This window comes from Salvelinus namaycush, chromosome 12 (genome assembly GCF_016432855.1).
Source record: "Salvelinus namaycush isolate Seneca chromosome 12, SaNama_1.0, whole genome shotgun sequence".
NCBI lineage: Eukaryota > Metazoa > Chordata > Actinopteri > Salmoniformes > Salmonidae > Salvelinus > Salvelinus namaycush.
Window position 1 is genome coordinate 33,512,394 of NC_052318.1, and position 288,358 is coordinate 33,800,751.

The window sequence follows — 288,358 nt, forward strand, 5'->3', positions numbered from 1 at the left end:
AGCCTTTTTAAGAATCCTTCCCAAGTATCTCAGTCTCAGTCTGTCAAGACCTGGAGTGGAATACATGATACTGAACATTAGTGTATCAGCCTGAGGCCTCCACTCCTGAAATCCGGGGCACTGCCAGCGATGAGATAAATGGTAAAAAGGAACACATTTTGTCCAAGTTATTAAACTGTCAAGAACAACCTGGTGGTCAGCTCTTTCATCTTATCTGCAGAAACAATGAAATACTTTTTCATGGAAAGTGAACATTTGATTTTTTTTTGTCCAGAGCACTTTGGTGAAGGAACATACAGGGCCTTCTGAAAGTATTCACATCCCTTGACTTATTCCACATGTTGTTGTGTTACAGCCTGTATTCAAAATGGAGTAAATATATTTTACAATACCCCATAATGACAAAGTTAAAACATGTTTTTAGAAATGTTAGCAAATTTATTGAAAATGAAATACAGAAATATAACATTTAAATAAGTATTCACACCCCTTTTTTATGACACTCAAAATGTAGTTCAGATACATCCAATTTCATTTGGTCATCCTTGAAATGTCACTACAACTTGATTGGAGTCCACCTGTGGCCAATTCGATTGTTTGGACATGATTTAGAAGGAAACACACCTGTCTAAGGTCCCACAGTTGACAGTGCATGTCAGAGCAAAAACTATACCATGAAGTCCAAGGGACTATCCGTATATCTCCGAGATATATCTGGGGAAGGGTAAAAAACAATTTATAGAGTGTTTAAAATGTCCAAGAGCACAGTGGTCTTCACTGAAAAAATATAGAACTACCCAGACTCTGTCCAGAGTTGGCCATCTGACCAAAATGAGCAACTGGCAAGAAGGACCTTGGTCAGGGAGGTGACAAAGAACCCAATGACCACTCTGACAGAACTACAGAGTTCCTTGGCTGAGATGTGAGAACAGAAGGACAACAGTCTCTACAGCACTTCATAAATCTGGGCTTTATGGGAGAGTGGACTGACGGAAACCACTCCTGAGAAAAAGGCACATGACAGCACACCTAGAGTTTGCAAAAAGGCAAGTGAATGACTCTGTGGTCTGATGACACAACATTTTAACTATTTGGCCTGAATGTAAAGCGCTATGTCTGGAGAAAACCAGGCACAGCTCATCACCCATCTAACACCATCCCTACCGTGAAGCATGGTGGTGGCACCATTATGCTACGTGGATACTTTTCAGCTGCATGGACTGGGAGACTGGTAAGGATTGAGGGAACAATGAATGAGCCAAATACAGGCACATCCTTGATGAGAACCTGCTTCAGATTGCAAATGACCTTAGACTGGGGTGAAGATTTACGTTCCAACAGAACAATGACCTTAAGCATACAGCCAAAGAAATGCTGGAATGACTTCTGAACAAGAATGTGAAAGTCCTTGAGTGGCCCAGCCAAAGCCCAGACTTGAATCCAATTGAAAATCTGTGGAAAGACTTGAAGATTGCTGTTCACAGCCACTCCCCATCTGACTTAACAGAGCTTGAGAAAATGTACAAGGAAGAATGGGAGAAAATTCCCAAATCCATATGTACAAAGCTGATACAGACATACCCAAGACACCTCAAAGCTGTAATCGCTGCCAAAGATGCTTCTACAAAGTACTCACTCAGGGGTGTGAATACTTATGTAAATTAGATATTTCTGTATTTTATTTTCAATACATTTGCTAAAATGTCATTATGGGGTATTGTGTGTAGATAGGTGAGAAGAAAATATATGTAATCCATTTTGAATTCAGGCTGTAACACAACAAATGTGGAATAATTCAAGGGGTATGAATCATTTCTGAAGGCACTGTATTAAGTCCAGCTAATTTACCAGAGCAGTTTATAGGAAGTTCAGAGACCGAGAGGAATCCCAACCATAGCCTTTCATCTGATTCAATATGTTATTTTATCCTCTGACCTTTCAGTACAGTACCCTAAACAGAGGACATGTCTCCTCTTGTTGTTGTTCTGATGTCAAATACTGTAAAAGAGAAAAGACACCATAATGTTAATGTTAAACACAGGTATCAGGTGAACACAAAAATAAATGTATTCCTCTCATGGGTACATGCAACAAACTGGAAAATGGACTACTAGACACATGAACCCCACATTAGGACGTCTATGACAATGTACAGTATTTGTTGGAAAACTATGGAAAACATCGGATGTAAACCTATCCTTGTACAGTCTATGGATTTAAGGCGTTTTTGAGATGCATCAGTAGACTACTAATATGACTTTCCTTTCCAATATTAGCAACCAACCAAACACAAGTGGCATATCAAAAATCAAATAAGTGGGTCATATTCTGCTCTGCTGGACAGCCCCCCCATCAGACGACACCACTGGTTATGTCACGTTCTCTTCACTTTGATTTTCTACCCCATCTCTTGATCTCTAATACCGAAGTTAAACTGTATGACAGGAGATCCACTGTGCTCTGTTTACATAGAGAGACATTGTTTACCTGTGGATTTTTCATCTTTAATTAGCCAATGCCAACCGTAATTTGCTTTATCTGACCGAGGAAAATTAGGCTGCTCATGCATCAGAGCACTTTTGCCGTGCACTTGCCAGTTTCTCTGGCAGGCTTTGGCCCTAATGTGAACTTGAATGTGAAAGACAGAGCCGCTGCAAACAGTCACATGCCTGGCACGGCCCACATCCAATTTCACAGGCTCTAGCTCTGAGTAATGAAGGCAAAACAGGAGATGTGATGTAAATAAACAAGCCTTCATCCTGACACAGGCAGCACCTCCAAGCTGAGGATTCAGACAGAAATATTTGCATGTCTTCTATATGTCAACTGCTTTTCTGGGAGAGTAATCAAACAGTTATTTCAAAAACAGTTAAACAAGTTGACAAAAATAGCAAACCATATTATTGTCCGCCCCTAGACTGCAGTCTCATTCCATTACAATGCATGTTCCATTAAATTAAAGGGCAAATTATTTAGAATAAACCGGCTGGAGAAACAAGTGGGAAGTAAAATTACTTTTTACTGATTTAATTACTGTAGATTGCAGATGGGTCTGAGTCTGACTGTAGCGGTTTGCACTCTGCTCATTGTACAAATGTGGAACACTGCATTTGCCTGGCTGGCTGTATATAGGCCAGTCCACTCCCTCAGGCTTACAACTTGTGTGTAATTCTGTGTGTTCTAAGAATCCATTACCAAAGGAAAAAAACATCTCACTTCATCTACAGTATATTGACAGCTTTAGTCAATATGAATTAGTCAATATGAATTAGATGTAATATCCTGGAACAGGGATTTGGCTATGTGAGTTAGAAATCAGAAGCTCTCACTGATGAAAGGTGGCCACTACTTTTAAGAATCGTATCCCTAGAGACATTACTACCTTGCACACAAAGTCTTACTATGGAAACAGCTTGTGATCAACTTCTGATGATTACGTCTCCACCAGCCAGTCAGGCCTCCAGCCTGCAGAAATACACTCTAAAGTTTGCAGTCAGACATGGTAGATATCTGTCACATAGTGGTGATGTTCTTTCTACTTCTCTATGGATGACGAAATTAATGTGTGTCTCTTCTGCTGGTAAATTTGGATTGCATAAAACATATTGACATTTAAAGAAAATATAAATATTTCCCTGGGGGATATGGTTTGTTTGTGTGATGTCATCACAGAGCTAAATACAGCTAGCATTGAGAGTATGCCAAAATTAGAATGTGCCATGAATTGTACCATATGGTCAACAGTGTCTAAATGGCATGTTCACTTAAAGTCCTTAGGAGGTGCTGGAATGGCCCACTGGCATTTCCACTCAGTGGGGTCTTGTTGAATTCACACACATTGTGTGTGCGTGTCTCATTATAATATGATGAAAAGATAGCTGCGCCAGATATTTGCAACACCTTTGCATGCTTAGGATAATTCAAAGAAAATGTCTCAAGCAAGCCATTGTCTGCACCAAACCTATTTGTAATGAATACAAACAGCACATAATAAGAGTAATAACAGCATATAATGAATCAACACCAACAGTACATACATTCAGATCTTGAATTCACTTTAGCGTGGAAAGAATGCACAGCTGGCTGCTCATTGTTTAAAAGCCTAAAGCACATTTCCATGTCTTCAGAGAGCGTGTGAGTAAAGACAGGCCTTAGCGTCATGCTGCATCTCTCCCTGACTGCCTGTCTCACCTCTTGCTCATCTCCCTTCCGTTCTCTTCCCAACCTATTTAGCTTGACCCTGGAGTCCTTGTTTCCCTTTTCCCTGCTGAGATGTTTTAGACCTAGTAACATCATCACCACACCCTTCTCTTTTCAAAGGGAGATGCTGTAGAAAAACGGTTCATTTCAGGGTGTTCCTGTATATTACCTCTGGATGAGTTGGCTCTCATCATGATGACAGACACACCTCAGTGACTGTAAAGCGCCAGATTTGCCACAAGCTCTATCAAATTAAGTCTGTTTGTTTTCGAGTGCACAGGAACAAATTGAATAATTTTCCACAGCCGAGCCGAAAGGGACATGCCATTTAAATGGAAAATTCATCAAATTCATGCAGTTCATCAAATCTGTGATGTCTTACAGAGGAAATATACTGTAGATGTTCTAAAGCTAAAACAATTTGCTCCTGGAATGGAATCACCCAACAGTTGTGCAGCACAGCACCACTGTTCTGGCCCTAGATCAGTGAGTGAACTGTAAATTAACATCGGAGTTGTATTGCCAAGCATTTAAATCCCTCTGATTGATCTGGATCAATACAGTCTGACCTATTCTGCATCGGCCTCGTCCTGACAGGAAGCCGTAATGATTGGCTGACTTGCCTTTGGCTCTCCACTGTACACACTGACTCTCTGAACAAAGAGCTTCTCTAATGTAATCTATATCATCTTATTCATAGTGGTTTGATAGAGATGTGCTGGTGTGTGAATTCTCATTGTTTCGAAGGATCACATCCCGACAGTATAGTGAGAGGCTGTATGCTACCGTGTGTATAGTGGTTAGAGAAGATGGTTTAATACCTTTATAACTGCACTAAGTCGGTTGGTTGGGGTGGATGGGTAGGCATATAACGCAAACGTTATTTGAATCTCATCATGGACAACTTTAGCATATTAGCAACTTTGCAAAGACTTACTACTTTTTAGCTACTTTGCAACTACTTAGCATGTTAGCTAACTCTTCCCCTAAACCTAAATCTTTAACCTAACTCATAACCTTAACCTCAACCCTAACCTTAACCGCTAACCCTAACCCCTAGCCTAGCTAATGTTAGCCACCTAGCTAACATTAGCCACAGCAATTGCATTCGTAACGTATCATACAAATTGTAATTCCTTACATATCATAGGAAATGAACGATGGACATCCACAAATGAATACATAACATATGAAATGTAACATACCGTTTCATACTAATTGGAGTGTCCCGGATTTACGTTTACAATGTTACGTTTACACCTGAGGTCGACAAGCAACAGTGTGCAACTCCTCTGCAATACTAATGAGCATTTCCAACCTAGTGGAGGCGAGAGCACTCTAGCGCTGGGAGCGATTTCATTCCCCAGGATGGAACATCATATCCCTTTTCTCTGGGTGCCTTCCTGTGACTAGAGGCACAGTAGGACTTGATGAAGAGGGGTCTGATAAGTCCTGGGCTTTGATGGGGCACTGCAGCAGCACCTGTTTCACATTATCCCGTAACCCCAGAATTAATTAGATAGACTCAATCACATTCGCTCTAAACATACCCCACAGGCAGGCAGTGCAGATGACTCTGCAATCATGGGAGGAATTATGAAAACTTCAAGTGGCACTCAACTAATTTGGGGCATATTTGACTGACTCATAGGACTTGAAGTATACCTGGCCTGGGTTACAGGTTTAGTTCTGGGAATTTTAACAGGATCCGCCCCTTTTTTTCAATTTTCACCTGAAATTACATACCCAAATCCAACTGCCTGTAGCTCAGGCATTGCAGCAAGGATATGCATACTCTTGATAGCATTTGAAAGGAAACACTTTGACGTTTGTGGAAATGTGAAATGAATGTAAGATAATATAACACATCAGATCTGGTAAAAGAAAATACAAAGAAAAAAACAAAAAAAAAATGTATTTTTTTTTGTACCATCATCTTTGAAATGCAAGAGAAAGGCCATAATGTATTATTCCAACCCAGGCGCAATTTAGATTTTGGCCACTAGATGGAAGCAGTGTATGTGCAATTTTTTTGACTGATCCAATGAACCATTGCATTTCTGTTCAAAATGTTGTATCAAGACTGCCCATATGTGCCTAATTGGTTTATTAATAACTTTTCAAGTTCATAACTGTGCACTCTCCTCAAACAATAGCACGGTAGTCTTTCACTGTAATAGCTACTGTAAATTGGACAGTGCAGTTAGATTAACAAGAATTTAAGCTTCATTTATTCCCTCAACTAGCCCACTTGAGTAGAGTAGATCAGATGTTAGATGATACCATGGTATCTTGACTCTCTTTACACCATGTGGACAAACACTACACTGCGCCCGCGCGGTTTCTTCCCAGCCAACAAGGTCTGCAGTGGCGGGATGGGGAGGATGATGTTATAATTCAACGTTAGATCAAGTTTGATCAACGTCCCCCTGCTGGCCCAATTGGATGATCCTTATTCACAATAAGATCCGCTTCTCGCTCCACCACCATCTTTGAGATAAGTCTTTGCCTTTTCCCCTCTCCACGGCATAAGATTCGCTCTGCTGCAGTTCCGCTCGCACCTCAACGTACCTGTAGTATATCACTGGTAGTACACAGTGAGAGCTGCTTACACATCTGGCGGATTTTCTGTACGCATAGGCTTGTGTACATGGTTTTCCTATATCAGATTCGTTTGAGGAGTTAAATTCAGAGGCCGGAGAAAATGAGGCAACGCGTAATAGCCATTGTCCTTTTTTTGTTGTGGCTTTTTGGGAAATCGCATGGAGCGTTTCCAAACCAGATAAATATTGGTAAGTTATATTTGAAATAGCATAACTAACATGTTTTTTCTTTAGCATGAAAATGAAACGAGATCAATGTACATTAAGACAGTGTTGTGTGGTGTTGACTTAATTTTATATTTGCATAATTCATTGTCAAATTGATCAGTAATAGCCTACACTAACGACAGGTAGGGTAATAGCCACCTAAGAGAAACACCGCTTTAGAGTGGTGGAGTGTGAAAATGGCACAAAGTTCCTCATAGCCTATTTAAGTACTGTATCTTCCTACATAACTTTCCACGACTGCAATGGGCAGTGTAGATAATACATTAACAAGTTAATCTCTGTATAATTAAATGCGTGGTGTTTATTCTAGATAAAGTAAGGGTCATCCAGTTAGTTATGTGATGCGTAAAATTGGACTGATGATTTATAAGGACTGATATTGACGTCATACTGTATTTTCATGAAACATTATAAGAGCAACTAGGCAATGAAAAGTCACATTCTTCGTAATCTCCTCCTCTCTTTCTTCTATAGGTGGTCTCTTTATGCGCTCTACAGTGCAGGAGCACAGCGCTTTCAGATTCGCTGTCCAGCTGTATAATACCAATCAAAATGTGACGGAAAAACCTTTCCATCTCAATTACAATGTAGACAATCTCGAATCCTCGAACAGCTTCTCCGTCACACATGCGTGTGAGTACCACGATACTCAATTATGGCAATGTATTTCTTTCAACAACTACCAAAACTGCTTCACCCTCCCTCCCCGCTCAAAATTCATGAGAAAATATTCTAGCCCAACAGTACACCCACTCACATAGAAACATTATAAAGCTGTTGTGTCAATGCAGCTTCTTTTAAGCTGGGGTGATTAAATATTGAGAATAAAACAAATATATAGTTTAACTGTTAATTCTTTTTTTTCTGGATATAATATCTTCCTTTGTATACAAAACACTTTTTCACACCACTATGATTGTGAATAGAGCTTGAGTTGTTTAGGAGGATACCATAGAATAGATGATTCTATAGAAATACTGTTGTGTGTAGGTGTGGAGTAAGTTTGTCTATACAAGCCCCAGTTTATTTTTAGATGAAGCCATTGATATTTCAAATAGGTGTGTTTTGCATTAATTTCTATATAGCCTAATAATCCAAATGACAGATTCAGGTCTCTGTTATATCACTGCTTTTTGTAAATCTGTATCAGACAGATGTACACTATTGTATACAATAATAGCATTTTACATTTTTTTCCAGGGTTGAGGAGGTTAGGGTCAGCCTGGTTTATGAAACACAGTGGTGCATAGGTACAGTACAAATGTGTAATGTATACGATGAAGCACAGTAAACTTGTCATGTCTGTCTATAGCTGAGATAAAGGCTTTAAACAATAGCATGACATTGTCACGGTCATCATATGTAGGAAATGCTACTCCTTCCTTGGATACAATTCAACAGAGGTGGCTGTTGTTCTGTTGAAAAGCTGTATGTTAATATTTATCTGGTATGACAATTCCACATTCCTCTGGCAGAGAAGCATCTCTCTGCCCTGGGTGTAAAACATTGTTAATTTATGGCACTTGACAGTGTTATGTCTTCTCTCTTAGTTGCTGTTCACTTGAGGCACTATTGTAAGATCCCAGCGATAGGTCTGTAATGAGGGTGCACATGGATAAGCCTGCAGTGTATCCCAGTGTTGGGCTTTATTTAACCCCCCTATATCTGGTTGCATCATTTTGCTATAGCCTGTGCTGCAAGTTGTTGGATTTACGATGTATCAAAATCCATTTGCTGTGACAGTGATAATTTTGTTAAAATAATTTTCCTCTCTTAGATTCGTAGAATGAATTCTCATGAATTACTGGAACAGACTATTTAATTTGATTGCCATGGGAGATATAGACCTTTAATTGGAGCGGATGGGTTTTAGTTATTTCAGGAAATGCCTCCAGATGCTCTATTATATTGATCAAACTGACAGAATATGGGTCTGTCACATGACTGACATGCAGGTATGAGCACATTTCAGTAGCATATTCCATTGTGATTAGATACAGTATTGCCGTTTCTAGTGTGAGTATTTTTCTCTTCAGTTCATAGAGGAGCCAATGCCAACATCAGTTTGGTGCTACATAGCTACCCCAGGATACAATGTTTTTGCTTTGGCATGGAACCTTCTTAGATGTAATTTACCATATCTGCACCCTGCAGTTCAGTTCAGTATTGCATTGTTTATGGAAGACAGTTAGCTATGGATAGCTTTTCTTTTTACCTGAAAATAAATATATTTATCTGTTTGCTTATTTAATATTCAACATGTTGGAGCTGAGAGTGTATTCTAATGTCAGGTCTTGGCATTTGTTTTTGTTGAATGGCATGCAATGGGACCCTCTGGTTCATTCAAGATGAGAATGGTTGTAGACAGTGAGCAGGCTTCCAAAGTCTTGCTGACTACCTCTCGCAGCACTGGATGCATCTTAGTGTCAGAAGCACTCGTTTGGCAGGCTAACTTCTCTCTAACTGTACTTCTCTAAGGATCAGTCAGACTATTCAAATCTGTGTCAGCAAACAGAATTAGCTGCTCAGATGGTTGTGTAACTCAATAAAGAGAAAAAAAGACTAGGAAATCTGGAGCTTGCTTGATGCCTTTGGGGGGGCTTGTCTATAAAAATACAAAACCACCTCTCTCATTGTAATGGTTTTGTAGTTACAATTTGTCCTTCTGTGTGATTTTTGTGTTTTATTTTTCCCAATAATATTGCAGTATTTCCATGCTGAATCATAGTGATCTTAGTTTTTGGAAACCATGTCTGTTATAAGCATGACACAAAATAAAACCAGAAATGAATATCAGTCAGACTTCCACGAAGCCTTCATAAAGCATTCATAACACCCAGTGCCAAGATATAATGGGATTCTGTTTGTCACTTCCTCTTTGAAGTTGACATCAGAAGAAGAAGGGGGAGAGTAGCCAACATGGATTACCTTTGACTTAGACCAGAGAGGCTACAAAGCCTGACATTTCAATGCGCAGCACTTCTATAATATTCATTTTCACATTTATTAAATCAGATCATTCATTGCATCTATTTAGCATCAGTGGGCAAATTTTGTCCATTAACATTATTGGACAATAACACAATAATTAATTACTCACCCTTTTTACTGTCAGATGAAATGACCAAATGGATGATATGTATGTACAGTGAACAAAAATATAAATGCAATGTGTAACATTTTGGTTCCATGTTTCATTAGCTGAAAAAAATATCCCAGAAATGTTCCATACGCACAAAAAGCTTTTTTCTCTCAAATTTTGTGGAAAAATTTGTTTACATCCCTGCTAGTGAGCATTTCTCCTTTGCCAAGATAATCCATCCACCTGACAGGTGTGGCATATCAAGGAGCTGATTAAACAGCATGACCATTACACAAGTGCACCTTGTGCTGGGGACAGTAAAAGGCCAAATCAAATTTTATTGGTCACATACACATGGTTATCAGATGTTATTGCGAGTGTAGCGAAATGCTTATGCTTCTAGATCCGACAGCGCAGCAGTATCTAACAGGTCATATCTAACAATTCCACAACAAAACCTAATACAATATATTAAAGGAATGGGATGAGAATATATAAGTATAAAATATATGGATGAGCAGTGACAGAGAGGCTGAGATGCATTAGATAGTAAAGAATAGATAGTGAAGGATACAGTATACATCATATACATATGAGATGAGTAATGCGAGATATGTAAACATTCTTAAAGTGGCATTAATAAAGTGACTAGTGTTCCATTTATTAAAGTGGCCAATGATATCAAGTCTGTAGGTAGGCAGCCGCCTCTCTGTGCTAGTGGTGGCTGTTTAACAATCTGATCGCCTTGAGATAGAAGCTGTTTTTCAATCTCTCTGTCCCAGATTTGATGCACCTGTACTGACCTCGCCTTCTGGATGGAAGTGGGGTGAACAGGCAGTGGCTCGGGTGGTTATTGTCCTTGATGATCTTATTTGCCTTCCTGTGACATCGGGTGTTGTAGGTGTCCTGGAGGGCAGGTAGTTTGCCCCCAGTGATGCGTTGTGCAGACCGCACCACCCTCTGGAGCGCCTTGCGGTTGTGGGCGGTGCAGTTGCCGTACCAGGCGGTGATACAGCGCGACAGAATGCTCTCAATTGTGCCCCTGTAAAAGTTAGTGAGGGTTTTCGGTGACAAGCCACATTTTTTCAGCCTCCTGAGATTGAGGAGGCACTGTTGCGCCTTATTCATCACACTGTCTGTGAGCATGGACCATTTCAGTTTGTCGGTGATATGCACCTTCTCCACTGCTGTCCCGTCGATCTGGATATGTGGGTGCTCCCTTTGCTGTTTCCTCACATTGAGTGAGAGGTTGTTTTCCTGACACCACACTCTGAGTGCCCTCACCTCCTCCCTGTAGGCTGTCTCGTCGTTGTTGGTAATCAAGCCTACCACTGTTGTGTTGTCTGCAAACTTGATGATTGAGTTGGAGGTGTGCATGGCCACGCAGTCGTGGGTGAACACAGAGTACAGGAGGGTACTGAGAACCCACCCTTGTGGGGCCCCAGTGTTGAGGATCAGCGGAGGGGAGATGTTTTTTCCTACCTTCACCACCTGGGGGCGGCTCGTCAGGAAGTCCAGGACCCAGTTGCACAGGGCGGGGTTGAGACCCAGGGTCTCAAGCTTAATGATGGGTTTGGAGGGTACTATGGTGTTGAATGCTGAGCTATAGTCAATGAACATAATTCTTACATAGGTATTCTTCTTGTCCAGATGGGATAGAGCAGTGTGCAGTGTGATGGCGATTGCGTCATCTGTGGACCTATTGGTGCGGCAAGCAAATTGAAGTGGGTCTAGGGTGACAGGTAGGGTGGAGGTGATATGGTCTTTGTGTCACGTCCTGACCATAGTTCTTATGTGTTTTGCTTGTTTAGTGTTGGTCAGGACGTGAGCTGGGTGGGAATTCTATGTTGTGTGTCTAGTTTGTCTGTTTCTGTGTCCAGCCTAATATGGTTCTCAATCAGAGACAGCTGTCAATCGTTGTCCCTGATTGAGAATCATATATAGGTGGCTTGTTTTGTGTTGGGGATTGTGGGTGGTTGTTTCCTGTCTCTGTGTTTGTATTCTGCACCAGATAGGTCTGTATCGGTTTGCCACTTTTGTTATTTTGTATTTGTTTAGTGTTCACTGTAGTTTTTTGTTAATTAAACATGTTGAGCACTGGCTACGCTGCGTGTTGGTCCGATCCCTGTTTCACCCCCTCTTCTAGTGAAGAGAGGGAAGGCCGCCGTTACACTTTGACTAGTCTCTCAAAGCACATCATGATGACAGAGGTGAGTGCTACGGGGCGATAGTCATTTAGTTCAGTTACCTTAGCTTTCTTGGGAACAGGAACAATGGTGGTCCTCTTGAAGCATGTGGGGACAGAAAACTGGGATAGGGATTGATTGAATATGTCCGTAAACACACTAGCCAGCTGGTCTGCGCATGCTCTGAGGACGTGGCTAGTGATGCTGTCTGGGCCGGCAGCCTTGCGAGGGTTAACACGTTAAAATGTTTTACTCACGTCGGCCACGGAGAAGGAGAGCCCACAGTCTTTGGTAGCGGGCCGCGTCGGTGGCACTGAATTGTCCTCAAAGCACGCAAAGAAGTTGTTTAATTTGTCTGGATGCAAGACGTCGATGTCCGCGAAGGGGCTGGTTTTCTTTTTGTAATCCGTGATTGTCTGTAGACCCTGCCACATATGTCTCGTGTTTGAGCTGTTGAATTGCGACCACTTTGTCTCTATACTGACACTCTGCTTGTTTGATTGCCTTACGGTGGGAATAACTTGACTGTTTGTATTTGGCCATATTTCCAGTCGCCTTGCCATGATTAAATCTGGTGGTACATGCTTTCGGTTTTGCGCGAATGCTGCCATCAATCCACAGTTTCTGGTTAGGGAAGCTTTTAAGTGGGTACAACATCTCCTACACACTTCCTTATAAACTCGCTCACTGTGTCAGCGTATACATCAATGTTATTATCTGAGGCTACCCGGAACATATCCCAGTCCACGTGATTGAAGCAATCTTGAAGCGTGGAAACCGATTGGTCAGACCAGCGTTGGATGCACGGGCGCTTCCTGTTTTAGTTTCTGCCTATAGGAGGGGAGCAACAAGATGGAGTCATGGTCAGATTTGCCAAAAGGAGGGCGGGGGAGGCCCTTGTATGCATCACGGAAGTTAGAGTGGCAGTGGTTGAGTGTGTTACTCGCTCGTGTACTGCAATCGATATGCTGATAGAATTTAGGTAGCCTTGTTCTCAGATTAGCTTTGTTAAAATCCCCAGCTACAATAAATGCAGCCTCATGATATATGGTTTCCAGTTTGCATAAAGTCCAGTGAAGTTCCTTGATGGCCGTCTTGGTATCCGCTTGCGGGGGGATATACATGGCTGTGACGATAACCGAGGAGAGTTCTCTTGGGAGATAATACGGTCGGCATTTGATTGTGAGGAATTCTAGGTCAGGTGAACAAAAGGTCTTGAGTTCCTGTATGATGTTACAATTACACCATGAGTCGTTAGTCATGAAACATACACCCCCGCCCTTCTTCTTACCAGAGAAATGTTTATTCCTGTCGGTGCAATGGACTGAAAATCCTGTTGGCTGTGCTCACTCCGACAGCATGTCCCCAGCTAGCCATGTTTCCGTGAAACTGAGTATGTTACAATCCCGGATATCTCTTTGGAAAGCAACTCTTGCCCTGATTTCGGCGACTTTGTTAACTAGGGACCAGACATTAGCGAGTAATATACTTGGAAGGGGTTGGGTGGTGCGCGCGCGCATCCGAAGCCTCACTAGAAGAATGCTCCGGCACCCTCTCCTCCGGTGGCGTTGTTTTGGGTCGGCCTCTGGAATAAGTTAAAATGCCCTGGGAGTGCTGGTAGTGCTGGCTGTGCTGGTAAGTTGATGTCTCTCTGATATCCAATAGTTCTTCCTGGTTGTATGTAATAACACTTAAGGTTTTCTGGGCTAACAATGTAAGAAATAATACAAAAAAAACTAAATACTGCACAGTTTCCTAAGGACTAGAAAAGAAGCTGCCATCTCTATCGGCGCCATCTTGCTCAGTAAAAATGTGCCGTTTTGTCACACAATACAATGCCCCAGATGTCTCAAGTTTTGAGGAAACGTGCAATTGGCATGCTGACTGCAGGAATGTCCACCAGAGCTGTTGATCTCTACCGTAAGCCGCCTCCAACGTAATTTTAGAGAATTTGGCAGTAGGTCCAACCAGCCTCACAACCACAGACCATGTTTATGGCGTCATGTGGGTGAGCGGTTTGATGATGTCAATGCTGTGAACAGAGTGTCCCATGGTGGTGGTGGGGTTATAGTATGAGCTACAGACAACGGACACAATTGCATGTTATCGATGCCAATTCGAATGCACAAAAATACAGTGACGAGATCCTTAGGCCCATTGTGATGCCCATTTTTTGTTAAGGTATCTGTGACCAACAGAGGCATATCTGTATACTCAGTCATATGAAATCCATAGATTAGGGCCTAATGAATTTATTTCAATTGACTGATTTCTTCATATAAACTGTAACTCAGTAAAATCTTTGAAATTGTTGCGTTAATATTTTTGTTCAGTAACATGTACAGTACCAGTCAAAAGTTTGAACACACGTACTCATTCGAGGGTTTTCTTTATTTTTTCTATTTTCTATATTGTAGAATAATAGAGAAGACATCAAAACAATGAAATGACACATATGGAATCATGTAGTAACCAAAAAAGTGTTTTAAAAAATCTAAATATATTTTATATTTGAGATTTTTCAAAGTAGCCACCCTTTGCCTCTTGGCATTCTCTCAACCAGCTTCATGAGGTATTCACCTGGAATGAATTTCAATTAACAAGTGTGCCTTGTTAAAAGTTAATTTGTGGAATTGTTTTCCTTCTTAATGCATTTGAGCCAGTCATTTGTGTTGTGACAAGGTAGGGGAGGTATACAGAAGATAGCCCTAAATGGTAAAAGACCAAGTCCATATTATGGCAAGAACAGGTCAAATAAGCAAAGAGAAACGACAGTCCATCATTACTTTAAGAGATTAAGGTCAGTCAATATAGAACATTTCAAGAACATTGAAAGTTTATTCAAGTGCAGACGCAAACACCATCAAGCTCTATGAGGAGCCACAGGAAAGGAAGACCCAGAGTTAACACTGCTGCAGAGGATAAGTTCATTAGAGTTACCAGCCTCAGAAATTGCAGCCAAATAAATGCTTCACAGAGTTCAAGTAACAGACACATCTCAACATCAACTGTTCAGAGGAGACTGCGTGAATCAGGCCTTCATGGTCGAATTGCTGCAAAGAAACCATTACTAAAGGGCACTAATAATAAGAAGAGACTTGCTTGGGGCAAGAAACATGAGCAATGGACATTAGACTGGTGGAAATCGGTCCTTTAGTTTGATGAGTCCAAATGTGAGATTTTTGGTTCCAACCGCCGTGTCTTTGTGAGACGCGGAGTAGGTGAACGGATGATCTTTGCATGTGTGGTGCCCACCGTGAAGCAAAGAGGAGGAGGTGTGATGGTGTGGGGGTGCTTTTCTGGTGACACTGTCAGTGATTTATTTAGAATTCCAGGCACACTTAACCAGCATGGCTACCACAGCATTCTGCAGTGATACGCCATCCCATCCTGTTTGCTCTTAGTGGGACTATCATTTGTTTTTCAACAGGACAATGACCCAAAACACACCCCCAGGCTGTGTAAGGGCTATTTAACCAAGAAGGAGAGTGATGGAGTGCTTCATCAGATGACCTGGCCTCCACAATCACCTGACCTCAAACCAATTGAGATGGTTTGGGATGAGTTGGACCGCAGAGTGAAGGAAAAGCAGCCAACAAGTGCTCAGCATATGTTGGAACTTCTTCTCTCAACCAGCTTCACCTGGCTTCACCAGCTTCACTCACAATGTGAGTGTGCAAAGCTGTCATCAAGGCAAAGGGTGGCTACTTTGAAGAATCTAAAATCAAAAATATATTTTGATTTGTTTAACACTTTTTTGGTTACTACATAATTCCATGTTTTATTTTATAGTTTTGATGTCTTCACTATTATTCTACAATGTAGAAAAGTAAAGAAAAACCCTTGAATGAGTAGGTGTGTCAGAATTTTTGACTGGTTCTGTATGTGTGTATGTTCTTTCATCTCAGAAGATACTCTTTATTCTCTCAGCCTCACTCCATAACCCTTTAATGTGGGATTTTACATGGGTCTGCTGCTACTCATTCTTTAATGCATTCTCATGCTTCCTCAAAACACCTGCATAACAGATGGATATTCCGTTTGAAGATGGAACATAGCAGATGTCTCCCACTTAACGAAAAATCTGTTTTATTTTTCTTCTATTTATGAGACAGGATCGTCTGTAACATAAGGATGCGTCATGTTAACGGTGGGACAATGCTAACAATACAATCAACTGAGCTGGTAGAAAATGAGTTGCATTATTTAAATGCTTTTCAAGGGGTTTTTCTCTAGTGAGAGAAGTCATATGGTGTCTCACTATAGAGAGTGCTATAATAGCTTGTTTTTAGATGTTATTCTTTTGTAAATGGCACGTTTTGGGATTTTTTGTTGTCTGTGGAGACTTTGTATCTTAAAAAAATGCCCATTCATCTACAAAGGGTTAAACCAATGTCTTTGAATCACATGATCGAGTCAGGCGATCAATTACATATATGGTAGGGAGTCATAACATGTGTAAATGATTTATCGATTAGGAGCCACTTGTTACAATTGCCAGTCAGATTAGAATAACGTCCGTCGCTCTATAGCTCTCCCCTGGTTGGGTCAGGATGTAATGATAGTCACACATCCCCATCGGCCATGACTGTGTTATTGACTGAGAAGATCAATAGGCTGAAGGCCAGTGCTTCACTGTGGTGAAGACTATGGAGAGATCAGCTCTCACGGCCCATATCTTTCTCTCAATATTTCCTGATATGTGACAGAACAGAATTCATTTCACCAGAGCTTTCTATTACTTCAAAGAGTGTAGACTTCTAGGAAAAATATAAGCCCCCGAGAGCTTGACACATATGGCTGTACGGTACACAACCAACACACAGACACATTTACAAATATACACACGCTTAAAGAACTGACTATCACTGTGCGATATGAAATAAATATATTGTTTTGGTATTTTTCATAGGAATATTGTCTGTGCAGTGAAAAGTAGGGAGACAGAAGTAGGGAGGTGGAGGGAGACAGACGTATGCCAAAACATTGGCCTTGGGGTCCGCTGACTATATCATGCTAGTCAATGTGGAGGTGAACTGAGTTACAATGGGATGGAAGTTTAGATGTGCTGTGGTGGGGAGGGTGGACAGGACAGTGGACATAAATCAACACCGAGCTCCTCCATCTCACCATGTATTAAACCCATCATCATGCTGCAATAGTGGAAGTCTAGGCTAGCACTAGTGGAACTGGGTTAATAGCCACCATGCATTTACTTATGCATGTTTTATTATAATAGCACCACTCTGTCAGTTATGTTGAAATAAGTAAAGACAAACTAAAGCTGATATCTTCAGATAATGTACAAACACTTTGCATGGCTGTCTGTGCATCTGACCCTAAAAGGAGGAATAGTCCCAAGCTGCTCTGTGAACATACAGTATAACCACAGTAAAAAGCCCCACCATGCATCTTTTAGAACTTACTCCATGCCCCATATCTGAAGTAAAAGCAGCAGGGTCTTCATGCACCACAATTTCTTCAGAGATATACTTCTATTTTATCAGATGTTATTATATCAGTATATTATTTATATAGCGTTGAAAAGCAGCTCCTAATCTCTCCCTGCCCTTCATATGACTCAACCAGCACAGTGCTATTGAAGCACCGTAAAGCTCTATCACAGTACATATGGCACTGAGCAGTCCCGCTGATGCACCACTACCAGCAGCACCATCTGATTGTCATCTGATCTGGGTCATAATGAATAACATTACATCAGACTTATGATTATTGGCTGAAACAACATCAGGGATTTGATTAGAAGTGTTGGACGGAGCGCCGAGAGAGATCTGCTCACAATTCCTCTGGAATTAGACTGCCCCTGCTAAACCACCTTTGGGTCAGACTGTGGACAATTCCAAAATAGGCCATTCCAAGAGAGTAACTATGTTACTCATCCACTCAGAAGTAATGTTCACTGTTAGTTACATGCGCTGAGCAATCTTTCAGCCAAAATCAAAGGTATGCAATTAATTTACCTTTGAGAACTTCATAGAGAATTCCTCTCATGATGACCATGTTTGAAGCGAACCTTTCCTGATCAGTGGCCATATGGTTTGTCGCTAGCTGAGCTTCAATAGTACGTCTATGGGCATAGCTCCAGGACAATAACTTAGCTCTAGGGTCATGTTTGAACGCCACCTGGCTTCAGCTTTGTAGAGACAGCAAAGCAGGTCAGCAGCACAGAGACAGCACAGGGCCAGTACCACACCACCTCCTCCTATTTAACTGCCCTGGGTACCTGGGAGAGGGAGCTGGTGCCATTAGATAAAACACAACAAAATACTAGCTACATGTGGAGTTATGTGGAGGTTTACTAGGAAGGAGACACCAGGGATGAGAGAGAGACTAGTGGAGATGTAAACTGATGTACTGATAAAACACCTTTGGTGCTGTTAACACTACACCCCATTGTGAAGAAGAAGGAATGTTCTGTACTTTTTGTTCATTCAGGGGAATGTTTCTTAGTGTTTTGTTAATCCTTAACTGTGTGTGTGATATTTATTTGTTCATAGAGGATGGAGGGCCAATTTGCAGTCTTCATCTACACTCTTAGAGAAAAAAGTTATATCTAGAACCTAAAATGTTTTTTCAGCTGTCCCATTAGGAGAACCCTTTGAAGAACCCTTTTTGTTCCAGGGAGAACCCTTTTTGGTTCCACGTAGGACCCTTTCCATTCTACGTAGAACCAAAAAGGATTCTCCCTCGTACCAAAAGGGTTCTCCTACGGGGACTGCCGAAAACCCTTTTGGAGACCTTTTTTCTAAGAGCGTAGTGGAGAATAGATGGTAATGAGATACAGCTCAATCCATTCTGTTCACTGGAGGGCAAATTCAACAAACTGCATATTTAATACCAATATCAAAAGACACACTTAGAGTGAACTTGAACATGGAGGCTGCTGTCAAAGATATATTTGTCTTTTGAAATATATCATGTTTTATGCTAAACAGCAGTGTGGTGGTCTTGTTATTCCATTTAAAACATCTGACCTCCAGCCTAGGTGTGCTCTTGACCAGAGATGATCCCATATCTCCACTCAGAGTTATTCTAGCTTGCCTATTTATCTACCGTTGGGATCTTTCATTGCAGCAATTGCTGTTTGTCCCAGAAAAAGCAGGAACCCATGGAAACACTTATTCCCTGCAGCAGCATGCCCTATATAAGATATAGATCAGACATACCAGGGGTAATGATGGGACAACTGCATTCAAATTCATTTTACAATATGGCAGAGAGAGCACAGCATCCGCAGTGCCTATTTTACCAATAGAATGGTTTGGAGGAAAATTGTATGTCTTCAATCTAATGTCAATTATTCTCCCAGCTCCGTGAGAGCACAGGTGGAACAGATAGTCCCATTGCTACTCTGAGTGCTGCTCATTTATAAAGACAACCTCATGAATGATGGCCCAGTGTTGACAAATATGTTGACCCCAGAGAAGAGCAGCCTCCATAGAATGTCTGTCTGTCTCACCTAGAACCGGACTAACTTAGGTTATGATCTGGTGGCAGAGTAGGAAGTGTATTTACAGAGAGCAGATAATAATGTTTGGATATATTATTCATTTGATTTAATCCGAGCCGGGTCAGAGTGCTGGAACCTACTGTAAAACGTAATTATCTCTATAGCTAGAAACTTCCACCCACAACAGTATCATATCATGATCATTGACTCTCAATCTGGTGGGTGATCAACACTGTAATAATATTAGTATTATTACATGCTTGTATTGGTAATGGTCAAGAATTTGTCCTTGTGGAATGATTGAGTTCTGAGATTTTTGACAATTGACCCAGTGGATAAAGATGGATAAAATTAAATTCCCTTGAAGGCACGGGCGTATGTAGTGGAGAGTAATGTGACAGTCTGCCTCTGTTCTTTTGTTTCATTTGAAAGTTGAAAGTGTACCCTCTGGATTTGTGGAGCACTTGGACAGACTGCGAAAATTTCCCAAAGCGTGTCATTTTTGTTATAATGTACTGACAAAAAAACACAGTCTATCAGTTTGGATGTCTTGCCCCAGGTTGACAAGCAGTCATCCTCAGTTTTGTCGTGGGGTTATCATTTGGTAGCATGACATAAATACAAGAGCTTAAAAAATTCAGAAGAATCTGTTCTGACTGAAAATAATTTTGTGGAACACAGGATGTCTCTTTATAATCATTGTGTCTGAACAAACATCAGTCTTCAGCAGTGGACAGACACTATGTTTACCCTCTTGTGTTTATTTTCCAAGCAGTGAGCATATTCAAATGATTTTGAGTCCTTCCAGGAATGCCTTGCAAGACAATCCAAATTGGTTTCTACAGTTTGTTCAAACTTCACTATGGACACATGCTGTGCTTTTGTGACCTTCGCTATGAGTTTCACTATTCTGGTTAGAACCAGTTTGCGCTGTTCTGTGAAGGGAGTAGTACACAGCGTTGTACGAGATCTTCAGTTTCTTGGCAATTTCTCGCATGGAATAGCTTTCATTTCTCAGAAAAAGAATAGACTGACGAGTTTCAGATGAAAGTGCTTTGTTTCTGCCCATTTTGAGCCTGTAATTGAACCCACAAATGCTGATGCTCCAGATACTCAACCATTCTAGAAGGCCAATTTTATTGCTTTTTTAATCAGAACAACAGTTTTCAGCTGTGCTAACATATTTGCAAAATGGTTTTCTAATGATCAATTAGCCTTTTAAAATGATCAACTTGGATTAGCTAACACAACGTGCCATTGGAACACAGGAGTGATGATTGCTGATAATGGGCCTCTGTATGTCTATGTAGATATTCCATAAAAAATCAGCTGTTTCCAGCTACAATAGTCATTTACAACATTAACAATGTCTACACTGTATTTCTGATCAATTTGATGTTATTTTAATGGACAAAAAAATATGATTTTCTTTCAAAAACAAGGACATTTCTAAGTGACCCCAAACTTTTGAACGGTAGTGTATATATGAATCAACATTTCTCAATTTCCTTTGTCAGTGTTTAAAATAGATGAAAGTAGCATAGGACGTCTGTATCAGGAGATTATTGTTCTAGACAGTGCATTAGGAGCACTACAGAGATAGTGGCTGATATCCTGACACATTTAAACATCCCCAGCTTGAACTACATTGGAGGAGGTCACTTCTCACACCTGACTAGACTAACAGGTTCTCCTCAGCATGTGGTAAATTAAGTTGTATAGAAAATTAACAAAGTGGCAGATGGATTTTGGCATCCGTGCATTGAATCACGGTAATTGATAAACAAAGATAATAACATACACTCTGAATAGAATGTCACCTTGCCAGTCTCAAATTAATATCTAAATGAAAGACTTAACCCCATGGAGATACAAAACACAGTAGTGTTCTATTTCATTTTGTGCTTAACCCAATCCCCAGTACTGAACACCCAGTTCCAACACATGCAGCAGGCAGTATGTTCTGCCCACAGTGCACTTGGTGGTAATGGTGAGGTTGTAAAATGGCATCAGTGTTGGATGATCCTGAGGGCTAGTCATTGGGATGTGCAGTGCCCCTTTTCAACCTGTGCGTCAGAATGTGCATGCATGTCTAGTGTGGCAACCAAGCGACAGTGATCTCTACTGACAGGTCACAATGGCCCCCTCCGCCGCTGAAAGATTTTGCACTCTTACACAACAGCTAGCTAAAACAGCGCACAATGAGGCTGTGCTGTGCTGTGCTGTGCTGTGCTGTGCTGTGCTGTGCTGTGCTGTGCTGTGCTGTGCTGTGATTCACTATTACCTGAGATTATTCAAGGACAACAAGCTATGTGCTTCACATTTAGAAGCCTAATGAAAAACGAACCAACCACACCATTGAGCCGGTGAATAATTTAAAGGTGCTGTATTTATAGCTTTCAAGGACTTGCTTGTACCTCGTTCTTAATTCCACTCTGCATTTGTACAGATGTAAAATCTTAATTTGAGCCAGTTTGCTACAGCAGGGAAATAATCCTGCAGCAACAGGAAGTGTGAATTAATATGTGGATTATAATTCATGGACATTTTTGTAGGGGTTGATACAAATGTTTATAAGGGAGAATCAAGTCTGACATTTCAAAGTGGAAAGGAATAACTTTAGAAGCCTTTTTAAACCTCAAATACACTACAAGTTTTACATTTCCTGCATTGCAGGAAAGTTCTCCTGCAACCGGGTGATCAAATTAAGATCCTACATCTCTACTGAATTGGCAAAAGCAGTTAATTGAGCATCACACTACTGCCTCAAAGACAAATTAAATGATGATGAATTGTGAAACCACAAAGAGGATGAACATTTTATCATGTGCTTGATGAAAGGTAATCGTACAAGAATCACTTCATGTTCATTTATAATCCCCCATGGCAGTTTGTCAGTTTATTAAATCTTTCAGTACATTTTCAGAACAAGCATCTGCTTGAAATGAGTTGTCTAAGCTGACACTTGTGTCATATCATCTTTTATATACAGTAGAACTATGGGTTTCACTCTTATACTGTCTGTCTATAGAGGAGTGTGTTGGTGGATTTTAAAGAGATTAGGGAAGGTACTTGATCCTGTGAGGTTAGCAGGCAATATTCCAAGGAGACTTTTCATACTGGGTTTCATGGTGATGATGCACAGCCCTCTGGTGTCACGATGGAATTCCTCCCATTACAATCGTCTGAACGTCAGTGGTGGGGCTGCTACAGTGCTGCTTCGCATGCGTAATTATTGAATCCCCTAACCCTTTCCTCACAAAAAGCATACAACACACTGAAAATCATCAGAGTGCAACATTTCTCTTGTGAGGCTCTCTTGTGATTTCTTTCAACTCTCCAATCAAGGGCTTTGATGCAAAGCTAGCAGCATTTAAAAAAGCAATGACTTTAAAGAACATGACATCTGTATCCAGCATGTTCTCCTCTCCTTCCCCTGCTCTTCATAAACAGTCTGGGGCTGTTGTTCCTGCAATATGCAAATGTATGTGTGGGTGGAGGGTTAGCTGTGTTGCTGTTCCATCATGTTGGAATATTAAAGCATAATTCTCTCATACAGGACCATAATAGTCAGTGGGCCTGACCGTTGCTCACTCAGGCTGATTTCCACCTAATTATTTTGTTTTACTTGTGGGCTGCATACATACACCAGTAGGCCTGAGATTAGGCATACCGGTAATCCACCTCAGATGTGTTCTGAGGACAGAACTGAAAACACAGGAAGACCATTGGTGCAACTTCATGTTATTTACTTACCTGTTGGAAGATGTATCCCAACCAACATCTTACATTGGATGTTACATTGGAAACTCACTGAATTTCTGTTTTCAATATTATAAACAGAGGACCAGTTTTGCTAACGTACAGTTTCCCTAGTACTAGTACACAGCTCTAACATCATGGGTATAATAGAAGCAGAAGCACCCTCTTTGTATTTGTATAGTATGTCACGTTTTGTTTGCATTCAGGGACTTTTTTCAGCCTGATAATAACTTTGGTCATTTGTGACTATGATAAGATTGGACTAGCGATGACAACTAGCCTCTGGGTGGAATGAGCACAAGGCACAGAAAATGAGTCATACAATGTCTCTGTGCTTGTCGGCTGTATCTGATGAATAACCATATCAGCCGATAGACCTGGGGAATTAGACGGAAGGCTGTTCCTTTTACATTTTTTATCACATTTTCAACCTCTCCCTGACCCAGTCTGTAATACCTACATGTTTCAAGCAGACCACCATATCAAATCAAATCAAAATTGTATTTGTCACATGCGCCAGACCTTACAGTGAAATGATTACTTACAAGCCCTTAACCAACAATGCAGTTTTAAGAAAAATAAGTGTTAAGTAAAAAATAAAAAATCGAAGTAACAAATAATTAAAGAACAGCAGTAAAATAACAATAGCGAGGCTACATACTGTACAGGGGGTACCGGTACAGAGTCAATGTGCGGGGGCACCGGTTAGTCGAGGTAATTGAGGTAATGTACATGTAGGTAATATGTACATGTATAGTCCCTGTGCCCAAGAACGCCAAGGTAATCTGTCTAAATGCCCTGCCCGTAGCACTCACATCTGTAGCCATGAAGTGCTTTGAAAGGCTGGTCATGGCTCACATCAACACCATCATCTCAGAAACACTGTACCCACTCCAATTTGCATACCGCCCTAACAGATCCACAGATGACGCAATCTCTATTGCACTCCACACTGCCCTCTCCCACCTGGACAAGAGGAATACCTATGTGAGAATGATGTTCATTGACTACAGCTCAGCATTCAACACCATAGTGCCTTCCAAGTTCATCACTAAGCTAAAGACCCTGGAACTGAACACCTCCCTCTGCACCTGGATCCTGGACTTCCTGATGGACCGCCTGGTGAGGGTAGGCAACAACACATCCGCCCCACTGACCCTCAACACGGGGGCCCCTCAGGAGTGCGTGCTTAGTCCCCTCCTGTACTCCCTGTTCGCACCCTGGCCGCGCACTGCAACACCATCATTAAGTTTGCTGACGAAACGACGGTGATAGGCCTGATCACCGACGACGATGAGACAACTTATAGGATGGTCAGAGACATAACAATGTGGTGCCAGGACAACAACCTTTCCCTCAATGTCACCAAGACAAAGTAGGTGATAGTAGAATAGAGGAAGTGGGGGGCCGAGCACTGTTTCACTGTTAGTCCACACCTGTTGTTTACGAAGCATGTGACGAATAAAATGAGGTTTTGATTTGATTCATGTATTCATTTTTTTTTAAACTAGATTAGATATCAGGTCCATATGAAGTTACTGCCGGTTACAACCACAAAAACACTCACATTCCCTCATTATATGTTATCTCGCTGCTCATTATGGCATTACAGATTGATCTGATTAGGCACAATTTAATTTGGTTTAATGCATGCAATCTATAAAATACAAGTCAATTATATAAAGACAGTCGATCTGGAATCAATCTCATGGAATAGATTTCTTTTCATGGGACAACCAGGAAAAATAAAGGTTGAACAGAAAAAAAAAGTTTTCTAAAAACACAATAATTATTCAAAAAATGTCCTCTTCTGGGATAAGAGAAGGAAGTATGTATTTATTTTGAAACACAGGGGTGCTGTGGCCACAGGCATGCTTTAGGTATGCTTGAACAGTCTTGAGAGCAGTGAAATCCATTTGAAGCATAACAGCAGCATATTGTACCATTGGTTATGTTGTCTGCCTAACAGTGCTTCCCACATTAAAGTAGGATAAATACAGTATTTTCCACCGCCAAAACAATTTCACATCCAGTAGTTAGTAAGGCTGTGGCTTTGAACATGTGCCGGTTGTTTCTCTTTCTCAATAAGTATACCATAAGAGTATTATGATGTCTTTCATCTACAGTATTTGTATTTTGGAGCTGTTTGGAGCTTTTTTGTTGTTATTTCATATAATTTCAAATATTGTGTGTGTGTGTGTGTGTGTGTGTGTGTGTGTGTGTGTGTGTGTGTGTGTGTGTGTGTGTGTGTGTGTGTGTGTGTGTGTGTGTGTGTGTGTCAGCAGCTGTTGTGGGCTCTGCTCTATTTTGTCCCTGAACATGTGGCCCTTGTACAGGTATTCCCATGGTGCTTAGAGCCTCTCCCTGGGCCCCTGGCCTGCCTCTCACCCAGGATGCCTCTCTGAAGAAGGGGGAAGTTGCCCTGGACAGCAGTCAACACTCTCCCCCCTGCTGGCTCCCAGCACCACAGTAGAGTACAGCCAGCCCAGTACCATCAGAGGTTACTTGTCTTAGGCATTACCTCATAACCTAATAATCTAATAACCTCACCCTCAGGCAACAGCATTTCTAGTCATCCAGTGCCCCAGAGGGTGATGCAGTTGTCCATAGTAGGCCCACATCCACTGTCAGTCTGCCGTCAGACCCCAGGACCCTTAAAGTCTCTACGCTCATCCTTACTCCATCAGAGGTATAATAACCTGTGTAGGAGGTTGGCCTCAGCAATGTCAAGGAGCTTTGGTTTGCCTTAGTTAGCCCGTAACGCCCTCTTACCACTCTACTCAGTCACATGGATGGGGGATTGATTTTCTGACTGCCTTACTGATGCTTCTTTTGTTACCTTGTCTGAGCAAGGAAAGCAGCAGCAACCTGGAGAGAAAGCCTGTTGCTTCTGTTCTGTTAGCCTCTCCTCACCCAGTCTTCAGCGATAGCAGCTAGCTAGCGCTTTAAGAATTCACTTTGCAGGCAAGCAGGCTGTCTGGGCTGTGCGGTGCGGTGTGGTGGAGTGCACAGCGTTCATACAGCTTAATACTCACCTCACTGAGTGGTGTGTAAGACTCACAATAGATCCAACAGCTGCCTATAGGGGAGACCTTCTGATGTGCAAATCCCCAGGTTTCTGGGAAACATGATATAACGCTGGGGCCACTGGGACCACAGCAACCACCCATTACGTTTAATGAGTTGTCAAGAGAGGGGGACCAACAGAGAGAGAAGGGGGAGGCAGTGCTAGCTACGTCAGCAGTAATGAATGACAGACCACCACGTCAGAAGGTGAGGGGCCTAATTAGAAGAGAGGAGAGAGGAGGAAGACAGAATGTCAGAGAATACTTAGAGAAAGTGAAGAGAAAGGATGCTTCATTTTTAACTGTGAGTTAATCATGCGATTAACACCTCTGTGGTATTATTCTGAGCAGAGGTGCACAGAGCTAGGAGCGACTGTAGAATAGAGCTGTGGGTTTATAGAACCAGGGTTGGGTAGTTTACTTTCTAAATGTAATCTGTTATAGTTACAGGTTACCTGTCCAAAATTGTAATCAGTAACAACTTTTCGATTACTTTCAGTTACTTTTAGATTACTTTTCCTTAAGAAGAATTTGAAGAAGACAAAAATGAGTATTACCAATTGAATGACATATTGCAGGATAAATCAATGTTAGTTTACATAGCTGGCCATGAATATATGTTGCATTTTACTTTACGGTTTGGTTATATAGGCTTCTTTTAACCTATTTCTTTCTACTACAGATAATAATACAATTAGGCTATGTCTTTACATTAAAAACCAAAGTCAGACACATTTCCAGTCATTCCAATAAATGTAATATCCATTGATCTTCAAGAATAGGACTTGGAAATATGGAATTATAGATTAGCCAAATTGTTTTCCCTTTTCATAACCCCAAAACTAAGGAATAATTAGCCTACTCTGTTGTTTCTGATTTTGTTGCCATAGAGGACTGATTGGACTCATTGCTTTGAGTTAAAAATAAAATGCTGCTCTCATGAAATGGCATGTTTTTAGCACTATACCGAAAAATGCTATTTGCATGTTAAAAATGTATGTCGTATGCTGCGTTTGATACAGGCCTAAAGATATCTCGATAATTTGCAGCTGTTTATGATTTCAAAATGTCCTCATTAAAATGACCAAAACATCAGCCAGGAAGCATAGGAACTGAGAAGTGGTCTGTGGTCACCACCTGCAGAACCACTCCTTTATTGGGGGTGTCTTGCTAATTGCCTATAATTTCCACCTGTTGTCTATTCCATTTGCACAACAGCATGTGAAATTTATTGTCAATCAGTGTTGCTTCCTAAGTGGACAGTTTGATTTCACAGAAGTGCGATTGACTTGGAGTTACATTGTGTTGTTTAAGTGTTCCCTTTATTTTTTTGAGCAGTGTATATTTGTCATATCCCTATAGCCCGTAGGCTACACCACTGCTGTCGTCCTTACCTCCAAGCGTTAATTCAAATGGGATAATCTTTGTATACGGATAGTAGTTGAGCCATTGGAAGAGATAGATTGGACTGTAGCATACAAAAGCCTATTTCTGCTCTTTTCCCGCGATCCAAATGCATTTGTATCATAGTGGTCTCTGACTTTTGGTCAGACTCGCTCAGGCGGAACAAACTTACATTAGTGACTTTTTTTCAATGATAATTTGAATGTCATTGAGTAAAAACAGAAAGTCAGTGTCAATGCAAGAGCATATTGTTCAAAGTGGCTAGAATGATACGGAAAATATTAGTTTACAAGATTCAATCTAGCTACGTGTAATGAATACTCGGGGAGAAAAAGGTGTAGATTCACGCGCAGAGCGCGGCAGGTGTTTATTTCGCCTTCGCAGAAGGCAGGAATTGTGTTCACGGGCAGGCAATGGTCATACACCGGTAGGCAAACAGGCAGGTGAATCAAAACTAGGACTGAAGGCTATAACTGGTTCTCACAAATGAGCTAGGAAAAGGCTTAGTAAACTCATCAAAAAAAGAAACGTGCAAACTTAACATGTGTAAATATTTGTATGAACATAAGATTTAACAACTGAGACAAACTGAACAAGTTCCACAGACATGTGACTAACAGAAATGGAATTATGTGTTCCTGAACAAAGGGGGGTCAAAATCAAAAGTAAGTCAGTATCTGGTGTGGCCACCAGCTGCATTAAGTACTGCAGTGCATCTCCTCCTCATAGAATGCACCATATTTGCCAGTTCTTGCTGTGAGATGTTAACCCACTCTTCCACCAAGGCACCTGCAAGTTCCCGGACATTTCTGGGGGGGAATGGCCCTAGCCCTCACCTTCCGATCCAACAGGCCATGGCAGAACACTGACATTCCTGTCTTGCAGGAAATCACGCACAGAACGAGCAGTATGGCTGGTGGCATTGTCATGCTGGAGGGTCATGTCAGGATGAGCCTGCAGGAAGGGTACCACATGAGGGAGGAGGATGTCTTCCATGTAACGCACAGCGTTGAGAATGCCTGCAATGACAACAAGCTCAGTCCGATGATGCTGTGACACACCGCCCCAGACCATGACGGACCCTCCACCTCCAAATCGATCTCGCTCCAGAGTACAGGCCTCGGTGTAACACTCATTCCTTCGACGATAAACGCAAATCCGACCATCACCCCTGGTGAGACAAAACCGTGACTCGTCAGTGATTATTTTCGCGATCCACGGTAGACTTTCCTCCTAATGAAAAGGCCCCCCATCCTGCTGGTGTGAGCTTCTGGACAGTTTACTTGCACTTGATATGCGTTTATGGATGAAAAAGTGAACTTGTCATTAATTCAGTGGGGAATCGGGGATTGCCTGCCTTGCGATCTGTTGCCTACAGCCAGGGTATCATTAAATATGCCTAGGCACTATACCTTTTTATTGCGCATTTAATTAAACTGACACATTTGGCTGTGTTGAACTTCAATTCATTAGCACAAAACATGCGTCTGAAAAAAATATTGTTTTTGTCATTCCGTAGCACAGGTGGTGGTCGCCTGAATTCACTGTAGTAGGCTAGGACTAATATATAGGCTAGCATACGAATGGAAGATTAATATCCTAGCCTATGAATTCACTTTTAATTTACACATCTCTGTCTTCACTGTTCCCTTCTTGCGTAATTCATGGCATCTCCACTGGCTTCTCTCTCTCTTCCGTCCTCTCTCTATTCCTCTTAAGGATGGATATACATTTACATTTACAATCGTTGTAAATGTGATATTTCAGTTTTTTACTTTTAATACATTTGCACAAATGTATAGAATACTATTTTTGCTTTGTCATTATGGGGTATTGTGTGTAGATTGATGAGGAAAACCCCCAAAATGTAATCGATTTTAGAATAAGGCTGTATCGTAACAAAATGTGGGAAAAGTCAAGGGGTCTGAATACTTTCCGAATGCACTGTATTTATCAGAGTTATTGACCTCACAATAAGCCAGATTCTAGTAACTTACATTGTGGTACTGAAATTTGAAGCAGCAATCGCGGCACAATCAAACGGAAATGGACAGCTCATGGTGCTGAAAGTAGGCAAATTCGAGTAGGCATAATTCATTTAAACCGTTTTAATTTTATTTAGACTTTGCTAACAACAAGAGGGGTTTGTGTTGGAACCTATTTCTTCCTATCTAAGAAATACAAGGTAGGCCTACCTTTGACAGACGAAAATAGGCTTTAGGCTGCTATGTACAGTGCCTTCAAAAAGTATTCACACCCCTTGACTTTTTCCACATAAAGCCTAAATTAACTTTTTTTTGTCACTGGCCTACACATAATACCCCATTAATGTCAAAGTGTTACTATGTCCCCCCCCCCCCCCCCCCCCAAAAAAAAAATAAAACAAATAAATATGAAATGCTGAAATGTCTTGAGTCAATAAGTATTCAAACCCTTTGTTATGGCAAGCCAAGTTCTGGAATAAAAATGTGCTTAACAAGTCACATAATAAGTTGCATGGACTCTGTGTGCAATAATAGTGTTTAAACATGAGTTTGGAATGACTACATCATCTCTGTACCCCACACAAACAATTATCTATGAGGTGAATTTCAAAACACAGATATAACCACAAAGACAAGGGAGGTTTTCCAATGGTTCGCAAAGAAGGGCACTATTGGTAGATGGGTGTAAAAAAAAAGCAGACATTGAATATCCCTTTGAGCATAGTGAAGTTATTAATTACACATTGGATTGTGTATCAATACACCCAGTCACTACAAATATACAGGCGTCCTTCCTAACACAGTTGCCGGAGAGGAAGGAAATTTCACCATGAGGTCAACTGGGGATGGATCAACAAAATTGTAGTTACTCCACAATACTAGCCTAATTGACAGAGTGAAAAGAAGGAAGCCTGTACAGAATAAAAATATTCCGAAACATGCATCCTGTTTTCAAAAAGACAGTAATAAGGCAAAAAAAACATGTTATGCCATTAACTTTTTGTCCTGAATACAAAGAGTTATGTTTGGGGTAAATCCAATACAACGCATTACTGAGTACCAGTTTGCATATTTTCAAGCATAATGGTGGCTGCATCATGTGTTCCTGTGTATCTCAGTTGGTAGAGCATGGTGTTTACAACGCCAGAATTGTGGGTTTGATTCCTATGGGGACCAGTATGAAAAAAAGAAAAGTATGGATAAGAGTGTCTGCTAAATTACTAAAATGTTATGGGTATGCTTGTAATCGTTTAGGACTGGGGAGATTTTCAGAATAAGAACGAAATGGAGCTATAAGCACTGGCAAAATATTACCCAGAAAGACTCAAAGCTGTAATCGCTGCCAAAGGTGATTTCACTCAGGGGTGTGAATACTTATGTAAATTAGATATGTATTCATTTAATTTTCAATACATTTACAAACATTTATCTAAACATGTTTTCTCTTTGTCATTATGAGGTATTGTGTGTAGATAGGAAAACATCTACTTAATCTATTTTGAATTCAGGCCGTAACACAACACAATGTGGAATAAGTCAAAGGGTATGAATACCTTCTGAAGGCACTTATACATAGATTAGTTGGCCAATTCCTCCACCCACCATGCACTCTTTAAATAGCCTACCTCCATGTCAGTGAAGGGCTGTTAAGTTAAAACCAGAACTCGAATTGAGGGGGTATGAGAGGGAATGCCATAGTCCTACCTTTTACTTAAGAAAATGGCAAAAAGCACAGGCCTACCCATTGTTAGCTCAAGATTTTGAAGAAAATAAAAAATATCCGATTATATAAAGTGATCTATAACAGTGCTTTTCGATGGGTAACGACGCTTCGTGGGTGTCAGTTGTTGATGTGTGCAGAGGGTCCCTGGTTCGCGCCCGTGTCGGGGCGAGGGGACGGTTTTAAGTTATACTGTTACACTTTGGTCCGCGATGCTTTATGCTAGAAACAAGCTGTAAAATACCCAGAAAAGACGTGACTCTGATGCATATGGGGATATCATTGTTTTGTTTCTTTGACATTGAGGCTGAGCTACGACTTTCTATAGCCAGGAGACAAAATAAATACTTTGCTTGGGGAGTAATCAAATTCTGTCACTATCAATTGATTAAGCTTTTCTGTACAATAGAATATGTTTAAACCCAGACAGCTTTTAGGGAAACACTTCTGTGTGACCTTCTCTTGTTGGGTGAAGCCACGGAAGAAGAGTAGCCAGCAGTTAAAGCTTTCATTTCTCTGCATTGGTAGGCCTACTGTCTGGGATGGAAGGTAGGCCTACTGTCTGGGATGGAAGGTAGGCCTACTGTCTGGGATGGAAGGTAGGCCTACTGTCTGGGATGGAAGGTAGACCTACTGTCTGGGATGGAAGGTAGGCCTACTGTCCGGGATGAAAGGTAGACCTACTGTCCGGGATGGAAAGTAGGCCTACTGTCTGGGATGGAAGGTAGGCCTACTGTCTGGGATGGAAGGTAGGCCTACTGTCTGGGATGGAAGGTAGGCCTACTGTCTGGGATGGAAGGTAGGCCTACTGTCTGGGATGGAAGGTAGGCCTACTGTCCGGGATGGAAGGTAGGCCTACTGTCCGGGATGGAAGGTAGGCCTACTGTCCGGGATGGAAGGTAGGCCTACTGTCCGGGATGGAAAGTAGGCCTACTGTCTGGGATGGAAGGTAGGCCTACTGTCTGGGATGGAAGGTAGGCCTACTGTCTGGGATGGAAGGTAGGCCTAACTTTTAAAAATACCATGCTCAGATTCCTAATGACGTCTCAAATTTAATTATTTCAAAACAGGGGCAGTTTCATTGCAAACAAGATACACTTATTTGTCATTGGACAAATATGGTACTATGAACACAGGCCTATCTCTCTTTCCATTCTTAGCCTGTAATTCCGGTAATTTGTGTGGTATTAAAAAAGATTCTGCTAGTATGTAAAAATAAGTAGAATTGCCTTCAATATTTCTAAAAGGCATTTTTTTTGTCGGACCTGTAAATACGATGATAGATTCATGCAATGCTTTTACTGTAAAGGAGATCTTTCCACCCCTACTCTTGTCTGTGGTGGTCTGTGAACCTGCACAACCTTCTGGCCCACAGCCCTGTGCGCTATCGAAATTCCTACATTTCCATGTAATGATGACAGGACGAAGAAGAGTTTCTAAAACTGCATAAATAAGGCTCTGGTCTGTCCAAGAAATGAGGGTAAACGGTGTTCTGTGTTATCCACTTTGTTTTAATTATTATTTGGGGTGTAGGGGAGGGTCACTTGTTTTCTTTCAAGCGTTCAGGGAGGGTTTAATCATTTTCATTTCAGAGAGGTCCTATTTTCTCCATGTAACCCTTATTACAAATTACGTTCAATCCTTTATAGCTCTTGAACCAATATCCTAGCCCAATGCGTGTCCCAGAAGTAGCAATATAGATAGGTCACTTGATCAATAAAAAAATTGATATATTCGAGGAAAGAGGCACCTTGCCTTGCTCTTGCTTGATGGATATAACATAGGCTACAGCGTTCACAATGTTGTGCTCACATTGGCTGGTGGTAAAAATGCAATAAAGGGGAATTTTCTGTACTCCCCACGTTTTTACAATGAAATGTATTACGTCAAAGAATGCCCAATGTTAGAATGTTTCCAATCAAATGTATGAATTAAGTTAGAACGTTTTCCTATCAGTCTAATTTGTATGAAATTGTGATTGAATCAACGTGGAATAGACGTTGAATTGAGGGTTATCGAATCAGGATCAAATCCTCTCATCTCCTTGAGCTCATTAATGATAGAATAGTCATATTTGCATACTGCCGAAAGGCCAGTGTCTTTGTCTAATGACAGGAGTGGCAAAGAGTGGAATGTAATAGCTGAACAGAGATGGCAACCAGGCTAGTGAGCATATAGAACAGAGCTGTGAATTACCCTAGAACAGTAGAACAGGGCCTGTCACCCGGGGCTTTGATTCACTCCTGTAATAAAGAAAATGTTGTGCGTCCCCATTGCCAGACCAGGCCATGATCACAGGGATGATGTTATACCAGCAGTTAGTCCACTCCCGGAGCCCAGATCATGCTGTTATACCAGCAGCTAATCCACTCCCGGAGCCCAGATGATGCTGTTATACCAGCAGTTAGTCCACTCCCGGAGCCCAGATGATGCTGTTATACCAGCAGTTAGTCCACTCCCGGAGCCCAGATGATGCTGTTATACCAGCAGCTAATCCACTCCCAGAGCCAGATGTATGATCTCATTAGTGCAGAAGGAGAATTGGGGCTATATTTAACCTTGACGAAACAGGAGCTATTACCATTTTGTGCAGCAAACATGCTAGCACTGCATTATTATGATGTGGCTGTTCCATGCTACAGTATGTATTGATAGCATGAGTTAAAGCCTTCCCTTTGTCGTGGAAAATTACAAATCCAATATTTTCCGTGCATTGAAAGCCAAGGCTTGGAAGGGATTCTATTTTTTATCACCAGAGCCTGGCTCCCTTGGTATGTAGTGGAGAAAACAGCCTTTGTCTTGAGTTAAAATCCATAGACTTGGAATTGGTTGTCTTTAAAAATAAATGTGTCTCAGTTGCATGTGTGTATTAGTCGATATATCAGGTCTGTGGTATGTCAGGTTTGTAAGCTAAGGAGTGTGTGGTTGTTATTGTTTAGGCCATGGGCTGGCTTTGAGAGAGGCTGTGGTACTGTATATGAGGACTAGCAGTGCATGGGAATCTACTCTGGCATTTTCTCATATGCCTATTTCTTAAGCCTCTTCAAAGGGAGAGGGAGGAGAACACATTCAATTAAAAAAGTTACTTCAAGTCTGCAGGAAAAAATTATATGATTAGACTATGAAACAATGCCACAACAGCCTCATGTCGATTCCTGCCACGTGCAGTGGTTTCAGCCTCATGTCGATTCCTGCCACGTGCAGTGGTTTCAGCCTCATGTCGATTCCTGCCACGTGCAGTGGTTTCAGCCTCATGTCGATTCCTGCCACGTGCAGTGGTTTCAGCCTCATCTGTCGCTAGTTATTCCAAGCAGATGGAATGCTTTACCTTCACACAGACAGACACCTGCTGTAGTAGTCATTATGCTGGTGTTGCCCCTGGCCCCAGAACAAACACACATTCATCTGATGTGTGCCCAGACCAAAGGAGAAGGCCATGAACGGATGGATGGAGGGAGGGATGATTCATTGATGGATGGATAAGTGGTTGAATTGAAGCATGATAGATGGGTAGAGAAATGTGTAGTGAATGGTTGGCTTGATGGAAGAATGATGCTGAGATGCCTTTAAACCAGTGTTGTGTAACATGCAGCATTGAACTTGAAAATAATACTGGAAGATCACAGAAGCGCGAAATGAGTCAGGTGTGTCTCCGGACTGTTCTCTTTTTACCAATCCACTCCAAAGGTCAGTCTTTCTAGTTTTATGCAGCAACAATGCTGTGGTGTTTCAAGGTTTCCAAGAGATTTATTTGAGGGTTAGGCCCCTATTTATTCTATAAGCTCTAGTACCGCATTCCTTTTCAATGGTTATTTCTTTCATTTTCTAATTTTGCATGCTGAAAACAAGAGCAGACCACCCTGTGAAAAAAAACGAACATTTTCAGCAACATTTTCGTTTTCTAATAAAGAAGTCAGTCAGGTGAAGAGAGGAGAGGAGGAGCACAGTGGACGGAGGGCAAAGGGCTTGAGGAATCAGCCAGATGCTGTGGGACAGTGGAGTTATCAGTAGAGTTGTTATTCAGGGTTCACAAACGTCCATTCCACTTAAAACAAACATTTATAGGAGACAGAGATAAGGAGGGACATAGGAGCTTGTTTAAAAACGTTTGTACATTCACAAGAGAGGTTTGTTCACCTTTTTGTTGTGTAAAAATCTAATATTTACACCTTGTTAGACCAAGTACCCGGTGCATTGTACATAGTGTTTATAGCCGGAGCTAATTTTCATCAGCCCCACAGATGGCCCAATATAGCAGCTTCTTATAAATCAATTTATACTGCAGCGACCAGCGAGCACTGCCCATGCTGCAACAACGCCTGCCTGCATCCTGCATGGTGGTAGGAGGTATTTGTCCATTAAGAGCAGTGGCCAGTGCACTGATTTCCCCCATTAGTTCTAGTTGATTAACCAAGCAGATACATTGAGTCCAAGGAGAAGTGAAGGGCACAGAGGCAGAGAGCACTGCCATGGGAACGCACATCCCACACGCCTGTCATTTATTCAAATAGTCACCATTTATTTCCCTATTTATATAGATTAATGCCTGTTTAAATTCCCTTCACAACCTTACAAGTAATAGTTCATTTTCTACACATGAACTCCCTTGAATTCTCTATTACTCCACCATCACATCTACATCCTACAATATTCTGATTAATCCATTCTCTCTCTCTCTGCTTGGTAGCTATTATTTTGAGATCTGATCATGTTGGAGGAGGCACTCTTTCCTCTGGTCCCAAAAAATATATCCCCATGCCTCAGGGCAGTGATTGGGGACAATACCCTGTGTAGAGTGCCTTCTTTCGGATGGGACGTTAAACAGGTGTCCTGACTCTGGTCACTAAAAATCCCAAATTTCCAACCCACATAGCATCATGGCCACCTAATCATCCCCAGCTTCTAATTGGCTCATTCATCCCCACTCCTCTCCCCTGTAACTATTCCCCAGGTCATTGCTGTAAATGAGAATGTGTTCTCAGTCAATAAATTAATAAATAAATAAATGTCAGGCTATGTGTTATGTTCTATGACTGCAGGGAGAGATATGGCCTTATTGGACTGTGTGTGTAGTTGACTGTGTTCTGGCCCTCACCTGGATGTCTGAATGTGGGAAGAGATGACCTTATTTGACTGCTTGTGGTCTGCCTGGAGGCTTGATTGACTGTGTCCTAATCCTAACCAACCTGTTATGGTTGACTGTGTTCTGAGTTCTGGACCTCACCTGAACTTACTCAAACAGACTGTTTGTATTTCTAGACTGACTATGTTCCGACCCAGAACTGACTGTTCTGTCTGTTTGTCTGTCTGTTTGTCCAGTCTGCTCCCAGTTCTCCAGAGGAGTGTACGCCATCTTCGGCTTCTACGACCAGAAGTCCATGAACACGCTAACCTCGTTCTGTGGGGCTCTGCACACCTCCTTCATCACACCCAGCTTCCCCGCCGATGCCGACGTGCAGTTTGTCATCCAGATGAGGCCTCCTCTACGGGGAGCTGTCCTCAGCCTGCTGGCCCACTACAAGTGGGAGAAGTTTGTCTACCTCTACGACACTGAGAGGGGTAAGAAACAGCCTGGCTAACAGTCTGACAAACTTCATTGCATTGGCAACACACATGAGATACTGTACTATACTGTACATAGAGGCTCTCTGGTAAAGCCATAGCCTGGCTTGTAAAGCTATAGCTCCTTTCTCCTCCACCCATGTCACCTCACATTAAGCCATGAAGTATATAATTATTTACCCTCAGTGTGGAAATCCTCTGATCCCCAGTCCTCATTTTAAGAGTGATCTAAAAGCTTTAAATCTGGGCCTGTAATGATGCCTAAAGTGCTTTAGTGTCTGGAGGCTTTTCCTTGGCTTCCACATTAAACAGGCCGCTGGCTGCTTCAGTAAATGAGTCCAAGGCAGGTGATGTTTCTGTCTGTGTGACTGTTGCTGTGCTGTAGTGTAATCCTCTGAATATAATTTAGACTGTAATTGGATTATATAAAGGAGCCACAACACAATGTGACTTTTACACGTCCTTCATGCCCCCCCCCCCTTTCCCTCTCCACTGTACCCCAGCAGCAGCCACGGGCTGATGGAGGGAGCTAGCAGAGGTCTCCATCCTGCTCTGTGAAGGTCAACATCTGGAGAGTTCAGCCTTAAGACAGAACACTAATGACACTCCAATCTGTCAGAGTGGGATATTCCTGGTCCTGGACCAGGCTACTGTACTGTAAAGCTGGCTATAGAGAGAGACATACTGTACTGTAAAGCTGGCTGTAGAGAGAGACATACTGTACTGTAAAGCTGGCTGTAGAGAGAGACATACTGTACTGTAAAGCTGGCTGTAGAGAGAGACATACTGTACTGTAAAGCTGGCTGTAGAGAGAGATATACTGTACTGTAGAGCTGGCTGTAGAGAGAGACATACTGTACTGTAAAGCTGGCTGTAGAGAGAGACATACTGTACTGTAAAGCTGGCTGTAGAGAGAGATATACTGTACTGTAGAGCTGGCTGTAGAGAGAGACATACTGTACTGTAAAGCTGGCTATAGAGAGAGACATACTGTACTGTAAAGCTGGCTGTAGAGAGAGACATACTGTACTGTAAAGCTGGCTGTAGAGAGAGACATACTGTACTGTAAAGCTGGCTGTAGAGAGAGACATACTGTACAGGAACAGGTATTCTGTTTACAGTACCATGTTGTTGCTGTAATTAGATACTGGTGGTAGGAAAAAAGGCTGAGGCTAACAATTACACAGCATTTGTCTCCTGTGTATCATTTAGGGTAGGGGAAAGGGGGATATCTAGTCAGTTGTACAACTGAATGCCTTCAACTGAAATGTGTCTTCCGCATTTAACCCAACCCCTCTGAATCAGAGAGGTGTGGGGAGCTGTCTTAATCGACATCCACGTCTTTAGCGCCCAGGGAACAGTGGGTTAACTGCCTTGTTCAGGGACAGAACAACAGATTTTTATCTTGTCAGCTCGGGGATTCAATCCAGCAACCTTTCGGTTACTAGTCCAATGCTCTAACCACTATTTACCATTCACTATAGTGTAAAACTAAAGTGTAAACCATTTCCCACTTCTTCATCTGGCTATAGGAGATCTTAGTTGTAGTCTTTATCCTCTGTGGCTCATGGGAGATTCCTAACACCAATACCATTGAGCTTTATCAAAACATAAGGTATTTTCTCAAAGAATAGACCATATTCTGTACCACTTTAGATTTATAGCGATGGGGAGGGCTATTCATTGTATTGGGATCGTTTACTGGTTTATATAGAGTGCATTCAAAGTGCTTTTAAGCCTACATTGAGCCAGCTTTTACAGTGCGCTCAAGAGGTTTCGTTGCTGGCTTGCATTAACTCCAGTATGGTGGGTGCTTTATCCATCACCCACGTTGACACGATTGTCAATGGTTCTCATCAAAACATTTTGTTCAACTTTCAACTAGAAAAAAAGATTGCTCACTTCTAACATATTTTCTCAAATAATTGAATAGGTTTATTTTAAAACGGTATTTAAAAAAAAAAATCTCCCCTCTTCACCACCACAGCACACAATCATAACTGAGATGGTAGTAGCTAACATCCTTTCTTTATGGTCTATCCCTTCCTAAACCATATTAATAAACTGCCAATTGCTTTGAAATTGGGGTCCGCCTGTCAGAAACATAAACATGGATAGTGTTGCTTAGTGTCTGTGTATCTGCGGCAGGCCGTACCAGCTGATAATTGGTTGGCTGCTATGCTGGAGGAAAGGTGATTACGGGGTTTATTGTCTCTCTCGGGCACAATCAACCTTCCTCCATGTGCCTCCTGATTCTCCCCTTACAGCTTTACTTGACTTATGGAGGCCCTTCCCCCTGCTGTGTCTGGGCTAGATCGCTACCATCTGTAACACACTCCCCATTTCCACAGCATGACAAGAAAGCAGTAAAGAAAAAAGCATAACTCCAACCCGCCCAACGGATGACAGGAGTGGAGAGCCCCATCAACTCGCTGCAGTGTTTGTGTCATAGGAAATGGATTTTCGGTCCAATGGGCCTTTGGCTGACAGCAACATTGGCACTTGAGCCACTGTCGTTTGGATTCTTACCCCACATGCTGTGCTGTGTATGCCTTACACACAGCTTGTGTTTGCTCTGAGGCAAGAAAGGCTAGAGAGCCCTCCTGCTCCTCCTGTTCTTACCAACCCTTCGCTGTTCTGTTCCCCACATGGATGTTTAGGCTCGACAGTGATCACTACTCATCTAAATTCCACCTTTTAAAAATGACATTTTAAATGGCACTTTACTATTGGGTAACATTGATATGGACTTCCTGTTACAAAAACAAGAGGAAGCTTTTGGAAGTTGGGGAGGCTCTCAAATTTCAGTGGGATGATTTCTCCATCACTGATGACAAAGCCATCAAACACACCTGAACAGAGACACTCAAACAAAAGGAACCAGGAAATCAAAGGAAGAAAAATATACATAACTCTAGTGAGTCTAGTCCCTTCCTCTCGCAAGCTTGAAATAACAACTAAAGGCATGAAAATGGAAATAGTAAAGGATGCAAATCCACTCTCCTGGATCCCAGTGAGGTTAACCCCATCATGGCTGTAAGCTCTGCTTAGGCTCCGAGACACTGGGTTGTAATAGGGAGATTTGTTACTATGGCAAGGTACAATAAAATAGCAATCTCCCGCCTACATTTTCACTGGGATTGTGAGACTGAGTGTGGAGGAAAATAAACACCCAGAGGTTCCGACCCTGCCTTCCATGTCCATGGAGCATTCCATTTCAAATGTGATTTGGCCTCTTAGTGAGTGTCTCTCACACCGGCAGTCATATTCTCCTCTTTTAACCTCTGTATCACATTGATTCCACCTCACCATCATGCTGGAAATGCCTAGAAAATTCCATATTAAATTGTTGTGTTGAATCTAAATCCCATTGATTTTGCTATTGAGACCTTGAAGAGTGTTTTGAGTCCTTCACCACTAGTTCTTGTTTACAGAAATGGGGTTTAGTTTTTATACCCTGCACCTCAAGTCCTTAAGAAAAATTATCAATTAAGTAGTGTGTTTGAATGGAATTGATTTGTGCCTTTGACTCAGAGCTAGAACCTGTTAGTGTTTGTGTTTTGAATAATATATTGTTGAATATGCCCTAAAGCGGATACATTTTTTATATGAGAAATCAAAAACCCTTTTCATATAATATCCACAAACAGACACACACTGCTGTGAGAGGGTCTACTTTTTATTAGTAATTTTATGTGACTAACATACTTTGTAAATACTGTAATATTTACTGACTGACCTATTTCTTGTAGGATATAGGTCTTTGTAGTAAACTTTTTGTTGCCTTGCTTTGGAATAATCTTATGAAATCATCTTAAACAAAGACTACAATAGTACAGGCAAAATTACAGCTTTTCTCTGGTCCCCATGTTAACCCTGACAGTAGGGGAAGGTAGGGTTTGAGGTGGAAATTGCATGTATGTAGTAAAATCACAGTGCTCCCCTGCTGGAAGTCTCACTGGCTTCCTCTCTGCAGGAAAAAGTCTGATTAATTGCACAGTGCTAAATGGCTGCGTTCAGCAGTCAGGCACAGGCTCATTAACACAGTGTGGGTGAGTGAGAGAGACAGAGAGAAACAGACAGAGAGAAACAGAAAGAGAAAGAGAGAGCGGCACAAACCAGCCACTCCTGTCCTCTCCATCTCATTGATCTCTCTACTCCATCTTCACTTCCAGCCCGGGCCGGGCCCCGCTGTACAAATCAATGAGCACAGGCAGCCTGCTGTGGCTAAACGCTGTTTATCTCTTCTTCCCCATCACTGGCTCTGCCTGCCGTCTGTCTGTGTGGTCCCTCTCTCCCGCTCTTGTTAGCTCTTCCTTGAAACTTCAAGACTTCAATTGGCTCTCAACTTCTCCAAGTCAAGTCCTTATTCTCTATAGGACCTGTGTGTCTCTCTCAGGGGGGCCCAACCTGACACGAAACATGGAGAACATTGGGTCGGTCCAATTTGGAGCTCTGTGTCCTTGGACGATTCTGTGACGGCAAACAAATCCTTTTTGAGTGCCCAACTATATTTACTCTAGAGATAGATGATACAGGTCTAGCTTTAGATCAACTGAAGCTTTAGAGGTACTGGAGGTACTGTACAGTGTGTTTTAAAAATGGCACGCTCAGTCAGAGTTCTCAGTCAGAGTATGAGATGAAGGTTAAAACGAGGTGGTGAATTGTACTGTATGGGTGGGTGGGCTTTTCATTTGTAAAAGGTGAGCCTGGTCTTGTTGTTTGTGTTTTTGTAAGGCTCTCTCTGTGTGCATGGACTGTGGGATGACCTCATTGGTGAAAAGCGCTGACTCATAGAGCATTGTGCATTCACAGCAGATGGTGACTCTACAGCTGGGGCATCTGTTCTCCCTGAGTGCCCCTGCTCTCCCCCTGAACAAAACCAAGCCTGCCCACTCCGCCAGAGGCCCCAAATGGTCACCATGTGTCCAGGCACATTCAAGCATGTAGTGGAATGGGAGGAAAATATTGTGATTGTGCTGTGCTGCTGACCACATGGAATAGTATGATAGTAGGCTACGATATTGTGCCACAACAACATACATGTTTCATGAGCTGAAGTAAAAGATCCCAGAAATGTTCCATACACACAAAAAGCTTATTTCTCTCAAATGTTATGCACAAATTTGTTTACATCCGTTAGTGAGCATTTCTCCTTTGCCAAGATAATCCATCCACCTGACAGGTGTGTCATATCAAGAAGCTGATCAAACAGCATGATCATTACCCGGGTGCACCTTGTGCTGGGGACAATAAAAGGCCACTCTTATAAGGGCACAGAACGAGACCAGATGCAGACACGGGAGGCAAATGGTTCGAGTCTCTGATATTTATTAGTATCCAAGGGTCAGGCAAGAGAATGGTCGTGGACAGGCAAAAGATCATAACAAGGTCAGAGTCCAGGAGGTACAGAGTGGCAGGCAGGCTTGAGGTCAGGGCAGGCAGGTTCAGAGTCAAGGGAGGCAAGGGTCAAAAACCAGGAGGACTAGCAAAACACAGAGAAGAGGAAAAAGCAGGAGCACAGAGTAACACACTGGTTGACTTGACAAAACAAGATGAACTGGCACAGACAGACAAAACACAGGTATAAATACCCAGGGGATAATGGGGAAGATGGTTGACACCTGGAGTGGGTGGAGACAAGCACAAGGACAGGTGAAACAGATCAGTATGTGACAACTCTAAAATGTGCAGATGTCTCGTGTTTTGAGGGAGCGTGCAATTGGCATGCTGACTGCAGGAATGTCCATCAGAGCTGTTGCTAGAGAATTAAATGTTATTTTCTCTACCATAAGAGAATTTGGCAGTACGTCCAACCGGCCGCACAACCGCATACTATGTATGTAATACTAATCCACGCCAGCCCAGGACCTCCACATCCGGCCGATGACACTGTGGGTTTGCACAACCGAAGAATTTCTGCACAAACTGTCAGAAACCGTCTCAGGGAAGCATATCTGCGTGCTCGTTTTCCTCACCAGGGTCTTGACCTGACTGCAGTTTGGCGTCGTAATCGATAGTTGGAAAATGCTCACCTTTGATGGCCACAGGCACGCTGGAGAAGTGTGCTCTTCACGAGTGGTGCAGCAATCTAAGGCACTGCATCTCAGTGTTAGAGGTGTCACTACAGACCCTGGTTCGATTCCAGGCTGTATCACAACCGGCCGTGATTGGAAGTCCCATAGGGAGGCTCACAATTGGCCCAGCACCGTCCGAGTTAGGGTTTGGCCGGGATAGGCTGTCATTATAAATAAGAATTTGTTCTTAACTGACTTGCCTAGTTAAATAAAGGTTAAATAAAATAAATAAAACATTCACGGATGAATCTCGGTTTCAACTGTACCCCGGGCAGATATTGATGTCAACATTGTGAACAGAGTGCCCCATGGTGACAGTGGGGTTATGGTATAGGCAGGAATAAGCTATGGATGGCAATTTGAATGTGCAGAGATACTGTGACAAGATCCTGAGGCCCATTTTCGTGCCATTCATCCGCAGCCATCACCTCATGTTTCAGCATGATAATGCATGTCCCCATGATATGTAGTGTTGTAATAATGTTATGTGATGTACTGTTTTATTTTATGTGTAATGTACTGTAAGTGCCTTAATGTGGAAGAGTAGTAGCTGCTGCCTTGGCAGGAACTAATGGGGATCCATAATAAATACGAAGACAAATACAAACATGGGTGGGCAGAGAGCAAGAGAGGGTGAAGGTAGGCGGCTTGGCATGATGTGCTGGACATCATGTTATGACATGCATTATTTGAATTAGGCCCACATAATTATACCTGCAGAGGAGCAGCTTCTATACAGGATCTTTGAATGTCTTTGAACTTGCCACAGTTGGCTTTACGCTGGACCAGAGCTAGCCAACAAGCTTGTGTGTGCAGAGGAACAACAGACTTAAAAACACTTATCTTTTTGTAGTTAATAAATCTATTATTCTCTAATTAACAAAAATCTCTCTCCCTATCTTCTGAATCATGCTAGTAAAGGCCTGATGTAATGTCAGTACAGTAGGCTATGTTTCGGAGGGCAGGTAGCCTAAACACCTACAAACACGGGCAAAGATTTTCAGCTGGCAGACAGACATTGGAGGGCTTTCCATAGGTGCTTTGTTGCCATTTTTCTGTAGGACTGGAAAAATGTCAGAAAGGTAAAAAATAATGTATTAACTGGTTCCCATGCTTTTAAAATAACAATTATGTTCCAGAACAGTAGAGATCACTACTTGGTTCTGTTGCTGTTCCTCAAAAATTCCCTTATTTTCCAGTTATGGTTTTGGACCTCGTTTCCCAATTGCGATGTACAGTCCCGAAGCCACTCCTGCATTGTCTTGGCTGTGTGCTTAGGATCGTTGTCCTGTTGGATGGTGAACCTTCGCCCCAGTCTGAGGTCCTGAGCTCTCTGGAGCAAGTTTTCATCAAGGATCTCTCTCTACTTTCCCTCAGTCTTGACTAGTCTCCCAGTCCCTGCTTCTGAAAAACATCCCCACAGCATGATGCTGCCACCACCATGCTTCACCGTAGGGATAGTGTCAGTTTTCCTCCAGACACGACTCTTGGCATTCAGGCCAAATAGTTCAATCTGGGTTTCATCAGACCAGAGAATCTTGTTTCTCATGGTCTGAGAGTCCTTTAGGTGCCTTTTGGCAAACTCCAAGCAGGCTGTCATGTGCCTTTTACTGACTAGTGGCTTCCATCTGGCCACTCTACCATAACGGCCAGATTGGTGGAGTACTGCAGAGATGGTTGTACTTTTGGAAGGTTTCCCATCTCCACAGAGGGACTCTGAAGCTCTGTCAGAGTGACCATTGTGTTCTTGGTCACCTCCCTGACCAAGGCTCTTCTCCCCCGATTGCTCAGTTTGGCCAGGCGGCCAGCTCTAGGAAGAGTCTTGGTGGTTCCAAACTTCTTCCATTTAAAAATGATGGAGGCCACTCTGTTCTTGGTGACCTTCAATGCTGGTTTTTGCTCTGACATGCACTGTCAACTGTGCGACCTTATATAAACAGGTGTGTGCCTTTCCAAATAATGTCCAATCAATTGAATTGACGACAGGTGGACAGCCAATCAAAGGATGATCGATGGAAACAGGATGCACCTGAGCTCAATATAGAGTCTCATAGGAAAGGATCTGATGTAAATAAGGTATTTCTGTTTTTGCTTTGTCATTATGGGGTATTGTGTGTTGATTGATGAGGAAAGAAATGTATTGTATACATTTTAGAATAAGGATTTAACGTAACAAAATGTGAAAAAAGTCAAGGCGTCTCAATACTTTCCGAATGCGCTCTATTATGATGATTCTTACCAGATGCATCGTTATATACAAGGCAAATTTTTAAGAGTGTTTTCCAAACAAGCACGTATAGAGAGACCGTGTCATTAGACCATGTGTTGATACTAATGGGGTCTAAAGAAAAGCAGTGCTGCTCTCAGATCAGCTTTCCCCATCCAAATCTTACCTTATAATATTATTATTCAGCAATACTGACAATGGATCAGCTCCTAGAGAGATATTACCACCTATGGCTGTATATAGGCTATTGAGGCGGCATTTTATGTTTACTCAATAATAATGCACTGAATCACAGATTGGGCACATCGTTGCGCACATGTTGTCACACATCATGAAACACATTGAGCCAGAAATTACACATAGCGGCCTGATTTCAATATGATTAATGATATACAGTTGAAGTCGGAAGTTTACATACACCTTAGCCAAATACATTTAAACTCAGTTTTTCAGAATTCCTGACATTTAATCCTAGTAAAAATTCTGTTTTATGTCAGTTAGGATCACCACTTTATTTTAAGGATGTGAAATGTCAGAATAATAGTAGAGAGAATGATTTATTTCAGCTTTTATTTATTTCATCACATTCCCAGTGGGTCAGAAGTTTACATACACTCAATTAGTATTTGGTAGCATTGCCTTTAAATTGTTTAACTTGGGTCAAACGTTTCGGGTAGCCTTCCACAGGCTTCCCACAATAAGTTGGGTGAATTTTGGCCCATTCCTCCTGACAGAGCTGGTGTAACTGAGTCAGGTTTGTAGGCTTTTTCAGTTCTGCCCACACATTTTCTATAGGATTGAGGTCAGGGCTTGTGATGGCCACTCCAATACCTTGACTTTGTTGACCTTAAGCCATTTCATTGACAATTTGGAAGACCCATTTGCCACCAAGCTTTAACTTCCTGACTGATGTCTTGAGATGTTGCTTCAATATATCCACATAATTTTCCTCCCTCATGAGGCCATCTATTTTGTGAAGTGCACCAGTCCCTCCTGCAGCAAAGCACCCCCACAACATGATGCTGCCACCCCCGTGCTTCATGGTTGGGATGGTGTTCTTCAGCTTGCAAGCCTCCCCATTTTTTTCCTCCAAACATAACAATGGTCATGATGTCCAAACAGTTCTATTTTTGTTTCATCAGACAAGAGGACATTTCTCCAAAAAGTACGATCTTTGTCCCCATGTGCAGTTGCAAACCTAGGTCTGGCTTTTTTATGGCGGTTTTGGAGCAGTGGCTTCTTCCTTGCTGAGTGGCCTTTCAGGTTATGTCGACATAGGACTCGTTTTACTGTGGATATAGATAATTTTGTGCCTGTTTCCTCCAGCATCTTCACAAGGTCCTTTGCTGTTCTGGGATTGACTTGCACTTTTCGCACCAAAGTACGTTAATCTCTAGGAGACAGAACGCGTCTCCTTTTTGAACGGTATGACGGCTGTGTGGTCCCATGGTGTTTATACTTGCGTACTATTGTTTGTACAGATGAACGTGGTACCCTCAGGCATTTGGAAATTGCTCCCAAGAATGAACCAGACTTGTGGAGGTCTACAATTTTTTTCTGAGGTCTTGGCTGATTTCTTTAGATTTTCCCATGATGTCAAGCAAAGAGGCACTGAGTTTGAAGGTAGGCCTTGAAATACATCCACAGGTACACCTCCAATTGACTCAAATTATGTCAATTAGCCTATCAGAAGCTTCTAAAGCCATGACATCATTTTCTGTAATTTTCCAAGCTGTTTAAAGGCACAGTCAACTTAGTGTATGTAAACTTCTGACCCACTGGAATTGTGATACAGTGAATTATAAGTGAAATAATCTGTCTGTAAACAATTGTTGGAAAAATTACTTGTGTCATGCACAAAGTAGATGTCCTAACTGACTTGCCAAAACTATAGTTTGTTTACAAGAAATTTGTGGAGTGGTTGAAAAACTAGTTTTAATGACTCCAACCTAAGTGTATGTAAACTTCTGACTTCAACTTTAAGCCAATGTAGCCTATGTATCTTCTAATGCAGTCATCTCAGTTTTCATTTGAAGCATCATTTTATCCTTCAACTTGTTTGTAACAATTGCAAATACATTGGCAATTTTGTATTTGTAGTCAACTTGTTTATGAAGTTATCAGCAGACACAGTCAGACAGATAGCCTAAATATTTAGCAGAGATCTTCTGTGAAAAAGGGCAACAAAGTATCTAACGTTGCACTTTGGCTGCTGTACGAGTGGTCTGGATCACTCAGAGGTTCAAAGGTTTTAAGAGCTACCTTACTAACGAAGTCTTTGGGAAACACCTCGGCTACTAAAGATGCATGGTAAGAAGGTTCTAATGATGATCTTAACACTACGAGGGCTCTGGGAAACGCGGCCCTGTCCACTGAACCGCTTCCCTCAACCAGTTCCAACCCCTGCGGTAACATTTTCAGAATTGAAATGCCTTAATTATGAATATAGAATGTGTTATGGCTTTATGTTTAATCTTGCTATTGACATTTCCTCAAAGGAAATACAGTATCAGGAGCATGCAGGTTAGAGGAGGGAGAAGGGGAGCTTTTTTAACTAAGGAATGAGTTGTTCTGGTATTGATAAGAATGACACATTGATTTCTGTACTTTTAGGCTGAGTAATTTGCACTCTTGATGCATTTTGGAGTTACTCACTAACTGTAAGTCGCTCTGGATAAGAGCGTCTGCTAAATGACTAAAATGTCAAATGTGCCTCCCGAGTGGTGCAGCGGTCTAAGGCACTGCATCGCAGTTTTGCAGCATCACTGCAACCTGGGGTTTGATCCCAGGCTGTGTTACAACCGGCCGTGGCCGGGAGTCCCATAGGGCGGCCCATAATTCGCCCAGCGTCGTCCGGGTTAGGGGTGGGTTGGGCTGGGGGGGGCTTTACTTGGCTCATCGCTCTCTAGCGACTCCTTGTGGCGGGCCGGGCACCTGCAGGCTGATTTCGGTCGTCAGTTGAACGGTGTTTCCTCCGAAACATTGGTGCAGCTGTCTTCTGGGTTAAGCGAGCGGGTGTTAAGAAGCGAGGTTTGGCTGGTCATGTTTTGGAGGATGCATGACTCGACCTTCGCCTCTCCCGAGCCAGTTGGAGAGTCGCAGACATGAGACAAGATCATAATCATTACAATTGTAAACATTTTTTTTGAATGTTCTCAATCATAAAGCACAAAGACAAATGAGGAACAGTTATTATGCGGTTTTCAGAGTGACAAACAAAGGACATTGAGTTAGAGAACCAACAGTAAAAATGTATATTTGAATATAATTCAGTGTCAAATATGAAATCACAAGAGTCCATAGTGTTGCTATAACAACAGCTTGTTTTCCGCCTGATATATTAGAGTCCTCCATAATGTGCACACCTAGTCTACATTCCCATTATTATCCAGGGAGCACATTAGAGTATGTTACTCAGCACATCAGTCTGGTTTGGTCTGCGATCTGCGTTGGATACTACATCCCACCATCACAAACCTCAGGATTTCAGACTGGTGTGTACTCATCTTTCTTTGAGCAGCTAGTATTTCAGCACTGGGCTGAAACAGCTCCTAACACTTCTCCCAATGCAGCAGCCTTGAGTGCTTCAGTTCCATTTTCAGATCTTTCTCCTGCTTTCCACTGCTCTCTGTTCTAAGCTGATAATATTTCAGAACCTTGGACAGTTCTACTCTACAGTACTGGCTCTGACTGCAGAAATCAGTCTTTCAGCATTGGACATTTCTCCTTTCTCTGCTGCCTGCCTGGTTGATGTAGCGACCGCCCCTACTGCTGCTATAAAGGATGGCCACATCAGCCAACACTCTCTCTCTTCCTCTTCCCTGACTATAGTTTTTTGTCTGTTTCACCATACAACACCCTCTCCACTCATCCACACACTGCATACGCTACTGGTCCTACAGACATTGACAGCTTATGTTACATTTGAGTATTTACTATTATTTAGTATAATAAATGTATTCGTTTTTAGATTTAAGTCATGCGTGGTCTCCCTTTGTTGTTAGGAACTATGAGCCAGGTCGGAACAATGTGCATACCTCTAACATCGACATGTAATGTGACTTATTTCAGTATTATCCTAGGTATGTAAATATTTACAAGGTGTTAGCATTTAAACCCTATTGTTATACAGCTTTTGTATCCCAAACAGAATAATACCCTTGCATTTGTATCCTCCAGTGCCCTCTCTGCTATAATACCGTAGTATGTGAAAACCTGACATTAGGGGAGAAATGTACACAAATCCATTGTAAACAATAGTAAGAGAGGAGCCCAGGAGCCTTATAATGGCCAGGATCTGTTTTTTCTCTCTCACTCTCCCAATCTTTCACTCTCTCTCTCTCTCACATTCTTTCACTATCTCGCTACCCCAATCTTTAACTATCTCTCACTCAATCTTTCACTATCTATCTCTCTGCCAATCTTTCACTATCTCTCTCTTATAATCTTTCACTATCTCTCTCTTATAATCTTTCGCTATCTCTCTCTCTCCCAATCTTTCACTATCTCTCTCACGTTCTTTCACTATCACTCTCTCTCTCTCTCTCTCTCTCTCTCTCTCTCTCTCTCTCTCTCTCTCTCTCTCTCTCTCTCTCTCTCTCTCTCTCTCTGTCTCTAGCTGACTGCACTAGTCTCAGCTGTTTGCAGGAGAAATAGCAGCAACTTTAATAGAATACAAAACAGTAGGGAGGCGTAGCCTGGGGAAAATAATGTAGGAGTCAGCAAAGCCTTTGTGCCTCTGCCTCAACAGAAAAACAGCAACATGGCACATGGGGTCAAGCTCTGTCAGACGCCCGGTAGCAGCTCAACCAAATATTATTTACTTTATGAATTCTAAACATCTCCGAAGGAGACTCACAGTCTGTCACATCTAATTTGACCCTGACCCTATGACTTAAAATGGCACAGTCCTCTGCTCACTTGTCTCTGACCGCCTTTCTCCAATGCCTTTCATCTATTTTTGGGAACTAGCTTTCAGGATAATGCCAGGCCCATTTGAACAGTGGTCTTTCTGCATTATGAAAAAGATTAATGTGCTGTGTTCAGTTCATGGTTTGCCCAAGATGAAAGGCCATTTTTGTTTGTTTAAGAGATGGGTGTTCTCTAGGCATCTGGGCAGAAACAGGGAAGGCATTGAAGTATTGTAAGTGAAGCTTTAAACTCAAGAAGAAAGCCAGCCAACAAACTCAATTTTGTTGAAATCTGGTTCAGGGAATTGGAATGTCTCTCTCTGGAGTAGTTCTTGTTGTTTTTTCTCTCTGACTTAAGCTTTGAGATATTGTGACCTTTCTCTAAAAGTGGGTTCAGAAGCTTTGTGTGACTTCAACATGGTGGTGCACTGCTCAGCTTTGGGCAAGTCCTCACAGCAAATACTGTAACTCAGATTCCTGGCCTGAGAGAGAGTTTAAAAGAGGTCACCATCTCCTGTGAGGCAGCAGGGACGACTGAGTCAGAGTTAAGACCACACAGCATCCATGATGCTGCAGAGGCCATGATGCTATCCACCACCTGCGACAACATAATGTCCATTCTACCTCACATAACACTCACATGAGACAACATACTGCATACTATCCACACTAACCTCACATACCCTCATAACCTCTAAATGACATAGCATACTATCCACACTAATCTCATATACCCTCATACCCTCTAAATGGCACAGTATACTATCTACACGAACCTCATATACCCTCATACCCTCTAAATGACACAGTATACTATCTACACAAACCTCATATACCCTCATACCCTCCAAACAGGGCTCTACATTAACTATTTCCATTGGTAGCACTAGTGCATAAACATTTTCCATTTGCTGGCATAAGTTCTGGATGTGGTGGTTCCACATCCAGAACTTATGCCAGCAAATGGAAAATGTTTATGCAATGGTGCGTGGAAGAGAATGTTGACCCAGCATGCTGCCAGGTGGAAACGATTCTCAAACAGGAACTCGTTCTCACAATCAAGGTGTACGCCTCAGCGATTTCAGCTTGTCATGAGGGTTTTGGTAGAGTGTCTTCGTTCAGCCATCCTCCCCTCAAACGTTTCCTTTTGGGAACACTGCGACTGAGACCAGCAACCCAAACTATAGTTCCACAGTGGGATTTGACATTGGTGCTCGATGCGCTCTGTGAGCTGCCATTCGAGCACTTGGATCAGATTCCTCTTAAAATGTTGTCTATTAAAATTGTATTGTTACTTGCCCTGACCTCCGCTAAGCAGATCAGTGATTTGGGGCTCTGTCAACGCGACCCAACTGTCTCGCCGTGACTTGAGCTCGTCCTAATCCGTCTTTTTTGCCTAAGATTGTCAAGAGCTCCTACAGATCAGACTCTCTGTTCCTCACAGGGAACAGAGAAAGGAATGGCTGTATTGCCTGTGCCCAGTGGGCCCAATTTTACATATAGCTAAGGATTATTGTGCTTCATTGAGCAGTATTTGAGTGTTTGACTTGAAGTTTGACAATGGGCACAACAGCTAGCATAAATGTGTCCTACATTAATGTTAGCTTGCTAACGTTAGCTGAGCCAGTCACTGAAATCATCTTTGGCTGAAGGTGCGTGCATAATACATTTTCTCATGCGATGCTGTCTTGGTAGCAGGGTAAACCAATGGGATGCCCCCCTATGAGGCTCCGCTCTACTCATATAACTGGAGTTACAATTCCCATTAACCTTCGTTATGATTTTTAATCAGTGTATCAGCCTGTCTTGTTTGAGCAGTGAAGAGAAGAGTGTTGCGACTAAATATTGTTACGCCTTGACTTTTTTTATTGGATAATTATTTTTCCTCATGGTGCTCCTAAAATAAAAGTATTGGTTGCACACCAAAATGTTTAGCCGCATGGTCACACTTTAGAGCTCTCCAACTGAGACAAAACACTGTCATAACCTCACTACACACTAGCCTGTATGATGGTGCCGATGGAGATGGTAGCATCGTGACTAGCTCTTAGGAAACTATGCAGTATTTTGTTTTTTTATGTACTATTTTTTTCATTATTAGCTCAGGAAATGTTTTGAGTCATTACATATAGCCGGGAAGAACTATTGGAAATTAGAGCGGCGGTAACTCACCAGAACTACCAGCATTACGACCAGGAATACGACTTCCCTGGAGCAGATCCTTTGTTCACTCTCCCCAGCGGAGGAAAGGCACTCGAGGCAGCCTGCTGGTTCAACTTAGGAGGCGCGCACACCACCCACCGCTTCCGAGTATATTACTCGCTAATGTTCAGTCTTTGGATACCAAAGTTGATGAGCTTAGAGCAAGGATTTCTTTCCAGAGAGACATCGGGGCCTGTAACATACTTTGTTTCACGGAAACATGGTCGATAAAGCCAGCAGGATTCTCAGTACATCGTGCAGACAGGAATAAATATCTCTCCGGGAAGCAGAAGGGCGAAGGGGTGTGTTTCATGAATAACGACTCATGGTGTAATTCTAGGAACATACAGGAGCTCAAGTCCCCCACCCTCCTTTCGGCAAATCTGACCACGACTCCATCTTGCTCCTCCCTTCCTATTGGCAGAAACTTAAACAGGAGGTACCCGCGCTAAGAACTATTCAACGCTGGTCTGACCAATCAGAATCCACACTTCAGGATTGTTTTGATCACGTGGACTGGTATATGTTCCGGGTAGCACAGATACACAGATACGGTGACTGAGTTTATAAGGAAGTGTATAGGAGATGTAGTACCCACTGTGACTATTAAAACCTACCCTAACCAGAAACCGTGGATAGATGGTAGCATTCTCGCGAAACTGAAAGCGCGAACTATCACATTTAACCATGGCAAGGTGACTGGGAATATGGCAGAATATAAACAGTGTAGTTATTCACTCCACAAGGCAATCAAACAAGCTAAACGTCAGTATAGAGACAAAGTGGAGTCACAATTCAATGGCTCAGACACGAGACGTATGTGGCAGGGACGTATGTCGTATGTGGCAGACTACAAAAGGAAAACCAGCCACGTTGCCGAGACCGACGTCTTGCTTCCGGACAGGCTAAACATATTCTTTGCACGCTTTGAGGATAACACATTTCCACCGGCTCTCCTTCTTCGTGGCTGACGTGAGTAAAACATTTAAATGTGTTAACCCTTGCAAGGCTGCCGGACCAGACGGCATCCCTAGCTGCGTCCTCAGAGCATGCGCAGACCAGCTGGCTGGTGTGTTTACGGGCATATTCAACCTCTCCCTATCCCAGTCTGCTGTCCCCACATGTTTCAAGATGGCCACAATTTTTCCTGTACCCAAGAAGGCAAAGGTAACTGAACTTAATGACTATTGCCCCGTAGCACTCACCTCTGTCATCATGAAGTGCTTTGAGAGACTAGTCAAGGATCATATCATCTCTACCTTAGCTGCCACCCTAGACCCACTTCAGTTTGCTTACCGCCTCAATAGATCCACAGACAATGGCCATCACTCTGCACACTGCCCTATCCCATCTGGACAAGAGGAATACCTATGTAAGAATGCTGTTTATTGAATATAGCTCAGCATTCAACACCATAGTACCCTCCAAGCTCATCATTAAGCTCTAGTCTGGTCTGAACCCCGCCCTGTGCAACTGGGTCCTGGACTTCCTGACGGGCCGCCCCCAGGTGGTGAAGGTAGGAAACATCACCTCCACTCCGCTGATCCTTAACACTAGAGCCCCACAAGGGTGCATGCTTAGCCCCCTCCTGTACTCCCTGTTCACCCATGACTGCGTGGCCAAGCACGCCTCCAACTCAATCATCAAGTTTGCAGATGACACTACAGTGGTGGGCTCGATTACCAGCAATGACGAGACAGCCTACAGGGAGGAGGGGAGGGCACTGGGAGTGTGGTGCCTGGAAAACAACCTCTCAATCAACGTCAACAAAACAAAGGAGATGATCGTGGACTTCAGGAAACAGCCCCCTTATTTACATTGACGGGACCGCAGTAGAGAAGGTGGAAAGCTTCTAGTTCCTTGGCGTACACGTCACTGACAAACTGATACCTACCACCCACACAGACAGTGTAGGGAAGAAGGCGAAACAGAGCCTCTTCAACCTCAGGAGGCTGAAGAAATTTGGCTTGTCACCGAAAACCCTCACAAACTTTTACAGATGCACAGTTGGTGCGGTCTGCCCAAAGCATTACCGGGGGCAAACTACCCGCACTCCAGGACACCTACAGCACCCGAAGTCACAGGAAGGTCAAAAAGATCATCAAGAACATCAACCACCTGTGCCGCTGCCTGTTCACCCCGCTATCATCCAGAAGGCGAGGTCAGTACAGATGCATCAAAGCGGGGACCGAGAGACTGAAAAACAGCTTCTATCTCAAGGCCATCAGTCTGTTAAACAGCCATCACTAGCACATTTGAGGCTGCTGCCTATAGGCATAGACTAGGAATCACTGGCCACTTTAAGGAATGGAACACTGGTCACTTTAATAATGTTTACATATCTGGCATTACTCATCTCATATGTATTTACTGTATTCTATACGATTCTACGATATCTTAGTCACTTAATAATGTTTACATATCTGGCATTACTCATCTCATATGTATATACTGTATTCTATACTATTCTACTGTATCTTAGTCTGTTCCGCTCTGACATCGCTCATCCTTATATGTATATAGTCTTAATTCATTCCTACTTAGATTTGTGTGTATTGGGTATATGTTGTGTAATTTGTTAGATATTACTGCACTGTCAGAGCTAGAAACACAAGCATTTCGCTACACCCGCAATAACATCTGCTAATCACGTGTATGTGACCAATAAAATTTGATTTGATACTGCTCACCACCTACAGTAAGACTGCTCTCTATCCATCTTTCCCACATACAAGGACGGCATTCAAATCATGCGCGCCCCAAAAGCATGCTCGAGCGGCAGAGTCGATGTCCGCGCTTATAAACCCAGGGTCGTTACACTACTCCCTCCTTTCAAAGAGCGTGTCCTCGCGCTAGCTTGCGACTCTACGCCTTATAGGAACGCGCTGACTGGCCAAGCACTGTTGTGGATGCAAGGTCCGATCCAACTTCTGACACCAACGTAATGAAACAGGGAGCAGGCCTCGAACCCTCGACCTTCTAGTCCGGAGTCCAGCACGCTATCGACTGTGCCCCAAAAGCATGCTCGAGCGGCAGAGTTGATATCCCCGCTTATAAACCCAGGGTCGTTACACTATATAGGAAAGTCATTAAGAGCAAATTGTATTTTGCGGTAACAGCATGGTTTAATCACAATGAAAGACAAACACACTGTGCTGCCAGTCATCTTGCATTATCTGAATTGGGCCCACAGAATTATACCTACGGAGGAGCAGCTTCTAACTTGGAAAGTCTCTGAACTTCCGAGTTGTGTAGTATTCTTAACTAGCTTTGAAAAAGTTTATCCATTCTTCTGTAATTAAACATCTCTCCCTAATATCTGAATTACGCGTTTAACGTCCTCAGGCGGCTACAGTAACATATGGTTCAGAGGGGAGGGGCATGTAGCCTACACACACGCACACCCACTGGTAAAGATTTCCAGCTGGCAGGCAGACGCTTGAATCCGTTTCTGAGTGACAGAGTGAGGGCTTTGCATATGTGCTTTGTTGCGATTTTAGTGGGACTGAAAAAAAATGCCCAGAACGTAAAATAACGTTATTAACCGGTTCTCGTGCTTTTAAAATAACAGTTCTGTTCCGGATTTTATTCCTCTAATAATTTAGTTATTTTCCGGTTTTTGCTTCTGTTCCCATAACCGGTTTCAACCCTTGAGTGTCTGTCAAGATGGATCATCTTTGCTCTTTTATTATGGCCTGGAAGTGTATAATTGACCGTTTTAAAAAATGTCCTTGATGGTTGCCTTGTCCTCTGACTTCTGTGATATGTGTCATCTGTTTAGAATGTCGACTAAAAAGCTTGAACCAACATTTACTCACTTTGTTGTTTGCCCCACAGAGTGACACTATCTTCATTTTACACACAGCAGACAGGCTATGCCAATGTCCAAAATTGTTCTTCTTTTCACATTGAAATGAAAGTCAAAGTGTATTGAATTACAGTTCATCCCCTGTTTATATTTTCTGTCAGAATTTTTGCTAATTTCTTTTTGTCTCTTCAGTATTTTAACTTGTCAACGTTCACAACACGTTTAACATTGAGATGTACACAATAACATCTGAATCCCAAAACTTCCAAATCAGCTTATAGCAGGAAATGGATACACAATAAAACTCATGAGGGAATCATTTCTAAATCCTCCCAAATCCTTTTTCTTCATAAGCACCTGGTAACATGCTTAAAATATCAGGCATTACCCAGCTTACTCTATTCAATATCAAGTCTCAGGCAAGCTGCAGAAAAAACACCTCATATTTCAGCATTTGCTTTTTAATTTCCTCTGTGCTGCTATCAGACATAGACTGGAGTGTTTTTTCTCTCTTAACATGCTATGGGGATGGATGATAAAAGTGTTGTGTTATTCAGTGTGCCCTGATGGTGCTTTTACAATGTCCTTTCATCCAGGGGTCAGCTCCTTGGTTTTATCTTACATCTGACTGTCATTCACACTGTGCTGCGATACGCCAGACGCATGAAACCCCTTGATGAGTCTCCCAGCCTTTGGAAATATCAGACGTGCATAAACAGCTCTTCCTGCTCCTCACTGCTCCTCCAGTCGCCACCTGAGTGGGCGATGATGATGTGGCCATGCTCAGTTCTTCACAGCCGCCTGTCTTATAAAAGGCCAAGCCTGGTTGGACAGCCTTCTGCAGTGTTCTGCTGTGTGAAGGTCACTTAGGTAGAGGAGAGGAGCTAGAGGAGAGGAGAGTGGATGGCTGAGTCTGTGGCTGTGCTCGGAATTCTTATGTGCTCTAGCTAGCTAGTCTATGGTAGCACTTCAGTTTACAGCGCTATATATCTATGCATATAGTAGACCCGCCTACGGCCAGCATTCTATCCTGTTTAAAGTATTCATGAACACTCATAACATGTTTTCTCCATTTGACATGAATCAAAATGTCCCATTCACATGGAAAGTAATATGCTGAGGTTGTGATGGCTGGCTGTTAGTGGAGGTACTGTGAGGTGTGTTGGTCTACAGGTGTCTTTAGACTGGGCCGTCAAAGTGAGACAGGGTGTTTTCTTCCCCTGCTCTGTAGTGCACTGCACAGACCGAATCTACATTAGCATAATATACACGGATTGCTTCAGCATCAGTAATAATATTCATCATTTTATTGAATCAGCGATTTTATCCCCAGCTCTAAGAGGAAAGGATAGCCGAACACGTGCTGCTGCCTCTGCCCATTTAGCCAAGCCGACTAGCATGCTGGCTCTCGTACTGGGATGAAGGAGAAGAAAAAAAGCTTTTCCCAACCGCACCATTTTCTCTGTCTATTACTTACAGCCTACCACATAATGAGCTACTGCCACCACACATTTCCACCATTGCTGAAATTAATACACGTTTTCCTGCCAGATAATGGAACTATGCAAATGTCTGATTGATTTTGTCCATCCATGCTTTCTTTCATTACCCTATTCTAGGGTTGTATATTGCTATGAATAAATAATCCAGTGGTAGCACATCATTATTCATTGTGGTTATTAAATAACATTCATATTTCGATAAGGCTATTACCTGTAAAGGGGTGCTACTCTTGTCTCGCAGCATAACCCCCATTTCACACCCGCATTTCTACCTCGTCTATATTTATAGCTTTTGACCTTGAGTTGGCATAATAGACGATGCATTTATCTCCTGAAAAGGAAACATGTCCTGGTTATCACTGTGTCACTGGCCAGGCCCCATTTAGAGTGTTTAAATGAGGTTTGCTCATCAGCCCTAGAGGACTGTGAGATCCATTTTGACCTATAAGTTGGAGGGGCAATATCATTGACATGATGTACTTCACAATTTGAATTTTAAATCATATTAATTCAGTCATTACACAATGTGTCAGCGGCGACATTGGGAGTTGAAATGAAATCCTATTCAATTAAAATGTCCCTCCAAAGCTTCTTGGCACATTGCAAGTAGTATTTCTGCTAAACTCTGTCACTCCCATCAAAAAAATTCCAGACTAGAATTACTAATGATACGTAATGATACCATTCAAGTGGACAGAAATCATTCACATAAAATGTTCATGCCCTCCACTGGTTGGTTAAGAAAAAGTAACGAACAGAACCAGCAGAAAATTACCTCAATAAGTTTTGTTTTTAAATGGGCTATGACACAACGTGATATACTGTGCCAAAAAGTGATTTTCAAAGAGCTTTCTATTTTGACTTTACAGTAACTGAAATTATTTGATTAAGTTCACTGTTCTCTGCAAACCACAATGCCACCTTTCACCATTCTACAGTATGTGACTGATCCCCTCTCTCTCCACTCCAGGTTTCTCTATCCTCCAGGCCATCATGGAGTCAGCGGTGGCCAATAACTGGCAGGTTACGGCCCGGTCGGTGGGCAGCATAGTAGACCCTACAGAGTACAAACGCATCATAGAGGAGATGGACCGTAGGCAGGAGAAACGCTTCCTCATCGACTGTGAAGTGGGAAGAATCAATGCCATCCTGGATCAGGTACAGTACAGTGGGGTTTAACACTAATACACTGCTGCTGTAGCTGAGGGGGTTCGTTGAACTCCACTTGGATGATGAGTTACCTTACCTGAAACCTGAAGACTGATGTAAGAGCTAATTGCGTTGCAACCCGAGTTTGGTTGTATTGGGTGCTTGTGGATCAACTGAATGAATAGACAACCAAGGTTTGCTATCATATTTATACTCTTATACCTATGGGAAGAATTATCACACACACACACACAGTTTATGAGCTTTGGATCTTAGGTGGCGACACCACTTATTTAGTTTGTGTGCATGAATTTAATCTTGATAATCTTGATTCTACAAAAGATTATTAAAAGTTTGGTTGTGCACTTCTTGTTTGTTTTCAAATACAAAGAGGACTTTATTCAAGAGAGTCTGATTCACCCACGTAGCTCTCTGGCTGTGTTCCATCCTTTCAAAGAAGCCTTTTAGGAGCCTCAATCTGCCATTCAGTCTGCCTCCATTCCTTCAATACCTCTGAAAGTCCCATCTCCATTTGTGGGCCATCTCCATTTGGCCTCTTCAGCTTTGTACTTCTTATTCCTTTTCCATTATTAGCCTCTAAGACTTTTACCAGGGCTTTTCCATTACCCTCAGACACGTTTAACAGGGCAGTAAGGCTAAACCCCTTACTTAGAGCCTTGTAATAACCTCACACACCACAAACAGAGGGAACATTCTCTCTTTAAAGGGGTTATTGTGCAACATAACAAAAACACAGGGAAAACTCAATTAAAGCTTGTTGGTTCTTGTTTGAGGTCGACTCTTGGGCTACATTTTCACTTAGGAATAACAGCTACTATTAACAATGGTTCCCCGTTTCCTAGGTGATCAGCCACTGAGTTGGCCATTAGTGTTGATTTTTATGTATTTGTTTATGTCTGCTGTGCACAAGCTTGGAATGGGTTCACTAATGCTATTGTCAAGAATTTAATTTCATCCCAGTTGTTTTATTTTTTGCTTGTTACACTCAGGATGACATTTAATGCTGATATACAGAGTTTGATTAACTAGTGATGTAATTCCCAACTGTAACTAAATGCTTTAGGTTTTTTCATAAAACATGTATCCCACTAGTTTTTTTCTAACATAGTTGATATGTTGGAAATATCCCCTTATCAGTGACATTGGTCAAAGGCCTTTTTTCTAATATTCAATCTGTCAATTGAAATTGAAGTAATTCCACAATTTGTCATCTTTAGTCAGCGGTGTTGCAGAGTTTTCTCTGAAAATGTAACAGAGCTCTAATGAGATGGAGGGCCAGGGGCAGACGGTTCAAAGGAATGAGATTGACTGACTGGCTCCCAGGACCTTCAACCCACACAGGACTTCCGCTCTTCATAATGACACTGTTTGTTTCACCCATGCTAGGTTTCCTTAATATTTTACACAAACATACAAGGTTCATATGATGGTGTGTGTGTGTGTGTTAAGGCCTCATATTCATCATTAATCATGGCTGAACGCTGACCTTCTTGTCCTCTGCTGAGGTGTGTGTATGTGCATACAGGCCTCTGGCTCTCATATAATGATCCTTCATTATGATGCGCTAAAGAGTGTTACTGTGACCTTTCAGACAGATTTGTGTTCATTGCCACTTGACCTTGAAGGATGTATCTAAAAGTGACAGGATATCACTTTCTCATTCAGGTCAGGATAAATGTATACCTGTCCTGACTAATGTGAGAGGTTGAGTTCTGGACATGTATTAGAAGAATTCAGCTTATTTTATTCTGAGCTGTCCTATAAATACCAATATGGTCATTCTGTTTAACGTCACGCAATTATAAGTATGATATCTCTGCTTTCTGAGTCCTGACAGTCACAGTCCCAGTGTGAATGTTGAAGCCAGCGGTGGCTCTGGTGTTTGAGACTGGCAGGGCACTGGGTCTGCATCTCTCAAGGACGGTTATTATGTGGGTCATCACATCAACACTTTGCTTTAATATCAGCAGCTCCCAGTGTAAGTAGGACACATGCCGTCCAATAACGGCATACAATCAGCCTGCTAAAAATAGCCCTAGCCTCCTAGCCTGAGGGAAGATCTCACACAAAGGCAGGCATGAGCCTCAACACAACCATAATCACTCAACGATGCACTGGGCTGGATGGGATAAGGAGAAGCCAACAGAATCCAGCAGCCATTTTGTATTGTATTCCTCGAGTTGTGTGCAGTACTGAAGGCACAGTATCTGAGAGATGCACAGAGAGGAAGGCTCCCTATCTCTCAATATGAACCCGATGCCTTGTAATTCAAAAAGCATGCCTAGCACAGTGGCTCCTCCTATTCAATCATATAGTCGTTGCTCATTATAGTTTCTCTCAGTGTGGTAGTTTGGTGCTAGACAGACCAGAGGGTGTGCTGGGCTGAGGTTCTGTATGTGTTGATTTGTGGGGTCTGGGAGCTTGCCCTGCCCTGCAGGCTCTCTCACCATATTCAAGGTATCAACCTGCTCATCCTCTCACTAAAGAATGGGCCCAGGCATGAATGGATGGGTCTTGGGAGAGACCTCACTCCCACAAGCTGCTCATAAATTATAAAGCGACACGTGTGTAATCCTGGCCACAGGACCAGTTTACCACAGGAGAAAAAAAGAGAGAGAGGGAGAGTGGGTAGACTAGAGACTAAAGTGGATAGAGAGAGAGAGAGAGAGAGAGAGAGAGAGAGAGAGAGAGAGAGAGAGAGAGAGAGAGAGAGAGAGAGAGAGAGAGAGAGAGAGAGAGAGAGAGAGAGAGAGAGAGAGAGAGAGAGAGAGAGAGAGAGAGAGAGAGAGAGAGAGAGAGAGAGAGAGAGATAGAATGCTGGTGGGAATGGAGCCATGCTTGCAGCCTCCCTCTTCTGTGCTGAGTTCTGCTGTGTGATGGAGTAGGAGAAATGGCATAATGCCCACTGGTGGACTAGAATTCCACACCCACAGAGGAGAGGAGGAGAAGAGGGAGAGGAGGGAGGATGAGCTGGATTCTGCTGGTGGGGGAAATGGGAGCTTGTAGAGGGAACCTGACTGTGTGTGAATTACCGTATTGCTAAATGGTTTGTTTTACATAGATATCAGTGTCAACGGTATGACGTGATACACTGTCTTTGTAGTGGTACTGTAGTTGTAGTATTATTAATACACATTTGTATTACCCTTTCCTACTGAATTGTTTTACCCGTTAATTAAGCAAAGAAAGAGGTTTAAGTAGAAGGGGAAAGGGGAGGATTTGAATCCTAGAGATGCCAGTTCCCATTCTGAAGGAGTTGGATGACAAATGACTCTAATACAGCTACAACAAAGAAAAGGCTCCATCAGTGGGAATGCTTTTAAGGTAGCCAAATCCTTTGGAAGACACCGGGGTATAGATGAAGCCCTGCACAGAGCCGCGGCTCCAGTCTGCTTAATTAGAACAGATTCCCCTAGGAATACTTAGGCTAATGGTCCAGCAGCAGCACAACCCAGTACAGAACAGCACAATCAGGAGGAGGGAAGAGATGAAGATAACTTACACGATGGCCAGGAAAGACAGAAAGCCCTCTCTCTCTCAGACAGACGGATGGGCTGGTTTATAACTTCTACTGCAGAGGAATACAGCACCACATTTCAGCTAGAACTTCATCTGAATGTTAATAGTTAGTGTGTCTAATCTCATCACCCAGAATCAAATCTTCCTTGCCTGCTGGCCATCGTGCCAACTACTCGATTTTAATGTTAAGGATGTCATGAAGAACTAGTGTGTTTCAGTCTGGAATCTTAGGTTAATCTTCATAGATTTGTTGTTTTTCTTAGTAATGAGGTATTATGCCTTTTGAAGTGTCACGTTCGTCATAAGGAGTAGACCAAGATGCAGCGTGGTATGTTTCCATCCTTTATTTCGAAATAGAAAACTTCAAAGAACAAAAACAACAAAACTAACAAACAAAACATGAAGCTAGAATAATGCTCACAGGCAACTATACATAGACAAGATCCCACAAAGCACAATGGGAAAATGGCTACCTAAATATGATCCTCAATCAGAGACAACGATAAACAGCTGCCTCTGATTGGGAACCATATTAGGCCAACATTGACATATAATTCACCTAGATAACACACCCTTAAATCACACCGGGTGGGCATCTACCGTCGGGGGCGGCTACGGTGGGGGGCGAAGTACCCACTCCGCTCGTGGACACGTCATCGGAGGAACCGGACCATGGCTCGTTGCCGGAAGAACCGGAACGTGGGTTGTCGCCAGAGGAACCAGACTGTGAATTGTCGCAGGATGCTCCGGACCGTGGATCGTCGCCTGAGGAACCGGACCGTAGATCGTCGCCGGGGACTCCGGACTGGGAACCCTCGCAGGAGGCTCCGTACTGGGAACCCCCGCTGGAGGCTCTGGACCGCAGACCGTCGCTGGAGGCTCCGGACCGCAGACCGTCGCTGGAGGTTCCGGACCGCCGATCGTTGCTGGAGGTTCCGGACCGCGGACCGTCTCAGGAGGTTCCGGACCGTGAACCGTCGTAGGAGGTTCCGGACCGTGGACCGTCGTTGGAGGTTCCGGACTGGGAACTGTCTCTAGACTGGGAACTGTCGCCGGAAGCTCTGGACTGGGAACTGTCGCCGGAAGCTCTGGACTGGGAACTGTCGCTGGAAGCTCTGAACTGGGAACTGTCGCCGGAAGCTCTGGACTGTGGAGGCGCACTGGAGGCCTGAGGCGTGGGACCGGTACAGGTGGCACCGGGCTGATGACACGCACCTCAGGGCGAGTGCGGGGAGGAGGCATAGGACGCACTGGACTGTGGAGGCGCACTGGAGGCCTGAGGCGTGGGACCAGTACAAGTGGTACCGGGCTGATGACACGCACCTCAGGGCGAGTGCGGGGAGGAGGCACAGGACGTACTGGACTGTGGAGGCGCACTGGAGGCCTGATGCGTGGGACCGGTACAGGTGGCACCGGGCTGATGACACGCACCTCAGGGCGATTACGGGGAGGAGGCACAGAACGTTCTGGACTGTGGAGGCGCACTGGAGGCCTGATGCGTAGGACCGGTACAGGTGGCACCGGGCTGATGACACGCACCTCAGGGCGAGTGCGGGGAGGAGGCACAGGACGTACTGGACTGTGGAGGCGCACTGGAGACCTGTTGCGTGGGACCGGTACAGGTGGCACCGGGCTGATGACACGCACCTCAGGGCGAGTGCGGGGAGGAGGCATAGGACGCACTGGACTGTGGAGGCGCACTGGAGGCCTGATGCGTGGGACCGGTACAGGTGGCACCGGGCAGATGACACGCACCTCAGGGCGAGTGCGGGGAGGAGGCACAGGACGTACTGGACTGTGGAGGCGCACTGGAGGCATGATGCGTGGGACCGGTACAAGTGGCACCGGGCTGATGACACGCACCTCAGGGCGAGTGTGGGGAGGAGGCACAGGACGTACTGGACTGTGGAGGCACACTGGAGGCCTGATGCGTGGGACCGGTACAGGTGGCACCGGGCTGATGACACGCACCTCAGGGCGAGTGTGGGGAGGAGGCACAGGACGTACTGGACTGTGGAGGCACACTGGAGGCCTGATGCGTGGGACCGGTACAGGTGGCACCGGGCTGATGACACACACCTCAGGGCGAGTGCGTGGAGGAGGCACAGGACATACCTGACTGGGGACATGCACTTCAGGGAGAGTGCGAGGAGCAGGCACAGGACATACCTGACTGGGAAGGCGCACTTGAGGGAGAGTGCGAGGAGCAGACACAGGACGTACTGGGCTGTGGAGGCGCACTGGAGACCTGGTGCGTAGAGCTGGCACAGAGGTGCCGGACAAATGACACGCTCCTCAGGACGAGTATAGGAAGCAGGCACAGGTGACATCGGACGGCTAACATGCGCCTCAGAACAAATGCCGTCCATACTATGCCAAACCAATAGCTCTCTCGCTTCACTTTCCTCCAATTTGTCCAACAACTCCTCGAAGGTCTCTAACTCTCCCCTCCGTTCACTCTCCTCCAATTTGTCCAATAACTCCTCGGTCTCTGACTGACACCTCAACTTCGCCGACCACTCCGTGTGCCCCCCCCCAATTGTTTTTTGAGGCTACCTCTCGGGCTTCCGTTGTGGCCGCGAACCCCGGTGTCGTCGTTGTCCTTCCTTCACCGCTTGCGTCTGCTTCCATGGAAGGCTTTCGTCTCCTACCATTATCTCCTCCCAATTCCAGGATGTCTTTACCTCCTGGATATCCTCCCAGGCCCAGGATACCTGCTCCTCCTGGCCACGCTGCTTGGTCCGTTTGTGGTGGGATCTTCTGTCACGTTCGTCATAAGGAGTAGACCAAGATGCAGCGTGGTATGTTTCCATCCTTTATTTCAGAATAGAAAACTTCAAAGAAATAAAACAACAAAACGAACAAACGAAATGTGAAGCTAGAATAATGCTCACAGGCAACTATACATAGACAAGATCCCACAAAGCACAATGGGAAAATGGCTACCTAAATATGATCCCCAATCAGAGACAACGATAAACAGCTGCCTCTGATTGGGAACCATACTGGGCCAACATTGACATATAATTCACCTAGATAACCCACCCTTAAATCACACCCCGACCTAACCAACATAGAGAATAAAAGCTCTCTATGGTCAGGGCGTGACATGAAGGGTAAGAATGATTTATTATCAATCGTCCTGTTTTTTAATCACAAAGGGAATTGACTAAATGTCTACAGATGTAGGACCATAATTTGAGCCAATTTGCTACAGCAGGAAAAAAATCCTGCAGCAACAGGAAATATGAATTGTTATGTGGATTTTAATTCATGGAATTTTTGTAAGGGTTGATACATTTTTACATGGAAATTACAAACTTCAGAAGTCTTTTTAAATCTCTAATACACTACACGTTTTACATTTCCTTCGTTGCTGGAATGTTTAACTGCATTGCTTGAATGTTTTCCTGCAACAGGGTGATCAAATTAAGAACGTACATCTGTAGCTGTTTTCTCCTGTCCATGATATGAATGTTCCACCCTCTGGCTCCGGCTGCAGACACAGCTAACAGCTGACATATGGTCCCACTGTGATGGATTGACTTTCAGAGAGGGTGTGGCTCCCTCCTGTTAGCCTGTTCCTCCACAAACCATAAGATTCATCCTCAATGAATGTAATGCATCACACATTGACCACACATTGACCACACATCACTGGCTAATATTTGAGGCTGATTTGTTAATAAGAGGACAATAACTATGAGCATTCCTTTATGGCACCCAGGCTATCTATTGCATTTATTGTTCATACAAAATGGAGGAACCAATCAATGCAGTCGATACTGGAGCTCCTCTCTCACTCTCCAATTGTGCAGTTGGATAGTGTCTAGACTGTTTGACAGTTCTTCTTTTTCACTAGGCCTTTGAAGAGTATTTCCATCCCCAAAGGGAATAATGGTGAGCTGTCCGCCCTGACTAGGGAGGTGGAACCATAGAAATAGAATAGAGTGACATTCTATTTGTCTAGAACACACTGGCCTGGCCCACCTAGCCCCTAACCAACCAACCAGGCCAATAACAACAGAGACTGGTTCAGATCAGGAAGTGAACTGATGTGACTGAGAAATGAGGATGACCCCACAAACGTTCCCAACTGTCTGTTTTAGGTGCAAACTATACATATTATCATCCCAGGGGAAGCAGGAAACTGGAGCTCCAGGATCCTATAAATATTTGTTATGCACACATCACATGCTTTATTTTTATTTGATATTTTCTGGCCTAGAGAACAAGACGTATAAGACAGCACATTATGCATCCACAAGCTATTATGCATACTGTCTTCATATACAGCAATTATGTCTCCTAGACTGGAACTGGCCTCCTTTGAATGGTAATCCGTATGAGTCACTGAAATACCTCAACTCGCCCTACTTGCGTGTGTGCTTGCGCGTAGGCGCACACACACACACACACACACACACACACACACACACACACACACACACACACACACACACACACACACACACACACACACACACACACACACACACACACACACACACACACACACACTGAAGAGTGACTTTTCATTAGCAAGAACTGAAATTGGATTTGCATAGTCATACATCTCTTCAACAGAGAACCAGCACAGAGAACCACAGAGGTATTCCAGCTTTCTGTATTTCAGATCACAGCGCAATATTAAGTTACTCATGAATTACTACGAATGAAACAGACTTCAATATTTGAGCCAAAAATAACTTTTCAAGTGGCACATTTTTAGAGGCCTGCATATAAGCGAATGGCCTGCGTTTTACTGTGTGATGCAGTTGGCCCGATCCTTTCTTTCTGTGACTCTTCAGAGGAGAATATTAGCTGCTGGCTCCAGGCGCTGCAGCTTCATTATGTGCTTGCTGTGTTGTCACACTTGGACCACCGTGGCTCCTTCCCTCTCACATGGGGCTTTTTGTTCCCTGTTCTTTATTAATTGATATTTTTGATTATGCATACTTTCTCACGCATGGTGCCTTGCCTGGCTGCCTGCCTGCTGCAGGGAAAGATGATGAGAGGCTGAGCGGCAGGTTGGTTTTGCATGTGAGATCAGATCCTCCACTGCAGACAGAGTCCCACTGTCAAGGAGCCTGTCGGTATCTCTGTGTCTTCCTACATGGCAGTCAAATGGCTATGAAAGCCATTACAGGTGTTATTACCCTATCCCGCACATTGGGAACCTGGCTCCGTTAAAACGATAAGTCGGAAGACCTTCCAGCTCCGCAAATATCCTCCCTCTGAGAGAGGAGAAGTTTGGGGGAGCAGGCAGAACCTGAGGGAGGGATTCCTGGTGGAGGCTGAAAATGTCAAACACAATGAAATCACTGAGCACCGCCTCCCATGGTAATGGGATTTAGTGTGGAAAGTGGATGGGGAGGATAGGGAGAGGGACTGAGCTGCAACCTTGGAGGATGGAGGATGTCCTCTCTCCAAAGACAGTGTTGCTGCTCAGCTATATTATTTTCCCAGGTCTCTCCAGTGATGTTCGCTTGGGTTCAAGTCCGGCCACACAAGGACATTCAGAGACTTGTCCCGAAGCCAGTCTTGCGTTGTCTTGACTGTGTGCTTAGGGTCGTTGTCCTGTTGGAAGGTGAACCTTCGCCCCAGTCTGAGGTCCTGAGCACTCTGGAGCAGGTTTTCATCAAGGATCTCTCTCTACTTTCCTTTGTTCATCTTTCCCTCGATCTTGACTAGTCTCCCAGTCCCTGCTGCTGAAAAACATCCCAACATCATGATGATGCTGCCACCACCATGCTTCACCATAAGGATGATGCCAGGTTTCCTCCAGATGTGATGCTTGGCATTCAGGCCAAAGAGTTCAGTCTTGGTTTCATCAGACCAGAGAATCTTGTTTCTCATGGTTTGAGAGTCTTTAAGTGCCTTTTGGCAAACTTCAAGTGGGCTGTTATGTGCCTTTTACTGAGGAGTGGCTTCCGTCTGGCCACTCTACCATAAAGGCCTGATTGGTGGGGTGCTGCAGAGATGGTTGTCCTTCTGAAAGGTTCTCCCATCTCCACAGAGGAACTCTAGAGCGCTGTCAGAGTGACCATCGGGTTCGTTGTCACCTCCCTGACCAAGGCTCTTCTCTCCCAATTGCTCAGTATGGCTGGGCGGCCAGCTCTAGGAAGAGTCTTGGTGGTTCCAAACTTCTTCCATTTAAGAATGATGGAGGCCACTGTGTTCTTGAGGACCTTCAATGCTGCAGGAATGTTTTGGTACCCTTCCCCATTTCTGTGCTTCGATACAATCTTGTCTCGGAGCTCTATGGACAATTCCTTCGACCTCATGGCTTGGTTTTTGCTCTGACATGCACTGTCAACTGTGGGACCTTATATAGACAGGTGTGTGCCTTTCCAAATCATGTCCAATCAATTGAATTTACCACAGGTGGACTCCAATCAAGTTGTAGAAACATCTCAAGGATGATCAATGGAAACAGGATGCACCTGAGCTCAATTTCGAGCCTCATAGCAAAGGGTCTGAATACTTATGTACAAAAGGCATTCTGTTTTGTATGTTTAATACATTTGCAAAAATGTCTAAAAACCTGTTTTCACTTTGTCATTATGGGGTATTGTGTGTAGTTTGAGGCTGTAACGTAACAAAATGTGGAAAAAGTCAAGGGGTTTGAATATTTTACTAAGGCACTGTGTCTGGGAGTAACTTTGGTGCGGTAACTAAGCCTGAACTAGTCATTAGAGTAAACACAACAGCTAGCGTTGGTTGTTCATGCCCGCCTGCCTGCTATCACTGGGAGAGAACAGTTTTGGTCCTAATTAAATCTATAATACAGCCCTGTGGCATATACAGCTACAGCAGAAAATGGCAGAGAGCACTTTTCGTTTGAGAAGGCAGTTGTGTTATGAAAGGGGAATTTTTCTGCGCGCCTTAAATCCTGACCTTATTTTACACACTGATGGTAATGCAAAGGAACAAGCATTGTCATCGCAGCACAAGTCGCACACACGCACGCACACACGCACGCACGCACGCACGCACGCACGCACGCAACGCACGCACGCAACGCACGCAACGCACGCACACACACACACACACACACACACACACACACACACACACACACACACACACACACACACACACACACACACACACACACACACACACACACACACACACACACACACACACACACACACACACACACCGGAACACCCAAGCACTCCGACACACACACATGCAAACACATACCCGGACCCTGTTAGAGAAACACACTCATATACATTACCCAAGGAACATTATTTAGGAAAGCCAATTATTCTGGTTTGTTTGTTTGTTTTTCAACTGAAAGATGACAGTTGAGTCTGTGCGGTTTCTGCTGCTCAACAAATGCCACTGATGGGGATGGTGAAGGTGCTCTATATTTTCTCATTTGTGCAAATAGATGGAGACCCACAACTTTGACCAAGTGGATCTACGCTCTACTACTGAGAACTAATAGATGCTTTCAGGTTCCATTGTGTCTTCTTGAAACAGTAGATGAATAGAGTATGTGATGTGATGTCATTTGATGCCTCTTCTAACTGTGGTGTTGTTTCCCTCTCCTGCAGGTAGTGACCCTGGGGAAGAACAGCAGAGGCTACCACTACATCCTGGCTAACCTGGTGAGTAGAGTAGCACAACACAACAGCCCTCCTCTCACTCTCAAACATTTAGGAGAAAATGGGATTTGGAACTTGAACAAACTGTACTTTTACGAACAAATTGGAACACACATTATCTGCACCAACAAGAAAGTTTGAACTTTTTATGCTTAGCTTTCACCGTTATCCAGAAAACAATATCTAACACATTCCTTTTTTAACTGTAAAGGTGAAGCTCTCAGTACAGATGAACCCAGTTGTTGGGGACAGATTGTCTGATGCCTGCATGTTGTTGGGGACAGATTGTTTGATGCCTGCATGTTGTTGGGGACAGATTGTTTGATGCCTGCATGTTGTTGGGGACAGATTGTTTGATGCCTCCATGTTGTTGTGGACAGATTGTTTGATGCCTGCATGTTGTTGGGGACAGATTGTTTGATGCCTCCATTTTGTTGGGGACAGATTGTTTGATGCCTGCATGTTGTTGGGGACAGATTGTTTGATGCCTGCATGTTGTTGGGGACAGATTGTTTGATGCCTGCATGTTGTTGGGGACAGATTGTTTGATGCCTGCATGTTGTTGGGGACCTCTGGTTTCACTGCAGGGCTTCGCTAACATGACCCTGGACAAGGTGTTTGCTGGAGGAGCCAATATAACAGGCTTCCAGATCATCAACCCAGAGAACCCAATAGTCATACAATTCCTCCAGCGCTGGGAACGCCTAGACGAGAGGGAGTTTCCTGAGGCTAAGGGCACTCCACTGAAGGTACAGTACCACACAGCTGTCAATGTTGTGTGTAAGTTATATTTACAGCATGACACATCCTTCTCTCTGCCCATATCTACTTCTGTCCCTTTCTCTCTACCTAGCTGTTCATATATCTGTGTTTTTAGCAGTATCAAAGACATAACATTTTCACTCACTTGTCAAAAAGAAGGCTGTACTATTCTACTTAAAAGCTTTTGTCAAATTTAACCAGATAAACTGTCAGTGAGGCAATAGTAAAATCAAAGAGAAAAAATAGGTTTTCTGTTTGAAAGTACAACAGTATGAACTAGCTTTGGCATATCAGGCAGCAACAGACTGCCAATCGCCAATTACTGCTGAATGAAACAAACCTTGAGGCAGAGTAGCAGTGGGCTGTTCAGCTACTGCTGTACCTACTTCATCATTGATAGACTCATTTTTACCATTTATTCCCTTTTAACATAGTGCTTTATTTGTAAGTGGGCTCATTACACAAACCAGCAAGTAGCCTTTGGACTGCTCTTATAATGTCATGATCGGCTGTGGTGGTTGTGTTTCAGTACACGTCAGCGCTGACCCATGACGCCGTGTTGGTACTGGCAGAGGCCTTCCGGTACCTGCGGAGGCAGAGGGTGGACGTGTCCCGGAGGGGGAGCGCTGGGGACTGCCTGGCCAACCCAGCCGTACCTTGGAGCCAAGGCATTGACATAGAGAGAGCACTCAAAATGGTAGGAGGGATCTTCACAGATACCCAGGTGTACCCCTGTTACCATGTCTTTAAAATATAGTAGGATATTTTGACTATATCTTGACTATCTTTACTTATTTAGTTGAATTCTTCTAGCAAACCTTCACAAAGTGGTTGTTGTGTGGAGGTTATTGAGGTTCCTTGTGTCATGGTGTGCGTGGCAGGTCCAGGTACAAGGTATGACAGGGAATATCCAGTTTGACTCGTTTGGTCGGAGAGCCAACTACAGCGTCGATGTGTATGAGATGAAAGTAGGGGGGCCCAAGAAGGTAAGTAGAAAACAGCACAGTGGCTCAACATGCGGATTACAATGAATAATAAAATGTTCTCCAATACCCATACTTGCTTTCTAAATAGTAGGAATTTGGGGTAGGTGTTGGGGTAAGTTTTAAAGTATGTGAATATTGAGTGTGCTTTAAATGCCAGGATGTCACACTCATTTCGGCTTTTCGTCTAGTAGAATTTGCTGCACACTTAAGGAAGAGAAGAGTTGTTGTTTTTTACCCACGTGTGTTTAACAACAGCTGATAATCAGATATGGTGATGTGCTGTACCAAAATGAATGAATGGTGGGAATGAACACAACTGCACATTAGATGATGCATTCTCAGTATGGATAAACCTAGAATGTTGATATTTGTTGTTTCAATTTTACTAAACAGTATGTTCTGAATAGTATGTAATAGGATTAGTACACAGTATGCAGTTTTAGTAATACCAGTACCCTTTCTTTCTTTCTTTATAACTGAGAGTACACGTTAAGCTAGCTCAGTTATATGGACTGAAAATATGAATATTCAAGTAATTACACATTCAATATTTAAGTAGTTAAACATTAGCATGACTCCATAACATAAGTGTGCATGTAACCGGATTCCCTCCATGTAGATAGGGTTCTTCACACAGCTCTGAACAGGGACCAGGGCAGAGCTGACTGTTTTACTGGATTACCTAACAGCTTTCACCTGTACTGGATCCTACACTATTGATTTAGCTCCAGACACTGGGGGCTGACCTCGCCCTGCATGCTCCCTTTATGCTCCATCATACCTGGGGCAGAGGGGGCCAGAGAGGGGATACGCCAAGGCTGTCAGGAGTAGTGATATTATATTAGCCACTACCCCCCACACATACTGGCCTACAATTCTGACGCTGTCGCCATGGTAGCTCTTTGGCTCTGAACTCTGACGGGGTGTCCACAAAATCTGGCACTAAAAGCAGGTGCCCCCACACTGTCCACATAGCTCAGCTCATCTGGCCCACTGCAACACACCCTGTGAGGCAATCTGCAGTGAAAGATGAGTGAGCACTGTGGAATAGAACAGTAGGAGAGGAACAGAACAGAGAAAAGAACAGAATACAACAGAACGGAAAAGAAACAAAGTAAAAAGAACAGGAGAACAGATAGCTGGAAGAAATGGAATAGACATTTTGTAAATCTCAGCAGTTATTGAATAGATTCACAGATGTCAGATGTACATTTTTAGTAGCAGCTCTACTTACGCTTAATGTTTAGACATGAGCAGAAGCCCTCACTTTGTAAATTGCAACTGAAATGACTTACGGCTGAATAAGACACATTTATTCCATATTTTGTTCCGTTACTAATATTGCCAAGCAGCGTGCGACGAGCATCCCACTGGGCACAGACGTCAGTTCAACGTTAAGTTGTCAACTAATGTGAATTCAACGTGAAATCAACAAAACATTTCACCATCTCATTGGATTTAGGTTTAAAGTTAGGTGAAAAATGACGCCCTGACGTTGATAACTTTTTGTCAATCCAATGAGTTTTCCACATTGATTCAACTTCATCACATACATTTTTTGGGATTGAAATGCCATGGAAACAACATTGATTCAAGCAGTTTTGCCCAGTGGGATTTGATGGGTACTAATGTATGGTTGTGTAATGGACCAGTGCCGTTGCAGCTGCAGTAAAGGTGCTGAGAGGGAGATTAGCTGAGAGTTGAATGCTCTTTTCCCCCACTGGATCTGTAGCAGAGGTTAGAGCTTCATCTCCAAGCACAGCACCAGCACAGGGCTTTTTATCTCACACATCATCAGATACCCCCGCCAGGCCAAGACTCTCATCAGACATGCTCACCTTGCTCACCTGCCAACTGCTTTACTTACAAATGTCTTTTAAATGGCTGTTTCTTGTAATAACTATGATGTTTCTGTCACTTTCAGACCGGGTACTGGAATGAATACGAAAAATATGTATTTATTGTGGATGCGCAGGTCACCAACGAGTCCTCTTCTGTGGAAAACCGAACGATTGTGGTCACTACTATTATGGTACACTTTCCAAGCAGATTTTAAATGTTCCACCTCTAAAAAATTCTGCCACTCAAGGTCAAGGTGTCCATTGTTACATTCTGTCCTGGGAGGGTAGAACTATTTTCTTTTGAGTTGCTTTCCATCCACTCACTACATGTTGAAACAGTCGATTCACAAAGAGTGTTTCAACTGTATCCGTGTGGGTGATAAAGCATTTTGATTTTCCATATTACGGTGGCCTGTTGTAGCAGTGACATCACAATAACGGCTTTGGTAATGAAACTAGTGAGAGCCTATATACTTCATCTAATACACATTCAGTGCATACGTACGTAAGTAAAAACCTGTTTCTTACTCATTAAGTAAATGGTCAATGATGACGGGGATAGATACAACAAAACTACCTGTAATGATAAATTGTTTCTCTCTGGAGATGCAAAATAACTGCCATTTGAGGAGGACATAAAAAGCTTTGGTTTGTTTATCCCCCTGTTAAAATCTATTTTGGATCAACCATTACGAGTTCTGTACTGAAGTATAACTTCTGTGGCTTCCTCCAAAATCCAGAGATATTAGGGGTCAAAGGTCAGGGATAGTTAGAGATATTATAGATAAGGTATTTTTTGTTCAACCAGAGAGATTAATAAAACTAATGATGGATGTATATACGGTTAGTAAGAAGACATTGGTCCTTTTTAAATGTAAAATAAGGTAAGCCTTATCTTACATTTAAAACGATGGCCTTCTTTCTGACTCTGCCTATTATGTCCTCATCTTAGGCAAATTCAGAATACGAAAGTCAGGCACTATCATCTAGATGTAAGCATGTCATGATCATACTCATAATTAGTAAGGTTACTTCTGATAGACACAGGGAAATGGTAGGACCATTGTAATGTTTTGAGAGCAATATCGTTACACCACTCATATAGTGATCATGCGTTAGTCTGTTGATATTGTAAATTGACAGTGGTCATCTCATTTTGCATCAGAATTAGCTGTATTTGACTTTTGGAAGCCCAGTCCTAATAACACAGAGATTTTTAAAGAAACCTTCAGCACAGAAAGAAAGAAATTGACCATTGTTTTACCCACTGGCGTCCCTTACGTTCCCGGCACATTTGATTTTGGAGCCAAGCCTAAAAGAAAACCAACCACACTTCAGTGTTTGACGAGCCAAGCACGTGTTTTAACTCCTCCCAGTGTATTCTGTATGGAAAATAAGCTCAGGAGTTGGTTTGATTAGTTGGAGGATGCAGCCTACCAGCACATTCATCGATGACATGTGGTTGATGATGTTGCAATAAGAACTACCAGTACTTTAATCCCTCGCCAATCATTGCCATTTACTTGATGAACTGGAAAGTCTCCCAATCCCCGTTCAACCTGCCCCTGTCCTAGTAAGCCGATGCAAAGCGTATGCACCCTCCACCCGGCCCCTACCTCCTTAGAGTATAGCTGGGTTTAGCATGAGCAATCCTGCTGAGAGAACCAGCCCCACTCCTTCCCCCTTAAAGCCTGTCAGTCACAAGCCTTACTGTCCCCACTGGCCCTGCCGGGCCCCGCCTCTATCTGGCTGCATTTGGCTGTGGATCGAGTCAACACCCCAACATGCAGTGTGACCATCTCCATATGGCGCTTCTTGTCCATGCTGTTCTGTTTGTATTTCATGTCTGTGTGCGCTGTGTCTGTCTATGTCTATGTCTGTGTGTGTGTGTGTGTGTGTGTGTGTGTGTGTGTGTGTGTGTGTGTGTGTGTGTGTGTGTGTGTGTGTGTGTGTGTGTGTGTGTGTGTGTGTGTGTGTGTGTGTGTGTGTGTGTGTGTGTGTCATCCATGCATGTATGCATGTAGGTTAAAGAGGACTGGCCTCTGTGAATGGAATGTGTGCATGCTATAAACTCAACATTATGTTTAATTAACAGGAGTCTCCTTATGTGATGTACAAGCGAAACTACTTGTCGCTGGAGGGGAATGACAGATATGAAGGCTACTGTGTCGATTTAGCTGCTGAAATTGCAAAACATGTGGGGATAAGATACAAACTGTCAGTAGTTGCGGACGGGAAGTATGGTGCAAGGGATCCAGAGACCAAGACGTGGAACGGGATGGTGGGTGAACTGGTATATGGGGTAAGTGACAGTCTCGACGTACTGAAGCACTGTCACCAACACAGGGACGGGGGCTTGGCCAGCTCTGGCTTGAGGTATGTGGGCCAGATCTGGTTTACACACCTAAACCAGATCTTCTGCATGCTAAGGACAGACCTTGCCCAGCAGGGTGAATGTGGCCCACATTTATTCAAAAGTGGCCCAGCAACTACGGGTACTTGTTAGGGTCACATATCACAAGCCAGAGCTGGCTCATAAGCAAAGTGTGCCTGCCCTCGCCCTGGTCGCATCTCCCACATTCGGACCAGATCTGGCCCATTACTGTTACGGTGGCAGCACTGATCCATATGTGCCACCCAGCAACCAGATCTGGCCCGCAATCCTCTACTGACTGGGTGTGTGATTTTCTCCATATGTATCTCCATAAATCAGATCTTAATTGAAAGATTGATTACTGTATGTTATGAACCACTCACTACATGTAAGTATGAGCCCATTTTCTTCTTTCATAAAACCCCAACTGGTTAATGTTTCATTAAGGGACAGATGCCATTTAGGAACAGATTACATTAAGGGACAGATGACATTAAGGGACAGATGTCATTAAGGGACAGATAACATTAAGGGACAGATAACATTAAGGGACAGATGACATTAAGAGACAGATGACATGATGGACAGATGGCATTAAGGGACAGATGACATTAAGGGACAGATGGAATTAAGGGACCGATGACATGAAGGGACAGATGACATGAAGGACAGATGACATGAAGGACAGATGACATTAAGGGACAGATGACATTAAGGGACAGATGGAAATTAAGGAAAGATGACATTAAGGGACAGATGACATTAAGGGATAGATGGAATTAAGGACAGATGACATTAAGGGACCGATGACATGAAGGAACATATGACATGAATGGACATATGACATGAAAGGACAGATGACATTAAGGGACAGATGCCATGAAGGACAGATTACTTTAAGGGACAGATGACATTAAGGACAGATGACATTAAGGACAGATGACATTAAGGCACCGATGACATGAAGGGACAGATGACATGAAGGGACAGATGACATGAAGGGACAGATGACATGAAGGGACAGATGACATGAAGGGACAGATGCCATTAAGGGACAGATGACATTAAGGGACAGATGCCATTAAGGGACAGATGACAGCCAGACTGTGAAGTGAAAATTAAAAACATCTGCTTGTCAGTTTTAAGGCATCTTCATTTAGCATGAAAAAGCATTTTCCTGTCATAATGAACATTTACCAACCATTCTGCCAAATGACAGCCCTGCCTCTTCAGAGAGCGAGATGATCCCCTGTTATAATTGACAGGCTTTGTACAAGCCCTGAGACACCTCTCTGCATCAACAATACATCCTCTAGACCATTAATTATCCCTGAGACACCTCTCTGCATCAACAATACATCATCTAGACCATTAATTATCCCTGAGACACCTCTCTGCATCAACAATACATCATCTAGACCATTAATTATCCCTGAGACACCTCTCTGCATCAACAATACATCATCTAGACCATTAATTAGCCCCGAGACACCTCTCTGCATCAACAATACATCATCTAGACCATTAATTATCCCTGAGACACCTCTCTGCATCAACAATACATCATCTAGACCATTAATTAGCCCCGAGACACCTCTCTGCATCAACAATACATCATCTAGACCATTAATTAGCCCCGAGACACCTCTCTGCATCAACAATACATCCTCTAGACCATTAATTATCCCTGAGACACCACTCTGCATCAACAATACATCATCTAGACCATTAATTATCCCTGAGACACCTCTCTGCATCAACAATACATCATCTAGACCATTAATTATCCCTGAGACACCTCTCTGCATCAACAATACATCATCTAGACCATTAATTAGCCCTGAGACACCTCTCTGCATCAACAATACATCATCTAGACCATTAATTAGCCCCGAGACACCTCTCTGCATCAACAATACATCATCTAGACCATTAATTAGCCCTGAGACACCTCTCTGCATCAACAATACATCATCTAGACCATTAATTAGCCCTGAGACACCTCTCTGCATCAACAATACATCATCTAGACCATTAATTAGCCCCGAGACACCTCTCTGCATCAACAATACATCATCTAGACCATTAATTAGCCCTGAGACACCTCTCTGCATCAACAATACATCATCTAGACCATTAATTAGCCCTGAGACACCTCTCTGCATCAACAATACATCATCTAGACCATTATCCCTGAGACACCTCTCTGCATCAACAATACATCATCTAGACCATTAATTATCCCTGAGACACCTCTCTGCATCAACAATACATCCTCTAGACAATTAATTAGCCCTGAGACACCTCTCTGCATCAACAATACATCCTCTAGACCATTAATTAGCCCCGAGACACCTCTCTGCATCAACAATACATCCTCTAGACCATTAATTAGCCCTGAGACACCTCTCTGCATCATCAATACATCCTCCAGACCAATAATTACCCCTGAGACACCTCTCTGCATCAACAATACATCCTCCAGACCATTAATTATCCCTGAGACACCTCTCTGCATCAACAATACATCATCTAGACCATTAATTATCCCTGAGACACCTCTCTGCATCAACAATACATCCTCTAGACCATTAATTAGCCCCGAGACACCTCTCTGCATCAACAATACATCATCTAGACCATGAATTATCCCTGAGACACCTCTCTGCATCAACAATACATCATCTAGACCATTAATTATCCCTGAGACACCTCTCTGCATCAACAATACATCCTCTAGACCATTAATTAGCCCCGAGACACCTCTCTGCATCAACAATACATCATCTAGACCATTAATTATCCCTGAGACACCTCTCTGCATCAACAATACATCCTCTAGACCATTAATTAGCCCCGAGACACCTCTCTGCATCAACAATACATCATCTAGACCATGAATTATCCCTGAGACACCTCTCTGCATCAACAATACATCCTCTAGACCATTAATTAGCCCCGAGACACCTCTCTGCATCAACAATACATCATCTAGACCATTAATTAGCCCTGAGACACCTCTCTGCATCAACAATACATCCTCTAGACCATTAATTAGCCCTGAGACACCTCTCTGCATCAACAATACATCCTCTAGACAATTAATTAGCCCTGAGACACCTCTCTGCATCAACAATACATCATCTAGACCATTAATTAGCCCTGAGACACCTCTCTGCATCAACAATACATCATCTAGACCATTAATTATCCCTGAGACACCTCTCTGCATCAACAATACATCATCTAGACCATTAATTATCCCTGAGACACCTCTCTGCATCAACAATACATCATCTAGACCATTAATTAGCCCCGAGACACCTCTCTGCATCAACAATACATCATCTAGACCATTAATTAGCCCTGAGACACCTCTCTGCATCAACAATACATCCTCTAGACCATTAATTAGCCCTGAGACACCTCTCTGCATCATCAATACATCCTCCAGACCAATAATTACCCCTGAGACACCTCTCTGCATCAACAATACATTCTCCAGACCATTAATTAGCCCTGAGACACGTCTCTGCATCAACAATACATCATCTAGACCATTAATTAGCCCCGAGACAGCTCTCTGCATCAACAATACATCCTCCAGACCAATAATTACCCCTGACACACCTCTCTGCATCAACAATACATTCTCCAGACCATTAATTAGCCCCGAGACACCTCTCTGCATCAACAATAAAGCCTCCAGACCATTAATTAGTCATTCACATGCAAATAAGCCAGTGATATACAGTGGGGCAAAAAAGTATTTAGTCAGCCACCAATTGTGCAAGTTCTCCCACTTAAAAAGATGAGAGAGGCCTGTAATTTTCATCATAGGTACACTTCAACTATGACAGACAAAATGAGAAAATAAAATCCAGAAAATCACATAGTAGTATTTTTAATGAATTTATTTGCAAATTATGGTGGAAAATAAGTATTTGGTCAATAACAAAAGTTTATCTCAATACTTTGTTATATACCCTTTGTTGGCAATGACAGAGGTCAAACGTTTTCTGTAAGTCTTCACAAGGTTTTCACACACTGTTGCTGGTATTTTGGCCCATTCCTCCATGCAGATCTCCTCTAGAGCAGTGATGTTTTGGGGCTGTTGCTGGGCAACACGGACTTTCAACTCCCTCCAAAGATTTTCTATGGGGTTGAGATCTGGAGACTGGCTAGGCCACTCCAGGACCTTGAAATGCTTCTTACGAAGCCACTCCTTCGTTGCCCGGGCGGTGTGTTTGGGATCATTGTCATGCTGAAAGACCCAGCCACGTTTCATCTTCAATGCCCTTGCTGATGGAAGGAGGTTTTCACTCAAAATCTCACGATACATGGCCCCATTCATTCTTTCCTTTACACGGATCAGTCGTCCTGGTCCCTTTGCAGAAAAACAGCCCCAAAGCATGATGTTTCCACCCCCATGCTTCACAGTAGGTATGGTGTTCTTTGGATGCAACTCAGCATTCTTTGTCCTCCAAACACAACGAGTTGAGTTTTTACCAAAAAGTTATATTTTGGTTTCATCTGACCATATGACATTCTCCCAATCTTCTTCTGGATCATCCAAATGCTCTCTAGCAAACTTCAGACGGGCCTGGACATGTACTGGCTTAAGCAGGGGGACACGTCTGGCACTGCAGGATTTGAGTCCCTGGCGGCGTAGTGTGTTACTGATGGTAGGCTTTGTTACTTTGGTCCCAGCTCTCTGCAGGTCATTCACTAGGTCCCCCCGTGTGGTTCTGGGATTTTTGCTCACCGTTCTTGTGATCATTTTGACCCCACGGGGTGAGATCTTGCGTGGAGCCCCAGATCGAGGGAGATTATCAGTGGTCTTGTATGTCTTCCATTTCCTAATAATTGCTCCCACAGTTGATTTCTTCAAACCAAGCAGCTTACCTATTGCAGATTCAGTCTTCCCAGCCTGGTGCAGGTCTACAATTTTGTTTCTGGTGTCCTTTGACAGCTCTTTGGTCTTGGCCATAGTGGAGTTTGGAGTGTGACTGTTTGATGTTGTGGACAGGTGTCTTTTATACTGATAACAAGTTCAAACAGGTGCCATTAATACAGGTAACGAGTGGAGGACAGAGGAGCCTCTTAAAGAAGAAGTTACAGGTCTGTGAGAGCCAGAAATCTTGCTTGTTTGTAGGTGACCAAATACTTATTTTCCACCATAATTTGCAAATAAATTCATTAAAAATCCTACAATGTGATTTTCTGGATTTTTTTTTCTCATTTTGTCTGTCATAGTTGAAGTGTACCTATGATGAAAATTACAGGCCTCTCTCATCTTTTTAAGTGGGAGAACTTGCACAATTGGTGGCTGACTAAATACTTTTTTGCCCCACTGTATTGAGACAAGGAGTGGCTGGGAGCTGTGTTTTTCACAGGGATTCTGCCTAACCCTCAATAAGATAATCCCAGCCCTTGTATGGCATTTATATATTTATAAGACAAGGCCGGTCCGGCTGTGACTCTGGGAACTGAGACGCTATCACTGGGAACATTTATTACCTAGCTGAGATATTCACTAATAAGGATAGGAGGCTTTGAAGACAATCTGATAAAGGAGTTGATTTTTCCAGGCTGATTGAAATATCATGGGCTGTTTGCATAAGCTCTTCAATCTCCTGTTTCCATACCTTCTACTTCGTTGATGGATCTGACTGAGTAATGGGCTCTTTTGGATTAAGGCAGAGACATTAGCCAATACTAACATTAACTGAGATTGGCCCATTTTAAACTGGCGGGTCTCACTTTCTTCTTAAACATATCTGATATTGCATGCATTCTAATCCACCATTTCATTTTACCATTCATCTCTACTCATTGGTTTCATCAATACATTATAAATACGTTATAGCCATAATGATATATTTTTTTAAATACCTGATGACTAGATTTTGATCAAGGAATTATTATTGGCATTCTATTTAAAAAATGTCAAAGTCAGGCTTTGATAACACAGGCAGTTTGATGTGATGTGCCTGTGTTCTGTTTTGAACCACTAACTCCTCCTCCTCCTGTTCCCATGTTTCCAGAGAGCCGATATAGCAGTGGCTCCTCTAACTATAACATTGGTACGAGAGGAGGTGATAGACTTCTCTAAGCCTTTTATGAGCCTGGGGATCTCCATTATGATAAAGAAGCCTCAAAAGTCAAAGCCGGGCGTGTTCTCCTTCCTGGACCCGCTTGCCTATGAGATCTGGATGTGTATAGTGTTTGCCTATATCGGCGTGAGCGTGGTGCTCTTCCTGGTCAGCCGCTTCAGCCCCTATGAGTGGCATCTGGACGAAAACGACGAGGCCAAAGACCCCCAGAGCCCTCCAGACCCACCAAACGACTTTGGGATTTTTAATAGCCTGTGGTTCTCCCTGGGCGCCTTCATGCAGCAAGGATGCGATATCTCGCCAAGGTTGGTTAATGTACTCCATGTTCCGTCACCTCAAACTCAGCCATCCTATCATCTACATACTGTACCATCCCTCTGCATTTTATGGTCATAATCACTACAACTCCCATAATGCCATGGTGCATATATGTTATTTTTGGGTTTGGTCTTGGCTTTTTTGCGCTCCAGCCCACCCCATCCACCTACACGCGATCTCTCCCTCATACTCTTTAAACACACCACCACCATTCTTCACTTGTTCTCTCCAGGCTGCATGCTAGCAGTGATGCATCGCATCCATAAAATAACTTATATCCACCATACCGGGGACTGTAAAATGCACAGGGTCATTACATCCGAGAGTAGTTTCCCCTATTCCCCATGACTCTTGGAGGGCTATCGTGTTTTTGCTGCATGTCCCATTTTACGGTCATCAGCCTGGTGCATATAATGTATTTAAAGTGGAAGACATTTTGATGCATTTGCACTCTGATGAAGCACCTTAACAGAATTCGATTCTGCCCCACCTCATGACTCATTTCATGATTTTTTATATAGACAAAAAGTCACGTCCTCTCCCCCCTCTTTTCATTCAATCAGTCCATCTATTCACTCATCATCACTGTTGTGGTGTGTCCCTTGTTCCTTCTCGGGGGACTGTCATTGTTCAAGCTGTCCCTCTTCATCTTGTCTGGGATGTCAGGCCATTCTAGTCCATCTGAATGAAGATCAGTGAGAGAGTGTTCCAGGCCATGTTGATCAGAGCTGAGCATCAGTCTCACCTGAATAGTGATGGCTACAGTGCTATAGGGTGGGTAACAGTCCTCTGACTACAGTGCTATAGGGTGGGTAACAGTCCTCTGACTACAGTGCTATAGGGTGGGTAACAGTCCTCTGACTACAGTGCTATAGGGTGGGTAACTGTCCTCTGACTACAGTGCTATAGGGTGGGTAACAGTCCTCTGACTACAGTGCTATAGGGTGGGTAACAGTCCTCTGACTACAGTGCTATAGGGTGGGTAACAGTCCTCTGACTACAGTGCTATAGGGTGGGTAACAGTCCTCTGACTACAGTGCTATAGGGTGGGTAACAGTCCTCTGACTACAGTGCTATAGGGTGGGTAAAAGTCCTCTGACTACAGTGCTATAGGGTGGGTAACAGTCCTCTGACTACAGTGCTATAGGGTGGGTAACAGTCCTCTGACTACAGTGCTATAGGGTGGGTAACAGTCCTCTGACTACAGTGCTATAGGGTGGGTAACAGTCCTCTGACTACAGTGCTATAGGGTGGGTAACAGTCCTCTGACTACAGTGCTATAGGGTGGGTAACAGTCCTCTGACTACAGTGCTATAGGGTGGGTAACAGTCCTCTGACTACAGTGCTATAGGGTGGGTAACAGTCCTCTGACTACAGTGCTATAGGGTGGGTAACAGTCCTCTGACTACAGTGCTATAGGGTGGGTAACAGTCCTCTGACATCAACACTTAAGCATGGATTGTTCGGATTCCTTCCTGTTATTTTTACCTTGCTGTGTCTCCATGATAAAATGATTTTTGTTTTGAAGCATTACTCAAGAATTAAAGTGTGTTGTGTACTGAAAGCTGAGTGGTGGCCTCCAATGTGAGTAGGAGAAAGTCCCCTCTAAATAAAATGCAAGCAATTTAATCCTTGTAACTTAATACCAGAAAAAAACACAAAACATTCTATGGCGAGTTCATTTCTGTCTGGTACTATTTGAAGAGCCCATAAAATGCCAAAGAGTCAATGACACGGATTTAATGAAGACGATTTAGTAAATGTCACTCTCCCGCTTGGAGTATCAGTTTACGTGATAGACTACAGTAAGCTTAAGGTTAGTAGTTACCTTGCCAATGGGGATCGTCAGCCTCATTGAAGCAGATGCACAATAACCTCTGCTTGCTGTGTTCGTGTGTGGTGTCATTCAGCCACAACACAGCCCTCCAAGGCAAGCATCATAGAGCAACCAGGCGGGTACAGCATCTCTTACAGCAACACCATGTTTTTCTCTGTGTGAAGAGCATTATCGTTGAGGTATGTGGGTGAGATTTGACATAAATCCAAGATCATTCCGTGGCAATGCTCTGAGGCGGTGCATTTATGTCAATACGTGGTGTGTGATACCCAGACTGCAGATACACAGACTCTAAACAGGATTCAGTGGACTCCAAAGGCATGGCAGCCTCCATCCCTTTGTCAGTGTGTAGGATTGAGCACCCTGCTCTCACGTCCTTCTGTCCTCCTTCCCTCTCTCTCAGGTCTCTGTCGGGCAGAATCGTGGGGGGTGTGTGGTGGTTCTTTACCCTCATTATCATCTCCTCCTACACGGCCAACCTGGCTGCCTTCCTCACAGTGGAGAGGATGGTGTCTCCCATAGAGAGTGCTGAGGACCTGGCCAAGCAGACAGAGATTGCCTACGGGACCCTAGACTCAGGCTCCACTAAGGAGTTCTTTAGGGTGAGTGACAACTTAAGTCTCTTTAGGGTTAGAAAAAAACATAGTTAAAAAAAAAAGACAAGACATCAAAGGAAGGAGCACAGGGAATGGTATAGATATTTAATTCTGTTTGATACCTGGCAGAAGAGCAAATCAAATCAAATCAAATGTATTTGTCACATACACATGGTTAGCAGATGTTAATGCGAGTGTAGTGAAATGCTTGTGCTTCTAGTTCCGACCATGCAGTAATATCTAACAAGTAATATAACCTAACAATTTCACAACAACTACCTTATACACACAAGTGTAAAGGAATGAATACGAATATCTACATAAAAATATATGAATGAGTGATGCCCGAACGGCATAGGCAAGATGCAGTAGATGGTATAGATTACAGTATATACATATGAGATGAGTAATGTAGGGTATGAAAACACTATATAAAGTGGCATAGGAATAGGCATAGGCATAGGCATAGGCATAGGAAGTAGCTATGATAATAAGTATTTAAGAAAGTCATGCTACAATAAGCAAAACAGGTGGCTATCAGAGTCTATACTACTGTATGTGAATGATTCTCCAGAGAAAGAAGGAACAAAGCATTAAAAATATAACCACTTTTGCCAGCCACAGGATGTGAATGCAGATGTGATTAGTTTGGCAGGCTGGTTGACTGCCTAGTGATTTGTCCCAGGTCTTTCTGGGAAGATAATTGACAGGTGTTTAGGGACTTCATAAACTGCAAATGTCACGACTGAGCAGACATTCCAGGGGACTTTTAATTAAAACTAGGAGATAGAAGTGGAGAGAGAGAGAGAGAGAGAGAGAGATGGAGAGAGAGAGAGAGAGAGAGATGGAGAGAGAGAGAGAGAGAGAGAGAGAGAGAGAGAGAGAGAGAGAGAGAGAGAGAGAGAGAGAGAGAGAGAGAGAGAGAGAGAGAGAGAGATGGAGAGAGAGAGAGATGGAGAGAGAGAGAGAGAGAGAGAGAGAGAGAGAGAGAGAGACTGTCTGATTAATAGAGGCTCCAGATACATTTTAAATATGTTCTTCAGGAAAGATGTGCTGCTTAATTAGAGTCATATAGCCACTAGGCAAACGGAAATCTGCTCTGATGACACACTGGCAGGTCATCCCTCAAACGGCTCAGCTTCACTTTCCCTCCTCTCCCTTACTCCTCTCATGGTTACCGTAGTACATCACATGCTCTCCCAACTGCTCCCTCACCTTTGTTGTCAAAGTGTCGGAAGAATAATATTCAGACATCAAATAGATTTTTAGTGCTTGCATTTTTATCTCCATTTATTCATATAGGGCAGCAGCTAGACTAGCGTTTAGGAGCGTTGGGCCAGAACCGCTGGTTCGGATATCCAAGCCAACTGGGTTAAAAAAATCTATGTTAAAAAAGATGTAAAATATAATCTTAGGTACGGCAGCCTGTATGTGATACATGGAGAGAAATGAACTGAGCCCATTTCCAAAGCAGGCATGTGCATGTTATAGATCCTGATGTAAGCTGGGAAATTAATTATGAATCCAATGAAATTCCAGGTTTTTGTTTGAGTTACAGATGTTGTTTCCAGAGAGTAAATCTGAATACTTTTGGCAGTCTTATGCCTGTCCAGAAGAGCATCCAAGAATTGCATGTGGACAGGCACTCTGCATACAGACAGAATGCAAATGATTTATTTGCCAACTCATCCCTACTTTGGATTGCCAGTGGGGTGGACCTGAGCAAACAGCCGTGAAGCCTTCAGAGCACATACATGGAGAGTTGATAGATGGACTGACAGCTGGAGCTGTTTGTGTTGCACTGTGGGAGCCAGCTCATCTGCTCATTAATATTTATTTATTTTGCAAATGGATTCTGAGGCCGAAAAATGACTCACAATGTGCTTTTTTTATGTTGTAGTATAGATTAATATAGATTTGCGTTTGAACAAAAGAGAACTTTAGCCCACGTATGATTGCTGACACCAAATAACACAAGCAGAGGAGCTGCATACATCTTTACCCAGACATTACCCTCTGTTTACACAGCATGGCTAAGCCTGTCATGAACTATCACTCATTTACCATTATTTACATGAACGGTCCCTCCCACTGACATTGTGCAGATGTCAAGCATGATTCAATCACGGCCCCGAATTCATTACATATCCAGCTACTGCTGAAATGTTCATGATACAATGCAGGGAGAGAGACAGCTTTATTTTATTCAGAAATGCATTGATATTGTCACGGCCGTCGAATGAAGAGGACCAAAGCGCAGCGTGGTGAGCGTACATATTCCTTTTTATTAGGATGACGCCGACAAAACAATAAACAATACAAAAATGACCGTGAAGCTTAAGGCTATAGTGCCACAAACAAAGACAACTTCCCACACAGAAAGGAGGGAAAAGGGCTACCTAAGTATGGTTCCCAATCAGAGACAACGATAGACAGCTGTCCCTGATTGAGAACCATACCCGGCCAAAACAAAGAAATACACAAACATAGAAAATAGAACATAGAAGGCCCACCCAAATCACACCCTGACTAAACCCAAAATAGAGTCATAAAAAGCTCTCTAAGGTCAGGGCGTGACAGATATTGATGTTCTGTTAGATACATCCATCTTTCAGAATGGATTGAGCAGATATTATAATAACGGATATGCTATAATATATAACATCCATAATATCAGTCTGATCAGGTCAGGTGTCTTATAATTGGCTCTTGTAGTCCATCTGATATAATATAACAAATAATTTGTCTTGATATGTTTTAAGTGATAACAAAAGTGCTCTCACAAGGGTTTCAGTATTGACATTTAAAGCACCTTCTATGACATTTTACTGGATTCTCTGGCCACATTCATTCATGTCACCTGTATTGTGTTAATGCCCTCTCCCCTCTGACCTTCAGTGGAGACAGCTCAGGTCCCCTCCCCTCTAGTCTATTATGGCTTCTCTCTCTGAGACCTGGGCTAAGGGCCCAGCTGCACAAAAAGTCCCTTTTTCAAAAATATTTTGATCTTCCTTTGGCCAGGAAATCATGGAGGTGTAAGTAGCAGCAATAGGAGCTGAATGTACTGCAGATTTCCACTGATTTTGTCAGAGTGGAAAATATCTGCCCTTCATCTAGACACCCATAAGGGTTCAACATCTGTTGGTGAATAAAACCGCTGGGCAACCCCACCCCCGCTATCACCTCCCATATGGTCTCTCCCTGTACTCTTTAAATGAGTGTGTGATGCAGGGGCTAAAATCCAGCTCTCTGGGGTTGTGATATTGGGAATAAGTTGTAATGGAAGCTGACTCGCCATTGTTCGAGATTACAAGTCAGCGCATGTCAGCTCAATTTCAGTCAATTCATTGGTGTGCTGTGAGTGTAAAAGAAACTGTCACTGATGAGAATGATATGGCAGTCTTGACATTTGTGAATATTAGGTGAAATATGTGAGCAGAGTGATGCCGATGCCAACATAGCAGCAGATGGTGTATATGCATATCAGAGACTCATGTTTTGACTGCAGCATTGGTTGTTTTTCTCTTGTGTAATAATGAACATGTTGACTCATATTTGGCTCATTAATTGAATACCCCTGATCTGATCCTACCTACCCCCTTACATATCAGTTGTTCTGAGAACACCAGCCATCTCTACAGGATACAGTGCCACCAAGGTGTTCATTGTGTTCAACAGCCCTATTTATAATTTACATTACAGTCCAATGATGGAATCATCAGGTTTATCAGGAGTCAAGCTCATCCCTGCAATGTAAAGAGCAGAGGAGCAGTGAAGAGGGGCTGAGGCCGTTAGGGGTTCTGTAGACTATCAGCATCCCAAATCCCCTCCCCAGAACCACAGCACTCCATCTGCACTTGTGTCACAATTATAGTATATTCATATTCAGTTAACTCAGCATGAAATGAAGTGACATTGGGGTTTCTGTATACAGCCACCTCTGTTAAACAGGTTGACACGTTCTATGAGGATTTACCGGATTCAGAGCAATATGAGAAAGTGTTCATTATGTTTGCGCCGGTGTGCCGCCACCTGATAGAAGAAACAGCTGAACGTCCAGCTAATTATATCCCCAAAGCTTAATTAGTGAGTCAATAGCCAGCAGGAACTTAGGAAACTTCTTCCCCCTCAGAGCTCCTGCTGGGTCTGTCGAGTGATTTTGGAGAGCACATCAGAACTGGTGCTTAATGAACAATCAATATGAATAAGAGAGGAATTAGAGATGCTAATGTGTGTGTGTGTGCGTGCATGCGTGCGTGTGTATGGTTGGGCGTGCGTGTGCAGCTGTATGTGATCAATCGTTTTTTCTGGTTAGTACAGTCATACATTTCACACTACAATTCACAATGGTCCACTGTATCCAATACATACTGTCATTTGATATGGAATGTGAGATTTAGCTTTTCAGCTAATAATGGTGGGCTTATTGCCCATGATCCATTAAAAAGTAAAAAAGATATGACCAAGCAAAGACTTGCCAGAAATGGACCCTCAGATTAAATCGTATTATCTATTTATCAATATTATATGATGTTATTTGGAGCCCTGGGCAATAATTGCCAAGTTGACTCTGTTTTGTCAGATCCATGTATACATCCATGTATAGGCTATTTATACACATCATTATAATTTGTAATTTTTTTTGTACTTTTTACCCCAATTGGTAGTCACAGTCTTGTCCCATCACTGCAACTCCCGTACGGACTCAGGAGCGGCGAAGGTCGAGAGTCACGTGTCCTCCGAAACACGACCCTGTCAAGCCTCACTGCTCGCTTAACCCGGAAGCCAGCCGCACCAATGTGTCAGAGGAAACGCCGTACAACTGGTGACCAAGTTGTCACCAGTTGTATGCAGTGTATGCGCCCGGCCCGCCTCAAGGAGTCACTAGAGCGCGATGGGACAAGGACATCCCAGCCCTCCCCTAACTCAGACGACGCTGGGCCAATTGTGTGCCTCATGGGTCTCCCGGTCGCGGCTGGCTGTGACTCAGCCTGGGATCGAACCTGGTAACGCCTCTAGCGCTGCAATGCCGTGCCTTAGACCTCTGCGCCACTCGGGAGGCCCGGACACATTCTTTTTTGACCGTGAAAACTTCCATCGCAAAGTTTCCTCCCAGGCAGTCAGTGTTTTCCCCACTCAGTCGGTCACTCGGCGGAAGGTCACATTAACCTAGTTTAGCCAGCCACTCAGAGGCCATTTTTAGCAGCAGCTCCCTGGGTGTGAGTCAGTCAGGGCAGGGCAGGAGGCAGACCAGGGCATGGCAGGGCTCTGTTCTCCTCTCAGCATGTCATCCTGCTGCTCCAGGTGCCTGCAGCCCCACTGATCCATCCAGGTGACACCTCCAAAACCCCAAAGTCAAACGGCACACTGACTCACTTCCTGTCTTGTGACCTCATGTGGAGAAGGGGGGATGTTGAAAGGGAGCAGGTGGTCAGTCAAGTGGTCATCCTGTCGATGAATGCTGAGGAGAAACATGGACCTGCAGTTTTGTTTGTAGTGTGTTGCCAGCTTGTCAGACCTCAGATCTGCTGTTGGCAACACGCCCACTACAACCGGTTCTTTACTCAGCTCTGTGGGAGCACAGCACTCTAATGACTCATGGCAAAGATGTACACTGTATATGGAGGTGTATGTGTGTGTTTAAAGTGTGTTATTTAGGCGCTGAACGCTATGGTTTACATTTTTTAAATACACCACTAACCTGTTTTTGTCTTCTCTCTCCTTCTCTCCCCAAATGCAGCGCTCCAAAATAGCAGTTTATGAAAAAATGTGGTCTTACATGAAATCAGCTGAACCGTCAGTGTTCGCCAAGACCACACCAGAAGGGGTTGCCCGAGTGCGAAAGTCGAAAGGCAAATTCGCCTTTCTTCTTGAATCCACAATGAACGAGTACATTGAGCAGCGGAAACCTTGTGACACCATGAAAGTTGGCGGCAACCTCGACTCTAAGGGATACGGTGTGGCCACACCTAAAGGCTCAGCATTAAGGTGGGTGGGATAATATAACAATATTGTCCATGTTGTTATAGTATTCCACCTACCCTGATGTCTCGTGTCCCATTTCTCTTCTTCCTCATTCTTCACTTTATTTTTTGAGGTTCATCAGGAAGGTAAAGGTATTTAATACAGATGTCGGATCTTAACTTGATCACTCTTTTGTCGCATAGATTCTTCCTGCGGCATCAGGAAATTCAAATGAGCCTTGTGAATCCCGGAAAATAATCAGTTCTCTTTCTCTCCATGCAGGGGCAGTCAAGTCATTGGGATCAGGGCTTGCTATCAAAATAATATTATCGCTCAGCGCTAGGCCCTATTCCTATTACTGCTACATTCAAATGTACAAAAATGTATCTGAAATGCAGCCATTCACATCAACAACCGTCGTTTTATATAGCTTAATAACACAAGATAGATATTGATCTCCAATAGGCTACGACATACAAGTGTCAAGTGTATTCTAAGGTTACGAATGAACTGTCAAAATTGAGTTGAATCGCTGCCTGGGGTGGTCTAGTGGTTAGGGCCGCTGACTGGGGTGGTCTAGTGGTTAGGGCCGCTGACTGGGGTGGTCTAGTGGTTAGGGCCGCTGACTGGGGTGGTCTAGTGGTTAGGGCCGCTGCCTGGGGTGGTCTAGTGGTTAGGGCCGCTGACTGGGGTGGTCTAGTGGTAAGGGCCGCTGCCTGGGGTGGTCTACTGGTTAGGGCCGCTGCCTGGGGTGGTCTAGTGGTTAGGGCCGCTGACTGGGGTGGTCTAGTGGTTAGGGACGCTGACTGGGGTGGTCTAGTGGTTAGGGCCGCTGACTGGGGTGGTCTAGTGGTTAGGGCCGCTGACTGGGGTGGTCTGGTGGTTAGGGACGCTGACTGGGGTGGTCTAGTGGTTAGGGACGTTGACTGGGGTGGTCTAGTGGTTAGGGCCGCTGACTGGGGTGGTCTAGTGGTTAGGGACGTTGACTGGGGTGGTCTAGTGGTTAGGGCCGCTGCCTGGGGTGGTCTAGTGGTTAGGGACGTTGACTGGGGTGGTCTAGTGGTTAGGGACGTTGACTGGGGTGGTCTAGTGGTTAGGGACGTTGACTGGGGTGGTCTAGTGGTTCGGGCCGCTGCCTGGGGTGGTCTAGTGGTTCGGGCCGCTGCCTGGGGTGGTCTAGTGGTTCGGGCCGCTGCCTGGGATGGTCTAGTGGTTCGGGCCGCTGCCTTCAGCGCGCACATAATAGGCGTACCGTGTTGGACCAACGCCATTCTGGCACAAATAACTCACTCCCCCCGATTGACTTGATGAAATTACACATTTCAACTATGGACAGTCCAGGGATATTCTACCTCTGATCTTGATAAGAAATGACCATACCACTTTTGGATAACATAATAAAATAAAAGCACTAGGATACACCTACATTAGTTTCCATTCATACAAAGTATCTTGGCAGACTTTGGTTGCAAGTGTAACACGAGGGATATGAACCAAGGTCTCCCACAGGAGCAACCAACATCTTAGACAGTTTTAGACTCTTGGGCCGAGGACTGACACTGGTTTAAACGCTCACAGGCGGGCCTACCTCATCACGTGACCATGACCGACTCATGTCCGCTGCACAAGCAGGACTAGGTAACACCGACATCATCTTTTAGGGAGCAATAATGAGGTGACCAATAATGGTTGCAATTGAGATCAGTTGTGTGGGTGAAATAGAGTATTGATGGATTAACAAGACTTCAGCTAAAGATAATCTAAATAAAATAAAATCCAATTTTATTTATCACATACACATGGTTAGCAGATGTTAATCCAAGTGTAGCGAAATGCTTGTGCTTCTATTTCCGACAGTGCAGTAATATCTAACAAGTAATCTAACAATTCCCCAACAACTACCTAATACACACAAATCTAAAGGGGTGAATGAAAATATGTACATATAAATATATGGATGAGCGATGGCCGAGCAGCATAGGCAAGGTGCAATAGATGGTATAAAATACAGTATATACATGTGGTATGAGTAATGTAAGATATGTAAACAATATTATAGTGGCATTATTTAGAGTGGCATTGTATAAAGTGACTAGTGATCCATTTATTAAAGTGGCCAGTGATTGTGTCTCAAAGTAGGTAGCAGCCTCTCTGAGTTAGTGATGGCTGTTTAGCAGTCTGATGGCCTTGAGATAGAGGCTGTTTTCAGTCTCGGTCCCAGCTTTGATGCACCTGTACTGACCTCGCCTTCTGGATGGTAGCAGTGTGAAAAGGCAGTGGCTCAGGTGGTTGATGTCCTTGAGGATCTTTATGGCCTTCCTGTGACATCGGGTGCTGTAGGTGTCATGGAGGACAGGTAGTTTGCCCCGGTGATGCGTTGTGCAGACCTCACTACCCTCTGGAGAGCCTTGCAGTTGAGGGCGGTGCAGTTGCCGTACCAGGCTGTGATACAGCCCGACATGATGCTCTCGATTGTGCATCTGTAAAAGTTTGTCAAGGTTTTGGGTGACAAGCGAAGTTTCTTCAGCCTCCTGAGGTTGAAGAGGCGCTGTTGAGCCTTCTTCACCACACTGTCTGTGTGGGTGGACCATTTCAGTTTGTCTGTGATGTGTATGCCCAGGAACTTTAAACGTTCCACCTTCTCTACTGCTGTCCCTTCGATGTGGTTAGGGGGGGGTGCTCCCTCTGCTGTTTTCCTGTAGTCCACGATCATCTCCTTTGTTTTGTTGACGTTGAGTGAGAGGTTGTTTTCCTGACACCACACTCTGAGTGCCCTCACCTCCTCCCTGTAGACTGTCTCGTCGTTGTTGGTAATCAAGCCCACTACTGTTGTGTCGTCTGCAAACTTAATGATTGAGTTGGAGGCGTGCTTGGCCACGCAGTTGTGGGTGAACAGGGAGTACAGGAGGGGGCTGAGCACGCACCCTTGTGGGGCCCCAGTGTTGAGGGCCAGCGAAGTGGATATGTTGTTTCCTACCTTCACCACCTGGGGGCAGCCCGTCAGAAAGTCCAGGACCCAATTGCACAGGGCAGGGTTGAGACCCAGGGCTTCCAGCTTGATGATGAGCTTGAAGGGTACTATGGTGTTGAATGCTGAGCTGTAGTCAATGAACTTACATAGGTATTCCTTTTGTCCAGATGGGATAGGGCAGTGTACAGTTTGATGGCGATTGCGTCGTCTGTGGACCTGTTGGGGCGGTATGCAAACTGAAGTGGGTCTAGGGTGGCAGATAAGGTAGAGGTGATATGATCCTTGTCTAGTCTCTCAAAGCTCTTCATGATGACAGAAGTGAGTGCTACGGGGCGATAGTCATTTAGTTCAGTTATCTTTGCCTTGTTTGGTACAGGAACAATGGTAGCCATCTTGAAGCATGTGGAGACAACAGACTGGGATAGGGAGCGATTTAATATGTCCGTAAACACACCAGCCAGCTGGTCTGCCCATGCTCTGAGGACGGGCTAGGGATGCCGTCTGGGCCAGCAGCCTTGCGAGGGTTAACACGTTTAAATGTTTTACTCACGTCGGCCACTGAGAAAGAGAGGGGGGGGCGCAGTCCTTGTTAGCGGGCCGCGATGGTGGCACTGTATTATCCTCAAAGCGGGCAAAGAAGCTGTTTAGTTTGTCTGGAAGCGTGACGTGGCTGGTTTTCTTTTTGTAGTCCGTGATTGCCTGTAGACCCTGCCACATACATCTCATGTCTGAGCCATTGAATTGCGACTCCACTTTGTCCCTGTACTGGCATTTCGCTTGTTTGATTGCCTTGCAATAACTACACTGTTTATATTCAGTCATATTCCCAGAGTGGATCGTGCTTTCAGTTTTGCCCGAATGCCGCCATTCATCCACGGTTTCTGGTTAGGGTAGGTTTTAATAGTCACAGTGGGTACAACATCTCCAATGCACTTCTTTATAAACGCACTCACTGAGTCAGCGTAAAGGTTGATGGTGTTCTCTAAGGCTGACCGGAACATATTCCAGTCCGCGTGATCAAAACAATTTTGAAGCGTGGTTTCCGATTGGTCGGACCAGCGTTGAATGGTCCTCGTCACTGGTACATCCTAGTCTAGTGCCATCGATGGTTGCAATAGCCCCCTTGTTATTTGATTATATTCCAATAGGCTACATTCTATAGGCTACCCGTTAGCCTATCCATTGTCACATAATTGAAGATATGAAAACCGATAATAGGCTACCCTACTGTTTGTGTTTCCCTGGCTGAGTTGATGAGCTGATTTGAGCTGATCAGTTGATTGACAGATGATTGACTGTAGAATGATAAACTTTCCTCCAGTGTGGATGCTCATCCATGTTTTATAGTAGAACTATGTATAATTAGTCAATTTAGTTATGGTCTTTGGTGTGGATTAAAATACGGTATTGTGTAATATTGTTTAATATTTCATTTTATAAAGCTGTCAAGATGTTTACGTATTTGAGCCTATCCAGAGACGATTTTGGTGAGCTGAGACACTTTTCTCTGATGTTATCAAACTATTAATTTTACTTCTTGAAAATGTTTAAATAAATGCAGTTAACTTGTGGCCTACTGTAGGCTCAGGCTGGTCACTAGATCACCCAGCATTGGGTGAGAACTCACAAAGCTTGCAGGTGGAGCGAGTTACTTAGACCACTGAACTATGGCAGGTCACAATGCTGTAACAAGCACAAAAAAATGATTTTCCCTAGCGAAAAATACATCTACCCCCTACAAATATGTAAATGTATTATAATCCACGTAAGATGTAGCCTGTACGTAACCTACATAAGGTACCACGTACGTGTGGTACTGCGTTGTATACAAACACCTCTTCCAGCTGCACCCGATTCTAAATATTTCTTCAGATATTCAAATCCTCCTGCTGCAGGATTATTTTTCTCCTGCGACGAAACTGGTCAAATTAAGATCGGACATCAGTATGTGTTTCTTTAACTCTCGTCTAGACGTAAAGCCGTTTCGATCATGTTCTCTCTATCTGTATGGTTTGTTTCTCTCTGTGTTGCTCTTTTTCTTTCTCTTTAAAGGGAAAATACTCTTGGTATATTAGACATATTTACTAAATTAATTTGTATGTTGATGTGCCCCCCACCCACCTCTGTTGTTTGTTTTTCTCTTCCCCTCAATCTTTCCTCCCTCTGTTCTCCTTGGTGTCCCTCTCTGGCAGTTCTGTATTGCTTCTAATTTAACAGTTCAATGTGTTTCTTTCAATTAACTTGCTAAAAGCTGCATTGTCACTTGTGATGAATGTTAACGTGCATGCTGTATGTTGTCATTATTCTTCTATTCTCAATGACAAAGTGTCCCCATCCCGCACACTTCAGTTCTGAGCAATGTAATCCTCCATACCACCTCTCTAATATTTAACACTTTCTTTGCTGTAAAACGCTTCTTACCTCTCCACACCGGTGCAATTCTTTACCGATTTGTCCTTTTCGTGCTCCCCCTTATGAATAATTTGATATTATTACTATTATTACAATTTACTAATATTATAGTATTAGATTTCTCACGGACCTGTTCATTTTCTTACAAGTTATGTTTTATCGTTTCAAGAAATGCTGTTAACCTGGCAGTGTTAAAACTGAATGAGCAAGGCCTCTTGGACAAATTGAAAAACAAATGGTGGTACGACAAGGGAGAGTGCGGCAGCGGGGGAGGTGACTCCAAGGTCAGCCTCAATGTCACCAAAATCGGGTATCATAGAATAGAGTAATCGGCAAGGCTGTTATATCACTACTGTAACCTATAGGCCCAAACCACAGCCCACTATGGCCCTGTAACAGAAAACTGTGTGTCTTTTTCTATTTTATTGTGCAACTGAGATCAAACTGGGAACTCTTTACTTGGCTAATGGAGGAAAAAGAACAGTAACAATGAAGATATTTCTGAGAAAAAGACGAGGTATTTGTTTACTGTACGTACAGAAGAAGAGAGGAGGAGTTGAAGCTGATTATTATTCCTGATGGTAGTTAAGTACATCCACTGTGGTAAGATAGCATGTGAGACCTCTTTTGGGAAGTTAGTGTTCTGTTCTACAGCAGGGCTGTTTAGTGAGATATTTCTTGAATTTCTCCAGAGGCTTTTTAGTTTAGGTCTTTGCCCTGTGGTTGTGAAAGGCAGAATGTACAGAAGGGGTGATTGTACATTTCCTCTGCTTTTTATGTCCACGGGGCAAACATGGTGGAATTATAATGCTCTCTTTCACTTAGACGTACTTTCACTTTTCACTGAAAGTGGATGAATAATTTGTCATTTATGTTGAGTTAAGTATTGATTAAGAGAATAACATGGCGGTGTCCATGAACCCTAGCACCGAGGTGTACGGTAGCACTCTCCAAACTGCCTCAACCTTGGGTGCTAGGACAGGCGAGGCGAACAGCGTAGTCTTGAGGGGACTAAGCATTGCAGGCAAACGTGAGAATTCTAATGACAAAGTGACACCAAATGTTCCAAACTTTTGTCTGATACCAATAACATCACTGTAAACCAGTGTTAGCTTGTCACCCTGACAGATTCCTTTGGTTGGTCTTAGTCTCCAAGACCAGTCAAAGTCTACCTACCCATGGCTGGCCCTGCCCCGACCAATGAAACGCTGCAAGAGGGTGGAAAATATGACCTTATCTTGGGGTTCAGAACACGAGGGCACAGCGACAACCCGACTGTGGATCCGTCTCTGTCTCTACTCTTCTGCTTGCATCTTGACCACAGTACACTTGACACATTGTAGAAGACCAGGCAGACTGACTTTGATGTTGTTGACTCTAGTTATTCATTCCTGAGCGTAAGCAGGACATGAATACTATCAGCAGAGCCACACAAAGCAGCTGCCTCGTCCTGCAAGCAATCTGCCTTGAATCCTTGGTAGAGAGAGGGTAGACTCAGCCATGTTATATCGCACCTGCTACATTTCTGGTTTATTCTTTTATTCCTAAAAATGCATGTGTTGGTACTTTAACAATGTGCTTCAAATATATTGTATGTAATAACCACTGAGAGAGGAAAACCCAATATATTCTAGACACACAGCTTCTAAAAACACTATAAATATAACTCAATCTGACATTGGCAAATGAATCTCTAATTATACTACAAATACCAAAGGGAATTAGCTCACAAATGAAAGTAGGCTACGTTTTCCTCATATTTAGCACATACAGTTGAAGTCGGAAGTTTACATACACTTAGGTTGGAGTCATTAAAACTCGTTTTTCAACCCCTCCACAAATTTCTTGTTAACAAACTCTAGTTTTGGCAAGTCGGTTAGGACATCTACTTTGTGCATGACACAAATAATGATTCCAACAATTGTTAACAGACATATTATTTCACTTATAATTCACTGTATCAAAATTCCAGTGGGTCAGAAGTTTACATACACTAAGTGGACTGTGCCTTTAAACAGCTTGGATAATTACAGAAAATGATGTCATGGCTTTAGAAGCTTCTGATAGGGTAAGTGACATAATTTGAGTCAATTGGAGGTGTACCTGTGGATGTATTTCAAGGCCTACCTTCAAACTCAGTGCCTCTTTGCTTGACATCATGGGAAAATCAAAATAAATCAGCCAAAACCTCAGAAAAAAATTGTAGACCTCCACAAGTCTGGTTCATTATTGGGAGCAATTTCCAAACGCCTGAAGGTACCACGTTCATCTGTACAAACAATAGTATGCAAGTATAAACACCATGGGACCACGCAGCCGTCATACCGCTCAGGAAGGAGACGCGTTCTGTCTCCTAGAGATGAACATACTTTGGTGAGAAAAGTGGAAATCAATGATGCTGGAGGAAAAAGGTACAAAGGTATCTATATCCACAGTAAAACGAGTCCTATATCTACATAACCTGAAAAGCCGCTCAGCAAGGAAGAAGCCACTGCTCCAAAACCGCCATAAAAAAGCCAGATCATACTTTTTGGAGAAATGTCCTCTGGTCTGATGAAACAAAAATAGAACTGTTTGGCCAAAATGACCATCGTTATGTTTGGAGGAAAAAGGGGAGGCTTGCAAGCCGAAGAACACCATCCCAACCGTGAAGCACGGGGGTGGCAGCATCATGTTGTGGGGGTGCTTTGCTGCAGGAGGGACTGGTCCACTTCACAAAATAGATGGCATCATGAGGGAGGATAATATTGTGGATATATTGAAGCAACATCTCAAGACATCAGTCAGGAAGTTAAAGCTTGGTCGCAAATGGGTCTTCCAAATGGACAATGACCCCAAGCATACTTCCAAAGTTGTGGCAAAATGGCTTAAGAACAACAAAGTCAAGGTATTGGAGTGGCCTTCACAAAGCCCTGACCTCAATCCCATAGAAAATTTGTGGGCAGAACTGAAAAAGCGTGTGAGAGCAAGGAAGCCTACAAACCTGACTCGGTTACACCAGCTCTGTCAGGAGGAATGGGCCAAAATTCACCCAACTTATTGTGGGAAGCCTGTGGAAGGCTACCCGAAACGTTTGACCCAAGTTAAACAATTTAAAGGCATTGCTACCAAATACTAATTGATTGTATGTAAACTTCTGACCCACTGGGAATGTGATGAAAGAAATAAAAGGTGAAATAAATAATTCTCTCTACTATTATTCTGACATTTCACATTCTTAAAATAAAGTGGTGATCCTAACTGGCCTAAAACAGGGAATTTTTACGAGGATTAAATGTCAGGAATTGTGATAAACTGGGTTTAAATGTATTTGGCTAAGGTGTATGTAACTTTCCAACTTCAACTGTATACTCAAGGAAATTTCATACAGCAGGTTAAGAACTGGAACTAGTAACTATTTGTGATAAATATATTTGGATGTATGAGAATCAGGCGGTGTAAAGACATAATTTACTCCTCCATGGGTAAATCATGTTTCTTCTGTGTATCATATTTTCTCAGTTGTGCATCTTTTGTCCTCATCTTTTGTTTTGATGTTATTTTATATTTTGCATGAACTGTTCATACTGTGTATTTTGATTTGATAGTTTTGTCTTTGTGTATGTTTTGGGAGTGTTCTGTTTGCATTGTTTTCCAGTTCTTGTTTTGTCACATCAACATATCATAAACCACACATATGATAAGCACTCCTGAATCATACTTGGTGGTAACAGTGACATAGTCCATAGACCTCCCCCACCACAGACATTGAAATTATACTCTCAAAAAAGAACTGAACATTGCTTTTTTTACTTTGCTCCTCCTTGTTGTTGGACTGGATCAAGACTGGATGGGTCCCAGCATGTCTACCTAGCAGCCAGCAGAAATCACAGGCACAAGGTGATAGCCATCTGAGAGGCATGCTCAGTACAGCACGCACATCAGCATGTGTCAGTATTGTGTCAGCCACTATTGGACAGACAGACCCTCTGTGACACGTTAGCTAGGATAGTACAGTCCTCTAGCTCGCTGTTAGCCAGTCAGCTCTCTCAGTCAGTTGACCTCTCAGTTGCTGTCATTCCTGTTGTGGGTCACTTCCTGTGCCTGCATGCCCTCATAGGACGCCCCCCGCCAGCCCTGGATACGTGTAATGCAAGAGGGAACTAAATCATCGCCTGTTTTCATCTTTAGCTCCATGACTACATCATACATTAATAACAATTTTATGTTATGGCACTGTTATAACACTGTTATTCCCTGTTTCTGTCGTTGCTATACTCTACAAAGTGAGTTCCAGACCAAATAGCCATGCCATTGCCAGGGAGTCTTCCTGCTTGGGGACTTGGTAGGGAAACAGAAATCAGCACACCCAGTTTGTCCTGATGTTACGCCCATAGTGTAGCTGCTATTCTCCATACTGATGCCAATACTGGAACCTTGACAGATGTGACTTGCATGTCCATAGCAACAGCTCAGTACGAGCAGGAGACAGTACTTATTGTCCAAAGCTGCTGTAACTAACCTCATCCTTATTAACATAGTTATTTTCTGAGACTAGTTGCAAACCATAAATGTTGTCAAAGTATTTTTTGTCTGAATTGCTGTGAAAATAAGCCATATAGCCAGATAAGATCAAATAACCTCACATTCTCTACACTCCTCTTTTATGTAAATATTCGATATTATGCATTAAGCAGACAACAGTGGTGAATACAATATATTTAATGAATTTAAATTACAAACCCAGATAATATTTCTGAAAGAAAATAAACACAGAAATCTAGCAGTCATGTAGAATGCATAATGTCTTACAAACATAACGCCCTACTTGAGGACTAATTAGAAACGGTTTGGCTTTTTTATTTCTCAGTCAAATCTACCTGTAGATCTCATTGATCTCATTGCAGGTAGAAGTTGAAAAACTAGCTATATAACACTAACCATGCAGCCACAGAGCTACATAGAATCAATATATTGGCACCTATATTGGCATCTACCGCTCTCTTGTAGCTCTCAACGTTACGTGTGATTGATTTTATTTGCACAGTATAGGCCTACGTAAGCCTATTCTGAGCACGATGCATATGCAGTGGGGGGCTGTATTTTGTGAGGCATTGGCTGCCCTCAGTTAGAATAAAATCAGACGGCTGGTTTTTGTTTGCCTGTTAGTCAAGAAAGGGTTCCTGTTAGATCCACCTTGCTAAAAAAGCTACATGTGCCCATAACAATTGCACCTCTTCTTTTATGAATGTATAGAGCTATATTACAGCAGCTACTCATTCTGCTCGATCCAATCTTTTCTACTTTTTTAAACAGTGTGTGCCGATTACTCAAAGCGATACAGGTAGGGTCCGGCACGGTAGGGGTTAGTCCTGGTGTATGAAAGGTAACAGTTAGTTTTGCCTGCTCTCTGTGTTGTCTTGGCCAGGACCCTGCTCTATCGCTTTGTAAAGTATGAAGTAGTTTAAAGCTTGAATAACATAAAATAACATAATATAATGTTATTTATGTTATTTCCCACGTGAAGAACTCCTGTAAACCTTGCCGTATTGAAACTCAGTGAACAAGGCATCTTAGACAAGCTGAAAAACAAATGGTGGTACGATAAGGGTGAATGTGGAACCAAGGACTCTGGAAGTAAGGTCAGTCGCTGCAGGTCTTTTTATACTGATTGCAAATTGCATTTTGACCTAACTGTTCATATGCAAATACGTAAATACCATACATTTTCAAAAACATATATTTTTTCTTCAATTTTTTTATTTTTGTTTTCCTTTTCATAGAATGCAAGTGAAAACAGTCTAAACAATATCCATCCCATAGTTTGCCTTACACATACTTCATTATCCACAATACTGTCGACATTATTAGTGTTTACATTACTATTATAATAATGATAATGATTATTCCTAAGATCTCATCACATAGTTTAGACATACAGTATGTATTGATAGTTGAAAAGGTGTAGCATGCCTTGGAAAAATGTAAGATTACATATGTATTCATACTTACCATAGACAAATGACAACCATTGAATTGTAACCATTATGCTGCAGTTTTGTTAACCAAACTTTTATTGAAATATTGTTTATTAGTGTCCTTGCTTATTTGCGTGCTAATTGAGTATATTGAATCTATTAACATTATGCAGTTTGACTTCAAGCTTCCTTACTCTGATACACTACAAACTAACTTTCAAACTCCAGATGGTCATACAGTGATCAGATGGAATCTGAAGGTTATGTTTGAACTGTGGAATGTCACAATAAGGAGATTTTGTTTGCACACTTCATGAAGTTAAAGGATCTAATATAAACCAGTTATTTAACCCTCTGAGATAGTCATAGGACAGGACACACATGCCCTGTAGCCAACATCAGGGCTCCCCTATGATAGTCTACAAAACACACTTTAAAGGACACACTCATAGGGTTAAAATGCAAATGGTAAAACTCTTATAAATGAATTTCAATATCTAAGTTTGGATGTTAGTAGCAGAAAAATGGTTCAATTCACAATTCCTATAGCTTGCCACTTTGATTGAAATTGTGAGATACAGTCAGATAATGGTACGTTTGAAAAACTACAGTATCATAGTGAAGTCAGGGCCTATCAACAGTTTTTCGACCTGTACGACATTGACCACCTTCCTTTAGGGTGGCCTCGTAAATGAGCTACAGAGTAGGGTATAAGAAACCTTTTTCTCGACATTCACCAATCCAGCTATGTTATAAACTACCTGCAGAGTTGAACCACCTCTCCTGCTATTGTTGAGGGTTGACTGACCTACCAGACAGTCCCAAGTTGCTCCCAGCTTTCCACTGTTGTAGGGAAGTCATTCAGCAGGTCAGCCTCTGCCGTTTACCTCAGTACTACCCCACAGTAGGCATGTCTCCATGGGATTCACTGCCTACACAGTTGATAGAACCATGCAGAGTTGTTAGGGTAATCCATTAGATCACTAGGCTGTGTTTACACAGGCAGCCCCATTATATTTTTTTGACCAATCACATCAGAGATTTTCACGTCAGCTTTTTTTCAGCGCTGATCTGATTGTTCGGAAGGCCAATTAGTGAAAGGATCAGAATTGGGCTACCTGTGTAAACACAGACTAATAGTGGGGGTGTCGTTTACATTAGAGCTGGATTTGAGTCAGAAGCCTCTTTGGGAGATTTTGCCTGTCTTGTTAGATCAGGTCACAACCAAAATGTCTGTAAAAAATTCTTAACATTGTTCTTTACCTTCCCCAGGACAAGACAAGTGCTCTAAGCCTGAGCAATGTGGCGGGAGTCTTCTATATTCTGGTTGGAGGGCTAGGGCTGGCTATGACCGTGGCTTTGATAGAGTTCTGTTATAAGTCACGGGCAGAAACCAAAAGACTGAAACTGGCTAAGAATGCCCAAAATTTTAAACCAGCTCCTCCGGCAAACACCCAGAATTTTGCCACGTACCGAGAAGGCTATAATGTGTATGGAACAGAGAGTGTTAAAATCTAGGGGGTATGTGTCTCCAACATTTTGTCCCAGTTGGGCAGTGTCTCTGAATGTGTCACCCTGTAACTGTATGCCATTTCAATACAATGTTATAAGCTGATAATGTTTTCAACATGGGTAATGCATGTATTGTATAGTAGTTCTATAATATTTTTATGTCGAGTATAGGCTACAAATACAAATTTTGAATGCTGTTGAATTCTAGCCTTCAAGGGCCCCAAATACCCAAATGTTTATGTAGGTTCCCCTATTACTGAAAAATATAACCTTTTATAGTGTCACAAAAAACATTTTGAAATCCCATTCCAGTTTTACAGATCTGAAGTCTGTCCCTTCCGCTGGTGTCTCTGCAGGAAGGTACAGTCACTCTGGAGGAATACAACCCGCAATGGCTGGCACCCTGGAGGCGACAGACATGGTCATCAGCTTGGACCCAAACCCAGTCAACAAATGCCCATCTTGGGATGCCAAACCTGGCACGATAATCAACGACAGTGACACAATAGGACTTGTTTATTGAAATATGGGACCTGCCTCTCTTAGTGCCTTACGGAGCATTCAGCGTCACAGCAATGCAACTCCATTTTGGTTCACTTGAAAATACAGAATCAAACAATAATATAGGGGAGGAAAGAAAGAAAACATTGATACTGTTGTAATCTATATACGTGGGAAAGTTTTTGTTTAATTATGTTGACGAAAAAAATGCCATTACTTGCCATTAAGAAACTTATCCCAGAGAACATTTTAAGTCATTTCAATCCTTTACAGGCATATTTTAGTGGTAAAACATTTACAATTTTTTTCCCGTTTTATTTAACGTACTAGTCATCTGCCTATTTTACTATACAATTATGTTCAATGTCATATAATAATCTAAGATAAACTTCAATCAATAGGATAGGATCAATAGAAAATGACAATATTGTACCCTCATTCTGTATTTAAAGTTTTTGGCATAATTTGAAACCATTGGTTATTCAAAAGGTCTTAGGTGCTGTCAATTTTCTCAGAGCCTGATGGACAAACTGACATTTTATCATGGCAGCAGCATAACATGACTGGTGAAAACAAATGCAATATTTAACTTGGGTCACACTTGTCACTACTGCCAAAAATGTTAAATTGAAAACAGATTTTATGAAGATGTGATCAGTTTTAAAACACATATGGTGTCTTATTGTTATTGTTTTTTTTGATTGAACAGAGTACAAACAGTTGTAGAGAACACTTGGATATTTACAGTATAGGAGTACCAAGCATAATACGTGTTTGGTTATAAACAGTACACCCCTTTTAACAATATATAAAAGGTTTAAGTACTCCTAACCAAAATCTGCTACATTTCTTACACATTAAAATGGAAAAAGGTTTATAAATGTAAGTCTTATTGCAATGCAATCCAATGATATCTTTAAAGAGGGAGCTCTATATTATATTAACATGTTGGGTAAATAATAGCACACTGTATCTGGTTGTAATTTACATAACTTTTTTTGTACCCGTTTGTTTTCTGTTGAGATTGGGTTATGTAGTGAATGATGAGCAATGAGAGTGGAGAGAGAGAGAGATCAGAAGAATACAACGAGTATTTATGTTTTAATGTTTCTGCAAAAACTGTGATCCACTACACTTTGAAGACATACCAAGACAAAACTGATGATGAATATGAGAATTCTTTATGAACCACGGAGGACCATAAATGTTAAGAAACGTATATTTGTTTAGTTGATTTTATTAAATGAAGGCTTCTCATAATTTTTACCCAAGTAAAATGCATGTGGAATTGGTGATCGCTTTACCAAACTGCAACCTAAAGCAGACCCTAGGAAGTTAACAATCTCAACTTTAGAACTCATTTGATCCTTTTGGTTCTTTTATTTGTAACTGCACCGCAGCAATGAGAAAACTGCCAAGCTGCATAGTGATAACAAGAACTGCATGTGTGGACATACTGAACCTTGTTAGTGAGGTCCTGTACAAAGAATTTTATTACATTTTGTAAATAAAAACGGATTTAAAATGGGTTATTTTGGAATATTCTTAAGATAATGAATGGTATTCTTTGTCATACAGGAACAATATATTTCATCATCCTCATATCTCCAGCAATCATACTGCACCACATATCACACAGGAAGAAACCAGGAAATATGTTCATTTACCCAGCCAACTTGCCAGCCTCCAAGCATTATCTTGAAACGGGCAGAGAATAACGCAATATGGACAATCAATATGGATTGCCCTGACGTACAGTCAAATGGTATATGTGAGCAATTATTTCATGACAATGCACTATATTGCAAAGAATATTTCCAGTGAGAAAGGGGTATTTCCAGTATAGAGGAATAGCAGAGTGCCTTGCCAGCCAGGTATAAAATAGCAGGATTGCCAGACTGGACAGAAGTTGGTCTGGGGCTTTTGTGTGATAAATAATGTAAAGCCAAATAACTCATGTATGATTTACAACCAAGCTAAAACACTGAGGGAAAGAGGAACAAGAGAATGCTTTCCACTGTAAAGTATCAACAAGACTGGAAGCCTTGTCTGAACACTAGACTAATACATTTGTAATGTATTTAAGAGCTTTCTGTACATATCAGAAAATAAACTGTAGCAGCATTCCCTATAAGGCTGTATAGCCCTGCTGAACACTGGAGATTTCTCTTTGTGCAAAGTTTAGAGCTTTCTCTGTGGACAATTTCAGTGTGGGAACTTGACACTCTCTAACTTAGAGGAAGTCTAGAGTTGTGTCAATGTAGAAGGCAATACTTTTGAGTAAATACTTGATTTTAGAACTGTAGTATATCAGCAGCTGACCTACTGAACAGTCTGTTACGTCAGCTTAACTGTAAGAAGTGATGTGGAATGGCACATAACCCTAGTAAAAAAAAAAGAAAGAACACCAGACACGAATGGCTCACTAGGAAAACTATCATTTATTAGTTAAAAAAAAGCATACACTTGTCAAGTACAGCAGATAAAAACTCCAAAAAGTTGTTTCTGAAACATTTGTATTTGGAGTACAAAGCTTTGACATTTTTACAATTATATTTGCTTCAAGGAGTAACTGTCATTTTACAAATGATTTAAAAACCTGATAACACACAATCACATAATGGACATAGCAAGGGGACATCAAAAAATAAACATAACAGATATGACATGACTTACATGTTACCTTCTTTATTATTGTACACATAATATACAAACTGGTCATTTGTATCATTTCACTCAATCTTTGCCTAAAGACTTGCTTGGATAAAAAGGAGAAATAAATAGACATGTAACCCTAAATGAGGCAAAAGCAAATATGGAGAGTGTCTATTAATGCCAATAAAACAAGCCGTAGGGGAGGAACCTGACAACACAAAACAGGTGCATTTTTTCATCAAGCGTTTATGATTATCGAATGTATGACCTGATGATTTCAAGAGAGCGTTTAATACAGTTACCAGTTTTCTTTCTGAGTAGAATATCATTTTGTGATTTGAATAGCACATTGTGCCAATATTCAAAAGTAAAAAAAATGATAATAATACCTGGTTACTGAAACGAAAAAAAGAAGAATAGATCTGTAAGTTCCAAACACTACAACTAACATGACTTGCGGGCAGTTACAACAGAAACAACACAGGCAGAAATGAGAGTAACATTTGAGATGCGGCCTCCTCTCAGAATGAACAAGGCAGAGAAAATAGAGCACTAGTTAACAACGTGGTACAGGATGAGGGAGGGTGACTGTCTGGGTTAAAAGCACGGCTTCTCCAGGTCTGCTGCAGCCCACAGATGGGAAGGGGAGGGAAAGGAAGGAGAGGAAGAAATAAGATACGTTTTAGACACTGACCAAATCACACAAACATTTGAAAGTCAAAGGTAATAATGTTAAATTGGGATGATGTAAATTAATTTCTCAATTATACTGAACAAAATTATAAACGCATCATGTAAAGTGTTGGTCCCATTTTTCATGAGCTGAAATAAAATATCCCAGAAATGTTCAAAAAGCATTTTTGGGCACAAATTAGTTTACATCCCTGTTAATGAGTATTTTCCTTTGCCAAGATAATCCACCGAACTGATAGGTGTGGCATATCAAGAAGCTGATTGAACAGCATGATCATTACACAAGTGCACCTTGTGCTGGGGACAATAAAAGGCCACACTAAAATGTACAGTTGTGTCACACAACACAATGCCAGAGATAACTCAAGTTTGAGGGAGTGTGCAATTGGCATGCTGGCTGCAGGAATGTCCACTAGAGCTGTTGCCAGAGAATTTTATGTTCATTTCCCTACCATAACGTTGTTTTAGAGAATTTGGCAGTACGCCCAGCTGGCGTCACAGCCGCAGACCACATGTAACCACGCCAGCCAAGGACCTCCACATCAGGCTTCTTCATCTGCGGGATCGTCTGAGACCAGCCACCCAGACAGCTGATGAAATTGTGGGTTTGCACAACCAAAGAATTTCTGCACAAACTGTCAGAAACCATCTCAGCGTGCTCGTCGTCCTCACCAGGGTCTTGACCTGACTGCAGTTTGGTGTCGTAACCCACTTCAGTGGACAAATGCTCAACTTCAACGGCCACTGGCACGCTGGAGAAGTGAGCTCTTCACAGATGAATCCCGGTTTCAACTATACCTGGAAGACGGCGTCGTGTGGGCGAGCGGATTGAATGCAGAGATACCGTGACGAGCTCCTGAGGCCCATTGTTGTGCCATTCATCCGCTGCCATCACCTCTTATTTCAGCATGATAATGCATGGCTCCATGTCGCAAGGATCTGTACACAATTCCTGGAAGCTGAGAATGTCCCAGTTCTTCCATGACCTGCATACTCAACAGACATGTCACCCATTGAGCAAGTTTGGGATGCTCTGGATCGACGAGTATGACAGCGTGTTCCAGTTCCTGACAATATCCAGCAATTTCGCACAACCATTGAAGAGTGGGAAAACATTCCACAGGCCACAATCAACAGCCTGATCAACTCTATGCAAAGGAGATGTCCCACTGCATGAGGCAAATGGTAGTCACACCAGATACTGACTGGTTTTCTGATCCACACCCCTACTTATTTTTTTTAGGGTATCTGTGACCAACAGATACATATGTGAAATCCATAGATTAGGGGCTAATGAATTTATTTCAATTGACTGATTTCCTTATATGAACTGTAACTCAGTAAAATCTTTATATTGTTGCACGTTGCGTTTATATTTTTGTTCAGTGTAATATTCCATTACTACTTACCTTCGCTGACTGACCTAGAACACATTATCTGTGCTTGTCGGAGGACTTATGAGTACCACCATTAAGGAAAACCTTTTCCTTAATTTCACTTGTTGGATACCTACTACAAAGATCAACAGAAAATCTAGCACAAGGTAGTTGGGTAATAAACATGCCCCTGTGAGATAATAGCCGTTTCTTTAAAGACACAATATTTTGTGCTGGTCGTTGCCTTGAATAAATTAAATTAAAATATATACAGTACTCATTACACCAAATACTAGGGCTCCAGAAGTTAATTCCATAATTTCAGTTTTAAAGCGTTACTCAAAACATTTAAGGATATTGTTTTTTCTCTTCCTTTCCGCCGCTGCTGTCCCTCTTCTCCTTCTTGTCAGGTTTGTCTTTGTCATGCCTAGACTCCTTTAACAGCAGACAGGAAACACACATGTCAATCAAAACATCATTACTGCCACCAGTGGCACAGAGTACACCGGGGCACCAATGTGTTGGCTACAAACTATGTATGTACAGCACATTTGGCCAATAGTTCCTATATGCACATATGTGATGTTGGTGCTGGTTCAATTATTAATCTGCAGCAGCAGCCCAGTTTCTTTACTTATTTAAAAGGGCCAGAGAAGCTGTACAAAAACAGCTTAACCGCTTTGACTGAGCAGCAACAAAAACAAAAAAACTATGAGAGACTACGGCCCCTCCCCGGGAACACTGTGTTGTGTTCTGCTAGGGTCCAGGACAAGGGCAGTACTACGTACCTTCTTGCCCCCGGAAGAGTTTCTCTCAGGTTTAGCAGACTCTCCCTTTTCCTTGCTGGAGGACTTGGACCTCTTGGTCTTCTCTTTGTCAGCCGAGACCGGGGAGTCTGAGGAGGGACTGGCGCTCTTGCTGTGTTTGTTGGAGGAATCTGGGCGAGAAGAGGAAGAACCCAGCATGAATATTGATCGTATCCATATTTAAGTTTTAATCTATGGTTGTTATGTACAGGGAGATAACTTACTGGTTCCATTTTCATCTTTTCTGCGTTTGGATTCTAGGCTCATCTCACGGTCAGTGGTCACATGGTCCTAAAAAAAGATGTAAAATAATTAAAATGCCCACACCAGCAGGGATGTGGCGGTCAAGCAAATAACTGTCGGTAATTGACCGTTAATTAACAAACACATTTAGCGTCTCCACATTTAGCGTCTCTAACCCTAACCCTACAAGCCACTGATGCAGACCTTTGGAACATCTACATTATGAAACGTCTAATAAATTCATGTAATATAGCCTACACCTTCACAATAAATCCATTATTTATTTTAGACAGGTCTAAAGAAGCATGACATGAAGAAAATGTAGTCTATTTTAGAAGAACAGAATAGCATACTCTGAGTTGTCCTTATGTTAGGTCTTGATCTGGCTATGCCATATGGCTGTGGGCTACACTAGCTCATTTAGCAGACAAGATTTGCTTAGAATTCCGTGACATTATTTTATAGTATGAAGAATAGAAATGAACAAAACTGAATAAAATAGAAAGCATATTTTCTCTAAAAGATTTGAGGGAGTGCGCACATGCGACTATTCTGTGTTGAAAGGTTAACAAAGAAATAGGTATTCCCACATGCTTAATTTAGTTATTAATATAACTGTAATTGTTCTACAAAAGTTGGGCTATATGTTTTGATTTTTAATACATTGTAAGGCTGCATGATGCGACTGATGTTTTTTGAGAAGCACTTGATAATGCCTCAAATTTCCCGGCGGCATCCCCTGTGTGGCCATAATGCACCCCCCAAAAAAATCCATGCCTTTTCGAGCCCTTCTCCCTGAGTGCTGCCTGCTCCGAAGCACCTCTCATCTCACTCACACGGCTCTCCATCAGGTGATCGGGTCTCTCTCACAGGCTACAAGTGAATACGGACACATTGGGGACGCAACTGCGCGCTTCCATATCCAATTCCGAGGTGCATATTGAAGATATTAGAAGAACTGTCAACATTTTCATCAGCCAACAAGGTGAGTCGGCCTAACGAACAGCAAAAGCACTAACCTATGTCATTCTACGATCCTCTAAAGTTCACAAGGTTTTTTTCTTGACCATTTTTTTCTCTCCCTTTCGTGGTATCCAAATTGGTAGTTAGTCTTGTCCCATCGCTGCAACTCCCCTACAACTCCCCTGCAACTCCCCTACAGAGGCGAACGTCGAGAGCCGAAACACAACCCTGCCAAGCCGCAATGCTTCTTGACACACTGCTCGCTTAACCCAGCAGCCAGCCGCACCAATGTGTCAGAGTAAACACCTTCAGCTGGCGACTAAAGTCAGCTCGCAGGCACCCGGCCCGCCACAAGGAGTCACTAGGTCGCGATTGGACAAGGAAATCCCGGCCGGCCAAAACCTCCCCTTACTCCGACGACGCTGGGCCAATTGTGCGCTGGCTCATGGGTCGACCGGTCACAGCCGGGATCGAACCTGGGCCTATAGTGACGCCTCAAGCGCTGTGATGCAGTGCCTTAAACTGCTGCGCCACTCAGGAGGCCAACCTATTATATTCTGTGCGAGAAATAAATATTCCAAACATAGTCTGGGACAGTTGTGGGATGCGATAGATCCCAAATGAATACAACCACTAGCATCAATGAGGCTGTGAGGCTGACGCAACAGATCAGAACATTTAGCTTAAAATGTTGATAAGCTATTAAGCTATTTCTTCACATGATAAATGCAGCAATGCGCACATGGCAGTAGGCTATAAGCGCGAAAGTAACAATTAGCGTAAAACACCATTATCTAAAGTGACCGCAAATGCAATTATGCATGTAATGCTTTTATTATAAAGGTGCATTTTTTTATGGTGAAAATTATCTTCCACAACCTTGAAACTCACACGCTGCAGTTAGGCTCTACAACCCATTTAAAGCGGATTAATGTGCTTAATATTAAGAAGTTATTTGGCATCTTTAGTTGTGATACAAACCTTATCAAAACAGGCTACATGAAGCGTGCGACTATGATTCGAAAAAGTCGCAAAAAAATACATTGCTTCTTGCCTTAAACTGGGCATCATTCACAAGTGATAATATATAACTCACAAGTGATAGGCTAATACTGTCACCTATCACACTATTCTTGATTTAATCTTGTCTTTACATTTACTAAATAATATGTGTGAAATTTGTTTTGATTTAGAATGGACCATTATCATGCACCTGTCTCGAAACAGGGGCAGGACGCTTTTTTCATGGTTAATTTTCATACCAGCCAGGTAGGCTATACTCCTGTTGTAAAGATAAGCAATGCGCTTAATATTAGGAAAGTTGAGAAATAAATATAGTACCATAAGTGTCTATCCAGATAATGAACAGGCAGATAATGAAAAGCCACCAAGAAGAAAATTCAAGGAACATATAGTTACAGTGCCTTCTGAAAGTATTCACACCCCATTACTTTTCCCACATTTTGTTGTCTTACAATGTGGGAGAAAAATAAATGTTTTTTTAAATAAAAGGAAAATAGAAAACACTAATATATCTTGATTAGATAACTATTCAACCCCGTGAGTCAATACAAGTTAGAATCACCTTTGGCAGCGATTACAGCTGGGAGTCTGTTCTGGCTAAGTCTCTAAGAGCTTTGTACGCCTGGATTGTACAATATTTCCCTATTATTCTTTTTTTCAAAATGTTTATTTTTATTTTTTATGAGTCAAGCTCCATTTACCATTTTTGGACAGCCATAGTCAAGTCTTGCCATAGATTTTCAAGCTAATTTAAGTCAAAGCTGTAACTAGGCCACAGGAACATTCAAAGTCATCTTGGTAAGCAATTCCAGTGTATATTTGGCCTTGTGTTTTAGGTTATTGGCCTGCTGAAAGGTGAATTTGTCTCCCAATGTCTGTTGGAAAGCAGACTGAACTAGGTTTTCCTCTGTGCTTAGCTCTATTCCGTTTCTTTCAAGCCTAAAAAACTCCTTAGTCCTTGCCGATAACATGCATACCCATAACATGATGCAGCCACCACCATTCTTGAAAATATGAAGAGTGGTAACTCAGTGATGTGTTGTTGGATTTGCCCCAAACATAACGCTTTGTATTCAGGACAAAAAGTTAATTTCTTTGCAGTATTACTTTGTGCCTTATTGCAAACGGGATGCATGTTTTGGAATATTTTTTATTCTGTACAGGTTTCCTTCTTTTCACTTTGTAATTTATGTTAGTATTGTGGAGTAACTACAATGTTCTATCTCCTATCACAGCCATTAAACCAAAATGTTGGCCTCATGGTGAAATCCCTGAGCGGTTTCCTTCCTCTCCGGAAACTGAGTTAGGAAGGGTGTCTATCTTTGTAGTGACTGGCTGTATTGATACACCATCCAAAATGTAATGTTTATAACTACACCATACTGAAAGGGATATTCAATGTCTGCTTTAAAAAAAATCCATCTACCAATATGTGCCCTTCTTTGCAAACCATAGGAAAACCTCCCTGGTCTTTTGTGGTTGAATCTGTGTTTGAAATTTACTGCTCGGTAGAAAATTATGTGTGTGGGATGGAGATAAGGTAGTCATTTAAATAATGTTAAACACTACTATTGCACACAACTTGAGTCCATGCAACTTATTATGGAACTTGTTAAGCAAATGTTTACTCCTGAACTTATTTAGGCTTGCCATAACAAATGGGTTGAAAACTTACTGACTGAAGACATTTCAACTTTTCATTTTTTATTAATTCGTAAACCTGTCTAAAAACATAACTCCACGTTGACATGGGGTATTGTGTAGACCAGTGACACAATCTCCATTTAATCCATTTTAAATTCAGGCTTTCAAGGGGTCTGAATACTTTCTGAAGTCATGTCATTTGAGGTGCGAATGATCATGAGCCAAGTCATTATAGCCCATCATTTCACTTCCCCTGTGAGAACCATGAGCATGGACTGACTTCTTCTGAGGTGGAACCTAAACTCTCTAGGACAGGAAATTAAGTCAAAATCGCAGCAACAACTTCCTCTGGGGGGGTACTTTAAGGACGGTCAACCATAAGAATCTCACCAGTCTTGACAATCTATGCAAAACTATAACATATAAGTTAGAAGTAGTTGGCTTTTAAGTTCTATATCAAATCAAGATGAGAGCAAGCACCATATCAGATAAGAACACAACATTGAAGTCCACCTTTAAATCTCTCCCTTGCTCTCTCAAATACTCACTCTCTTCCTGTCCTTTCGGTCTTTGTCTTCGGTCTTCTTCTCTTTGGAACGGCCCCGGGTATTCTCTGACTCTTTCTTGTCCGTCTCCCTCTCTCTGCTCTTGGACCGCGCGACCGAATTGTAGGTGATGTGGTGCTGTAAGGAATGAGCATACAAATCAAACACAGACTAAAATATATATATATATTTTTTTATATACATTGTATGGCATTGTGCATTTACTGGAGGATACCTTGAAATGTGTGTGCTGAAATCTGCCTGTTCTCCTCAGTGTGTGTGTGCCTATTACCAAGCCAATAACTTTAAAATATAAGTCCATATGCCGAGGCAGACCCTGTACATACTATGTGTTGCTGATCATATAAATGAACCGCTAGGTGGCTGACCGTTCCTGGAGGAAAATCACTAGGAAACGCATAGAAAAAGTTATAGTTAATATAAGGAAATCAGTCATTTTAAATAAATTGATAAGATATCTTTAAAAAAGGTAGGGGCGTAGATCAGAAAACTAGTCAGTATCTGGTGTGACCACCATTTGCCTCATGCAGTGCGACACATCTCCTTTGCATAGAGTTGATCAGGCTGTTGACTGTGGCCTGTGGAATGTTGTCCCACTCTTCTTCAATGGCTGTACAAAGTTGCTGGATATTGCCGGGAACTGGAACACGCTGTCGTACAGCGTCGCTCCAGAGCATCCCAAACATGCTCAATGGGTGACATGTCTGTTGAGTATGGAGGCCACGGAAGAACTGGGACATTTTCAGCATCCAGGAATTGAGTACAGATCTTTGCGACATGGGGCCTTGCATCAAGCTGAAATATGAGGTGATGGCAGCAGATGAATGGCACGACAATGGGCCTCAGAATCTCGTCATGGTATCTCTGTGCATTCAAATCGCCATCGAAAAAATGCTAATTGTGTTCGTTGTCCGTAGCTTATGCCTGCCCATACCATAACCCCACTGCCACCATGGGGCACTCTGATCACAACGTTGACATCAACAAACCGCTCACCCACACGTCTGCCATCTGCCCGGTACAGTTGAAACCGGGATTCATCCGTGAAGAGCACACTTCTCCAGTGTGCCAGTGACCATCAAAGGTGAGTATTTGCCCACTGAAGTCGGTTATGAAGCCGAACTGTAGTCAGTTCAAGACCCTGGTGAGGACGACGAGCACTCAGATGAGCTTCCCTGAGATGGTTTCTGACAGTTTGTGCAGAAATTCTTCAGTATTGCAAGCCCAGTTTCATCAGCTGTCTGAGTGGCTGGTCTCAGATGATCCCGCAGGTGAAGAAGCCGGATGTGGAAGTCCTGGGCTGGCGTGGTTACACGTGGTCTGTGGTGGTGAGGCTGGTTGGATGTACTGCCAAATTCTGTAAAACGATGTTGGAGGCGGCTTATGGTTGAGAAATTAACCTTTAATTTGCTGGCAAAAGTTCTGGTGGACATTCCTGTAGTCAGCATGCCAAATGCACACTCCCTCAAATCTTCAGATATCTGTGGAATTGTGTTGTTGACAAAACTGCACCTTTTACAGTGGCATTTGATTGTCCCCAGCAAAGGGGAAAGGTGGATACCTAGTCAGTTGTACAACAATGCCTTCAACTGAAATGTGTCTTTCGCATTTAACCCAACCCCTCTGAATCAGAGGTGCGGGGGGGGTACCTTAATCAACATCCACGTCTTCGGCGGCCGGGGAACAGTGGGTTAACGGCCTTGCTCAGGAGCAGAACGACAGATTTTTACCTTGTCAGCTCGGAGATGCGATCCAGCAACCTTTCGGTTACACAAGGTGCATCTGTGTAATAATCATGCTGTTTAATCAGCTTCTTGATATACCACACCTCTCAGGTGAGAAATTGAGAAAACATTTTGTTCGTATGTAATATTTCTGGTGCCTTTTATTTCAGCTCATTAAACATGAGACCAACACTTTACATGTTGCGTTTATGTTTTTGTTCAGTGTAGTACAATGGAACATCAGGAACATTTTAACAAGATTGTAGTGTCAAAGTTAAACTCTCTCTCTAACTCGGTGGTCAGAGGAGAAGTAAGGTCTATCATCATCAGTATTCAGACCCCAAACAAACACCAAACATCTCCCTCCTCAATAACCAGGTCAGCAGTGACTGCAGCTCTATCAAGAGAGCATTAACATCATCCCAATAACTTCACAGTGAACCATGTAGAACGGGGATGTGAGTCTGGACCGTGGGCGGTAGATCAAAATAGCAGACTAGCACTGTCCGCTGACAGCAGAGCACTGCTATCTGTGCTGCTGTCTAACTCGATACAAATTTAACAAGCCAACCGTGTACCTGCTGTATGAATGATTCATCTGACCATCTCTAGCTCTGTCTGCAGGGGGAGAGAGGGAGAATCTAGACAGAGGAACAACTGAGCTATGGCTACTGATGTGAGAAGAACCCAACACATATGGACTAAGGCTTATAGGGGTTTAGGTGCTGAAAAGGAATGGCAGGCTTTGGTCTTAAAACAAGCTCAAAAAACCTAGAGTTTAATAAAGACAATTAATGTTTTGCTTTAAACGTCTATCAGAAATCAATATGGAACAGAGGCGGGTGGATGAAGGCGTGTGAGAGAGAGAACTAGAGAGACAGGTCCGTAATGTGGGCTCAATAGAGGATTACTCTCTTTTTCTCAGTGTTTTCACAGCACATCACACGCATAGCTAATGAGCCTCCGCCTGGGCAGGCATCAGAGACGGCCTTAGAAGGTGATCACAGGCAGAGGAAGAAACGCCGCCTGCTTAAAACTCTGCCCTTTCCCTGTCTCTTCTCCCCGGTGGCACAATCAGGACCTTTTCATACAACAGTCTGCCGTCCTGGACAGTCTCTCTAATCTTTCCCATGACTACACTGAACACATCAACATTTAGTGTGGAGGTCTGGCTGCCTGGTACAGAGTGGACTTAAACAGGCAAGCCTGATCTAAGGTGATATCTCAGGTTTCACTATTCAGCAATGACTTCTTATGCAAGTCAGATTTATTTGGACACTGTCTGCAAAATGGTACATTTTCACATTCAATAAGTGTAATCATCAAAGTCCTTCTAACTGACCCCCTCCTCATGGCACTTGGAGAAAGAGAATGAAGATAACAGTCAAGGTGAATAGTGATAGAGTAATGTTTAGGAGGAGTCCAAACCTTGGATGCAGAGTCCTTGGGTTCGTTGCTATTGTCCTGTAGGAATGAATGGAGATGACAGATGAGCTGGGGGGGTTGTCAGACAGCAGGTCAGGTGAGTCAGGAGGACGGGGGTTTCAGGGGCTGGACGGACCGACGTCACACTTCCTTCCCCCTTGACCTTCAAGGACTAAGGCTTTCACAAGGTTATTAACAGAGAGGAGAGTTCATTTATCTTTAACAGGGGTCATCTCATCAGCTTTATATTAGAAAAACCCTGAGAAGTGAGATGAAAGTGTGTGTGATTTTATTTCTACAAAAAATTGTCTGGAATTAAATGCAGCATCTCAAAGAGGCCTACAGAACACTGTTTATAGTGCATGTGGTGTAAAACTACAAAACAACTGAACTGAGTGTGTGTATCTGACAAATGAATTAAATTTCATGTGTGCTCTGCTCTCCTAGGTTTTAGCACTCTGTTGTTGTCACTTACAGTTGAGAATGGATAAGACACAGGGAGCCTATCTCTCTGGTTGGTAGTAAACATTAAGACCTATCACAAGCTTCAAGCGGTTTAGGCAACGCTCCAGCAGATCCAGAAGGCTTCGCCCACACTTTCTCTCTCCCTCTCGTACTTTCTGTGACGGTATGCAGGCTTTATTTTCCTCCTGTACTTTTGGCTGGTGCAAAACTGAGGCTCTGGCTCTTCTCTCTTGCTCTCTGTGGGCCTGGGTGCTGGTGGTGCCTGGGGTTCCCACTGCGCGTGCAACAAGGTGCTGAGGGGTGTTGAGGTGGGGGGTTGGTGGTTGTAGGGGGGGCCACAGGAGCGACTGACTGCATACACATCTTGAGTGGAAGCGTAGGTACAGACTGAGGCTGCATGCGGGCTGTTTTAACAGATCAGAGCTAACAGCAGATACTGAGACTTCTTCTGAAGACACTGTGCGACTCCGGACTCAGCCCCCCCCGCTGGATTCCCGCAGATTCAAAGGAAAAGAAAAACATGTCACGCCATTTCAACCAAGAAATCTTCTCAGCTTGCAGAAAATGGGGGGAAAAACTCTTAATCTTGGGTGCCATTTTGAACGGGAAAAATACCAGGGGATCTTACACGGGGAAAAATCTAAATAAATCTTCTCAGCTTTGCCAGCAAAAAAACGAAAAATCTCATGACTTTGGAAGCAATTTTACTTGACGAAAAATATTGCTCTCAAAAAGAGAAAAAGGGTGGGGAATATAGAAACACAAAAATTCCTCTCTTCTCCAAGGCACTTTTACTGCTTTCCTTCACATTAAAATAAATTTATATTTCAAATAATCGATATATACATTATTCTCTTGGCTAAGTCCTTGATGATTATCCCCAATCAGGAAATATATTAAGGAAAAGTCCAAATGGAATTCTTTCCAAACTCCCATGGTTTACGAAGGGGATGCCAGACGGGGCTTTCCTGTGTGTATGAGAACTCTCCTCGGTGATCTTGAGGGCCGATGGAACACGCAACAGTTGGGAACGCTCCGGCGGAAAGGGAAGAAACACGGGCTCAGCTTTCCTCAGGCCATACTAACCTTAACAGAGGAAGAGTGGGATGGTGAAGAGTGGGTATCGACTTTTCGCCTTTTGTGATCTGAAAAAAAAACAAGAGGATTAAATTGAGTTCTCATTTCAACATTCAAACTAGTAGCTGTGATTACCCACTGCCAATCAGCAGAAACAGTATAAGTGCAGAGCCAGTGTTGGCGGTCAGGCTGCTTACCCCTCTCAGATTCAGCAGATTCAGATCGGGGAACTGGAGACTTGAGGGACCCGGACACAGCACTCCTGTCTCCTGCCTTCTCCTTACTCTGGTCTCCTCCCTTCTCCTTAGTCTTGGACTCCTTGGCTCCAGTGTCGCGCTCCCTGGACAGCTCCTTTGGCTCTCCGTTGCCGGCCTTGGCTTTGTTGTCCTCTTTGCTGCTCTTCTCCTCCGCCTTCTGCTTGTCCCGGTCTGCCTTGGGCGTCTTCTCCTTACCCTCGCGTGGCGCCCGCTCCTCCTTGCCGGCTGCTCCCCTCTCGTCCCTCTGCTTCTCCCGCCGGCTCTCCCCCTTCGTCTCTGGAGTGCTGCCTGGAGTCTTCTCCTTCTTCTCTTTTTTCTCCTTCCCACTCTTTTCTTTGTCATCCCTCTCTTTGATGGCTTTGGTGCTGCGAGGGAAACAGAATGGACATTGTTCAGAGTTCAACATTGACAACATGCAATGATGTACAGATAAGCAAAAGCTGAGACTGATTCAACTGCCTCTTCCCCTACACTTAGAGGGAAAAAAATCATAGAGTCCTTCTTTAATACCTGGATAGAATCATACAGAGTCCTTCTTTAATACCTGGATAGAATCATACAGAGTCCTTCTTTCTTTAATACCTATTGATGGGTTCTGGGTTCTGACTCCTAAACTTTAAATATTGTTAATTATCAGGTATCTATCCTATTGAAATATTGAGTGCCATAGTCTGGTTTCTACACCAGAAGTTAATATCTGTAGGAAGAATGTATATGGTGGAGGCAATTAAGCTGGAATGTACTGAGTAAAGGAAAGGCAATCACATGTTGGCAGGCACTGATGGAGAGATGTGGTTTAGTGAGGAATGGGGGGCCGAGGTCAGGTCACATTAAGGGAGAAGGAACAGTTTATTTCCTGCATCACTTAACTTCCTGCCTAGTAATAAATATGTAATGTTTAGAGAGAAGGGGGAGACTCCACTCAAATTGGGACATATACAGTGGGGCAAAAAAGTATTTAGTCAGCCACCAATTGTGCAAGTTCTCCCACTTAAAAATATGAGAGAGGCCTGTCATTTTCATCATAGGTACACTTCAACTATGACAGACAAAATGAGAGAAAAAAAAATCCAGAAAATCACATTGTAGGATTTTTAATGAATTTATTTGCAAATTATGGTGGAAAATAAGTATTTGGTCAATAACAAAAGTTTCTCAATACTTTGTTATATACCCTTTGTTGGCAATGACAGAGGTCAAACGTTTTCTGTAAGTCTTCACAAGGTTTTCACACACTGTTGCTGGTATTTTGGCCCATTCCTCCATGCAGATCTCCTCTAGAGCAGTGATGTTTTGGGGCTGTTGCTGGGCAACACGGACTTTCAACTCCCTCCAAAGATTTTCTATGGGGTTGAGATCTGGAGACTGGCTAGGCCACTCCAGGACCTTGAAATGCTTCTTACGAAGCCACTCCTTCGTTGCCCGGGCGGTGTGTTTGGGATCATTGTCATGCTGAAAGACCCAGCCACGTTTCATCTTCAATGCCCTTGCTGATGGAAGGAGGTTTTCACTCAAAATCTCACGATACATGGCCCCATTCATTCTTTCCTTTACACGGATCAGTCATCCTGGTCTCTTTGCAGAAAAACAGCCCCAAAGCATGATGTTTCCACCCCCATGCTTCACAGTAGGTATGGTGTTCTTTGGATGCAACTCAGCATTCTTTGTCCTCCAAACACGACGAGTTGAGTTTTTACCAAAAAGTTCTATTTTGGTTTCATCTGACCATATGACATTCTCCCAATCTTCTTCTGGATCATCCAAATGCTCTCTAGCAAACTTCAGACGGGCCTGGACATGTACTGGCTTAAGCAGGGGGACGTGTCTGGCACTGCAGGATTTGAGTCCCTGGCGCCGTAGTGTGTTACTGATGGTAGGCTTTGTTACTTTGGTCCCAGCTCTCTTGCAGGTCATTCACTAGGTCCCCCCGTGTGGTTCTGGGATTTTTGCTCACCGTTCTTGTGATCATTTTGACCCCACGGGGTGAGATCTTGCGTGGAGCCCCAGATCGAGGGAGATTATCAGTGGTCTTGTATGTCTTCCATTTCCTAATAATTGCTCCCACAGTTGATTTCTTCAAACCAAGCAGCTTACCTATTGCAGATTCAGTCTTCCCAGCCTGGTGCAGGTCTACAATTTTGTTTCTGGTGTCCTTTGAAAGCTCTTTGGTCTTGGCCATAATGGAGTTTGGAGTGTGACTGAGGTTGTGGACAGGTGTCTTTTATACTGATAACAAGTTCAAACAGGTGCCATTAATACAGGTAACGAGTGGAGGACAGAGGAGCCTCTTAAAGAAGAAGTTACAGGTCTGTGAGAGCCAGAAATCTTGCTTGTTTGTAGGTGACCAAATACTTATTTTCCACCATAATTTGCAAATAAATTCATAAAAAATCCTACAATGTGATTTTCTGGATTTTTTTCTTCTCATTTTGTCTGTCATAGTTGAAGTGTACCTATGATGAGAATTACAGGCCTCTCTCATCTTTTTAAGTGGGAGAACTTGCACAATTGGTGGCTGACTAAATACTTTTTTGCCCCACTGTATATACTACCACCGGTGGAAATATGTCTTTGACTGTGTAGCTGAATGACCCAATGGGTGAATATATACTTGGTTTGAGCTTCACCAACTGTCTGTGAAATTTTACAAGATTCATTTAGAACCTAACAATATCCACCAGTTAAAAGTGCTGTTAGATTCCAGTCTGGGGATTCACTGACTGATTAATATTCAAACAATTGATTATCTTATTCAGCTTTCTTTTTTTCTCTCCTTTTTTTAACTTATTAATGAGCAATAGTGTAATAGTTGAGAACAAGTAAATAAATATAGTTGTTTCCTAGCGCTGTTCGCTTCTGTTGGCTAGCCTCCATGCTTACCTGTTAGGAACACCATTCCCATTGCTGGTGGTCACTTTGGCCGCTGTGCTGTTGGCTTTGCTCACCGGCTTCGCCGCCCCCTGAGATTTATCCTTGGATCGGTCTACCAAAACACAAAGCAGCAACAGCATGAACACAATGGCCCTTTCAATAAAACAAAAGTCCCCATGCCAATTCAAACTATAACACCTGTCGGGGGGGGGGGGGGGGGGGGGGGGGGGGGGTTCTAATATTTCCCCTTCAGCTTATCTTGTGACAGAAGGGCAGACCCACTCACCAGCGTCCTCGCAGGCTCCCTCCTCCGTCTTGCTGGCGTTGGTGGCAGGCTTGGCTGTGGTGCCAGGGCCGTTCAGCTGGCTGGCAGTGGTGGCACTACGCACCGGCTGCTCCTTGTGGTGGAACTCATTCTCAGGGACCATGTGCACCTTCCTGCCTTTCAACTGGCCAGAATAGCTGTAAGATGCATGGAGAGTTTACACAAGGTACAGGCAGGGCAATCACACAGCATCACACCCCATACACATGCCAAACTAAAACTCCCATAGACACAGCACAGAAACACAACACTCCCACCTAAGCAATTAATAAGATAATATCTTTCCACTTTCTCTCTCTCACACACACACACACACACACCAGGGTTTCCGTTAGCCGGTAATGGCCAGCTTTTATCTAATACAACATTTGAAAACACAATAAATAAAATTGGTGCTAGCCAATTGTCCGAAAATAAATAAATAAATCCCATTACAAAAGAAAGCTTTTTAGCCTATTAATTGATGGAAATACATTTGACTGGTCATGATTATCGGTCTATAGGTTCATTTGCATAATTTAGTGGAATGAAATTGGCGCGTGTGTACAGTATATTCATTATGTATCTTATCACATGTGTACAACATACAGATAGAGGCTTTGAGTGGAAGTTCTGTCAGACAGCGGAAGAGCTGCTGCTACAGCATCTTGTGCTGCTTTCAAGACAACTGGGAACTCTGGAAAAATACAAGGTCAAATCATGACGGCAGCAACCTTCAGGTCGGAAAGTCGGAGCTCAAGAAAGAGGCCCGAGTTGAACGACCGTTCAAAAGATTTTATTTTCCCAGTTGTCTTGAACACACTGAAAGTCAGAAGTCCGAGTTCAATTTTTTTTTAACGCAACATCAAACTGCAAAGGCAGGCAGGCTTCATCAGCGCATCACACACAAATTTGCAATGAGCTGGAGGTAGTACGCATTTTGAAAACATACTTAATTGTTTGAAACCTGAACGTTTTGATATGAGCCATGTCTTACCTCGCTTCAAAGTAGGCTATTAGATCTCCTCTCTTTCTAAATTTCAAACAGATATTTTCATCTCTGTCATATGAAACCACTCACATGTCCAGTGCCCTTTTGACAACAGTGTTTTCCCGCTAATTGCAGTATAGAACAAACATTTGTGCGTAGCCTACTGCCTTGTGAGCATGGCTGCGCTTATAATGTGAAGAAATAATAGTTTTTTCATATTTTAAGCTAAACGTTCTGATCTGTTGCATCAGACTCATTGCTTTTTAACTTATTTTTATGTAGCCTAGGGCCTACTGGTTGTATGAATCTGGGATCTATCGTCCCACAACTGTTACAGAGATTGTTTGAAACTTGCAATTTCTTTCTCGACAAGCTGACCAACAGAATAGGCAGCCTAAACTTTTCTATGATAATAGATTGATATAGGCTAATGATTTTGCTGTTTGTTACCGGTACTCATCTTATTGGCTGATGAAAAGTAAATGTGGACAGTTATTCTAACATGTTCAAAGTACACATCAGAATTCATTAAGAAGGACAGCACATCGTTGCATCCTCGACTTGCATGTTCTGTTAATATGAATTACCATATTCTAAAGGTGATTTCTGTCATTCTGAGCACTGTAGGTGGAAACCCTAATCAGGTTACGCACCCAATGCAAATTAAAATGTTGCCGTCAAATGGCCGGTGCCACATTTTCCAAACACACACACACAAATATACATGGGACCCGTGTGTGTCTCTAAGTGAGGATTTGACAGGTACATCCCATAAAGCTTTGTAGAGGATTGTTTTATCTGTCTCCAGTGCTTTACAGCAGCATCACGTGACTAATTGAGTCCCATTAAGCCTCATCCTCTACTACTGACCTCAAGACGAAGTACCTAGATCAAATATCTGATCTCAAAACTCTGTTTAGATAATCCACAACAAGTACTTCCCATTGTAAATAACATCTGGATAAAAGTGCAACTAAACCTTCCCTAACAATAATTCATCCAATACCACGTCATCTATATCCCTGTAGTTAAAAGTACACACCTCTATTTAACACCACCCTTTGTGGGTACTAGCTACACAACAAACTGACAAACCTAACAGCAAAACGCTTGCCATTTGCACCCCACAATAAACTAAAACCCCACAATGCTAGTGAACTGTCTGACTGTGCTGCACTGGAAACAACATGGCTGGTGGACTCTGTGTTACCCCATAGCCAACGCATAGAGGTCTGGCCTCTTCTCCTTCTCCTCCAGACAGATCTTGTGGACGCGGCACTCCAGCGCCTGGCCCAGGTTCAGCACTTTGGGGTAACAAGGCAGGATCTTGGTCAGCACGATGAGGATGTTCCGGATGTGGGTGTACTCCCCCGTCTCCAAGCAGTGGACTGATGCCTGGAGGACACAGAGGGAGCGAGGGGTATATTGTTACTGCTGCATCCACATATTCCACTGACCTCTGATTATACTGTACATACAGAGGAGACAGGAGTCTTCATGTTTCAGGAGCTTCTCACTCAGAGCGGGTACAATTTCCTCCTAGCATCGTTTGTTACGTTTATTTTTCAATTAAAGTATTACATTCTGAACAATGGTAGTAAATTAATTAGCAACAGTCATCAAAATTGTTAAAAGGTTTAAAAAACAATTATAATAAATGCAACAGTTGGACAATGGATGATGAGACTGCAAACTTTTAGACTGTTTAAAATCCATCAGATATTGACAAAATTATAGCACATAAGACATTGTACTGACACGGACAAATAATGATTGGAGTTTGGTGGGAATTCATGGTATTCTATTTATTGTCAAATTTCACCTTAGTTTTCTTAGAATGCACTCATATATACATTTTTTAATAGTGTCAGGATTAAAAATATATATTTTGTGTTAAAATAAAGACAATTATATGTGCCTCTAAATACACCGGGTGTATTTACATATATGAAACATTAACATAAAGGGGTGGAATAGGGAGCAACGACCAACAAACGTGCTCCATCTAGGCCTACCTGCACTCACCTGCGGCGTCTAGACTGACTCATTAATGACTGTTATTACAGTAATTACTGGGATGTGGTAGTCAAGAAATTGTCATACGATAATTGTCATGCAAATTGTTACCAGTCTCACGGTAATTTACCGTTAATTAACAAACATGTTTGGCCCACCTTTAAAAATAAATAGGCATTTATTTTTTAACCTTTATTTAACTAGGCAAGTCAGTTAAGAACAAATTCTTATTTACAATGACGGCCTAGGAACAGTGGGTTAACTGCCTTGTTCATGGTCAGAACGACAGATTTTTACCTTGTCAGCTCGGGGATTCGATCTTGCAACCTTTCAGTTAATGGTCCAACGCTCCAACCACTAGGCTACCTGCCCAGTCCAACGCTCAAAGCACTAGGCTACCTGCCTAGTCCAATGCTCAAACCACTAGGCTACCTGCCCAGTCCAACGCTCAAAGCACTAGGCTACCTGCCTAGTCCAACGCTCAAACCACTAGGCTACCTGCCTAGTCCAACGCTCAAACCACTAGGCTACCTGCCTAGTCCAACGCTCAAACCACTAGGCTACCTGCCTAGTCCAACGCTCAAACCACTAGGCTACCTGCCTAGTCCAACGCTCTAACCACTAGGCTACCTGCCTAGTCCAACGCTCTAACCACTAGGCTACCTGCCTAGTCCAACGCTCTAACCACTAGGCTACCTGCCTAGTCCAACGCTCAAACCACTAGGCTACCTGCCTAGTCCAACGCTCAAACCACTAGGCTACCTGCCTAGTCCAACGCTCCAACCACTAGGCTACCCGCCTTGTCCAACGCTCAAACCACTAGGCTACCTGCCTAGTCCAACGCTCAAACCACTAGGCTACCCGCCTAGTCCAACGCTCCAACCACTAGGCTACCCGCCTAGTCCAACGCTCAAACCACTAGGCTACCTGCCTAGTCCAACGCTCAAACCACTAGGCTACCTGCCTAGTCCAACGCTCAAACCACTCGGCTACCTGCCTAGTCCAACGCTCCAACCACTAGGCTACCCGCCTAGTCCAACGCTCCAACCACTAGGCTACCCGCCTAGTCCAACGCTCAAACCACTAGGCTACTTGCCTAGTCCAACGCTCCAAGCACTAGGCTACCTGCCTAGTCCAACGCTCCAAGCACTAGGCTACCTGCCTAGTCCAACGCTCCAAGCACTAGGCTACCTGCCAAGTCCAACGCTTCAACCACTAGGCTACCTGTCGGCCCCATGGAGCATCTACATTTTAAAAAGTGGAATAAATCCATTTAATATAGCCATCACAATAAAACATATTATTTATTTAGTTGTGATAGGCCTATAAACCTGGGAATGTCTTAGAAATTAAAACATAAGGGCTGCATGATGCAACTTTATAACAATGATTTGGAAAAAGTTGCAAAAAAAGGGATGCACTCTGATCCTTCCAGTGGAGAGAGAGAGACAACTGCATTGTTGCTTGTATAGCAAGAAAGTTACGGGGTATCGAATCAATGGAAGACAGAATTAAAAAGTGAAATGAGAAAGAAAAGCTACAACAACCAAAAGCCAACAGGTAGGCTGCTATTTACACTACAATCTGTGTGGAGACTCACTGTACGACGGTGAGAAGCACAGTAACGGGATGGCTAGCCTCAATTAGCTAGCTTCTCTCGGGTTTGATACAGTCAAGACGATATCATAACCGCCATCGATAAGAGACATTACTGTGCAGCCGTATTCATCGACCTGGCCAAGGCTTTCGACTCTGTCAATCCCCACATTCTTATCAGCAGACTCAACAGCCTTAGTTTCTCAAATGATTGCCTCGCCTGGTTCACCAACTACTTCTCTGAAAGAGTTCAGTGTGTCAAATCGGAGGGCCAGTTGTCCGGACCTCTGGTCTCTATGGGGGTGTCACAGGGTTCAATTCTCGGGCCGACTCTTTTCTCTGTATACATCAATGATGACGTTCTTGCTGCTGGTGATTCTCTGATTTACCTCTACGCAGATGACACCATTCGGTATACCTCTGGCCCTTGTTTGGACACTGTGTTACCTCACCTCCAGACGAGCTTCAACGCCATACAACTCTCCTTCCGTGGCCTCCAACTGCTCTTAAATGCAAGTAAAACTAAATGCATGCTCTTCAACTGATCGCTGCCCGCACCTGCCTGCCCATCCAGCATCACTACTCTGGACGGTTCTGACTTAGAATATGTGGACAACTACAAATACCTAGGTGTCTGGTTAGACTGTAAACTCTCCTTCCAGACTCACATTAAGCATCTCCAATCCAAAATTAAATCTAGAATCGGCTTCCTATTTCGCAACAAAGCATCCTTCACTTACCCTCGTAAAACTGACCATCCTACCGATCCTCGACTTTGGCGATGTCATTTATAAAACAGCCTCCAACACTCTACTCAACAAATTGGATGCAGTCTATCACAGTGCCATCCGTTTTGTCACCAAAGCCCCATATACTACCCGCCACTGCGACCTGTACACTCTCGTTGGCTGGCCCTCGCTTCATACTCGTCGCCAAACCCACCGGCTCCAGGTCATCTACAAGTCTACGCTAGGTAAAGCCCCGCCTTATCTCAGCTCACTGGTCACCATAGCAGCATCCACCCGTAGCACACGCTCCAGCAGGTATATCTCACTGGTCACCCCCAAAGCCAAATCTTCCTTTGGACGCCTTTCCTTCCAGTTCTCTGCTGCCAATGACTGGAACGAATTGCAAAAATCACTGAAGCTGGAGACTCACTAGCTTTAAGCACCAGATGTCAGAGCAGCTCACAGATCACTGCACCTGTACATAGCCCATCTGTAAATCGCCCATCCAACTACCTCATCCCCATACAGTATTTATTTATTTATCTTGCTCCTTTGCACCCCAGTATCTCTACTTGCACATTCATGTTCTGCACATCTACCATTCCAGTGTTTAATTGCTATATTGTAATTACTTCGCCACCATGGCCTATTTATTGCCTTACCTCCCTTATCCTACCTCATTTGCTCACATTGTATATAGACTTTTTCCTACTTTATTATTGACTGTATGTTTGTTTATTCCATGTGTAACTCTGTGTGGTTGTATGTTGTATGTGTCGAACTGCTTTGCTTTATCTTGGCCAGGTCGCAGTTGTAAATGAGAACTTGTTCTCAACTAGCCTACCTGGTTAAATAAAGGTGAAAAAAAAGTAAAAATAAAAGACAGGTACTATGTAATCGGATGGGATGATAAATAACTAGCAAGAAGTTAGTTTAGTGCGAGATAAGTGGTTACGGTCTCTCCCTCCGAGCCTGCTCAAGCCTCCCGTGTCTAAAAGCCAATTTATGCTTGCTCCGGGAATGCAAACCGGAGGCTCCGTACGGAGGGTTTGATGCAATTGTGGAGCCTCCGGAGGCTTGCAGAGGACAAATCGAGCTCCGTACAGGATAGCCTTATGCCTCCCATATTCAATCATGAAGTGTTTAGAGAGTGATTAAAGGGACAATAGAATGCTGAGTACCAGGCCATTAGAGGGCCATTAGCAAGTTTGTTAGGCTACTCATCAGGGCCATTAGCAAGTTTGTTAGGCTACTCATCAGGGCCATTCATTTGCACAGTTTTGGATTGGGTTTACCTTGACCAATGGTCACAGGGAATTTGACTGCAGTCATGACTCGTGACTGCCAGTGTTGCAGTAATACAGTCACCGCATCAGCACTACTGTTGTTGTCACCTTCTGTTGCATAACACAAGTGTTTCAATAGCAGGGTACCCTCAGATTAAAAATCAACAGGCTTGGCTCTAGATTACACCCATCTATGCATACTTTACATTGTGAGATCAGACATAAGGTAGCCTAGGGTGGTAGGTAGCCTAGCGGTTAAGAGCATTGGGCCAGTAACTGAAAGGTCCCCCTTGCCGGCAAGGTAGAAAAATCTGGCTTTCTGCCCTTGAGCAAGGCAGTTAACCTCCAACAACAACTGCTCCCCGGGTGCCGAGGATGTGGACGTCGATTGAGGCAGCCCCCTGCACTGCTCTGATTCAGAGGGGTTGGGTTAAATGCGTGAGACACATTTCGGTTAAATGCATTCCGTTGTACAACTGACTAGGTATCCCCCTTTCCCTTGATAATATCCCTATAATCCAAGTGTTCATATTCAAAGTTGCTTTCATTTCTGCGCATCTAACTTGTAAACATGTCAACTGTATTAAATTAGTACTTTTTTCAATTCCACAATAAATAAACAGCCATCAAAATAAAGTGATCTTTCTTGTGATGCAATTGTCGACACGATGCGTTAAATCCCAGACAAAGCTTCAGCATTCTTATAGATGTTACAGAAAGACAACGCATTCCGTTGAGCCCATTTCAGCCATTACCGGCATGTGTTTGACAGGTCATTACAAACATTTTGGCAGTCGTAACATTAACGGGAAAAAACGACAGGCACAAACAAGAGTATGAAAGAGTAGTAGGAGTAAAATGAAAGCAATCAATCCGGCAAGATTTAGGTGACAAGTGGATTTTGCATCCATCACACACAGTAAATAGATGGCTGAAAGACAGCTCCTCAGGTTGGAGGGGCATGCGTGTTGCTAAATGAATAGCAGTTAATAAGACAAATAGACCAGATTGACTTCTTCAGAAGGCTTTGAAACAAAAGGAGGAACTCACTTTAGTCAGCTTGTAGTGCCATTTGTGCACCACGTGTCTGAAGTTCTCATAGTCCAGCTGGTCGGCTTTGTTCCCTCCGTCGAAGCCTGTGGCTCTGAAGATGGTCAGGAAGCCTGGGTAGTTACCACACTCCTTGAAGAGGGGACAACACACAGACAAGATGAAGAGGGGACAACACACAGACAAGATGAAGAGGGGACAACACACAGACAAGATGAAGAGGGGACAACACACAGACAAGATGAAGAGGGGACAACACACAGACAAGATGAAGAGGGGACAACACACAGACAAGATGAAGTGTTAACAATGATTACATTTGCATTGCACAGTTTCCACACTTGTGTGAATGTTAGTAATATCAGTAGATAATGTTGCCCAGCCTCAAATCAACTCCTATCCCCTAGGAGGCCGATACCCTATGCACTTGAGATCTGAGAAGATGTAGTGTGTGAGAGAGAGAGTGTGTGAGAGAGAGAGTGTGTGAGAGAGAGAGGTGAGTAGTGGGTACCTTCTCGTAGACAGCACGGTCGCTGTGCCAGCGGGTCACAGTCTCCAGCATGCAGCACAGGAAACGTCCATAGCGCCGTGACTCGTTCTCTGTGCAGCTGGCCACCGTGTAGATGATGTCAGAGAACACCTGCAGAGAAGACCACGCAACACAGTTAGGAGGTCAGAACAGGGTAATGAAGTGCTGAAAATCCCATGGTATAATAACATGTGACAACCAGAGACAGTAGAGGGCAAAGAGGCAGAAAGGGGACAGAGATGTCTCACCCGGTCATAGCAGAGCAGGGTGCAGAAGTTGGGAGCCTTCTGCTGGTGCACCAGCTCCACAAAGCGGGCGCAGTACACAGCGTCGATGGCAGAGAAGATACAGCGAGGGAACAGACACAGCTGTAGGAACTTAGTGATGGTCTCATTCTTGGTGGATTCTGAACGAGGGAGAAAAGAAAGTAGGGAGAGAGGCAAATTATTTATAAAAAGGAGGATGGGAGAAGAACAGTGAATTAGAATTGCAGTCAACTAACTCCCATGACTCATCTTTTGAGTCACTAATTCTTCAAACAAGATTTGAGAAGGCTCAAACACAAACTCCTTTAAAATGTCATTAGCTTGGGTTAGCTGTACAAATATATCGTTAAATATGACAGACGTGTTTGTTAATGAAATGGGAGAGTTGACAGCTGCCAATAACCCACATCCACCAAAACGGACTATGACACCATTACATCAAACTCCTCCATATTAATGTAATTACTTCGGTCATGGTCATGCTTGTTAACTGGGCTAAAACAAACAAGATGAGGCTGGTTTTGAGGCGCCTCCTGGGAGCTGAGGGGGCTTAGCAGTTCTGTGGTGTTACTGTCCCAACAACAGAGCCTGCTCTAAATGGGAAGAGGAGGCTGGGTGAGGGAGGGTCTTCTGGGATGAGTGCTGTGAGGGGCAGTAAGCAGTGTGCACTTGTGTGAGAGAGAGAGAATCTTACTGGCGAGGAGCCAGTTGTCCTTCTCCAGTTTGAGGCGGTGCAGGACCCTCTGGACATGCTCCAGCTGTTTCTTCTCCTCCTCCTGCAGCTTCTCCTGTAGGGCCGTGCAGCGCTCCTTCTCCTTCTTCTTCTTGTTCATGGGCTGCAGACACACAGCAGACACCAGACAGACAGGCTGGTTAGTGTGTGTTCATGGGCTGCAGACACCAGACAGACAGGCTGGTTAGTGTGTGTTCATGGGCTGCAGACACACAGCAGACACCAGACAGACAGGCTGGTTAGTGTGTGTTCATGGGCTGCAGACACCAGACAGACAGGCTGGTTAGTGTGTGTTCATGGGCTGCAGACACCAGACAGACAGGCTGGTTAGTGTGTGTTCATGGGCTGCAGACACACAGCAGACACCAGACAGACAGGCTGGTTAGTGTGTGTTCATGGGCTGCAGACACACAGCAGACACCAGACAGACAGGCTGGTTAGTGTGTGTTCATGGGCTGCAGACACCAGACAGACAGGCTGGTTAGTGTGTGTTCATGGGCTGCAGACACACAGCAGACACCAGACAGACAGGCTGGTTAGTGTGTGTTCATGGGCTGCAGACACCAGACAGACAGGCTGGTTAGTGTGTGTTCATGGGCTGCAGACACCAGACAGACAGGCTGGTTAGTGTGTGTTCATGGGCTGCAGACACACAGCAGACACCAGACAGACGGGCTGGTTAGTGTGTGTTCATGGGCTGCAGACACCAGACAGACAGGCTGGTTAGTGTGTGTTCATGGGCTGCAGACACACAGCAGACACCAGACAGACAGGCTGGTTAGTGTGTGTTCATGGGCTGCAGACACACAGCAGACACCAGACAGACAGGCTGGTTAGTGTGTGTTCATGGGCTGCAGACACCAGACAGACAGGCTGGTTAGTGTGTGTTCATGGGCTGCAGACACACAGCAGACACCAGACAGACAGACTGGTTAGTGTGTGTTCATGGGCTGCAGACAGACAGCAGACACCAGACAGACGGACTGGTTAGTGTGTGTTCATGGGCTGCAGACACACAGCAGACACCAGACAGACAGCCTGGTTAGTGTGTGTTCATGGGCTGCAGACACACAGCAGACACCACAGACAGACAGACTGGTTAGTGTGTGTTCATGGGCTGCAGACACACAGCAGACACCAGACTGGTTAGTGTGTGTTCATGGGCTGCAGACAGACAGCAGACAGACAGACTGGTTAGTGTGTGTTCATGGGCTGCAGACAGACAGCAGACAGACAGACTGGTTAGTGTGTGTTCATGGGCTGCAGACACACAGCAGACACCAGACAGACGGACTGGTTAGTGTGTGTTCATGGGCTGCAGACAGACAGCAGACACAAGACAGACAGGCTGCTGCTTGGATGGGGTGAACACATACACAGAGAGAACACTAATAACAACTTGGAGCTGAAGCACAATACAATTACAGTGCAATTACCATAACTCTCCAAGTCAAGTGATAATTGGAGACCATTGCAATTCCACCACAATGAACTGTGTGACTGTGTTTGGAGGGCATTTAATGAGGGAGAGATTAACTGGAAGATGAGAAAATTCTCTGTGTGCTGCAGTATTGTCACCAAGGGGTCTGATAGATGCCTGGGGTCCTGTTCATTAGGCACCAAACAGAAGAAAACGGACTGAAACAGGGAGGGACTACTTGGACTTGTCCACTACATGGTTAAATAAGAAATGCTCATTTACATTTTCCGTAGCAAAACCTTTTTGAACTGTTGTCCATTGTGTGCTCTAAATGAACACACCCCTGATGATGTGACTCACCACATCAGGGTTCTCCTCGATGGCCTTGACCTGGACCTGGAGCTTCTTCACCTCGCGGTCGTAGGCGTTGTGTGGCACGGCCAGGTCGTACATGGTCAGCGACCAGAAGGTGGCGTAGAACTGGGGTCGAAGGTCGTCCCAGACGCGGGGCGGGTGCAGGGACACCACAGCCTCATGCACCGGCGACATCACCAGCTCGCACGCAGCCACGTACTTATGGACCTTCTGCTGCTGCCGGTTGCCCTTCTCAGCTTTCTTCAGCTCATCATACTTAGACTGGGGAGAGAGGAGGGGACACTCAGTTACGGTCTCCTTTACATGGTAAGATTCACAAACGGATTGATATACAGTATGTTTCAGTATAGGAGATTACACAGTCGGATTCTCCTTGGCTGTGAGAGCAGCAGCCTGGATCAGCCTGATCTGTGGTTCTGTATTATACATGACTCCCAGCAGGACAGTGGGTCTGATCTGTTCCCAGACACAAAACCTGACTGAGTCGGTCTCCTCATGAGGAATGTGTGTCAGATGTGATTGTTCAGATGGCGTGACCATGTCGTGTGACGACAGCAGAGGGGGAACTCAGCATGTTTCACGCCCGGCCAGGGGGACAGTAAATCAGGTTACACAGCACATGAGAGGAGGGTGGCTGTCGCTCTCTGGAACTAAACCCTTCTTCTTCCAGGACACTACGTGGCCAGTGTTGTGCACATCAATTCAAGGTTGCAGTCGTATGAGTTTGTATTGAATTTATTTGTAGTGTCCTGGATACATATACTCACTGTGGATGTATCCATTGGTCATACTGTACAAGCTAAAGGTGAACTACCAGAGGGAAGGAGACTACTCACCAGGATCTGATGTCCATACATGGGGCGTGAGAGGAAGAAGGCAGCGTCGTGGGGGGTGTGGAACTGGTTACACAGGATGTCAATGGAGGGAACACGCTTGATGTAGTCCTCAGTACTCAGGTTGGAGGCCAGGAAGCCACCAAACTGGACCAGGGTGTCGTGACACTGTAGCCAGGGGACATGGCGGGGAGTCAGAGTGTGTCCAGAATGGCACCCTAATCCTTCTTTAGTGCACTACTTTTGACAAGGGCCTGCATGGCCTCTGGTTGAAAGTAGTGCTCTATATAGGAAATAAGGTTCTATTTTTGACACATCCCAGAAAGTTCATTCTCCCTTATTACACAGCCATGTACGTGTGTTATTAATCCCACAGTTCCTTATTTGTTTAAGGACACAACCTGGGTCATTAAAACCATCCATCAATGTGGCCCAATACGGCACACAGAGGCAATTTTGTGAGATTATCGACGAGGAAAGCTCACAGCTTCCAGGCAACTTGGGGGAATTAAACTAAACATAAATTGTCAGCTGTGTAATGTTTAAGAAATGTAGTAATGAGGAAAAAGGAGAACTCCATTCCCCTGATGTAGCTTATGGACAAGACTTGAAGATACCCTCTGCGGGTTATGAGTTCATACCTGGTCGTAGAGCTTTCCCACCAGTTTGAGGTGTTTCTCGCCCCCCTCTAGAAAGACCACCCCATTGCGTTGCTGGGCCATGAGGAGACAGAGGGGCAGAGCCAGCTCATGGTCCAACAGGGCATCCTTTAGACGCTGGGACGACTTCTTAGTGTTACGGATCTGACCAAAGTAACCACCCTGGGGACATAAAAAAGTTCAATTCTATTTTCTTTAAGTCATGCTTAGCAATAGCCAACTAATATAATGTGCCTCAGCTTTGAGCTGGTCATGGTGTATAGTTTCAACGTTTAAGTCAGACTAAAGATGGCCCAGTACCTCAGCTTTGAGCTGCTCCCCTCCAGTCATAGCCTCCATCTGCTCTGATGTCATCTCATCCGTGATCTCGATGCCAGCCATCTTCTGCACCACCTCTTTTAGAATCAGCAGGTCAAAACTGCAGTGGGGGAAAACACAACAGAAGTATATTTGTGAATGCGTACAAACAAATAATATGTGCACATACACAAAAATAAACACGTGTCAACAACCATGGTTGGGCGAAAATAATCGTAGGAGTAGCTAAGGACAGCACACTAATAATAGTAGATTCCAGCAAATCTACATAATTCATTCTGTTCCATGCTGTTTCATGGGCACTATGGCAGAGTGCCACCTCTATTTACTTCCCCTGCATTCCTGGCCCTGGAGAAGGACTGATCTGAACTGATGGGAGAGGGAGGGAGGAAACAAGAGAAAGTTGCCATGGAGCCCAGTGTGATTCACTACCTGCTGACTCCAGCCATTACAGGGAGACCAGGGCTGTGATAATTACCCTCCCCTCCTCCTTCCTCTATGGGTGCCCAAACACCCACACAGTCAGCAGCCTCCTCATCAACACCACATTACTCAGCAGCTCTGCCCAGGCCAGGGCCCTGCAGGGAGGCACAACAATGGCCAAGGCCCCTCTCTCTCAGCCCAGAGTCTAGCCAAACAGAGACGGAGGGGAACCAGTTGACTGACTACGAACAACAAACTCCATCACTATGAATCACATCAGAGCCAGCAAGCCAATGAGGTGGCTGTCTGCCTGATGAGGAGTTATTCTTACCTCTTCCCTGCTTTCAGCGTATTGGTCACATACTGGAGGAGGCCGGCCAACTCGATTGGGTATTTCCTGAAAACCGCTCCACACAGACTAGCCAGGCCTGGATAGGAGACAGGAGAAAGGTCAGCAGTCCATTAGTTAGCAAGCAGACATATGTTGCATAAACACAGTCAACTAGAGTTGTACTGGGATGGACCTACATGGAACAAAAGCACACCCTAATGCCCCTTTGACAATAAAGCTGATTTGTGACATCAGGGTCATATTCGGTAGGGCACACTGTAGTAAAACATTTTGTACCGTAAAACGAAAATCTGTGTTCTTATTGGACAAGTTCAGGTGGTACCTCCCTTTTTCACACCATTTCTAAATATTTTGTCCTGAACACAACCCAAGTCAAATAACCCCCCACATTGCTGTAGTAGCGAACTCACTCTGAAGCCAGGAGGATATCGTAGTGTCGTCATGTTTCATCTTCTCTTTCTCTGGATTGGCCAGCGCTTCTATAATGCAATCTATTGTCAATGAGTTAAGGGGCACAACACGGCAAGTCTTAATAGATTCTGACTGCTATGGCTGGACTAAAGCATTCCAAATACATAGTTAAACAAAGTACTGAATGTGTATAAATACATGAGTCACAAAATGGCAGAGTAAGGATACAGGCCATGACATCATAGTTGAGTGAGGTGAGGTATTTGAGGGAGTCTACCACTGGACCGATGAGGTTGTCATACCACTGGATCTGAGATAGGATCTGAGAGAGGAACAATAATACCTGGTTAATACAACACAGACCAGAGTGAGGCTCTCTCCACTAGCCTACCTATTGTTCCTGCAGTAAGGAGGATTCACCATCTTCATCAAATGTTTTCATCATTTATCTGCGGAGAATCGCCAAAAAGCCTACCTGTATGCAAATTAGGGAGACAAATGACCAATTCAATAGGCTACTGACGAGTCACTCACTTTAACGTCACTGTCTGGCAAATCCTGATGGGACTTCAAATCAAAAAATATAATACAAACAAGATCTTTAGTTTACTTGTCCAGATGCGATAGCATGGACTTAACTAGGTTGTATGATTTATGAATGGCAAGGATATAAGGGATCGACTTTATTCAGTCGGTTCAACACCTTTTAGAAACTAGTCAAGCTTGATGTTTGTCAATCAAAGCACAGTAAATTGCCTATGCGTCACCACTCTGTAGCGGCATGTGAAACACGCCAGGGTCCAATGTTAAATTTCTTCCTCGCTGGCCCGAACAGAATTTCTACTGGTCCAGACATGGTGTAGTTCTTAAATGCATTGCAGTTATGCAGGGCTAATAGATTGGCATGCGTTCTCCCTATATTCAGCTATTAATAGACTTCTTTTGGTTATTATGATATGTATTTATGTATGTATTAAAAAGCTGTGTAATATAATTTAGCAATGCAAGTCATTACTCTATTCTTTAGAAACAAATGCAATTCTAAAGTATGTTGTTTTGAGATTTTAAAATAGGACACTGCCCATTTAAGACAAACATTTAGCGAGTAGATTGCTATTGCTAATAACTCATCAGCAACTGCACGACTATATATAAAACAGTTAAAATCTGAGGCCCCCACCAGACCCTAACCCGCTAATATAGAAAATGTGCTGTAGGCTACAGTCAGAGGGCGGAACGAGTTTGACAGGGGGTGCATGTTTTTTTGGGCCTGATTTTGATATGTTTCTGCTTATAATTTCTGATATTTTGGTAAGCTATGTGTTAGTCAACTTGTCTATAATTAGATACATGCAGCTTCTCTTCTGTCATTATATGTTGCTCTAGATCAGCTATGCCCAAACTGGGGTACGCACAACGCCGTCGGGGGTACACCAAATAAAAATGTGATCCAAATGTGATTTTCTCTTCACATTTTCAAACAGTACATTTACATTTTCCAACGGGGCTATACATTTGGGTGAGGTTTTTCTCTCGCCGGAGTAGCCTCGTTTCACCGCCAAAAATAAAATTAAACCATCTAGTGTTCAGCGAAATAACAACACAATGTCAAATACAGGTAGCCTAGTCAAATAGTTAACATCCAATCACATTAACCGTTACTCTCTCGTGGGAAACCTTCACTCTCGCGCAGACATTTTAGAAACATGACACTTTGAAAAATAAGCCACATGAGTTTTTGAGAGAGAATAAAGACAACTTTTGAGTAGTAAGACATGAATAAAAGCAACAGATACCATTAATAAGAAGGGGCTAGAAGAGTCTTATATGGTAAGCTACCGAGTGGCTAGGACAGACAAGCCCCATACTATTGTGGGGGACTTAATTCTTCCTGCTGCTGCGGATATGGCTGGGACATTGCTGGGAGAAAAGGCCACAAAACAACTATACAGACAATACCTTCATCAAACAACACTGTTTCACGACGCATCAGTGACATGGCAGGAGATGTTTTGAAACAATTACTGCTTAGCATACAAGCCAGGGAATTATTGGCATTACAGCTGGATGAGTCAACAGACGTGGTGGGCCTGGCACAGCTCCTGGTATATGTCTGTTACATTAATGGGGGGTCAATTAAGGAAGACATTCTCTTCTGCAAATAATTCAACCCGCACGCCCTTCAGGACAACATGAGAGGATATTTTTTAAGTACTGGACAGCTTTGTGACATCAAATGGACTTTGGTGATTAAGATGTGTTAGTATCTGTACTGATGGTGCAAAAGCCATGACAGCGGGACATAGTGGAGTGGTAACGCGCGTGCAAGTAGATGCTCCCGACGCCACTTGGGTACACTGCAGTATCCACGAGAGGCTCTTGCTGCCAAGGGAATGCCTGACAGCTTGAAAAACGTTTTGGAAACTACAGTGAAAATGGTTAACTTTGTTAAAGCAAGGCCCCTGAACTCCCATGTATTTTCTGCATTATGCAATGATATGGGCAGCGACCATGTAACGCGAATAATGCAGTACACTGGTTATCAAGAGAAAAGGTATTGACACGAGCTTAAAGTTTTCTTTACTGAGCATAATTTTCACTCTTGCATGATGATGAGTTTCTCACACGACTGGCCTATCTGGGTGCTGTTTTTTCTCGCCTGAATGATCTGAATCTAGGATTACAGGGACTCTCTGCAACTATATTCAATGTGCGGGACAAAATTGAGGCTATGATTAAGAAGTTGGAGCTCTTTTCAGTCTGCATTAACAAGGACAACACACCGGTCTTTCCATCATTGTATGATTTCTTTTGTGCGCAAATGAACTCAAGCTTACGGACAATGTCAAATGTGATATAGCGAAGCACCCGAGTGAGCAATTACACAGGTACTTTCCTGAAACGTACGACACAAACAACTGGATTCATTATCCCTATCATGCCCTGCCTCCAGTCCACTTACCGATATCTGAACAAGAGATCCTCATCGAAATTGCAACAAGCGTTTCTGTGAAAATGTAATTTAATCAGAAGCCACTGCCAGATTTCTGGATTGGTCTGCGCTCAGAGTTTCTTGCCTCGGCAAGTCGTGCTGTTAAGACACTGATGCCCTTTGCAAACATGTACCTATGTGAGAGTGCATTCTCGGCCCTCACTAGCATGAAAACTAAATATAGGTACAGACTGTGTGGAAAATGATTTAAGACTGAGACTCACCAAACATTGTGCATCCCATCCTTTAAAGCACACCCTTCTCATTAACCTGTGGTGAGTTATTCACCATTTTTGATGAACAAATACGTTTTTATATGTAAGATGGCTTAAAGCAAAATAATTGATTATTATAATATTATTATTTGTGCCCTGGTCCTATAAGAGCTCTTTGTCACTTCCCACGAGCCGTGTTGTGACAAAAACTCACACTCATTCTTATGTTTAACACGGTCCCGTGTGGCTCAGTTGGTAGAGCATGGCGCTTGCAACGCCAGGGTTGTGGGTTCGATTCCCACGGGGGGCCAGTACAAAAAAGTATGAATGTATGTACTTGTAAGTCGCTCTGGATAAGAGCGTCTGCTAAATGACTTAAATGTAAATGTAAATGTTAATAAATGTATCATATGTTTGTGTGGCAGGCTTACAATGATGGCAAAAAACAACATTTGAGAGTGTGCTGATCCTGGTGCTAGAGGGGGTACGCAGCTGGAGGTTGAATGTTTGAAGGGGTACGGGACTATTAAAAGTTTGGGAACCACTGCCCTAGGAGTAGAGGTCGACTGATTAATCGGAATGGCCGATTAATTAGGGCCGCTTTCAAGTTCTCATAACAATCGGAAATCTGTATTTTTGGACACCGATTTGGCCCCATTTTTTTTTTACACCTTTATTTAACTAGGCAAGTCAGTTAAGAACACATTCTTATTTTCAATGACGGCCTAGGAACGGTGGGTTAACTGCCTTGTTCAGGGGCAGAACGACAGATTTTTACCTTGTCAACTCGGGGATTCAATCTTGCAACCTTACGGTTAACTAGTCCAACGCTCTAACCACCTGATTACATTGCACTCCACGAGGAGCCTGCCTGTTACGCGAATGCAGTAAGAAGCCAAGGTAAGTTGCTAGCTAGCATTAAACTTATCTTGTAAAAAACAATCAATCAATCATAATCACTAGTTAACTACACATGGTTGATGATATTACTAGTTTATCTAGAGTGTCCTGCGTTGCATATAAGCGATGCGGTGCTCATTCGCGAAAAAGGACTGTCGTTGAGCCAAGGTGTACCTAACCATAAATATCAATGCCTTTCTTAAAATCAATACACAAGTATATATTTTTAAACCTGCATATTTAGTTAATATTGCCTGCTAACATGAATTTCTTTTAACTAGGGAAAATGTGTCACTTCTCTTGCAACAGAGTCAGGGTATATGCAGCAGTTTGGGCCGCCTGGCTCGTTGAGAACTGTGTGAAGAATATTTATTCTAACAAAGACAGCCAACTTTGCCAAACGGGGGATGATTTAACAAAAGCGCATTTGCAAAAAAAGCACAATTGTTGCACGACTGTACCTAACCATAAACATCAATGCCTTTCTTAAAATCAATACACAGAAGTATATATTTTTAAACCTGCATATTTAGCTAAAAGAAAACCAGGTTAGCAGGCGATATTAACCAGGTGAAATTGTGTCACTTCTCTTGCGTTCATTGCACGCAGAGTCAGGGTATATGCAACAGTTTGGGCCACCTGGCTCGTTGCGAACTAATTTGCCAGAATTTTACGTAATTATGACATAACATTGAAGGTTGTGCAATGTAACAGGAATATTTAGACTTATGGATGCCACCCGTTAGATAAAATACGGAACGGTTACGTATTTCACTGAAAGAATAAACGTTTTGTTTTCGAGATCATAGTTTCCAGATTCGACCATATTAATGACCTAAGGCTCGTATTTCTGTGTATTATGTTATAATTAAGTCTATGATTTGATAGAGCAGTCTGACTGAGCGATGGTAGGTACCAGCAGGCTCGTAAGCATTCATTCAAACAGCACTTTTGTGCGTTTTGCCAGCAGCTCTTCGCAATGCTTCAAGCATTGCGCTGTTTATGACTTCCGTGACTTCGCTGTTTATGATTTTTCAACGCTGATACCGATTATTGGAGGACCAAAAAAAGCCGATACCGATTAAATCGGCCGATTTGTAAAATGTATTTGTAATAATGACAATTACAACAATACTGAATGAACACTTATTTTAACTTAATATAATACATCAATAAAATCAATTTAGCCACAAATAAATAATGAAACATGTTCAATTTGGTTTAAATAATGCAAAAACAAAGTGTTGGAGAAGAAAGTAAAAGTGCAATATGTGCCATGTAAGAAAGCTAACGTTTAAGTTCCTTGCTCAGAACATGAGAACATATGAAAGTTGGTGGTTCCTTTTAACATGAGTCTTCAATATTCCCAGGTAAGAAGTTTTAGGTTGTAGTTATTATAGGAATTAACGGCCAAATCGGTGTCCAAAAATACAGATTTCCGATTGTTATGAAAACTTGAAATCGGCCCTAATTAAATCGGCCATTCCGATTAAATCGGTCGACCTCTAGTGAAAACGACCCAACATGTTTTGGTGAAGATCTCAGTTCAGCTTGACTGCATATTTTATGTGGTTGAAATACTATCAGCTTTTATGATGCTGATAAACTTAGCACCTCTACAGACGGTATCTAACGGCGCATTCTCTCAAGATGCTGAAAGAAAAAGATATACCTTCTCCACCCTTGACCCGAGACAAAATGTTACCTACATTTGGTGTATCATTTTACTGCAAGAAATGTGTAATTCTGTAGGAGTTAATAATAAGGCTGTGGCAAGTTTCAGACATTCCGTCACGGTCCAGATTTTAGTATCCATTTAAACCATCTGAATAGTAGGCTACATTTCCCTTGACATGCCATAGGCCTATTTGAAGTCCCGTCTTGTGACGGTCATATTTGTATAGTGCCTTATAATCATCACACATAACGCAGCCAGCACTGCTATCATCCTCTTTGACCACTTACCAAATCTTTCACAAACATTACTTATCTGGCCCTCCCTTTTTTTTTTTACTCCGACATTGTCCTTTTTGCCTCCATGAATTGACTTTATCGGCCGGTTCCCAAATGCATTTGGCGATTGGCATGTATGCTATTTTGCGCTTACAGTTAGGCCCTAAAGCTTAGGCTTATGCACCAATGCCAGATAAGTAATGAAAGTAAAATCTTAGGCTAAAAGTAGCCTTTTGATATATACAGTCGTTGCCAAAAGTTTTGAAAATGACAAATATACATTTTCACAAAGTCTGCTGCCTCAGTTTGTATGATGGTAATTTGCATATACTCCAGAATGTTATGAAGAGTGATCAGATGAATTGCAATTAATTGCAAAGTCCCTCTTTGCCATGCAAATTAACTGAATCCCAAAAAAACATTTCCAATGCATTTCAGCCCTGCCACAAAAGGACCAGCTGACATGTCAGTGATTCTCTCGTTAACACAGGTGTGAGTGTTGACGAGGACAAGGCTGGAGATCACTCTGTCATGCTGATTGAGTTCGAATAACAGACTGGAAGCTTCAAAAGGAGGGTGGTGCTTGGAATCCTTGTTCTTCCTCTGTCAATCATGGTTACCTGCAAGGAAACACGTGCCGTCATCATTGCTTTGCACAAAAAGGGCATCACAGGCAAGGATATGGCTGCCAGTAAGATTGCACCTAAATCAACCATTTATCGGCTCATCAAGAACTTCAAGGAGAGCGGTTCAATTGTTGTGAAGAAGCCTTCAGGGCACCCAAGAAAGTCCCGCAAACGCCAGGACCGTCTCCTTAAGTTGATTCAGCTGCGGGATCGGGGCACCACCAGTACAGAGCTTGCTCAGGAATGGCAGCAGGCAGGTGTGAGTGCATCTGCACGCACAGTGAGGCGAAGACGTTTGGAGGGTGGCCTGGTGTCAAGAAGGGCAGCAAAGAAGCCACTTCTCTCCAGGAAAAACATCAGGGACAGACTGATATTCTGCAAAAGGTACAGGGATTGGACTGCTGAGGACGGGGGTAAAGTCATTTTCTCTGATGAATCCCCTTTCCGATTGATTGGGGCATCCGGAAAAAAGCTTGTCTGGAGAAGACAAGGTCAGTGCTACCATCAGTCCTGTGTCATGTGAGTGGGCTCACTCACAATTTGGCCTAAGAACACAGCCATGAATAAAGAATGGTACCTACACATCCTCCGAGAGCAACTTCTCCCAACCATCCAGGAACAGTTTGGTGACGAACAATGCCTTTTCCAGCATGATGGAGCACCTTGCCATAAGGCAAAAGTGATAACTAAGTGGCTCGGGGAACAAAACATCGATATTTGGGGTCCATGGCCAGGAAACTCCCCAGACCTTAATCCCATTGAGAACTTGTGGTCAATCCTCAAGAGGCGGGTGGACAAACAAAAACCCACAAACTCCAAGCATTGATTATGCAAGAATGGGCTGCCATCAGTCAGGATGTGGCACAGAAGTTAATTGACAGCATGCCATGGCAGATTGCAGAGGTCTTGAAAAAGAAGGGTTAACACTGCAAATATTGACTCTTTGCATCAACTTCATGTCATTGTCAATAAAAGCCTTTGACACTTATGAAATGCTTGTAATTATACTTCAATATTCCATTGTAACATCTGACAAAAATATCTAAAGACACTGAAGCAGCAAATTTTGCGTCATTCTCAAAACTTTTGGCCACGACTGTACATTGAACAAGAATGATACATTTATGGATTTAAAAAAAAGGTATTGTTTTCTCTTTATTCAACTCACACGCCATTCATCCACACAATATTTAATGAGAGTAAACCCACACGCCCTTCATCCACACAATATTTAATGAGAGTAAACCCACACACGCCCTTCATCCACACAATATATTTTTAAAAATAAATGTTACCCCCTTTTCTCCCCAATTTTCGTGGTATCCAATCGCTAGTAATTACTATCTTGTCTCATCGCTACAACTCCCGTACGGGCTCGGGAGAGACGAAGGTCGAAAGCCATGCGTCCTCCGAAGCACAACCCAACCAAGCCGCACTGCTTCTTAACACAGCGCGCCTCCAACCCGGAAGCCAGCCGCACCAATGTGTCGGAGGAAACACCGTGCACCCGGCCCCCTTGGTTAGCGCGCACTGCGCCCGGCCCGCCACAGGAGTCGCTGGAGCGAGATGAGACAAGGAAATCCCTACCGGCCAAACCCTCCCTAACCCGGACGACGCTAGGCCAATTGTGCGTCGCCCCACGGACCTCCCGGTCACGGCCGGCTGCGACAGAGCCTGGGCGCGAACCCAGAGACTCTGGTGGCACAGCTAGCGCTGCGCATCCACACAATATTTAATGAGAGTAAACCCACGCGCCCTTCATCCACACAATATTTAATGAGAGTAAACCCACACGCCCTTCATCCACACAATATTTAATGAGAGTAAACCCACACGCCCTTCATCCACACAATATTTAATGAGAGTAAACCCACACACGCCCTTCATCCACACAATATTTAATGAGAGTAAACCCTCACGCCCCCGATATAACCACAAGGACTGAAGGTTATGAGTCAAACCGTGCATCGATAATGGGCTCTTCTTTTTGCTCTGGACAGCTCGCATGGTAAGGCACCTAATGTAGGCTACTGCTCAAGAAGTTGTGATACGCGGGAGCGGGGTGGTGCTTGAAGGAACCTCAAATCATATTGCTAAAATACAAATAGCATGACATTTATGGCAGGTAGTCTTCAAAATGTAGAGTAGGTAAATGTTGAACTGGAATGCAAAAACACGCGAAAAAGTTACTGGCCGGACAGGGCCATTCACTGACGAGATCCACTGGCCCACCACGTGTTTACTGCCCCCGGGGCATCATTAATGTTGGACCCTGCACACGAAAGAAAATAAATTAATGTGTCAGAAAACCATAGGCTAAGTGGATTTCGATTAATCTTTACCAAATTATATGGTAATTTGCATGTCCCTCACATCATATGGGCCATGCAAATTCATGCGCTCTCTCGCTGTGTAGTTCGACGCGACCACAGCGCACTACTAAATGGGTCGTTCACGAATTAACTGCTTAATTTTTTTGTATGGATCTTTTTGGTGAATGTCGGGAACCGAATCGCATTGGTGAAAGAGCTGCATCGGTGAAAGAGACGTACATTTGGCTTCCTGATTTGCATACTGCTACTGTTAACTCGAAATGACACAACAACAAGGTTCCAGTTTAAAGTTTACTATACTATATGAACACACTACAAAGTAGCCATTCCACTCCAGGCTAGGTCCATCAACAACAAGACAACAAGACTCCCTGCGCACCCTAAAGAGGGTGAATCCTCACTGTAGAAACAATAAATAGTGGGGAGAGCGTGTCAATCTGATGCTGATTTGAGCGTGTCAATGCCCATGCTGATTTGCAGGCCATCTAATAATAGGCCAAGTAAACATTTATTTGAACGTGCATTTCATGACATAATGGGAGCCTACCCTTTGGGCTTTACATTGGAGTTTGCAATTTCTTCATGGTTCTAGGACGATTTTTAAGCATTTAGAACTTTGGGAACCAAATGAGCCTGCTCTTTTACGTGAACGGAGGAGCCAAACGAGCAGTCTCTTTCAGGTGAACGGAGGAGCCAAACGAGCAGTCTCTTTCAGGTGAACGGAGGAGCCAAATGAGCCGGCTCACTGAGAAGACTGGGAATGCCCGAGCACACAGACACACCAACGTACCGAGAGACGGGACCGACAGACTGTCAAACCAGCAGTGTTTCCCTGTCGTTGCTCACTTTGTGACTGACAGGCGCCTGTCCTATCAATAGATGCTAGAAGATGCATATCGTTCATTCTAGCAGGAGCGGGCTCGGCTAATTATTTTCTGACTAGCGAATTGAAAATTAGCCTAGCTAATTTAAGTGGAAAAAGTACCCGGGTGAAAATGACGAATCGGCTGTATAGCCGACAGCCGGCGCAAGTGGAAAACTGTTATATAACTGTTACTGTTATAAAGCCAAGTGTTAGAATATATAAATGGGAGAGACGGGGATGAGGCCGAATAGGAAGGAGGTAGGAGAGGAAGAGGGAGACCGGGGGTAGGGTGGAGGTGGGGGAAAGAAAGGTCCCTTTCAGACAGTGCGGTTAGCTTAATTTTTTGTGCAGTGTGAATGCTCCAAAGGGAACTCAGGCCCCTCAAAAGAGCCCCTGAAGCAAACCGAACTGAGACCATGTCGAGAGGTGGTCTGAGTTCGGTTTGCTTGAATTGCGCGGTCCGGTCCCCTTCTTTAGGGAACACAAAGCTCTCAGGTTGTCTTATCATTATTCCGGCACCATACATTAGGCTATTGCAATACTGTTTCCCTTGGCATAACCCCTCACATTGGTGCCACAAAAGAGCGAAGATGATGATGTGCCGGTACGAGGAAAAAGCGTGTGATGTTTTGGATATTGATTAGCGATTGTCAAAGATGCATAGAAATTCTCCAAAATATGTAGAGTTTTGTATCGACACGATGTTCAGATTATTTGTTTGCAATATGTGGTCTATAGGCTAAGATAGCTTCATAAGCTGTTTATTCAATTGTGGGCTTTGAATAGTGTGAGAAGTCAACATTTGGTAAGAATCACAACATCCAAAATCAATGCTAGCTCTTCAAGGAGCAGTAGCCTACATTGGGTGTACAATTTTCAATGACATTATTAAATCTGCAGTTATTCTTCTGCTATTTATTCACATGTTAATATTATGTTTGGATTCTAATTATTATGTCTCATATTTTAACTAAATGCAATCTATTAGCTTCCAAAATGTAAGTAGGTACATCTAGCTGTCCAATAACACGGAATGGATTATCCTGCACTTTGTAAAAACTCAGAGTGCATTGAGTGAATGTTGGAAAAAGATTTTGGTTCCTTTCAAAACATAGCAATGTGAAAGCTAAGAGGACTCAGACTGCAAAATAGGTGAAGTGAACTGGCAAAAGAGTTGGGTCCTCATTCAAAGGAAAAGGCAGCGTGAATACAAAGAGAACTGAGTTTTTGATCTATTTTTTACCTCCGAGTTCACTTTAAAGAAGACTATATGTGAAAACACCCTCAGAGGCCATTCAGCCAGACTTCAGGCAGAGAGACGAAGAGATGGAGAGTGGAGGCTTTAAGAGGAACAGTACAGCTCATTCTTGACTGTCAGTTCCTGTCCTCCTCTCTCTCCTCCTTCCACTGTCAGCCAGAGCCAGGCCCTCTCTCATTCTATCAATGTCCTGCTGCTGAGGCAACACAAAAACAGCCCCCTCCACTTCTCTCCATTTTCTGTTTGACCAACAATTTTTCTAAAGTAATTTTTTGAGACGTGAGAGATTTAGGTGAGGGTTAGGGAGTAGTGCTTATGCCGTAGAGAGGGAGAGGAAGTGGATAGGGGTGTTCTAGCAAGATAAGACAGGCCCTGATGGAGAGTAAGCAGTCGCAGTGTATCAAATTTACAATGGCAGATTAGTATCTATACAGCCGCCTTCAAAGAAGGTATCTCTGCCCCATGGAGATAGTAGAGAACACAGAGCCCCTTTAAAGTAGGAGTAGGGCATTAACTATTTAACACAAATCTGAAGATATCATTCAAAATAAGGCTATATTAGTGTCCGTATTATAACACTGCTTTCAACTGTAAAGTAGGTGAATAGAAGATCAGAACATTTTTGAGAATACATACATAGTCAAAGAGGATGGTGGGGTTGCTATGGCTCAGCTTCCCTATCTGCCGCCCAGATGGTTTCACATTCTCTTTGGTCAATCGCCTGGAAAGAAAGAAAGAAAGAAAGAAAGAAAGAAAGAAAGAAAGAAAGAAAGAAAGAAAGAAAGAAAGAAAGAAAGAAAGGAAAGAAAAGAAAGAAAAGAAAAGAAAGAAAAGAAAGAAAAGAAAGGAGGAAAGAAAAGCAGCAAGAAAAGAAGGAAAGAAAAGAAGCAAAGAAAGAAGCAATGAAAGGCAGCAAGAAAAGAAGGAAAGAAAAGAAGCAAAGAAAGAAGCAATGAAAGAAGGAAAGAAAAGAAGCAAGGAAAGAAGCAAGGAAAGAAGCAAGGAAAAGAAGGAAGGAAAGAAAAGAAAGGAAGGAAAGGAGCAATTTAACACATTTATTGAAGTATCTTGCAAATATACATTAACCCTGTAAATTATGTGGCACCACTGGTTTGATGGTTAGGCTAGATGGAAAAATATTATTTAGTAGAAGAATTTACAACTAATGAACTTGCACTCAATGGTTGCGTGCTTCATGCTGATATACATTTATCAAAATTATATTTTTTCCCACTCTCACAGCATTATTGACAAAATTATACTTCACGTCAACAAAACTAAGGAAAGGTAAATTTTGTGCAGGAATCCATACTTTTAAAGTCATGTACACTGTGTGCCCTATATGTAATTGGTGATTCAGAGTTTATTCCATGTGTAACTCTGTTGTTTTTGTCGCACTGCTTTGCTCTATCTTGGCCAGGTCGCAGTTGTAAATGAGAACGCAGTTGTAAATGAGAAAACATTTTAAACTAAAAAAAGTAGGTAGCAAAAGCACCACCACCAGGGACTCCTTTTCTACTGTGGTGCTGCACAGTGCACTGCACACACATACTGTATACATGATGCAGGCCAGGGACAGGCACGACACATTCATTAACTTCCTTGTTCTCGTCTTCGTTAGCCACCTTGTATTGACACAGAGCAGTGGTGACATGTCACTCAGCAGAGCTGTATCCATATCAAAAGGTATGGTTAATGACATCCAGGCAATGTTCCATTTTCAAGATTAATAAGCACTGGACTAAAAGCACTGACATCCTTCAGTTAATTACACAAGACTAAGACGCAAATGTATTCAGTAGCAGCAACTTATGTAACAATGGTTTGTACAACATGGGGCTAGGTGAGAGGGTCAAGGACCTATGAGAGCAGGGCAGGGCAGCAGGCCAGAGGAGCAGGGTTGGAGTGCTGCTACGCTAGCCTCATAAATCTGACATAGATGGGAGTAGTCCGCTTGAGTGCATCTGCAGAGCAATCTTCTCTAATCCCCCTTGCCTTCCAGAGCTGCAGGATGTCAGCCCTCCATCACCACTTTATCCATTAGTCTCCCCTCTTACAGAATAAACTGTTCCTTCCCCCATCAGACAGAGTGATGCACGCTGGTGGTTATATTCCCTATCACCAACACCACCACAACACAGCCTCAGGGTAATTCCTCTTGTCAAGGTGCTCACACAGACACAAGCAATCAGTGGAAACAGCTTCACAGGAGCCAGAGCGTTTACAAAACGCGTGTGTGTAGGGGGAGCACAACCTGGCTGGCCGAGCACTGTTCCTGCCGGGTGGGATCCAGCAGAATATTGATGACTCGGGGGAAAGGACGCTTGCTCCATACCCAGCTGCCAGCTTCCATTAAAATTAATGGAGGGATGACCTTTTATTTTCTTCTGTTAGGGGGGGGGGGGGGTAGGCTTAGGGTAGGAAACAAACCATGGCTTCCCAGAGTGACTGCTCTGTCATACAGTATCACACAGCCCTGAGGTGCTCGGCTTTGTGTGTGGCAGCAGTGATGGGAATATGTCCACTGGTACAGTACAGGGAAACATGAGGCCTCAGGCACAAACATCGAATAAACATGTACTTCCACTCATGGAAAACATGTATCATACAGCATTACTGTGAAAAGCAGTAAATACTATGCATGTACAAGCTACCATGAAGTGCCATTGGAAATGCATTGGATTTAATTTTAAAGTGACAATCCGGAATTAGTATATTCTATCCTTCAGCCGTTTCCCAAAGCAAGTGACAGGGTGACCACTGTGTTTTAAATCGCGATTGCCTCCATTAACACAATTGTGCCAAATTCAAATACACTAAGGATGTTTTACAGCAAGTGTGCTGATCAGGTGCTTATCATTCCTCATGCAATGAAGACAGTTGCTCTTAGGACATGTGTACAACATTTTACTGTGCTAAAATATCATATTGCTCTCCAAGTATTACAGCCGTAAGAGATGTGTTGAATAGAGTGAACATGCAGTCCTGATATTCAGTAGGGTGTGAGTGGCTGAACCTCAGCACTGACCCCACAAAGTCCAGTGTTTCAGAAATAAAACAAGCCTGGGGCCCATTCCAAAGTAGGCACCTACACCAGCCCACATCTGCTATTACGAGTGTGTGCGTTCATGCGTGTGAGAACTGTCTTTTTGGCAGTGGGAGTAAAAAAAAATTGAGAACTGGATTAAATGAAATATTACTGGCCCAGTTAGTGATACATGACATGCTATTTTATCAAATCAATTCTCTGTAATTAATATTACCTGATTAAACTAATAATGTAAATGTAATTAACTAGGAAGTCGGGGCACCACGAAAGAATGTTTATAGAGCGGTTGTCTTCCGAATAAACTCTTAAAAGACCTGGTAATCTTTTATAATAGCAGTCAATTATCAATGGTCACCTTATTAAGTCTCATCTGAACGTCGTAAAATTATTTGTTATCTTCACGAACACTGGCTAACAAGTTGAATCAGCAATACAACATTTGGTTTAATTATTTATTTACTAAATACCAAAATAATCACACAGAATTAGATATACACAGGATGGATCATACATTGATTACTAATTATGTCATACATGAAAACGTCCTTAGCGGACGGAACTGATATGCCAGCTGGTTACACAAAGAAAGGGGGTTGGGTTTGAATGAAAGCGCAGGAAGAATGAGGGACAAAAGGATTGGGTCTCTATCGGACCTTATGAAGCTATGCTATCGTAAATACAGAATCTTATGCATTCTAAATAACCGCCCATTTGGAAAAGGAAAATGCAAGAAATATTTACTCTGAGCTGCGCTTCGATAGATTGGTCGAAGATGGAAGGCTGTGTTGCCCAGCAGAGATCTCCCTTGTCCTTTGTGGTAGAACGGATACGTTGTAGTACCGTCGCCGTGTGGTAGAACGGACACGTTGTAGTACCCTGTCTTTCTGAAGAGATTGTATGTTCTTTCCTAGCCCACGTTTACAGCTGCTGCTGCTGCTAACTCGACGTCTAGGATGTATCACTTCTTTAGTGAATAAGAGTTCAAAGTTCATACCAAGTTGCCATACTATATTCTGGCTGGTATAGTCACATTCATCCTTCCAGCGTGGCGATCGTTACCTCCACGATGAAATTCGCCATTTTAAACGAGTGAGCTGAGTTCACTTGTGAATCCAATTCTCTCATTTCGAAGCTAAAATAACATTTAATCTTTTCACAAATAGTTTCATATTTAAACATTTTAATTGCACAACAATTCCATGTGAATCTGATAACTAGAATGTGTCGACATCCCAAGATGCACTTTATGTCGTCCTATCATCAGTAATAATGTCTCAGACGACAACTGATCCAACATCATATTCTTTAACTTCTTGTCAATAGGGGGCGCTGTTTTCACTTTGGAAAAAATCGTGCCCAAATGAAACGGCCTCGTACTCTTTTCTAGATCATACAATATGCATATTATTATTACTATTGGATAGAAAACACTCAGAAGTTTCTAAAACTGTTTGAATTATATCTGTGAGTAAAACAGAACTCATTTTGCAGCAAACTTCCATATAGGAAGTGAAAAATCTGAAAACGAGGCTCTGTTTCAGGGCCTGCCTATTCAACTGGCTTTTATTTATCGATATGCATGCACTTCATACACCTTCCACTAGATGTCAACAGGCAGTGGAAGGTGGAATGGGGTGTCTAGCTTGATCTGAGGCCGAACAAGAGCTTTTGGAGTGACAGGTCCGGAATTTTCTTTGTCTTCGAAGGCGCGCGGCGGAGCTCGACATTGTCTTCTGAAAAGCGTTCGGTTTACACGGCGAATATCTCCGGCTCTGATTTTATTTGATACATATGATAATAACATCATAAAGTAGGTTTTTTCAACCGAGTTTTATCAGTTTATTCAACGTTTATTGGGACTTTTGGAGTTTTCCGTTCTTTGCGCCAAGAGAGGATGGGAATGTTAGCAACCTTGGCTAGCATTGTGGCGCGAATTCGACAGAAGAAATGGACATTCTAAAACCAAACAACGATTTATTCTGGACCAAGGACTCCTTGTACAACATTCTGATGGAAGCTCAGCAAAAGTAAGAAAACATTTATGATGTTATTTCGTATTTCTGTGTAAAATGTTGACTCCTATTCTCCACCGTGTTGGTGAGTGCTGTCTCACAATAACGCAAGCTGTATGTTATGGTAAAGTTATTTTTAAAAATCTAATAGCGGTTGCATTAAGAACCAGTGTATCTTTCATTTGCCATACAACAAGTATTTTTATGTAAAGTTTATGATGAGTTCTTTGGTCAGATTAGGTGAGTGTCCAAAATATCTCCGGACATTCTGGGAAAATGTTGCTACGTATTCACAATGTATAACCACGATTTGCAGCTCTAAATATGCACATTTTCGAACAAAACATAAATGTATTGTATAACATGATGTTATAAGACTGTCATCTGATGAAGTTGTCCAAAGGTTAGTGATTCATTTTATATCTTTTGCTGGTTTTTGCGAAAGCTACCTTTGCGGTGAATAAATGCGTTTGTGCGTTTGGCTATTGTGGTAAGCTAATATAATTCTATATTGTGTTTTCGCTGTAAAACACTTAAAAAATCTGAAATATTGGCTGGATTCACAAGATGTTTATCTTTCATTTGCTGTACACCATGTATTTTTCATAAATGTTTTATGATGAGTATTTATGTATTTCACGTTGCTCTCTGTAATTATTCTGGCTGCTTTGGTGCTATTTTTGATGGTAGCTGCAATGTAAAACTATGATTTATACCTCAAATATGCATATTTTCGAACAAAACATAAATGTATTGTATAACATGTTATAAGACTGTCATCTGATGAAGTTGTTTCTTGGTTAGTGACACATTTTATCTCTATTTTGCCGGTTTTGTGAAAGCTACCTATGCGGTGGAAACATGGTGAAAATATGCGGTTGTGTGTTTGGCTATTGTGGTTAGCTAATAGAAATACATAGTGTTTTCGCTGTAAAACATTTCAAAAATCGGAAATGATGGCTGGATTCACAAGATGTTTATCTTTCATTTGCTGTATTGGACTTGTGATTTCATGAAAATTATATTATATGATATCCCTGTCCCATTAGGCTAGGCTATGCTAGTCAGCTTTTTTGATGAGGAGGATCCCGGATCCGGGAGAGAGAAGTGGTAGAGGTTTTAAGTACCGACGGATATTTTCAACTGGTTGGATTAACAAAATATGGTCCCGTTCCCAACCTTTTGATGTTACCAGACTCTCTCTACGTTAACCAAGGGCTTTCCAAGAGTTTATTCGGAAGACACACATTCTTTCGTGGTCCTCCGACTTCCTAGTTAATTACATTTACATGATTAGTTTAATCAGGTAATATTAATTACAGAGAATTGATTTGATAAAATAGCATGTCATATATCACTTAATCCATAGCAAAGACACGACACCACGAAAGTGACAGAACAGTCCTAGCTGTGCCAACCTAAAAAATTACCATGGTAACCATGGCTGCATGTTAGCGCTTCTCAGCAGCACCCACCACACACACACACAAACACTAGGATTCATACACATTTAGACAGATCCAATTACACGAATTTCCCATGACTTTTAATCAAATTTCCATGACCAACAATTGGCAGCGTCTATGTGCGTATAAATAAAGTAAAGATAAATGTGGTATCATTACTGGGAGACTACTCTCTGACCCACTGTACCATCTCCTATCGTTGGGCAAGGCACTTAACCCTCGCACCAAGTAGAACACCTGTTAGACAACTGTATAAAACACAAGTGGTCAACCCTCAGTGGCTCAGTCTGGAGAGCTACTGGGTGGGCAGGCTTTTGATACAGCCCTGCTCAAACACATCAGAGTTCATTTATCAAGGTCTGGTTGAGCAGCTCATTTCTAAAATGTGGTTTGTTAGAGAGGGAATAAAACCCAGTAGCTCTCCTGGAGGATGGTTGACCACCCTTGATGTAAAACATTGCGACATTACATCCAAAGACGTTTTAAGCCTTTATAAAATAATTAGCTCATTCAATATATCAAATGGCTATGGTAGGATACAAATATTTTTTATTCAGCTGAAGCAAGCCCAAACATTTTCTTCAGAAAATGTATATTTTCTTGTTTAGTCATTTATCTTAGAAGTGTTTACGTTGCAGGCTGACTAGCATCTATTGAGTTGCAATGTCCCATACATTGAATGTCCAAAATAAATTGAAGTATCTACAAAACAAGTTTTGAATTGGCTACCTAGTTAGTCTGTTTTCTATCGTATTTTATTGCCTCTCTCCTTGAGCAACGGCCCACTCACACACAGACACTCTAAAGTGTCATATTCCGATCCTGGCTGATATGTTTTAAAAAAATGTATTTTTATTAATTTCCCTGACTTTTCGGGTTTGACAATTTCCCAAAACTTTTCCAGGCCTGGAAAACACAATTGTAAAATTCCATGACTTCTCCAGGATTTTCATGACCGTAACGAACCCTGACACACACATACACCTTTTTTGACAAGTTTCCAATAGCAACCACTGAAAAATCAAATGGACAAAGTAACGGAGTTCATCTCCTACAGACATTTGTGAGAAACACTGACTGGTTTAGAGGGGTTTCCTAGAGATGCTGCTACATCATACTCAAGGGGCACGGGTTGGACACCTGATTTCGGTTAGATTTTATTTAACCAGGCAAGTCAGTTAAGAACAAATTGTTATTTACAATTACGGCCTACCAAAAGGCCTCCTGAAGGACGGGGATTAAAAAATATATATAGGACAAAACACACATCACGACAAGAGACAACACTAAATAAAGGGGCACCTTACAAAATAGCCTCCAACACTCTACTCAGCAAACTGGATGCCGTCTATCACAGTGCCATCCGTTTTGTCACCAAAGCCCCATATACCACCCACCACTGCGACCTGTATGCGCTCGTCGGCTGGCGCTCGCTACATATTTGTCGCCAGACCCACAGGCTTCAGGTCATCTATAAGTCTATGCTAGGTAAAGCTCCGCCTTATCTCAGTTCACTGGTCACCATAACAACACCAACCCGTAGCACGCGCTCCAGCAGGTATATTTCATTGGTCATCCCCAAAGCCAACACCTTTAGCCGCCTTTCCTTCCAGTTCTCTGCTGCCAATGACTGGAATGAATTGCAAAAATCGCTGAAGTTGGAGACATATTTCCCTCACTAAATTTAAGCATCAGCTATCTGAGCAGCTTACTGATCGCTGCAGCTGTACATAGCCAATCTGTAAATAGCCCATCCAACTACCTACCTCATCCCCCTATTGTTTTTATTTACTTTTTTTCCTCTTTTGCACAGCAGTATTTCTACTTGCACATCATCATCTGCACATCTATCACTCCAGTGTTCATTTGCTAAATTGTAATTACTTCGCTACACTTGGCCTATTTATTGCCTTACCTCCTTACTCCATTTGCACACACTGTATATAGACTTTTCTATTGTGTTATTGACTGTACTATTGTTTATCCCATGTGTAACTCTGTGTTGTTGTTTTTGTCGCATTGCTTTGATTTATCTTGGGCAGGTCACAGTTGTAAATGAGAACTTGTTCTCAACTGGCCTACCTGGTTAAATAAAGGTGAAATAAATATTTAAAAAATAACCTAAGACAACATAGCATGGCAGCAACACAGCATGGTAGCGACACCACATGTGTATGTGACCAATAAAATTTGATTTGACGACAACATGGTAGCAACACAACATGGCAGCAGCACAAAACATGGTACAAAAACATTATTGGGCACATACAACAGCACAAAAACAAGAAGGTAGAGACAACGGATGCCTGAAAAGTAAAAAAAAAAAAAAAAAAAAAAAAGGAACCAACGAGTAGTGGGTGTAGAAACGTGACTTCTAAGTGCCACAACCACACATTGGATAAAACAGGCACTGTAAATAACTGGTATGGCGGTAGGTAGGTAGGCGTAGCAACGTGACTTACTTCATGATGTATTTAGCTCTGTCCACAGTCTGAGCTTTGACCTTGACCAGCAGTGGGTGGCTGGTGTACGTCTCGTTCTTCCACTGCCCGTATAGCCGGTACCTGGGGACCACAGGTAGAACACAGGTGGGTGTGTTAACACTGACGTATCTAATAGTACACACACCAGGACCAGCCTGGGACAAGGACCTTTCAATACCAGAACACAACAGGGCGGAGAATAGAACAATTCGTATAAACGCACATACTCCTGTCTCTGTGTGGACTTTGCTTTCTCCATAAGATGGATTCAAAACAGCTGGCCAAACATGTCAGTTCAAGTAAAAAAATGGCACCGCTATGATTGTGTGTGTGTGTGTGTGTGTGTGTGTGTGTGTGTGTGTGTGTGTGTGCATAGAGTACCAGTCAAAAGTTTGGACACACCTACTCATTCAAGGGGTTTTCTTTATTTTTACTATTTTCTACATTGTAAAATAGAAGAAGACATCAAAACTATGAAATAATACATACGGAATCATGCAGTAACCAAAAAAAGTGTTAAACAAATCTAAATATATTTTATATTTGAGATCCTTCAATGCACACGCTTGGCATTCCCTCAACCAGCTTCATGAGGTAGAGACCTGGTATGAATTTCAATTAATCTACGGGATCGGTGTCCCCCCCACGGGACGGTTGAGCTAACATGTGCTAATGTGATTAGCATGACGTTGTAAGTAACAAGAACATTTCCCAGGACATAGACATGTCTTATATGGGCAGAAAGCTTAAATTCTTGATATTATAACGGCACTGTCCAATTTACAGTAGCTATTACAGTGAAAGAATACCATGCTATTGTTTGAGGAGAGTGCACAGCTATGAACTCAAAAATGTATTAATAAACCAATTAGGCACATTTAGGTAGTCTTTTTGAGTGGCTGCTGCCAACATACTGACTCAACTCCAACCCACTTTAATAATGGAAATTGATAAAAAATTTATCACTAGCCACTTTAAACAATGCCACTTAATATAATGTATATACTGTACTCTATCATCTACTGCATCTTGCCATCTTTATGTAATACATGTATCACTAGCCACTTTAAACTATGCCACTTTTATGTTTACATACCCTACATTACTCATATCATATGTATATACTGTACTCTATATCATCTACTGCATCTTGCCATCTTTATGTAATACATGTATCACTAGCCACTTTAAACTATGCCACTTTTATGTTTACATACCCTACATTACTCATCTCATATGTATATACTGTACTCGATACCATCTACTGCATCTTCCCTATGCCGTTCTGTACCATCACTCATTCATATATCTTTATGTACATATTCTTTATCCCTTTACACTTGTGTGTATAAGGTAGTAGTTGTGGAATTGATAGGTTAGATTACTTGTTGGTTATTACTGCATTGTCGGAACTAGAAGCACAAGCATTTCGCTACACTCGCATTAACATCTGCTAACCATGTGTATGTGACAAATACAATTTGATTGAACATTTTGAACAGAAATGCAATGGTTCATTGAATCAGTCTAAAACTTTGCACATACACTGCTGCCATCTAGAGGCCAAGATCTAAATTGCCCCAAAACTGCAACAATACATTATGGCCTTTCTCTTGCATTTCAAAGATGAAAAAATACAAAATAATTTCATTTTGTATTATGTTTTAACAGATCTAATGTGTTATATTTTCCTACATTAATTTCACATTTCCACAAAGAGTTTCCTTTCAAATGGTATCAAGAATATGCATATCCTTGCTTCAGGTCCTGAGCTACAGGCAGCTAGATTTGGGTATGTCATTTTAGGCGAAAATTGGTAAAAGGGGTACGTTCATTTGTGGAATTTACTTCTTAATGTGTTTGAGCCAATCACTTGTGTTATGACAAGGTAGGGTTGGTATACAGAAGATACCCCTATTTGGTAAAAAAACAAGTCCATATTATGGCAAGAACAGCTCAAATAAGCAAAGAGAAACGACAGTCCATCATTACTTCAAGACATGAAAATCAGTCAATAAGGAACATTTCAAGAACTATTAAAGTCTCTTCAAGTGCATTCGCAAAAACCATCAAGCGCTATGATGAAACTGGCTCTCATGACGACCGCCACAGGAATGGAAGACCCAGAGTTACCTCTGCTGCAGAGGATAAGTTCATTAGAGTTACCAGCCTCAAAAATTGCAGCCCAAATAAATGCTTCAGAGTTCAAGTAACAGACACATCTCAACACCAACTGTTCAGAGGAGACTGTGTGAATCAGGCCTTCAATGATCGAATTGCTGCAAAGAAACCACTACTAAAGGACACCAATAAGAAGAAGAGACTTGCTTGGGCCAAGAAACATGAGCAATGGATATTCGACCGGTGGAAATCTGTCCATTGGTCTGACGAGTCCAAATTTGAGATTTTTGGTTCCAACCGCCGTGTCTTTGTGAGATGCAGCGTAGGTGAACGGATGATCTCCACATGTGTGGTTCCCACCATGAAGCATGGAGGAGGTGTGATGGTGCTTTGCTGGTGACATCGATTTAAAATTCAAGGCACACTAACCAGCATGGCTACCACAGCATTCTGCAGCAATACGCCATCCCATCTGGTTTGCACTTAGTGGGGCTATCATTTGTTTTTCAACAGGACAACGAGCCAAAACACACCTCCAGGCTGTGAAAGGGATATTTGACCAAGAAGGAGAGTGATGGAGTGCTGCAACAGATGACCTGGCCTTCACAATCACCTGACCACAATCCAATTGAGATGGTTTGGGATGAGTTGGACTGCAGAGTGAAGGAAAAGCAGCCAACAAGCGCTCAGCATATGTGGGAACTCCTTCAAGACTGTTAGAAAAGCATTTCAGATGAACCTGGTTGAGAGAATGCCAAGAGTGTGCAAAGCTGTCAACAAGGCAAAGGGTAGCTACTTTGAAGAATCTCAAATATATTTTGATTTGCTTAACACTTTTTTGGTTACTACATGATCCCATGTGTTATTTCATAGTTTTGATGTTTTCAGTATAATTATACAATGTAAAAAAAATAGTAAAATAAAGATAAAACCCTTGAATTAGTAGGTGTGTCCAAACCTTTGACTGATACTATATAGAAACTCACCAAAAAAAGAAACGTCCCTTTTTCAGGACCCTGTCTTTCAAAGATAATTCATAAAAATCCAAATAACTTCACAGATCTTCATTGTAAAGGGTTTAAACACTGTTTCCCATGCTTGTTCAATGACCCATAAACAATGAACATGCACCTGTGCAACGGTCATTAAGACACTAGCAGCTTAGACGGTAGGCAATTAAGGTCACAGTTATGAAAACTTAGGACACTAAAGAGGCCTGTCTACTGACTCTGAAAAACACCAAAAGAAAGATGCCCAGGGTCCCTGCTCATCTGCATGAACGTGCCTTAGGCATGCTGCAAGGAGGCATGAGGACTGCAGATGTGGCCAGGGCAATAAATTGCCATGTCCATACTGCGAGACGCCTAAGACAGCGCTACAGAGAGACAAGATGGACAGCTGATCGTCCTCGCAGTGGCAGACCATGTGTAACAACACCTGCACAGGATCGGTACATCCGAACATCACACCTGTGGGACAGGTACAGAATGGCAAAAACAACTGCCCGAGTTACACTAGGATCGCACAATCCCTCCATCAGTGGTCAGACTGTCCGCAATAGGCTGAGAGAGGCTGGACTGAGGGCTTGTTGGCCTGTTGTAAGGCAGTTCCTCACCAGACATCACCGTCGCCTACGGGCACAAACCCACTGTCGCTGGACGAGACAAGCACTTTTTGCCAGTCCTGTCACTGACGAGTTGCGGTTTTGTCTCACCAGGGGTGATGGTCGGATTCGCGTTTATCATTGAAGGAATGAGCGTTACACCGAGGCCTGTACTTTGGAGCGGGATTTATTTGGAGGTGGAGGGGCCGTCATGGTCTGGGGCGGTGTGTAACAGCATCATCGGACTGAGCTTGTTGTCATTCTCAACGCTGTGCGTTACAGTGAAAACATCCTCCTCCCTCATGTGGTACCCGTCCTGCAGGTTCATCCTGACATGACCCTCCAGCATGACAATGCCACCAGCCATACTGCTCGTTCTATGCGTGATTTCCTGCAAGACAGGAATGTCAGTGTTCTGCCATGGCCAGCAAAGAGCCCGGATCTCAATCCCATTGAGCACGTCTGGGACCTGTTGGATCGGAGGGTGAGGGCTAGGGCCATTCCCCACAGAAATGTCCGGGAACTTGCAGGTTCCTTGGTGGAAGAGTGGGGTATCTCACAGCAAGAACTGGCAAATCTGGTGCAGTCCATGAGGAGTAGATGCACTGCAGTACTTAATGCAGCTGGTGGCCACACCAGATACCGACTAACTTTTGATTTTGACCCCCCCCTTTGTTCAGGGACAATTTATTCAATTTCTGTTAGTCACATGTCTGTGGAACTTGTTCAGTTTGTGTCTCAGTTGTTGAATCTTGTTGTTTTGTTCATACAAATATTTACACATGTTAAGTTTGCTGAAAATAAACGCAGTTGACAGTGAGAGGACATTTCTTTTTTTTGCTGAGTTTATATACGTCTCACCTGTGCTGGTAAGGGAACAGTTTGAAGAGGCCCCAGAGTTCTTCTGACATGCAGGCGTTACACTCCATTAGAGAGAGCGAGGGCAGCAGCACCTGGTCTGCAATGCTCAGGAAACAACTCAGCAATGTGTCCTAGGAGGGAACAGCAGCACATCAACTACCAGAGCACAAACCACAGTGTGTGTATGCTCATATTCTATTTATTCTCTGTGCATACCTCTTACTGATTAGCACAACAAGGCTGTTCCAAGTCACTTCTTGGTCTCATTTACTTTGATAACTCACCATTTTGTCCTTGATGTGGTCATTTCTAGCCTCATTTTGGTACTGTAGGAACAAAAGAGGACAATTAATGAGATGAAGCCAGAGTATGAGAGGTTATGCCAAATAATGTTCCTTTGGGGATCAATTAAAGCATTACTTATCATCAAATGACAAACTGATGGTGGGGCCTGTACCTCTTTCATGAAGCCCTTGCCCAGTCGTACTATCTTGGCAAAGAGGATGGGGTCGTGGGAGAGGTGAGGCCCCAGGTAGCAGAGCATGCTGAACACGTCCCTGCGTAAGTCCTCAAAGCTCTCGGCAGGCCTGGGGGCCCGCTTGTTCCTCAGGGGCCTCATCACACAGCCCTTGGCCCCTTTGGGGACCCCGGCTCTGCAAGGGAAACACAGGTGAGACAGGGCATACTAAACACATCAACATAGAACCTCCATTGCTCTAGTGTGAACAGGAAGTGGTTCTGTTTGTGGTTGTCATTATGTCGGTGTGTTTTCCGTGTGTCCCCCTACAACTGAATGAAAGGCTGGCATCAGAGGAGGTTATAGTCTGGCTGGCTGTGTATGTACACTCTGGCATGTCGTGTTGCAGTGTATTTAGGTGCATGTGTGTGCATCTCTTTGTTCCACCAGTGTGTGAAGAGCACTAAGTGAATCTGTGGGAGCGGGCAGGCACCTGCGGTACAGCGGCTCCACAGTCAGGTGCAGCAGCTGGCACAGTGCCAGGGCGATGGCCTTGTGAGAGGTGGCGTAGAAGGCAGGCATCTGGTCCATAATGCTCTGGGCATGGTGCCAGTCTCCGATCCTCAGCAGCGCTTCCAGCAGGCCCAGCTTCTGGTTATCAGGAGGCTGAGCGGAGAGGGGGAGATACTGAGTGTGAATGTGTGTGTGTTTGAGTGAAGCTCAGGGCAATTGGAGCAACAGAAGCAGTAGTTAGAGAGCAGCTCTTCCTAAGTCCTTAGTTTATGACTGTCAGTAATAAACTAGCTGAGGGATCTCACACAGTACAAAGCAGGCCCATTAAAAGAGGTTACGGAGGATTTGCAAACACAAAGCCAAGTCAGTAAATCCCGAGACGTCATTTACTCCAGCAGCAATGGATGGGAACAAGGAAGTGTAGAAATCCCTCATCCTATCTGACGCTGCACTTCATTTGTGTGTGACCGACACAACCAACTGTGACACAGCATAGTAACAAGGCAGTGCTGTCAGGGAGAGGCTGTGACCGTGGGATGAGAGAGCTAGCTAGAGGACGAGTGGATATTCTGCTCCGTCAATGTCACACTGTCTTCTTTTTGCGACCAGGCTATTCTCAAAACGTGCCCTCATCTCACACTGTGGGGTTAATTTTGAAATGTTTTTTTAAGCCACAGAAAAACTATTGTTGAAACAGATATTCACGCAATTTAGCATTAGCATGACGTGGGCACCCAGTTGACTGAGATGCAATCTGACAATCCGGAGCTTGGGCTGGAGGCTGGAGTTATTTTAGAAACATGGCCCACAAAAGCCTTCAGTGTTGCTATTCGTTAGAGTTAGCGCGCGGGATGGTGATAGGGGGTGGAAAAGGGGGCCGTGTGGAGTCTGCACGTTTAACACGTCTGCGGCTGTGGCCTGACCGCTGCAGCGCTACCTAACAGACCTCCTCTGGTCCATCAATCACCGCCTGTGCAGTCTATCTGTGGTCCTCAGCAGCACGCTCTGCCTCAGACAGACACTGATTAGCACCTCGTTAACACACACACAACAATAAAGCATTTCCTTTGCCTTCAGCTACACACTGAGGCAGCCTTACAATGACTGGGATTCATCATGGAAAACAAAGGACACTTGATGGAAGTAGAAGTAGTGCTTTGGTACAGAAGCTGAACCCAAACGTGCAGACATGTTTTTCCAATGGTAGAAATATATGTTGAGTAATGGTCATGAGATTACTTTACCTTGTCGTTCTTCTCCTCCTCTTTCTCCTTCTCTCTCTCCTTGTCCTCCATCTTCTCGGAGGGCACCACCACCATGGTGAGCTTGCGGGCGATCTGCTTGGCCTCCGTGATCTCTCTCTTGTGCTCCTCTACAATGCTGGCATCCAGTGGCATGAGCTGGGAGGGCAAGGCAGAGGCACAGAGGACAGGACAGACTCAGTCATATGTCAGATCACAGCTTACAGTACAATGCGATTCCATTTTCTTATTGGATCACCTGCTGCACAATCGGGCATTCACTGAGGACAAACAATGTTAGTCTTAAACCTTATACAGTGCATTCGGAGAGTATTCAGACCTCTAGACATTCTCCACATTTTGTTAAATTACAGCCTTATTCTAAAATGGATTACATTATGTCTCATCAATCTACACACAATAAAGCAAAAACAGTTTTGAAATTTTTGCAAATGTATTAAAAATAAAAAAAACAGAAATAGCTTATTTACATAAGTATTCAGACCCTTTGATATTAGACTCGAAATTGATCTCAGGTGCATCCTGTTTCCATTGATCATCCTTGACATGTTTCTACAACTTGATTGGAGTCCACCTGTGGTAAATTCAATTGATTGGACATGATTTGGAAAGGCACACACCTGTCTATATAAGGTCCCACAGTTGACAGTGCATGTCAGAGCAAAACCCAAGCCATGAGGTTGAAGGAATTGTCCGTAGAGCTCCGAGACAGGATTGTGTCGAGGCACAGATCTGGGGAAGGGTACCAAAAAATGTCTGCAGCATTTAATGTCCCCAAAAACACAGTGGCCTTCATCATTCTTAAATGTTTATTATTCTTTTTTTCTTTACCCCCTTTATCTCCCCAATTGGTAGTTACAGTCTTGTCCCATCGCTGCAACTCCCGTACGGACTCGGGAGAGGCGAAGGCCGAGAGCCATGCGTCCTCCAAAACACGACCCTGCCAAGCCGCAATGCTTCTTGACACACTGCTCGCTTAACTCGGAAGCCAGCCGCACCAATGTGTCAGAGTACACACCGTCCAACTGGAGACCTTGTCAGAGTGCATGCTCCCGGCCCGCCACAGGAGTCGCTAGAGCGCGATGGGACAAGGACATCCCGGCCGGCAAAACCCCTCCCCTAACCCGGACGTCGCTGGGCCAATTGTGCGCCGCTTCATGGGTCCCAAGATTCAACTCTTTGGCCTGAATGCCAAGCGTCACCTCTGGGGGAAACCTGGCACCATCCCTATGGAGAAGCATGGTGGTAGTAGCATCATGCTGTGGGGATGTTTTCCAGTGCAGGGACTGAGAGACTAGTCAGGATCGAGGGAAAGATGAACGGAGCAAAGTACAGAGAGATCCTTGATGAAAACCTGCTCCAGAGCGCTCAGGACCTCAGACCGGAGTGAAGGTTTAGCTTCCAACAGGACAACAATCCAAGCACACAGCCAAGACAATGCAGGAGTGGCTTCGGGACAAGTCTCTGAATGACCTTGAGTGGCCCAGCCAGAGCCCAGACTTGAACCCGATCAAACATTTCTGGAGATGCCTGAAAATAGCTGTGCAGCGACGCTCCCCATTCAACCTGAGACTTTGAGACGATCTGCATGTAGCGTCATACCCAAGAAGACTTGAGGTTGTAATTGCTGCCAAAGGTGCTTCAACAAAGTACTGAGTAAAGGGTCTGAATACTTATGTAAATGTGATATTTCAGTTTGATAATTTTATTTTAAATTTGCACAAAAAAAAATCTAAGAACCTGTTTTTGCTTTGTCATTTAGGGGTATTGTGTATATTGTAGAATGATGAGGGGAAAAATACGATTTAATACATTTTAGAACAAGGCTGTAACGTAATAAAATGTGGAAAAAGTCAAGGGGTCAGAATACTTTCCGAATGCACTGTATATAAAATGATATTTATATGTGAGACAAAGTGTGAATTGAGAGATGCTTACGTGCACATAGAGGTCCTCCAGCTCTATGAGGTTGTGGAGGAGGAGGGCAGCAGCAATGTGGTAGAGTGACGTAGGGGTCTCTTCATTAGGCTCCTGGGGGAGAGGGACAGTCAGAGAATACTCATTATGTACTGAGGAACAGCTAACGGATGGGGGGTCTAGTACAAATCAATATAGAAATTCACTCGGCTGTCCTTTGATCCCCAACTTGGAGCTAAAGTGTGTATTTCAGTGCCGGGCAGCATTACTATTCACATCTGGTCTGACTGCACCATTTTTCCTCATTCCTGCAGGTCAAGGGAGAATAGCTGGAGAAAATTCCAAACCTGGGCAAGACTTATGTTCTCATCAATAAGACCTCGAAGTCTTTTCATTTAAATTGTTTATGGATTTCTCTGCTTCTTGTGCAGGTAGCTCCTCACAAATACCCATTTGTACAGTTTCTATGTGGCAGGTTTCAGACAGGCTGCAGAGTGCAGACAGTCAATGTCCAGTGGGGAGTCTGCTCTCTCTCACCTGGTTGAACTTGAACTTGAAGCCCAGGATGTGGCAGAGGGTGAGGGGTTCACACATGTAGGACTTGATGAGGGGCAGGAAGAACTCATCCTGGTCAGAGCGACACTCGTACACCTCCAGGATGATGTCCAGAACGCGGTTGGGGTCCAGGTTGAAGCATCCTTCAGGGTGGAGACGGGGTAAGTGTACAAATGACATCCGAATAACTTGGGTACCAAATATGGAGATGTGTTATGTAAATCCTATTTGGGAGTCTAACTGGTCAGGTACTGTTTTTAAAAGTTCTACAAATATTCACGTCCCAGGTAACATTTGAATCCTCAACTTAAACTGTAAAAAGCACTTCTGCCAAAATTCTAATCTCCATTACTTTCAGGGCTGGTCCCAGAAATGATTCATAACCGTCACAGAAAACACACTAAATCAAAGAGTGCCACAAGGGGCAGTTGTGTCTTGGCTGTAGAGAATGTGATGACAATGTAAAAAGACGAGGGGTTTCATACCTATCAGGGACTTGATGCTCTCTAGGACGACGTGGCTAGTGATGTTGCCTGAGAGGTCTTGGCCCAGCTCAGTGATCAGCTTGGCATAGCCCTCATTCTCTTCCCTTAGCAAGTTGAACTTCTGCTGCTTGTAACTAAGGGGACAGAGTTGAAAATAATATATAGGAGGCCACACACTACACAACCATGAGACAAAATTTTAGGCCCACATTTGAATGTGAATGAAATTATTATTTATTGTGTCTCTAGTGTATTACAGAGTAATATAACCCTATACGGCCTGAATTACCATGTATTGCAACAAAGTAGTGTCTGAACAACAGCCTGAGAGAATATTAAAATGTATCTACATTCTGTGCTGACATTAATTAAATGTGGCATTCATGGCAAAGCTCTCATCCTATAGTGTAAATAGTCACGTATTAAACACCACAGCCACAGGCTGTAAGGTGGATAAAACAGGGATGGAGATGCAACCTTGAGTTAACAGCCTCTCCAGCACAGTCAGCCCAGCGGAGTAACAGATGTGCCCAGACCTATCCTGGGGATAACAGCAGCTAACCCAGGTTCTGGAGGGTGACTATGTGGGTTTTAACCTTTAACACTGTTTTTAATTTGGCTACTTGGACAGACCAATTTACTACGCTGTTGACCTTTTGACACTGAACATCACCAGATTTTTGTTTTTTACATATGAAAGTAAGTCACTGCTCCACTTACAATAGCTTGGTCTTGATTTTGACGATTTTCTGGTTGAACTGATGGGCTTGCTTTATGAGTCCTAGGGACTCCAGGGTCTCTGGGTCCAGTCTCTCCTTCAGGATGGCATCTGGCACAAATAACTGAAGAGAGGGCAGGAGGAAAACAAACAAGTGTCATATAAAGACTGGTAAATATATCTTATATGGTTATGAACGATAGCAAATTTAAAGAGGCAATCAGCAGTTGAAACAAAAACAAAGCGTTCTCCCGCCCGTTTCGGTAAAAAGCTGAGGGATGGGGCTGGAGAAATATAACATACGAAATAATATACTCTTAAAATCATAAACAGCGCGACGGATGCAAGTACTGACCATACATGATATCAAAATGTGAGTAAGACCTTTAAACAGGTCAACATTCACAAGGCCGCGGGGCCAGACGGATTACCAGGACGTGTACTCACGAGCATGCGCTAATCAAATGGCAAGTGTCTTCACTGACATTTTCAACCTCTCCCTGACCGAGTCTGTAATACCTATGTTTCCAGCAGACCACTATAGTTTTTGTGCCCAAGAAAGCCAAGCTAACCTGCCTAAATGACTACCACCCTATAGCACTCATGACTATAGCCATGAAGTGCTTTGAAAGGTTGGTCATGGCTCAACACTATCATCCTAGAAAACCTAGACCCACTACAATTCGCATACCGCCCCAACAGATCCACAAATTACGCAATCTCTATTGCACTCCACACTGCCCTTTCCCACCTGGACAAAACAGAATGCTGTTTGTTGACTACAGCTCAGCATTCGTGCCCTCAAAACTCATCACTAACCTAAGGACCCTGGGACTAAACACCTCCCTCTGCAACTGGATCCTTGACATCCTGACGGGCTGCCCTCAGGTGGTAAGGGTAGGCAACAACACATCTGCCACGCTGACACTCAATGCAGGGGCCTATCAGGGCTGCATGCTTAGACCCTTCCTGTACGCCCTGTTCACTCCCTGGCCACGCACGACTCCAACACCATCAATAAGTTTGCTGACAAAACGACGGTGGTAGGTCTGATCACCGACAACGAGACAACTTATAGGGAGGAGGTCAGAGACCTGGCAGTGTGGTGCCAGGACAACAACCTCTCCCTCAACATGAGCAAGACAAATAAGCTGATTGTGGACTACAGGAAAAGGTGGGCCGAGCACGCCCCCATTCACATCAATGGAGCTGTAGTGGAGCGGATAGAGAGCTAACAAACTATCATGGTTCAAACACACAAAGAGTCATAGAGAGGGCACGACAACGCCTATTCCCCCTCAGGAGACTGAAAAGATTTGGGTCCTCAGATCCTCAAAAAGTTATACAGCTGCACCATCCTGACTGGTTGCAACAACGCTTGGTATGACAACTGCTCGGCATCCTTCCACAAGTTGCTACCGAGGGTACTGCGTACGGCTCAGTACATCACCGGGGCCACGCTTCCTGGGGCCAAGCTTTCTGCCATCCAGGACCTCATTACCAGGCGGTGTCAGAGGCCCTAATAATTTTCAAAGACTCCAGTCATAGACTGTTCTCTCTGCTACCGCACGGCAAGCGGTACCGGAGCACCAAGTCTAGGTCCAAAAGGCTCCTTAACAGCTTCTACCCCTAAGCCATAAGACTTCTGAACAGTTGATCAGATGGTTACCTGGACTATTTGCAAATTGACCCATTTTTTTCGCTGCTGATACTCTGTTTTTTATGTATGCATAGTCACTTCACCTCTACCTACATGTACATATTACCTCAACTAACTTGTACCCCTGCACATTGACTCGTTGCCGGTACCCCCTGTATATAGCCTCGTTATTGTTATTTTAGTGTGTTACTTTTAAAAAATTACTTTAGTTTATTTAAATATGTTATTTTTTTTAGCAAACATTTTCTTTAAAAAAAACTGCATTGTTGGTTAAGGGCTTGTAAATAATTCAATTTGCTTTGAATTTGAAATTATAGTTTGAAACATGTTTTGAGACTATATAATGTTTGTTTACATTTACTTTGTTTACAAACATTGGAGTAAAACAAGCGTATATATTTTGGATTCTGATGGGATACGACAGTTGAACAAAGTTAATGAGGCATATATATAAGAATCAATGTCTACATACAGTATCATTCATAAGTTTTTTTTTTTTTTTTTGCAACTGCTGATTGCACCTTTAACATTTGTGAAGAAAATCAAACATTACTATAATATTCTAAATTCAGAACCAATTTAAAAAACGTTTGTTCTTATTTAAGCTTGAAACAAATACTGTGTTTTGGCCTTACAATGGGAAATACAACAGACAAAGGTTGAGTTTTGTTTGAACAATACTACCACCTAGTGAAAGTTTGACATAATTTCATGATAACGGATTTTTGCTCCTTGCAGTAAAAACTTTAAATATACCTACCAGACATGCTCCCACTAGCTGGGTGTAATGGTTGCGTTTGTTTTTTTCCTCCAAAGAACTGGTCTCTATGTCTGTCAAAAATGAATTATTAAAACATAATACCATGATAACATTACAGTAATTGGCCAACTCATTTTTTTTACATTTAGGCATACAATTTCAAATGACTGTCACAATATGCCCAAACTGAAGTTATACCCACCTAGTATACTGAAAACATCTGCTAAAATGGATGGCATGTCATCGCGCAGTTCCTGGAAATAAACAAGAAATCAGAAGCATTCAAGACATACATTATTAAAAAAGGTAAATTCTCAATTACTTTTGTTTGCTGATAGAGAAGTTCCAGAAGTGTCATTTAGCTTTCTTTACAAGCAAAGCACAAGGTTCAGTCAGATTAATGAATTGGCTGGTCAGCAAAAGGGAACACTGTTTTCTTCTAGCACAGGTGCAAGTGTACCTTGTCTGCAGTAGTGGAAAAAGTGGCTAAATGTCATACTTGAGTAAAAGATACCTTAATAGAAAATGCCTCAAGTGAAAGTCACCCAGTAAAATACTACTCGAGTAGAAGTAAAGTATTTGCTTTTAAATATACTTAAGTATCAAAAGTAATTGTAATTGATAAAATATACTTAGATATCAAAAGTAAAATTAAAAGTATACATCTTTTAAAATTCCTTATATTAGACAGGATCAGACGGAACCATTTAATAAATGTTTTATTTATTTACGGATAGCCAGGGGCACACTCCAACACTCCGACATCATTTACAAATGAACCATGTGTTTAGTGAGTTAGCCAGATCAGAGGCAGTAGAGATGACATGGGATGTTCTCTTGATTCAGTGCATTCGGAAAGTATTCAGACCCCTTGACTTTTTCCACATTTTGTTACATTACAGCTTTATTCTAAAATCTATTAAATTAATTGTTTTCCTCATTGATCCACACACAACGACAAAGTGAAACAGGTTTTTAGGAAACTTTGCACATTTATTTAAAAAGAAAATAACGGAAATACCTTATTTACATAAGAATTCTAACCCTTTGCTATGAGACTCGAAATTGAGTTCAGGTGCATCCCGTTTCCATTGATCATCCTTGAGATGTTCCTACAACTTGATTGGAGTCCACCTGTGGTAAATTCAATTGATTGGACATGATTTGGAAAGGTTCACACCTGGCTATATAAGGTCCCACAGTTGACAGTGCATGTCAGAGAAAAAAACAAAAAACAAAATTCTCTGGTCTGATGAAACCAAGATTGAACTCTTCGGCCTGAATGCCTAGCGTCACCTCTGGAGGAAACCTGGCACCATCCCTACGGTGAAGCATGGTGTGAAGCATCATGCTGTGGGGGTGTTTTTCAGCGGCAGGGACTGGGAGACTAGTCAGGATCGAGGCAAAGATGAACGGAGCAAAGTACAGAGAGATCCTTGATGAAAACCTGCTCCATAGGGCTCAGGACCTGGGGCTTCGGTCCACCTTCCAACAGGACATCAACCTTGAACACACAGCCAAGACAACGCAGGAGTGGCTTTGGGACAAGTCTCTGAATGTCCTTGAGTGGCCCAGCCAGAGCCCAGACTTGAACCCGATCAAACATCTATGGAGAGACCTGAAAATAGCTGTACAGCGACGCTCCCCATCCAACCTGGCAGAGCTTGATAGGATCTGCAGAGAAGAATGGGAGAAACTCCCCAAATACAGGTGTGCCAAGGTTGTAGCGTCATACCCAAGAAGACTCGAGGCTGTAATTGCTGCCAAAGGTGCTTCAACAAAGTACTGAGTAAAGGGTTCAGTTTATTTGTAATAAATTAGCAAAAATATCTAAAAACCTGTTTTTGCTTTGTCATTATGGGGTATTGTTTAACTTCACTAGGGTAGGGGGCAGCATTTGGAATTTTGGATGAAAAGCGTGCCCAAATTAAACTGCCTGCTACTCAGGCCCAGATGCTAGGATATGCATATAATTAGTAGATTTGGATAGAAAACACTCTAAAGTTTCCAAAACTGTTAAAATAATGTCTGAGTATAACAGAACTGATATGGCAGGCGAAAACCAGAGGAAAATCCAACCAGGAAGTACTATTATTTTGAAAGACTGTTTTTCCATTGAAAGCCTATCCACCATACAAAGACTTGTAGAGGAAGCTCTATGGCATGTGGCCAGTCTTCAGGCATTGTTTTACTCTGAAAAATGAGGGAGATACAGCACTTTCAATGAGAAGCCAGTGGAAATTTCCACACATCAGCCATGCGCCTGATCGGGAACGCGCCTTTCTTGTTTCTCCTTTCCTATTGACGAAGCTTTTGTCTGGTTGAAATATTATTGATTATTTATGACAAAAACAACCGGAGGATTGATTTTAAACATCGTTTGGCATGTTTCTACCAACTTTTATTGTACTTTTCGTTTTTACTGGACAGTTTTTGGTCATAAAGAGGGACATTATCGAACAAAACAAACATTTATTGTCTAACATGGAGACCTGGGAGTGCCACCAGATGACGATCAAAGGTAAGTGATTTTAATGCTATTTCTGACTTGTGAGCCCTCTCCTTGGCTGGAAAATGGCTGTATGGGTTTCTGTAGCTAGGTGTTGACCTAACATAATCGCAAAGTGTGCTTTCGCCGTAAAGCCTTTTTGAAATCTGACACAGCGGTTGCATTAAGGAGAAGTTTATCTTTATTCGTATGTTTAACACTTGTAGCTTTTATCAATGTTTATGATGAGTATTTCTGTTATTTGATGTGGCTCTCTGCACTTTCACAGGATGTTTGTTTGAGACAATGCATTTCTGAACATAACGCGCCAATGTAAACTGAGATTTTTGGATATAAATATGAACTTTATCGAACAAAACATACATGTATTGTGTAACATGAAGTTCTGAGTGCCATCTGATGAAGATCATCAAAGGTTAGTGATTAATTTAATCACTATTTCTGACTTGTGAGCCCTCTCCTTGGCTGGAAAATGGCTGTATGGTTTTCTGTGACTAGGTGCTGACCTAACATAATCGCATGGTGTGCTTTCGCCGTAAAGCCTTTTTGAAATCAGACACTGGCTGGATTAACGAGAAGTTTATCTTTAAAATGGTGTATAATACTTTTAATTTTAATTATGAGATTTCTGTTGTTTTGGCGCCCTGCAATTTCACTGGCTGTTGGTTAGGTTGGGACGCTATCGTCCCACTTGTACCAGAGAGGTTAACAATTTAATACATTTTAGAATAAGGCTATTCTAAACATGTAAGTTCGCATAGAGGCAAATAATGAAACAATTCTACCCATGTTGTGGATTGTAATAATAGAAAAGATAAATATTTTTTTTTTGTATCTTCAAATATAACAACTAATTGGAACACAAAAGCACTAATTCAACAACATTGTGGAGATAAAAACAGAGCAGACAGAAGGCACAGTATGTGGATATGTGTGGATGTATTGAGATGGGTGGTGTATGTTTTTTGGTGTTTGAGAAAGTGTGGCGTTAAGTGAGTGAGAAAGGAAATGGTTGCATATCCCAGAACCAATGTATGTCTGTGAGCAAGGGTTGTGAGAGAGCTTTCGATTTTATGCAAGTGAGGGATATACATTTTAATGAATTATACATCTTATTTATTTATTGTCCTATCATGGAGAACTACATTTAAAAAATAAATAATACATCTAATTTATTTATGGTCCTATATTGATGGAACGGACCACATCCCTATACACCCACCTGAACGACCAAGATACTAAGGAGAAGTCCTTATCTGTTTTATGGGCCTGCTGTAAGCGGCCTGTATGCAGCCAAAATGTGGTCAGAGACCTTCTAGAGCAACACCGCCCGCTCAAGATTCTGAGCCTGCCTGGCAGGGTTGGTCCTACAAAGACAGAGCCCCCTGATGGGAGAGCATAAGGAAATTCTCAAAGCTGCTAATAAGAACCTTGATGACCTTGTACCTAGCCGGTGGGGATTCCGGGTGCCCCCACCCAGGCAGTGGCAGTGCTGGCAACACTAGCTGCAGTAACCAATGGGCAGGGGGTCACTCGGACATTCAGAGAGGGAGCATATTATTGTGGCCCTGGTGGCACAAAATCAAAGGTCTGACTGCACAGAGATGCTTGGGAATATGGTAACAACGGGGGACCATTTGTGGGTGTTTCAGGGCAACGGGATATATCTGACAATGACAATGGTTAATCAAATCTCCCCCTTTTTTGCCTACTTTTTGCTCAGTTTTGCCTGCCTTCTCAAACAGCTGCAACTGTATATGCATTCGTAAATCAAGACCTTTCTTGAGTTGGGCTCTGGGATGGTGCAACTGTTGAGAATCTGAGACTACGGTTGGTTGTGTGTGTGGGTGGTGTGTGTGTGCCACAACTGTTGCGAGGGAGTAAAAGATGTTAGGAACAATATAGGATGAATCACAATAATTGCTTGCCATAATGTAATTTTGGTAATGGTGAGACTGGTGAGAGGTAAAAATCCTTTGCATAAACCGCCTAGACTACTACAAATATTAAATGGCTAATTTAGGAAAATAACAGAATTTTTAAAATACATATATTTTTTAATGGCTCTATATATAAAATACAAATCGAGGTGAGGGCGATGGAAATGCGTTTGATCTGCTTCTGTTCTGTGGGTGGCACTGTGTGCTCGTTTCGAAGGATGGGTCCCAGTCTCTCCGGGGCGGTCTGCCGGGCATTGGGATGACAACCCAACTCGGGATGATGGGTGGTTTTAGTGGGTGGAATAATGGGGACCAATTGGAGATTTACTTAGTAGCAACGCAAATATCATGGTACAGCTATATAGACACTCAATCATCATGTTACTTTTTAATGGTACGTTTACAAACATATATCATGACAAATAGAATTGAAACTTGGGTCTCATTATGGTAATTGGTGAAATAAGTATAGCCAGTTATAATTGTAATGGCTTAGCAGATAATAAGAAAAGACGATCAGTATTTACCTGGCTAAAAGAGAAGTATACAGGAAACTCATTCAACAATTTTAGATAAAGTTTTGTGGAAAAAGTACTGGGGGGGGCAAAATATATTTCTCCCATGGGTAAAGAAATTCAAAAGGGGTGATGATATTAATTAACAGTAATTTTGATCCAAATGTGCAAATTGTCCAAGCAGATCCTCAAGGTAGATGGATGATTTTAAATATGTTATTAGAACATAAACAGATATGGCTTATTAACCTATACGGTCAAATAATGATCCAAGCTTCTTTGAAAATATATAATAATTTATCAACTACACAAGCAACACTAAATCAAATAAAAAATGTATTTGTCACATGCGCTGAATACAATAGGTGTAGACCTTACAGTGAAATACTTACTTACGAGACCCTAACCAACAATGCAGTTTAAAAAAAATAGGGATAAGAATAAGAGATAAGTAACTAAAAAGTAGCAGTAAAATAACAAGAGACACTATATACAGGGGGGTACCGATACAGAGTCAATGTGCAGGGGCACCGATTCGTTGAGGTAGTATATACACTAGACTTTATTATTATGGTGGGAGATTTTAATAAGGATGTAAATATCTACATGGACCGTAAAGGAAATCACACTACAAACTATCCCCCTCACGCACTTAAGGAATTCATGAATGTCATGGATATATTGGAATTAGTGGATATACAGAGGCTTAAATACCCTGACCTAGTGAGATATACATGGCAGAGGCTTAATCAAACTAGTCGTCTTGATTACTTTTCTTATGTCATTCTCTCTGGCACCAAAAGTGTTGATAGGGGACAGAATGCGGTCAGACCATCACATTGGCATATATATTACTCTTACATAATTTCCACGTGGGTGAGGATATTGGAAATGTAATCAAAGCCTACTGGATATAAACATGTTTTTTACTAGGACAGAATCATTTATAACTGACTTTTTCCCACAACATAGGTACAGCCCTTATTGTATGGGACACTTTTACAAGTGCCTTTAGGGGCCATGAAATTCAGTACTCATTTATTAAACAAAAGCAATTTAGGTCAAGAGAGTCCATATTAACAAAGGAAATTGAAGGACTAACAGCAGATAGAAAGCAATAAAAACTGTACCATAGAGGCTGAGAATAAGTTAGAGGAAAAACAAAAAGAAATAGAGGAACTTATTCAAGAAAGATCCAGTGTAATATATTATAAAAAATAAAGCGAACTGGATGGAATATGGGGAAAAATGTACCAAATTCCTTTTCCATCTTCAACATAGAAATGCTACCCCCAAAAATATTGAAACTTGTTACAAATGATGAAGTCACTCATGATTCACCAAACAATATTTTGAAAGAGGAAGTAAAGTACTTTAAGAATGTTTTCATTTCAGTCTCCTCCATCTCCACTAACCGAAGCTAATTGTATGGATTTCCCCCCCCCCCCCCCCCTATTAATGATGTAAAATTAACATATGTACAGAAAGACTCATGTGAATGCCAAATTACAGAGGAGGAACTTCTTGACGCAATTAAAGCCTTTAAGTCCGGGAAAACTCCAGGGCTGGATGGCATACCAGTTAAGGTAGTATATCAAACCTTTTTTGATATACTCAGAGGACCATTATTAGCATGTTTTAACCACTCCTATACAAACGGTAGATTATAGAGTCTGATTTCATTATTACTGAAACAGGATCCAAATGGTATATATAAAGATGCAGTCCACTTAAAAAAAATGGAGGCCTCTTACAATTCAGTGTTGTGATGCAAAAATTCTAGCTAAATGCTTGGCGCATAAAATTAAAAAAGGTTTTATCAGATATTATTCATCCTAATCAGACATCTTTTTTACATGGACGATACATTGGAGATAATACAAGACAAGTACTGGAAACAATAGAATACTATGAAATATCGGGGAAACCAGGCCTGGTTTTTATAGCGGATTTTGAAAAGGCTTTAGATAAAGTACAACTGGAGTTTATATATACATTTTGGAAAATAGCTTTTAAAGTTTTGGATTTTTACGAATGATCTATGAAAGACAGGGTCCTGAAAAATATAGATAGACAGACAGACAACAACAAATATATATGGGAAGCAGGCAAATGCCTTTCACTGAGTTGTGCAAAGACAGACTGACAAGGGTGAGACAATTCATTTTAATTTATCTTAATCTATAGTAACCCTAGGTGTAAAATAGTAAATAATGAATACATCTCAGATAGTTTTAAACTGTCAAGAGGAGTATAAAAAGCTTGTCCACTATCGGCATATCTCATTGTTATTGCCATCGAAATGTTAGCTAAAATTAGATCCAATAATAATATTAGGGGTTAGAAATCCATGGCTTAAAAACAAAGGTGTCATTGTACACTGATTCATGTTTCCTTTTAAAACCACAATTAGAATCACTCCACAGCCTCAGAGGATCTAGATACTTTCTCTAACCTCTCTGGATTAAAACCAAATTATGATAAGTATTACATCACACAAAAAAAATGCAACTTTTACAATACCGTGTAGTTTACCAATAAAATGGTCTGACGGGGATGTGGACATACTCGGTATACATATCCCGAAAGAAACACATTTTTATAGAAAGTTAGCAAAAATAGAACTTGCTACCATGGAAAGGAAAATACCTGTCTATTTGTGGAAAAATCTCTCTGATTAACTCTTTAGTCATATCACAGTTGACCTATTTGCTTATGGTTTTGTCTACACCTAGTGACCTGCTTTTTAAATTATATGATCAAACAATCTTCAATTTTATTTGGAACGGCAAGCCAGACAAAATTAAAAGGGCCTATTTATATAACGAATATGGAGGGCAGAAATGATTAAATATTAAAGCATTAGACCTCTCACTAAAGGCATCAGTCATACAAAAGTTATACTTAAATCCAAACTGGTTCTCTAGTAAATTGGTACGAATGTCTCATCCTATGTTCAAGAATGGCCCTTTTCCCTTTATTCAGATTACAACTGCTCACTTTCGTTTATTTGAAACGAAATAATCTCCAAAATATCGTTATTTTTTAAACAAGCATTAGAAAGTTGGATGCAATTTCAGTTTAATCCACCTGAAAAGACAGAACAAATTATACAACAAATATTTTGGTTAAACTCCAATAAACTAATTGATTAAAAAAAAATAAAAAAGGTAAAATATATCATAAATAGGACTGGTGGAGTTCACACATGCAGCTAAGAGACATATGGAAATGTCTGCTCTACCCAAAATTACAACCAACTAATTCCAGCATTACCACAAAAATGGAAGAGAAAAGTGGAAGGGGGAAAAAGGAAGGAACTTGTCTGTTGGCCCTGCATTATAGTCCAAAAATGGTTAAAGAAAATTGTGATAAACAAAAATATATACCAGTTTCATTTAAGGACCAAAGAATTGACAGCTGTGCCATATAAATTGCAAAATATTTGGTAAGAGATTTTCGATGTACTGATTCCATGGCACATGGTTTATGAATTGACACGCAAAACGACGCAAGATTCAAAACTTTGAATTTTTCAATTTTAATTATACAAAAATCTTGCAACATATAGAATGTTTATATATATACCTTCCCTTTATATATATACCTTCCCAGCTCTGCAGATTTTGCTGCAAGGAGGCAGAGTCATTAGATAATTTATTTTGGTATTGTCCATATGTAGCTCGTTTTTGGTCACAGGTCCAAGAATGGCTGAAGAATTGCAACATTTACCTAGAACTAACGTTGCAGATAGCAATGCTGGGCTATTTGAAAAGTCAGTCAATCAATAACATAATTACTATTTTAGCAAACATGTTTCTTTAATTTACAATCTGTAGAAGCTATGAGAAAAGAAAGGTTCAGTACTTTTGTGAAGCATCACAGCACAGTTGAAAAATATATGGCAAATAGAAATCCAAAATGGATGGTGTTCAGAGATAGATGGGAGGGGTTGAACGGAGCTGAAGGGGGTGACTAATAACAACAAGATAACAAAGGTTCAGACATTTTGTGAAATAGCATAGTTACAAATAGATATCAAACTGGATTGACATCAGAAATAGAGGAAGGCCAGGACTAAAAACAAAAAATATAACTATTGTTTATTAGTTTACTCCAATTGGGGGAGGGGTTGTAGGGTTTGCGGGGAATAATAAAGGTATATTTAAAAAAAAGATGCATGCATGCATGTACAGTTGAAGTCAGAAGTTTACATACACCTTAGCCAAATACATTAACTCAGTTTTTCATAATTCCTGACATTTAATCCTAGTAAATATTGCCTGTCTTAGGTCTGTTAGGATCACCCCTTTATTTTAAGAATGTGAAATGTCAGAATAATAGTAGAGAGAATTATTTCTTTCAGCTTCTATTTCTTTCAGCTTCTATTTCTTTCATCACATTCCCAGTGGGTCAGAAGTTTACATACACTCAATTAGTATTTGGTAGCATTGCCTTTAAATTGTTTTACTTGGGTCAAACGTTTCGGGTAGCCTTCCACAAGCTTCCCACAATACGTTGGGTGAATTTTGGCCCATTCCTTCTGACAGAGCTGGTGTAACTGAGTCAGGTTTGTAGGCCTCCTTGCTCGCACACACTTTTTCAGTTCTGCCCACAAATGTTCTATGGGATTGAGGTCAGGGCTTTGTGATGGCCACTCCAATACCTTGACTTTGTTGTCTTTAAGCCATTTTGCCACAACTTTGGAAGTATGCTTGGGGTCATTGTCCATTTGGAAGACCCATTTGCGACCACGCTTTAACTTCCTGACTGATGTCTTGAGATGCTGCTTCAATATATCCACATCATTTTCCATCCTCACGATGCCATCTATTTTGTGAAGTGCACCAGTCCCTCCCGCAGCAAAGCACCCCCACAACATGATGCTGCCACCCCTGTGATTCACGGTTGGGATGGTGTTCTTCGGCTTGCAAGCCTCCCCCCTTTTCCTCCAAACATAACGATGGTCATTATGGCCAAACAGTTCTATTTTTGTTTCATCAGATCAGAGGACATTTCTCCAAAAAGTACGATATTTGTCCCCATGTGCAGTTGCAAACCGTAGTCTGGCTATTTTATGGCCGTTTTGGAGCAGTGGCTTCTTCCTTGCTGAGCGGCCTTTCAGGTTATGTCGATATAGGACTCGTTTTACTGTGGATATAGATACTTTTGTACCCGTTTCCTACAGCATCTTCACAAGGTCCTTTGCTGTTGTTCTGGGATTGACTTGCACTTTTCGCACCAAAGTATGTTCATCTCTAGGAGACAGAACGAGTCTCCTTTTTGAACGGTATGACGGCTGCGTGGTCCCATGGTGTTTATACTTGCATACTATTGTTTGTACAGGCGTTTGGAAATTGCTCCCAAGGATGAACCAGACTTGTTGAGGTCTACGATTTTTTTTCTGAGGTCTTGGCTGATTGATTTTGATTTTCCCATGATGTCAAGCAAAGAGCCAATGAGTTTGAAGGTAGGCCTTGAAATACATCCACAGGTACACCTCCAATTGACTCAAATGTCAATTAGCCTATCAGAAGCTTCTAAAGCCATGACACCATTTTCTGGAATTTCCCAAGCTGTTTAAATGCACAGTCAACTTATTGTATGTAAACTTCTGACCCACTGGAATTGTGATACAGTGAAATAATCTGTCTGTAAACAATTGTTGGGAAAATTACTTGTGTCATGCACAAAGTAGATGTCCTAACGGATTTGGCAAAACTAGTTTAACAAAACATTTGTGGAGTGGTTGAAAAATGTGTTTTAATGACTCCAACCTAAGTGCATGTAAACTTCCGACTTCAACTGTATACACACACGCACACATATACATACATACACACACACATATGCCAAAAATATATATGGGGGATTGGAAATGATGCAGACAATTACATTGATGGAAGCAACAATCTACTAAAGCTGATCCACCCCATAACTTTTTGGGAAATATATATATTTTTTAATAATTAAAATTTAGGACAAGGCTGTAACATAACATTTTGAAAAAGTCAAGTGGTATGATTACTTTCCGAAGGCACTGTATATCTACAAAAACAAGACAGATGCTGCCTATGTTGCCTGTTTGAGTGTTTGTTTAATAGACTACTGCTTTTTATTTTACCTTTATTTAACTAGGCAAGTCAGTTAAGAACAAATTCTTATTTTCAATGACGGCCTAGGAACAGTGGGTTAACTGCCTTGTTCAGGGGCAGAACGACAGATTTTTACCTTGTCAGCTCAGGAAATCGATCTTGCAACCTTTCAGTTACTAGTCCAACGCTCTAACCACTAGGCTACCTGCCGCCCCGATTCCGTGAGCACCAAGCCTCACGCCATCACAACACGTCAGATAAATAATTTCACAAATTCTGCTGTTTTAAAATCTTTGCTATGATGTAATAAAGGCGTTACACTTTTTTTCTGTTAGAACAGCCTCTCTGGTATTATTTATAATTTATGAAGTGTTGCTTACACTGTACCAAATTGTCAGAAAAATAATAACCCTCCTTTACTTGATCTCCTTATTGTTATTATTACTATTATGGTCATAATTATAATAAGTAATGTCATTATAATTAGTAGGCTTAGTATAGAAGCCTTGTATAACCACCCTCAAGCTGTAGGCCTAAGAGCGGATCCTGTTGAGTCCTTAATACCATAACTTACTTAGGCCTTTATTTCAATAGTTATATAGGCTACTGAATCAATCATTCATTAATGTCATCACACAGCACATGAGTCATTAATGATTTGAAATGCAATCAAGCATTTTAGTTTTAAAATAACAAAGTGACCCTTGAATAAGCATAAAAAATTAATAATTCCATCCTGGAAATGGTTGCTGTAACAAAGGCTTTACAAAAAATCGTTAACAGACTCTCTGGTACACTTCTAAATGTATTTAGTGTCATTTATAATGTTCCAAAGGGTCAGAAATATTATATTGTTATCGAACACCAAATAATATGTACGCAGCGCTTGCTCCTTACCTTCTTTTTCTTGATCTCCAGTATTTTCCACGAGTCACATTTATTCCACACATCTGACTTCCCCATTACCTCCTGAGCATCCAGTAAACATTCACCTGTTTTGAGTTTGTCACTTCCTTTGAATCCATTTTGCTGTCAATGTTTTACAGTGTTCGGAATTTGTTATAACCAATTTATTGATGTGATTATGATAGGCTATAAGTCAGGCCCTATTGGTCAGGTGCATGCGATGCATACATGTTACGTATAGAGAGCAAGGGTTGAAGGAATAGTGAATGTTTTTCCCTAAACAAATGAGGGATTAGTTATATAAATGCAACATATGTTGGTCCCATGTTTCATGCTCTGAAATAAAAGCTCACAGAAATGTTCAGTACGCACAAAAAGCTTATTTCCCTCAAATGTTGTTTACGACCCTGTTAGTGACCGTTTTTTCTTTGCCAAGATAATCCATTACCTGACAGGTGTGGCATATCAAGAAGCTGATTAAACAGCATGATCATTACACAGGTGCACCTTGTGCAGGGGGCAATAAAAGGCCACTAAAATGTACAGTTTGTCACAACACAGTGCCACAGATGTCTCAAATTGAGGGACGTGCAGAAGTTTGCTCTTCACGGATGAATCCCGGTTTCAACTGTACCGGGCAGATGGCAACAGTGTGTATGGAGTTGTGTGGGCGAGTGTTTTGCTGATGTCAACGTTGTCCCATAGTGGCGGTGGGGTTATGGTATTGGCAGGCATAAGCTACAGATAACGAACACAATTGCATTTGATTGATGGCAATTTGAATGCACAGAGACACCGTGATGATATCCGGAGGCCCTTTGTTGTGCCATTTATCTGCCGCCATCACCTCATGTTTCAGCATGATAACGCACGGTCCCATTTGGCAAGGATCTGTACACAATTCCTGGAAGTTGAAAATGTCCCAGTTCTTTCATGGCCTGCATACTCACCAGACATGTCACACATTGAACATGTTTGGGATGCTCTGGAGCAACGTGTACGACAGCGTGTTCTAGTTTCCACCAATATCCAGCAACTTCGCTCAGCCATTGAAGAGGAGTGGGACAACATTGCACAGTCCCACAATCAACAGCCTGATCAACCATGTGAAGGAGATGTGTCGCGCTGCATGGGGCAAATGGTAGTCACACCAGATACTGACTGGTTTCCTGATCCATGCCCCTACCTTTTTTTAAGGTATCTGTCACCAACAGGTGCATATCTGTATTCCCAGTCATGTGAAATCCATAAATTAGGGCCTAAAGAATTTATTTCCTTATATGAACTCCAACTCTGTAAAATCTTTGAAATTGTTGCATGTTTTGTTTATATTTCGGTTCAGTGTATGTTGCAGCTTCAGCAACAAGGACAGCGCAATAAACACTGTTGATGTTCTGTGGTGGTCGCTGCAACAGGGAGGAGAGAGAGACAATGGGTGCTAGTCACAGTCACTCGCTGTCATTTTTCCTTAACATAGCTCAGCAAGTTTTGATTAAAACATCAGATATGTCTATAATTTCAACACACTTTCTTTTTTTCAGGGAGTGCCCTAAAAATATATATTTCACAGCGGTTTAGATGGTACAATGATTCTCTACACTATACTTGCTTGTTTTGTCACAAACTGAAATTATAAGTACTATTTGAATTTTAGTAACAAGGTAATGGCGGCACGATTTCTGTATAGTGCATCTTTACTAACCAGAAAATAAGAACTAAATACACATCACTCCAGATACTGTGCGAGTCAATGTTTTCACTAAAAGGACTATCGTATAGGCCACAAAATCCTCTAAAAGCACTGCAGGTTTTCTGGGATGACAGACATTGCAGACAATGAGAGGACTTCAACAAGGCCATACATACCATCATGTCACTGAGGACGCTAGCAGCGAGGTCCAGCTTGAAGTTCCCTTGTACGACATGCCAGCAGAGTTCATACAAAGCAGCCTGTATATCTAAAGAATGAAGGGATGAGGCAAACGGGAAGAGAATTATTCCCAATACAATGTGTCAGTATTAGACCTACTCACAAACAGTCAACCGAAGAGTTGTTGAGATGTAAGCTTGGTATGATGCTATAAGAACATTAGATGACACCTGACATAGCGAGAAACCCTCATTGAATGAATAGTACATCTTCATTTCATGTAGCAATTGTACTCAATGGTATCAAAATTAACATGCATACTGTTCTTTCAAATAGCAGAGCGGTACATACCTTTTATTATGCTGTCATGATTGGTTTTGTCTGCAAGATTCTTACATAGTTGTACACTGAACAGAGAAGGGGAAAAGGTGACTTTATACTTTATATTAGCTAGTTTATTTTCAATGACTAGGATACTAGTATTTTCAGTGAATAGTTATCTAAATGATCATAGCTGGTACAGTTAGTAGTAGTGTACAGTAGTATATGCATACATAATGTGTAGTGTGTTGCAGACAGCCTAATCTCCGCCTCTAATAATAACACTGCATATAATACTGTAACTAACAGACGTTATTGTTTTATGAGGACGCCATTCTGAGCATTTTTTCATATGGCAATTTAAAACATTGTCAAAACTGGAATGTCCAGTTACTAGAGAGCTTGAAGACTAAATACTGACCAATGCCAACTGGTGTGCCCTTGAGCAAGGCACTTAACCCTAACTGCTCCTGTAAGTCAGTTAAGAGCGTCTATTAAATATCTGAAATGTAACGTTAATTGTAACTGTTGCCAATTATTAAATCAGTTGAAATCGCCCCCATACTAGCTAACTCAGTCGACGACATGTTTTCAATTCAGTACCGTTAGCTATCTAGATAGTTAGGGACTACCATAAGAATTACCATGATGATAGAAAATGTGGAGACAAAGTGATAACTGCCAGGGAACCATGTATTACCTAAAATATCAGTAGCTTGCTCGTTAATCCATACAGATGGTGGCTATTCTAAACAAAGTGGCCAACGAGCTAGCTTGCTAATGTTTCGTGTAGCAAGAATCAGATGGTGGTGCCAGCATAATCAGCTTGCTGGGTATGCGTCGGTAGCTAGTTAGCTTATTATGTGATCACCAACTGTACGTTGTGTGATGCAGTAGCTAACTCACTGATCATTAAGTTATCTTACCAACTAGCTAGTTAGCTACATTGGGTAACTACTAGCTAACATTAATGTACAGGGTCAACTACCAGGCTAACCTGCATCATTAGCTGCTTAGCTAACGTTAACTAGCTAGCCTACTGGCTTTCACAGCAATAAGCTACTGTAGCTAGTTGCTTCGGAGGACTGGCGGCGGACTCGAAAGTTAGCTAACTAATTAGTTCGTATCGAATGACCCAGGCCAACTGTGTTAAATTAATTGTTATATCAATCCCATATGGAATCTGTCGAATTCTGTACCAAACTATAATTTCTAACATAATTATTGAACCGCAGCCAACTGTATCTTGCTATTGTGAAATGGCCTCACTGTTTGAAGTAGGGTTAGCTAGCTAGTTAGCATGCTAGGTTTGCTAATTCACATTGCGAGATTGCCCAGGTCTCGTACGAGGATAACGATGGGAACTGGTTGCATGGCTCAACAACCCTTATGGAAAATGAAACAAGACATTCGTCTTCACAATTTAACTATATAATACAACTTACAACTCATGTTTTCCAGATTTTTCCCAGTTTTTGATCCAATCAGCAGGCAGGATAAGTGTCGCCATCTTCCCCAAAATACCACACATAGCCCGGATGTCTAGCTGAATGCCGGGTCAAAGTATGCAAACCAGTGCATCGTGGGACGCCGAATAAATTTCAGGTCTTCCAGTCAAATTTAACCACAAAGTTACCCATTACCCATACCCCATTATTGTAACATTGGCTTCCTTACTCTTTAAAAAGACCCACATTCATCCTTTAGTGATCTACATGATCACCATCCCAGTGCTGACACCAGTGTAGCAACCCCTGAGGCAGGTGATTCAAACCAGGGTCACACAACCAGTGACTATACTGCACTCTGTCCCGTAGTCATTTCATTTAAGTGTAAGAGAGAAATAGTAATGGCGTCTTTTTGTAGGCACTAACTCCACCATGGTTCGTTGGACAAAGCCTATAGAGAAAATTGTATTTTTGTATGTGTTTTAGAATAACACAGAAAATAAGGTCTATGGTAAACAGGCTTAGGAGATCTTATACGTTTAGTTCTATAAGATAATCTTCATCAGCTAACGTCACATTGTGAATTTTGAATCATGTTATTAAAAACAACAAAGGCTTCATAATTAATAAAGTTAATGTCGAGTGCTATTATCTCATAAAACAAAACAGATAAGATCTCCTAAACCTGTGTTAACCTCAGAGTTTATTTCCTGTGTATATTCCAAAACCCTATTCTTTCCCCATTATTTTTTCCCATAGGGATGGCTGAACAAACTAGAGGTAACTCATTTCTGGGTTTTGGGAATACAAGCTGGCGAGCTCTATAGGCCTACTAAAAACTGATAACACTCAAATCATCACACAATTGCAGGGGGTTTATTTTGTTCAAAAAGTTACTGTCTCCAGACATAAATACAAACCATAAATGGTACAGTGGACACTTTGTAAATAGAATAAAAAACACATATGTATATACATTTGAATATATATATATATCTATGTGTGTATACATACACATCCAGACGTATGCACACTTTCAGCAGTTCAATGCAAGGACAACAGAAAGGAAAATATCAAAATGAAAGTATGACACCTACATCAAATTTAAGTGAAACTATGCATTTCAATGATTTATTTATTTACTGTCTAACCTTGCTACAATCTAAATAATGAAAAATATGAAACTCTGGTTTGTAGTTTCGTATTTAGATTTAATGTGACATTTTTGCTTTTAAAAAGGAGGCTGTGTTTTAAGCTGTTTTGGCGGTATAAAACTATAATTTACAATATTCATGATTACAATTTTATTCCCCCAGAAAAGCTTGTTGGGAACCTGCAAACCAACCTAATGTACATAGAGGTAAAGAAAAGTTATTCAAACAAGAATCCTTAGAAAAGACAAGACAAACAAAACCATACAAATACAAATGTAAATTCTTATACATAACTGCACATTAGTTAGGAGGTTAATTTAAACCAGTTTACATTCTATTGAACCTTTTCCTAAATTGTATTTCAAATTAACAAAAACTGAACAAATATAAAATGAGCACCGATTCACAATATATTACACATTTTTATAACTGTATAATATTTACTTATATATAATATATTATGATACCATGATAGCTAATCCAAACTCTTAAGCTCTTAAGCTTTCTCTTACAGACAACAGAACATTTCGACCGCTCATTTATACAACCCCTCTGCACAGTATACTTTTGTACCACTCTTCAAAAAGTCACACAGCATTCAAATCATCAAACCTTTAAAAGCAAATCAGAATGAATTCAAACTAAGCCTGTCAATTGGTCAAATGGCATTTGGGCATTATCAGTTCATCAAGAGGTCTCACCTATAACACTGAAAAAAAAGAAAGAAACTGCAGGCCACATCCGTTGTTACCTACCATAAATTCCATTACAAAGGTAATTTCTGTACTCTCTATGAGTAATAACATGATTATAAAGTACTGATTTACATCTGATTGTCATTACAAAATATCTATAAATCAAAGTCTTCTATAAGTTATAAAAGCAGAACAGATTAACCTTTAAAAAAATACCATGACTGGTATTTCATATTTGCGGTAAGGAGTTCCAACAATATTTGCGGTAAGGCCTTCCAACAATATGAAGACATTTCACATTTTCTCTTACTGTATATATTTTAATATATGGCTACATGCCATGCCAGATGTTATCTTTTATAAGTATGTCAGACACTACGTATTTACATGACACAAAAACCTGCCCATTGATTGACAAAAGTAAAGGTGAAATTCAAACATGATGTCAAAATGGCATCCATTGCTGCCTCACAAGCAAATAGTCCCATGAGCTTATCTTAAAACAGTTCTCTACAGAGAATACTTCTCGTCATCAAAAAGGTTTTCGGTAACAACACAGTGTCCTCTTCATGCAGATCAGCTTAGAACATTGAAACATTGAGGACCTAAAAGGAAGGAAAATCCATTTGAGTTTTTAATTACTTGATGTATATTATGGAAAAGTGAATTGAAGAATATGAGTATAGCGTTTCCATGAGCATATGTATACCAAAGACACTAACTAACTAGGTATCTGGACTTCACATCAGCACTGCCACTATTATTGTAAATCATACTGTTTGTTATACATTATCTTTAACAATGTAGATATCATTTCACTCTCAATAACAAACCAATACCCACCGAATCATCCATGATGGAAGAAGGGTCAAAGTAGTCAGGCTTCAGCTCCGATCTCTCTCTACGATTTTTCGATGGTGGCTAAATAATAACAGCAGAGTAAGAAGAAACACCAAAGCAGTAATATTCATAAATGCACTACTAGTGAGAAAATAAACATCATGGAGTGTATTTTACCAGATCAATATCCATAGTGTCGAAATCCATGCCCTCGTTGAGATCTTCCAAACGGTCCTCTGATGACATCATTACATCCTCTACTATTGGCTCCTCATCGTCCTCCATGAGTCCTGAACTGCGGCGGCTAGAGGGTCAAAGACATGGCCATGGAATAACTAAATACATTACACATGGCAGCAAATGACTATGTACTACACTGGGGTTGAAACACCACTATGGTCTGGAAGAGAAGTGCCGTCTTACATTGCATGCTGCATGTGGCTCCTCATCTTGGCATACTGCATGCTGGCTCGCTCCTGCTGCTGCCGGGCCTCTGCCTGCTGTCTCTGGGCTAGCATCCAGGTCACCTGGGTACTGAAAACAGAGACAGACGCATTAATACAGACAGTCATACTTATTCAAACAAGAGGTGAACTTCAGCGGTTTCATTGAATATATCATTCATTGTGATAACATCGCATTCGTAGATAAGTAACATTACAATGGCTAGGGTGTCCAATCAAAAATGCATCTTTTGAGAGAAAAAAGTTACCAAGAAAAAAAATATATATGGAAAATTGCATCGCGTAAAAAATAGGCTGGATTCTATGCAAAAATTAAGGCTACTGGCTACCTGACAGGCTCACTTTCCCGTTGAACTCCTCATCTTTCTTCTCAAATCCGCAGGACATAAAACAATATAGAGGTAAGATGGATATCGATATTCAGATGTGACATGTAGTATTTTCATATTTTAGAATATGCTTTTCATATTAATAAAAATTCCTGTTAATTTTAGAAGATCTCTCACAAAAACAAGCGTCTCTGAAATGTCAACGGAACACTGAGCCTATACCTAGCCATTTATTTACAAAGCCTTTTACATTTAATTCAGCTCGTGTCATGCTAATTTAGCTTTTTGTGACCCTTCGGAAACAACTTTGAAGACGACGACCACAAAAAGTTAAATCCTCAATTTGTTATGAGAAACCTGCACCACTATGTCAACAGAGCTCAGTGCTTATTATCAGATGTATTAGGTAATCAGAGTTTTTGGATATAATGCTAATGAACATGAATAATCATATTTGTCTTGGTAAAACGTATTTTATAACTAACATAAGAAAGTTAAATTTAATCACCAAAGCGCATTTTCACCCACTCTGGGCAGAGTGGTGGACACCCTACAATGAATGGCCAAAGATACTCATGAGAATCAAAAGGTGTTGAGCCATAGAAAGGTGTTCTGTACTTGTAGTCCATGGGGGTCTGATGGTGCTGCTGCTGGGGGGGCAGCGGTTGTTGCTGCTGCTGCTCGGATGTCATGCTGTAGACGCCCATGTAACTCTCCTCCGGCCTCATTTTCTTGGGGTCCCTCAGCACAGTGGAGCTGAGATGCGGCGAGGGCATCATCACTGGCGTCTGCACATTCTGCTCCCGGTTCATCCACACAGCGTCTGTGCTGCAGCTGCTACTCTCCTCTGCTGCAATAGCAAGGGTTTCATAGAGTTTAATGAGGTTGTTATACAGTGGACGGACTACTCACTGCTCAGATCGAGACATCTTAGCGCAGTGTTCCCCAACTGGTGGCCCACGAGACAAATTTGGCCCGTAGGTGTTTTTATTTGGCCCCCCCAAGTTTTCTGAGCAAAATATATATATTTTTTTGTTGTTGGACAGACTAAAAACACTAGGAAATCAGCTCCAAGTGATCTTAATTTAAGATATCTGTTCCCAAGTATTCCCATGCAAAATAGAGAGAAATATGATTGTATACAAATGTAGACAACGTTTGACATTTTTATGTTTTAGTGAAACATTAGATCTGTTTGGGCTTCTTGCGGTCAATTTGCTGCCAACAAATTATTTGTAATTATGTTCCTGCCCCGGAGCATCCGCTCAAGAAGAAGAAAAAAAAAAAAATCGCCCCGCAGCTGAATCTAGTTGATGATCCCAATCTTAACGGACTGGCTTTTTATAATGCCAACATCTCATAATGTCTAGCAAACACTTGCCTCAATTCATAAATATAATTTCCATTCAACAAGTTATTCCCAAGTGAAAATCTAATTGATAATTTGGCTAGATTTATTGTATTGCTTAGACGGGCTTTTAGCATCTGTTTGTCCCTGATCAATGATCTGACATTGTGCTGCATGTGCCAGATTCAGGAACACAAGTTGTTGTGTATTTCATATCACTAAACATTGAGCTTTCAGGTTTAAATGCCAGTGTGTCATAGTATGTTGCCCGTGCTGTTCTGTGGCTCTGTGTCGGACCCTCACCTTCAGGCAGTTTCCTCTTCCCGGTGCTGGCTGGCTTAGCCTTCTTGCTCCTGATGCTGGAACCTCGGCTGCTGTAGCCGCTGATGACGGACATGGTGTCGTCGTCCCCTCCGGCCTGCAGGGAGTTCCTGTAGGAGATGAGGGGCAACCAGCAGTCCTCTCGCTGCAAGGCCATCTGGAAGGTCATAAACCGCTCCAGGTAGAGGTGACTGCAGGGGACAGAGGACCACAACTCAACATCCATCATCTAGTGCAGTGGTAGTCACCAATATCTGAGGGAGCCACTCTTGTAAAACAAAATCACCGTGCAAGCTCCCATACCCATCGGAGGATGGGGGTTGGGAGGTCCCAAAGTCAAATTGATTCATACTTGATATTAAATAGATTTATACATGATATTTAAGATACTATTAACATGGACCATCAAGCTATTTGATTATCTGATTCTCTATTTTAGGACAATTGGTGAATCTTTAGAATCTGACCTTATCGCTATTATCTCAATAAAAGTTATAGCAGAAGATATGTCAAAACGGGTAATGGCAAACTTCAGTCCGAACGAAGTATGCTTTGGAGTGATCATCATAAAAGTATTGGAAAGTTATTTCAATATGCGCTAGAAACTGATTTTACAGCTCCGTTTGTCCCAGTTGCTAATAAGGTAACTCATGTAACCACGGTTCTATGAACTAAGCAGCACATTCAGCTGAATGAGGAAAAAACAACAAAATGTTTTTACATTATTGCCGCAAGCCGCCAATTAAGTCGCAGAGAGACGCATGTGGCTCGTGAGCCGCGCAATGACTAGGCCTGATCTAGCGTAGCTGTGGTCTGTCTGGCTTCGGATAAGACAGTCACTGACTGCACATAAAAATAAGTATAACAGTTTCCTCTGACTTACACAGTCTTCTTGTCCTGACGAAGCAGTTTAGAGGAGAACTCGCTGAGAATGTCCAGGAAGGCTAGGTTGAGAGGAGGGTTTCCCTCTCCCTGGGGACTGGGCTCCTTGAAGGCAAACTCGATTCCATCCCTGCAGCAAGTGCAGCACAAGACAACATGTTTAGGAAGGAATTGATTGAAGTATTGAGCTGTAAATACTTGAACAGTTCTGGGATGTTGAGAAGCCTCAAATTAAAGCATGCCTTACAGAGCTGTTAAACCTTTGGGCTTATTGATTTCTACTCAGAGGATGAGTTTTACATTTTCTGCAGGCTTACTTGTGTAACATGGCGATAGCCTCTCTGGTCTTCAGCTGATCCAGGCCAAAGGTCAACGAGAAACGTCGGGCCAGTTCTTTAATGCCGCAGAAGGATGACGACGAGCGGTCAAAGTTGCAGCCGAGGTCAGATAACATCTCATTGAAAAGCTGAAAGAGAAGTGTTGCAACTTTAAAATTGATCATCAAAACACTCACAATGTACAAAATGAAGACAATACTTTAAATTAACGTTAATGCCTCCAAGGCTCTTACCTGCTGCAAACTCAGAATGAGGGTCTTGGCACACTGGATCTTGTCAATTTGTCTTGTTTTACTCATCGTTTCCTTGATGATATCTCCATAGTCGTTGTAGTACTAGAGAAAAACACATGTAATCGATTGGGAATAGCACAACATTAATGTTTTTTTAAGGGATAAATATTGTAGGAGGCCAGACATACCCTCATGTACTGCTTGAAGATATCAGCTCCAGTGTTCATCTCCACTACATTGTAAATTATCAGTTTGCAGTACGCTGCCAGCAGGTTCCGCCTCTTGTGTAAAGCCTCAATTTTACTGGCTTCATCATCATGCTGCCCATCTGATAAAATTAAGAAAACCAAAATCACACTTTTTATTATTTTTTATTCCACCTTTATTTAACCAGGTAGGCCAGTTGAGAACAAGTTCTCATTTACAACTGCGATAAGTAACCCCTTGCAAAATGTCATCATTCAGGTCTCCATATAAGGTGTTCACTTCAACTCAGAAAGAGCTCTGGTGTTTTACTACATATTTAAGATGTGTGTTCACATTAAAAGCCCTTCTCAGCTGTCTCCTCGTGTTGTGACTAGCTAGCTGCCAGGTGGGCTGAGTGGATGTCTGACTTGTGCTGTGTTAGGGTGGGCTGTCTGGCCTGTACGATGACTGTCTGAGGGTGGGCTCTGTCTTTCCTGTACGGTGACTGAGGGTGGGCTCTGTCTTTCCTGTACGGTGACTGTCTGAGGGTGGGCACTGTCTGGCCTGTATGGTGACTGTCTGCCAAGGGGTTGTGTGAGGGTGGGCTCGGTCTAGCCTGTATGGTGACTGTCTGAGGGTGGGCTCTGTCTGGCCTGTATGGTGACTGTCTGCCAAGGGGCTGTGTGAGGGTGGGCTCTGTCTGGCCTATATGGTGACTGTCTGCCAGAGGGCTGTGTCTGACCTGTGCTGTTGTTGTCGTCGTCCTGGTCGATGAAGACGTGGTCCAGGATGAAGTTGAGCAACTCGGCCTGCAGGGAGGAGTCTGGCGTGTAGATCAGAGCCTCCAGCTGCTCCCGGCTCGACGACACGATCTGGTGGCTGAAGATCATCAGGGCGTCACACAGGATGGTGAAGGCCTGGAACACAGTCAATCAATCAATCACATTTAGTTAGAAAGCCCTTTCACGTTAACAGTTGCCACACAGGGCTCAGTGTTGTCCATAAGCGCTGGCCATCGGCTAAATAGCCGATAACAGACTCGTTGTAAGCTGCCTACTTTTTCCACTTGATAAATTAACTAGGCTTTTTTTTCCATTAAAAAGTTTCAATTCGCTAGTCAGAAAAGTCTGTATAGCCTTCTCCCACTAAAATGAACGATATACATCTTCTAGTGATGTATTGATAGAACAGACACCTGTCAGTAATAAAGTGGGCGATGACAGGGAAACTGCTGGTTTGTCAGTCTGCCTTCTGTCCTGCCTCTTGATACCCATGTTATTTATGTACGCTGTGGTTGGCTGCAGTCAAATTTCTTTTCACAGAGGGTGATGCTGCTTCATCGTTTCCTGTGAGTGAATTGACACGTCCCATGTAACGTAAGATGTAATGATGAGTTGAAATCCACTTATTGTTTTGTGGCGGAATCATTTCTTTTCTTTTGCGTGTTTCATAGGCCTATACAGCCACGGAGTCGGGGTGCATAGGCTATTACTGTGGTTTGATTGACGACAGAAAGAACAAGTGTTGACTAGTGTATTATTAAAGGTGTCAAACTGACTGAATTAAGTCAATCTCCTATATCCCTTTGCTTAAATCATACAACGTAGTGATATGTTCATGGTATCACATCAGGAGTAAACCAAAGATCTTGTATGTTTTTTCAAAAAATTCAAAGCCCATGTCGAGACTTGCCAGTGACCGCTAAAATGACTCGTCAGTGTAGCCTAGTGATGGGTTGTTCCCGAAGAAATGGCTATTTTTTTAACAGATGTCAGGTCAGCGGTAACCAACCTTTGAGTCAAGATCACTTTCGCAGTCAAAAAGCAAGCAGAGAGCTACCGCTCAGATAAAATAAAAACATGAAAAATGTAAACCAATGCAACATTAATAAAAACAGTCTGCAGGAATGATGTTTGTGCAGTAGGCCTATTGGCTATATGCTTGGCCTGCCAATATTGTTTTCTTCTCAGACCGTATTATATTTAAAAACTCGAGCTTTGAAAACAAAATAGATCAGTTGTATCACTTGCGAGGCACAGCTGAGCATGAATTTAAATAAGCTGTACTTGCTTGGCACAGTGATTTGAGCTATCCGATTGGTCAGCGCAGTAGGCGCACTTGATTTAGCCACTGCTCTTCTGGTCTTCCGGGTAGGCGGAGTTTGTCCCTTCAGACAAATGAAATGGTTCAGAATGGAAACCCTTTGCCTACCCGGCGCAGAGGGTTTCTGAATCAAGTGCACCTTCTGAATCAAGCACAACGTCAAAAAAAGAAAATTATAATAAAGGAACGCAAGCTTTTGTCATTGACTTTTCTATAGAAATGTCTGGTGACCGACTAGGAATGCCTAGTCGATCACCAGACCGAATCGCATCAGTTAGAGCCGTTCATTTGGTTCCCTAACTTCCATACTGGTAGACTACTAATGCTTTTGGCGATTATCTGCAGATAAATTTGGAAAAAAATAGACAAAGATGTTGACTCCTCACTGCAGGAACAATAGGTAGTGGAGAGAGCCTCATTCTGGTCCAAAATATGATACAAGAAAACAGATTGAAGGCTATAATAGCACATTTTATGACACATGATATGGTATTATGAAAAATATGAATACAGGCCTATTGATTTTATTAGTGTCGACAATGGAGTAGCCTAGTTAACTGCTGCTTTCTGTGTAGCAAAGCCCATATTTAACACCTGCTTCATTCTACAAAAACCATTTCCCCACAATTCTATATTGTTTCTCAATAGGGAGCCCATGTTGACTTGACAGAACAAACTTTTTTTCTTAGGTTTTTGCCACAAAAAACTAAATTGAAATACTAATCTAAACTAGTTTGACTAGATTACTAATCTACCGCTTTCCCTCAAAGTCCCACCCACAGTGATTGATTGACAGGTCTGAAACCCGACTAACTCTGTGACTCACAAATATCCTGCCCCCTCCCCTGACAATCCCACCCACAGTGATTGACTGACAGGCCAAACTGTTAAAGGGATAGTTCACTCAAATTACAAAATGACACGCTGGTTTCCTTACCCTAAGTGTCCACAGCAGCAGAGCCAATAAAATACATAATTTGAATAACAAACATCATTGTGGCAATTCATATCTTGCAGTAAAACTGTAAATATGACTTTCATCAAGAGAAGACAGGTTTAATGTTAAAGGTTATCTTACTTAGAAAATAGTCCTGATCATAAAGGCCTAGGCGATATCCAAAACAACTAACAGACTAAACTCATACATTTTCAGTCATGTCTTTCTACTCAATACCACAACACATTTTTACCAATCTGGGAGGTAAAGTCATTAAAGTATTCAATAATTTAGCTGTGTATTTCAGATGGAATCAAGGCATTAGAAGGTAGAGATAGTTCTGAAAAATAAAATTCCAGGGAGGCATGTACCCCCTGCACCCCCCAGCCCAGAACTCCCTGGCTGGCTACTTTTTCTATTTGGCTGGCTACTCCATGTACTTAAGGGAAAACACTAAGTGCTTTATGCCTCGATCACACCGACAGCGTCATTGTGTTTGGTACAGCAGAAGTACATTCCTCTCCAATGGAACACTGCGCTAACCTTGCAGCAATGCGTTGCAGTGGCAGTTGCAGTGCGTTCTGTGCGGTGCATACGTTGGATTTATTGAACACATGCATCAAACTGTATGTGTAGGCGGCTTGACAGAAATGGTAGCAGGTGAAGGTGAATGTTGAACTTTTGTTGCACACATATCCAGATGATGCTACGTACCGTTTTACGCAATGACGCTGTCGGTGTGATCGAGGCATTACAGTAATCAGCCAACACAGCAACATTTTAGCACTCACTGAATAGTGAACACACACCTTAGGGGAAAATGTGTCTAAGTCCAGCGATCCGACATGATGTAGGACAACCCACCTGCTCTTTGACGGTGGTGTTGACACTGGTGAGGTAGCTCTGGCACATCAGACAGAAAGCCCTCATCTGCTTCCTCAGGGTCACCATGTCCGCCTGGAAACACAACAGATATTCTCAGTATTCAGTGCTCACTATTTAAGCAGTAAACCACATTCATTATCCAGGCATAATTGTCACTAGTATTTGTAGAAACCGGATAGTCATTAGTCACTGATAACAGTGTATTTACCTTTGTGGAGCTGCCCTCTGAAACCTTGGATAGGTGCCACAGGATGACATAGTGTGTGCACTGCATTGCATGAATGACAATCTGGGAAAGAGAGTATTACAAGGTAAGTGATAGTAAAGAATTGAGATTAGATGAATTTAAAGGGATAACAGGGTTATGCTTTAGGTACCTGCTCAGGCATATCACCATTCTGAAGTCCTGTGTTTAGTAGCTTATAGTTGCTGGTGAACAGGTCCCATTTAGAGAGGTCATGCGCACTGCAGAGGAGAGAGAAACACAATCTAGTCAGATAAGGAGTTCTGATTTAGCTACCATTCACTGGCAAATGTTTGGATTACACATTACTCATTAAATCTTGATCAAGGCCTTACTTGTGGAACGCAGTGATCCTCTTCAGTGTGGACAGGACCTGGTAGGCATCATCCTCATCTGGTTCCTCACCCTGAAACAGCAGATAACTGTCTAGTGAAATCCCACTCAAATGTACAGTTCCAGTCTCAATAGAACACAAGTACTACCTTAAAAAATTACAATTACAAAACCCTACGAGAAATACTCTGAAGGTTCAGTGTCCTGTAGTCTTTAAATATCATTAAATCTGACGAACAGTTGTAAATCTGATCTCAAACAGTCCCTGAACCACCAAGCCATGTGAGCCCACCTCCTGTAGGAAGTCCTCCAGGAGTCTGTTGAACTTGTCCACCAGCTCGTCCAGTAGCTGGGACCTGGCGATGTCCACCCTGTTGAAGATGGTGAACTCCTCGTTGCAGAGAGCGTGGTAGGTCATGGAGCACGCCTCCAGCACGTCAGTCTCTGTGTGCTTCTCCACCACCTCCCTGATCTGACGCAGCAACGACTCCAAGTGCTGCACACAAACAGAGGGCAAAGGGATGCGAGGTCTCAAACTACATTCGGCCACAATAACCGTGTGAATAACTTACCGTTAACAATCTAAGGTACGGTAGGATTAGTTGAAGTCCAGGAATATCAGACGATTCACAAACCTTTTCCAATCGACCAGTGGTGTAGATTTCCAGGTCAAAGAACTGCGGCAGCTGCAGTAAGTTGGTCACCTTCTCAGCATCAACAGAGTACTGTGAGGAAAAGATAGGGTGAGGGGAGCTACAAGATACTGAGGGTTGAGTAAGAGGTCATCTATCTGGCGGTCCCAGGGGCTGAGTTCTATATAGCAGCTGTGTGTAGACTGTCAAGTGACAGTCGTGTAGATGACTTGATAACTGACCTTAGCCAACAACAGAGGCAACGCCACAGCGAAAATCTCAGTGATTCTCGTCCGGTCATCCAGCTGGGTTTTCTTCTCCTTCGCTGTCAAGACCTAGGATAATTTTCAGAAGAGCCCAATTACATCACAATCATGTTATATGAAAGGTTTTCATATAACCTCAGTCATCGGAGTGAATGTTCAAACATGGCTTCTGAGAATAGAGCCTTGAGAGCTCACTAGTACTGGAGTTGACCGCTGAGGGGCTTACATTGGTATATGCCAAGCAGCACTCACCCTCTTCCCTGTGCCTCTGCCCACTGGAGGGTGGCACTCACAGGCCTGGCGGATGGCACACAGCATGATCTCTATCAGAGCAGTCTCCTGGTGGTCAGTCAGGGCTGGACAGGGACAAACATGTTGATGAGATATGACAGTGTGAACAACAGTGTGTGTTTGTGTGCAAGTGCTTGGTGCTCCTCCTTACCCTCCTCCCCTGGCATGGGCTCATCCAGCAGCAGGCTGATCATGCTCTCCCAGTCTTTTAGCAGCTCCCCTGCACACTCCCACAGACTGTCCACCAGGTAGGCCCCGTGCTCATGGAGCTGCAAACGTTCAGAGATTTTCACAACCGAAACACGTGCCCCGTGTAGGTCACTTCAGACAGAGACTCTAAATGGAGCCTGAACACACCTCACTCTCCAGGAAGAAGAAGACGGTGGTCTTGATGAGGTTCCCGTTGACGCTCTGCCTGCCCCTCCTGGGCATCCCCTCCTCCTCTGGACCTCGATGGCTGAAGAGCCTAAGAACAGGACAACATTGAGATCAGGCTAAAAGCTGCTGGATAACTCTCAAACTAACTTCAGTTTCTCAGCATGGAGGCATTTCCAACCCAAATAGGGCTTTAATCACAATTCAGCTTCCACCACAGCTTCAGACAGCCGGTGTGAGACCTACTTCTTATAGAGGAACTCTCCTGCAGCCACAGCCACAGGTCGATGAGCAGAGTAGACCAGATGGTAGACACTCTCACAGTCCTCTGCTGTCAGGACCTCATCACTGCTACTGCAATGTGACAACAACAAAGACAGGGCTTTAAGGTCTCAACGGGGTCAGCGGTCACGGAATCTGGACACTAATACATTTGCAATATTAACATGTTTTGCAGAATACTTACTGCAAGACAAGAGTCAGAAGTTTTATGGCTTGCACTGCAACATCATACTCCTTATCCAGAGTCATCGACACAATGCGGTCCTGTCGATGACAGGAAAGTCAACATCTGGCCAACCATGATGTGCGTATGTTATGTACAGGATTTCCCAGTCAGTGGTGAGATGGTTGAGTGTCTGACCTACCTTGAAGCGGCTGGTGAAAAGCTCCAGCCGAGTGTTGAGCTCCCGGTTATAGTACAGGCCCTGGAGCGCAGTCAGACACTTGAGACGCACTTCACCTTGCTGCAGTCACAGGGAAGACAATGTTGTAGCCACAACGTTCAAATCTCAATGCTGTAGCTCAGTGGTTCCCAAACTGTGTGGGGGGGGGGGGGGGGGGTCGGCAAGGGGGGCGCGGGAACTCAGTCCGGCTTTAAACTGACTCTTGAAAGTTGTAATAGTAGAATGCACAAGGTGTAATTTCTAAATTAGGTAGCGCATCATCAGTTCCTCTTGTCATGTTAGTCATTACATACCCCTGTTGGCTTCTGAAAATATGAAATATACTTATTCATGTCACTGAGGGAGAGAAGGCAATGTGTAACGTTTATATTCTGTCCGAAAATGTAATTGTTAACCATCAGGGATCCTACGGGAGGAGAAGAGACACAGTCTGGTGCAAGTCAACATGACAGCCGTGAGTTGGGGAGGAGTGAGAAATTTGGGGCCGAAGTCAGGTCAGATGAAGTGAGGAAGAACAGATATCACTAAGGTTCTCTCTAGCAACAGAGATGCATTGGCTGTTCAGATGTGTAGAAGACTCAGCATAGGAGAAAGGGTTAAATATCAGTGCTTGTGTGAATATGTATTTTGCCTTATGCAGCTGTATGACACAATGGGTGAAAAAACTTGGTTTAAGCTTTACTAATCGTCAGTGAGTTTTAATAGGTTCATTTAGAACCTAACACCTTAGAGAGATATGTATAACTTGTCCAGATCAACTAGCCCATGTCAGCTAATGTTTTTGTTACTGTAAATGTTTAGTCACTCAAATATCACGAATATACATTAGACATAGCAAAATATATAGATTTGCAAGACAATTAGCTTTAAAACTGCAACATTATCTTTACTCCCCATAAAGAATGTGTAGAATTGCAGGAAATAAGCTTTTAAATCTGCAAAATTCTCTCCACCAACAAGAAGGGGGTGAACAGTGTGTGTCATGAACAGTGCTTGTGCCCATAGAAATAGACATGGCGTGTGTTTAGGGAGGGGCGCGGGATGTTCCCCAATGCTGGAAGGGGGGCCCCAAGTGAAAAAGTTTGGGAACCCCTGCTGTAGCATTTCAACTCTGATAATAAACCTACTATTGAAATACACAGTACATCTTACTTGAATACAAGAGACTGTACTGGCAACGCTTTACAACTCCCACAAATGCGATTTGACATATTGCATGGCTCACCTTGTCATGCATGGTCCATCCAACATACTTCAGATAACTGTCATTGAGAAAAGCATCGCTGTACATCTTCATCCATACCCCAATCTCCTCAATGCAAATTGCCCGGATTTCAGCTATGGCATCACTGATAAACAGAGAAGAAATGTCCAGACTTATTCACAGACCCATCATGCTCACTGGTCAATTCAATTATTTGATACCTTATGGCAGGGCAGTAAAAGAGGATTAATTAGAAAAGCTTAAGTGGTACAGCCAGAGGCAGTTTTAAAAGCCTACTTAGATCAGATATCAGTGGCACATGCTGTGCCATGATGAGCTGTTCTGCCTTAGCAACCGTCGCTGCCTGTTTAGCACAAGAGGGCGCCACAGAGCCTTGGAACAGCTCAGTGAAAGACCAGTCTGCACATCTCAGCTGCTGTATGCCTTCCATGCCACTGAAGTTGATTTCCACATTGAGAGATCGAACTCTCTGACATCTAGTGAATGCACCCACAGTTCTCTTTTTAGACCCCCTAACTTCAATAAAAATCGACTACATAAAAAACATTCATAATTTCCACCCTAAAACAATACATAATTCTAAATATAACGCATAATCCATGACAGTTCTAATTGGATTCATTGTTCTGCATGTAGAAAGATGACAAATTACAATACATACCGATATCTGTGAACAAACACTCCTTTGAAAATCGCATTCATCATGTTTTCAATTTCGTCTTGATTTTCTTGAAGCTGAAAATGGAGACATTTAAAATTAAAAATGCCTTTAAGATTTCTAAAATGGAAAGAAGTGGAGGGTGCACAACCCAACGTGAGTCAAGGAACAACAAAAAAAACAAAATCATAATTGAAAAGGCGCATCGCTCGCTCACTATTAAAAGTCTGACGTTCAGGAGTTCATCAGAAACTGGTTCTGATGAAGGCAATTAATGAAGGCCAAAAACGTCAAGCTTTTAGATGTTAAAATAAAATAATATGCTTTAATTGGTGAGCAAGCGATGCGCCTTTTCCTTTTGAAATATACATATTTAAATGGTCAGGTTAGAATTTTTAAGACCAGGTAACAGTTCAGGCACCATAAGAGGAACCTACTCACCTCTTTACGCTTCTGTAAAAGGAGCTCCAGCCTATCGTTGGCCCTCTTGGCCATGACCTTGTTCCTCTCTGCCTCGTACTGCCTCTGAGTGTTGTCCATGTTGATGCTCAGGTTCAGAGCCACGTTCACCAAGGCAGTCATCAACTTCATGGCTGGTAGAGACAACAACTGACTTGAGTGACATCTACTAATTAATAAGGCACTATTAATGCAGACTGGCCATCAAGTCAAGGTATATTGAACAGGCCTACATATGGACACACAACATATCCCCCATAAAAGATAGCATTACATACATCAAGCTAGTAGTTTAACAGTGCTTTAACTGCAGCCCTCCCTCAACTGCCCAGTGTCTACGTTGTGTTAGTACTGACCTGCCAGTGTGCTGGTGTGTCTGAAGGCTCGGACCTGTGAGTCAGACAGGCCCGTGAGCAGCGAGATAACCGTGTCCATCATGTACTCATCATAGATGATGCTGTACTGACACTGCCGCACCAGCACCCCGATAAACTCACAAAAGCTTGACTTGAACTTCTTCCACAGTGGCCCTGCCATGGTTAACGGGTAGTCCCCGCTGTCCTATATGATCACACAGAGAGAGAGAAAAATAGAGAATAACTTTTAGATTGACCCTATAGACAGAGGCATAAATAAAGACGTACAGTAACTGTATCATCAGACAGTACCTCGTCAAACTCCTCAGTCATCTTCCTGATTATCTCAGAGTTTTGCATGTGCCTGAACATCTCTGCACTGACAGCACCTGTAGCAAAATAAAACAGAATAACCATAAAATCTTAGCTCGCTCAATAATCACGAGTAATGGACGCAAAATGATTTAGAAACTACCTTCTCAGGGTTTAGTATTCTATTCAATCCACTCTGGGTGCCTACCTTTACAGCCGGAGCACTGGATGAAGAAGTTGATCAAGTCCAGGAGTGCAATGTCTCGATCATTCTTGTAAGACTCAATCCAGTCATCAACGACAGACTAAAAGAAAAGACACCCATTCACCATCACTTTAATATGAAAATAATACTATCACCAACATGCTTTGAGAATTACATTGTCTAATAAAAAAAGTTTGTACCAACCTGTGTGGCACTCTTCCCCATTTTCACCACCTCGAACAGGGTCATGTTCTCCATCCCATTCTCCTGGTGGTGGCCATTCACCCGGCCAAGGCCAGCACCCTTCGCTGCCCCACCCTTTCCCTTCTCTCCAGTGGCTTTCTTCCCCTTCTTACTCGCCTAGAACAGACAAGAATACCATGTAAAGTGTCAGTGTACATTGTGTGTGCACAAATGAATAACAGTACGTGGCCATAGCCAACTTATTATGGTTTTCTTGTGTTGATAGAGGATTTTAGATGCAAGTCTCACCTTTCCTTTCCCAAGCTTTGCATTTTTGACATCAGGGTCCTCAAGGTCTGTGTCAGAGGACAACTGTGTATCAGCCTCCCTGTTCAGAAACCAAAATGAGGTCATAGCAACCATTCATTGAGTTCCGTGGTTGCCATGGCACTGTAAGGAAGCCTTGGCAGACAGCTCTGTAAACATTGTACACTGAACAAAAATATAAACGCAACATGTAAAGTGTTTCATGAGCTGAAATAAATGACCCCAGAAATATTCCACATGCACAAAAAGCTTATTTCTCTCAAATGTTATGCACAAATGTGTTTACATCCCTGTTAGTGAGCATTTCTCCTTTGCCAAGATAATCCATCCACCTGACAGGTGTGGCATATCAAGAAACTGATTAAACAGCATGATCATTACACAGGGGCACCTTGTGTTGTCACACAACATAATGCTCTGTTTTGAGGGAGCGTGAAATTGGCATGCTGACTGCAGCCTACCAGACGAGCTAAATGCCTTTTATACCAGCTTCGAGGCAAGCAACACTGAAGCATGCATGAGAGCAGCAGCTGTTCCGGACGACCGTGTGATCACGCTCTCCGTAGCCGATGTGTGCAAGACCTTTAAACAGGTCAACATTCAAAAAGCTGCGGGGCCAGACGGATTACCAGGACGTGTACTCAAAGCATGTGCGGACCAACTGGAAAGTGTCTTCACTGACATTTTCAAACTCTCCCTGACCGGGTCTGTAATACCTACATGTTTCAAACAGACCACCATAGTCCCTGTGCCCAAGAAAGCGAAGGTAACCGGCCTAAATGATTATCGCCCCGTAGCGCTCACGTCGGTAGCCATGAAGTGCTTTGAAAGGCTGGTCATGGCTCACATCAACACCACCATAACAGAAACTCAAGACCCAGTCCAGTTCGCATAACACCCCAACAGATCCACAGATAACAATCTAAATCGCACTCCACACTACCCTTCCCCACCTGGACAAAAGGAACTATGTGAGAATGCTGTTCATTGACTACAGCTCAGCAAAGGACCCTGGGACGAAACACCTCCCTCTGCAACTGGATCCTGAACTTCCTGACGGGCCACCCCAGGTGGTAAGGGTAGGTAACAACACATCCGCCATGATGATCCTCAACATTGGGGCCCCTTGGGGGTGCGTGCTCAGTCCCCTCCTGTACACCCACGACTTCATGGCCAAGCACGACTCCAACACCATCATTAAGTTTGCTGATGACACAACAGTGGCAGGCCTGATCACCGACAATGATGAGACAGCCTATAGGGAGGAGGTCAGAGGCCTGGCAGTGTGGTGCCAGGACAACAACCTCTCAATGTGAGCAAGACAAAGGAATTCATTGTGGACTATAGGAGAGGCAGGGCCAAACAGACCCCCATTAACATCAACGGGGCTGAAGTGGAGCAGATCGAGAGCTTCAAGTTCCTTGGTGTCCACATCACCAACAAACTATCATGGTACCAACACACCAAGACAGTTGTGAAGAGGGCATGACAACACCTTTTCCCCCTCAGGAGACTGTAAAGATGTGGCATGGGTCCCCAGATCCTCAAAAAGTTATACAGCTGCACTATCGAGAGCATCCTGACCGGTTGCATTACTGCCTGGCTGGCAACTGCTCGGCATCTGACCGTAAGGCGCTACAGAGGGTAGTGTGTACGGCCTAGTACATCACAAGGGGCCAAGCTTCCTGACATCCAGGACCTATATACTAGGCGGTGCCAGAGGAAGGCCCAAAAAATGGTCAAAGATTCCAGTCACCCAAGTCATAGACTGTTCTCTCTGCTACCGCACGGCAAGCGGTACTGGAGCGCCAAATCTAGGACCAAAAGGCTCCTTAACAGCTTCTACCCCCCCCAAGCCATAAGACAGCTGAACAACTAATCAAATGGCCAACCGGACTATTTACATTGACACTACTCGCTGTTTATCTATGCATAGTCACTTTACAAATTACTTCAACCAACCTGTACCCTTGCACATTGACTCGGTACCCGCAGGTAGCCTAGTGGTTAGAGCGTTGGGTCAGTAACCGAAAGGTTACTGGATCGAATCCCCGAGCTAACAAGGTAAAAATCTGTTGTTCTGCCCCTGAGCAAGGCAGTTAACCCACTGTTCCCCGGGCGCCGAAGACGTGGATGTCGATTAAGGCAGCCCCCCGCACCTCTCTGATTCAGAGGGGTTGGGTTACACATTTCAGTTGAAGGTATTCCGTTGTACAACCAACTAGGTATCCCCCTTTCCCTATCCCTGTATATAGCCTCGTTATTGTTATATAATTTATTGTGTTACTTTTAGATTTTATTTTATAAAAAATATTTTTTTTACTCAAGTTTATTTAGTAAATATTTTCTTAACTTATTTCTTGAACTGCACTGTTGGTTAAGGACTTGTAATTAAGTACTTCACGGTAAGGTGAAGTACACATGCGCATGTGACAAATAACATTTGATTTGCAGGAACGTACACCAAAGCTGTTGCCAGATAATTTTATGTTAATTTCACTACCATAAGCCGCCTCCAACATTGTTTTACAGAATTTGGCAGTACATCCAACCAGCTTTACATCTGCAGACCACGTGTAACCATGACAGCCCAGGACCTCGACAGCCGGCTTCTTCACCTGCGGGATTATCTGAGACCAGCCATCCGGACAGCAGATGGAGGAGTTTTCTGTCTGTAATAAAGCCCTTTTGTGGGGGAAAACTATTTCCAATTTGCTGGGTCTGGCTCCCCAGTTTGTGGGCCTGGCTCCCAAGTGGGTGGGCCTATAACCTTCTAGGCCCACCCATTGCTGTGCCACTGGCCAGTCATGTGAAATCCATAGATTAGGGTCTAATGAATTTATTTCAATTGACTGATTCCCTTTTATGAACTGTAACTCAGTAAATTCGTTGATATTCTTACATGTTGCGAACATGGGACCAACACTTTAAATGTTGCATTTATATTTTTGTTCAGTATATATCTATTTTATATATAATTTTTTTTCAAGCAACTGAGATTCTGTATGAAAAGCGCTATATAAAATAAATCTATTATCATTATACACACTGAACTAGTTTGAAGGTCTATCTATGCAATACAACACTTATTGTCCACTGCATCTTCACCGTTTACATTTTTTAAAGTGGTGACACTTTTCACACCTATGTTATACTTACTGAGGAAACTGAAACTCTGTGTGCAACTCCTGTGCTGCTATCATTTCTTTAACATTTTCTGGACCCACTCTAGTAAGTATGGACTTCTCCCCTTCTCAGGATACACCAAAACGTAGGGTAATACAACCTAGTATATGAAAGGAAATGAGGGGTTAGTTCAATTGAGAAATCTATTGTGTTTCATAGAAGAGCTCTTCAGAGTACATACTTTGAGTGGAACACACTGCCCTCCTCTGAACAGATTTTCCTTCATGGACAGGTTTCAAACTTTCAAATGGACAAATGCAGTAACATAAAACATAGGTGTAAAACCATCATTAGACTGCTTTTGTCCAACCATTTAGACCAATTATTGTGATTCATCACATATGCTGCTACTTATTATATCCTGTTGCATAGTCACTTTACCCCTACCTATATGTACATATCTACCTAAATTACCTTGTACCACTGCACATCGACTCGGTAATGGTACCCCGTGTATATAGCCAAGTTATCGTTCCTCATTGGGTATTATTATTATTTCTCTCTCTGCATTGTTTGAAAGAGCCGTAAGCATTTCACCGTTAGTCTACACCTGTTGTTTACGAAGCATGTGATTGCAAGAAGCACAAACAGATATAGTATTTGACAAAATAATTACAATTTCAAACCTTGCGTGGGAATACTTGGGAACAGATGTAAGATGATTTGCTGGTGATTTTACAGTATTTTAGTTTCAACAGCAAATATATATGAATGTGTGTGTGATTTTATATATATATATATATACACACACACACATTTGCTCAGAAAGTTGAGGGGCCAAATAAAATCGCCAGATGGCCCAACTCGGCCCGCCCTTTGGGGAACCCTGATGTAGCTAGCCAGCCTAGTTCGTTGCTTTGATAGCCAGGTATTAAAGCTAACGATGCTTCAAAATGAAAGATGAAGGCCATTCGCTAAGCCGCGTTAGCAAATTTCTTTGCAAATGAGAAGAATGAACGAACTTAGTTCGAACTAGCTATATACACGTCGGCTTTCCCTCCATTTTGAGGCCTGCTCCATGTAAGGCCAGCAATAGACGTTCTTAAAATACTCAATCTTTGTTCATTGGTTGATGTCGGCGAACACAAGGTTGGCTAACGTAGTCTAGCATTCTTAGGTTGTCAGAACTGTATTGGTAACAGTAAATGTAACTAAGTTAATAGCTAACACAAACTATCCAACAAGTACGAACATGTATTTGTTGTCATACTAGTTAGCTAGACAGATTTCCAATATCTACCTAGCTACTCCCAAAAACAAGCTACCTAACTAGCTTCCGTGTAAACAATGTTCGACGTCCTCCATCTTTGCCAGCAGCTAGCTAACGTTAGCTGGCTAACTATCCTTATTAGCTAGCTGGCTAGCTAACTAGGAAAATGTTGACGTTAGCCCAGGCACGTTAACGTTAGATATAAACAAACACTCGCATGATGGGTTTTTGGTGAGCAAGACGATTAGGTAACGATTCCGACTCAAAATCAGGCAAAGTCGCTGCACACAATCGTAGAAGAGCAACATAACCTAGCTAGGTTAGCTAACTACAATAGCTAACGTTACCGTGTTATTACTACTGTTAGCGTACTAACATTAATAGTTAACTTCACAGCAAATGTATTTATCCTTGTTATAGTCAAGTGAAACGTCTATATGGTTTGATGAAAGCTAAGTTAGCTAACACGACACGGCTAATTTGCGATGTAACCGCTACTCCAAATCCAAGTTCCTTATTGTAGCTAACTAACATGAATTGTCCTACATATAGCTAATAACGTGCTAGTGTATTCAACATTAATAGCAACACAGCTAGCTAACGTGAGCTAGCTAGATAAAACGACAAACTGCCAGAATCGTATCCGCCATTTTACAACTTACCTCGTTGTTTGAATCAAACACTGTAATCAATCCTCAAAATAGTCCAGATGTTTCTAAAGTTGTCTCGCTCGAACTTTTGTTAATTATTCAATATATACTTGGCTACTCATCACACTCGGAATTTTTTATTTGGTCGATCTGATTCCTGATCTAAGGCTACTCTTTTTTTTTTTTACTGCTAGCTAACGTAACTAGCATGGCTCAGTTTGTTGTCGATGGATTCCTGTTGCTGATGTCGCACCACCTGTCGGTGAAATTGAACACTACACTTGACCGCAACCTAATTTTCGTACAACAATCATGTAGATAGGACATTGCCATAACACGTACTGTTGATGATACATAAACCACTGAGAACCAGTATACACATAATGGTATAGGTTTTGCACAGCGAAAATAGGAATAGCTTTTTACACACATGTTTTATGTACGAACCATAACAGATCATTGAATTATATTGAAAAGGGCTTTACATCTCTAGTCTACCAATTTCCACAACCATAAACTCCATTCTCTTACCTCTCACATAATTAAACAATAATGTCAGGTTGTAGGACAGAATCAGAAATCATGTTGGACAGTATCAGATTTTTTTTCTTAATTTCTGTTACCTGCCATGACTCCAAGTGAGCCCTATAATAAACAAATTTAAGTTTGCTGTGAGCCCTACACTACCTATTTAAATGAGGAACCAGACTCGTTCATCACCTCATACCTTGGGCATGGTTTAAATTCAGTCATTATCCTTGCTTGAAAGATTTGCAAAGCTTGCTCCAATGATAGGGAGAATATCTCTTTCTTTACAGAACTGTGAAATAATGTGGTAGATTTAAACTAGTGAACCTAATTGTATATCATTGAACAATACTTAATATTCATCTGACTGACACTTCTTCAAATAATAAAAAAACATTTTACAGTGGGCAGAAAGCTTTAATATATTCATATAAAAAGTACATGTACAGAAAATAACCAGAATGTACACACTGCCCATCCCTTAACACACATTGTTTCATACACGTAACAGATTTTTATAAATAATACAAATGAGCTGACAAAATATGAAGATAAGTGCTTCACAATTAACATAAGATAAAATAATTACTATTGCAGTGCATTCTTGGTTGATGTATAGTTAACCCTGAGTGTAAAAAATTATAAAACATTGACAAAAAACATGTAGTGGCTTTTTGACCTTTCTAACTCCTATTGGAACATAGCCGTGATATGACAATGGATTAGTCGTATCATGGCTAATTGTAACAGTGTCTATGTTTTATCCCAATGTGTTGGCCATTGAGGATATGTGCATAATAGTTCAATTGTATTTTATGATACGAATGCATCCTGGAATATACATTTTTGGCATTAATTTGCATGTTTCATTTGGTCACTACACCATAAATTCCCTCTTACTGCATTATATGCCAGGTTAAACAGCTTCAGAATGCTATAACTCATTAGCTTTGAATGTCTGTACATTTGCTGAAGCAAACTTGCCTATTCACAGCATTTGTCAACGTTCCACACAAAGTTTCAAGAAGCACAATTGTGACCTTTAAACAATTCAATAGTATCAAATTCATCAACAACAAAAAAAAATCAAATGGCTCAAAATTTAACTTGACCTTAATGTACATGCATACAAAATCTTTACATTCAAGTTTTATTTACACATGGTACTCAATTGGATTTAACAGCATATCATCTAAAAATTGCATTGAATTATATTGAGTATTTCATATCTTGATAAATATACAATTATTCAAGAGCATACAGACTATTAAATTGGCAGATCCAGAGGTCAGAAATGTAGAACTATTACATTATAAAGATGACTTGAAACATATAACCGAAGTCTATAAATATTGTACAGTATACAAAAACAGAGGTGTAGGTAGAGATCAGCATGCAACAAAGAGGCTAAAGGACTATCTTCAAACAGAAATGATTATCCATTCTGTAACATAGCAAGAATGATATTCACCATACCAGACCTAGTACCTGAAAAATCCAAAACATAACGTGACATGCTTGGGTTGGGTTGTGTCACTATGACAATGTCATGAGTAGGTTCAAAACACGAAAACCAAAATTAAACAAGCACAGGTGACAGAAATTTCCAAAATTACACTCATGTTTCAACTATGTGCAATAGCCTAAGGATTGTGGGGGCACGGCAGTCTTGTGGCAGTAATGTGATCCTATGTATAGAACAAGCAAATGTATACAGCAGCACTGTGGGGGCTTGCACACTAGGGGGCAGCATAATGTTTTATTTTCATCAAACTACCAGTAGGTTAGGGCAACGTTGATGGGAGTGGTGGACACAAAAAAAATCGGATTTTATCCTGATGGGCCACAGTTGCTTGCGGATCTGCGTACTCACATCCATACCCATACATGCAGTCAACTGATTTGTTCAATCAATCCATTTGTGCAGATAAACTACTTAACTCTCTTAAGTAAATTAACTATAGAGTGGTGAGGAGGAGAACGCTACCGTGTCCGTAAGCGACTTCACCATTCATTTTATGGATTCAGTTTTACTCAAATATCGTTTTAAGCTTTGTTTTACTATTGACAGTTACAGCTGATTTTGGGATTGTATATCGATTTGCTCTCCTTAAATTTGTGTCATCTGATGTACTCGTTTCAGTGTCTGAATTGTTTAATCTAACTTTCCCCCACCATATTAGGGCATAAAAACTACAATCTCTGTGTCCTGAATTAGCCTAGTGCACATGTGCGCCCAGCTATATCCTGTCCAGAGCTTGTTTTCCACGGTTTTCCCTTTTTGCTAATATTGTCTTACTTTTTAACTCTGCATTGTTGGGAAAGGGCTCGTAAGTAAGCATTTCACAGTGAAGTTTACACTTGTTGTAGTCGGCGCATGTGACATTTGATTTGACTAAACTAGCTGGCTAACTATGCTAGTTTGGCTGGATAAATTACTTCCGGAGTGTATGGGTCCACAAAGCTCCTCCTCACCACGTTATTCCAGGGCCGGACCTAGCCTTTTGGGGGCCCTAAGCAAGATTTGACGGTGGAGAGAAAAATGTACATTTTAAAGTACATTTCCTGCAATTCTACACATTTTGTCATGGGGCAGAGAGAGAAAAAATGACAGTTTTACAGCGAATCTCCTGCAATTCTAACCATTTTGCTATGGGGGAGAGAAATCTTTACAATTTTAAAGCTAATTTCCTGAAATTGTACACATTTTCCAAATCGATATACAATCCCGAAATCAGCTATAACTGTATCTGAGTGAGAGTAATTAACTAAATCAATAGGGGCCCTGGTCACGTGCCTGATCGGAATTCGACAATGATTACTAGAAGTTTAGAAAGCTGGCAAGACTTAATCTAAAAATTGTTAGCTGCCATGGCTAATTGAGTGACTGTTGGTGACTGGTGTGCATCAGCAGTTTTTCTGTTATTATATCACATTTAGAAATTGCACCTTGTGTATTTTACTATTCTAACGCTCAACAGTAAGTGTGGCCCCCGAATGAGTTCCTACATTTTTTTAAATAATGAAAATACTTTTTGGGGGGGGGGGGCTGCCCTATGTTTGGAAATTGATCCTCGGGCCTACAATAGGGGGCCACCAATTGCCCAACCCTGTCTTACAGCTACAGGAAATTTCTAAAATTGACAATGGCCAATTCACAAGACATGACACCCAACTCCCTTAGACAAAAAAAATGATACATTCCAAAGGCAAATTACAATATGCAAATACAAGACTTGCATTCAAATTGCAGTTTTGCACAACGCTGTGCGGTCCCCCAAGCATGGAGACAACTGCATGTACACAAATAGCTGTAACTAACCAGCTGATCCCTCTGTGCTGGACTTTATGGACTGACATTCATAATTTGACAAAAAAGATGGCGTGGAACAACAATTCTACAGTTCACAGGCATAATGCTTTGAAGCATATGCAAACACACGCGAGCATACACACACACTCAGACACATTTACACACATTCCGAACTAAGGGGACTGAGCCTTCTGCTCCCTAGCCCCTCTCCTATGGAATGCTCTCCCTGACGACCTGAGAGCCTCTCCATCACTCTAAACTTTTAAAACGGGCCTTAAATTCCACTTCTACAGTGCCTTTTTCAGTCCTAGTCCGAAGCAAAAAATAATAAATCGCACCTAGCCCACTATTGCTATTTTACCTGCCTTGATTCTAAATGTATGTTGTTTTTAAACACAGTGTACAGATATTTGGAACACCTGCTCTTTCCATAACAGACTGACCAGGTGAATCAAGGTGAAAGCTATGATCCCTTATTGATGTCACCTGTTAAGTCCACTTCAATCAGTGTAGATGAAGGGGAGGAAACAGGTTAAAGAAAATGTTTAAGCCTTGAGACAATTGAGACATGAATGGGCAAGGAACAATATTGAAATGCCTTTGAATGGGGTATGGTAGTAGGTGCCAGGCGCACCGGTTTGAGTGTGTCAAGAGCTGCAACACTGCTGGGTTTTTCACACACAACAGTTTCCTGTGTGCATCAAGAATGGTCCACCACCCAAAGGACATCCAGCCAATTTGACACAACTGTGTGAAGCATTGGAGTCAACATGGGCCAGCATCCCTGTGGAACACTTTCAACACCTTGTAGAGTCCTTCCCCTGACGAATTGAGAATGTTCTGAGGGCAAAACGGGGTGCAACTCAATATTAAGAAGGTGTTCCTAATGTTTTTTACACTCAAGTGTTGCTTTTTCTGTAGAGCTTCGAGATAACTCTTATGAAAAGCGCTATACAAATAAATAGTATTATTATTCAGACACACATCACTGGTGAAAGTTGTAAGGAAACCGTTCTTTGGTTAGATCAGATGGTGGCTCTACTTTCCTCCGTACATTCTCTCTATATCAGTCTGAAAGTGATTCTTCAGCTCCTTCCTCTTCAGTTTGAATGCATCTGTCACCAGGCCAGTCTCAGGAGTCCAGGGCTCTGGGCTTAGACGCACTTTCACTGGGATCTCAAAACGCTGCAGTTTGACTGGGGGGGGGGCGCAAAATGGTTAATATAAAAGGGATATGCATGGCATGAGCAAAGCCCTCTTGTCACACACTAAAATTATGTGTCTATTAATTCTAGGTTATTGTCCATCTGGTTAGTCAAGTTAACAAGATATGTGTCAGAGTAGGTTTCAGCCTTACTTGAGGCAGCCACCTCTTTGATGGCCTTCAGGACCTCCTCCTCCATGGCTGGGTGGTTACAGATCTCCTCCCAGGCAACACTTATGCCGTTGTTATTGGCCAGAGTTGTCAGCTGCTTCTGGTTCGGTACCACAAAGCTTATCACGTAGTTCTGGTCACTAAAAGCAAGAGAAAATAAAATGATACAGACTAGACTTGAGCATGCACATTGAATATGTTTTAGGGGTGATACATGTAGAATAACTACTAAAACATAACCACAAATGCATTTGGTATCAATGTAAAACCTACACTACCGTTCAAAAGTTTGGGTCACTTACAAATGTCCTTGTTTTTTGAAAGAAAAGCTCATTTAATTTTTTGTCCATTAAAATAACATAAAATTTATCAGAAATACAGTGTAGACATTGTTAATGTTGTAAATGACTATTGTAGCTGGAAACGGCAGATTTTTTAATGGAATATCTACATAGGCGTATAGAGGCCTATGTAGATAGGTAGCCTAGTGAGAGTGTTGGACTTGTAACTGAAAGGTTGCAAGATCGAATCCCCGAGCTGACAAGGTAAAAAAAAAAACACTGTTCCTAGGCCGTCATTGAAAATAAGAATTTGTTCTTAACTGACTTGCCTAGTGAAATAAATAAAATTTTAAAAAGGACCATTATCAGCAACCATCACTCCTGTGTTGCAAATGCACGTTGTGTTAGCCAATCCAAGTTAATAATTTTAATAGGCTAATTGATCATTTGAAAACCCCTTTACAATTATGTTAGCACAGCTGAAAACAGAGTTCCTCTGTCCAGTGTCTGTGTTCTTTTGCCCATCTTAATTTTTTCAGCCAGTCTGAGATATGGCTCTTTCTTTGCAACTCTGCCTAGAAGGCCAGCATCCCGGAGTCGCCTCTTCACTGTTGACGTTGAGACTGGTGTTTTGCGGGTACTATTTAATTAAGCTGCCAGTTGAGGACTAGAGCCGTCTGTTTCTCAAACTAGACACTCTAACGTACTTGTCCTCTTGCTCAGTTGTGCACCGGGGCCTCCCACTCCTCTTTCTACTCTTGTTAGAGCCAGTTTGCGCTGTTCTGTGAAGGGAGTAGTACACAGCGTTGTACAAGATCTTCAGTTTCTTGGCAATTTCTCGCATGGAATAGCCTTCATTTCTCAGAACAAGAATAGACTGACGAGTAGCAGAAGAAAGGATTTTGTTTCTGGCCATTTTGAGCTAGTAATCGAACCCACAAATGCTGATGATCCAGATACTCAACTAGTCTAGAAGGCCAGTTTTATTGCTTCATTAAAAGCAGCACAACAGTTTTCAGCTGTGCTAACATAATTGCAAAATTGTTTTCTAATGATCAATTAGCCTTTTAAAATGATCAACTTGGATTAGCTAACACAACATGCCATTGGAACACAGGAGTGATGGTTGCTGATAATGGGCCTCAGTACGCCTATGTAGACAATCCATTAAAAACCAGCCGTTTCCAGCGACAACTCATTTACAACATTAACAATGTCTACTCTGTATTTCTGATCAATTTTATGTTATTTTAATGGACAAAAAAATTGATTTTCTTTAAAAAACAAGGACATTTCTAAGTGACCAGTAGTGTATGTGGTATAATAAAGCAGACAGAAGAGTTACCTGTTTGCATATGCACAGATGTTGTCAATAAGGGGGCAGTTCTTCAGAGCAGACTCCACTTTCCCCAAGGACACGTATTCTCCAGCCTGTAGTTTGACCAGGTCCTTCTTACGGTCTACAAACAAAGCAGAGAGGGTCAGTGAGAAGACTGAAATATGGCAGGATAGCACAGAGGTTTTATGGCAGTTAGCATTGTTTTGATCAATTTGAATAGTTTATGACAGTATTACTTCATGGTCATAAAGTGTTGAGAGGCAGCTGTTGTGCAATGAACAGTGAGCACTGGTGATATTATTCAGTTGTTCTCCACCTCCTCTCAGCCACTCACCCACTATCTGCAGACAGCCATCAGAGTGGATCTCCCCCACATCCCCGGTACAAAACCACCTCTGGCCCTGCTCATCTACCCAGAAGTCATTGTTCAGGTGCTCGCTCTTATAGTAACCCATGGTAACGTTGGGCCCACCAATCATGATCTCTCCACGGGGGTGGGGTTGGTCCTGGCTGGTGTATCCGCCTTGGAAACACAGTGGGAAGATAAGAGTGAGGCATGGTGGGAGAGAATAGCTGAATAAAAGGATTGTTTGGAACAGGAAGAAACTAACCACATGGAAACTAATCAAGGCACATAATGAGAGCCACATGCAAATACGGTAACAACAAGCAAAGGAGGCAAACAGGGCAGCTACTGAACGAGGATGTCCAGGTCATCCATGATATGCATACTATATGTGTGTGGAAAACATCATATTCACACCCCTTTACTTTTTCCACGTGTTGTTGTGTTACAGCCTGCATTTAAAATGGATTAAATAGAGATGTTTGGTATCTGTTCTACACACAATACCCCATATTGTCAAAGTGGAAATATGTTTAGACATTTTTACAAATTAATTTAAAAAAAATGAAAAGCTGAGATGTCTTGAGTCATTAAGTATTCAACCCCATTTTTATGGCAAGCCTAAATAAATTGAGTAAAAATGTGCTTAACAAGTCACATAAGTTGCATGGACTCAGTGTGTGCAATAGTGTTATTAACATTTTTTAATGACTACCTCATCTCTGTGCCCCACACATCCAATTATCTGTAAGCTCTCAGTCGAGCAGTGAATTTCAAACATAGATTCAACCACAAAGACCAGGGAGCTTTTCCAATGCCTCACAGAGAAGGGCACCTATAGTATTGGTAGATGGGTAAAAATAAAGCAGACATTAAATATCCCTTTGAGCATGGTATTAATTACACTTTGGATGGTGTATCAATACACCCAGTCACTACAAAGATACAGGTGTCCTTCCTTACTCAGTGAGGAAGGAAACCGCTCATGGATTTTTACCATGAGGCCAATGGTGCAGCTATGCTTGAAAATATGGAGAGTGGTACTCGGTAATGTGTTGCATTGAATTTGCTCCAAACAAATACTTAGTATTCATGACAAAAAGTGAATTGCTTTTCCACATGTTTTGCAGTTTTACTTTAGAACTTGTTGCAAACAGGATGCATGTTTTGGAATATTTTTTATTCAGTACAGGCTTCCTTCTTTTCACTCTGTCAATTAGATATTTCTGTATTTAATTTTCAATACATTTGCAAAAATGTCCAAAAATATGTTTTCACTTTGTCATTATGGGGTATTGTGTGTAGATGGGTGAGAATTATTTTAGTTTAAATTCAGGCTGTAACAACAAAATGTGGAACGAGTCAAGGGGTATGAATACCTTCTGAAGTCACTGTATGTATTGGTTCTCTTAGAGAGAAAATGTAATGAATCAAATGTTATTTGTTGATGTGAAAATCAAAATGTACAGATTTTAAGGCTGTGTTATTTGATTTTGGGTGTGTTCGCCAGAAGATCTGGCGGGAAAAAATGGCGTCCCGAGAAATAATGGCAAAAAATTTGGGGTCCCTGCTGAAAAGGTTTGAAAACAATACAGTAAAATTCTTACTTGCAAGCTCTCCTCAACAGTGCAGTACACTTTATCAAAAATGTTCATAAATAAGTGTGTGTTTCTATAGGCTTAATGTCTTACCCTCAACCCAGTCTCGTAGTTTCACCTCACAGCAGATGAGGGGGGCTCCTACTCTCCCAGTGCTGTAGTCTGCAACTGGAGTCAAAACACACAATCACAGATAAATAAAGACACCACGTAGAGTTTAATACTTGATGCCAGTAGTAGGCTGTAACACGGCCTACTAAAAACCAGTCTCGGAATATTTCTCAAATCAAGGTTTTCTTATTAAAGAATAAGCATCAGTGCTCATGCACACCTGGGGCATAAAGCAACAGACGTACTTGTGCTTCAGATTGACCAGAGAGCGGAGGCTCACAATTTCAACACTGTCATGTTAAGTTCATACACTGCTTTGATCTATGAGGAAAATCAAATCATAGCAAACACAATACATTGTTTTATCAAATATAATATTGTGTTTGTTTTTAAACTAAGAACTTGTACATTGTCCTCTGCCTTCCAAGAAAGTTCCAAGAATCAATGTCCTGAAGTCCTGTTAAATGATATGGCCTTATCGGCCCCAGTGGTTATTTGGCATCATTTGACAAACAGTGGTTATTTGGCATCATTTGACAAACTGTTTCACACTCAAATACTGCTGCATAGCGTCTCACAAGCATATCCTTCCACATTCAGAATCCACTGAAAAGTGAGAAATACCTGCGTGACCTAAACAGCAAAGCCGATTGAAGCAAAATAGTTATAATTAGTATAGCTGCCATTCCTCTGCCATCAACAATCCCAGTATCACAGAACCTTTCACAGGTTGGGGCTTGAACAAAGACATTTACCTCAGAGTATGTGTGTTTAAAGACATGAAACTCTCAGGGCAACTCAATAGATTAAAAAGAAGCCTGAGCAATAGCATGCTCTCAAAGACCTGTCTTGGCTAAAGCCCAAATTGCCATAGCATGCATAGGTATAATTTCCTAACAAAAAACACAATGGTGAAGACTCTCAAATGACAGAGCGCCCACCATTCTCCTACACACTACTACTACGATTAAAACATCTACCTGCCACTCAGATTTTTTACCAGCCAAAATATTTCCCCCCCATAATTACATAAAAAAACAAACACAAACAGATGACCATGCTCTGTAATGTTTCTAAAACAAGAAATGTATTAGTAAGAAGTACTGTGGTATATTGCTCAATTTCAGTTCATTTTTTGTGACCCGAGTCTTTCAATCCAAATATCAGGATCAAAATGTTCAGCTGCCCCTTTAAGGGCGGGGGGTTACAGTGGTACCGTGACCACTCGAGTCCTGTCACGTGAATGAATATATCTGCACTTCACCCATTGCGCACAGCTCCCCTGCCAGGCAATGTTTTTTTACACGAGGTGGGATATACAGGTTTCCTATGTCTTCATGCAATTAGCAGCTATGAAACAAAACTGAAGAAATACTTTGAAAACAGATACTGCAGCATTTTTCTAACCCTAACTCTACATGTGCTCATCCTTGACTTTTTACTATTTTTATCGCAAATGTAATGCTCTCACTATAGAGCCCTGCACATTGACCACCCACCAATGTGGCTGGTGAAATATACATTCTTACCCACCAATACCAAAATCTACCCGCATTTGACAGGTGTTAATTTTATGCCCTGACCCCAGTAGTAGTAGTCCATGGCTGTGCCTGCCCTGACTCACCCTCTGTGATGGTACCTGCTCCGCAGGTCTCTGTGAGGCCGTAGCCCTGTCCCACGGGGCAGCAGAAGCAGATATTCATGAAGCGCTGGGTGGCGGAGGACAGGGGCGCTCCTCCTGACAGCATCATCCTGATGTTCCCTCCCAGCTGAGCCTTCACCTTCTTAAACAGCAGCCTGACGGACAGGACAGAGGAAGGAAATCAACTTCGAACTTAACCATTAGTTCATGTTTACTGATGCAATTTCACTCTGATATCAAATAGAGCTATTTCGTAATCAACCCTTATCAGTCAGAAGGACACCCTGATATCTGATAAGCAGCATTGACTGGCAGACATAAAAATATGGTTTCCTCCAAAACCAGTCAAAATACACACAAGCATACAGTACACTTAAAATACACAGATTCCAGAGGTAACCTGTCTAAATGACTACCGCCCTGTAGCACACACATCTGAAGCCATGAAATGCTTTGAAAGGCTGGTCATGGCTCACATCAACACCATCATCCCAGATGAACAGCTTCTACCCCCAAGCCATAAGACTGCTGAACAGTTCATCAAATGGCCACCCGGACAATTTACATCGACCTCCTTTAATATTTATTTCTTTATCTTAATTGTTTTGCACTGACTCCCTTGCACAGGCTCTATGCATACTCACTAGACTCTACCCACACACTCCAACATAAATATGCTTACACACACACTTTCACATAAACTGCTGCTACTCTGTTTATTATATATCCTGACTGCCTAGTCACTTATACCTCTACCCACATGTACATACTGTATTACCTCATACCCCTGCACATTGACTTGGTACTAGTAGTCCTCGTATATAGCCTCGTTACTGTTTTTTAATGTGTTACTATTTAGTTTTTTTATTTAGCAAATATTTGTCTTCGTTTCTTAACTCTGCATTGTTGCGAATGGGCTCATAAGTAACCATTTCCCTGTAAAGTCTACACCTGCTGTATTCGGCGCATATGACCAATTACATTTTATTTATGCACTAATCTTGTATCAGGGATCTGACCTATAGAGATAGCTATGTGCATGTAACAGGATTGTGTATGGTAGATAGAAACATGCTGCAGTGTGTGTGTGTGTGTGTCCTTGTGTACTCACATGTTGCAGAGTGGGGCATCGTAGCCCATTTTGATCTGTTCCAGTTTGTAGTTGTAGCCCAGTTTAAAAAGTGTCCTCTGCACATAGCTCATCTCCTGCACCTTGTTCATCACATTCTTGTAGATTCGGTCCATTATTTCCTGACAGATAACAGATAAACATCTTATATCTCTGCTTCCACTGTCTACAGAGGACATAAATGCTGCAGGATAGTTATGAAAGAACCAACATAATTACCTGTTAGAAGATGTCCTCTAAAGCAGACTTCTAAAAATCTCTAAAGGAGCCAGCCTTTTCATAGAACACTAACACATCAGCGATAAGCAGAAAGTTTAAGGAAGGATGCTAGTTCTTACCGGTACAGCTGCCATCAGAGTAGGCCTCAACACAGAGCAGTCTCCTTTACTGCCCTTCTTGATTTTTGTTGACTGCAAAAGAGAAGATATAAAAATAACATTAGATTGTTGCCCACATTGCAAAAACAAATATATATTTTTAGTTTTAAATATGCATGATCAATTCTATCGGTTTAGATCAAACTGCTGAGTCTATTACCTGGTCAGAGAGTGTTTGTGGAGAAGAGTAGCCAATCCTGCAGCCATACGTCATACATGAGATCTCAGCAGTCATTTCCAGCACATGAGCTAGAGGCAGGTAGCCAATGTAGGTATCCTTTGGCCTGCACATGGACACAAACACAACTTAGCAATATGAAGATGAGACAACACTTTACATCATCAATATCTGTAACCCTGCACCACAGTGGTTATGCACTTCGACAATACTGTTTATCTAATTATCAAGTTTAGTCAAAAGAGTGCATGATTAATCATGTTCAGGCAAGGGTATCATCAGTACATTACACTGTCTGCTGTTTCAAAACATTGTGTCTGACATGGGAATGTGACGCAGAGACCTGACTAGCCTAGTTAAATGTTGGTTATATACTGATAGAGTCGCTGCAGTAGAGTGCTCTGCTCACCCCAGTCCTGGGATCCTCTCACACTGGCCCGTCATGCCAGCGATCAGGTTGCTGTGGATGATCATGACTCCTTTGGGTCGTCCTGTGGAGCCGCTGGTGTACATGACCACGGCCAGATCTGTGGGCTGGGGGCGCTGCACAGCTACACTCACTGCCAGGAGCACAGGGGGACACATCACTTAATAATACTTAGAAAATAAATGGTACAGTCCAAGCCAGTACATGCTTTACTACGCAGTGGGAAACTAAACTTCCAGCATATGTGCATATTATACTTCATCAGACTTTGTTTAGCTGCTTATACATTTTACCATCTCTACAATGGCATTTGGGCCATATGTAAACTCAAGTTTCAGTGCAAACACTGTTTGACATAACAGGGTGTCCTAAAACAGTGACCCAACAGTGTGACCTGTGTGTTTTGTATATGAAAAGTGCTGTTGATGTGTTTTCACATACAGTTGTCAGGTTTGGCTCCCAACTCCTGTACTGCCTGCATGCTGTAGATCTGAATGCCCTCAGGGTAGCCCGCCCTGCTGATGCTCTTGTTGTCCACATATATAACATGCTTCAGGTTGCGCATATCTGGCAAAACATTCTGTCAGACACATAGGAAGACATTATTTGGCATGACTTTGGACATGAGTAATCTCAGCCCTTTAGGGTTCATTCAAGTTTTGATGATATCAGGGGTTTGTTTTTCAGGTGAACAACACATCTCAGTTCACACACAAACACCCCATGTGTTTTTAACTTCCTCCTTCACCTACGGAGGTGATTACACACATCCTGTCTGAAGATAGCTGGGTCATTCCTTTTGAGAAGTGTAACTTGGTAAAACAAAAAAAACTTGGGATTTCACCTAATTTTAACATTCTGTAATAAAGAGCACATATTCAAATGCATTAAAAAAAAAAAAAATCCATCTCAAGAGGTTAAATAACAAACATTACAATAGTAAGGGCCAAATAAAGTAACAGGGTTGACTGTAACAGGGTTGACGATTTCATCTTAAATCAGCCATAAATCCCCTCGTGACAGGAGGAATGGAAGCTTGTGTGCAACACTGAGTGGCAATTGAATGCAAGTTTCAACCCCCAAAAAAATATTGCTAAAACATCTCTAGTCTATCTAATGGTAACAGGGTTGATGTGGTGTAATCGACCCGCTCAGTTTTCCACCACAAAACATCAGAAAATGGCCAAAAAGAGTAGAACCAGCTCACCTGCTTTTACACTGTGATATATCTATTAGATGTTCAATGTTTCATTAAAAAAAAATTTTAAGTAATAGTTTCACCATATTAAAACAAGAGTTCAGTTCATGTAATAGGGTTCACCTTAAAATGAGGAAAACACAAATGAATCACTGGGCCTTTATCAAAGCAACAAAAATAAGTAGGGCTGATGGTGAAACTTGTTGAAATGTTTGGATTGCATGGGTTGAAATCTTCCTAGATGTGGCACAGGGTGGACGGAGGGACGTGTCAAAATGTATAATTTTGGCACTTTAGCAAGCCTTTATTCAGATTTATTGAATTATCCATGTGGTCTATATTAAAGGGCACTTCATTTAATATAACAGGCTTTTAAAATGTAATAGTGGTGCCCAATTTCTACTTAAAATATCAAAGGGACGCAAAGGCACCCATTTCGTGGAACGACCCAGCTCTCTTTCCCGCAGAGAGGAGCTGAGAACAGCAGTGTGTAGTTAGGCTGGAATGTGAACCATTAATTTCCACTAATAACTCCTACCTTGAGTTTAGTCTCCAGTAGCTCAGCGCTGGTGATCAGGTGTGTGGCCCCACACTCATTAAGCCCATAGGCCACAGCTTCCTCCCCCAGGGTGGCATACAGAGTGACCACTGCAACACAACCAAACATGTTGTTTAAATGCAAACACACAGCACAATGTTATCACATATATTACTGTTCTTACAGGATATATCTTTATAATGCAATATAGTGGCACTTTATATGCTAGTGTTAGATTATCAAAGAGGGAGATGTGTTGCAGTCAACGCCTACATGGAAAGTTGTGTCTGAAGCAGGCCTGTGCAGTGATCATCCACTCTGCCCGTGTCTCACAGAAGATGGCGATGGTACTCTTGGGCTGCTGGCCCAGGGCTGCTAGTCCACTACCTAGATGGCTGATGATCTGGTCCACCTCATCATAGGACAGCCACCTGTACTCCCCCAGGATCAGCTGCAGCAGAGGAGAGAGCACAGGAACAGGCTATTAGGGTTAGTTCTACTAAGGCCCTTCAGTTCACTGGGGAAAATATCCCACTGGAGAGTCAAATCAAGTTATTTCCAGTGAAACCGTTTATGACATTCGAGTCAATTACTCTACAAGAGGGGATTTCATCTAGGACAGTTAAATTTTATATGAAGTTATACAAACCCACTTCAGGTTGCATAACTGAAGCAACTTATTTGACAGAATCTTCACTGCACTCTAATTAGTTTCTTGTGCGATGGAGTGGGTGTGATCACTCTACCTTCTTAAAGATCTTGCCACTCGGTTGCATCTCGTTCTCCTCATTTAGGAGCTCCCTGGTACCCAGGCAGTCTGCGTTGCCGAAGCGCTGCACTGCATGCTCAAACAGCTTGTCTAGAGTGTCCTTTCCCTCAAAGTCCTCCCGGGCCAGGTTGTCAAAGTTCTCCACACAACGATAGGGGCCCTCTGCTTTGCCTGTGGTGGACTTGGCTTTCTCTCTCTTGGCCATGGTTTTCTTCTTCCCAGCATTAGTGAGGAAATACCATGGGATAAACGTGATGAGAGTGTACAGCCACATCAATAGGTACACAGGCAAGAAGACTACGTAATGCATGTCAACTTTGAACGTCATGGTTGAAGGTGAGGCAGAAGTGGAGAGAAAGAGAGACTTGAGGGAGAAGTGTCTGCTTCAGGGAGAGTTCAGACGGTTCAGCTCTCAGGTCATGGAAAGATTGCCACGGCAGGTGGCGGTAACTACAGATTGGACAGGTAGCAGCACATGCACCCAGACGACTCAATGGAAAGGCTTGACACAAGAGGTCTGTGATGCTAGCTCTATAGACAGCAGGGTGATTGGTCGAGAATTGTTCAGCATAGGGGAAGAAGGAAAAAAAATGGATAGAAAGAGAGAGTTGGAGAGAGAGAGAGAAGCATGTTAGTCATATTGAAGCACTACAGCTAGGAGCTAGCTAGTTGCCACAAGTATGCACTGTGCATAATGCAAAATCTAATTTATAGACTAGCCACACTGAATGACTTAATTTGTTTTCAGAAGCTTTTTGAATGCGTTTCATGTCAAAGCATATATTCCAATGCATCAAACCTAGCTGCATTTTATATATATCATTATAGTTTTTATATTGCTGGACAAAATAGCTGAGTTTCAATGGAGCACTGCAATGGCTGATGCAGCTGTACACAAACATCTAGGCCCATGTTTGTCAAATCTTAAGTAACATTGACCAATCTTTTATCTTATCTATAATTGATGCGTGCAGTGTGCAATCATTTCCTAGCACTGGAAGAATGTTAGGTCAGTGTTTTAAAAAACTGAATGAGCACCTGTATTTATTTATGCCAATTGGTGGTGCCTTGGTTAAGACGGAGAAACAATTATAAGGTAGAATAATCAACACAAGTTGTAAATAAATAATATTAATAACAATTTGGGTGCTTATATTTGCCCTATTATACATGTGTGAATTGGAAATGTGTTTTTGCATATCCCAACTCTCCCTGAGAGGTTGGGGCCACGGCCAGGGTATGCCATTATCAACGGCGACCCTGGAGCAATTAGGATTAGGTGCCTTGTTCAAAGGCATATTGACAGATTTTTCACCTTATCGGATTTGGGATTTGAAATAGCAACCTTTCGGTTACTGGCACAATGCTTTAACCGCTAGGCCTACCCTAGGAAAATACCCCTTGAGAATGACGTAGGCCTAAATGAAAAGACTGAAATACAAAGAAGACAGAGCTCAGCAGAATGGTTATAAAGCCAAAGAGGTTAAGCTAGGTTAAGTTAAAATGGGAGATAGACAGCATAGCCTACATGAAACCTTAACCATTTACTAGTAAAATATTTTAAACATGTAAGTAATATCAGTAACACATTCATTTACTTTCTTACTTCGCTTTTACTTTCGCCAAATTTCTGGTGCCACTTGGCAACCCTTTGGACCTAAAGGTAACTGCCAAAATAAAGGAAATACAAGTATATCAAAAGCAGATTCCATGTAAGCCAAAGAACAGATTATTTCATTGCGCAAGATTCTAAGATGGCAACTGGCAAGAGCAATACCAGCACACTAGAAAGTGTAAAAGTGTCACAGAATGTTATTCAGGACTTTATCCTAGCCTAAACAAAAATAGTATTTTAAGCCCTGAACAAAGAAAATAAAGAGTTGAGCCCCATCCTCAAGTCCATCTTCTTCTTTATATCCACTACTCAGTAAAACATTTAGACCAAACCATATCAAACCACGTATAATACAATGAGAGCCACAATGTAGCCTAATGGAGGTCAGCTTGACATCAGAGGTAAGGGGAGCACAGTGCCAAAAGACCCACATTCCATTGAAAAGGTTATCGAATTGATCTTACTGCTGCTACTGTAACTAGCAGCTGAGCATGCCTCGACAGGATCAGAACTTGTAAAAATGTTCATGTTGTAATGCTTGCATCATGATCTGCTATGTTGCCCTGATGATGAAATGCTTGTCACTTGACATCCCTCCAGACAGTCCCTGTTGATGTACTAATGAAGGCTCAAGTGCTTATAGTGCTCATGTGCCACTGATCTGCCTAATTCCATTTACTACATGGGCACAACAAAGCTCAGGCATAACATCCCCGAAAGGAATCAGCCAGGACAAATTCCTTCTTCAATCAATATTTTTTATTCAGCGAGAAAAAAAATATCTTCCTACCACTTTCAAATATCCATTATAAAAAAGGCAGGTATCAGGTATATCAGCCCTTGAAACAGAATCAGAATTGTGGGAGAGCATCATGCATTTGGCAGAGGAAAGACCACATGCACACACTTCTGAAAAACACTACACCAGTGAAGAGCAGCCCGAAACAGTGCAACCCTTTCAAGAGAATGAACAAGAGAAGAAATTGGTTACCTTACCTACTGTTCTAAGGCACGCTAACAAAACACAGGTCTTCCTCTTTTCCTGAACAAATAGCCTAGTCCAGACAATGTTTATTGTACACAAGACGACTGTAGATTCTTCACCCCTGGTCTCAGCTCTTTGGTCAACTCAGCTGCACCCACAGAGCTAACATACATTCTTCTGCTACCACCCACAACTGCTCTAATCCAATAGGAGAGTGTATTGGACAGGAAGTTATGAGGTTCCTCTCTACAGTCATAGAGGGGACAACAGGACAAGACTTACTTAGGTACTTTACACCACTGCGTAAAAGCATGTCATTGGTAAATATATTCACCTTGAGGTGATGTCAATGACCTTTCACACACTGAAGAATACTGTGTGACGCATGAAACATGTGACCAAGACTCATAGCAAGGCTGTGTTGTAAGAAAGGATAATCAATGCTACTGCTGTGTCTATAAAAACACATGACAGAAAAACGACAAAACCAGCTATGCAAGCCTTGTACTGTAGCTCAAGCCTTTAAACACAAGTCTACATCAAACATCAGTAGGAATTGTAACACAAACACCCTATCAAAACAATTGAGGGTGATGACTGATTTTAAGTGTGCCCACCAGACCGTGGCATTCATTTTCTCTCCTGTTATTAGGACTGGTACTGCAAATTCATTTATTGATATCACATTTTGTTCTTGGTGAATAAACCATATCATCATCACGTGTGGTGTATACATAACCCATATATAAACCTGTATATAACCCACATCAAATCGTTTGTTCAAACGTCCATTAGTTGTATACTATTGGGAAATGGTACATGCCTTTGAGATGGACATCTATAAAATATACATTAAAAAAGGTCCAGTGAGTGAAGCCATATCCGTGTCTGACCGAGAGTAATCTCTGTCAACTCCCTTGACATAGCTTCGTATCTAATAGTCGTGCTATTAATCCCAACAAATGTACGATCATTGTTCTCATATCTAAAAAGAAACGGGCAACTGTTATACTCCAATGAGATGTTTGAAAACTGAGACCCACGCGGCACTGTGCAAGACACCCATGATGTGCTTCATGTACTTGATATGAATAGGTGTCGTTGCTGAATAAAAATGTAAACGACATTTCCGAGAAAATTACTATGACGTTTTGTCGGATGCCTAGCAAATAAAACATAGTAGCAACAACAATGTCACATTGTGGCTTCTAGCGAGGCAGCGTGTGCTGGCCAGATAAGTTACCATTGGGGCGAGCATCATAAACAAATATATGAATGAAGTTGGCATAGATAGCTTTCTTACATTGGATATAAAAAATATAAAATATTGCCACATGTATGTAAATAAGATGATGATGATAACAGATTATCTAGCAGTTTACTTAGACATTTCCCTAGCTAGTATACTTACCTCAGAAACCGAGACGTCAGCGGGACCACGCCAGGATGAATGACCGACAGTAACCTCCAACGAAGAGGAGACAACCCGGAAACTTTACGTCATATGAGTCCATCTCTCGGAGCCAATGAGAATGGGTCTGAAGACCATGCCTATTTGACGCTTTGGTTTAATTTAGGTTTGATAATATTGTCACTTTATACGCATAAGCATATCAACAAGTTATAAGTAATTAATCTCATCTGACTCTAGTTTACACTTGTGAATGAGGTGGGTCATAATGTAATACAAGATCCCTGTAGACTAAGCAATACATTTTACAGTATGAAATATACATTGCAGTTAAGTCGATATTCAGACATTACACTCTGCTGCATTGTGAATGAAAATACTGGTAATGGAGGACATTTCTCTCCCTCAAATGTTCAACATAGGAAAATTAAACAGCTGCTTGAATGATCAATCTCCCACATATATTGAAAGCAGCCAACTTGAGTGTGTAAATTACTGAAAGAAATAGTAAATGCTGGCAGAAGAGAGAAGTTGTATCAGTAGTCATTTTAACTTAAAAGTTGTGAATGTTATAGTATCTGAAGACACCTTTGTACCTTTGTGTAGTGTGCTGAAGATGACAACAGTGGTAGGCCTGAAGACCAACAACGACGAGACAGCCTACAGGGAGGTGAGAGCCCTGGCATAGTGGTAGCAGGAAAATAACCACTCCCTCAAGAGCAACAAAACAAAGGAGCTGATAGTAGACTACAACGCATCACCGGTGTCTCAGGAAGGCCAAGATCATCAATGACCTCAGCCACCCAAGCCTCAGCCTGTTCACCAACTACCATCTAGGTCTAGGAGACAGTACAGGTGCATCAAAGCTGGGACCGAGAGACTGATAAACAGCTTCTATCTCCAGGCCATCAGAATGTTAAAGAGTCGCCACTAGCCGGCCTTCGCCCAGTACCCTGCCCTTAGTCACGGTTAATAGCCGGTACCACCCGGTATTTTACCCTGTACCTTAGAGACTGCTTTGCCCAATGTACATAGAGTAATTGATCACTGGGTCACTTTAATAATGTTTACATATGGTTTTACCCACTTTATATGTATATACTGTATTCTAGTCATGACTCATCCTATATAAACTAATGCTGGCCTCCCGAGTGGCGCAGTGGTCTAAGCTGTCCCACTAGGGATTCTGGGTTCGAGTCCAGGCTCTGTCGCAGCCGGCCGCGACCGAGAGACCCAGGGGGAGCACAACTGGGGGTAAAAAAAAAATATATATATATATATATATATATATATAAATTACTGCTCTACACACAATACATTCAGAAAGTAGTCAGACCCCTTGACTTTATCCACATTATTTTATGTTAGCCTTATTTTAAAATGTATTAAATAAATTATCCTGAATCTACACATAATAGCCCATAATGACAAAGCAAAAGCAGGTTAATAGACATTTCTACAAATAACTATTGAGGTTTGCTATGAAACTCAGAATTGAGCTCAGGTGCATCCTTTTTCCATTAATCAGCCTTGTAATGTTTCTACAACTTGGGAGTCCACTTGTGGTAAATTCAATTGATTGGGCATGATTTGGAAAGGCACACACCTGTTTATATAAGGTCCCACAGTTGACAATACCAGTCAAAAGTTTGGACACACCTACTCATTCAAGGGTCTGTTAATTTGTACTATTTTTTACATTGTGAAGACATCAAAAATATGAAATAACACATGTGAAATCATATAGTAACCAAAAGTGTTAAACAAATCAAAATATATTTTAGTAGCTTCAAAGTAGCCACCCTTTGCCTTGACAGCTTTGCACACACCTGGAATGAGTAGGTGTCCAAACTTTTGACTGGTACTATAATATATAAATAAAATGATATTGCTCGTTCTAATATTGCTTAATTTATTGGAAACCGAACATGCTGTTTGATGGTGTGATATGGTCATCATTATACAATATTTGGCTCAGATAAGAGCTCAAGTAATAAGAGTATTTAGCTTCACAAAACATGCACATCAAACCAAAATAGCAAGCACTAAATGCAATGCCATTTTCCATTGACTATTTAATGGGCTGAGTAGTGATTGAAACCTCCACAGTGCAACTACACAATGAAACTTCAAAACAAATGAGACTTTTACATTAGTTTTTACTTGCATTTATGAATTATATACACATTACAAAAGCATGCAAAAATACATTTAAGAAAATAATTGATCAAAAAAACATTTCTAACTAGCCTATTAATTTAACCATGTGTTTCAACATAGTTTTACAAGACAAACCTTCAAAAAGACACCCCTATCAGTGAGTGATACATTGTGTGTACATGTAGATGACAGCAATGAGTTAACACTTCAGAAATATTTCACTTTTTTTCCTCTCTGACCGAGCCGACGGTACAATTTAATTGTCATTAACTGAATTTCAGGATCACCACTTTTAATGTCAATTGCTTTCAAAAAGAAGTTCAAGGCATCATCAAGTTTCCCCTCAGAGAAAGATTGTTTTCCATTTTCCACATAGTTTTCATACATCTTTTCTTCAGTCATAGCTGAGGAATCCCTGTTGTTGTTGTTGACACATTCCACAGTCTGTAATGTGGAATCTTTTCCACTGGCACATTGGTCCATTCTTTCACTAGAAACAAGTTCATGATCACCGGTAGATTCCTCCAAAGAACTTTCTTCCTCCTCTCCCATTTCAGATTCTTCAACATGCATTGGCTCACTTCCACCTTCCTCACTTTCCTCTTCGTTCTCAGTGTTTAAGGTTTCCCCTGTAGGTTCCTCTTCCATGAGAGACTCATGAAATCCAGTCACCTCACTTGCCTCACAAGATCCAGTCACCTCACAAGATCCAGTCACCTCACTTTCCTCACTTGCATCATCAGTGTGCACCTGTAAAACCTCAGCTTCCATATCCTCATCAAGGTCCTCTACATGCTCAATCACGGAATCCACAAAGGAACGTCTTGAGGCCACAGATGTGTTCACTCCAAAGCTTTTCCTGGTTTTAAAGGAAATGGATCCAGATTTAACAGATTTTGGTGTGGAGGACCCAATACCATGGAATTCTTCGTCCAATTTCCTGTTCATCAAATGAGGCCTCTCATCTTCATCAATGTCATCCTCCTCACTATTGTAAATTAAAACTTTTTTCTTTTTCTTGAAAGAAGTAATGAATGAGTTATCTACAGTGTCATCTGCTTCAGAAACAGGGGAATTGACATGAACATCTGCTCCATTCTGTTCAACAGCTCCAGTCACAGAAGGCTTGTCATCTGCATTTAAGCTGACATCCATCTCTAGCTGGAAACCTGAATTTCCCACGATGGACTCGGATTCCTCCTCTGGGAACATATCACTAGCGCTGTCCTCTAACTGTAGATTGAAATTTCCTTCAAAAGACTCAAGTTCATCAACTTTGGAGGATGTTTCTGCATGACTTTCTAGGCTCTTGTTGGACATCTGTAGTAGCATAGAAAGTCTTTGATTCTTCTGGGATTTGACAGGTGAGATCTTCTGGTCCATTGTCAAGTCTTGGTGAAGTGACAAGTTCTGCCATTGTGGGGAACCATTGCCATTTGGCTGGTTGTCTTGTTCAACTTCAGAGGTAACATATCCTACGGCAACAATATCATCCTTTGCTTCTGATGACACATCCAAAATCTCTTGAGCGGAAGTGTAAATTGGCTCACCATCCAACAACACCTCAAGAGACTTGTCTATGGGAGAAAGATGGTTGCTCTTTATGAACTGTTCCTCAGTCGCAAATGTCACAGTGTGCCCTATAATCTCAATGCTTTCATCTACAGCTAGATCAATGAATTTGTTACTCAGATTGTGGATATCTTCCTCGTCACTAGACCCAGAATGGGTAAGATCCACCAACACAGGGGAGTTGAAGTTGTGGTTATGGCTAGGATAGGAGGGGCTGGGCTTTTCATACTTTGGCTTCTTCTCAGTTGACCCAATTGTATTGTGTTGAGGGGGTTTCCGCAGATGTGCCGGCTCAGTGTTTGACTCGATGCGCTCAGCAAGCTGCTGTTGCAACTCAGACTCCACCTTCATCAGCTCCTGAGCTTTCTGCACCCTGTTCTCTATGTACTTGTGAGCTTCCTGATCCTCAGGGTCATCTTCGTTGTTTTCTACTTCATGTGAGAACATGAGGTCATGATCAGATATTCCAAACATCTCCATGGAGTGAAGTTGGGCGATGTGTTCATCCAATTTAGGATCTGTGAGTCTTTGTCTCGAGTGCAGTGACTGCAGCTGCAGCTGTGTTGATGAGGATCGAGTGTCTTGTAGCGTGAAGAGTTCTTTCAGGTCTTGTTTGCTGAAGTACCGGAATGGATTTTTCTTGTCCCCGGTGGTCTGTCTGATCAAGGAGTCTTTGAAGACCTGCCGTCTGTAGATCTTCTCCTCCACTGTGCCACAAGTGATCAGTCTGTAGATGACAACGTTCTCCGTTTGTCCAATGCGGTAGGCCCGGTCAACGGCCTGGGCATCAGTGGCTGGATTCCAGCTGGGGTCAAAAATAACTACTCGGTTTGCTGCTGTCAATGTAATGCCAACTCCTCCCACTTGGGTGGTTAGGAGAAAGACCGAGTATTGCTTGTTGGTCTGGAACATTTGGATGCGCCGCTCTCTTTCTGTGAGGTGTGTTACTGTGCCATCAAGTCTCACAATCTTGAAACGCTTGTTCACTAGAACCCGTTCAAGAATGTCCAACATCTTCCTTGACTGAGAGAAAACAAGTGTGCGATGGCCTTCTTCCTTAAGGCTTTCCAAAAGTGAAATGAGAAACATCATCTTTCCAGATTCTGATATTAGTGTTTTATCAGATATGTTGTCGATTCTGTGTGCAGCAGATTCATTTTCATCATCATGATAGTTTGCACTTGTTCCTTCTTCTAGGCCTAACTGAGCGACAGCCCTGGCGGAGAGAAGTCTTGGGTGGTCACACAATTTCTTCAGGATATTCAGTTCAGCCAACGGTGACCTGGTGGTCATGAGCAGCTCCTTGATGTTATCTAGGGATAAGAACTGATTGTAGATTTCCTCCTGAACTGAGCTCAAGTATGTCCAAATGATTAGGTCATTCTTCCTGGTGAGGTTTGGCATTTCTGCACCACCACCACCACCACCACTACTAGGGACTTTGTTTTCAAGGTCCTTTTCACAGGCTATCACACGGTTTTGTGTTTTTCTCTGTACTTCTGCCTTTGTCCTCCTTAGGAAGTATGGATTTATGATGGCCATGAGGTTCTCCGACATCTTGAGCCCCAGGGCTTTCTCACCTGGGGTGGCATCCTTCTCTCTTGCACGGGTGATGGGACTTTCATACTCTGTTTTGAAGGTTTTAGAAGTACCAAGAAGTGCCCCTTGACAAGCAAAATCAAAAAGAGCCCACATTTCTCTCAGGTTATTCTGTACAGGGGTGCCTGTAAGAAGTACACGATTCCTGGCAGGAATCGCATGTGCACTTTTGGCTGTCTTGGTTGAGGAGGTTTTGATCTTGTGTGCCTCATCTAGGATTACATAATCCCATTTGAATTCTCTACCATTGTAAGACGAGAGAAGTTCCCAGTTAGTGATCAGCATTTGGTATGTAGTGATGATGACACCACCTCTTCTTTGAATCTTCTCCAAGTTCCTGTTGCGTTCCACTTTGCTTGTGCCATGAAACTCTTTGACTCTCATTCCAGGAGTCCATTTGGCAAATTCCTTGGTCCAGTTCTTGATGAGTGAGGTTGGCATGATGAGCAGGGTATGCTTTACCAAGTCAGCATCATACATACCAGAGAGAAACGATATGACCTGAATTGTCTTCCCTAAGCCCATGTCATCAGCTAGGATTCCTCCTTGACGACCATCTCTGTGGAGACCATACAAAAAAGCAACCCCCTCTTGCTGATGATCATACAGTTTGTCATATATTTCTTTGAAAAGCATTAGACCACTGTTGTTGACATTGACAAAATCTTCATCATCACTCTCTGAGCCTTGCTGTGCCATCTCTTTTATAGCCTCCTGAAGTTTCTTTATCCTGCTCCAAAGTTTATCACCAGGGTGGATGTCATGGGCCAGCTTGAACAGTTCCAATGATTTTGTCATATTTCCTTGTCTGGCAGCATCTTTTCCATCCTTGATGTACCTTTAAAAGAAAGAAAACACTTGTAAATGTGTTGAATTAGACAAGTCAGTAATCTATATCATAATAGTATATCGTGTATGATACCGCTGTTGAAAAACAGCACAAAAAGCATTGCTCCGCAGCAGTTAAAATCTTGGTATGAAAGAATGTATGACAAAATGTCTGCAGTGGAGACATTTCCATCTCGTCATTAAGACCAGTTTCCACTTCTCAGCCTAGAGCCGGAAGGATATACCGTAAATTACCGACATTGCCTTCCTCTTACACAAGCAAAATTGTTTTGATCTGTAATTTTCATTGATTATGCTATAGAAAGTTCTTGCAGGTTTGTTTGCTCAAAAAACATTATTTGGTCACCAGTAGCCTTGTGCATTATATTGATTCCTGCTATGAAATAATCTGCCTGTATAAGGCTGAATTAGAACTACGTTGAAATCACAATATTGACATGTAATATCTATATAGCAAGAGATTCAAATTCCATGCAATATTTTGAAACACCACCAAGCCATGTGTGACAGTATAGTTTACTCCGCATGTCAGCCCTCTCCTCTTGCGGCTGCTTCCCACACACACACACCAAGCCCTGCCCCCTGTCAATCAAGCAGCGCAGTTCCTTCTCCTTGCTATTAGATTCACTATAAATTTGCATGCCGTTAGGTCAAATGCAGTCAAAAGATTGTTCCAAACCAGAACAATGCTGCATTCCACCTAGCTCCTTAATATAAATCATTCCATTTCAATGATTCCAACAGTTCACCCAAGTGTATTGATCTATATCCCAAATAAAAATCTCTATATATTTTGCCCTTATCATGCAGCCCTAAGCCGGTCCCTGTTCCACTGCTGTGTGAGCGAGGTGCTGTGCGCACAGAGAGGGAGAGATACAACTACTGTTGTTTTTGTTAGAGGTACATATATGCCTTCGGTGACTATATTATTTATTTCTCAACATTAAGAAAATGGCACCACCTTACAATCTGAGTAGGCTTGTTTTGCAGGACATTTACAGTGACTATATCTAGTAACTCAGGCCTAGCGCTGGAAAGTTTTTGTAGGACATTAGAGATGAATTAATTACATGGTTCATATTTAAAGTTAGCAAAGGTTCCCACTTCCTCAGGTGGTTAATTATGTAGCATAGCCCTAAGCCTTATATGCACAAAAAGCAATCTGACCATTCTGGATACTATTTTGACAGGTTGACAAACAAAATATCAATCATGCATTCCCTGGATTATGTTAGATGAAATAGCCATATTTTTCAGTTGACTTACCTAGCAATGGAAGAAAAAAAATTGTCTGGAGCACTGCAGCAAAACCTTGAGCAAGGCACTTATCCATAGCAACTTAAAGGAGCAATTGGGGTTAAGAGCACCTGCTAAATGACTCAAATGTCAATTGCATTCCCCCCCAAAATTCTAAATTCCTCTACAAAGCCTCATACTGTATTGTCTCTCTTCCCCCTATATATATATATCAGGTAAGTTGACTGAACACATTCTGATTTACATCAACGACCTGGGGAATAGTTAAAGAGGGGGGATAAATGAGCCAATTGGAAGCTGGGGATGATTAGGTGGCCATGATTGTATGTGGGCCAGATTGGGAATTTAGCCAGGACACCGGGGTTAACACCCCTACTCTTACGATAAGTGCCATGGGATCTTTAGTGACCACAGAGAGCCAAGACATCCGTTTAACGTCCCATCCGAAAGACGGAACACTACCTTTCAAAAGTTTGGGGTCACTTAGAAATGTCCTTGTTTTTGAAAGCAGCACATTTTTAGTCCATTAAAATTACATCGAATTGATCAATGCAGGGTAGACCTTGTTAATGTTGTAAATTACTATTGTAGCTGGAAACTGGAGATTCTTTATGGAATATCTACATAGGAGTGATGGTTGCTGATAAATGGGCCTGTGTTCCAATGGCAAGTTGTGTTAGCTAATCCAAGTTTATAATTTTAAAAGGCTAATTGATCATTAGAAACCCCTTTTGCAATTATGTTAGCACAGCTGAAAACTGTTGTGCTGATTTTAAAGAAGCAATAAAACTGGCCTTCTTTAGACTAGTTGAGTATCTGGAGCGTCAGCATTTTTGTGTGTTTGATTACAGGCTCAAAATGGCTAGAAACAAAGATCTTTCTTCTGGAACTCGTCAGTCTATTCTTGTTCTGAGAAATGAAGGCTATTCCATGCAAGAAATTGCCAAGAAACTGAAGATCTCATACAATGCTGTGTACTAGTCCCTTCACAGAACAGTGCAAACGGGCTCTAACCAGAATAGAAAGAGGAGTGGGAGGCCCCGGTGCACAACTGAACAAGAGGACAAGTACATTAGAGTGTCTAGTTTGAGAAACAGACACCTCACAAGTCCTCAACTGACAGCTTCATTAAAGAGTACCCACAAAACACCAGTCTCAATGTCAACAGTGAAGAAGTGACTCTGGGATGCTGGCCTTACATTTAACATTACATTTAAGTCATTTAGCAGACGCTCTTATCCAGAGCGACTTACAAATTGGAAAGTTCATACATATTCATCCTGGTCCCCCCGTGGGGAATGAACCCACAACCCTGGCGTTGCAAGCGCCATGCTCTACCAACTGAGCCACACGGGACCTTCTAGGCAGAGTTGCAAAGAAAAAGCCACGCACCATTGGAACACAGGAGTGATGGTTGCTGATAATGGGCCTCTGTACGCCTATGTAGATATTTCATAAAAATAAAATAAAAAGCCGTTTCCAGCTACAATAGTCATTTTCAACATTCACAATGTCTACACTGCATTTCTGATCAATTTGATGTTATTTTAAAATTAACTTTTTTGTTGTTGTTGCTTTTCTTTCAAAAACAAGGACATTTCTAAGTGACCCCAAACTTCTGAACGGTAGTGTATAACCATAATAAGCCATTTAGCAGATGCTTTCATCCAAAGCAACTTAGTCATGCGTGCATACATTTTACCCATGGGTGGTCCCAGGAATCAAACCCATCCTGGCATTGCAAGCGCCATGCTCTTCCAACTGAGCTACAGAGGACCACTATCTTTGTTGCTTAAAAAATGTCCAATACAGCCATTTTTATCTCAATATCAAATAAATTCTGCTAGGACTGGCTGGGTTTGAGTGAGGAGGGGAAAACTGAAACCTAGCCTCTATTGGCAGAGAGGTTTAGAACTCTTTCTTATTGGTCTGTTAACTAATTTACCGCCAGGTGATATCATCAGGCAGACCAGAACTCCATCCCACCACAACAGGCTGAAATGTCAGGTGGTCTATTACACTAAAATTGCATTATCACATTTTTCACAGTATTATTCCAACCTCAGGAAATATATATAAAACACAGGAAACTCACATTTGACTGCACTGGGCCTTTAACAATGCTTTTTCTGTCTGTACCTGACTTGTTGCCCCTACCCTGGGCATAGTTTACTTCAAAATCTTCACCACTGAGGTGGTATGAAGAACCCCGATGTGAAAAACATTAGTGATTAGTAAAAATAGTGGAATTAGCGGTTTGCCTTCAAAATAAGTCTGCCACTGAAACTGATGCAAACAGATACAAATAATGGAATCATGCCACAATTGGGCTCACTAGAAAATGCTAAACAAGGTCAGAATGTCGTTACATAATTAATGCACAAATTTTACAATAAAGACATGCAAAATGTATTAACTGTAACCAATTTAAGGGCTCCTGAGTGGTGCAGCGGTCTAAGGCACTGCATCTCAGTGCAAGAGGCATAAATCCAGGATGTATCACATCCGGCCGTGAATGGGAGTCCCATAGGGCGGTGCACAATTGGTCCAGCGCCGTCCAAGTTTGGCCGTCATTGTAAATAATAATTTGTTCTTAACTGACTTGCCTAGTAAAATAAATTTCATTTTTTGAGATGTGGGGCAAGCAGAAACTAATTATAGCATAATAAATTAAGTTGTACCCTTTGTAATAATACTAAACCTTAGTACAACATCTAGAGACCTCACCAACAAATGTTTGCCTTTTGGTATTCAAGCGAACGCAGGGCAGGGAAGGGAATAGAACCCAAGTCACTGATGTGAAAGGCAAACACCATCCACATCGCACCAATAGGGTTGACATACTTGGTGGGAATAGTAACGGTGGCTCAGAATGGTCCCATTATCCCAACTGTTACACCGAGAAGATTTAACGACCGCTAGTTAAGTAAACTGCCATTTTCGTCCTCATGCTAACATGTTGTGTTGAGCAACAAAGGAGCTGATTGGAAAGGCAGTTTCAGTCAAAATGGCTGCTGTGGCTTCTGCTACATAGCATGAGGACGAAAATGACAGTTTTTCGGAGAAACAGACAGCGGTGGTTTGAGATGTCCGTCTTGCCGGTTAATTTTGTGTACATTATTTCACTTATGTGTTGCCTGGATGTTGCATTGGGACTCAGCATTTCCTGTTCGCCTGTGCTTTGAATGCGTAACAGTTCTCTACGCCACATATTTCAAACAAATCACGTTTCGATTTTGAACATGCGCTGTGTATTGTCAAATGGAAAGAACAACAACCTGCCAATGGAAAGGAACTTCCTTAAAAATCCGTCAAGAGACAAAGAAGAGGCAAAGCAAACTCCCACTACCATACAAAGGCTTTGACAGGTGAAGCAAGCACACATTTTCTTCAGGAAATGTGCATATTCTATTTTAGTCAATTATAGGGCCCTATAAAACCCAATAGATTATCACCCAAATGCAGCTTGATTTTACCAGGGTTGGCATTTTTCAGATTCACTCTTAATTTCATTTAACAATAACAAAAGTAGATGTTCTAAGTACACAATAAGTATTTAACCACATCAGAAGACCAGTTGAGGTATGGGAAAAATATTTCGGAAAATTATTGAGGGTGTAGTTCCCTTTAATTCAACTGTGCACCTAGCAAGAGACCATTGCGTTACTAGCAGTGTTTCTGTACTGCACATGCGATGGCATTGTTTGCTAAACAAATGCGCACCCAATTGATAGACATCATTCTGCCAGGTAGGCCTATTTTGCAGTCAACATTTAATTGGGAAGTTTTTGGTGGACAACCTTTAGAAATTACTGTTTCAGCATGAGTTTCTGCATCACAGATTTTATAGGGCCCTATATTTGTCTTACTTTAGAAGTGTTTACTTTAGGCTGACTATTAGCATATATTTAGTTGCAGTGCCCAATAAACTGAATGTCCCAATCAACTTAAAATATCTACAAAATAAGTTTTGCTATGACACAATCCAAAAGGCTACAACTTTTTTTTTCTTTTACTGTTTGCAATTCAGAAATTATTATTTTGATTCCCATGATTTGATTCACCACGATTGAACCGAACCCCAACTACTACAATGGCAAAGTGAATCATTCGGTTTGTCAAAAAGAATCGATTCATATGAAATAAATAATTGTTTTACTATTTTCAGAAATGTGAAGCGGGGCATCCGTTTTACAGTAAATTCAATGTATAGTCTAAACTGTATTTTTTTTATTGAATTCTCACTGTGGACATATTGGAGGACTCCATAATTGCAAAGGGGCATACTTATACACATTATACCATATGGAACATTCATTCAATGCGTATAAAAGGCTCACTAGAGAGGTGATTTCCCATAGGAAAAGTAAGAGCTACGACACTAATACATGTAAACTCTTCAGAATTGTGTTCTGTGGGTGTCACTGAGTAGACTGACTCAATGTCATGGATCCACAATCCATAGGTAATGCTGTACTGTGCAATATGAATGTTCAATACATATAAATTAATAGACTGATTAGAGGTGATTTTCCACAGTCATAGTCCCAAAATAAAGCACTACTACTAGGCTAACATTATTTAGCTTTTCAGAATTGTGTTCTGCGGGTGTAACTGAGGAGACAGTGATACCCCATTTCATAGATCCACAATCCAAAGGTAAGGCTGTGTGTACAGTGCAATATGAATGTTCAATACATATAATAGGCTGACTAGTGAGGTGATTTTCCCACACGCAAAGTCCCGCAATAAGAGCTACAACAGCAATATTTGTGTAAATTCTTCAGAATTGTGTTCTGAAGACATTAACATGATAATCTTCCTCCCACATACCTCTGGTAGGTCTCCATCTCCTCGGTGTCCATTGACAATGACCTATAAAATAAGCATAATATTAGCACCTTAGTAGGGATGTGCATCTTTCCCTTTCAAGACGACTGGATACCTATCTAGATACATGGGCCCCGATACAGGAACAATACGTTTTAGTGCGATGTGGTTTTATTTGAGAATGAATCGAGGTGATTCGATGCACTAACATTGATTTCAGAAACATTTACTTTGTTTACGCTCCCTAACTAATTCAACTAGGAATACAAAATTCCGCTCACATTGCCACATTTTTATTAGCTTTGGAAAGCGAATTCATGTCCAAATCGTGAAAATAAGACCTGTGCAAAGGTATGCGAAATTTTTCCAACACCATGACACTTATTTGGAGTCTGTGGCTCAAGTGGTTTGGAAGCTAGAGGTTTGAAATCGCGAATATCTTGTCAAAACTTGAAACTGTCTTTACCTCGGTTAGTGAATCGGAGATTCGTAACGTTTGAATGTATTTTCTGACAAATGTATGCTACATTTGGTTCGGTTTGGGGTCCGCGGACAGATGCAGTATCTCAAACGTTTGAATCGGGGACCGATGCACGTCGCTGAAACATTACATCCCAACACCTTAATATTATGGATTTAGCCAGCAAATCTGTCCTGCTTGCTTAAAACTGCACTAGGTTTCTACAGGCTTTCTTTGTAGATTAAGACAGAGTCTGGAAAACGTACCTCAATCCAGGAATAATAAATGTGTTGTACTCGAATTGTGCCATTATCCCAACTGTTACACCGAGAAGATTTAATTACTTTTTTGTTGTAAACTATAGTTTTCGTCCTCATGCTAGCTAGCAGTAGCCATTATGGAATGGCACCTGGTGTTGAACAACAAAGAGCCAAAACGGCTGCTGTGGCTTCTACCTAGAATGAGGACAATGAGGTCAGTTTTCGAGAATAAACTAGCAGTCGTTCAATCTTCCCAGTGACACAGTTGGGATAAATGGGAAAATTCGGAGTACAACACATTTCTCATCCCTGGATTGATGCATGTTTTCTGAGCCATACTCAGTTGTGCCGGGTTAGCGGTGATTTAGTTAAGCTACACAGGAAGCCTGTCTGACCCTAGTGCAGCTGTAAACAAGTGGGTCGGCCATGCTGGCAAATAGGTGGGTTGGTCAGCTTTACAGTACTATCTGGATATTTGACTGAATGTGGCTATAGTGTAAGAAAGTTGATTTATCTATAGCTAACGTTGTTAGCTACTGACTTCGCCTCTTCCTCTCTGGCTAACGTATTTAGCTAGCTAAGCAGTTCAAATTTACGTTACAAACCATTTGGCCGTACTGAATTATTCAATACTTAAGTTAAACCAAAAAGGTTAATTACCTAGTAACAACTACAGTAGCTAACAAGTTAGCAACATCATTTCTAGCGAGGGTGAACTTCTCTAGCTAGCTAACATTGTATTGTATTGGACGGGATGCTAAACGTGCAATAGTTAGCATTCAGCAGGCTTTTTTCTTTAGAAACTTACTTCTCCAATTTCTCCGACATCTTCGCAATTAGGTGTTTTGAGTTGTCCATTGTATTGCCAGTTCGTTTTGTTTGGATTGTTTCATTTGTGTTGCATTGGGACTCGCCTGTGCTTCGCTTTGACTGCGTAACGCCAACGAATCTCCCCGCCACATATTTCAAACGAATCGCATTTTGAATCGATTTTGCACATGCGCGGTGTATTATCAAGTGGAAAATATTTTGAGTGGGAGGAACCAGCCAAGGTAAAGGAATTTCTCTATGAAAAATCACAGTCAAAAGGTAAAAAATCATCCAGTTGGCGAAACATTTTCATGCGAATATTCTAGAAGCTGCATATAGAAAATATGCAAATATTCCCATTAGTGGTGTTTCCACCAAATAAAAACCAGTGCCTGATGACGTAGTGCACGCAACTTTAAAATGTTCGCTTAAATTTTCATTTACCAAATACAAATCTAAAGTTCAACGTGTTTCCATAGCATTTTCAACTCTACTGATTGTTTTGTCACAAAAACTGTTGCATTAAATAGCAGTGGTGCCTACTCTGGTCTTGGCATGTGAGCACTAGCCAACAACTCACAGATACAGTGCTGGTATGGCAATGCTGGTGGGCTAGTCTACATGATCAGATTATTATGGATAAGAGCGATAATATTTTTATTTGTCAAACGGCAGTCAGGAATTGATCATCATGTCATTAGAATAAGACCCTAGATATTTATTGGAAAGCAGCATCAAACTCATCACTGTGCACTTTACCACCCTGTGAAATTCTCACTAAGCACTTAGTGAGTCCACCAGATCGGAGGCTGTAGGGATGACCAGGGTTGTTCTCTTGATAAGCGAGTGAATTGGACCATTTTACATTCAACATGTAACAAGTACTTTTAGGTGTCAGGGAAAATGTATGGAGTAAAAAGTACATTATTTTCTTTAGGAATATAGTGAAGTAAAAATAGTCAAAAATATAAATAGTAAAGTAAAGTAGAGGAGTTTGAAAAATAAATGGCTACTGGATTGATGCAAATAATTATGATATCATTCTGACAGGTAGCTAGGCTGCTTTGTAGCTACTGTAGTTAGCATTTAATAGAGAAGATGTTTGGGAAAGCCTTTCCATTTACCAGAAGATGGTTAGGCCTACCATTAACATAGCTGTATTTTTTATATTCCTTAATCATTTGAAACCTGGACGTTTTACTTCATTTTATGAGGCATGTCTTTCCTTACTTGAAAGTAGCCTATAGCAAAAATCTCACCATAGAAGCAATGATTTTTTTTATAAAGACTTACTCATACGCTTTCTCCTGTTCTATTGATTTTCTTTCAACTTTCTTTCATTGTCTAGCAGCCAAAGGCATTATCGTAGTCATATTCGAACATCTGGCCAGCTATCCCAACTGACAGCAAGATGACGCTATTATTTATTGTTATGGTATGACATTGATTTCTCTCTCTCTCTCTCTCTTTCTCTCTCTCTCTCTCTCTCTCTCTCTCTCTCTCTCTCTCTCTCTCTCTCTCTCTCTCTCTCTCTCTCACACACACACACCCTCTTTCTCAATACACTACCATAATTTCCTAATTTAGACAGAGAAGAATGTTCTCACCTCTCTCATGTCACTCACCAGAGAAGAGGGAAGAAGACTATTAAGGTTGGTGAGTCTAAACTTTACTATTGCAAAGGAAAATTACTTTTTGGGGGATATATTATCACTCCAGTACATTGATATTACTGAGCATTTGTCATTGCATCGCCAACATCTTATGTACAAAGGTAGCAGTTCAGCAGAGAGTTACAAGAGTCTAAGAGCTACAGGTAAGGTCACAGATTGCCCCTCGCTGCTATGCTTTACCTGCCTGCTGAGTTCGCAGATCTGCTTCTATAATAATCATATATTTTCTGATGAAAATTGACTGTCATGAATGCACTTTCAAAAACGAGTGGTATTCTTCATAGAATTAAAATTAGTTATATTCCTTATAATATACTGTAGAATTTACAGAAGATACAGTACAGGTCAGACTGTACAGGTTCACCTGTAGTTGCACTGTCTCAATATGTAAATTATTATACCTTACTCTTATGCCTGTGGTCCTGTGCCATGACATGAATTAGGAGTCATGGAGAAGCTGCTGTAAATATCAAATAAAGTCTCTTTGTTCAGGGTTATTGCAGTTTCATGAGGAAGATTAGTCTCTCTGATGCCAGTTTCTTAAGCCCATTTCCTGTTATACCTGCTGTGATGAAAGGGCCATTGTCACAGGGATGGGGCTCACCATCCCAAGCAGGTGGCCAGATTATAGTACCCATTTCTTACTCGAACCCCGTTAGTTTATCTATTTGAACTATTCTCAGACTTTGGGAATAATTATTGAGTTATTGTATAAAGTTACTGTATTAATTTACTTCCTTACCAGCAGTTGTGAGGTTACTACACTTGTTCATAGTTCTGACTTTATGTTTGATTATTTGGTCAGAGTCAACATGCAGGGGTAATACGTGTCATACAGCTATTGTCTTTCGTAAAATGTAAACAATCGACTTTAGCTGACATGTGATGTATGTAATACAGTTTATTCAGTATCGTCAGGTAAACCTGTCCGGGCACATTTTTTCATTGGGACCTGTGACGCAGCATAACAGAAAAACGATTCCTTTACTGTAATCCTTTGGCTTCAGTTGTTCGTCTCCACCTCTTTGTCACAGCTAACCTGTATAGCTGTTCTGGAGTTAAGAGAGGCCAGACACAGATGTCATGGCAAACAATGTAAGTTATACTGTACATCTGTATGTGTGGGTGTGTATGTACTACTTGAATGTACTATTAGCCTCTTCTTTTGTGTGTGATTACAGATGTTTAGAGTGATTGAGTGTTGGGCGTTTATGTTAGCGATTGTACACATGCCAGAGTTATTTTTGTACACAAGTTATTAAAGTGTGAAGGATGATATTTTGATCCATTGTTTGCATTTTGTATTCTGCACCATAGGAGGATGCATTGCGGGCCATGCAGAACTGTTTCCACAGTCAGTTTAGTGTGGATGAGGCTGAGTACGAGGACATTGAGGAAAACAGGTGTGTTTCTATTGAACTGTTTTACGTGTGAGTTTGTGTATGAAGCCTTCGTCTACATGTTTTGATGAGATAAGGGGAACATTCATGTCCTTTCTGCTTTTGTGGGTGTCTAATATCTCAGGAGAACATCTGTTGATGAAGACAGTATCTATCTTGGCTGCACACTGTCACGATCAGTCAACCCTGAAGACTCTGATTTTCACCACTCTCCTGTTATCAAGATGGGCTGGCTGCACAAGACCCCGCCTCAGGGGTAAGATAGAGGCGGGTGTGTGCGTGTGTGCTTGTACATGCATGCGTGCATTTGTGTGTTGGTTCATGCATGTGTGTGTGTATGCATGAGAGTGTAAGTAATCTCTGTTTTATCTGCAGGACCCTTGTTTTCCAGAAGCGTTGGGTGATGTTGGATGCACAGTATCTTCGATACTTTCAAAATGAGAAGGTCCAGACGTCTTCCATAGAGCCACACATAGGTTCACAGATCACACTGTCTACTGTGTAATACCTTACTTATTATAGCCCCTCCTCTTCTTCCTCGTCCTCTCTCTTTTCCTCAGGGGGTCTACTCAAAGCGGATCATAGCCATACTGTCTGTCACTGAAGTGCTTAATGTTGGAGGGCAGAAGTTTGAGGTGGTGACAAGGAACAGGACATTCTTGTTCCGTGCTGAGAACAACAGTAGGTGTTCAGCCTTAAATAACAATGGTCACAATGAGGAAATATGAGTACTTTGTGGGCGTTATTGATGTAAAGTCTACACCAGTTGTATTCGGTGCATGTGATAAATACAATGATGTGTGTGTGTGTGTGTGTGTTTTCAGCCGTCAGGGAGGAATGGGTGTCAGTACTGAAAGAGACTATTCAGCAGCGTTGTAACAGCATGGAGATGTCCCTTATGAACTTCAGTGATACGAGTGGACAGCGTGCTAGCAGAGTCTCACTCATTAGTAAGCAAGGATACCTGGAGATGAGTGGACTGCGCTCCAAGCTCTATGTAGTCATCTGTGCCAACAGTGTCTTCCTCTATAGGAACGCTGAGGTGTGTATCCACGGTGCATGTGTGCATGCATTTGTTCTGAAATATATTTTTTTAAACGTGCATGAAAGTCCTTTATGTATTCTTAAAGGTGACAGGCAAAGGTCTCCATATAAATCCTAACACTTAATAATAATGCTAATTTAAGCTTAATTAAATTAGCCTCAACAACATTTTTGTTTATCACTACATTTTGGCTGTCATTTGTACTTTTTGATGAAGATGTCATTTTCTGTCTGTACAATTCAAGGATGACATAGCTACAGATATGGCTTTTATGAGTAATTTTCTGGATCAGAAATTAAACAAATTATACTGTGAGGAGACACTTGTATATTTGGGGAATAAACATTGATATCAATAATGATTACTCATGCAGATAAGGATATAGATGATCTAGCTATAGCCAGTCAGTGAATTCCCAATTTATGTGATGAGGCTGCCATTCAAACAGCTAAGACTAGCTACATTTTTGAGTTGATAAGAAATTTTAAAAAAAAAACTGTGATGTTCATGTCATCAGGAGCACAGCCAGGGTGTTGGCATCACCTCCATTGAGATGAATTTGGGTACTGTGAAGGGCACAGACAAACGGTCCTTCAACCTCACCACCTTCTACAGGACATTCAGGTGAGTGAGACTGACCTATGACCCTTTAATGACATCCCACAGTGAAACCCCTGTGACCTCTGTTCTGTGTGGTTAGTTTTGTGGCCGAGTCGGAGCAGCAGCGGGAGCAGTGGGTTGAGGCCCTGCAGGCCTGTGTCAGTCACTCTCTGTCCAGCAACGCGGTGGCCCAGAAGATCTGGTCGGAGGAGGCCAACCAGCGCTGTGCAGATTGTGGCGCCCCCCACCCAGACTGGGCCTCTGTCAACCTGTGTGTGGTCCTCTGCAAATGCTGTGCAGGTACAGAACCATTTCCAGAGGTCAGTCCAGCCTCGGAAACCAATGGATCAAGACTCAAGAGCTTTGATTAGATTCTATAATGATCATATTCAAATATGTCAGGTTAACAAAAATTGTATCACATTGGTATGTTAGATAACAGTGCCTGGTAGAGGATATTGAAATCTAACTCTTTAATCCATTTCTCTGTGGTTTAGGGGTGCACAGGGGTCTGGGTCAGAGTGTGTCCAAAGTCCGCAGTCTGAAGATGGATGAAAAGGTGTGGACTGAAAATCAGGTAGGTACAGTTTCATATTTGTATTCTATTATATTATTACATGGATTAGTAACATTGCATTCTCACCACCCATATGACTGGTTTCCTCTGTTTATGTTCCTCACACTATGCTTTCTATCTTATTTGTATAATTGTATTAAATGTTGTCTTTGAAAATTAGATCTTGTCATTGTTCACCCTGTTAATAAAAGGACTAGTCTTTCAGGTCAAGGTTCTAATGTCACTCCCTGTTCACCAGCTGTTCCTGTTGCTAGGTAACGACAAAGTAAACCTTTTCTGGGCAGCTAACATTCCACCAAGTGAGATGCTCTGTCCATCAAGTGACAGTGAGGAGCGCCAGCGCTTTGTTACTGCCAAGTACTGCCAGGGGAAATACCGCCGCTACCATGCACTGTTTGGCCAACAGGAAGCCCTCAACAAAGTGAGGCACTCAGATTTTCTCTAATTTGCTCTCTCTCCATCTGTTGCTCTCAAAAGTTCAGACTTGTCTTCTCTGCTCCCTGATTCTCTCTCTACCTCCCCCTCTATCTCTCACTCTCTCTCTCTGGCTTCCTCCTCTCTCTCCCCTCTCTGTCCTTCTCCCTATCTCTCAGGCTCTGTGCAACACCATTCAGACAGGTGATGTATTGGAGACTCTGTCGCTGGTGTTCTGTGGAGCAGATGTGAACTGTTATACAGGTGATCCAGAGCTGCCCAGCCCTGTTTCCATTGCCCAGCACTATGGACAGACACTTCAGGTGGAGTTCCTCACTCACAACCACAACACAGGTAGGAGCAATGAAACCAGCCTCATTCATCAAATTCTCTGTAATCCATGCCTGCAATGTTACATCAATCATATACTTGTGTTGAACACAAATGTATGGGTTGTATGTCATTGTTCATTAGAGGTGACATCATCAGTATTATATGTTTTTTCTCTCTCCAGAGCTCCCAGGGTCAAGGGCTGGAGATCACACAATCTTAGAGGCTGCTCTCCCCATCTCACACACTGGTTATCTGTTCAAGACTGCCTCCTCAACACGAGCAGTTACAGAGCGCAAATCTAAAGGAGGTGGGTCATTCTTGAAATTCTGTTTGTAAACTACATTTTTTGTGAATTGTTTGGACATGCTTTAGATCTGAATTTCAGATGAACTAGTGAGCAACTTGCAAATTTCGAACTTGATATTCCTTTTTGGTAAGTGACATTGTTTTAATGTAAATTCAGTTACCGTAAGCTAATTGTAGCATTTTGGAACATGTAGATTTTAGTCGTCGCTGGTGCTCTTTGAACCAAGGTAACTTTAGCTACTATGAGAGTGAGAAGAGCTCCAGCCAGAGTGGACAGATGAAGATGAGTGATGTCCTTTGTCTGGTGGTCAATCCCCAAGGGAAACATGGGTAAGACAACACGATAGTGTTTTAATCCAAAACAGTGTGAGCTTCAGAAGAATGTTTATATTTGTACAGTATATATTCTATTTGTGTTTCCTGCTGAGTCAGTTATGGTCATTCCTTTGAGCTGTACCATGACTCTGGGAGAGTCTACCTGTTTGGAGAGGATTCCCCTGACACGGTGAGGGAGTGGATCAAGGCCATTGGCAAGGTAACCACACCTCTTTAAAACTAGATTTCAATTAGTATTATGATAGATTGGTAAATGGTAGTTTTATGTATAGCTACTGTATAGCTATACAGTTATGTATATCTCCTGCCTTGTCTTGTTGTGTGTCAGGCCCTGGTCCCCCCTGTAGCAGAGGACCTGGTGGGCTGGTCCTTTGAGCGGGTGGGCCGGCTGCGCTACACTGCGGGCCAGAGCTTCCATTGTCCTTGCCTGGGCTGGTTCTCCCTGGGGGGCTCCAGACTGCTCCTCCTCCTCCACGGAGAAGACCACGCGGATAACATCGACCTGCGAAAACTACAGGAGCTCTGTGAGTCACACCTGAACCTGGCACAGTGGGGCATACGGTGCATTCAGAAAGTATTCAGACTCCTTGACTTTTTCCACATTTTGTTACGTTACAGCCTTATTCTAAAATGGATTGAATAGTTTTTTCCCCTCATCAATCTACACACAATACCCCATAATGACAAAGCAAAAACTGGTTTTTAGACATTTTTGCTAATTTATAAAAAATTAAACTGAAATGTCACATTTATGTACAGTACCAGTCAAAAGTTTGGACACACCGAATCATTCCAGGGTTTTACTTAAATTTTACTATTTTCTACATTGAAAAATACATCAAAAGACATCAAAACTATGAAATAACACATATGGAATCATGTAGTAACCAAAATAAGTGTTAAACAAATCAAAATATATTTTATATTTGAGATTTTTCAAAGTAGCCACCCTTTGACTGGATGACAGCTTTGCACACTCTTGGCGTTCTCTCAACCAGTTTCATGAGGTAGTCACCTGGAATACATTTCCGTTAACAGGTGTGCCTTGTTAAAAGTTAATTTGTGGAATTTCTTTCCTTCTTAATGCGTTTGAGCCAATCAGTTGTGTTGTGACAAGGTACAGGTGGTATACAGAAGATAGCCCTATTTGGTAAAAGACCAAGTCCATATTATGGCAAGAACAGCTCAAGTAAGCAAAGAGAAACGACAGTCCATCATTACTTAAAAGACATTAAGGTCAGTCAATACGGAAAATGTCAAGAACTTTGAACTTTTAAAGTTTCTTCAAGTGCAGTCACAAAAACCATGAAGCGCTATGATCAAATCAAATCAAATGTTATTTGTCACATACACATAGTTAGCAGATGTTAATGTGAGTGTAGCGAAATGCTTGTGCTTCTAGTTCCGACAATGCAGTAATAACCAACGAGTAATCTAACCTATCAATTTCACAACAACTACCTTATACACACAAGTATAAAGGAATGAAGAATATGTACATAAAAATATATGAATGAGTGATGGTACAGAACGGCATAGGCAAGATGCAGTAGATGGTATCGAGTACAGTATATACATATGAGATGAGTAATGTAGGGTATGTAAACATTATATGAAGTGGCATTGTTTAAAGTGGCTAGTGATACATTTTTCCATAAATCTTTACATTGTTAAAGTGGCTGGAGTTGAGTCAGAATGTTGGCAGCAGCCACACAATGTTAGTGGTGGCTGTTTAACAGTCTGATGGCCTTGAGATAGAAGCTGTTTTTCAGTCTCTCGGTCCCTGCTTTGATGCACCTGTACTGACCTCGCCTTCTGGATGATAGCGGGGTGAACAGGCAGTGGCTCGGGTGGTTGTTGTCCTTGATGATCTTTATGGCCTTCCTGTGACATCGGGTGGTGTAGGTGTCCTGGAAGGCAGGTCGTTTGAAATTGGCTCTCATGAGGCCTGCCATAGGAAAGGAAGACCCAGAGTTACCTCTGCTGCAGAGAATAAGTTCATTAGAGTTACCAGTCTCAGAAATTGCAGCCCAAATAAATGCTTCACAGAGTTCAACAGACACATCTCAACATCAACTGTTCAGAGGAGACTGCGTGAATCAGGCCTTCATGGTCGAATTGCTGCAAAGAAAGCACTACTAAAGGACACCAATGAGGAGAAAGGCTTTCTGGGGCCAAGAAACATGAGCAATGGACAATAGACTGGTGGAAATCTGTCCTTTGGTCTGATGAGTCCAAACTTGAGAGTTTTGTTTCCAACCACCGTGTCTTTGTGAGACGCGGAGTAGGTGAATAGATGTTCTCAGCATGTGTGGTTCCCACTGTAAAGCATGGAGAAGGAGGTGTGGGGGTGCATTGCTGGTGACACTGTCAGTGATATATTTAGAATTCAAGGCACACTTAACCAGCATGGCTACCACAGCATTCTGCAGCAATGCGCCATCCCATCTGGTTTACACTTAGTGGGACTATCATGTCTTTTTCAAGATTACAACACACCTCCAAGCTGTGTAAGGGCTATTTGACCAAGAAGGAGAGTGATGGAGTGCTGCATCAGATGACCTGGCCTCCACAATCACCCGACCTCAACCCAATTGAGATGGTTTGGGATGAGTTGGACCGCAGAGTGAAGGAAAAGCAGCCAACAAGTGCTCAGCATATGTGGGAACTCTTTCAAGACTGTTGGAAAAGCATTCCAGGTGAAGCTGGTTAAGAGAATGCCAAGAGTGTGCAAAAGTCATCAAGGCAAAGGGTGGCTACTTTGAAGAATCTAAAAATAAAAAAAATGGGGGGGTTGACACTTTTTTTGGTTACTGCGTGATTCCATATGTGTTATTTCATAGTTTTGATGTCTTCACTATTCGTTTACAATGTAGAAAAAAGTGAAAATAAAGAAAAACCCCTGAGTGAGTAGGTGTGAGTAGGTGTGTCCAAACTTTTGACTGGTACTGTAAGTATTCAGACCCTTTACTCAGTACTTTGCTGAAGCACCTTTGGCAGCGATTACAGCCTCGAGTCTTCTTGGTTATCATGCTACAAGCTTGGCACACCTGTATTTGGTGAGTTTCTCCCATTCTTCTTTGCAGATCCTCTCAAGCTCTGTCAGGTTGAATGGGGATCATCGGTGCACAGCTATTTTCAGATCTCTCCAGAGATGTTTGATCAGGTTCAAGTCCGGGCTCTGGCGCAGTCATTCAAGGACATTCCGAGAAGTCACTCCTGCGTTGTCTTGGCTGTGTGCTTAGGGTCGTTGTCCTGTTGGAAGGTGAACCTTTGCCCCAGCCTGAGGTCCTGAGCGCTCTGGAGCAGGTTTTCATCAAGGATCTCTCTGTACTTTGCTCCATTCATCTTTCCCTCGATCCTGACTAGTGTCCCAGTCCCGACCTCTGAAAAACATCCCCACAGCATGATGCTTCCACCACCATACTTCACTGTAGGGATGGTCAAGGCTTCTTCCAGACGTGACACTTGGCATTCAGGCCAAATCATTTAATCTTGGTATCATCAGACCAGAGAATGTTGTTTCTCATGGTCTGAGAGTGTTTAGGTGCCTTTTGGCAAACTCCAAGCGGGCTGTCATGTGCCTTTTACTGAGGGGTGGCTTCCGTCTGGCCACTCTATCATAAAGGCCTGATTGATGGAGTGCTGCAGAGACGGTTGTCCTTCTGGAAGGTTCTCCCATCTCCACAGAGGAACTCTGGACTCTGTCAGAGTGACCATTGATTTCTTGGTCACCTCCCTGACCAAGGCCCTTCTTCCCCGATTGCTCAGTTTGGCCTGGGCGGCCAGCTCTAGGAAGAGTCTTGGTGGTTCCAAACTTGGGGACCTTCAAAGCTGCAGAAATGTTTTGGTACCCTTCCACAGATCTGTGCCTTGACACAATCCTGTCTCGGAGCTCTACGGACAATTCCTTCGACCTCATTGCTTGGTTTTTTCTCTGAGATGCACTGTCAACTGTGGGACCTTATATAGACAGGTGTGTGCCTTTCCAAATCATATCCAATCGATTTAATTTACCACAGGTGGACTTTTATCAAGTTGTAGAAACATTTCAAGGATGATCAATGGAAACCGAATGCATCTGAGCTCCATTTTTAAAAATAAATTAGCTAAAAAATAAACAAAAAATAACGATTTTCGCTTTGTCATTATGGGTTATTGTGTGTAGATTGAGAGAAAAACATTTAGAATAAGGCTGTAACGTAAGAAAATATGGAATATATTATATATAATATATATATATAATATATAATAATATATAATATATATATATATATATGGAATAAAATATGGAAAAAGTCTAAGGGTCTGAATATTTTCCCTAACTGTAGGTTAAGGAAATACTGCAGAGGGAGAAGTGTTTTTATTTTGGTGGACCAAGAATGTTAGTGACATATAAATAACTTTTTAATAGAACTACTTTGGTTGACAATTGATGTAGACAGTGTGTGATGTAATGTGATGTGCTGTCCCAGCCGTGGAGCAAGAAGCTGCTGCTGTGGTGCTGGTGGACAGAGGCAGGAGGCTGCGTTTGGAGGGGGACAGGAGGCCTGACTTCCAGGGCTGGCTGAGTGGCATCCAGCAGGGCTTAGGGAGAGGAGACGGCCCCCTGGACCAGCAGCAGCTTACTGAGACAGAAGTCCCTGTCATCGTGGACTGCTGCATTAGCTATATCACACAGCATGGTAAGTGGACCTATCATGGCATCGGTTGGGACAGATACCTAACAAAATATGTGCTCTTACCAGCTCCATTATTTGATTCTATCAGTGTCTTTGTAAGCCTGTGTTAATGATATAGTGGTTATGTGTTTGTTTATGGGGGGTTTTCCTGCCCCTTTCTAGGTTTGAAGTCAGAGGGCATCTATCGGAGGTCTGGTGTGAACTCTAAGATCGCCGCCCTGCTGTTCTCTCTCCGCCATGACCCCCGTCAGGTTCGTCTGAGTGAAGGGGAGCGCCAGGTGGATAATGTGGCCAACGTCCTGAAGAGGTTCCTCAGGGAAGTGGGAGAGGGGGTTTTCAATGGCCATCAGGCCTCTCTGCCATGGCTCCATACCACTAGTGAGTCTGGCCTACCCTCATTCTAATACTGGTGGACCACAATGACCACACCACTGCTTTTCACTGCTCGTCTTGGTAGTCGTATTATTGGTAGCCCCATGACAAGGAGTTTTGTGCTGTAATGTGTAGGTGTTTTTCTTTTTTGCCCACCAGCTGTCAGTGAGAGAAGAGAGAGAGTGTCCCAGTACAAGGCCCTCCTCCACAGCCTCCCCCTAGTCAACAGAGCCACTCTGGGGGCTGTCATCAACCACCTCTACTGGTTAGCCTCAACTCTCCACCTCTGTCTGCCTGTCCTCTTCTCTTTTCTCTCTTTTTCTTCCCTTCATTCTGGTTTGTCTCTTTTCCACTGAACCTGATGAGAATATGAGTTTACATATGGGACAGTTGTGTTTTATTGACCTGTATGTAGAATTTGTATTGTTTATATATAGATAATTGACTACTTTGTCTTTGAAAGTTCAAGACATGCATCGCTGTTGAGAAATCTCTTGTACAAATCTGTCGATTCTGTTCCCAAAGCGTCCAGTGCTTTGCAGATGAGAATCAGATGAACATGCACAACCTGGCCATTGTGTTTGGTCCCACGCTCTTCCAGACGGACGGCACTGATAACAGCGCAGGACAGGTGGTAGAGGAGCTCATCCAGAACTACCAGGATATCTTCAATGTGAGTGGGTCTGTCTCACACTGATGACATCACTGATTTATAGAAGATAAATGGAGGGAAATGTACTGTGTTGTCACAAGAAGCAAAATTAAATGTTCTGATAAATTGGATGGATGTGTCTGTCTGTGTGGCAGGTGAATGCCGAGCAGCTTCAGAAGCAGCTGGACATGATCTCTCATGTCATCAAAGCACAAGAAGAACACACCGAGGAGGTGAGCATACACCTATGGCATGATGACATTTTCAGAACCCCTTGCAGCAGTTTCCCACCCAACTGAAATGATTAAATCCTTCTATGACCTGTCTATCTCTTACTATTTGCTGGATTGAGGATGGCTGTTGGCCTGATGTGTCTCTCTTCATTCTGTTCTGTAGGGGACCCCGTCACCTCTCACCATCTGTGGGGTTTACCTGGAGAGGAAGGAGGAGGGCTCTGAGCTGCTGGTTCAGGTCAGCTCCATGTGCACTCTCACCTTTCACCTTAGAATCCAAATGCGACAGTATGGGGTGTTCTTCTGCAATGCTTTGTGCCCAGATGATCATATAAGTTCCCTTGCTTGCTCCTAACGCTAACCCTGCCCGCTCCTAACACTGCCCGCTCCTAACGCTAACCCTACCCGCTCCTAACGCTAACCCTGCCTGTTCTTCTCCCTCAGATCTCCCAGGCAGTGAGTGCTGAGGAGCTAGTGTGTGAGGTCCTGAGACGCGGGAACATCCCTACACAACAGGGGGAGTATTGGAGCTGCTTCCTGGTCAACGACAACCAGGAGATGGGTAATGGTTTAGAACACCTCAGTTACAGTTGCCAAGTCCCTTTTTAAATGTATAAGCTGAAGTAGGACAGCTGTTGTTAATGAAGTGTGATATCTTTATATTGACGATGAACGCTAATGCTCAACTGCAAACTAGTGGTAAAATGCTATATGTCTTCTCTGATTCCCCCAACAGAGCGTCCATTGCACTACCAGGAACGAGCGCTGGCCATCTATTTCTCTCTGGGTAAAGACTGTCACCTGGTGGTCAGGAGGAACTGCTACATGGATGCCATGTTAATCTACATAGGTAAATGCATGATTACCGGTGTATATATTATTATTCCAGCCCAGTCAAGAGCACTTTTGAATAAATTACATATTGTAGATACTTTCTGTAAAGAATAGTATTGACAACAGAAAAGGAATCTGAAGGGAGGGAAGGGGGAAGGCAACATGTTCATTAATGATATGGTTGAAAATCAGCACAGTGAAGTGAATTAGAGTTGGATGTCCCCTCTCACAGCTGGCATGGTAGACGTGTCCAGAAACAGCATGATTAAGTTCAGGGATGAGAAGGGTCAAAGGGGGAAGAGAACCTTCAGCAGACGCCTCTGTGTACTCGATGGCACCTCTCTCAGGCTCTACAAAGAAGTAAAGGTAATAGAGGAAGGAAGGAGGATGTGTTGGCCTATTCTGTGACTGTATAAAGTACCTACAGTATGTGGCCGTATAGCTACAATTGTCCATCTTTACTCTTTACTAGAGTACTCAGCCTGAGAGGGAATGTCAAGTCCATGCTCTGAAAGTCTACTATGGCATCAAGAAGAGGCTACAGCCACCATCATGGTGAGAGTCAACCAGCAACCCTCCAATGACTACTGGTCTATTTTCTTAGCCATTTGGCTATTTGTTGTTCCATATCAGCTGTCCATATCATGTAAGTTTCCTCCTCTTCTAGCTGGGGGATGACTGTAGTGTGTGAGCAGGCAGAACGAGACAAACAGCAGTGGTGAGTATCTTTAGTAGCAACTAAAGATAGGTAAAACGTAGTGACTAGTGCACTGAGGATCATGGTAAAGGTATAGCCTCTCTATCTCTCACCCCCTCCGTCTTCCCTCTCGCAATCTTCTTAGGTACCTGTGCTGTGAATCAAAGAACGAATTGATCGAGTGGCTGGCCACTTTTATGAACCTCCAGGTAGTGTCCTTTTGTGTGCACTACAACATATTCTACTTTCCTCAGCTCTTTATTTGATTTCTTTTTTTCATTTTCTTTTTTCATATAGCACAATAGTGACCTATGGCCTGCAGCTTCCAGGCCAGATTCTTGATCTGAGGCAGAAGGGGAAATAACCTAATCCTGGTTTTCCATCCCAGAAGTATCTTCCAGATACTTTTTCGCATCTTCAATTCTTCTCAAAACTATTTTTAAACAAGTTTTTATTTTAAGTTAATAACCACAAAGTATGTCTTTCTCTGTTATAGTGGTTGATTTGACCCTATTTATAACCCACAGCTACAGTATAGCCCTCACCCACACCCATTATACCCAGCAAGAGCAGAGACAGTTTCATTCTACAGTATAGCCCTCACCCACACCCATTATACCCAGCAAGAGCAGAAACAGTTTCATTCTACAGTATAGCCCTCACGCACACCCATTATACCCAGCAAGAGCAGAGACAGTTTCATTCTACAGTATAGCCCTCACCCACACCCATTATACCCAGCAAGAGCAGAGACAGTTTCATTCTACAGTATAGCCCTCACCCACACCCATTATACCCAGCAAGAGCAGAGACAGTTTCATTCTACAGTATAGCCCTCACCCACACCCATTATACCCAGCAAGAGCAGAGACAGTTTCATTCTACAGTATATTGAAATGAAAACATACAGGCCTGAGGGTAATAGTAGGGGAGGCAGTATAGAACTACACTACAACAACAAACTCAAACAAAAATATTAGAGGCACGTGAGAAAAATAATCTAAACGCCATGTTGACTTTGAAGTTCCCTTTGATTGGGACATAATGACAGGGTTGGAGAGCTGCAGTCGTAAAGCCATCTAAGTTTAGACACAGAGCATTCTGTTCATGTTATTATGGTAACAGTGGTGGTCAGTAATTATTGGAGAGCAGGATTTCAACCCTGTCATTACTCAAGACCACAGCTTGTTGCATCACAGTGATGTGCAGTTTATATCACTTTCATTCATTGACTAATCCTTTAACAGTACCTTAACATAAAAATTAATCTGAGGGAAGGCTAGCTAGACACCGCCCTTAGAGCAGCCAGAGCAGGGAAAGAAGACTGATCTTGTTGCTGTTGTCCAGTGCCTGGCTGGTCGATCCCCAAGAGGTTTCTCTTTCTCTAGGCTGATTATGAATTGTTATCTGAATACCTTATTGTGATTAAGCAATGTTGATATCATTGTATGTCATTCAACATTTAAACTGTGTCTTTTGAATACAATGTGTATAGTTTTTATATTTCTTAAAATCCTGATCCTACCATTCCTTTGATGTCTGAAGTCAGGATGCTTTGGCACTGTAAATCCTGTTTGACTTGTTTGGTTGATTTTTCTATTGTGTTATTGACTGTACGTTTGTTTATGTGTAACTCTGTGTTGTTGTTTTTGTCGCACTGCTTTATCTTGACCAGGTTGCAGTTGTAAATGAGAAATTGTTCTCAACTGGCCTACCTGGTTAAATAAAAGGTGAAATAATAAAATAAAATAAAAAGCCAAAGCATTGACAATTTAATATATCCAGTCCTACTGTAGAAGATGCTCAGAAATAAAAGGGCTGTCAGATAGTTTTTGAGGATTTCTCCTTCAGAGCTGTATCATCATAGAAACACAAAATTAGATTATTGGCACACCCTAGATCTCTGTTGGCAAATTGTTTGTGTTAGCCTTTGATATGTCTATGTGTGGAAATATGGCTCTCCTAAAACACTGTACTAGGTAGTCATTATATTATTATTCTCTTAGGTTATATTGTAATGTTAATGTACCTTAAAGGGTTTAAGACTGGGTCTCTGGCATGTTGCTACAGCACATTTAAACCCCCCCCCCCGCCCCCCAACCACCACCATTCTCAATCGCCCATAAAGTTTTATTGGTGCTCTTGTGGGGCTAAGTGCCTCTCGCTCAATAAAAAGGCTTTCTAATATCCTTTTATTTTTCAGCTGTATGTCATTAGATGTGAGGCTGTGTGGGTAATGGCTTTACATTAGGAACTCAGGGCTGGTGAAGTGGCTCAGTCACCCCTGGTAACAACCATGCACTCCCATTCACCCCCAGTTCTTACATCACCACCCCCATTAAGCTTCAACGTTACCATAACCTGCTCATACTTGACACACAAATGCTACGTTCATTATGGAGTCTTAGATTTTAGAGCAACTTTTCTCACTTCCCCATCCTGCAGACATTTAGATCTTGCTGACTGGTCTATCATTTAATTACCTGATATTGATTTAAAAATGTCTCTATGTTTAATGGAAGTGGAAGCCCTGCATGCCAATTGCTGGTACAAAATGTTTTAGAATAACTTTTTCAGTGGTCCATCATGGAGCTAGATTAGAAACCAAAGAAGGAATAGATCTCTCTGGTGGTGTTCTGGTGTCATGAATCTTTAAAGGCTTTCTGAAGGACAAAATAAGAGTGAGGTGTTTATCTAATGGCATGCTAACCATTTCCGTTACAATACTGACGTATTCCACTCAGTTTCCACTCATAACAAAGTACTGTCCAGAATAGAGAGACAGTTAAATGTAATACCGGTAGATTAAGAAAAACATTTATAAAATGTTTTCTCAGCTTTTATAATAATTTGTATTGCTTGTATAAATCTCATGTTTGGTCATGTCAATAAATTGCTTATTGCTCAAGTGAATATTTGTATTAACTCTCTGCTAGTCAGCTCTCATTCAGGGGTAGTTGGTTTATTTTTATCATGCACATAATTTTCACTAAACCATTTAGAGATATGGGCCTTTCTATAAACAATGGGGCTAATGTGTGACATTGAGATAAACATTTCAAAATGGTTTGAAACAAAAATAAAAATGATTTTCATGTAGTTCCACATGTGTACCCAGAGGAATAAATGTGAATATATGCAAATTGGCCTCACCTATACAACACATATACAGTGACTTGCGAAAGTAATCACCCCCTTGGCATTTTTCCTATTTTGTTGCCTTACAACCTCGATTTTGGGGGGGTTTGTATCATTTGATTTACACAACATGCCTACCACTTTGAAGATGCAAAATATTTTTTCTTGTGTAACGAACAAGAAATAAGACAAAAAAAACAGAAAACTTGAGCATGCATAACTATCCACCCCCCAATGGCAATACTTTGTAGAGCCACCTTTTACAGCAATTATAGCTGCAAGTCTCTTGGGGTATGTCTATAAGCTTGGCACATCTAGCCACTGGGATTTTTGCCCATTCTTCAAGGCAAAACTGCTACAGCTCCTTCAAGTTGGATGGGTTCCGCTGGTGTACAGCAATCTTTAAATCATACCACAGATTCTCAATTGGATTGAGGTTTGGGCTTTGACTAGGCCATTCCAAGACATTTAAATGTTTCCCCTTAAGCCACTCGAGTGTTGCTTTAGCAGTATGCTTTGGGTCATTGTCCTGCTGGAAGGTGATCTCTGTCCCAGTCTCAAATCTCTGGAAGACTGTAATAGGTTTCCCTCAAGAATTTCCCTGTATTTAGCGCCATCCATTATTCCTTCAATTCTGACCAGTTTCCCAGTCCCTGCCAATGAAAAACATCCCCACAGCATGATGCTGCCACCACCATGCTTCACTGTGGGGATGGTATTCTCGGGGTGATGAGAAGTGTTAGGTTTGCGCCAGACATAGTGTTTTTCTTGATGGCCAAAAAGCTAAATTCTTTCTCATCTGACCAGAGTGCCTTCTTCCATATGTTTGGGGAGTCTCCCACATGCCTTTTTCTTTAAGCAGAGGCTTTTTTCTGGCCACTCTTCCATAAAGCCCAGCTCTGTGGAGTGATTTATTTGCCTGTCATCCAGGCAAAGGGTGGCTACTTTGAAGAATCTCAAATATAAAATACATTTTGATTTGTTTAACACTTTTTTGGTTACTACATGATTCTATATGTGTTACAGGGTTCAAGTTCAATGTCTAATTTAACTGATGAATGCTTAATATACTGTATGAAATAAATACTTACACTGCCATAAATGCAATGACAAAAATAATTGGTTTTATCGCTGCCTCCAGCTCAGCCTTGGGCCGGCAATATTCTCCAGCCTGTGCCCAGGGTCCTTCTCCGTCCAGAATCTCCTCCCAAGTCCAGGAGTCCTGCGATCGCTGCTGCTGCCCGTTACCACGCTGCTTGGTCCTTTGTTGGTGGTGTCACGACTTCTGCCGAAGTCGTTGCCTCTCCTTGTTCGGGCGGTGTTCGGCGGTCGACGTCACCGGTCTTCTAGCCATCATCGATCCATTTTTCATTTTCCATTGGTTTTGTCTTGTCTTCCCACACACCTGTTTTCAATCCCATCCATTACCTCTTGTGTATTTAACCCTCTGTTTCCCCTCATGTCTTTGTCAGAGATTGTTAGTATTGTTTTTTATGTGTATAGGTGCGCGACGGGTCTTCGTACCCATATTTGTTTGTTCGTTTCTTATTAGTGTTATGGAGCATGTATTTGGACTTTCATTAAAAGACTCCATTTTACACTCCGTTTGACTCTCCTGCGCCTGACTTCCCTGCCACCTATACACATGACTCTGACAGAATCTCTGACCGTAATATGAAGTCAGCAGGAGAGGACACTACGCTCATGGATATGGAGGAACGCGTCCGGGAACAAACGGAGGAGATTGAATGTTTGAGCGCAGTCATGGATCGCATTGTCCAGAATATGGACCGCTGGGAGAGACAGGGAGTTTCTCCAGCGCCTCCACTCCCACAACCAGGGTATTCCTTGAACACTTTTTCCCCTCCTGAACCGAACAAAATCCATTTACCCCTACCCATTGGATACAATGGAGATACTGCCGGCTGCCAGGGTTTCCTCCTTAAACTTAAGTTGTATCTGGCCACGGTCTCCCCAGTACCATCGGACCGTGAGAAGAGTTGCGCCCTCGTCTCATGCCTCACCGAGAAAGCCCGGGAGTGGGCCAGCGCTGTGTGTAGAGAGGAGGATGCGGCGTTGGACCATTTTGAGGAGTTCATCCGCCATTTCCGGATGGTATTCGACCACCCATCCGAAGGCAAAGCGGCGGGTGAGCACCTCTATCATCTGAGGCAGGATACGAGGAGTGCACAGGAGTTTGCTTTGGAGTTTAGAACCTTGGCTGCCGGCGCTGGATGGAGCGACAGGGCCCTGATCGACCATTACCGCTGTAGTCTACGCGAGGACGTCCGTCGGGAGCTGGCCTGTAGAGACACCACCCTCAACTTCGACCAGCTGGTGGACATGTCCATGTTTAGGGATCCCTATTGTTTCTGTGGATATGCCTTTCCCTATTCATGCCTTAGATAGTCGACCATTAGGTTCAGGGTTTATCAGGGAGGTCACCGCACCTTTGTGTATGATAACGCAGGAGGGTCACAAGGAGAAGATTAGTCTTTTCCTTATTGATTCTCCTGCGTATTCTGTGGTGCTAGGCATACCCTGGTTAACTTGTCATAACCCCACTGTTTCTTGGCCACAGAGGGCTCTCACAGGGTGGTCGCGAGAGTGCTCAGGTAGGTGTTTAGGGGTTTCCGTTGGTGCTACTACGGTGGAAAGTCCAGACCAGGTCTCCACCGTGCGCATTCCCCCCGAATATGCCGATTTGGCTCTCGCCTTCTGTAAAAAGAAGGCGACTCAATTACCACCCCATCGACGGGGGGATTGTGCGATAGATCTCCTGGTAGACGCTGCATATCCCAGGAGTCATGTGTATCCCCTGTCGCAAGCGGAGACGGTGGCTATGGATACATATATCTCTGAATCCCTGCGTCAGGGGTTCATTCAGCCATCCATTTCACCAGCCTCTTCGAGTTTCTTTTTTGTGAAGAAGAAGGATGGCGGTTTACGCCCGTGCATTGATTATCGATGTCTCAATAAAATCACGGTGAAATATAGTTACCCGTTACCTCTGATAAATACAGTTATTGAGTCAATGAACGGGGCACGCTTCTTCACAAAATTGGATCTCAGGAGTGCATACAATCTGGTGCGTATTCGGAAGGGTGATGAGTGGAAGACGGCATTTAGCACCACCTCAGGTCATTATGAGTACCTTGTCATGCCATATGGGTTGATGAATGCTCCATCAGTCTTCCAATCATTTGTAGATGAGATCTTCAGGGACCTGCACGGGCAGGGTGTAGTGGTGTATATCGATGATATTCTGATATACTCCGCTACACGCGCCGAGCATGTGTCCCTGGTGCGCAGGGTGCTTGGTCGCCTGTTGGAGCATGATCTATATGTCAAGGCTGAGAAATGCTTGTTCTTCCAACAATCCATCTCCTTCCTAGGGCATCGGATTTCCACTTCAGGAGTGGAAATGGAGAGCGACCGCATTACAGCCGTGCGTAATTGGCCGACTCCAACCACGGTAAAGGAGGTGCAGCGGTTTTTAGGGTTTGCCAATTACTACCGGAGGTTTATCCGGGGTTTTGGTCAGGTGGCTGCTCCCATTACCTCACTGCTAAAGGGGGGCCCGGTGCGCTTGCAGTGGTCGGCTGAGGCGAACAGGGCTTTTGGACACCTGAAGACTCTGTTTACCTCGGTGCCTGTGTTGGCTCATCCGGATCCCTCTTTGCCATTCATAGTGGAGGTGGACGCATCCGAAGCTGGGATAGGAGCAGTGCTCTCTCAGCGTTCGGGTGTGCCACTGAAGCTTCGCCCCTGTGCTTTCTTTTCGAAGAAGCTCAGCTCGGCGGAGCGAAACTATGATGTGGGGGACCGGGAGCTGTTAGCTGTCGTACAAGCCTTGAAGGCGTGGAGGCATTGGCTTGAGGGGGCTAAACACCCTTTTCTCATCTGGACTGACCACCGCAATCTGGAGTACATCCGGCAGGCGAAGAGACTGAATCCTCGCCAGGCAAGGTGGGCCATGTTTTTCACTCGTTTTGTGTTTACCCTTACTTACAGACCAGGCTCCCAGAACGTCAAGGCAGACGCATTGTCTCGGCTGTATGACACAGAGGAGCGGTCCATGGATCCCACTCCCATACTCCCAGCTTCGTGTTTGGTGGCGCCAGTAGTGTGGGAGCTGGACGCGGACATTGAGCGGGCGTCACGTGCAGAGCCCTCTCCTCCTGAGTGTCCAGCTGGTCGTCTGTACGTTCCGTCTGTTGTCCGCGACCGATTGATCTATTGGGCTCACACGTCACCCTCCTCTGGTCATCCTGGGATAGGTCGGACGATGCGCTGTCTTGATGGGAGGTACTGGTGGCCCACTTTAGCCAAGGACGTGAGGGTTTATGTTTCCTCCTGCTCGGTGTGCGCCCAGTGCAAGGCTCCTAGACACCTGCCCAGAGGTAAGCTTCAACCTTTACCCGTTCCTCAACGGCCGTGGTCGCACCTGTCGGTGGATTTTTTGACTGATCTTCCACCTTCACAGGGTTACACCACGATCCTGGTCGTTGTGGATCGGTTTTCGAAGTCCTGTCGTCTCCTCCCTTTGCCCGGTCTCCCTACGGCCTTACAAACTGCAGAGGCCCTGTTTACACACGTTTTCCGGCACTATGGGGTGCCTGAGGATATAGTGTCTGATCGGGGTCCCCAGTTCACATCAAGGGTCTGGAAGGCGTTCATGGAACGTCTGGGGATCTCGGTTAGTCTTACCTCAGGTTTTCACCCCGAGAGTAATGGGCAGGTGGAGAGAGTTAACCAGGATGTGGGCAGGTTTTTGCGGTCCTATTGCCAGGACCGGCCGGGGGAGTGGGCGAAGTTCATGCCCTGGGCAGAGATGGCCCAGAACTCGCTACGTCACTCCTCCACTAACCTCACTCCTTTTCAATGTGTATTAGGGTATCAGCCGGTTCTGGCTCCTTGGCATCAGAGCCAGACCGAGGCTCCTGCGGTGGACAATTGGTTTCGGCGCGCTGAGGAAACCTGGGAGGCAGCCCACGTCCACCTTCAGCGCGCCATAAGGCGCCAGAAAATTGGCGCAGACCGTCGCCGCAGTGAGGCCCCGGTGTTCGCACCAGGGGACAGGGTCTGGCTCTCGACCCGAAACCTGCCCCTCCGCCTGCTCTGCCGGAAGCTGGGTCCGCGGTTTGTGGGGCCGTTTAAAGTCCTGAGGAGAGTGAACGAGGTATGTTATAGGTTACAACTGCCCACTAATTACCGTATTAACCCCTCGTTCCATGTGTCTCTCCTCAGGCCGGTGGTGGCTGGCCCGCTCCAGGAGGCTGAAGTGCGTGAAGTTCCTCCGCCTCCTCTTGACATCGAGGGGGTCCAGGCGTACTCTGTTCGATCCATTTTGGATTCGAGACGTCGGGCGAGGGGCCTTCAGTACCTCGTGGACTGGGAGGGGTACGGGCCGGAGGAGAGATGCTGGGTTCCGGTGGAGGACGTTTTAGATCCTTCCATGTTAAAAGAATTCCACCGCCTCCATCCGGATCGCCCTGCACCTCGCCCTCCGGGTCGTCCCCGACGAGGGGGGGGGGGGGGGTACTGTCACGACTTCTGCCGAAGTCGTTGCCTCTCCTTGTTCGGGCGGTGTTCGGCGGTCGACGTCACCGGTCTTCTAGCCATCATCGATCCATTTTTCATTTTCCATTGGTTTTGTCTTGTCTTCCCACACACCTGTTTTCAATCCCATCCATTACCTCTTGTGTATTTAACCCTCTGTTTCCCCTCATGTCTTTGTCAGAGATTGTTTCTTGTTAGTATTGTTTTTTATGTGTATAGGTGCGCGACGGGTCTTCGTACCCATATTTGTTTGTTCGTTTCTTATTAGTGTTATGGAGCATGTATTTGGACTTTCATTAAAAGACTCCATTTTACACTCCGTTTGACTCTCCTGCGCCTGACTTCCCTGCCACCTATACACACGACTCTGACAGGTGGGTGCTTCTGTAACGGCTGTCTTCCTCCTCCTCTGACGAGGAGGAGCAGTAAGGATCGGAGGACCAGGGTGCAGCGTGGTAAGTATTCATTATCCCTTTTAATGAAAACGAAACTCGAACAAAACAGCAAAACTAACGATAAACGAGAATGAAACGAAACAGTCCTGTCTGGTGACATACACAAAGACAGAAAATAAGCACCCACGAAACACAGGTGAAAAAGGCTACTTAAGTATGATTCTCAATCAGAGACAACTAACGACACCTGCCTCTGATTGAGAATCATACCAGGCCAAACGAAAAAGAAAAAAAACATAGAAAAACGAACATAGATAACCCACCCAACTCACGCCCTGACCATACTAAAACAAAGAAATAACAAAAGAACTAAGGTCAGAACGTGACATTATGTCACACGATTTTGGACAAATCTGCCAAGACACCAACCATGATAAAGGGTTAAACAGGTTTTAAATCAACTTGGGAATTTCATTGAATATAGCTATGATCCCCCCTTATGTCTTAATGTAATGACATGAAAAAAATTGTCAGATTGTTATCAATTACTTATCAACAGCTGTAACAAGTTGTCTAGTGTAGGAAATCGTCACTGATAATCTAGTTTATAGAAAGACCCATATACTGTAATTCAGTTTTTATGCTTGATGGAAGATTGAGTTTATTTTATTCAGAGCTAATAGAATCACACGAGCCTATAACGTTTTATTTGTCTTATTATTATTGTCACGACTTTGGTCGAAGTCGGTCCCTCTCCTTGTTCGGGCGGTGTTCGGCAGTCGACGTCACCGGCCTTCTAGCCATCGCTGATCCATTTTTCATTTTCCATTTGTTTTGTTTCATTTTTCCACACACCTGGTTCTCATTGTCCCTCATTATGTGTTGTGTATTTAACCCTCTGTTTCCCCTATGTCTCTGTGTGGTATTGTTTATCTGTGTTGATGTATGCGCACGTTAGTCTGGTTGCGCTGGGTTATGTGTACCCGTTTTGTATTTCGTGTTCATTGTGCTGTGTGCTTTTGGTTCGCCTGAATAAAAGGCTCCATGTGCTACCAAATAGCTACCTGCTCTCCTGCGCCTGACTTCCTTGCAGCCACTTACGCATACCTGACAATTATACCCCCTTTTTCTCACAATTTCAATTATGATCTTGTCTCATCACTGCAACTTCCAAAAGGGCTCGGCGAAGGTTGAGACAAGAGTGCTCCGAAACATTACCAAACCATGCTCCTTAATAACTTCTTGGCTGAAATCCCATTAACGGGATCGATATGACAACAGCCAGTGAAAGTGCAGGGTTTGGCGGGTACTTTTAATTATGCACTATGAAAGTGCATAATTAAAATTCCTCAAACATACAAGTATTATACACCATTTTAAAGATAAACTTGTTGTTAATCCCACCACAGTTTCCGATTTTTCAAAAAGGCTTTACGACAAAAGCATACCATGCAATTATGTTAGGTCAGCACCTAGTCACAGAAAAACACAGCCATTTTTCCAGCCAAAGAGAGGAGTCACAAAAAGCAGAAATAGAGATAAAATGAATCACTAACCTTTGATGATCTTCATCAGATGGCACTCATAGGACTTCATGCTACACAATACATGTATGTTTTGTTCGATAAAGTTCATATTTATATCCAAAAATCTCAGTTTACATAGGCGCATTATGTTCAGTAATGTTTTGCTTCCAAAACATCCAGTGATTTTGCAGAGAGCCACATCAATTTACAGAAATACTCATAATAAACATTGATAAAATATACAAGGGTTATGCATGGAATTATAGATAAACTTCTCCTTAATGCAACCGCTGTGTCAGATTTCAAAAAAGCTTTATGGAAAAAGCACACCATGCAATAATCTGAGTACAGCGCTCAGAGACCAAAACAAGCCATACAGATACCCGCCATGTTGTGGAGTCAACAGAAGTCAGAAATAGCATTATAAATATTCACTTACCTTTGATGATCTTCATCAGAATGCACTCCCAGGAATCCCAGTTCCACAATAAATGTTTGTTTTGTTCGATAAAGTCCATAATTTATGTCCAAATACCTCCTTTTTGTTTGCAAGTTTAGTTCACAAATCCAAATTCACACAGCGCAGGCACTTAGTTCAGACGACAGTTCTATTACAGTTCGTAGAAACATGTCAAACAATGTATAGAATCAATCTTTAGGATGTTTTTATCATAAATCTTCAATAATATTCCAACCGGACAATTCCTTTGTCTTTAGAAAGGAAAAGGAACGCAGCTAACTCTCACGGGCGCACGCCTGACTGAGCTCATGGCATTCTGCCAGACACCTGATTGAAACAGCTCTTATTCTTTCCGCCTTCACAGTAGAAGCCTGAAACAAGGTTCTAAAGACTGTTGATATCTAGTGGAAGCCTTAGGAAGTGCAATCGGACCAAATTCTACACTGTATATTGGATAGGCAAAGACTTGAAAACCTACAAACCTCATATTTCCCACTTCCTGGTTGGATTTTTTCTCAGGTTTTTGCCTACCATATGAGTTCTGTTATACTCACATACATCATTCAAACAGTTTTAGAAACTTCAGATTGTTTTCTATCCAAATCTACTAATAATATGCATATCTTAGCTTCTGGGCCTGAGTAGCAGGCAGTTTACTCTGGGCACCTTATTCATCCAAGCTACTCAATACTGCCCCCGAGCCATAAGAAGTTTTAACACCTGCCCACTTAACCCGAAAGCCAGCTGGACTAATGTGTCAGAGGAAAAACTGTTCAACTGACGTCAGCCTGCACCCACCCGGCCCACCACAAGGAGTCGCTTGAGCTCAATGAGCTACATAAAGCCACCCTGGCTAAACTCTCCCCTAACCGGACGACGCTGGGCCAATTGTGGACCGCCCTATAGGACTCCTGGTCATGGCCGGTTGTGACACAGCATGGGATCGAACACAGGTCTGTAGTGACGCCTCAAGCACTGCAATACAGTGCCTTAGACCGCTGCGCCACTCGGGAGTCCTTTCTTTGTCTTATTTTCTGTGTCTCATTTCAAAGTTATGCCACATGCTGGTGGATTTATGGTTGTTTTCTTTGCTGTGCTTTTCACTAGGTAACTCAAAATCTTTTCAGTAAGTCTTGACAGGGGACAGGCCCGTTATGATATCAGGGTCTTTGTTATTTGCCCTCATTATCATATAAAGGACATTGTGTTGCATACTATTCCCCCGATGTTCTATCTGTGTTCAGCTTTTGCCTATCATTAACCAAACCTTTAATCTAGAAAGTCATATGATGCTACCACCTCTTGACTGTTTTGTTGCTAATATGACTCAGAGTCAAATGGATCTTGTGTCAATAGAGATGCCTCATCATGGTACCAAACATCATCATTGATGTAACAATCATCCTCCTGGATTATTAAAACTTTATTAAAACTTAGTTAATACCTTCATTTAATTAAATTTAAAACCAACCAGTTATCATAGGGTACCTACGGTACACTACAGACCAACCTGATAGTGCTATTCTAAGCTAATAGACTTGTGTGTGTGATAGAATGTTGCTCCATGAAGCCTTCTGTTGCAGGAGCTTGCACAAAGGCAACCCCCACTGAGCCAGCAAGCCGCTCTGACCCTGGTCTGAAACAATATCTCTCTCACTCACCGGCATTTAAAGATCAATATCACTGTGTGTGTGTGTGTGTGTGTGTGTGTGTGTGTGTGTGTGTGTGTGAGAGTGAGTGAGTGAGTGAGTGAGTGAGCGAGCGAAAGAGAGGGGGGAGAGAGAGATACTTCTGCAGGTATTTCCTCTTTGCCCCTCTTGTCTGTTTTTGGAACCCTGCAGTTGTTCTGGAGCAGGTGGGGATGACATTGAGGATATTCACAGACATTCACACAAACATGCAGTTTCCATACAAGTGTGCACATACGGATTGCCTAAACCACACACACACACAACATAATAACCCCACTCACAGTATTATTATGACAGACAAGGGGGGCGGGGCTGAGTGGAGAGAATGTTGGAGGGGAGGAGATTTGAAGAGAGTCTTGAGAGAGAGACAGAGAGAGGGGTAGACCGAGAGAGAAACCTGGAGCATGCACAGAAATGTGTAGGCTTGTTTATGTACTGAGACTGTCTCCACTTACTCTGACAACCAGAGTTATAGATGAAGAGAGCCAAAGAGACTGATAGAAAGATATTATTAGTGGCTGAAGGACAGAGACATAGAAAACGAGATAAAGAAAGAGAGACAGAGAGATAGGAGGAAGTAATAGAAACACAGGCATTATGCTGCGGTGGGTTCTTATTGCCCTGTTTCGCTTCTTCAGGGGAGCAGGACGGCAGGTGTTCCCGCCAGTGGAGGAGAGAGCGGCGTACTCAAACTCCGTACAGGTAAGACTTTGCTCTCCTTATCTGCCCTCTTCCAGCACCAGGACATACAGTACTAACCAGTGTCCCAGCCTCACACCGTCTGTCTCCTGCCACCAGTATCTGTAGTCCACAAACTTAAGGACTGGCTTATGACAGTCTCTGTGAGATATGATCAGTCACCATAGTGACAGCTGTCAGTCAACAGCAGTGTGCGGGTTTCTTCTTTTTTATAATGTTTCAACTAAAATCCGTTGCATGCTGTAGTGAGTAAATCTATGTGAGAGAGAGATGATTCTCACCAGCTCAGAGTTGGAAGTGTTTATAATTTCCATGCTCAGCTGATTGGTAGAGGCATCTGGTATGGCTGTGCTGTTTAGATTTGTCAAATGCAGGTGGACGTTCCGATTTGACCAAATGGTTCATGTTTTACTGGTGGCAATGTGGAGTGTTTGTGTATCTATGTCTTAGTCTGTGTGTTAGAGGGACGTTAGCCACCTGTTAGACTCCCCCTAAAATTCTACACATTTTGCCATCGGGTAAAGATAACAATTTGCAGTTTTATAGCTAATCTCATGCTATTCTACATATTTTGCAATGATTCTAAAAGAGTTGTGCATTTTTAAGCTAATTTCCTGCAATTCTACACATATTGCCATGGGGCAGAGAGGAACACGTGCAGTTTTATAGCTAATCCCATGCTATTCTACACATTTTGCAATGAGGCAGAGATAATTGAGCATTTCTAAAGATATTTTCCTGCTATTCTACACATGTTGCCATGATGCTGAGAGAACATTTTGCAGTGTTACAGCAATTGTTATTATATTTTTACGTCTGTTCGGGGAGGGGGCCTACCATAGAAGTCCAATTCAAATACTAGAGGGGCCATGTCATAAACCCTCAAAGTTCCAGAATGGGGTGAAAATGGCAGCCATATTGGTCAGGGAGAAATCCAACCCAGTCTAATTGGAATAAATGGCAGTAGAGGCATAATCCAGATTTGACTTATGCAGGAAAGTAAAACAAAGACCATAAATGTTCACATTTTTGTATTCTTGGAAAGCTGAGAGTTATTATATGATACAATATCAGTACTTATCTAAGTCCTATCATCTACTGATTCCAGCCAGTGTATGGCTGTGGATTGACTGCATTGTTTTAATGGAATGTTGTCATAATGGCAGTTAATTTGAAAACTTAATGGAATCATTCCTATAAAACTGGCTGGCTACCTAGCTAACAAACATACAGTGCAGATAAATTCTTCAAATTCATTATTTTACACAATATCTTATCACAGCACTGGCAAACCATGGTTGAACAACTCCCTGACCAAAATGGCTGACCTTAATCCCATCATAAGAAGTTTCATGGCCATTCTAGTATTCTAATTCCTAATTCTATGGGGGCGACCTTCAGGGGGCCCCCAACCCCAAATGTACAGAACCAGTCAAAAGTTTGGACACACCTAATCATTCCAGGGGTTTTCTTTATGTTCTACATTGTAGAATAATAGTGAAAACATCAAAACTATGAAATAGCACATATGGAATCATGCAGTAACCAAAAAAGTGTTAAACAAATCAAAATATATTTTATATTTGAGATTCTTCAAAGTAGCCACCCTTTGCCTTGATGACAGCTTTGCACACTCTTGGAGTGTGCAAAGTCTTGAAGGAGTTCCCACATATGCTGAGCACTTGTTGGCTGCTTTTCCTTCACTCTGTGGTCCGACTCATCCCAAACCATCTCAATTGGGTTGAGGTCGGGTGATTGTGGAGGCCAGGTCATCTGATGCAAAACCATCATTCTCCTTCTTGGTCAAATAAATAGCCCTTACACAGCCTGGAGGTGTGTTTTTGGTTATTGTCCTGTTGAAAAACAAATGACTCCCACTAAGCGCAAACCAGATGGGATGGCGTATCACTGCAGAATGCAGCGGTAGCCATGCTGGTTAAGTGTGCCTTGAATTATAAATAAATTACTGACAGTGTTACCAGCAAAGCACCCCAACACCATTACACCTCCTCCTCCATGAATCACGGTGGGAACCACACATGCGGAGAACATCCGTTCACCTACTCCGCGTCTCACAAAACACGGCAGTTGGAAACAAAAATCAGACCACCAGTCTAATGTCCATTGCTCGTGTTTCTTGGCACAAGCAAGTCTCTTCCTCTTATTGGTGTCCTTTAGTAGTGGTTTCTTTGCAGCAATTCGACCATGAAGGCCTGATTCACACAGTCTCCTCTGAACAGTTGATGTCGAGATGTGTCTGTTACTTGAATTCTGTGAAGCATTTATTTGGGCTGCAATCTGAAGTGCAGTTAACTCTAATGAATTTATCCTCTGCAGCAGAGGTAACTCTGGGTCTTCCTTTCCTGTGGCGGTCCTCATGAGAGCCAGTTTCATCATAGCGCTTCATGGTTTTTGCAACTGCACTTGAAGAAACTTCCAAGTTCTTGAAACTTTCCGTATTGACTGACCTTCATGTCTTAAAGTAATGATGGACTGTCAATTCTCTTTGCTTATTTGAGCTGTTCTTGCCATAATATGGACTTGGTCTTTTACCAAATAGGGGTAACTTCGGTATACCACCCCTTCCTTGTCACAAGACAACTGATTGGCTCAAATGCATTAAGAAGGAAAGAAATTCCACAAATTGCCTTTTAACATCGCACACCTGTTAATTGAAATGCATTCCAGGTAACTACATCATGAAGCTGGTTAAGAGAATGCCAAGAGTGTGCAAAGCTGTCATCAAGGCAAAGGGTGGCTACATTGAAGAATCTCATATATGAAAGGTGTGTTCAAACTTTTGACTGGTACTGTATCTATTTCTTTTTTTTATTTTAACCCCAGCCCCCTGCCTTGCGGGGGCTGCTGGGGTGTGTGGTATGCCAGTGCTGTTATTGTAACATTCATTTGAAGTTAACAGTGTAACATTGTGAAGTGTAAATATTGCATATGACTTCCTTCGGCCCTCTGATGCTATTTTAGTTTTAGGAGAATTCACAAGGAACTCTCGTCAGACCCTCATACACAGGCTTCAGAGCTGCAGGAGAACAGATCAGATCCAGCTCTTTTACAGCCACAGAATAATATTTTAGTGAACTTTCAGTGTTGGTAATGTTTTTCGTAATTTATTTCAGCTTTTTAAAACTTGTTTAATGTCATCCTTCTCTCTTTCTGGTACATTTAGTGTAGAAGCTGCCCCTCTTCCATATTGACTGTCTGCATCATTAGCCTGGTCCTTATTGCTGTGCTGAGGAAACTTGTTTGGCTAGTGGGCGTTCATAGCTGTCAGATAAGAAAGCAGCTTTGGCTCAGTGTTTATGTGTGTCTGCATGGGCGATTGTGTTTATTTTAGCTTTATTCATAGTGAACAGTGGCTGGTTGAAATGCAGCAGTCAGTGTGATGGAGGATATTATTAGTTTTACAAGCAGTGATAGTCAGACAGTGATAGTATCCTCAGTCCCTGGGGTCCCACCAGGCAAGGTGAATTAACCAGGAAAGGTTAATTATCCATGACTGGCTGACAGGCTGTTATTATGACTCTCCCTACAGGGTAGAGCTCATTGTCTAGGGAAGGACAGTTTGTTTAGCACAGAAGCAAGGATATTAGCATGAGGGCCACTTACACATGACATTTCTATTTGTGATTGAACTGAGTATCAAACCCTGAGAGCAAACATGTACTTACTCATGAAAGGGCTTACTGTACATTGATTCTGTTTTGAAGTATCCCAGTAAGTCAACAGAGCAATGGATTCATCTGTTCTCAGCCTCATTTCTAGCCTCGCAAGCCTCCCGATCTCGCAAGCTTACATGAATGTTCACTGCACAGTCTTGTAATTACAAGGCTACCTCATTTGGGCAATTATAATCATAACCTTTCCACCCCACCCTTGTATTACAATCTCTTCACTGGTCTGTTTTCTTGTTTTGGGAGTGTACACTTAAAATAGAAAGACTCACAACACCATCATTGTGTAGTAAAACCATAAAAAGTAGTGCACCTATGGTGAGATCTGCTGTTTTAATGTAAACCCAATGTAAATGTTATGATACACTGAATGTATTTAAAAATAGACTGGAAGTACTCTGAAACACCCAAATTGGTTCTTTAATCTGAATAATTGTGTTCTTAAGTGAGTGTTGGGAAAACACTTTTGGTGTTTCAGTGCATTTAAAAGGCAACATTAAAACATTAAGAATAAGTTTTGGCAGACTGTCTCCCATACAATCAAATGGTTTTAAATTGTAAATGGTTTATAGCATAAATATTGATTGAGGATTTCATTAAATATTTTGATTAACATTTTAAAGAAGACACTGGGAATTGAATAATTTTTCCAGGGTAGACTTTGGCACTAATTATAGGCTACAGTTGCCAGGCCCATTGTGAGATTATAAATAATGTTACAATCAAAATGTTTAGGGTTATGTAAGTTATAGCAGAGGTCACATGTGTATAGTGGGCCTTCATCAATGGCATTCATGTAAGAAGGTAGTTGTGAAACCGGGTCTCCAACTTGTCAAAACACTGCCTAAGTGCACTCAGCCAATCTTCAAGACTAAACTGGTGTGCTAAACCACCCTTGTTACACTGAGCACTGGAGCCCGTTCCAGAATTGAGATGAGTAGACATAACATGGACTCAAGTCATGTTAAATCACCTTATCTCAAGTCTGAATAGGGCCTATAGAGAATAAATTTTTGTGAAATTCCACCTTTATTATGGAGTGAAAGTTGGACAGGGGAGGCAAGAAATGTAACCCCTGAATGCTGGGGCAGTAAGATGGCAAATGTATTTGAAATGTTACCCACAACCAGACAGCCTCATACCATATGAGGAACTTGGTCCCCCATATCAGAATACAAATGTTTAGATTAAAGGAAAAATGTAAACTTCAACCATTGTGCTGCCATGCTGTTCAGAATTCAACACACTATCATAGCTTATTGTGAAAAAGACACAAATTACTTATTTGAAATTCATGACAGGCAGGCACACTGTCACGCCCTGACCATAGAGAGCCTTTGTTTTTCTATGGTATAGTAGGTCAGGGCGTGACTGGGGGGTTTTCTAGTTATTATTTTCTATGTGGGGTTCTAGTTTAGTTTTTCTATGTTGGTGTTTGGTATGATTCCCAATTAGAGGCAGCTGGCTATTGTTGTCTCTAATTGGGGTTCATATTTAAGTAGCATTTTTTCCACCTGTGTTTTATGGGATATTGTTTTGAGTTAGTGCACGTAGCACCTCTGTAGTCACGGTTGTTTGTTTGGTTCTTTCTTTGTTGTTTTGTGCCTTTTCAAATAAATCTTATGTGGAAACCATATCGCGCTGCAGTTTGGTCCGATAATTATTCCAGCGAACGTGACAGAATTAACATAATGAGAATCAGAGGGTTAAATAGGGAAATGATAATAACGTAATGGGAACCAGGTGTGTACAATCAAGACATAACAAATGGAAAAAAGAAACGTGGATCGGTGGCAGCTAGAAATCCGGTGACGACGACCACCGAACGCCGCCCGAACAAGGAGAGGCACCAACTTCGGCGAAAGTTGTGACACACAAAAAAGTCCATTGTGTATTACACCATTTTCTTTCTTCAAAACGTATTTGTGTACATTACACAAATTCCAATTAGTTGTGGCTAACATTAGCTAAGCTTGCTAGGTGGCTAACATTAGCTAGGCTAAGGGTTAAGATTAGGGTTAGGGGTGAAAGTTAGGTTTAGGGATTAGGGTTAAAGTTAGGGTTAGGTAACATGCTACAGTAGCTAAGTAGTTAAAGGGTTAAGGTTAGGGTTAGGAGTTAGGTTAAATGGTTAAGGTTAGGTGTTAGGTTAAATGGTTAAGGTTAGGTGTTAGGTTACATGGTTAAGGTTAGGGAAAAGGGTTAGCTAACATGCTAAGTAGTTGCAAAGTAGATTTTTAAAAAGTAGTTGTAAAGTTGCTAAAGCTGCCCATGATGAGATTCGAACACCCAACCTTTGGGTTGCTAGACATTCACGTTAGGCTCTCGACCAACCTCCCTCCTATCTGAAGTAACCTACTATCTGTGATTGAAATGCACTGTATACAAAATCTTATACTGCACACTGTATATAAAATTGTGTACAGCACACAAAATATGTTTTTTTCTTTGTGTACCTGTCACAAATGTCCAATTAGCTATTTGTGTCTATTTCAAAATAATCTGTGATACTGGGTTGTCAGAATTCCCCCAGTCTGAGGCATGGAGGTGAAGAAAGGGCATTCGTGGCAGCTGTGCCCTCTAGCAAACTCTACGGATGAGTAAAAAACAGGCACGTTTGTGGATGCCTCCCCTGTATTCGGGTCCTTCATGAACTCAGACAGGTGAGAGCACACCAAATGCTCACAGGAAAAGGTGAAGCGAGACGTTTTACTCTGCCCAAAATCTGTCCATGAAAATAAGCCCACGAAGTGAGGAATTTTTGTATGGAGGTCAATGAGAGAGTGTTTTGGTCCATTTTTGGGGGGGAATTGCTAACTTGCTACGTGAAGCTTATTTGATCGAAGATAAGTTTTGTAATGGTTAGGTTGTTACAAATGCACTGATATAAGAGGACGCATGTAGCATTTCGTCAACTTACCCCAAAACAACTTTATATCGGAATTGTGCTTGTTGTCATAGATAGAGGACTCATCATTGCTATAACCCGTTTTAGCATGGACATTGTCATTCAGGGCTTCCACCGTTTTAAAGTAGTCAACTGGGTGGGGATTCCTATGAGTTGGGAGCAATCAGCCAATGATTGGTGTAGCGGCCAGGTGTAGCGGCCTTGTGAGAGGCTGGTCTTGCAACCTGTCATTATATGCCTGAGAGTCGCTGGAGCTGGGCAGAGGGGGCAGGTCGGGTCCTCGCCATACCATTGATGTAGGTTTTTTGGTGATGGAAGCACATCATAAACAGCTCTTATGATGAAGCTGATGTTGCTTGCCTCCATTTGCCAAAGCTCACTCCAGTTGATCTTTCTCCTCTCCAGGCCTTCCCACCGCGTCCATTGCCCTTGTTTAGCAAGAGAGACAGCCTTTGCACTTCTTGCAGTCTCCTCCTGTCTGCGCACCTCCTCGACCACCAGCTTCCTGCGTTCAGATGTTGTTGCCTTATGGAACGTTGGTTTGCTTGCTGCCAGGCCAAAGCCTCCTCTTCCATGCTGGATATTCCCCACAATGTCTTGGTGTCTCAGGGCTGATGTTGCTTGCTGCACAGCCTTGGATGATGTCCATTTCCGTCCAGTTTGTAGAGGAGGTGCAGCCTTGCTAATGGTCTGGTCTTTGGAGTCCTTCAATGTCATCTGAAGTCTTACTTTAGAGCACTTGTACTCCTCCGTTAGACTTGTAAGAGGTAGTTCAAGGACCCCTTTGCCATAGAGGCCGATGTTACTCAGGCATCGTGGGACACCCAGCCATTTCTTCACGTATGAGGTAATGGTTCGCTCCATCTTCTCCACTGTTGTTATTGGGACCTCATAGACGGTAAGTGGCCACATTACCCGGGGGAGAAGTCCAAACTGTAGGCACCAAAGCTTGAGCTTCCCAGGCAGTAGGGTCTTGTTGATGTTCTCAAGACCGTCGGCGATGTCCTGTCTTACTTGCTGCACTTGATCTTTATCCCGGAGGCTTTCGTTGTACCATCTACCCAGGCTCTTGACGGGTTGCTCAGACACCGTTGGTATCGGGTCATCTCCAATGGAGAACCTCACATCTTTAAGCTGTCCCTTGACTATGGAGATGCTTCGAGATTTGCTTGGCTTGATTTTCATCCGGGCCCACTTGATGTTATCCTGCAGTTTTGCAAGTAGCCGCCTGGTGCATGCTGCAGTGGTGGTCAGTGTAGTCATGTCATCCATGTATGCTCGGATAGGTGGGAGACGGAGCCCTTCCTTAGTTCTCTCACCGCCGACCACCCATCTCGATGCCCTGATGATGACTTCCATGGCCATAGTGAAGGCCAGAGGTGAAATTGTACAGCCTGCCATTATGCCCACTTCCAAGCACTGCCATGTTGTTGTGAAGTCAGGTGTTGTGAAACACAATTGCAGGTCTTGGAAATAGGCCTTTACCAGTGTAGTGATGGGTTCTGGTACGTGGAAAAAGTTGAAGGATTCCCAGAGGAGTTCATGGGGCACTGAGCCAAAGGCATTTGCCAGGTCGAGGAAGATGACACAGAGGTCTCTCTTGTCCTTCTTAGCTGTTTGGATCTGGTGCCAAATCATACTAGTATGTTCCAGGCAACCAGAGAAACCAGGAATGCCTGCTTTCTGTACAGATGTATCAATGTACTTGTTCTTTTCCAGGTAAGTGGACCGCCTCTGTGCTATTATACTGAAAAAGATCTTTGAACTGTCTTACTTTATCAATATAAACATTTTATACCTGTTAATGTTTTCATTTGATAATTTGCCAATGAAATATAAAGCATTTGAAGCTTCAAAATTATTTATTGAAAAGTAATTTTGTATTCATTAGTTATTATTCTGGACAAACTTAGTTTTGTGAAAACAAATTAATACATTGTCCTTTGTTTGAGCATAATAATGAACATTTTTGACCTTTTGGAATTACTGATGAGTTTGTAAATGCACCATATAAGATCAGGGAATATACACTGAGAAAAGGGACTCTCATTTACAGTATTTGGAAACTCCTGCACTAGACAGGATGTAAAACACCACAATAGTGTGTAGAAGCTTTAGAGAGAGGAAAGAGCACCAAAAGAGAAGGGATCTAATTCTGCACTAAACAGAACTCAAAACGCCATAATAGTGTTTTCAACCTTCTCAGTGTTCGTGCTCCCAGTCTCTGACAAGGTGCTGCAAATTTTTTGATTATTTGGTTACAAAACACCATGTCATGTTTCAGAACACCTCAGGATGAATGTTTCAGTACACCTTAAATCTGTCCCAATACCCTCACAACCGTATGTTTAAATACTCCAGCAAAGTTTATGTTTCATCTCCTTTAAGGTGGTGGTAGCTCATTTGCCACTAGTTTTAGTGTTACGAAGCACTTCATTTTATTTGTGTAGAACTTATATCAGCGACTTGTCTTCTTCCCACTCAGCACTGTAATCGCTGAATATGTCCACAGCATCCTCCCATGAGTCCTCTGACAGTTTCAGTTGGTCTTCTATGCAAACTGACAGACAGACAGGCAGGCAGGCCTGTGTCTGTGCAAGGCATCAAGGCAGCTCAGCTTCAGAGATAGTCAGGGATGTTGTTGACCATAGAGCCCCATGATGTCTCTGCCCATTAGTGATGCCACAGTGGACTCTTAACTCTGATGCGTAGCTGTCTCTACACAGCACTTGTCAGTGGGGTGCCTTTCTATGCGGGTGATGCTCAGCTCTAACTAAGATCCTCCACAGCCTTGTTTGCTGATGGAGACAGGCCTGCTGGGAGGCTGGTGTTGGCATTTGAGCTGCTCGTCAAAGCACAGTTAGGGTGAGGACAGCGCTCAGTGTTTTTGACTGTCACTGTCAGTTCTCTGACGTACTGTGTGCGCATGCAATAGGGTAAAAATAGGGAAGGTATTTCTGGGTCACAACTAGCATGCTGCTAATCAATATGGATCAATTTACATCAGCAACCATCTGTCAGACCCCTGGTCTTTACCCTCAAACCCCTCTGCTGTTTACAGACACCAACAAAGTGTTTTTCTGACTACAGTGGAGGCTAGAGGCACTCTAATGTCCTGTCTCACTGTGTACATCTCACTTCTGTCTTCCCATTAAGCCCTCTACAACTTTGTTTATATATATTCAGACTTCCCTGTTAAGATAAAGTTCCTAAATCTGCATCACTGGAGCACTGATATTTACAGTATACAGTACCAGTCAAAGGTTAGGACACACCGAAACATTCCAGGGTTTTTCTTTATTTTTACTATTTTCTATATTGTGGAATAATAGTGAAGACATCAAAACTATGAAATAACACATATGGAATCATGTAGTAACCAAAAAAGTGTTCAACAAATCAAAATATGATTTATATTTCAGATTCTTCAAAGTAGCCCTACCTCAGATGAGGCAGCTCAGGAGTTGAAGCAGGACTGTATTGTAAAGCAGAGGCCTGCCATATAGTGTAGGTGGAGGCCTATTCTTTCCAGGTGATGTGATTACTCAGTGCTTATATTCTCCGTAAGGATACTGTGACCTTTAGCATAGATCAATTCACCCAGCAGACACATGACTCCAGACGCAATGGGTGCTCCGCTCCACATCCTCCCTCCCTCCACACACCCACCCTACTGGGGGAATTCAGATGCATTACTGACGGGTGGCCAGCTCTAGGAAGAGCCTTGGTGGTTCCAAACTTCTTCCATTTAAGAATGATGGAGGCCACTGTGTTCTTGGGGACCTTCAATGTTGCAGACATTTTTTGGTATCCTTTCCCAGATCTGTGCCTCGACACAATCCTGTCTTGGAGCTCTACGGACAATTCCTTTGACCTCATGGCTTGGTTTTTGCTCTGACATGCAATGTCAACTGTGGGACCTTATATAGACAGGTGTGTGCCTTTTCAAATCATGTCCAATCAATTGAATTTACCACAGGTGGACTCCAATCAAGTTGTAGAAACAGGATGCACCTGAGCTCAATTTCGAGTCTCATAGTAAAGGGTCTGAATACTTATGTAAATAATGTTTTTGCTTTGTCATTATGGGGTATTGTGTGTAGATTGATGAGGAAAAGTTTTAACTTAATCCATTTTAGAATAAGGCTGTAAAATAACAAAATATGGAAGTCAAGGGGTCTGAATACTTTCCGAATGCACTGTGCCTTAACTCACTCTGGTTTAGGGTTGCAAAGCTACTGGTAATTTACTAAAGTTACTGGAATCTTCAGTCATTTTGGTAATTAACAGGTAATCTATGGTAACTTTGGTAATTTCTACTTGAATAACTTTTAAAAAGTGTATTCTTATATAGTATTTATGTGTCCATAATTCTACTGAATTGACCATATGGTTCAAGAGAAAATAACCTAATTGATGAAAATAGCATCTAATCAACAATGGCATTATTTTCAATTAACTTATTTTCAATTAACTTTGCCAAATATAGACGTTTTTCACAACTGCCACCAGTTTGGCGCCAAAACATTTACAACAAAGAAATATAAGGTAAAATAAATACAAGTGTGTAAAAATGTATTATACGTATATACACTACCAGTCAAAGGTTTTGACACACCTACTCACTCAAGGGTTTTTCTTTATTTTTACTATTTTCTACATTGTAGAATAATAGTGAAGACATCAAAACTATGAAATAACACATATGGAATCATGTAGTAACCAAAAACGTGTTAAACAAATCAAAATATATTTTATATTTGAGATTCTTTAAAGTAGCCAGCTTTGCACACACTTGGCCAGATTCACTTGGCCAGATTTTCTCAACCAGATTCATGAGGTAGTCACCTGGAATGCATTTCAATTAACAGGTGTGCGATGTTAAAAGGCAATCTGGGAAATTTCTTTACATCTTAATGCATTTGAACCAATCAGTTGTATTGTGACAAGTTAGGGGTGGTATACAGAAGATAGCCCTATTTGGTCAATTCTATTGGTAAAAAAAAAATGAAGTGATTTTCATTTAGATCGTTCTTATTTAGATTTCATCTTTCCCATCTGCTCCTGTTTTGGCCTTGGAAAGATATGTCTGTAAGTTGGTACATGTTGTTTTCAAGTGTTTAGCACATGCTTTCATTAATACAAACTGTGATTTCTGTCAGCTTCATGTTTTCACATCTTTGTTAAAGCTTTTAAGTTCGCAAATGTGCTAAGCGAATTGAGCTAACAAATCGCCATACACTTTTTAAAATTGTTCAAAATTTTTATTGGTCACATACTGTCACGGCTGTTGAATGAACAGGACCAAGGTGCAGCGTGGTGAGCGTACATTTTCTTTTATTTAAAAAAATTACGCCAACAAAACAACAAACGAGAAAACAACCGTGAAGCTAAAGGCTATAGTGCCAACAACATAGACAACTTCCCACAAAGACAGGTGGGAAAAAGGGATACCTAAGTATGGTTCTCAATCAGAGACAACGATAGACAGCTGTCCCTGATTGAGAACCCTACCCGGCCAAAACATAGAAATACAAATAATAGAATATTGAATACCCACCCAGACTCACACCCTGACCAAACCAAAATAGACACATAAACAGGATCTCTAAGGTCAGGGCGTGACACATACACATGGTTAGTAGGCGTTATTGCGAGTGTAGCGAAATGCTTATGCTTCTAGATCCGACAGTGCAGCAGTATCTAACAGGTAATATCTAACCAATTCCACAACAAAACCTAATACACACAATCTAGTAAAGGAATGGGATGAGAATATATTACAATGTAAGTATTAAATATATGGATGAGCAGTGACAGAGTGGCTAAGATGCAATAGATAGTAAAGAATAGATAGTGAATGATACAGTATATACATATGAGATGAGTAATGCGAGATATGTAAACATTCTTAAAGTGGCATTAATAAAGTGACTAGTGTTCCATTTATTAAAGTGGCCAATGATATCAAGTCTGTAGGTAGGCAGCCGCTTCTCTGTGCTAGTGGTGGCTGTTTAACAATCTGATCGCCTTGAAATATAAGCTGTTTTTCAATCTCTCTGTCCCAGATTTGATGCACCTGTACTGACCTCGCCTTCTGGATGGAAGTGGGGTGAACAGGCAGTGGCTCGGGTGGTTATTGTCCTTGATGATCTTTTTGCCTTCCTGTGACATCGGGTGTTGTAGGTGTCCTGGAGGGCAGGTAGTTTGCCCCCGCTGATGCGTTGTGCAGACCGTACCACCTTCTGGAGAGCCCTGAGGTTGTGGGCGGTGCAGTTGCCGCACCAGGCGGTGATACAGCCTGACAGGATGCTCTCAATTATGCACCTGTAAAAGTTAGTGAGGGCTTTTGGTGACAAGCCACATTTTTTCAGCCTCCTGAGGTTGAAGAGGTGCTGTCTGTGTGGGTGGACCATTGTAGTTTGTCGGTGATATGTACTGAGGAACTTTCCTTCTCCACTGCTGTCCCATCAATGTGGATAGGGGGGTGCTCCCTCTGCTGTTTCCTGAAGTCCACGATCATCTCCTTTGTTTTGCTGACATTGAGAGGTTATTTTCCTACACCACACTCCGAGGGCCCTCACCTCCTCCCTGTAGGCCGTCTCGTTGTTGTTGGCAATCAAGCCTAATACTGTAGTGTCGTCTGCAAACTTGATGATTGAGTTGGAGACGTGCATGGCCATGCAGTCATGGGTGAACAGGGAGTACAGGAGAGGGCTGAGAACGCACCCTTGTGGGGCCCCAGGGTTAAGGATCAGCGGGGTGGAGATGTTGTTTCCTACCCTCACCACCTGGGGGCGGCCCGTCATGAAGTCTGGTTTCTGGGACTAAGGATGATCACTGTGTATGATGAAGTTGTTTCTCCAGACCTGTTTGTAACTTAGACTAAGGCAAGTGAAGGTTTCCTGTGTGGCAAGTATGTTTGTACCACAGGTGGCTGGTTGCACCTTAATTGGGGAGGACGGGCTCATAGTACTGGCTCGAACGGAATTAATGGAATGGTATCCAGCACATCAAACACATAGTTTCCATGTGTTTGCTACCATTCCATTCACTCCATTCCAGCCATTATTATGAGCCTTCCTCCCATCAGCAGCCTCCTGTGGTGTGTATGTATATGTGGAAGATTGAAACGAATTATCACTTCGCTACAAATATTAAATCATTCTTGGTGTTCCATATTCTTCTGGCCCAGAGAGCTGATATAAGTCCAAGTTTATGAACTTCATCAATAAATGATCATGCATTATAAAACAGGGACCCTCTCCAGGTGCATTCCCTATGCGTGTGAACATTAAAATGTTGTTGATATTACTAAAAAACATAGCTATAAAATAATATTAAAACCAGCTTCCATTTTAATTGTGCAAAATTATGAAGGCACGGATAAAGCCACATGTTCTTTGGTAATGCAATGAAAGGGAACATACAGCCACAACAGAAATGATTGGCATAAAGATGGCAAAAAAGACAAATAATACAAATACTGAGCTATATGGTATGCTCAAACAAAATTATATTATATTATACTAATACAAAAGTAAAAAAATTAAATCTAAAAAAGATGTCAATTATTGGCACCCGTTTTCAATACTTTGTGCATCCTCCCCTCGGGAGGATAGCAGCACTTAGCCTTTTTCTATAATGTTTTATGAGATTGAAGAACACATTGGGAGGGATCTTAGACCATTCATACATAGAGTCTTTCCAGATCCTTGATATGCTTCATTCTGCGCTTACAGACTGCCCCCTGCAATTCAAATCACAGGTTTTCAATGGGGTTCAAGTCTGGAGACTGAGATGGCTATTGCATGTTGATTTTGTGGTTTCGTGGTGGATTTTGCTATGTGCTTGGGGTCACTGTCTTGCTAGAAAATCCACTTGCGACCAAGTTTCAGCCTCCTGATAGAGGCAACCAGGTTTTTGGCTAAAATGTCCTGGTACTTGGTAAAGTTCATCATGCCGTTAACCTTAACAAGAGAAAAACAGCCCCATAACATCAAAGATCCACCACCATATTATACAGTAGATATGAGATTATTTTCTGATATGCATCCTTCTTTCAAACCCACCACTGGTGTGCGTGGCCAAAGAGCTTTATTTTTGTCTCATCTGACCATAGCACCCGGTTCTAATCCAAGTGCCTGCGCCGTTTAGCAAACTCCAGAGGAGTGTTCTATGAAGCAGGTTTAAGGAATTAGCAAGGTAATTTTGGTCAACTCTGAGTTCAACTCGGAATAACCAGTGTTACGAAAGTGGCTCACCTGAGCCGAGGACCAATGAAATCAGATTCCCTCCCTCTTGCAAATATTGCATCATCATCCCCGTGGGGGAGGCAGGTAGCCTAGTGGTTAGAGCGTTGAGCCAGTAACCAAAAGGTTGGTGGATCGACTCCCCAAGCTGACAAGGTAAAAATCTGTTGTTCTGCCCCCGAACAAGGCAGTAAACCCAGTGTTCCTAGGCTGTCATTGTAAATAAGAATTTGTTCTTAACTGACTTGCCTAGATAAATAAAATAAAATATAATTTGAGGAAGACGACTGATTAAATATTTTATTAACTAAATGTTTTTTGTGTGTAAAAAAATAGTAATGTTAAAATGTATCACATTACACATTTAGTCATGACAGAATGCATTTTAAACTTCAAATAATGTAACACTTTTGTATGACTTAATAATGATAACATAGCAATAGGCATGGGGGAAAAAAGGTGCTTGCGCATTGATAAGCACACCAAAGAAAACAAAAGACGGCATTAACGATGAGTCACAAACGGCATTAATGATGAGTAATTAAATAAAGACGGCATTAACGATGAGTAATAAAATAAAGACGGCATTAACTATGGGGGATGCAAGAGTGCTGTTCATTGACTATAGCTTAGCATTCAACACCATAGTACCCTCCAAGCTCATCATCAAGCTCAAGGCCCTAGGTCTCAACCCCGCCCTGTGCAACTGGGTCTTGGACTTCCTGGCGGGTCGCCCCCAGGTGGTAAAGGTAAGAAACACCTCCTCGCTGATCGTCAACACTGGGGCCCCACAAGGGTGCGTGCTCAGCCCCCTCCTATACTCCCTGTTCACCCATGACAGCGTGGCCAAGCACGCCTCCAACTCAATCATCAAGTTTGCAGATGACACAACAGTAGTAGGCTTGATTACCAACTACGATGAGACAGCCTACAGGGAGGAGGTGAGGGCTCTGGGAGTGTGGTGCCAGGAAAATAACCTCTCATTCAACGTCAACAAAACTAAGGAGATGATCATGGACTTCAGGAAACAGCAGAGGGGGCACCCCCCTATCCACATCGATGGGACTGCAGTGGAGAAGGTGGAAATCTTCAAGTTCCTCGGCGTACACATCACCGACAACCTGAAATGGTCCACCCACACAGACAGTGTGGGGAAGAAGGCGCAAAAGGTGCAAAAGCCTCTTCAACCTCAGGAGGCTAAAGAAATTTGGCTTAGCACCTAAAACCCTCTCTAACTTTTACAGAGGCACAATTGAGAGCATCCTGTCGGGCTGTATCACAGCCTGGTACAGCAACTGCACCGCAAGCAACTGCAAGGCTCTCCAGAGGGTGGTGCGGTCTGCACAACGCATCACCAGGGGCAAACTTCCCGCCCTCCTGGACACCTACAGCACCCGATGCCATAGGAAGGCCAAAAAGATCCTCAAGGACATCAACCACCCGAGCCACTGCCTGTTCACCCTTCTATCATCCAGAAGGCAAGGTCAGTACAGGTGCATCAAAGCTGGGATCGAGAGACTGAAAAACAGCTTCTATCTCAAGGCTGTCAGACTGCTAAACAGCCATCACTAGCACATCAGAGGCGGCTGCCTATAGACATAGATTAGGAATCACTGGACACTTTAGAAATGGATCACTAGCCACTATAATAATGTTTCCGTATCTAGCATTTCTCATCTCATATGTATAAACTGCACTCCACACTATTCTACGGTATCTTAGTCACTTTTAAATTGTGTTTACATATTGCATCACCCATTTCATATCTATATACTCTATACTACACCACTGACTGTCAAACAGACATCTCCCGCACATCAGAGGCTGCTGCCTATAGACATAGATTAGGAATCACTGACCACTTTAAGGAAATGAAACACTAGCTGTTACGTTTCCAATGGTGAATGAAGGAGTCAGGCGCAGAGAGCAGGGTAGTTTCGAGCAAGTGGATATATTTTAATATTACAAAATAGAATATAAACGAGACGGCTACGCCACACAACAAAAGGGCGCGTCAACATCCAGTCCACAATAAACAAGGACAAAATCCACACGAATACAAACACCACAAACAGAATAACAAGCCCGCACAAAAGCCAGCGGGCCTACTGCCCTAAAATAGCCTACCCACAAAACTAAACTCAAAACAGGTGCACCCAATCAGCCCAAACTAACAGAAACAAAAAGAAGAGAATCGATGGCAGCTAGTAGGCCCGTGACGACGACCGCCTAGCGCCGCCCAAACAGGAAGAGGCACCATCTTCGGCGGGATTCGTGACAGTACCCCCCCTCCGACCCCGGCCTCGAGGACGACCCGGAGGGCGAGGCGCAGGGCAATCCAGGTGGCGGCGGTGGAAATCAACCAAGAGGGAAGGATCTAAAATGTCCCTCCCCGGTACCCAGCACCTCTCCTCCGGACCGTACCCCTCCCAGTCAACGAGGTACTGCAGGCCCCTCACCCGGCGTCTCCAGAATAGCTCGTACTGTGTACGCCGGGGACCCCTCGATGTCCAGAGGGGGCGGAGGGACCTCCGGTACCTCACCTTCCTGAAGGGGACCAGCTACCACCGGCCTGAGGAGAGACACATGAAACGAGGGGTTAATACGATAGTAAGAAGGGAGTTGCAATCTATAACACACCTCGTTTATCCTCCTCAGGACTTTAAATGGCCCCACACACTGCGGCCCCAGCTTCCGGCAGGGCAGGCGGAGGGGCATGTTTCGGGTCGAGAGCCAGACCCTGTCCCCTGGTGCGAACACAGGGGCCGCACTGCGGTGGCGGTCAGCGCTCTTCTTCTGCCGTTCACTGGCCTGCCTGAGAGAGTCCTGGACTGCCCGCCAGGTCTCCCTAGAGCGCTGTACCCACTCCTCCACCGCAGGAGCTTCGGTCTGGCTCTGATGCCACGGAGCCAGGACCGGCTGGTACCCCAGTACGCATTCAAATGGCGACATGTTGGTTGAGGAGTGGCGGAGTGAGTTCTGGGCCAACTCTGCCCACGGGACGTACCTCGCCCATTCTCCTGGCCGGTCCTGGCAATACGACCTCAGAAACCTACCCACTTCCTGGTTCACTCTTTCCACCTGCCCATTACTTTCGGGGTGATACCCAGAGGTAAGGCTGACCGAGACCCCCAGACGCTCCATAAACGCCCTCCACACCCGGGACGTGAACTGGGGACCTCGATCAGATACGATGTCCTCCGGCACCCCGTAATGCCGGAAGACGTGGGTAAATAGAGCCTCCGCGGTCTGTAGGGCCGTAGGGCCGTAGGGAGACCAGGCAATGGAAGGAGACGACAGGACTTAGAAAACCGATCCACAACGACCAGAACGGTAGTGTTCCCCTGAGATGGGGGAAGATCAGTCAGAAAATCTACCGATAGATGAGACCATGGCCGTTGTGGAACCGGGAGGGGTTGTAACTTCCCTCTCGGCAGGTGCCTAGGAGCCTTACTCTGTGCGCATACCGAGCAGGAGGAGACAGAGTCTCACGTCCTTAGCCAAGGTGGGCCACCAGTATTTCCCCCTAAGACCACGCACTGTCCTCTCAATCCCCGGATGACCCGAAGAAGGTAGTGTGTGAGCCCACCGAATCAATCGATCACGGACACCAAGCGGTACACACGGACACCAACGTACCTAAGGCCAGTCGGACACTGGGAAGGCGCAGGTTCTACCCTCAACGCCCGCTCGATGTCCGCGTCCACCTCCCATACCACCGGGGCCACCAGACAAGAGGCTGGGAGTCGGATCGATGCGCCGGTCATCCGTGTCATAGAGACGGGACAGCGCGTCGGCCCTAGTGTTGAGGGAACCTGGTCGATAAAAGATCGTGAATCTAAAGCGTGTAAAGAACATGGCCCACCTAGCTTGACGCGGATTCAGTCTCTTCGCCGCTCGGATATACTCCAGATTGCGGTGGTCAGTCCAGATGAAAGGGTATTTAGCCCCCTCAAGCCAGTGTCTCCACACCTTCAGGGCTTTTACCATAGCTAGTAACTCCCGGTCCCCCACATCATAGTTCCGCTCCGCCGGACCCAGCTTCTTAGAAAAGAAAGCACAGGGACGGAGCTTCGGTGGCGTGCCCGAGCGCTGTGATAGCACGGCTCCAACACCAGCCTCGGACGCATCCACCTCCACTATGAACGCTAACGAAGGGTCCGGATGCGCCAACACGGGAGCCTCAGTAAACCGTGCCTTCAACTGGTTGAAGGCTCCATCTGCCTCGGCCGACCACCGTAGACGCACCGGCCCCCCCTTCAGCAGTGAGGTAATGGGCGCCGCCACTTGGCCAAAACCCCGGATAAACCTCCGGTAGTAATTGGCAAACCCTAAAAACCGCTGCACCTCCTTTACCGTGGTCAGAGTCGGCCAATTACGCACGGCGTTAACGCGGTCACACTCCATCACCACCCCCGAGGTGGAAATGCGATAACCCAGGAAGGAAACGGCTGGTTTGGAGAACACACATTTCTCAGCCTTGACGTATAGGTCATGCTCCAGCAGTCGCCCAAGCACCCTGCGCACCAGGGAGACATGCGCGGCGCGTGTGGCAGAATAGATCAAGATGTCATCAATATATACTACCACACCCTGCCCCTGCATGTCCCTGAGAATCTCATCTACAAAGGACTGGAAAACGGCTGGAGCATTCTTCAACCCATACGGCATGACGAGATACTCATAGTGGCCTGATGTGGTACTAAACGCTGTTTTCCCCTCGTCTCCTCCCCGAATACGCACCAGATTATACGCGCTCCTGAGGTCCAGTTTTGTGAAAAAACGCGCTCCGTGAAATGATTCCATCGCCGTAGCGATGAGAGGTAGCGGATAACTAAATCCCACTGTGATTGAATTTAGACCTCGATAATCAATGCACGGACGCAGTCCTCCCTCCTTTTTTCTCACAAAAAAGAAACTCGAGGAGGCGGGTGACATGGAGGGCCGAATGAACCCTTGTCTCAGAGCTTCCGTGACATATGTCTCCATAGCCAACGTCTCCTCCTGTGACAATGGGTACACGTGACTCCTGGGAAGTGCAGCGTTCTCCTGGAGGTTTATCACGCAATCCCACCGTCGATGAGGTGGTAATTTGGTCGCTTTTTTCTTACTAAAAGCGATAGCCAAATCGGCATATTCTGGGGGAATGCGCGCAGTGGAAACCTGGTCTGGACTCTCCACCGACGTGGCACCGATGGAAACTCCCACACACCTACCTGAACACTCATCTGACCACCCCTGAAGAGCTCCCTGTCTCCAGGAAATGAGAGGATTGTGAATGGCTAGCCAGGGAACCCCCAACACCACTGGAAACCCAGGTGAATCAATAAGGTAAAAACTGATCTGCTCCCTATGATCCCCCTGTGTTACCATGTCCAGCGGAATCGTGGCCTCCCTGACCAGCCCTGACCCTAAC

At 42.6% G+C, this 288,358-nt stretch overlaps 6 protein-coding genes across 19 annotated transcripts; 2 read left to right on the forward strand and 4 right to left on the reverse strand.

Moving 5' to 3' along the window:
• Positions 1–6,892: 6,892 nt before the first annotated feature.
• Positions 6,893–104,294, forward strand: LOC120056544 (glutamate receptor 3). Its single transcript, XM_039004727.1, has 16 exons — positions 6,893–6,992; positions 7,506–7,664; positions 37,026–37,265; positions 58,965–59,152; positions 70,255–70,308; positions 70,893–71,054; positions 71,597–71,764; positions 71,949–72,053; positions 73,978–74,085; positions 75,990–76,196; positions 82,316–82,689; positions 84,943–85,141; positions 90,876–91,123; positions 96,652–96,766; positions 103,712–103,960; positions 104,272–104,294. The coding sequence occupies exons 1-15, from the start codon at positions 6,905–6,907 to the stop codon at positions 103,955–103,957; spliced, it is 2,661 nt and encodes an 886-aa protein (XP_038860655.1). The 5' UTR covers positions 6,893–6,904; the 3' UTR covers positions 103,958–103,960; positions 104,272–104,294.
• Positions 104,295–107,120: 2,826 nt separating this feature from the next.
• LOC120057138 (THO complex subunit 2-like) lies at positions 107,121–185,279 on the reverse strand. 11 transcript variants are annotated; one of them, XM_039005587.1, is made up of 39 exons: positions 185,196–185,279; positions 183,781–183,836; positions 183,426–183,517; positions 169,797–169,848; positions 169,595–169,665; positions 167,177–167,298; positions 166,457–166,590; positions 165,954–166,114; positions 165,438–165,530; positions 163,482–163,637; positions 162,218–162,390; positions 161,725–161,920; positions 161,552–161,593; positions 161,268–161,398; positions 156,662–156,763; positions 148,309–148,393; positions 136,759–136,852; positions 136,530–136,610; positions 136,099–136,195; positions 135,327–135,444; positions 135,009–135,188; positions 134,371–134,535; positions 133,520–133,795; positions 131,701–131,842; positions 130,989–131,146; positions 130,723–130,851; positions 130,212–130,343; positions 124,746–124,930; positions 122,527–122,702; positions 122,250–122,352; positions 119,310–119,734; positions 119,122–119,180; positions 117,574–117,609; positions 114,404–114,538; positions 110,207–110,273; positions 109,965–110,113; positions 109,535–109,611; positions 109,224–109,255; positions 107,121–107,727 (listed from the first exon to the last, which is right to left on the reverse strand). In XM_039005587.1, the coding sequence occupies exons 1-38, from the start codon at positions 185,258–185,260 to the stop codon at positions 109,234–109,236; spliced, it is 4,737 nt and encodes a 1,578-aa protein (XP_038861515.1). In that variant the 5' UTR covers positions 185,261–185,279; the 3' UTR covers positions 107,121–107,727; positions 109,224–109,233. The 11 variants fall into 11 exon arrangements, 9 of the variants coding, with proteins under 9 accessions (XP_038861515.1, XP_038861514.1, XP_038861513.1 ...); XM_039005586.1 differs by having other exon boundaries at positions 107,121–107,730; XM_039005585.1 differs by having other exon boundaries at positions 109,210–109,255.
• A 773-nt stretch (positions 185,280–186,052) lies between these two features.
• LOC120057140 (cohesin subunit SA-2) lies at positions 186,053–207,743 on the reverse strand. The gene is made up of 34 exons (XM_039005589.1): positions 207,524–207,743; positions 205,625–205,751; positions 202,448–202,526; positions 202,160–202,315; positions 201,959–202,055; positions 201,751–201,827; positions 201,439–201,643; positions 201,065–201,216; positions 200,627–200,700; positions 199,966–200,089; positions 198,702–198,800; positions 198,521–198,600; positions 198,301–198,408; positions 198,037–198,145; positions 197,831–197,948; positions 197,641–197,744; positions 197,365–197,457; positions 197,126–197,215; positions 196,783–196,986; positions 196,493–196,563; positions 196,291–196,378; positions 196,122–196,202; positions 195,893–195,985; positions 192,731–192,905; positions 191,991–192,130; positions 191,803–191,904; positions 191,549–191,697; positions 191,233–191,361; positions 190,332–190,540; positions 189,299–189,530; positions 188,311–188,421; positions 188,065–188,191; positions 187,891–187,968; positions 186,053–187,652 (listed from the first exon to the last, which is right to left on the reverse strand). Exons 2-34 carry the CDS (start codon positions 205,666–205,668, stop codon positions 187,629–187,631), a joined length of 3,822 nt encoding a protein of 1,273 aa, XP_038861517.1. The 5' UTR covers positions 205,669–205,751; positions 207,524–207,743; the 3' UTR covers positions 186,053–187,628.
• Positions 207,744–212,168: 4,425 nt separating this feature from the next.
• On the reverse strand, positions 212,169–226,719 carry LOC120057141 (long-chain-fatty-acid--CoA ligase 4-like). Of its 4 annotated transcripts, XM_039005592.1 has the most exons (16): positions 226,672–226,708; positions 224,267–224,327; positions 222,638–222,874; positions 222,165–222,342; positions 221,892–222,001; positions 220,597–220,735; positions 220,138–220,288; positions 219,711–219,834; positions 219,512–219,583; positions 219,156–219,295; positions 218,027–218,199; positions 216,385–216,459; positions 214,682–214,870; positions 214,354–214,468; positions 212,710–212,867; positions 212,169–212,548 (listed from the first exon to the last, which is right to left on the reverse strand). In XM_039005592.1, the coding sequence occupies exons 3-16, from the start codon at positions 222,863–222,865 to the stop codon at positions 212,391–212,393; spliced, it is 2,010 nt and encodes a 669-aa protein (XP_038861520.1). In that variant the 5' UTR covers positions 222,866–222,874; positions 224,267–224,327; positions 226,672–226,708; the 3' UTR covers positions 212,169–212,390. The 4 variants fall into 4 exon arrangements, with proteins under 4 accessions (XP_038861520.1, XP_038861521.1, XP_038861522.1 ...); XM_039005593.1 differs by lacking the exon at positions 224,267–224,327 and having other exon boundaries at positions 226,672–226,719; XM_039005594.1 differs by lacking the exon at positions 224,267–224,327 and having other exon boundaries at positions 222,638–222,871; positions 226,672–226,695.
• Positions 226,720–228,810: 2,091 nt separating this feature from the next.
• Positions 228,811–240,610, reverse strand: ercc6l (excision repair cross-complementation group 6-like). The gene is made up of 3 exons (XM_039005595.1): positions 240,467–240,610; positions 238,942–238,983; positions 228,811–232,840 (listed from the first exon to the last, which is right to left on the reverse strand). The coding sequence occupies exons 1-3, from the start codon at positions 240,514–240,516 to the stop codon at positions 229,039–229,041; spliced, it is 3,894 nt and encodes a 1,297-aa protein (XP_038861523.1). The 5' UTR covers positions 240,517–240,610; the 3' UTR covers positions 228,811–229,038.
• A 2,866-nt stretch (positions 240,611–243,476) lies between these two features.
• Positions 243,477–255,130, forward strand: arap1a (ArfGAP with RhoGAP domain, ankyrin repeat and PH domain 1a). Its single transcript, XM_039006093.1, has 27 exons — positions 243,477–243,544; positions 243,666–243,797; positions 243,917–243,986; positions 244,102–244,222; positions 244,366–244,583; positions 245,104–245,210; positions 245,287–245,486; positions 245,684–245,763; positions 246,002–246,184; positions 246,357–246,531; positions 246,692–246,817; positions 247,011–247,146; positions 247,249–247,351; positions 247,481–247,676; positions 251,628–251,837; positions 251,997–252,212; positions 252,366–252,471; positions 252,732–252,879; positions 253,014–253,091; positions 253,255–253,329; positions 253,536–253,653; positions 253,828–253,941; positions 254,158–254,291; positions 254,398–254,480; positions 254,593–254,643; positions 254,768–254,831; positions 255,119–255,130. The coding sequence occupies exons 1-27, from the start codon at positions 243,477–243,479 to the stop codon at positions 255,128–255,130; spliced, it is 3,324 nt and encodes a 1,107-aa protein (XP_038862021.1).
• The last annotated feature ends 33,228 nt before the right edge of the window (positions 255,131–288,358 follow it).

What these genes read in the sequence shown, in the direction of transcription:
- LOC120057138 (XM_039005583.1), bottom strand. Translation starts at nt 185,260, where the DNA reads ATGGCGACACTTATCCTGCCTGCTGATTGGATCAAAAACTGGGAAAAA. An exon ending in AGCTAGTGGGAGCATGTCTG is followed by an intron (nt 167,299 to 169,594) that starts GTAGGTATATTT and finishes CCCTCTCTTCAG; the next exon opens with TTATTTGTGCCAGATGCCAT. An exon ending in CCACCATCCTCTTTGACTAT is followed by an intron (nt 136,853 to 148,308) that starts GTATGTATTCTC and finishes TTCCTCTCTCAG; the next exon opens with ATCCTATCTCAGATCCAGTG.
- LOC120057140 (XM_039005589.1), bottom strand. Translation starts at nt 205,668, where the DNA reads ATGATAGCAGCACAGGAGTTGCACACAGAGTTTCAGTTTCCTCA. An exon ending in TCTTCTTCCTGGAGAGTGAG is followed by an intron (nt 197,949 to 198,036) that starts GTGTGTTCAGGC and finishes GAACGTTTGCAG; the next exon opens with CTCCATGAGCACGGGGCCTA. An exon ending in ACACCACCGTCAAAGAGCAG is followed by an intron (nt 192,906 to 195,892) that starts GTGGGTTGTCCT and finishes ACTGTGTTCCAG; the next exon opens with GCCTTCACCATCCTGTGTGA.
- ercc6l (XM_039005595.1), bottom strand. Translation starts at nt 240,516, where the DNA reads ATGGACAACTCAAAACACCTAATTGCGAAGATGTCGGAGAAATTGGAG. An exon ending in ATGTCGGAGAAATTGGAGAA is followed by an intron (nt 238,984 to 240,466) that starts GTAAGTTTCTAA and finishes CTTATTTTATAG; the next exon opens with GTCATTGTCAATGGACACCG. An exon ending in GAGATGGAGACCTACCAGAG is followed by an intron (nt 232,841 to 238,941) that starts GTATGTGGGAGG and finishes TTTCTTTTAAAG; the next exon opens with GTACATCAAGGATGGAAAAG.
- arap1a (XM_039006093.1), top strand. Translation starts at nt 243,477, where the DNA reads ATGCAGAACTGTTTCCACAGTCAGTTTAGTGTGGATGAGGCTGAGTAC. An exon ending in AATCCCCAAGGGAAACATGG is followed by an intron (nt 247,147 to 247,248) that starts GTAAGACAACAC and finishes CTGCTGAGTCAG; the next exon opens with TTATGGTCATTCCTTTGAGC. An exon ending in ACTACCAGGATATCTTCAAT is followed by an intron (nt 252,880 to 253,013) that starts GTGAGTGGGTCT and finishes TCTGTGTGGCAG; the next exon opens with GTGAATGCCGAGCAGCTTCA.
- LOC120056544 (XM_039004727.1), top strand. Translation starts at nt 6,905, where the DNA reads ATGAGGCAACGCGTAATAGCCATTGTCCTTTTTTTGTTGTGGCTTTTT. An exon ending in GGATGCGATATCTCGCCAAG is followed by an intron (nt 82,690 to 84,942) that starts GTTGGTTAATGT and finishes CCTCTCTCTCAG; the next exon opens with GTCTCTGTCGGGCAGAATCG. An exon ending in CCTAAAGGCTCAGCATTAAG is followed by an intron (nt 91,124 to 96,651) that starts GTGGGTGGGATA and finishes TATCGTTTCAAG; the next exon opens with AAATGCTGTTAACCTGGCAG.
- LOC120057141 (XM_039005591.1), bottom strand. Translation starts at nt 222,988, where the DNA reads ATGACGTTCAAAGTTGACATGCATTACGTAGTCTTCTTGCCTGTGTAC. An exon ending in TACTGGAGACTAAACTCAAG is followed by an intron (nt 220,736 to 221,891) that starts GTAGGAGTTATT and finishes TGTGTCTGACAG; the next exon opens with AATGTTTTGCCAGATATGCG. An exon ending in AGCAGGTACCATCACAGAGG is followed by an intron (nt 216,460 to 218,026) that starts GTGAGTCAGGGC and finishes TTTTGACTCCAG; the next exon opens with TTGCAGACTACAGCACTGGG.